General features: G+C 45.2%; 12 protein-coding genes across 22 annotated transcripts; 9 read left to right on the forward strand and 3 right to left on the reverse strand.

The window, feature by feature from the left end:
* The first annotated feature begins 3,186 nt into the window (after positions 1 to 3,186).
* LOC143015737 (ras-related protein Rap-2a) lies at positions 3,187 to 12,200 on the forward strand. The gene is made up of 2 exons (XM_076169793.1): positions 3,187 to 3,588; positions 10,555 to 12,200. Exons 1-2 carry the CDS (start codon positions 3,275 to 3,277, stop codon positions 10,790 to 10,792), a joined length of 552 nt encoding a protein of 183 aa, XP_076025908.1. The 5' UTR covers positions 3,187 to 3,274; the 3' UTR covers positions 10,793 to 12,200.
* A 9,206-nt stretch (positions 12,201 to 21,406) lies between these two features.
* LOC143015941 (FERM, ARHGEF and pleckstrin domain-containing protein 1-like) lies at positions 21,407 to 67,338 on the forward strand. The gene is made up of 27 exons (XM_076170112.1): positions 21,407 to 21,618; positions 24,401 to 24,602; positions 47,687 to 47,791; positions 47,878 to 47,920; positions 48,016 to 48,094; positions 49,415 to 49,512; positions 50,004 to 50,118; positions 51,360 to 51,507; positions 51,720 to 51,815; positions 52,129 to 52,292; positions 52,446 to 52,514; positions 52,598 to 52,691; positions 52,915 to 53,116; positions 58,065 to 58,252; positions 58,539 to 58,628; positions 60,140 to 60,273; positions 61,107 to 61,188; positions 61,284 to 61,521; positions 61,643 to 61,773; positions 61,939 to 62,007; positions 62,415 to 62,504; positions 62,777 to 62,859; positions 62,983 to 63,095; positions 64,006 to 64,169; positions 65,645 to 65,752; positions 66,008 to 66,159; positions 66,243 to 67,338. The coding sequence occupies exons 2-27, from the start codon at positions 24,429 to 24,431 to the stop codon at positions 66,322 to 66,324; spliced, it is 3,111 nt and encodes a 1,036-aa protein (XP_076026227.1). The 5' UTR covers positions 21,407 to 21,618; positions 24,401 to 24,428; the 3' UTR covers positions 66,325 to 67,338.
* A 1,133-nt stretch (positions 67,339 to 68,471) lies between these two features.
* Positions 68,472 to 128,972, forward strand: LOC143015940 (dedicator of cytokinesis protein 9-like). Of its 5 annotated transcripts, none has more exons than XM_076170107.1 (56): positions 68,472 to 68,903; positions 97,152 to 97,268; positions 100,438 to 100,527; positions 102,560 to 102,642; positions 103,424 to 103,493; positions 105,414 to 105,509; positions 105,636 to 105,770; positions 107,706 to 107,880; positions 109,585 to 109,637; positions 110,367 to 110,441; positions 110,537 to 110,677; positions 111,105 to 111,311; positions 111,406 to 111,528; positions 111,866 to 111,948; positions 112,041 to 112,163; positions 112,406 to 112,485; positions 112,591 to 112,778; positions 112,878 to 112,943; positions 113,021 to 113,113; positions 113,204 to 113,327; positions 113,437 to 113,555; positions 113,726 to 113,812; positions 113,903 to 113,992; positions 114,821 to 114,936; positions 115,077 to 115,146; positions 115,322 to 115,447; positions 115,550 to 115,621; positions 115,815 to 115,961; positions 116,067 to 116,150; positions 116,384 to 116,495; positions 117,325 to 117,503; positions 117,590 to 117,706; positions 117,801 to 117,912; positions 117,995 to 118,128; positions 118,335 to 118,499; positions 119,139 to 119,192; positions 119,292 to 119,406; positions 119,502 to 119,568; positions 119,675 to 119,722; positions 120,489 to 120,625; positions 121,469 to 121,584; positions 121,669 to 121,806; positions 121,920 to 122,102; positions 122,208 to 122,321; positions 122,426 to 122,641; positions 122,784 to 122,841; positions 122,951 to 123,057; positions 123,403 to 123,525; positions 123,621 to 123,734; positions 124,938 to 124,967; positions 125,552 to 125,698; positions 125,784 to 125,994; positions 126,478 to 126,668; positions 126,762 to 126,862; positions 126,958 to 127,096; positions 127,829 to 128,972. In XM_076170107.1, the coding sequence occupies exons 1-56, from the start codon at positions 68,787 to 68,789 to the stop codon at positions 127,952 to 127,954; spliced, it is 6,504 nt and encodes a 2,167-aa protein (XP_076026222.1). In that variant the 5' UTR covers positions 68,472 to 68,786; the 3' UTR covers positions 127,955 to 128,972. The 5 variants fall into 5 exon arrangements, with proteins under 5 accessions (XP_076026222.1, XP_076026224.1, XP_076026225.1 ...); XM_076170108.1 differs by lacking the exon at positions 68,472 to 68,903 and adding an exon at positions 94,181 to 94,463; XM_076170109.1 differs by lacking the exon at positions 124,938 to 124,967.
* A 721-nt stretch (positions 128,973 to 129,693) lies between these two features.
* slc15a1a (solute carrier family 15 member 1a) lies at positions 129,694 to 134,763 on the forward strand. The gene is made up of 21 exons (XM_076169918.1): positions 129,694 to 129,715; positions 129,816 to 129,957; positions 130,058 to 130,177; positions 130,269 to 130,368; positions 130,476 to 130,566; positions 130,908 to 130,991; positions 131,103 to 131,185; positions 131,286 to 131,372; positions 131,470 to 131,559; positions 131,631 to 131,675; positions 131,855 to 131,887; positions 131,984 to 132,072; positions 132,523 to 132,604; positions 132,760 to 132,879; positions 132,974 to 133,117; positions 133,200 to 133,246; positions 133,364 to 133,459; positions 133,572 to 133,683; positions 133,759 to 133,893; positions 133,984 to 134,091; positions 134,207 to 134,763. The coding sequence occupies exons 1-21, from the start codon at positions 129,709 to 129,711 to the stop codon at positions 134,435 to 134,437; spliced, it is 2,046 nt and encodes a 681-aa protein (XP_076026033.1). The 5' UTR covers positions 129,694 to 129,708; the 3' UTR covers positions 134,438 to 134,763.
* Positions 134,764 to 136,523: 1,760 nt separating this feature from the next.
* Positions 136,524 to 145,009, reverse strand: ino80da (INO80 complex subunit Da). 2 transcript variants are annotated; one of them, XM_076169897.1, is made up of 10 exons: positions 144,716 to 145,009; positions 143,002 to 143,248; positions 142,052 to 142,881; positions 141,826 to 141,916; positions 141,502 to 141,729; positions 140,703 to 140,812; positions 140,422 to 140,555; positions 140,113 to 140,333; positions 139,802 to 139,959; positions 136,524 to 139,708 (listed from the first exon to the last, which is right to left on the reverse strand). In XM_076169897.1, the coding sequence occupies exons 2-10, from the start codon at positions 143,217 to 143,219 to the stop codon at positions 138,669 to 138,671; spliced, it is 3,030 nt and encodes a 1,009-aa protein (XP_076026012.1). In that variant the 5' UTR covers positions 143,220 to 143,248; positions 144,716 to 145,009; the 3' UTR covers positions 136,524 to 138,668. The 2 variants fall into 2 exon arrangements, with proteins under 2 accessions (XP_076026012.1, XP_076026011.1); XM_076169896.1 differs by lacking the exon at positions 144,716 to 145,009 and adding an exon at positions 144,138 to 144,210.
* Positions 145,010 to 148,797: 3,788 nt separating this feature from the next.
* Positions 148,798 to 151,817, reverse strand: cmklr2 (chemerin chemokine-like receptor 2). Of its 2 annotated transcripts, none has more exons than XM_076170075.1 (3): positions 151,621 to 151,817; positions 150,583 to 150,661; positions 148,798 to 150,499 (listed from the first exon to the last, which is right to left on the reverse strand). In XM_076170075.1, exon 3 carries the CDS (start codon positions 150,472 to 150,474, stop codon positions 149,392 to 149,394), a length of 1,083 nt encoding a protein of 360 aa, XP_076026190.1. In that variant the 5' UTR covers positions 150,475 to 150,499; positions 150,583 to 150,661; positions 151,621 to 151,817; the 3' UTR covers positions 148,798 to 149,391. The 2 variants fall into 2 exon arrangements, with proteins under 2 accessions (XP_076026190.1, XP_076026189.1); XM_076170074.1 differs by having other exon boundaries at positions 150,574 to 150,661.
* Positions 151,818 to 154,441: 2,624 nt separating this feature from the next.
* On the forward strand, positions 154,442 to 172,793 carry adam23b (ADAM metallopeptidase domain 23b). 2 transcript variants are annotated; one of them, XM_076169962.1, is made up of 26 exons: positions 154,442 to 154,864; positions 155,599 to 155,816; positions 156,262 to 156,338; positions 159,069 to 159,132; positions 160,110 to 160,192; positions 160,311 to 160,374; positions 161,470 to 161,542; positions 161,816 to 161,883; positions 162,454 to 162,519; positions 162,674 to 162,742; positions 162,995 to 163,161; positions 163,362 to 163,446; positions 163,534 to 163,621; positions 163,808 to 163,859; positions 164,772 to 164,871; positions 164,957 to 165,028; positions 165,122 to 165,208; positions 165,305 to 165,385; positions 165,472 to 165,522; positions 165,851 to 165,914; positions 166,079 to 166,184; positions 166,368 to 166,487; positions 166,586 to 166,754; positions 167,195 to 167,306; positions 168,773 to 168,863; positions 170,859 to 172,793. In XM_076169962.1, exons 1-26 carry the CDS (start codon positions 154,789 to 154,791, stop codon positions 170,902 to 170,904), a joined length of 2,349 nt encoding a protein of 782 aa, XP_076026077.1. In that variant the 5' UTR covers positions 154,442 to 154,788; the 3' UTR covers positions 170,905 to 172,793. The 2 variants fall into 2 exon arrangements, with proteins under 2 accessions (XP_076026077.1, XP_076026079.1); XM_076169964.1 differs by lacking the exon at positions 168,773 to 168,863.
* A 1,897-nt stretch (positions 172,794 to 174,690) lies between these two features.
* Positions 174,691 to 176,676, forward strand: LOC143015742 (protein FAM237A-like). Its single transcript, XM_076169799.1, has 3 exons — positions 174,691 to 174,726; positions 175,524 to 175,890; positions 176,225 to 176,676. Exons 1-3 carry the CDS (start codon positions 174,691 to 174,693, stop codon positions 176,344 to 176,346), a joined length of 525 nt encoding a protein of 174 aa, XP_076025914.1. The 3' UTR covers positions 176,347 to 176,676.
* Positions 176,677 to 181,496: 4,820 nt separating this feature from the next.
* On the forward strand, positions 181,497 to 191,528 carry prkra (protein kinase, interferon-inducible double stranded RNA dependent activator). Its single transcript, XM_076169800.1, has 23 exons — positions 181,497 to 183,014; positions 183,847 to 184,016; positions 184,189 to 184,270; positions 184,533 to 184,614; positions 184,725 to 184,842; positions 185,007 to 185,101; positions 185,207 to 185,237; positions 185,326 to 185,368; positions 185,623 to 185,704; positions 185,795 to 185,912; positions 186,123 to 186,208; positions 186,315 to 186,348; positions 186,516 to 186,541; positions 186,709 to 186,829; positions 186,985 to 187,483; positions 187,593 to 187,775; positions 189,267 to 189,436; positions 189,582 to 189,663; positions 189,813 to 189,891; positions 189,997 to 190,114; positions 190,280 to 190,374; positions 190,460 to 190,622; positions 190,711 to 191,528. Exons 1-23 carry the CDS (start codon positions 182,965 to 182,967, stop codon positions 190,866 to 190,868), a joined length of 2,685 nt encoding a protein of 894 aa, XP_076025915.1. The 5' UTR covers positions 181,497 to 182,964; the 3' UTR covers positions 190,869 to 191,528.
* Positions 191,529 to 191,680: 152 nt separating this feature from the next.
* On the reverse strand, positions 191,681 to 220,354 carry osbpl6 (oxysterol binding protein-like 6). 4 transcript variants are annotated; one of them, XM_076170080.1, is made up of 24 exons: positions 220,099 to 220,354; positions 219,791 to 219,939; positions 212,543 to 212,781; positions 207,945 to 208,067; positions 207,558 to 207,611; positions 206,987 to 207,100; positions 206,721 to 206,891; positions 204,863 to 205,004; positions 204,580 to 204,683; positions 203,875 to 203,967; positions 202,342 to 202,510; positions 202,079 to 202,209; positions 200,759 to 200,866; positions 199,415 to 199,546; positions 198,113 to 198,200; positions 197,447 to 197,700; positions 196,918 to 197,055; positions 196,673 to 196,736; positions 196,430 to 196,508; positions 195,578 to 195,722; positions 195,343 to 195,487; positions 194,991 to 195,117; positions 194,634 to 194,756; positions 191,681 to 194,548 (listed from the first exon to the last, which is right to left on the reverse strand). In XM_076170080.1, the coding sequence occupies exons 3-24, from the start codon at positions 212,711 to 212,713 to the stop codon at positions 194,437 to 194,439; spliced, it is 2,787 nt and encodes a 928-aa protein (XP_076026195.1). In that variant the 5' UTR covers positions 212,714 to 212,781; positions 219,791 to 219,939; positions 220,099 to 220,354; the 3' UTR covers positions 191,681 to 194,436. The 4 variants fall into 4 exon arrangements, with proteins under 4 accessions (XP_076026195.1, XP_076026194.1, XP_076026196.1 ...); XM_076170079.1 differs by lacking the exon at positions 219,791 to 219,939; XM_076170081.1 differs by lacking the exons at positions 203,875 to 203,967; positions 219,791 to 219,939.
* A 2,023-nt stretch (positions 220,355 to 222,377) lies between these two features.
* LOC143015927 (cytochrome c-like) lies at positions 222,378 to 224,086 on the forward strand. The gene is made up of 3 exons (XM_076170084.1): positions 222,378 to 222,506; positions 223,171 to 223,347; positions 223,443 to 224,086. The coding sequence occupies exons 2-3, from the start codon at positions 223,176 to 223,178 to the stop codon at positions 223,586 to 223,588; spliced, it is 318 nt and encodes a 105-aa protein (XP_076026199.1). The 5' UTR covers positions 222,378 to 222,506; positions 223,171 to 223,175; the 3' UTR covers positions 223,589 to 224,086.
* A 1,416-nt stretch (positions 224,087 to 225,502) lies between these two features.
* pde11a (phosphodiesterase 11a) lies at positions 225,503 to 253,888 on the forward strand. Its single transcript, XM_076169801.1, has 20 exons — positions 225,503 to 226,348; positions 226,793 to 226,951; positions 234,516 to 234,605; positions 235,244 to 235,384; positions 235,517 to 235,581; positions 236,936 to 237,068; positions 238,212 to 238,287; positions 240,925 to 240,992; positions 241,086 to 241,178; positions 242,118 to 242,168; positions 243,548 to 243,694; positions 243,792 to 243,899; positions 244,791 to 244,900; positions 245,998 to 246,088; positions 248,258 to 248,358; positions 248,532 to 248,609; positions 248,694 to 248,757; positions 248,861 to 248,935; positions 250,009 to 250,092; positions 253,643 to 253,888. Exons 1-20 carry the CDS (start codon positions 225,503 to 225,505, stop codon positions 253,886 to 253,888), a joined length of 2,826 nt encoding a protein of 941 aa, XP_076025916.1.
* The last annotated feature ends 957 nt before the right edge of the window (positions 253,889 to 254,845 follow it).

Raw genomic sequence — 254,845 nt, forward strand, 5'->3', positions numbered from 1 at the left:
TAGTTTGCATGCATTTGGTGTTATATTTGGTGTCTTTCTTTCCCCTTCTCAGCTCCTCCACAATTCAATGCTGCACCCACAATGCACCCCTGCTTGCTGTTTATGCTGTTTTGTTATGACTGCTTGTTTATACTACCGGTCATTACTGAGCTGTAGCTGAGCGCAGGGAGAGAAATGAGGGGAGTTTCCGTGCGGCTCAGTTCTCCCACAGCTTCTCCCGGCTCCTGCCAAAGAGACGAGCACTTGAGAGGAGCGACCGGAGCCAATTCTCTCCTCCTCTTCCTCACTGGTTGCACCATCAGCACTGCTCTGGCCCGTACACAGCAGCTGCAGCAGCCCACAGCAGCATAATAACCAACACAGCACGGACTCTTTCTTATTTCCTATCCTCAGGAGGAGATGGAACGTGAGCAAATGAAATCCTGTGATGAAAAGTATTAAAACGGAGTAAATGTTTTTGCATGATTTAAGAACTTGGTGCAGTCTTCATTAGCAGCAGACTCAAACTGTCCACAGAGGCCTAAATGAACATCTAATCCCCACACAGAGAAGATTCGTCGTTTTGTCTTAAAGCTGTCTGATGTCTCTCTTTGCTTTAGTACTTGAACACTTTATCACCTTGGTATGAATAAATCACTTTAAAATCAATGTGAGCCTTTCCTGCACAGTCCATATTCTGTTGCGTAACCAAACAGATCCAGGGTGTGTGTGTGTGTGTGTTTGTCAAAGTGATTATGTTTATTTTACAGAATTCGTAACGCTTTTGTTGGATTTGGTTCACAGTTTTGGGGCTTCCAGTGTGGATTAGGAAATGTGATCATCATTCTGTTTTTTTATCCGCTTAGCTTTTTTTTTTATCCTCAAATCTTTCAAATCTGCCTTGCAGCTTTCACCTTTACACTCCTAGCTCTCATACTCTCATACCCTCTGTGTCGCTCTGCCCTGCTGCCTTGCTTGGTCTTGTGATTGCACGCCATCTGCTGGGTCGACCCCATGATAGCGTGCTGCACCTTCTGTATTTGGCAAGAGAGAGAGAGAACTGCTGGCATGTTTACCATTAAGCTCCATATATCACAAGGTATGGTGTTCAGCCTGCCACTAACGTCCCTTTAAGCTGTAACACAACTAGTCTGTCATCTTTCTAACGCACTCTTGTAGAGAGGACTGACTTGCTTTGGAGGTCATCATGTTTCATCTACTTTCATATAACAAACGCAACTCCTATTTGGAGACGGTCCATCTACAAACAGCTGTGTTGCATATTCCATTCTGGCAGAAGCAGTTCCTAGTTAAAGGAAGAGCTGATACATATCTAATATACTAAAAGCTTTCAGGAGTACTGAGCCATAATGCATATCCAGCTGTATTACACTAAGGAGATGCTGGTCCTTATTTGTGGGATTTTTGTTTTGGTACTTAGCTCAGCTGCATCACAGGGGATTGTTGTGTGTTGTGTAGACACTCACTTGGTAATATGCCTGGAATCCTGCTTATATACATCAAATCTGACTTTGTATCAATATCATCATTTCAAAATCACTTGTTTGGGTTAATTGTTGAATTAACTTTTAACTCCATGCAGTAAATTGTCATTATAGTTCCTGAACTGAACAAACCAGTCTCTCCCTGTTTCCTGTTTACCATTGTTACTCCCAGAGAACAGGGTTAGGGCGCCACCACCTGGTGAGACTTAACAGTTGCATATGTTTTGCTTCAGAAAATGTAATTCAATGGCTTTAGTTGTTTTTTTTTCTGTTGATACTTCTTCTATAATGACACAAAAACAATTCAAACTTTTTAAATGTTTGTGTTGATTATTGCTTGATATAATTTGGTTGGTTGTTGCTGTGTTGTTGCTGTGTATATCTCTACATAGCTTGGTTTCACTCCTGGTATTGACTCCACAGCGTGTTGTTGTGGGATGACGCTGGCTGTTTTATTGATCTTACTGTTGGAAACATTATACTTTAATACATTCTTAAGTTATATTCCTGAGCAGAGATGTTTGCTTGCTTTTATTTGACCCTCTTTCATTTGTTTTTATGATTGTAATCAATAAGGACTGAATTACATATTGTGTGGAAAGTTCAATTAACAAAGTTTTCCACAAATTGTACTTTTCTTTGTCTTTTTTTTTTATGTGTGATTTTACTGTGATTGTTGTTTAACTTCATTATAAATATTTGCCTTGGTTTTGCAGCCTGAATCAACAGATGACGTTTTGAAAGTTTTCACGTTGAATCAGCTCATTTACGGCTTTTTCAAATTTTTTAAACAGGAGCAACCAGCTGCAGCGTTACCATAGCAACAGCATCCGGCGCATTTTCACCTCCTCTTGGATACACATCCTGGAGCCGGCGCTGTGATTGGACGAGCGCTCCCTGGATGTCACTGGGGCAACCGAATGATGGGAATTTTAACACATGAACGGAAATGTAGGCCCTCCTCCGTGTGGCATTCATTCAGGCAGCAGCGAGGGCAGCCGCGGCCATTGGGCCTTTCCGAGCATCAATCTACACGAGGGCGGGTCCGTGCTCTCGCTCGCCTCGGTACGGGAGCCGAGCGGGGACTTGCTGCTGCTTGCTGCTGCTTGGTTTACGCGGTGACCGTGTGGGTCTCCACCCGAGAGTATGGCGGCGGGGTTCGCGTCGGTGAGCGGCTGAGAAGCGGAGACATGACAGCGATGGTGAAAAAGACACAAAGGGACTCAAGTTGTGTCATGTCAGTCTGGACCTAGTTTGGGTCGGTCCCGGTTCTGTTCCGCGGCCTCTCGCTCGCAGGATCCTCGCCTGTAATTGATCGCGGGGGCTTGCCAGCGTCTTCGATGGAGCAAGTTTGTTATTTTTGTGATGCACACAGGGGCGAGCAAAGCAGATGAGCAGCCGCACGTTTGCTCCACGTCTTCGGCCGATATTTCCTCCCTCCTCTCCCTCTCCCCCCGTGTGCACGTTTCTGTGGGATCTCTCCGTCCTCGGATGCTCCTGTGGTTGTCAGTCAGTCAGTCAGTCAGTCAGTCAGCTGGCCTGCGTGGGGGAATTTCTACAATGAAATCCATCTTTGGGCACCGAGTCTTTGTGCTCTGCCGTAGCTGAGCAGCGGCCAGACCGAGACCGATTCATCGACCCCCCCTCCCCTCCTCAGTTCAAAATGGGACAAGAGTGGCGAATGTAGTAATTGACGCCGGGACATTTGAGTTGTTTTCCAATGACGCGTGGAGATTGATGCCCTCCCCATCGACACGATCTCTCGATTTAATCCACTAAACCAGGGAGCGATGCGTGAGTACAAAGTGGTGGTCCTGGGGAGCGGTGGGGTCGGGAAATCCGCCCTCACTGTGCAGTTTGTCACCGGGACGTTCATTGAGAAGTACGACCCCACCATAGAGGATTTCTACCGCAAGGAGATCGAGGTGGACTCCTCTCCCTCGGTGCTGGAGATCCTTGACACTGCCGGTACCGAGCAGTTCGCCTCCATGCGGGACCTTTACATCAAAAACGGTCAAGGATTCATTCTGGTCTACAGCCTGGTCAACCAGCAAAGCTTCCAAGACATCAAGCCGATGAGGGATCAGATCATAAGAGTGAAAAGGTTGGTAAAAAAAAGAGATGAAAGAAAAGAAAACATGTTCAAAAACTTAATGTTGGTGTCTGGATTGTTCTGTCTGGATGTTGGGGGGGTTGTTCTCCACACACAGGCTGGCCTACAGGCCCGGGAGTGTGAAGAAGGGCCTGTGGGTCGGCTCTAGAAACTGCTCAGATGGAGATTGTGTACAGTACAGACCCACATGCTTGTCCCAGTTTGTGGTAACAGGTCTCACCCATAAGAACTGGAATAGAAGACATGTCCCACCTCTGCAGATCCAGCCTCTCCCCGACTTAACTGGATCTCTTTAGAGGTCCTGCACAGACTAGTTTAGGACTTAAGTAGTTCCTCATTCTGGTCATGATGGTGTCTGTAACGTCCGCTGTGCTTGGATGCTGCTGCAACCCCTGTGAAACCCTCCAGCTGTCCAGAGGGAGACCCAGGATTCAGTGCAACACAGGCTCAGAAACACAGCCAGAAACGGCTTCCAGTGGTTAAACACTTGGGATTCTGCAGAGGACAGAGCAGTTTAAATGGTTAAGCTGCTTGGAAAGAGCAGCACGATCCCAGACATGAGCCAAGCGTGAGATCGTCTGATGTCTGAGCGGCGTTACAGCGGCTGATCCACGTGTGAGGTCATCGGCAATCGTGGGCTGCTGATGCATGATGGGGCAGAGAGGTTAGCTGAGGCTGAGGTTTGGTGGCGCTGTCATGTTATTGTTGGTGTTCTCAGGCAACAAACCAATGCATCGCACACACACACACACACACACACACACAAGACTACCCAGACAAAGGCATCCGTGCCACTGGTTGATCGCATGTGTGTTTGTGTGTGTGTGTGAGCGTATGTACCAGTGTGGCTCCATCACTTTTCACACTCTTGTAGGTGTCAGTGAATGGACTCCACTGAGATCAAGCTGGCCAAACAATAGTGAGGGCATTTATTTAAAGCACTGCAGATGTATCAAACTTCTTACTAATGTGGGAGATTACATTTCACACAATATTTCACATAATACCTTTATAATTGCCCGTCTGTAGTCCTGTAGTAGTTTAATGTTACCTATCCGTCTCTGTTGCGACTGCCGTATCTGTTTTTGTCCTCACACCCCAGACGCTGAAATTGTGTCACCTGGAAGATGTGTGTGTGTGTGTGTTTATTCTTTCTCAGTGTGGCTTTCAGTGTTTGCCACTTAATTGCGTTCAGATGTTTCCAGAGGTTCATGGTAAACATTAATATAAATCTGTGGCTCAGGATGAAAGAATGAGGTCAGCGTGTGTTTCCCCTCCATATGAGTGGAGCGTCTGGAAAGTCTGTGTGTGTGTGTGTGTGTGTGTGTGTGTGTGTGTGTGTGTGTGTGTGTGTGTGTGTGTGTGTGTGTGTGTGTGTGTTTATATGTAAATCAGACACATGTGCCCACAGTCCAGATGTTGTGCGATTCCTCGTGTTATTCTGTCTAATCACATCCCATTTGTTTTCAGCAGCACATAGTTGAGAACACACACACATTTCTGCGGATTCAAAGTTTCAAAAGTCAATGTGTGGATAGAAAGTCTTATTATGAGATCTTTGAACAGCTTAGCTTAGTAAACATTTTCTTTGTTTATTCACCCAAGAGGATTTCTGTTTGTTATTTTTAAAGTAAATAGTTGCAAAAGAGATGAATGGTAGAATCTCAGCGTGTGGGAGTTTAGAGACGAAGCGTTCCTCCTCCTACTCAACAGCAGCAGACCGCAGTCGACCTTTCCTTACTAGTCCCGCAACAAACGTTGTTTTGTTGAAGAAAAGCCGTTTTAAGATGAGACGAAGCTCCGTTACGCGTTATGGATGAAGCTGAGCTGTGCTGTCAGAAAGATACAAGGAAAGCTTTGTGTTAGTCTAAGGTAATATTTGGACAGCAGTTATCTGAGCTGACTTATCTGCTCTGTTCCTGAGGCTTAAGTTAATGGAAAAGTCCAAACTTACTCCAGACGTGTCAAAATAACCTCTGATAGTCAAATGTTTCCTTCTTACTTTAGCAGCTGATAGGATTTATGATCTATGAGCTTCTTCCACAGGCCCAACACACACACTGACATTCACACAGGACCTTGTTGTTGTTGCAGGGTGGCACCCTTAGTTTTTATTATAACCTATTAAATATTCAGTGATTTAAATTCTACCTTTATTAATTCATAATGTATTTTCAGTGCAACCATGTAGGACAATCAGGAGTCCAAATAGCTTTATTTTCAGGTGGATCCTATTTTCAGGGAGATAGCATCTTTCTTGCAGTTCTCTCACCTGTTCTGTCTTCACCTGCAGCAGCTGTCCATGGCTGAAATGCAACAAGTTTGTGTAGCTTGTTTGGGCAAAGTAGGAGCAGAGAAGGAGCTGATGTCGCAGGAGATGAGTCAGGTCGAAGTAGAACACAACATCAGAGACCCAAAGGTGGAATTTTAAGCAGGTACGGGTCTCGACAACAGAGCCCAACAGGCAGAGGAACACAGCCGTCGTGTATGTTTTTCTGTTGCCGCTGCTCATTTTACCTCTCCGTCCCTCCTTGCTGCCAAAACATGGGCGCCCCCTTGTGTAACCACATCGGCGTCCTCACGGGTCAGAGGTGCTGCCGCGCGTCGTTCTCGCTCCGAACTCTGTCAGCATCAGTCGGGCTGCGCCGTTAGTGGCTCAGACAGGCTTCGGCGCGGAGGCCACGGGTGCACATAATTACAGCGCGGCCCGGGCCCCGTGTTTGCCGACGACCTCATCACTCTTCACTTCAGCAGCCCGTTAACCGCGCAGGGAATAGCGAAGGAGAAACAGGTGTTAGATTTTCCTGTTAGCACTTCGGTCCTGCAGTGTTATTGTATTTGCTGATGCTGATGCCTCAGCACCTTCATTTTGCGGCTGGTTAGTAAGGGAAACACTTAAGCCCCCAGTAGCTGTATTCCAAGTGTAGGCAAAAAAGACGATGCTGATTCAGGCTCTTTAGGTGTTCTGTGTGCCGGACCCCTAAGGAGAATTTTTGTCTTTTCAATTTCTAATAGCCTCTCGTGGCTGCTTGTGTCACCGATGTCGCCCCTGTAAAGCAGACGTGACGATTTCAGAGACTCACTTATACTGTATATCGGCACTGAAAATGGCACCTTTCTATTCGGAACAACACATTTCTGTCAAGGGTTTCAAGGCGAAGGATGATAATGCCACTAAGCGCTCGCTAGATAGTGACAAACTGTCATCGGGCTTCAACTTTTGCCAGTCGTCGTGAATTGAAGGCTTATAAGTTAATTATGGATAATTATGAAGTAGGAAGAAAGTTAAGTGTCACTTGATGCCTTCAAACTGCTATAAACTCGTCAGTGCCGAGCGTCATTTCAAACGATCGGGGGAGAAAAGGTAACAGGATAAGCATAATATATTCACTTATGAATGAATCTGTGAAGTATTCATATCTTCATCTGCCTTGCTTTAATTTCTATTGTATGAGGAGACAGTCTGAACACATTTCAGATGCAGTGACACTTTGCAACGCAGACTCACGATCTTGTCATTTGCGAGAGGAGCAATTTGCCTCAGACAGCATAATTACCCCCAGGGAGCTCGTAGTGTACCGTATAATGGGTGCAATACAGAGCCCGGAGAATGGAGGATGACTCGCTCGCACACTGGCTGTCACGTACACAACCCCTTTATCGGCCCCATTTGGATATTTCTCTATCATCTGTGAAGAGCGTCGGCAAGGATGGAATGAGTTTTCCTAACCTTGAGAGAATCAAGGAGAGACTCGTTTTAGTTCTGTCCTCATTGGGGTTTAACGAGTTCAGACCAGGTCCTGCGTCATATTTTCGTCTAGAGTCAAAGGAGTACAGAGACCCTTGCACCACCGGGTCCCACCTTCTGTCAGCGAGGCCTATATCACTTGATGCGTCATGCATTATAGATAAGGTTTGTCTGGGGGAGCTCGGATGGGGAGTGTTTCAGTGCAGAGGCATTGTCAGTCCCTCAAGCTGAAGGCTGCTGAAAGATGTGGCGTCAGTTCGTGACGCCCGGGCCCTTTAGACCAGGGAGCTCTCTCTCCTGAGGGCATACAGCACTGCAACACTTCCCTCCCTCCCTCCTCTACTGCCTGATTGGCTAAATTAGGTGCTTTAACTTTATCAAGAGTCGGCGTCTCTACACATAAGGGTCCAAACGAGTTAGGACCACTACCACAGTCACAAGACAACCCTCTCTGCTGTGTACGTGTCATGCTTCTTTGCCTCACTAACTGCGTTTACAATGCACACTTTAGTCTGGCTAAGGTCAATAGTCCATCGAAGACAATAGACCGAACCAAGACGTGAGCTGTGATCATAAGGAGCCTAGTCGTGGTCTTGTTTACACGTGGGCCACTCAGGCATCTCCACGTCTCGAATCAACGCTTTCTCATGCGTGTAGTACAGAACCTGACACGCTCGTATCCCTCTATCTGTATTCTTCAAACCCATCTAAACGATATCTGTTTCCTCTAAGATCTTTATCACGAGGAAAGGTGCTGCATCAAGCTATAAAAAGTCTGAGTAATGGAGTTATTTATGCTTTTACAAGTTCATTTAGAGGCCAGATAGTCGGGCTAATAACGGCCTGGCTCAGCTCTTTTAGCCTGATTAAGGTCTTAGTCAGACTCTGGCATGCATTTAAATGATGATAGACTAATTATGGAGGATTGCTGTGCAAGTCAGCGTAGCGAGTCACCAGTCCAGACCTGGACCTTGGCCAACCTTTCCTGAGCTGAGGGCCATGGGAGTCTTGGTATCTGTGGCAACAACCATCTCACACCTCCTGGGGATTACAGGTTTCACCCTCTGTTATAACAACCATGTTTAGACCGTTTCCTTCAGCCCCAGATGACAGGTTTTTTCTTTGTATTGCAGCCATTTTATCTGGAGGTCTAAGCAGCAGGTGGGTTGTCAGATGAGAGTGATAATGATTTAACTACATAGATTATTAGTAATGATCCTAATGTGCTTTTAGTTCAAAATGTAGGTGCTTGAATCCGTACTGAGATGTTAAATTGTGGTTTCTCTGAAAAATGCCTGTTTACAAGTGAACATTTGCGTCACGTGGAGCCTCACACAAAGCAACATGGTGTTCCCTATAAGACAGCTATACAGCCACAGGCCTCTATGTAAGTATTAGACTGGGAGACTTTTGTGCTGAGCCATAGCCTGGTGTTGGAAAGAGACACCCAGATGTTGACCGCTGTTACCCCACCTAAGTGCTATGCCCCCTGTGGCTTCTCCCTAAATAGGAACAGCTATAAAAGATCTAATTTTGACCTTTCAATCTGTACACCCGGGACTATGGTTAGGGGTTTTCAATGAAAGTGGGAGAGGAATGTTAGGATGTAGGCAGGAACCGCCACAGTTCGGAATAGTTTCTCAGGAAAATCACGGCCTTGCTGATGCATAATTAGATGTAGGTACTGCATATTAACTGTCAAAGTTTCAGAGCACAAGCTGTAATTTCCCATACAGTTTCCTCCAAGCTTGTAGAACGCTGTTGCACTCAGACGCTGGAAATCCTCTCTTAATTCCGGGTGGTTCTCTTGCGGTGAGCAGATCCTGCAAACAGGATATGTGAGATTACAGGTCACTCTGGATAATGTGTGCTCCACTAGATCAAACCTCCCATTCTTTGCCAGTTTAAGCTCATTTAACCGTGAAACCTGCAGCTTTTAGCCTCTTCTTGTATTTGCCGTCTCTCCATCTCTCGAGCATTAGTCATTTCCTTGTATATCTGTTACCATAGCAATCAAGGATGAGGATGATTTTTTCTATAAATAATTTAGGAGCGTGTATATTTAATAGAGTGTGGGCAGCATTTGAAAACTGCAAAGATGTTAAATGGTGTCTGAGTGCATGACTCTCTGTGTGATCTGTCTGTGTTGCTTACTGTCACAAGCAGCCGCATTTTAAACTGGGTTTATGGTTCCAATAAGAGGAAGATTCCCCCCCTTGCGAGCCTCAAACGCAGTTACAGATAAAAGAAATGCGACCTGTCATTTGCCAAAGGATGTAAATACGCAAGATCTGCTTCCTCAGTGATGGTTTTAATCTTTATCTCTTCTGATGTGTGTGCATGTGCAAAAACGCCTTGCAGACCTTCTGAATTTCCTGTTACTGATGTGCAAATATCCTGAATAAAAGTAGATCAGAGCCTTTCCCTTTTTAAGAAGGTTAATGCAGCAACATGTTCATTTTAACCGCTGACCTATTCTAAAGCGCTCCGCTACCAAGGTGGCATTTTACGCAGCAGAAACACGGCAAAGGATTCACAGCTCAAAGGATTCTAGCCGCTTCCTTCCTTGGCCAATTTTCAGCTTCTCCTGCTGCAGTGTAGCTGTAAAATAAATCACCAAAATCAACATGCTGGAAAGAATTTACCTCTTTAACTCTGCCTGGAAACAAAATTGGATCTGAACTCAAAGATCTCTTTAATTACCAGTCTGCTCCTTTATCCGGTACATTTCATACGGACCGGAGCTTTCAGGGCAAAAAGAGCAGTTGAAAGGCCGGAGGTGCAGTGATTCCGGCTCTTTGGACGCTCTTCATACTCGTCTTTTGACTGTGCGCCGCCATCACCGCCAACAGTTGCCACTCTTTGTTGTGGTGTTGTGTTGTGGTTCTGGTACCTGGCAACTTGTGACCATTCCGGGCCTACTGCCATCATGGAGTGGAATAAAAAGAATTCTAATTCTTGTGGCCTGTTCTTCAGCTGTCTCAGAGGTTTTGGAGAAACTGGACACGTCTATCAAAACCGTAAATACCCTCAATAGCGCTTCTCACATTTAAGGAAAATGTGATTATGAGGACAGAAGGTTTAATGTCTCTTGAAACCTTCAAGGGGCCTCACTGATTTCCTCCTCTGTGTTGGTTTTTGGTGTGTGTGTGTGAACCGCATGTGCACCCGTCTCTGATCTCCCTATACCGGTCTGTGTCTGTCCTCAGGTACGAGAAGGTTCCTGTGATCCTAGTGGGGAACAAGGTGGACCTGGAAAGCGAGCGGGAGGTGTCGTCCAGCGAAGGCCAGGCCCTGGCCGAGGAGTGGGGCTGCCCGTTCATGGAGACTTCGGCCAAGAGCAAAACCATGGTAGACGAACTGTTTGCCGAGATTGTTCGGCAGATGGACTACGCCGCTCAGCCGGACAAGGATGATCCCTGCTGCTCCTCTTGCAATATACAATAGCCCCTGGGCCTCCAGAAGCAAACAGGCCGGGCCAGAAAAAAGTCTACTCGGAGGAAGTCGTTCCGTCTCGCAGCAGAGAAATACACACTTAGACACGCACACACACATGCCAATTAAATGAAAGACAAACTCGCCAAACGCATAGGGAGCGTAAAATCAGCCGCGACACGATGAATAATAAGGAGGTTTCAGTAATGAGTAGGTTTGAATGAGGATTGCGAGATATTTGCCGCAAGAGAAATTGACAAGCGACACAAAGAAAGGAGCACTCGGCCTTACTCTCTTTTGTTATGCTTTGCTTTTCTCTTCTTGAATCATCAGCAGTAGAGGAATCACACTGCAGGATCTTTACTATTTAGGTTGTTTAGGTGGCAATCCGCTACGGTACATGTTTTCTTCTTTTATTTTGCTTTTGTACGACTTAAAATTTGCACAGAACACCGGGATGCATTTGTTTTTGTTACCATTATGTGGTTGCAATTAGCTACTGAACACAAAAACCTGCAAGAAGCGACGAGGGGATCGATCTGTCAAGGTGTCTCTCAGATGTCTTTGTCTTAGTGGTTGGTGAGAGGGCTTTCCACTCATCACAGGGCTGAACCAAAGAGGTGACTTAACAGCGCCTCCATTTTCTCCTCCGATGTCGTTAAGAGGAATGGAGAGAAAATGGTGGACGAGTCAGGGTCTTTGTTGTTGACGATGCGGTCGTTTCTTTTTCTATTTTCTCGTTTTGGAGATAGTAAGCATAGCAGGCTTGTTCGCATATCGTGTGTGTGTTTTTCTTTCTCTGGGACACATAAAAATGGCTGAATACTAATATGAGTTTGCCGCTTCACTCTTGACGGGACAAGGAGTCGATTTCAGTGTTTGAATATCTCCACAGCACACCTCTGAAGTCTGTTTCGTTTTCAGGAATGGGTGACATTTAAGGTGAAAGACGTGAGCATTCTTTTCTCCTCCGGTCGTACGATTCTCAACACACTCCGATTCTTAACGTGCTCAGAGTTTTAAAACCCATAGTAACGAATAGTAACAGTGACGGGAACGGTAACAAATAATTAATTGTGGTGTAAATATTTTATATTAAACGTGCCAGCTCCTCTGAAGACACTGACTCAACAACACGTGGAAATGTCAACTGTATGCATGGCTAGAAAACAAAAAAAAGGACTTTAATTGTTTGAGATTAATATAGGCTGTGGAAACGTGCAAACCAATCACACACACACACACACACACACACACACACACACACACACGTCTGGATCTGGACACTGTCTCAACTGTACATCCATGTTGCCGCGGGAAACCAGACTCTTCCCCGTGTAGCCATTTTCATTGTTGATTTTATATTTTTTTATGTGACCATTTAATCTTTACTCCCTCTCTGAATGGTGACACTGTTTCATTTGACACCTAAACAATAAAAGTGCGTTTAACACTCTGAGACTTCCAAGTGTAAGTGAAGTAAATGTGTGAGAGGGACTGAGATTGAGTAAAATACCTTCTGTCGGTACCAAAATGGTTCCTGATCCCTAAGAATGTTCCTGGATTCCCCAAAAAGGTTCTAGAAAAAAAGTTCCCGAGTCTGTTAAAATCCAGCGGTGCAAAAGGCACTTGGGTGGGCCTCCATTTTTCTTTTCACTTGCAGGTTTCTATGGTCATAAAAACTGCAAATGTGTTTTCTAGGCCTGGAAATGTTTAGGAAGAGCCGTGTGGAGTTTAATAGTGATTGTAATTTCAAGGTAGAAGCTTAGAAGTGAAGACGTTTTTATATTTCCTGGATCGATCTCATATGAAAACACTATAATTTCATTAGAAGTTTAGTTTACAATGTCCTTGTACTTGTACTGATTTGGCAGATACGTGTAGAAACCAGGATTTGTGATCTTCAGTTTTTCTAAAAAGGCAATTATGTTGTTTTTTCTACTGCTATTGTGGCTTTGAGCACCTTGGCATTTTAACAATGATGCAAACATTAGCATTTAATCATTGCAGCCCTCCCTCTAATATCACAGTATTTCTTTTGGATAGAATGGCAAGTTGCTCAAGTGTTTCTGGCCATAAGCGCATGAAATTGACGTTTTTAGAAAAGACTATTAAAAGAAACCTACAAGAAAATGGCAGGCAAATGGAATATAACTAGTTTGGAAGATGGAGGGTCTCTGTGTAGACCAGCAAACCAAAATTTGCATGCTTGACCAATCGGGAAAAGCCTGGTCTTTGTCCGCAGAGCTGACTATTCAACTGGTGCCCCGATGCCACATGGTTCCCATTCAGCAGCTGACAGAGAAACGAAGAGCTGAGATGAGATTTAGTTTGGTGCTGTCCCATCTGCCCAGGTGTCCTTGCAGCAGCTGATGCCTGTCCAGTCTGTCCCATTTCCCTGGGATGTGAGCATACAGCTGTCAGCGTGATGTATCGTCCTGGATGTCAGGAGTGGAAGAGGGCTCCCTCCTCTGTGATCTCACCACCTAAATCTACACTGGACAAGCAAAATGTGCTCGGTCTGCCTGAGCCGACTGTCAGGCTGTGGTTGAAGCCACATCGATCATCAATCATATCTGACGCCCAGCACAAGTTAGAATTCTGCACAGAGATAATGCAACACAAGCTGCTCCACACACTCCCTGAAGCAAGCTTATTTAGTGGTTGTGCCAAAGGGGCGATCGTCCATCCCATCCTTTCATCATCTAAACCTGCTCTCGATCCTCCTGTGGAGCTGCAGCTGCCTGGAGCTCATTCCAGTTATCATTGGGTAAGCAGTGAGGTGTGTCTTGGACCTGGTGTTTGTATTTCGACCGTTATGTCCTCTGAATGTATCTGTGTGTTAGCTCAGGCTGAGCACCGTCATCAGAGGACAAAACTCACCGCTCCTCTGATTGTTATCGCCGTCTGAATGTCAGCAGAGTTGTTTAATAGTTGTTAGATAAGAGTGACTGTGTGGGTAATATTGTACTGCACTTGTGAATTTTAGATTGAATTGCCTGGATGTAGCCGCAGTGTGCATATATACCTGTCTAAGGGCCTCGTTACAGGAATATATGAAACTGGCTAAAGCAGCAGTTTCCACTCTGTTCCTGATACAAAGTAGCCTTAAAATATAAAGAGGGGAGCCACAAAATCTTTAATGCGTAACACTGACATCCTAATAATGTGGATTTATGAGTAAAGAAGATTTTGGCATTATTTGAAATACAACATCCTGTTGGCTAAACTCACTGAAAGGGTTTGAAGTCTCAAAATAATCAAGTCTAAAGTCCAAAACATCTTACCTTGTGTTTTACAGGGCATCATAAATGACGCAGCAGAAAGAACAACAATAAAAGTATAAACTGTAGGCCTGAGCGCTACCGACCGCCGACAACACGTCAGAGAAATCAGCCAAGACGGACGATAAGACAACAGGGGGGACAACACATCATGTAAGTATGAAGCTGCTGAAGTGAAGTAATCATAAGTAAACCGCAATTAACAACCTTAATAATAGATAAACCTAATTTAAATCAAATGACATGTCTTGATAAATGCTTAGTTAGTCTAAACATGGATCTAGAACAAGGAGGCTTTTAAGAGATGATAAAGATAAAGAAAGACTGAGGTCCACAGATCTAATTTTAGAGATTGTGTTGAATTGCAAACACAGGGTGAGATTTGGAAAGGCCTCTGTGGGGAATCAGCACATAATAGATCTGGAGGGAAGGTGTGTGCCAGCGTCTCCTCTGAGGCTCCTCACCATCAGCCACCGCCATCACCTGCTTGATGTTGCAGGAAGCCCAGACTGTTTGTGTTTCCCCTGCCCACTGCGGTGCTTTATCCGGGCTGATGAGACAGGGCAGAGGGCCGGTGATGTCTCAGCGGGGTTCATTAGGAAGCGGCCTCCCTATGGCATCGTTCACCATTCAGCAGCATCATTTGTGTTTGTGGGAGCATGTAGTAAAACGTGCTACAGCCTGCCTGTCTAGTAAAAGTGGCCTAATGAGAATAGATCACCGGACATCAGCTGCATGGTTGTAGTGCCTCTTTATCAGTTGGACTGCTTTATGACATCGTTGAACACTTGTTGGAAGTTTTAAAAGGTCACTGTGCACTCCAGTTCCTCTTCCTCTTGTAAATTCAACACAAGAATGGCTGTCAAACAATGCAGAGAATTGGGCAAAGGGTGAAGCCTCGGTGGGGAACAGACTCCAAACAAACATTAAAACGCAGCTCCAAAACATCCCCAGAGTTTCACAGCGTAGGCGTATGAATTTAATAGGAGCTGAGTCACGCTTACCTGTTCGTGGGCTCAAGGCACCGCAGCTGTGACTTTGTGCCGTGTTTGTTCCAGTTGACTTCCTCTACATCAATATGTCAAATGTCAAGATGAAGAGAAGGGCAGCATGAGTCACGCCGCCGCCACCGCTAGCACTACCGCCCCTCCCCCCACGGGAACCGGCCTGCAGCCCAGTCGCTGGGCTATTGTCGTTCATAAAGAAACACCTGGACGCCCACTGTTCACTTTATGTTATGTTCAAGGTAGAAAAGGCTGGAGAGCACAATGCACAGACCAGAGCAGCCTTTAAGTTACATTCATCTGTTCACTGAATACTGGAGCATGAACTATTATTACCTCAGCAAAGGAGGTTAAGGTTTTGTCCATGTTAGTTTGTCCATCTGTCTCTTTGGTGAGCAGGTTGGACATGATCCAGGCTTAGAGGCCATTAAAGTATGGGGTAAAGTATATGCTCTAGTCAATAAATGCTCTAATTAGCTGTTTTGAGGATGATTTTAGTGAGACTTTTTTCTTTCAGATACTAACTTTGACTTTTGTCCCCAAAGTCAAAGTTAGTATCTGTTTCTCTGTGTATGATCACCGCTGCTTCCACATGCTCTCTTTTTACAAAACAGTCCTGCATGATATTACGATATTTTTCCATCAAAAACTCAGATCCTTGCCCAGTGTCTTCATTTTCTTTCCACAGGTTTGTAGGTCAGTGAAGTACAGATACTGTATGTTTGCACTGCCAGCGTTTCCTCCAACTCCTCCATTCTGAAGTGATACTTCACTCGCCACTCAAGCAAATCATAGAAACTGGCAGACACTCGAAACCTCGCTAAGGTCCAAAGCACCGTGGCAACGAGTACAGTGATTACATCATATTTGGAGTGCAATACCTCATGACCTTGTGACTGAAGTCTCATTGTGGTTCCAGTGTTTTGCCCAAATTTGTTCGATAAGCATTGCAACTCTCCCTCATGTCTTTATTATTGTCACTATTGGAGGAAGAAGTGTTACTAACTAAACAGGGTAAACCTTTTTCTTCCTCATGTAATACTTTACCAGGAAGTCACCACTACTGAGCCGAGCACCCTCACTTTAATCAGCTCACACACACACGATCCCCTCACCGTAAACATTATTGATGTGCAGGAGGGAGAGAGAGAACGAACAGTTCAAGCTAGGGACCGTTACAAGGTCCTAATAATAGGTGTCATGGCAACTAGATGGCAACACGAGTTGTTGATTTCACAGTCTAATTTGCAGCTGTAACGCTGTTTTTGTGTGTGTATGGGGGGAGGATCACTGTAAATGTCAGGGAGAAATACCTCCATTGTGCAGAGTCGCATGTTCCTCATTTCCATCATCAGAAGGACACAGTGAGAGTGTTGGACATGGACATTCAACCTTGGAATGGGACAAAATTATGGAAGCTTGTCAGAGAAGGATATATGCTGCTCATGGAGCAGATTGCAGATTGCACATGTTTTTCTCATTCTATCTACCTTTTCTCTTTGGAAACCGTCGGTGACCAGCCTGTCTGTAACCCTGAAGTTATTATGAGCAATTATGTCTGCCTCTTAATGTGATTAATTGTGTTTATCATGCTTCGCCTGCATTCCTCCTTTCTCCTTCTTGCCTTTGATGAGATGCAGAGTCATTTGTATCGCACTTTCCTCAGTCTTATTTCATTCTGATGAGCTGAAAAGAGAACACAGTGTATTTTACAGGCGAGCCTTCAGGGTTTGCAGCTGTGCCGACACACACTGACACGTGGAGCTTCTATGCTTCTCTGGCTCCTTATTTTCACAGACAGTTTAGGGTTTTGCTTATTTCCACTTGTGCGCTTGGAGACCTTTGATTTTAACTCCACACGACACTGTGGCGAGACGACAGAGCTCAAGTTGTTTTTGCCTGACTGAGGTGTAAATGTGGACAAATCAGTATCACAAACATTACCAAATATAGACAAATCCCCACAAATCTCCCTTTAACGTGGTGGAAAACATTCCTAACTTCACTTCTTCAAACACAAATCTCAGTCTTTATATTCTTAATGGCACATATGAGGAGGTACGGCCCCCCTGCTGTTTTCCTTCACATATGGAGATGGAAACTCTGCAGGAGCTCCATGATATTCAACCCTTTCTTTCCACTCTAAAGGGAAGAATCCTCCTGATTCCTGAGCTTTGACCGGCTTCTATACAAAACAGACTCCCAGCCGTTGCTTGCTCAGCTGTAACAACTTCCCCGCCTATCTCCCCTACATCCAGCACATTCCTGGGATGTTTAAGCTCTCCTCTGTTGCCAGACACAGTCCTGGATCCTGGAGTGCTGGCAAGATGTAAATTGTCTCTCGACAGGCGCACCTGCTGGAGATAATGAGAGAACGGAAATCAGATTCAGCTTTCATCAAAGTCGAGGGAATAAGAAAGTGAATGTGATCGTCACTCTTTTGTCCAGGCTCAATATAATTGGTTGACTGTCTAATGACTAAATAGGCTGTAATTACCACTCATGAGCAACTAATCAAGTTAGTCTCCTACGTATTTAACTTGTGTGTTTGGTGCCAAATCAGCTGATGTGGTGGTTTCATTGTCTGCTCTTCAGTTATAATAATTATGCAAAGCAGTTGGACTTATGGGAAATAGTAATGTACGGGGTGTGAACTCCTCATGGAGGAGATTTAAGCGACTCACACACACTCACACACACAGTCCACTGTCCCCTGCCCTCTTCACTTTTATCAAAGCAGCAGTGGCGATAAAATATAAGCAACTGGGGATTTGCAAATGGAGTTCATTGGTGGCAAAAATTTTAGTGAGCCAAACGTAGCAACACAGGTAATTAGACTGTGTGTGTGTGTGTGGGGCCAGGCTCATTTCACACTAAGTGACTGGAACAGTGGGGGCTGGAACAATGTAGATGTCTAGCTGCAGCTCTAATGACCTGTTATTCAGACTGGTGACAGAGCAGGAGATGCAGCCCGTGCTGCAGAGATGAAAATAGAACAGAATCTCATTTCCATTTCCAACCCATTTTTAAGGTGAATACACACTCGGGGATGCATTTCAGGTGGCTGTCAAACATGTTTAATAGACTACTGCAGCTTTATGCCAACTTATGCCACACAGTAATACCATAAAAAGGTTAAAGCATGAAGTGATGATGTGCATATATTGGATAGAGTCGTGAAGAATAAACTTTCACAGAGACATTTAAACTCATTATCTCACTGTTGAGACATTTGTACAGTCTTTCTTTAGTGTTTCTTCTTTCTCCCCACATGGGTTTATGAAGCAAAGGAGATAAACTCCTCCAATAAAACAGTGTTGCAGATCTGCTGTGCTCACACTGGCCTGATGCAACGCTCCCTCTCATGTATTACGACTTAATTAAACATGTTAAGATTCATCTTTAGACGCGTGGATCCTGACTTTGTGACTAATTATGTTTTGCTGCACATATTCATCACAACTTGTTCGTGCTTTCGGATTCCTTGTTTTGCCAGTTGGTGTCTTAATAAGAGCTCATTAAATATTCATTAAAATGCAAAACCACATGAGACCATATGCACTATTTAAATAATTACCTGACAATTTGCTCCTGCTTGTGTCGCCTATGTGAAGACAGATGGAGGAAGTTGTAATATGTTAAAGAGAAGCAGCTCGGGTGACTGCATGTATGTTTGTCTACTCATGGTTTCGAACGAACGAACAAAGGACATTGTTGTGTTTTTATCTCACGTTGTAAAACAGATACATCAGTGGAAAGGACATTAATACATCAAGCTTCAGTGTAGTGTTGCAATTTTCAATTCAATAGTAACATTATTCCAAATTGATACATTATGAATGGAAATTGAGAACGTAAATGAGTGGGAAGATGACTCATGATTTATTATTCTGGTATTTAAGTTGATAAAGGATCATTAAAACCTAGAAAATACACCTTGATTGCTTGCATAACTTTCCTATAACAACATTGTCTCCTCTTTATCAGAAATACTTTATTGATCGCCAGGGGGAAACTAGGTCATGTTACAGTTGCTCCCATTCTAGAGTTGAAAAATATATATAAGCATAGAGAAATGATAAGAAATATAAATAAGGATATTAGTTGAAATCTACAGTATAAATGCAGTATTTATCTTCTCTCTCTTGTTCTCTCTTTCACGCTGTGGCTGAAATGTTCATCTCCACCTCAGTTCCGAACACAAGCCTCCAGAGGGCCTCGGGAGGTGCCAAGACACAGAGATGTGAATTCTACGTCTTAGTCCCACACCGCAAAGCGTGGGAGATGCCTCTTCCTGCCAGTGTGAAGGTGGGCGAACAGGAGACATGAAACAGAGACAAGAAATAGAGCCAAGTTGCAACCCTCCACCACTCGACTTGTCTTTTATCCCTGTCCCTACATTCAGCTCCTCGGAGGAGTGGGCGATGTGGAGGCAACGCTCCGGGCTGCTCTCCATGAAAAAGAAAAGAGAAAAACTGAATAACAACACACCTCCAGGGAATACACAGAGCGGCGCAAAGTGAGGAGAGACTCTGCAGCCGTTAGATTACACGATGAAGATTGCCTATTTAATTGATTAATCTATTATTGAGATGTTGCTATCATATTGCTCAAGCATGCAGTTTAAATCCCTGAGCCAAGATTTGTCATCAGTCTTCTTATGATAGGAAAATTCCACGATGGAACAATCTGCTGCTTGATTTGATTAACAGACATCTAGTCGGCTTTCACAGAGTGGAACAAATCCTCGTCTTGGACTTGATACTGTGAGGTTTTCCTTTGGGCTAAATGATGGTGGTCTCCTTTGCTTAGTGACAAAACTTGTGTTTATGTTTGTTCTAAAATAATATTTATCAGTGTGGTACACAGAGCTCTTAGGCATTAGGCTGAGGAAAGTAGATCTGTAGTTTAAGGATCAGAGTGGCTTCAAGTTGTCAGCCTTATGCTTTGCAGTCTTATCACTCATGTGTTACCGAAAACTAAAGCGCCCCCCAGTGGCCCCTTGATCTCATGGTATCACTGGGGCCATGAATGCAACTCAAGCTCCACCTCCTCCCTTCTCTCAACCACATAATGTTAAACTAGCACAAATTAAGTGCGGCTAAATGAATGCATAGTATTGCGGAACAGAGCAGAATCTCTTGCAGCCACAGAAGATAGTGCTCAATCGCTGTCTGTGACCTCTGACCTGCCTGGAGCCATAAAGTATCACATCAGTTATTATGATGAAAACGATCCTGTTCATCTTACCATCTTACTGCTGCTCGATTATTTTGCATTCGATGTCTCTGCAAACCAAACACAGGCTGATTGGGGAACATGAAACACGTCTTCACCATGTGTGTTTACATTAGTCTGCATTCCTTTAGTGCGCTTATTTGTTGTTACTATGCTGTGACAGTCATTGTTTATGTTGTTAACATCTGAATAAAGAACTGAAAGTCCGGAGCTCTCATGTTTTGGGATGATTAAAGAAACAAAGAGGGAAGATAACTGGTTTAGCTGTAGGCTCTGCAACATTAACAGTGTTTGTACTGCATTGTCATTTATGAGTGTGTCGATGCAGTGCTGTATGATTCACACAAGATTATAGTGGATAGCTGTGCAGAAAGAATGCATGGGGTGGCAAGATGAACCAAATTACTACATTTACTATTATTATATGTCTTAGGAGAGTGCAAAAATTAAATAAGATGAACATAAATTACGGAAAATGTGACTGCTTGACACTATTGCTCGACCCTGTTATTTTTTTACATCTGTCTAAAAGTCTGTCAAGGGACAATAACTGCATTACACATATTACATCTGCTCCATTTAATGTAGCAGTATGCATTTGTGGGGTTTCTGTTAAATAAATAAATAGAATGTTCATGCCTAGCCTTTTCTTTATTGTATTAGGTTCTTTACCCGGAAAGTGGATTGAATGTCATGTGATGTAATGTGTTTTGAATATGTGAATATGTTTTGAATTCATTAATAGAGACTGAAGACGGTATTCTTTTTAATGCATTAAAGATAATCGATTATTCTCAGCAGTAGTATCACTTCTCAGCAAACCAAACAAAATAAAATCTCGCAAATAAGCCACAAACTATTTTTTTTTTAAATCACAGCAATCAATGTTCCAATTTTTGTACCGACTGCTCCTCTTTAAATCTAAAATATCAAGCAATTAATTTCCGACGGGGGTGTTCCATCTTCTGCCGCTAGATGGTGCTGTTGTCGTTCGGTGTAGCCTCGCCACTGGAGAAGGTGGATGTGCCGCCTGCGCCGCCTTCATTGTCTGTGTGGATTGGAAGCACCGGGGCTGGATTCGCTGCTCGGTTCAGTGTAATCCCGTCTCTCCCCGGCTCACTCACTCACTCTTTCACTCCACTCAGTCGTCCGCCATGGCGACCGCAAAAATCCTCCTCGCCGGTACACCCTGCATCTAAACTCAACCAGTGTTTGTTTTTGTTTTGTTTTTTTAAACCTGCGTGGACGTGGATGTAAAGGCTCCTTCCATTTGGAGAACACGTACGGATAAGCCCGCATATCACGCGAAGGGGTAAGAACCGCAAGTCCTCTGCGTGCTTTAAGGGAAGTGATTGAACTTGTTTGAGGAGATTAAGGTTAAGTCCTTGGAGTATCTTTACCACGGTTTTCGTTATCCCGTGGATTTCTTTAGGGGGTAAATAACTACACCGTGTGCGTAAAGCTTCATTTAACGCACACACTTGCTGTCTCCCACTGGGTGCTGTATTGTAAAGGGAAGGGGGTCAGTGGCCAGAAGCGTACCGTAGCTGCATGGATAGTGTGTGTGGCAGCCGCTGCAGCCGTAGATGTATATACTCCATGCTGGCTGTGTGACATTTACACGGTGAAGATGTCACCGGGGAGTGTGCGTTTTTAAATCTGACAGAGGGCTGACCAGGTGAGTCCAGGCGGTGCATTCATGGCACATCTACTGGTGGTGGTGGTGATGAGAAGGAGGATTGCAACAGTATACCAGCTGCTCTATTAACCTATTACATCAATGGCGTAAACTTCACCAGACCACGTGAGAGGGGGAGAAAAAAAAACCCCTCAGTAATGTATTTCACAATTTTTTCGCACGGTCCGTGAACGTATTCCCAATATTATTATTAATTTTGCCTGTTCTGGAGGCCTAAAATGGCAGCTCAGTTGTGCCAGTCGTCTTGTGTTCACTTGAGGAACAGATGTCATGCTGTCAATTCAACGGAACTTCACGGTGATACACGCAACGCCAGACACACCTAGGTGTCAATGTCTGGATAATGGTGTCAGTGAACAAGAGAGTAAAATGAACTGTTTGTGTTTAGGAGCTCGGCCTCAGGTAGACAGCTGGCTGAATTAGCAAAGCCTCTGGCCATTCAGCTGTCATTAAAAGAATCCAGCTGTGCGGTGTGGGGACCTCAAGAGGGGCTCCGGTGTGCCCCCCCCCCTCCGGCTCACAGAGAAACCTCTGTTAGACCCCCAGAGACCCTTTCAGCCTGTACACACAGCCAACCAGTCACGGCTCCATGTTGCACACTTGTGGGGAATTTCGAGCAAACAAGTTCAAAGGCGATGTCGTTTACTTTGGGGAAACACTCATGGGTTTGTCAATGGCCCTCTGGTATTGTATCCTGGTCTGGAACAAGGTGCCAATTGTCCAACCGGAGACTGTTTTGTGTGTTTTCTGAACACTGATTACCTTTTTTTTAGAGGAACACACAAACCAAAGCTCATGACTGTTTGGTTCTTGCTCTCAGACACAGGTTAGGCGAAGTGTCAGGTAACATAATCGCTGTCTACTGTTTCTTTTCCCTCTATTTCAGTGTTTTTGTGTTTGAAGAGTGTTGGGTTACAGCATGTGTGGGTCATATAAACAATGCATTTACAGACTCCACACGAGACACTTGTCAAAACCAGGCCAGGGGCTAGTGATGATAGGCGGAGGATCAAGTGTCATAAATGACTGTGATTGATTTGAAAAATATGCCTGTTTTCCATTCGTGGCCTGGGTGAGAGCACGAGGTCTGGTTTCCATCAGCTCAAGGGAGTGGGATCAGCGCTCTGAGTCCAGCCCTTCAGCTGGAAAACTCAAAAAGAACCCATCATACCCTCCACACCCTGTGCTGAGAGAAAGGTGGTGTATAAGCCCATGCTGTGTCCAAAATCGGCGTTCTTGCATCACACGTCGATCAAATCCCCCCCATGTTTATATCAACATGCATTGGAAGGACAGATACAGTAGAACCACACACTGTATTTACTATATTTTGCTGCCATTGGCCAATTTTTCTGCATCCACTTTACTGGACTACATTATTCACTGGGTTGAAAGCCCTTATTCAGCTTTCAGCTCAGGTTTGGCAGCAGTCATTCACCTCTGCAGCGTGTCAACCTCTGCCCACTGGCCTCAGCACTCTGATGAACCACTTGGTGAGGGCTCGAGATGACATCAGTCAGCTGGAATGCGCAGTGAAGAGAGAATTAAGCAGGACAGCCGGGCCTCAGGGGATCTGGCTGGACAGATAGGGAGGGGGGTTGGATAGTGGCCTGCTCGTGTGTCAAGCTAGAATGAAAGTCTCCACAACTAGTCCAAGCACAAGCCTGGGCTGGGGGACAGATGCAGACAAAGACACAGTGCTTCTGATTCCACATTCTGCACCTCATCTTTGATTTGAATACCAGATGAGACCCAGAGTCACTATGGTTGCTGTGGTTAAGAATGAGCAGAGTTAACTACTCTATGCACATCATGACCACCGTATTCCAAGATGACTTTGTGGTGGATCAATAGCAGAGCAGTGTAGTATCTTCACACTTCCTCAGTGTCATACAGATTGAACACGACGCCCTTGAGAGTTATTAAAACCTAAATAAGCTAAACTGTGTCTTTGTGGTTATCTTACGACTTCCGGAATGAATTGTCATTGTATTGACTGTTTGATTGTACACTCCCACCCTGAGATATGTTAGTCAAATCCAATTAGGGCCGTCTGATTTTGGCTTTGAAATGAAGAATGTGCTTGGATCTCTTTTTACAGTAATTGGTTCTCCCACAGGCGACAATTATCAGCCATTAGCTGAGAGTGCAAATACAGCATTTGCAATTACGCCATTAGGGTGACACACAAAGTTGCGAAACCTCTCCTCTGGGTCCTATAGCGTTTTCTTGTACCAGCACTGTGTAAGAGGAAGGATTCTCACTTCTCAACCCAATTTTAGCATCACATTGTTTCTTGGTTGTCATATTGTTTTCCATACAGGTGTTGGAAAACAATGTAAGTGAGCACATCTGCTTTTATGTCTGACTTGTTTGTCTCTCGCTTCCTCTGCAGGCCCGGGCAGTAAACAGTGTAGTGCACCATGGCAGAGCCGGAGCCAACGGCCACCACAGCAGGGCAGCGTCTGGGCGCCCCAGAGACTCTTGGCATCAGTACCCTGGACCGCGGGCACAGACCCCCGGCCATGCCCCCTGGAAGACACGTTACCATCAGGGTCCGCATGCTGGACGACACAGAGGAGGTCTTTGACATCTCGGTGAGTTGTCGCTGCCCTCTTGCTCGAGCGTGTTTTCTTGAAGGGAATACTGATCGGTCAGCTGACACGGCAATTCCATGAATACGGCTTGGATCTCTGCCACATCGGGGTTCTTTCAGCACACCACTTCAGTTTTGTTTGGTGATTCTTAAGTGCTGGCACGAGTCTCCCAAACTGCCTTGAGCTGTCGAACTGAACATTTTTCTTCCCCCTAGAACATCCTCGTGCTCCACAATCTCTCAGGATGTTCTCTGTTAACCATAAGGCGCTGATATCTCGCAGGTCCTTTCCTCTCACGTTGGTGTTTCAATGAGGTGTGAGAATTAATGGTGCTGTCTGTGAGGTTGTTGTAAATGCAGATGTGCAAGAGAGACCAGGATAGTTTCCATGTCTTTAAAAGGGAAGAGCAGCCGTTGGAATTCCTTTCATATTTTACACGGATCCAGAGGTTTGGCTTTGTCATCACAGCTGTATTATAACATCCCAGGTCTGCGCAACTTGGAAGTGTAACCTAAGATGAGATGCTGATTGTACACGATCATTCCAACTTTGATAATGATAGTGTTACCTGAATGCCAAGAGAGTGCAGGAGAGAGTGGGATGTAAGAAACCATCTCACTGGGCCGCCTCTCTCCGCTATCCTCTGACCTTCATTCAGACGCAGAGGAACAGGGTGGAGTGGTGGGAAAGACTGTTATTTTACCCAGAATAGATGAACCGGACGTGTTCTCCGACCACAGTCCTTCTTCCCTGGAACCAAGAAACAGAATTCAGATGGAGAAAAGCGCAAAGTGGCTGTAGAGCGAAATAGATCCAGTAACATTCAGGGAGAGCTTGGTTTGTAAAGTGCAGGGTAGACGTGTCGTACTGGCTGTTCCCCAAAGCACTGTGGGTAAATGGTGTTCCCTGAGCCTGCTGTGAGGCTTCCTGTCCAGAGCTACTAATATATCTAGTGTCATCACGTGTTCTTCAGCTTCTTCTTTAATACTCAAAGAATCTTATAGCGAGATCCCACGTTGATCCAAAGTCTTCTACCAAGTACACAATGTAATGATTGATAGCTGTTGTTGTGTTTTTATGTTTAATGAGTCATAAACGTGTCATTTGTTTTCTCATCATGTTCAATCTTAGATTCCAAAGCAATCAAGGCCACACATAAATTCTGTCTAATGTCATGTAAACAGCATAATCAGATGAAAGCCACATATATTGACTTTAGTAAGAGAGCCACATTAGCCCATGTGCTGTGTGTTGATTCTACACAGCATTATGCATAAACTGAAGCTGTGTTATACAATATTTATCACTTCAACATACGTCTAACTCCATTGTACACCAAGATACTTTGTCCACAGTAATGAAATGATCTCTAGAATAGCTTTGTCCTTGAGCGCCAACGTCATTTGAAGTATTAGAACACTTGAGCGTTTCGTTCTGGGGCTTTTTTTTAAGTCAACCCTGTGGTTGACACAATGGGCTGATCCCTTCCTTGTATCTGCCTTTGTTTCCACCATTGCGTTTGCTGATGGCGGCCTTTCAGAATTAATTTGAAGTACGTGGGGAGGGGATTTTATTTAGTCAGCATCAGGCTGCACAATCAGTGATAACCCACAATGAAGCTCTGCCTCACTTTGCCCCAAGGAGCCATCAACCTCACAGCTTTGTTCTAATGCATCCCAGCTTTAGTGTTTCGAGGCCTAAGTGTTGATTTATTCTCGCCACTTCTCCGCCCTTCAGAGAACAAAAACACGAAGAAACGCCAAAGCTGTTATTTTCTTTTAACATGAAAACGGCCAAATTATATCACGACTCGCACTGCAGCGTTTGCAGTTTAATTGAAAAGTGCAGTAGTGACATGTAGTCTGTGGGTTCTTCTCTCCTTCCTTCTTCTCAGGCTGGGTTTTGTCTTTCGCAGTGACATCGTTTCATTTGGCACTATACATTTTCATTAAGTCGGTCCGTAAGCGTGCATTTGTGTGCCAAGGAGCGGCGGCGGCGGCGGCAGTCAGGAAGCCCATTTCCCTTCATCTTTGTCTCCCTCCCTCTCACTCACTATCCGTCTCATGATAGTACTCTAATAAAATGAATTAAACTCTCAGTCGCTCCTGCCGGTATTTACTAGAGAACATCTGCTTCAGGTAGAGAAGAAGAGAGCTGTTCGTGTTCTGATTCTACCCACAGACAGCTTCAAATGAATGATCTTAAATCTGCAGCAGAGTTTGTGTTGTGGGTTTCTATCAAATGTTGAAGAGGAACAGTTTTTAAAAGCCTCGGCTCCTCTGTACCGAGCTGTCTACTGGTTCCCATTCGTGTTTGGGTTGAGCCGTAGCCATGTCGAGTGGGGGCTTTTGTTAGCCTGGGCTGAAACAAGCTTAAAATGCTGCTCAGGAGAGGGTGACCAAAAGGCCCCACTAACAGAAAGCTTTATTTAATGCTCAATTTAACACACTTTCAATCTTCTAAGTCGAGCTAGAGCGCCAGATAAAAATCTCAGCGGTTGTTTTGCCCATCGGCCCCCCCCCAGCCAGTAAGATACCTTTTCCTAAACCACTGGCTCACATTTTAGGTGGGAAATAGGAAGCGTACTCTCACTTATAGGTCAATGTCACGGTTTTCTGTCTTGGATAATGTGAAGAGATCTTATTCTTCAGGATTGTAAAGCCGGAATGTGTGTTACTTCTTTGGTAGTAGCCATTTAATGAAAACATGTGTTACCCTTTGTGGGGGAAGAGGTACTACAGGTGTTTCTTTGCTAGATTCTGCCAGAGTGACTCGCTGAATTCCTACTCCAAGTGCTTGTCGTAGCCCGAAGCTCTCATTTTTCATGGTGCATCTCATCCGACACGAGATACACGGCAGATACGTCACCTTGGCTCAACTCCAGCTGTGATTGATCTTGTCTCTGCAGCAGTGAAGGGGGACGAACGCTCACTTTATGAAATACCACTCAAGTAATCGCACAGAGTTTTGTTTGGCAAATAAAAGCCAAATTACATTCAGGTTGGCACAGTTGATCTGAGTTGCGCCCTTTAAGAAAATGTAAAACTTGTTGACATCACCCCGTAACTAACACCACTGGCTACAGTTCCTCTGTCTCTGGTCCAGGGGAGTAAGTTTCCACCTCAGCGGGCATGGTATCAGATGGGAGAGGAACAAAAAGGGGCCATCTAGCTACCTCCAGGGTCACATACCATGCTGTGGCCTACTTAGCACACTGGCTGTGAACAAGCTTGTGTCAATCCCAATTGTCTTTGTTTGTGCAAACAAGTACAACAGCAGATGGATCTGCATGGATCACAAAGCACTACATCAGTGCAGACATTGGTCGTCTTGCACCTTATTCTTATTCTCTATGCCTACGGTCCTCTTTAAATGCATGGAGTTCAGTAGAGCAAGGAGTCCAGACGTAGCTTCAGTTTGTCCTGCAGTCCTTTGCTTAACGTAGACTGATGGCCTCTATGTGGCTGCCTTGATGCTTATGGTTGGTGAAGGCTGCTGCAAGCTTGGCACAAGTTGTCTGTGAAGAGAGAGAGAGAGAGATTAAAGCGTGTATTTAAAGGTTAGGGTGTGGGGGAGGGGAGGAGGTAGAGAGGCAGGGGAGAGAGCCGTAAAGAACGCAGTCAGGCTCTATTATCTCCCATCAGACAAATGTGACTGGTAGAATTCTTACTGATACAACCAAACGTGGAAAATTCCACTTCTCATGCGATGCTGAAATTAGAAACACAGCACAACTCACTGTTTTTAGATTTAGACAGAATCAGGCTCTCGCTGCCTCACACCACTACTTTTACTCTTTCTTGCTTACTACAAATGTTGAATTCTACCATGTGGCTTTTGTAAGACAGTACAGCTGTAGGAGCTTACTCTGCCTGAGAAAACCCATAGATCTCCCACGTTTTCATTTGTGGATAATGGCACCATTCCTTAGCCACCACCGTTTCATTGGAATGCAATCCATTACTTGGCTCTACCAATTACAGGTAATGTCAACAGCGAGGTCCTTCACGTTATGAGCTCCGGCATATATCCAGTGTAATGTCCTCAATGTAATTTTCTAAACATACAGCTCAGAATTCGGCAGGGAGCAGAGTCTCAATGCCCGGGGGTTAATCCTGTCAACAACCTCCCAGTCATCCCCATTAGCATCAGCTTTACCTCCATAACAATGGCTCAATGAGAGAGAGTTCAGAATTCAGATCACCGGGTGGAGGAGATCAGGGTTTACTTTCTTTTCACCCGCGCACGTTGTGTGGAAGCACCTCCAGTCCTCGCCGGGGTTTCCGCACAATGCGCCACTATCTTTGTCCTTTGCAATAATCCAGTATAAATACAGACGCTAGAAAGGTCTTCAGGAGTTGAGGGGTTTTGAGGCCAAGTCGCTCAGTCACAGGGATGTTGGCTGCAGGGCTCAGGTAACAGGCTGTAATTTGACTAATGCTGGGAAGAATGCTTTTCTCTCTGCGATCCGAAAGGCGTTTGAACTGCAAATCGTATCTTTATTTATTGATACCATTTCCAATTTGTCAGAGCAAAGCACTAAGGAGAAATATAAGGTGGAATTACCATAAACCTTTTGGTGGAAGCTTCCTATGTTGGACCACTGTTCTCATAACTTATGGATGTGTACAAACAGTAACCACGGACCACACAAGCTGACGGAGACGTTGTCCCAAAAGGGCCTCTCTCACACCAGTGCAGAGGGCTCCTATCATCCCATCAGTCACTGTGTCCCTGTACGCTGTCAGCCATTCACTGTGATGGAGAACAATTGGGCCAGTAAGCATCTCCAGTGTGCCTTGTTGTCAACTGAATGGTAATGAGGTGAACCTAATGAGTAGAAACATAATGAAGGGCTTCTTTCAGCTCTGCCTTCAACACTTTCACTACGGTTGCTTGACGACTGACTGACTGACTGACTGAGCAGGCGCCGATGAAAAAGAATAGACGTCCAAAAACCCAGAGAGTGGAGCACCGGTCCCATTTCTCAGAGAGGATTTCAGTGTCAAATTAATAGGATGAGCAAATGCAAACTTATAATTAAGGCGCATGTTGGATTTATTATTAATCCTCGTGTCATGAGTACGGAACAAAATGAATCGGCTACATGAGTCTGTGTGTCTGTCCTAATTGTCACATCCCCTGAATCTGCTGCACCCTGCAATCTTAATATTCTTCATAAATTGTGAATTATCTCCACACTGCACTTTCTTTCATGGTTTGTCATTACAGAGGCTAGTTCATTAAAAAGTGCTAAAGATGTAATATGCATGAAGTTCTCCTAATGTTAATAAGTGTGCTGGTGTAACATTACTGTCTGCTTGTTATAAGGTTTCACTCAGGTTAAAGTCGATGCTTGGTAATGAGCTACTGCGTATTTATTAAAGCAAAACGGACACAAATCAGCAAAGGAAACCTAAATTCTCTCCCTCTAGAGCTCTGCTGTAATGCTCTCTCTCTCTCTCTCTGACACACACACAAGTCACCCCTGTGCTGGTTGCTCGGGTATACTGTTTGTGTGTGTGTGTGAAAGAGATGCAGAGTGCAGAGGTTGACGCATGAAGAAGAGATACTGGAGAGTGTAGAGGAGATCAAACCCGGCGTTTAAATAAACGACTAATCAACTGAGCGGTTTAATACTGTGAGTTATTATTCACAAACAAAGACATTTTGAAGACATCACCCAGATTTCACGCCGCAGAATTTGACTTATTGACTGAATCAGGTCTTAATCTTTGCGTGATGGTGAGTTTGATGGAAAGCTTCCCAGACATTTAATGCCAATAGCGATGCTCCTGAAGGCATCTCTGCCTCTCTGCCTCATGTTTGATCCCTTGTGCATAAAATAGATTAATATCACATTTCATATTCTTAGATTATTTGTGTCTATTTTCATTTTCTTCCTCTTTTAGTCTTGAGCTCAGTTGCTTGGTGTCAGCGAGCTTTCATCTGGCTGAAGTATCATCGTGGCATTCTTCTTTGTCTCTCTCTCTGCTGTGACAGATGTAAGCTTCTAGAAAGTAGTTATATGAATTTCAATCAGCGCAAACACTAATTTGTAGCGTTACTATCAGGAAAGCGCGTGTGTGCGTGTGTGTGCGTGTGTGTGCGTACGCAGAGACATTCTCAGTGCATTTCCCCAGCTGCAGCGGTGCCTATGTGAGACGGCTCGGACTAATTGAAATTCAAGCCACGTATTATTTGTGTGTAGCTCAGACCACCAAAGGTTCTCAGTATCTCATGTTTCATGTCATGTGTGTTGTGATGTGACGCGTAGACTGTAAAGCGAGGCCGAGCTCGCGTGGAGGCAGACAGTCTGGGCTCAGAGCAGTGTGCTAAATCCTGTTAAACTCACACACTCTGCTCCCCCCAGCTTCACACTGCGAAAGGAGGAGAATTGACAGACTTGGTGCTTGAATGATTTTGGGCTTAGAGGATGATTTGGAAGCAGCGTTTTTTTTTTTGATGAGCTGTCATTGGCTGCGTATGAATACAAATGGGATTTGATTGTCTGTCGCAGCATTCTGAAGATAGGAGGGTAACTGCTATGTGTGTCAAAACCACAAATCCTACACTCTGCTACATTCTATACTGCCTGTCTGAAGTGCAGAAATGCAAGTAAAGTCTAAAAATGGGCCTCCATCATTTGCCCAACATGCATACGGGAGGCAGTGGCTCAGTGGGTAGAGCTTCTGCTTGGGAACCGGAGGGTTGCCGGTTCGAGCGCCTGCCGAGGCGCCCCTGAGCAAGGCACCGAACCCTCAATTGCTCCCCCCTCTGCGAAGGGTGGTAATGTAATGTAAGTTGCTTTGGATAAAAGCGTCTGCCAAATGATCGTAATGTAATGTAATGCATACAGTCTACTGGTTGATTTGTTTTGCGAGGAGAAATGAGCCATGTGAGGACATGCCTGTGGAGAGTGTTTACATCTATTTTAGTAGTAAATCGATGTACAGTCACACAATCTACATCTGTTAGACACACATACCCATGTCAATGTATGAAAACCGATTTCTTGGCTTCACTGGAGTAAAATCGTAAGTTTTAACACGCCCGTCACCTTCACCGTCTCATTCTCTGCTCAGACTCTAACATGACAGCTCAAGTAACCAGGAGAGCTGCTTGTCAGGTTTGCACTCTGCCACTCTTACTCTGTAAATGAGATTTTAAAATGAGACACAGGAGCAGACTGGTAGAGAGAGATGCGAGGACATGGTGACCATAGCAATCACCCCCTCCTCCTCTTCTTCCTCCTCCTCCTCCACCCAGGATAAAGCTTTATAGAGTTGTGAATGAAAGGATTGTAGGGACAGTGTAGAGATAGAAAGAGCCTCTCTGATTTTATCTGCTGTCATGTCACCTGAGGAAGTGTCTGCAGCCTTAACTAGGGGGGAGAAGCTTGGTTCAGAGAGGAGGGAGGGGGGGAAGTGAAGAACATCCATCTGATGTTTGACACAGCTCTCTGTACCAGTCAACATATTTTATTTGTGCAATTTTGGGACCTCTTTAAATGGGAGCATTTTGTTGTTTAGAGCCCATTTTGTGCGGAAAATGTGCAGGATCCAGTCATAAAATGAAATTTACTGTTGAACGTGGGATTGCAGGGAGTTTTTCGGATGAACTGCATCAAAGGCATTCTTAAATTAGAGTGTTGGATGGTCTGTGTCACATGCGTGGGTTTAGAAGCTACATCCTTTTCTGGCGAAGCTCTGTAAACACAGAGGAGTGTTGGTGGAGAATCAGAGCAGCCTTCTTCAAACGTCCTGCCTCGCCATGGTGGAAGCGGTCAACCACAAGACCTGGGAAGCTTTCTGCTGTAGTGGAGGAAAAGGACAAGAAATTACACTTCAATATTTATCTTCATGCTCTCATACTGTGATGCATACATAATGCAATGTTCCGCCACGGTGTTATGAATTCACGAGGCTATATTTTCATTGATACTGAGATTAAAATAGATCATTCATCATTCAGATTGTATGGATTTGTGATCATTTGTTCATTAGATTATAACAAAAACAGAATCCAGGGGAAAGGAGAACACATTACGCCTGCAAGAATGAATTAAAAGGGAATTTAGAGAACACACACACTTTTATAGGGGCGTGCATTGCTTATTTCCCTGGGTCATACTCCATGACAGCTGCGTGGCAATCAAACAGCAGTCGTAACAGCAGTTTGATTGCAACAGCAGCCGACAGCTGTAATCAGAACACACACATGCGGCTATAGCTTTACGTGGCCTGCTGCCGTGGAGACGAATCCGTCATCCATGAGTCGTGGCTGCGCGTACGGCTCGGCAGCACCGTGTTGACTGTCACCCTGACGCCACCGACCCGGCCTCGTCCTCACACACGCCACGTTTTCGACCCTCTCTGTTCACACAGCCCTATGGATTTCATCACTATACGAGTTTGTCGTGGTGCAACATTGCGCTTGCGTACGTGTTGGTTGCCATGGCTACAAATAGAGGTGGACGGGGAGCGTCGAGTGAGCCGAGGCCAGTTGCCGTGCTGCAGAGTTCTGTCTTCCACTGATATCTGCTGCCATTTCCTCCCAAAGAGGGGAGGGGTGGGCAGCGGAGGGGGCGTCTCCGGGCCGTGCAGAGCTTTAATGTGAGTGTGTAGGGCTCCAGCATGTGGATATGCTGCTGCACACCAATTACCACTAACATATTCAAGAGACCTGGGCCAAGCTCCCCGTGTGCTCCCTGTGTGTGTGTGTGTGTTTGTGTTGCATTTCAATAAGCACGTCCATTGACTGAAAATATGACTGACAATAAGTTTCTAGGAATTATTAGCTCCTCCCGGTTTCATAGCTGATTGACCCAGTTTTCCTGAAAGATGGCATTGTGTTTGGGGTATCAGGAGGGGGGGGTGTGTGTGTGTGTGTGTTGTGGGGGGTGAGGGTGCCACGCTCAGCCGCAAAACATAAATGGAAGATTTATACGACAGAGCTGTGCCTAAGCCAGAGGACTTTCAAACAAGGCGACGCTGTGGCCTTTTCCCAATTTCTTGCTCATACATGACATGTGTGGAAAAGCTCCGAGACAAATGATGCGAGAGTGTGTCCTCATGTGCCGCGCATCACTCTTTCACCATCCTCTGACAGAAAATACTCCCGTACTTTCCTCGGATGAACCCTGAACCCTTGGTTGCCTTTCTCATGGCATGAAATTGAAATCCCACCGCAGGGAGTGCAGGGAGGAGATCACTTTCCCACATGAAGCACTCCTCCTCCCTTGCATCCTGCAATCTAATTGGGTCGCGGAGGATGAGCGACGAGGATGAGAGGAGCAACGGTGGAATTATCTGGTGGCTGATGGCTGAGAATACTAAGATGGTACAGGAAACAAAGTGATAACATGGAGAGAAACAACATTTTCTTAAGTGAGCTCTTTCAATTTCCCAAATGTGGTTTTCAGTGGAGACAGTAAAGGAAATGACAACAATTTTCATCATAAACTGTAGCTCTTCTGTGCCACGCTCAATAAGCTGGAGCTCATTGGTGAACCTTCCCTTACACCAGCACTGCAGTGTCCCATTACTAAGATGTTGTTGTAAGGTGTGTCTCAGGTAAAAGCTGATGAAAGTGGACATGTAAACCACCGGCTGCATAGTGGATTTAATGTCCATGCTTTACAGAGCTTCCGCTGATGTGGACATGTCAAATCCTTCAAGGAAACTTCAACTCTACATTTTTAAAAGAGGAGGAACAGAACAAAAATGTTCACTTAGATAAACTGACTAATCAACTGAGTGGGCTTATATATCAAAATGATTCATCTTTACTATATGTGAGCCAAATCCCATCACACACACCTGCCACTGTGCTTTATGCTTTGCCACAATTATTATTTTAAAGCAACATTTCCTCCATCGATGTCTTCGACCAGGCAAACACAGGTGTAGACACAGACGGGGCTGAAAACAGCATATATGAGCCCTGTCTACACGTCTACATGTGTATTTGCCTTCCAAAGCCTCTCTCTTCCCCTGACTGCTTTGCATTGATCGTTTCTTGCACCTGATCGCAGCTCGGCTCGGATGTTCATATCTGCCCAGTTTGTTTTTTTATGAATTACCCCCATTAATCACTGCCAATGAATTCTTGTCAGCCCAGGCTCTTCGCAAATTGTACGAATATTCCAGCAGCGATTTGGAAATTACATTTGCTCCCCGCCTCTGTTAAATAAGTGATGAGGGAAAGACAGGTATCTGCTGAGGGGACGTGAGTAATTGACATTGTTTAAAAGTTAAATCTTTCCATCACGTCAGTTCGATTAATGAAGTGTTTGATTTATTCTGCGTCTGCTGCCTGCAATACCATTCAACACACTTTCACCGCTCTCTCCATAGATCTAGAACCCACAGGTGCCTCAGAATCAGACATCATCAAAGCTATAATTGTACAAATATAAGTATGACAAACATCTTAACCCTTAAACATCACAGAGACCCTGATGAATAGTAGAGTTGGATTGATTGTGAGACGTTCCATTCTGCTCCTGCTCTGGTTTCTATACTGTGTGCAGGTGCTTTGAGGGGGGAACGTCCTTACACTATACTGTATCCTTCCTGTTCCTATGGCAACCACGATGGTTGTCTTTGCAGAAGCCTCTTGTGTTTGTTTGGTTCACACTGCACTGAACTGCTCCTCCACTGCCATGTGACCGTTTGCCTGTGTCAATTCACAAAGGAAGGCTGAGGCTTAACCTGCAGTCTCTTTGTCGGCGACAGATGTGCAAAGTTTGCTCCTCCGACTGTTGGCGCACGTACGTTCTTCCATTGAACGTCGCCTTTTAATGAAGGAGGCTTTTCTGATCCTTTCATTACGCTGTGGTAGCGTGGCGTCGTCTCCTGCCGGGGGAGTAGCAGCAGGGTTGGTAGACATCACAGTGCGTGATGGGTGTGGCAGTGGCGCTGCTCTCCCTCCCTGCGACGTCCTCCTACTCTCAAAGAAAGGATGAAACGCTGTCTCTCAGCTGCAAAGTAACGTCACAGCAGCCTCCCCCTACCATTTTTTATGAATTATGAATTTTTCATTCAGCTTCAGAAGGCTAATTAGTATGAGAGCCGAGTCGCAGCGTGACATCCTCTCACCCCGCGGTGCCTTACTTTACCCAGAGCGAGCCGGCTTCACCTCTGCTGCTCTCCTCTCCTCAGATGTTCTCTTCCCTTTTTTAAGGACACATCTGCAACGCAAAATCGCGCACTTTCCCCTTATGGAATTTGTGTGTCTATCTTAATTATCAAGAGGAGCGTTTAAATTGTAATTGCTTTAAACCCCGGCCATGTCTTCACCAATGTCACTCCCGAGATGCATTTGCTTGTAATGTCAGGCATCGGAATTCTTTTACAGTCTCACCTGTGCTGCCGAGGCTGCTTCCTCAAAGCTCTCTGGCTATAATTGAATTTGGGGTCTCTTGGGTAAACAGAGAAAATGTGTGGGAGGGAGAGCGAGGATGAATGGAGCAAAAGATTAAGGCACAGACCTCAGAGTGTCACAGAGTGCGTGTGAGCGGAAGAGGCTGACACACGCCAGAGGATTGTAACAGTAATTTGTATGTATGTTGTGCTGAACACATGTCCTAATTACACACTGTATACTACGCATATGCTGTGTGCAAATCTCCACAATACACTGATTTGAGATGAGAGAGGTTAAGAAATTCAAGCACGTCTCCATTTTGTTTTAACAGGGTGTGATAAAAGAATGAATACAGGCTGATTCATGGCAATAAAAGTGCAAATTCAGAAAGCTGCTGCCAATATCAACTTAAGAAACGTAACACAGAGGAAAGCAAATGGTTTCTAGAGATTTAATACTTGTTTTTAAAGATGTGTCTCCATACCACAGGGGAAAAAAGAACTCAAGCAAATTTCTCATGTTAATAGTTTTCAGCACACATAACTTTTTCGCATCTGCCGTTGGAGCACATTACTCCAAATGTGGGTAGAATTTGTGTGTAGCTTTTGGAATTTTGGACACGTCATAAGAGTGTTTGAGAGCCAGACAGCAGGGAAATGATGAACTGTGGCTCCAGCTGCACACATGCCTGCTGGAAAGATACAAAGAAAGAAGTATTAAAGTCACATTTGTGTCCTGCATTCCAGGCCATATTATCAGTGTTGTTACGTAACCCAACATCAGTTTGATTGATGTATTTTTGCTGAAACGGAACTGAATTCTTAATATTGACATGACGACACCATGAAGGAGTTTCCTGTTTCCCTCTTTCAGAAGGTGTGTTAGAGTATCTTTGGAGCTTTAGAGCGCTCATCTCTACTGTTGAGCTTTTCTCCGATTGTCTCCTGCGGACAATGGCACGCAGAAGTCCACTTCCGAATGAATCAAAGCTCTGTCAATGGGCGTCAGTGTGGGAATGCCCTTTAATTGATATCAAAGCCTTTCTCAGAGGGGAAGTCTCCTTTCACAGCACCAGTGGGGGTTTGTCTGGACTCTTGACTCTCAACAGCGTTACAGTTGCTGAATGCTTTGGGTTATCTGTCATCTGAAGAGGTGGCAGAGAAGTGACAGGCTGTCCGAGTCAAAATGAGTCCATCTGTGTCCCTTTGTGTCAAATACAAGTGGGTCACTGGGGACTTTTTGCTGGGCAGAGGCTGAGTTTCCTTCCAAGGTCTCTTCGTATTCGCTGCAGTCATGTTTACAGGCAGATTCTATTTCTTTGTGGTCACGCGGCTTCATGTGATTCCACTTGTCTCATTACGTTCAAATCCATTACACACTCGTGAAGTCTACGAGTTCATTCCTGGCAACGCTTAGGGTCTCCATAATCTAATACAACTCCAGTCACTTAGGGAAATTACTAACTTATGCTGTGACATAAGGAGGATAAATAAACGGCTTAATCCAATGTAAACCATGTGTTTTAAATAAGAATCTGTCAGTAATCAAAGAGTTAGTGAACGGATATGAATTGTGTCAGCGGTAAAACTGTGACCCTGTAATCTTGTCTTCATTCCTTCTTGGCCATGTGTCAGTAAACATATAAACACAACACAGGGGGGAGAGAGAGAGAGAGAGAGAGAGAGAGAGAGAGAGAGAGAGACAGAGCCCTGTACCAACAACAAACATGCCTTTTTCTGAAACTCAGGGACTTTCCTTCACTCCGCATCACCAAGATTTATTTTAGAACTATAGTTCCAGGACCTTTTTTTTGGGATACATAGGTTTTTTCCAAAGGCCAAACTAAAAAGGTCAACAAACATACAACAAAACAGCAGCAGAACAGTTTCAAGACTTTTGAAGGAAACTACATGAATCGTAAAGAGAGACTGAGTTTTCCACTCAACATTAAGAAGCAGATTTAACTGAATTTGTTTACACTTGTTCTGAATTTAGTTCTAAATTTAAATGTCTGAAAGTCCCTAGAGAAATCAGAAAATTTAGTCTTTCTGGCTTCATGGATTCTAACATTGTTGATCCTTGATAGCTTGATAGTTTGCACAATATAAATGGATCAAGAGCTGTGTGTTTAATGTGAGATACAACTGAACCATGAACCGTGTGAGAGGGAATGAGGTCATTGCAGGAGCTAATAAATGAGCCTAATATGATGTAGTATTGTAAATGATACAAACACATGCTCTGAACTGAACCTACTCCAGTGCTTCTTAGCTGTGCAGCATACAGTTACCATGGTGACCTGCCCTGGTTTAATGAGAGTCAGAAAAACCTGGGTTGCATGAAAAACAAAAATACCAGGCTAACCTACTAATCTGACGTGAACCGAGTCTGCAACCTGCTTACACTGCCAGAGCTTCAACCCCCCGACCTGCACATTTCTCATCTATTGGGTATTACAGCTAAAAGTTCATCCCCGGAAAAATCATTCCGTCCCAGGTCAGCCCTCTGGAGCTCTGAGTCCAGTGTGCCCTTTTCCACAGGCACCTTTTTGTGTGTGTGTGTGTGTGTGTGTGTGTGTGTGTGTGTGTGTGTGTGTGTGTGTGTGTGTGGGTGTGTGTGGGTGTGTGTGGGTGTGTGTGGGTGTGTGTGTGTGTGTCGGCTTGTAACCTTTTTGACATGCAGTCACATCCTGGCTGCTCAGCTGAGGTCACACTAACCCAAAGGCAGTGTGTATTCTGGATTCCAAACACCGTGGTTGTGGTCGCAGTCATCTCAACATTATTATATAGAGTTTTAAAGGCTTTGCCACTAAAACTAGAGCATACATTAGACTCTGCAATCATTCAAAGGGCATTTCTCTCTCTCTCTCCCTCTCTCTCCCTCTCTCTCTCTCTCTGAACACCGTATATATACATTATACTGTATAGAGTATATGTGTGAATGTGTTTGTGCGTGTGTGTGTGTGTACGTGTGTGTCAGATTTCAGTCCCGAGTCTTTTCCTTATGTTTCCATGGCTACTGGTCTGGCTCTCTCTCTTCCAGTGGAGATGAATTGGTATTCCATACTCACAGATTCCTCACGGACCCAGTGGCTTCAATAATCAGCAGCAGTTATGTTGATGGAGACGCTTTTACTCAGTTGTATATTATCTAAAATATACTTAACCTTGCCTAGAAGCTCTGACCCGACCCGATCAGTCAGTGTACTTGAATGCACGTTGGCCATACACTGATCAAGGCAATAAAACATCACATAAACATTCTAACACTGGTTTATACTAACTAAAAGACCTAGATTACTGGATCGTAAATCGATGTACTCAGGCATGTAAAGAGAGGTATTCCTTGGCAGTTGACCTTAATCCTTGTTCACGTCTCTCGTCTGTATGTCGGGTGACTGTTAGATCAATTCCATTCTGACGGGGAAACCCCAGCAAACACCTCAGTGAGTGATTATCACAGGCACGTGGTAAACATATTGACACGCTCACACGGTCAATATGACTTATTGAGTCATGGCCACCCTGCCATCCTTGGAAATAGGTTGAATATTTTTGCTTTATTTTATTTTTGCTTTTATCATTGGTAACTGTGGGGGAGGGATGCCAGGTCCCAGCAGCTATCATCAGTACTGTAACGCCGACTGCAAAGGGCCTCTGGACTTCTTGCAGCGAGGGTTAAGTAGTTTAAGGCTAATCTCGAGGAGGCAAATTGATTGGCCTCGCAAGGGAAGCAGCATGTGCGGCTGTCATTATTTATCGCACAGGGAGATTAGGGGTAAAGGAAAGTGCCACAGGACAGCCTGAACCACCGACGCATTCCTCAAGGGATCTGCATCCCTCCCACACAGTGAAGAATCTCTTTAACGCCACCCAAGACTCCCTAATCTTAACTTCTCCACAGCGTGTCCCACCCAAAACCCTGTGGTGGTGTGGAGCGGGGCTGTGGAAGAGCAGTAAGCTGCTCACCCAGCCTTTGCCTCAGTCTGCGTTGGTGCACAGGCAGCATTTGGCTCTGAGGGCGCTAAATCACAAGCAGGGTGATGTCAGTGGTTTCTCAGGCAGTCTGGCGATTGGAAGCCAGAGCCGTGCAATCTTCATCCCACACATTCAAAGCATTTTCAGACTTGGAGTTTGTTTGCTTTCCTCCAAATCAGGGACTAAATTGTTGCAAAGTTTGCATTCGCACAGAGAAAAATCAACAAAATCCATGAGAATAGACTTTTGCTTTGCTATGATTGTGAAACAACAAGGAGCAACAACAGAAATGGTGTGCCTTCGTTGTCGTGGGTTACCTTTGAGTCATATAACAAGAAAAACAAGCCAGCCGATGATGAATTTCAGTGCATGCCAATACCGTTAAAGCCACATATTGCGTCATACTATGTAAACATGCTGTCTACAGATGGTTGATCAGGAGAGTGGGGTGCATATTGAGCACATACGACTTGCTGACCTTCATCATGTTAATCTACAGGCATGTTAGGAAAGCTTAACCTTTTAACCGCATTGGTTTGATTCTCTATGGGAATCAAAGACGTGGGTTCAAGTTCAACCACATGCATCCAGCCCTCGCAGGTTTATCAATAGGTGAATACATTGCATTGTCAATTTGTCCAGAAGTTGTTTCTTCACACAGTAATTGGACCACTTCACAGAGTTTTCAAGTCAGAGGTGGTTTGAGTCCAATCTAGGTGTGGGCCCATGTGAGCTCGCTGTGTTCACATACGCACAAATGAAGCAAACTCATGAGGAAACCCTCCAGAGCCACAAATACTACAAATATACCCGGTTTGAAAACATGTCCCTGTTATAATTCTCCTTGTTATTGTGCTCAACCCAGTTTTGAATCAGTCCTCACTTTTTATTCCCAACCTTTTTGTTGTGGAAACACTTCTTAATTTTTTGGCAGGTACTGCGACTACACGTGTGTGTCTCCCGCACACACACCAGCAGCTATCACAGTGGTTAGGGAGTATCAGCATGTCTGTTCCAATATTAAGAAGGCAGGTCGGCTAATTTACTTATACTCCATTAACATAATTCTGGTTAATCATTTTTCCACAGGAATCTGTCCCATCTGTTTTGTATCTGATGTCCCAGATCGAGGGACGGTAACGTATCTCTGGCCGAACCCTAATCTGTGTGTGAGCCAGTGCCCGAGCTGTTAATTCAGCAGCTGTTAGTCTGCCTCTAAAACATTCTAGGCCATTAATTTCATATCACTAATATCGTCTTTTTGGCCCCAGGAGTGGCCGTATGAATTTTACATTTCAGCCCAATTGGGAGTTTTATCGTGGGCTAGCATACTGTAGGTGCGTCAGAATCCAACACCTCCCCTCTCTCTCCTGAATGTCTGTTTGTCCTCTTCTCCCCTGCTGTTCTTCCAGCTGCATTGAAGAGGTTGCTGTGCGGCGGCCTGATAACAGTTGGACGTCACCGCACCGAGTCTTTCTGTTCCCCCTCTTTGCTTTGCTTGGCTTTGGCGCCCGGTTCTTGATCGCTGTTGTCGTGCACAAGCATTGGAGATGCATTAGTAGCCACTGATTGGTCTTTTGAAATGCCTCTGCTGTGGTAAAGCATATGTCAGATGTAATTACATTAAGCTTTAGCCCGATACACTGCCATAACCGGTGTGACGCCGTATAGGCTAATTGATAATGTGATGACTTCTCCTCAGGTCTCTGGCGTGTTTTCATAAAGAGGCACTCAGACTTCAAATTATTGTTTCATCAAACCAAATCATTAAGGATTAGCCCTTTGACATGTTAGATGTTGGGATTAGGTATGAAAGGCTCGTCTCCTCGGTGGCCTGACCTTGTGGGAGTTGACTTAATGAATCTCTTCATTAACCTATCGAGTTGCACCGATACAGTAGAGTCCAGTATTCACACCTATATGAAGAAGAACTCCTCTGTTTATTAACGCTGCATGCATTAAACCTCAAGACACAGCAACGTCTTGGCTACATATAGGTGGCAGTTATATGTTTTTATATAACTTCACAGGGATTCTACCCAATGTTACATTCCTGCCTGATAATGGCTATAAATCCTGTTGGAGAAATCACATCCTCCACCTCTAACCTTGAAGCTAGAGCAACAGTATGGTAATATGGGTTTAACATTCATTATTCACTACTGCCGTCTGCCCTCTCCTAACTCAATGTGGAGTTTCTGCCTAAATGTGAAGCGACACATCCTTCTCCCTGAGTGACAGTAATCCCTGCATCTGAGATGAGGCCCGTCGTTCAGACAAACCAGCATGGATCCTGAATTTAAAGTGCTCAGAAATAGATTGAGTAAGATGATAAAGAAATCATTTTGGTTATTCCCGCTGCCTAAAGACAACTTTCTGATCATTTCAGTGATTCTCCATGTCATGTGTTTTGGCGAAGCCTCTGCTGCAGCTCACTATCCCCCCACAGCAGGGGCTCCATGCACGCAGCACCGCACTGTTAGGTATGCAGAACAACGGACACAACAGGGCGCTTAATTATACTTTATGCAAAATCAATATGTTTCTAGCTGCCCAGACGGTCTCCCTAGGAGGGCAAGCAGGCAGACAGGCAGGCAGGCAGGCAGACAGGCAGGCAGGCAGGCAAAGTGGCAGAAAAATAATAGTGGAGGACGAGAAGGGGGAGGGGGAGGAGGAGGCAGCAGCTACCGAGGGAAGCCACCTTCATCTCTGCCTCATCCGCTATTGAATTCTAGGGACAGTCCTTTCACGCTTGTCCTTTCTGGCCCTGGTGCTTGCCCGCTGTGACAGAGCCGCTCTGACAGCTGTGGCGGCTTGACCCACACCATTCCTTTAATTTTTTTGTGTTTATCAAGAAGGAAAAAGCAGGAGGTCTTGAAATATCTTTGCATCTTTAAGTAACGCTGAGAATGCAGCTGGATGGTCCTTTACCGTGTGTGTGTCGCTGTATTTAAGTGTTACAGCTATTAGTTTTACACACACTGACAGTATTTACCCTAATTAGGAGCCCACACTTGCTCCAAAGAAACGCGCTCACACACTCACAGACGTGGTGCCAGTGTGTGTGTGCGCGTAATGTAACAGGATTATCAATAGCTCTGCCTCCCCGCGGCTCTCCTCTCCTCTCTTTGTCAGCTTGCCGTTGTAGTCGAGTCACCCTGGGCTCTCCTGCAGCGCGTGACCTGAATCTCAATGAGGTTTAGCCACTGCTGACCCCTACGTGCGATCCCCTTACAACACACACACACACACACACACACACACACACATACAGTACCTGCTCGTCCTTAGCGCACACTCCGGCACACATGGGAGCTAATATAGTAAATAGCGATGCTTTTAACCTCCCGTGCATAAACCTGCCAGCGTGATGGCAGCAGAGGAGACCATCGGAGGGGCTGCAGAGGCTTCACACGGGTTTTCAATTACAGCATCAGGAGGATTCTGAGTGGGAGTGGATCTACCTGCTACTGTAACCAGTCATGTAACGTCAGCTCAGGCCTGTGAGACGTCATCACAGAGGCTCCGGTACTCTGAGAAGCATCCCGAATCCTTCTCATGGTTTTCTATAGAGCGTTTCCCTGTGTCACGATATCGTTTAGTCTATAGTTGCCATGGCACTTGTCACTTGTTACCTGATTTTACTCGCTGTGGCTCTGATTCTGCCGGGGTAAGTGATGGAATGCAATCTCGCCGACAGCATGTGGTGCTGTGTGATGGCAGGTCACATTATTGATCCACATGCAGATGCTTCACCCCGGTGTACCCGAGCCGCTGTGCTCACCGAGGGGAGAGAGTTTGGCTCCACTGGCACAATAACCACAATAACAAGCATAACAAGCTGATATGCCTCCTTCCTTTTGAACCATTATTGTGTTGGGCAACCGTGTGATGCTACAATGAAAAACACGATGTCATACTTCCAATGATGTCACGTGGAAAAAGTCCATTGCTGGTGTGATTTTAGAAGTCGAGGCTCTGAAGATAAGGATGAAGTCATGGTTTGTCCTTCAAAGTCAAGCTAAAGAAAGTTATCGTTCGAAAAATCGTCTCAGTATTTCGGGTTAAGCCTATTTTTCTTTTTTTTTATGAGATTAAGCACAGCAGGAAGCTGGATTCCAGAAGGTGACCCCCTTTGCCTGCTCTGTTTGTGTATTCGCCGCTGCAGTTCTTTTTCCTATTTGAGCTCTATCGGCTTCCCATGATGTCGCTGAATAAAGCTACTGTGAGGCGTCTGTGCCACTCATGTGACGGCACAACAGAGCCAGCGTGTCCCATGATGCACCAACAGACAAACGTTCAACCAAACTGTAATATTCCCAGCAGATATCCCACCTAACGACGGCTAATCATTAGACCCAAAAGCTCTCGTCTGCTTCTCCAAACGCTTCCCACATCTAACCAGACACAATTCCCTTTGTTGTTTCTGCTTATCTGGGCGCCTAAAGGCATTGGCAGGCTGTTTCTTCACCCGTGCCACCACCCCCACACCCCCAAGAGAAGTTTGGTGTGCACAGACCATAGCAACACTTCCTGGAGGGGGACAGTAGAGGGAACACAAAGCTTTAAACGCTGACGTTTTGACTTTCTTTTGCAGACAGCTTACTAAAAGGGGTAAGGGGCCTGCATGTGTGTGTGTGTGTGTTTGTGTGTGTGAGTTCCAGCTCTAGGTGGAAGCCCAAGCACACATGTTAGCAGACGTTGCTGTCATCCTTATTTAGCCTTCTTCAGTCAGACGGAGCGTGTTGGGGTCAGCGTAGCGATGCGAGCACGCTTGCTTACACACGCCCATATAAACAGCAGCGCCGCCCCGGTGAATGTATGTTCCAACATAATGAGTACAGACGGATCCTCCTCCCCGCACGTCTGGCCTGGAGTGGTGACGGCTGAATCTGTCCGGACCTCCACCGCAGCCATGGGAACTGGCTGCATTCTTATCTTGACCCAACACTGGAGATCAGTTGGTATGGGGAGGAAATGTCAGCGTGATATTTCCTTATTGGAGTAACCTTTGTGATGTGGGAGGGGCTGTGCTGCCGTTATGCAGAGGGAGGACAAATCATACGTCTGACGGACACACAGGCTCTTCTTTGTTTGACTGTAGCTCAGCCTGCCTGCTCACCAGCAACTGTGTATCCATCAACACGGTGATAAAGCCTCATAATGTCTGCATCAGAGCCAGATATTGCTACATTTATTATTCACCACATTTTGGCCAATTTAGTTTCAGCATAAACATGTTTTGTGACGGCTCCCGACGACAATTGACTATAAACTTTAGCAGTGGGCAATAAAAGTACATTTTACCAGTCAACTTCAATGGACAATAACGTATTTAATACAACTTTAAATATAAACACAGAAATACAGCAAAAGCTTCACCTGAAAACAGAGAAATCATCTTCAAATATACATAAAAATGCACTCTAATGAATATGTTTAGATCTTTTTGCTGATTGAAGAAGTTTATAGTGTGGATCAACAGGGGACAGGCGTGATGCAGGTGTGTCCTCCATCTATTAATTGACCTCACACTAAATAAAAATGACTAATAGTGAGCGGTAGAATTCCCTCCAGATGTAGTGTGTTGTGCCTCAGTGAATCACCTTCTGCCCTATAGAGCCGTCTGTACTTCATTACCAGCCGAGCTCAACATGTTATTATGTGATTCTGATGAGTTGACACATACTGGAAAGCTGCTGTTGTTCTATTCTTAACACGCAAAATGGATCAGATGTATGAGCGATGGAGTATCTGAAGCTAGAATCGTACCCGTTGTTCTTACGCTAGATTCCATCGGTGCTCCTTTGTGTGGTTTTTAAGTTTTAAACGTCTCGCTTTACTTTGTGTCCTCTGGGTGCCTGCACCATGGCAGCACTCAATCACAGCAACCCGTGTGCTTCATTAGCCACAGAGTTCTTATTGTGTCGGCTGAGGCGGTGTCAAATGCCAGGAGTGTTACTCCAGGCTGCAGCCGCTCTCTGCATTTAATCAAGCAGCGTCCTGCTCTAATCAGCCTGCGTCTGGCCCATCTCTGCTCCACTCGTGGTCATCTTGCACTGGCAGCTGATTTATAGGGCTGGATATGAGAGTGCTGTAGTAAAAGAGCACACACACTTCATTTAGCCCTCTGTGCATTCTGATCTTTGCTGCTTCCTCTGCTGTTCTTGCTCCCGGAGCCTCTTAAGACAACATGTCCCCGAATACAGACGCATCGCTCATTCAGAATTATATTACATCCAATCAAAGAGTTTATACAGATTCATAAGGCAGCAGTTTGCATGTGTGTGTGGTTGTTGTGTGTGTGTATAAATGAAGAGTGCATTATTTTGGCTGATGTCCTCCTCACCATATGGAAACAGCTGGTCCTCAGTGGAAGGCTGCCCTCTGCTCTGCATGAGGCAGCCTGGAGAGAAACAATCAAGAAGGAAGGACTCAGGAGGAGGACTGAAGAGGGGGGTGGGGCATGTTTGGGGGCGCTTATGGATGGGGGTGTGGAAGTGGAAACCCTGGCACGGGGCACCAATGTTGACGTGGACAGTAGGGGACAGAACCTTGTCCACCGGCCGCATTGTTTGGTTCTGTTTATACTACATTTTTGTGTCTGCTGACTGGAAAACCAGAGGGGAAGTAGCCGACATCACCGCAGACCCCCTGCTGCTACGCCGATGAGGAAAGCAGCACTAGGCCTTAAGACGGCACAGTTGGAGTTTGTATTTGTAACACTAAATTGATTTCTGAGCTCACAAACCCTTTCTTGTCAGATAAAAATAGAGAATAGTAACAGTTAAGTGAAATTAAAGGCATTTGTTTAGTTTCTCATGTCACAGTCAGCTACACACACTCCCATTGTGCAGAGGCAGACAAGAGACCGGTGACCACAAGTACGTAGAAATATACAGTACTTAGGAGCGGCCCTGGATCGTTATCCAAACCAGGGGGACACGCTCCGCTCGGCTGCAAACCAGTCACGAGAAAGCGCCTCTGTGTCTCCTTAGGGTGTCTTCAACCGTCGACGGGGTTTCCGTGGCAATTCCTGACATCTATTTGACCTCATTTGGGGGAAATTTCTCCCTCTAGATGTGGTGGTCCATCGGGGGTTTGTGTGTCGTCCCATTAGACGCATTTGGCAGAAAAGTGGGCAGTTAAGTCAATCTTCAAAGTGATGTGTTTGTGTGTGTATGTGTGTGTGGGTAGAGGGGGGGGCGGCGTGATGGAAAGACTCTTATCCCACTCCTGATACTGTATCGGCCTCAAAGGCTGCTGGTCCATCACCAGTGACTCTGAAAACACAGATCAAAGGCTCAGGCCATCCACACACACACACACACACACCGGTACACACACACACACACACACACACACACACACACACACACACACACACACACACACACACACACACACACACACACACACACACACACACACACCGGTACACACACACACACACACACACCGGTACACACTGGAGGAGGACTGGTGGAGGTTTGTAGCAGCCAGCTGAGCGTATGAGATGGGATGGACAGAGATCCCATCTATACTGAAAGACAACATTCTGTTTGTTTTCAGCTCAGAGTTGTCAAAGTCTGTGTTTGTCTCCCCTGCGTTTGATTTCAAAAGTTTCTGATTGAATTTCTGAAAAGGCTGGAAATAATCAAAAGTTACTTCACTGCCTGGTCAAAGTTGAGTTAAGTCAGAATAGTGTGAGCTAAACTTTCCCTTTGTGTTTCACAGCTCAAGGCCTCAGGCAAGGTGCTGTTTGACCTGGTGTGCACCCACATGAACCTCGTCGAGGGCGACTACTTCGGCCTGGAGTTTCAGAATCATCAAAAGATGATGGTGAGTGAGTTTGGAAAGGAAAGGGAAACCATACGCCGCATATCCATTCATTTGTTTCACTCTCATCTGTTCTCGCCTCCCTACAGGTTTGGTTAGACCACCTCAAGCCCATTATCAAGCAGCTCAGACGTAAGTGACCGTATTACAAGGATCCAAACGCTGATCTAATGAGTTGGGAGCTTTCTTTCACATTCCCATACGCTGTCTTCTCTCTTCACACACAGGACCAAAGCACACAACCCTGAGGTTCGCTGTGAAGTTCTTTCCCCCGGATCACGCTCAGCTTCTGGAGGAGCTGACCAGGTGAGCTCACATTCACACTCTTCCTCTCCCTTTATCTCCAGTTATCTGCGTGTCAGGCAGAATGACAGTACAGTATGTGGCTGTGGCGGCATGCGTTGTAGCACAAATTGAACACGTGCTCCCACTCCAGAAAGATTTATTCCCTCCTCGGCTGTGAAATCCACGTCACGGTTGCCTCACTTCTCATTTAGTCCTCTGGAGATTCCGGCGGCGCTCCTGATATTTCCCTGATTTATGTTTTCTGCTTGTGGAACTCGCCCATAACTGGCGTGTTTTCATTTCCATAGCGGTGATATAATAGGTACACAGAACATAATATCCCTCACCCCCCTGTGGTATTCTCTGCACTGTGTTGAGTGTTAAAGTTAGCCCGGTTCATTTGTAGAGCCCAGCAGCATCACCTACAAAGGGCTTCACTCCCCCGCACAGCCAAGATTCCAAACACGCCCCGTGCTCTTTAAAAACACAAAGAAGAACTCCCCAACATGTAGGAACACAAAAAAATGGATGAAACCCCAGGAGAGGCAATTCAGAGAGATTCCCACTCTGTGAATGGTCAGGTATGCAACTGGAGCTGCAGGTGGAGAGAATCTGGCAAAGGACAAAGAGACAAACAAAGAGGAAGATACAGAACAGAACAATAAAGCTCAAGGCGACGTGGAACATCAGCATTTGAGTCTGTGTATATAAAGAAGCACACTGACTGTAGATGCTTTAATGCAGGTTAATCACAGCATTTGTACCTTAGATAGATACTGAACTGATTACCTGGATGTGTGATGACTTTAATGTGACTCCAGCCTCTCCATCTCGTACTAAAGCATCATCCAATCCAGCACTTGCCTTAACACGTCGCCCTGAACATCCCTTACAATCATTTTTCACCCTCCACTCCCATCCGGCCACAAATGCAGGACACTAAAGTCTGTCTATCTGTCCGTCAGATTGAGGGACATCAGAGTTGTGCTGAATGGCTTGCTGATTCTGAATCGTTTCTATTCAGTGCAGTTTCACCGTAGCATACGTAAAGCAGCACTCTCAGGGAAGTCTTCATTGAATTAGTTATTGAAATGGGAAAATTAATTACCCATTGAAAATTGTGCCAACCTTATGTAATGTTCCATATTTTGCTCACGGTTAAAAGAGCCTCGGGACACTGTGTTTGTATGTAATTATGATTCGTAAAACCTTAAGCTCAGCCTCTTTTCAAGGTCCTGCCTGACTGCTGCATGCTGTTGCAGGGTTTGGTACGCTCAGCTGTTAGTAAACGCTTCCATGTGTGTCCTATTGAACCCTGGTTGTCTTTCATGTCTTGTCCAGGTACCTGTTCGCTCTGCAGATCAGACAGGATTTGGCCTGTGGACATCTGACCTGTAATGACAGCAGTGCAGCACTGCTGGTTTCCCACATTATCCAGTGTAAGTCCTCCATGACCCGTTTCCTTGGATACTCAAAGACCTGATCAGTCGAGCGGAGCAGATAAAAGTCTTCTCTAACTTATTTTTTAACATATCTTATCTACAAACGTTTTCATATTGCACTCGTCACAGCGTTGCAAATTGATTATCAGTGTGTTGCCATGGTTACCCTTCAGTCAGATGAAGCCTGAACATCGGGTGACATCAGACCAACCACACCACTCTGCCCTACTGCCAAAAATACTGAGCCTGTGTATGATTTGATATTCTCACACACAATTTGTTACCGTCGGATCTGTCACACTAGTGATCAAAGACGGCGTGTGTGTGTGTGTGTGCTCATGGAGATCTGTGTAACTTTCTGTCTATATATAGTCACACAAAGGATTATGATGTCATTTTGATCAGTCTGAAGGTGGCTGCTCTCGCTCTTTCACCGTAGAATAACACGACCTACATCCCTGTCTTGTTTTTTCCCTCCCTTCTTCCAGCTGAGATTGGGGACTTTGAGGAGAGTCAGTGCCGGTCACACCTCCTCAACAACAGCTACATCCCCGATCAAATGGCCCTGATGGATAAGATCATGGAATTTCACTCCAAGAACATGTGAGTCACTCCCTGGTTCAAAGCCAGGCATTCCTTCAATTCAATACTCGTCCTTTTTAAGCTCTGTCATAAGGTCACCGAGGCTGCGGCTGAAAATAAATTATTCTGCTCACCCGTGGAAAAGGGAAAAATGTTTCAGACCTCGTGAATGTCCCGAGGGGAAGTTTTATAATACAGGTGACGCTTCCAGGAAACAAGACAGTGAATGAATAGACTCTTTCTCAACGCACTCGGTGACATTCTTCATCACGGAGCAGCTAAGGCAACCAAGTGCATGTAAGCTGTTTTATAGCCTCTGCCCAGGGGTGAATATAAGATAGTTTATTACTCTTTACATTGCATACATTGCCGCTGAAGCACTGAAATCTTCCCCGAGCGCCGGTTTGTATGAAATAAAATGAGTTTGAAGTTCTCTTGGGAGTGTTTTCAAACCAGAGCAGAAGTAAAATGGGTTTGCTACAAATCATAGTCATCATTTTGAACCAAGTGCTAGATTGTGCCAGATGAATGGTGATGTAATGTAACATCTCCCCCGCCACAGAGGGGCAGTTTCAAAGTTCTTCACAGCGTCTTCTAAGCGGTTTCAATCAGTGTCGGGGTGTGCAATTGTTGCGCTCGGGGGGGGAAACAAACCCGTATTCTGAGTCAACCTGATGAAACCACGTTGGTCTGAAAATGTCTCGTAGATCTGAGAGCCAAATGCTTCTGGGAGCACAACAGTGGAAAATTTCCAGGCCTCCTCCCACCGTCCTCCCTCCTAACGTCCTCATCAGGGCATGAGCTTGAGTCTGAGCCAAAACACTGCCGTCCCCCGCCTCACCTCCTCGCTGCACTGGGTTCTGACAAGAGGTGGACACGCAGCAGAGGGTTGTTGCATGAAAGCAGCTCTATTGGATCTGACTGTTCCCTTTGGCTCGCTCCCCAAGGCTTTCTTAGCCTCCAGTTCCTCTGGCCGGGCGCCACGAATCAAATCTCTTATTAAGCGCCTCACAAAAGCAACAAGAAGCCTGAGCCACTGATAAGAATTAAGGAAGTTTGATAGCCTGCGCCTCCTCTCCACATTTCCATCCCCACTGCTACTCTAAAAACTCTTGTGCCGGATGAATAGAAACCCTTCGTCTCAGATTCAGTCTTTCACCCCTATTAGAAGGACACTGATGAAGAAAAATTAATGCTACAGTTTACACCAAGTCAAAGTCTGATCGGCTCTTTAACTCTCCCTCTTCTTTGTGTGTTCCCAGGGGTCAGACACCAGCAGAATCTGACTATCAGTTACTAGAAGTGTCCCGGAGGCTGGAGATGTACGGGATTCGCCCCCACCCGGCCAAGGACCGCGAAGGCACCAAGCTGAGCCTGGCTGTGGCGCACACCGGCGTCCTGGTCTTTCAGGTGGGGGTCAGTTTGGGGGTTAAATTGAACGACTGTTGGTGTAGGAAGTTTGTCTGTGTGTGTTGGATGTGTTCATGTTTGTCTGAGGTCACCAGTTCCTGTTCAGTGATTCATGTTGTTGACTTCATTAGATTAACTTGGTTGTTAAAGTGTAAATGTTATATTGCATTAAAGTCTGACTTAAAGGTTAATTACATTCTTAATCACTGCAGGGACACACGAGGATTAATGCCTTCAACTGGTCTAAAGTGCGTAAACTGAGCTTCAAAAGGAAACGCTTTCTTATCAAGCTGAGGCCAGATCTAAATGTAAGTTTTGTCTAACTACATCTTCTACATTCACATGCATGTTCAAACTGTGATGAGGCTCTGATGAAGGTAACCATAGTGAGATTAAAATCAGCATAAATGGTCAACAGATTTAGACCCAGATCATCTGATTGCAACTTGATTTATTAAGGTTAATAAACACAAACAGATTACATCACCTCAGGATTGTAACAGCTGTCAGATCCTCCACATCCTCTGATTTTGAATTCTTTCCGTGTGACTGTCTTGGATCAGAATATCAGATCAGAAGTGTTGGGCTGTGAGTTATGACTTTGTGTTCCTGTTGTGCCAGAGTTCATTTCAGGACACTCTGGAGTTCCTGATGGCCAGCAGGGACTGCTGTAAAGTCTTCTGGAAGATCTGTGTTGAATACCACGCCTTCTTCCGCCTCTTCGAAGAGCCTAAACCCAAGCCCAAGCCTGTGCTCTTTACACGAGGCTCCTCTTTCAGATTCAGGTAGGGAGAGCTTGAAGAGCACATTATGAATCATCTGGCTGTATCTGAGGACGGGAGACGGGGGCCATTTCTTCCCATCATTTAACAGCTACAGTCGACTACGGCTCCGCTGGAATGTCTCTTCATTAACTCCCCCTGTACTTGTCTCTGCAGCGGGCGCACGCAGAAGCAGGTGATTGATTATGTGAGGGAGTCTGAGTTTAAAAAGATCCCATTTGAGAGGTAAAGGCTCCAGACTAGTCTGACATACTTGCTGTAGCCCAAAGTGCTTGGAGATTGTAACTCCTCTATCATCCTCCTACTAGGATACACAGCAGAGTGCAACACAACAGCCGAGTACAACAAAACAGCCGCCTGTCTCCATTGCCTTCTCCACGACACCAAGAAGTGCCAACGGAAGTAAGAGAAGAGTCTTTCTGTCTGTTAGTTCACTTAGATCATTATCAGCATCCACTTTGTCATTTTAGAGGATCTGTGTCCATTGTATGTGTACATACGTGTATCCAAAGAAACCCTTAACTAGTCATCTAGCTTTAATTAAAATGTCAACATTTGATATGAATATCATCATAAGTTCATTGTTCTAATTACATTACTTGACTGCTCCCCCTCATTCTGTCAGCTCGGTGCTCCTGGGGACAGAGTGGAGTCGCCTCCTCGGCGCCATTGGAAGGAGTCTGTGTTGATGAGCGCTGACCCCGTAGCCTCACGTACCCAAGCCAGCCCCTCCAGCCAGAGGAATGGCCTCGAGGACAGAAGAGGACCTCAGGCAGAAGACGGGAAAGGCCCACCGAGACAGAACCACCCGGAGCATCTGAGTACAGGTCCAGCATCTCAGGCTGCTAAGGGCTGCAGCTCTTCCAGTTCCTACATTGACTACAGTGATTTAGATAGTGGCTATGAGGAGGCCAGGGACCGGGCTCACAGGGCTCACACTAATGACAGACAGCAGCGAGCCATGCTCAGCCTCGGCTCTGGTACTGGAAGCATAAAAAGGGCTTTGCAGTCCCAACAGCAGCACTTTCTGGGTAGAATGCAGAGCAGGGATACACCTTCCTCTCTTAAATGGAATGAGATAGATGAGTATGTCAAGCAGTCCTACCAGAGGGCTGAGCAGAGTCCTGTCCATGGCACCGTGGCAGATGTGGATGTCCATAGTAGAGAGCAGCACAGCAGAAGTCCTCTTACAGTTCAACATGCGATGGCTTTGAAGAGTGCCACAGCTAGTCATGTCAGGGGCAAACTTAGTCAGATTGGTTCTCACGGTTACGCTGATCAAAACGGCCCCAGCACCGCTCCCCCAAAGGTGAACTATGGTATGAATATTTACCAAGGGTCTTTCGGTGACCAGGGTCTTCCCCATTTCAGCGGCTCCTCCGCTATGCCGAGCGCCACTCTGTTCTTACAGAAGCGCCACAACACGTGTAACCAATCAGAGAGAGACACCAGCAACACACACCAGGAAAGATCCTCACAAGAGCATCAAACGCCCCCGGTTCTATCTCGGGCTGAGCGCATGGCTGCTTTAGAGCGCCGCATGGTGGCCAATGGCCTCTCAGTGCCGGGCAGAGGAGCCAGGGCCCGGGCCAGTCCTCTGCAAAATCACACCGGGAAGCCTGGTGCAGCACATGTAGGTGCAGTGCAGATCAATCATAGCTCCAACATGAGCGGGTCAGAGTCCAGTGAGTCTGAGCTGGAGGCCACTAGAGGAAACGCCACCAGCACCCTGATGTATGGCGAATCAGTGGACGCTACCAGTTCCCCTCTACCCAGGAACAGATTTTCCTCTGGCAGCCTACAGCTGGATGAGGAGGCAGATGAAGATGAAGGCCATGACTTCAGTGATGAGGATTGGGGGCAGATTTTCAGCTGCTAGTGTTTCCTCTGGGTGCTGTGTAATGGCAGCAGTGTCCTGTGGACGACTCCTTCAGATCTCCACTCTGCTCGTGTCTTCTTAAAGCACAGTCTCAACCTTTCTGGCTCTGGGTTTTGTGATTGTATCAACACGGCCTCTCAGCAACACTTAGGTGCCATAGTACAATTTAAGACTGAGGTACGATTGATGCATGAAAACGACAGAGAGGACAGAGAATCAGAGTTATTTTATCCCTGTTTAAGGATAAAGAAAACGTCTCTTTGCAGTTGCACTTGTTCTTATTGCACCATTATTGGACCTGCACTTTTGAATAGAATCTACTGTTGGGTTTCTCCAGCTCGGGTGCCTTATGTCTTCCCATAGGGAAATGCAAATAACTGTCCAGACCATTGGACCTTTATGTTTCTTATTAGATTCGTCAGTGGAGTTGCTACAGTTTCGCTGTTGTCCCTGTGCGCCTGTGATTGTGATTAACTTGCTGTTGTGGAGTTGTAAAGGTCATGCCAGGGTATAATGCAGTATTGATTGTTTACGTGGTAGGCATTTATGACACAATCCATGCTTTATTAATACTATTTCTGCAGGATACAGTGTCAACTGTCTCTCTTGTGAGTAGCATTATACTTCATCTATTGTATTTGGAATCGATATGCTGCAAATGCCATCGTGAGCACCTGATTGGTATTCAGATTGGTTGGCGTTTGGGTTAGGGTTAGAGCAACCTATGTGACTGTGGAGGGATCAAACTGAGCTGAGCTGTAGTTTATATTTAAATGAAGTTGCACTGGTAGCATGCAGCAAAGAGCGGATCACTCAAAAACTCACTCCAGGCTCCTTCCTTTGCCCTTGAGCCACGGTCGTGCATCTCAGGCATTAATCTGGCATTGTGCTCACACAAGCCAAACCTTCCTGCTGCTGCTGCTGCTGCTGCACATAACACATAACCACTTTCCCCCTTTCTGAAGCTTTTATTTGCTTTAAAACTGCACTTTCTACACCGCACTTTTACTTCTCCAGCTCCTCACGTTTCTTTTGTCTGTCCCTGTGTTTGATTTGCTTCTCACCCTTTTATTTGATGAAACAAAGTAACAATCTTCCTCTCACAGATCTGTTCTGTTTCTTTGTCCATTGTCAGCACAGATGCTCTGTCAGCATGAATGTCTCATATCTTGTTTCCTTTTTTTTCTGTTCTTTCCAGCTGTGTCTGCATGTAAACTTCTACCTGCTCTGTCACTTTGTCATGTGTTTAAAGAAAAAAAAGCTACATTCCCAGTGGTTGGGTTTCCTTTACTGCAGTCCAGCTCACAGTGGAGTACAGGCAGAGGTCAGACAGGAGGAGATAATGCGTCAGTCTGAGGATGACAGGAGCTTGTAGAAAAATGAAGAAGAATAGCAGCAGGTTTTGCTGTGTATTTATATGTACGTGTACTGCAGGTGTGTGTGTGTGAAATGCAGTTTAAGGGCAACACCTCAAATCACCAAGTCTCTTAGCTCATCCATCAGTGTCAGCTGTTTCCGCCGCGCTCTCCGCTCACTTTGACATCGCGTGGCAAAGCACGTGAGGCGCCTTTTGTTAATATCTATAGTTTACACAGGCAACATCTGCGCCTGCATCACAGGGAGTAAAGGAAGTGATAGACGCTGATACTGTGAGCAACAGAGGGACAGACGTGTGTAACAGGCGCAGTTGCTGGATCACTGCAGTGTAAAGGGAGCCCGCCTCTTCTCCATGGAATTGGACCAGCAACCTGGAGCACAAACAAATCCTGTCACCGGGTCATCAAACTCTAATCCACTGTTGTTTTTTATCCAATATAAACCGGTGCGTCAGGTTGGCTAGTAGTCCACATCTATAGACGAGACTTGTATGTGTGTGTGTGTTTGTTTGCGCTGGATCCCTTTAGGGTTTTCTTTCCAATGCATGCTGCACTAATGCTTATTGCACAATGCGTGTACGTAGCTTACACTTAATGCCCTAATCCACTTCACTGTAATTGCACAACAGAGAACTGAATGTTAACGTTTGACTTTTAATTCTAGCAAGTTATGCAGTACCATTAGGATCAAATTAAAATAGCTTATATTCTATTTTTCTAACTCACTGTGTGACTTTTCTAATTACGAATTGAATGGAATCTTTTTGTATTCATTCTTTGTCCACAAATAACTCTCATAATAGAGCAATAACAAGATGACATTTACAGAAAAGTTTAATCATCTTCCTCATTCTGCATGAACGCTCTCCTTTTTCCCCCCCTTTCCCCTTCTCTCTCACTCTTTCTCCTCCGTTCACTCCTCTGTGGACTCATTGGGCTTTTTACTGGGCTTTTAACATTGTACACACGTATGTGGTGCTAGAGTGAATAAAGCTGATGAAAGTTAATGAAGCGAGACTGCTGAATCTTCTTTTTGGGACACCGGTGTCTCTTGCTGTGATCGTCAGACCCTAATCTTTCCTTGTCGTCGTCCCTTGACGGTAGCGGTAGTGGTAACACTGTGTTGTTGGTTTCGTAGCTTTTTCTAGACACCCATTAGTAGTGACCTTGTAGAATAACTTGTTTTTGTGGTTTCTCCTCCTTCTCTCTTGTATTGTGTTGAGTAAATCCCACCGTGATGTGTACTGGTGTATCAGTCCGATTGTATAATCCGGACCGTAGTGAGTAGTGTGTAGGTAGCAGCTATAAGTGTAATACGCTCAGTGAACACCAGTATAGATGGCATCGGGCATACCTTAATCCTCTTGCAGTGCCTGCAGTGTGTGTGTGTGTGTGTGTGTGTGTGTGTGTGTGTGTGTGTGTGTGTGTGTGTGTGTGTGTGTGTGTGTGTGTGTGTGTGTGTGTGTGTGTGTGTGTGTGTGTGTGTGTGTGCGTGCGTGCGTGTCTCGGCTGGCATATTGAGTGCGAGAGCCGTCTGGAGAGCAGAGTGAGTCATGGCTGCTTTTCAATCTCTGCAGGCAGATACCATACTATCCCCGCTCGACCTCATTAATGTCTCCCTGTGTGCGCAAAGTGAGAGTGTAGACAGGAGTCCAAATAGTGTAAATAGTTTTAATTATTTACTAGAGATTATAGCAAGGTGAAATGAAGAAAACCTAGAGCAGTGGTTCTCAAACAGTGGTGCTTGTACCATTGGTGTTGCTTGTAGCGCCCCCTGATGGTCAGACACTGGGCTCGGTCTGGATATAGCAGCTGAAAAGTATGGAAAATGGAAAAAATGGAAAATACCTAAATTAATTCCTTCTTTTGGGTGAATTATTTATTAATTAAGAGTTCTGTTTAATTACTGGAAATAGCTGAACTCATCTGCTGTGCACAGTCGAGGTCTTCACTCAGTTTCTCGAGCTCATATTCAGTCTAATTGGGTCAAGTCAGGTCGATCCCTGTGATGTTGCATCAGGAGTCGGCTCCCATCACTCGGCGCATCATAATCACGGATGCAGAGAAACATGGCGGCGCTCTGTGCCTACGTGTTGAAAGAAAAGCTGCGTCGTGCTGCAGCCAGTGTTTATGTTCGCTCTGGGTTTGGGTTTGTAGGGTCGACTGAATTCTGCATCAGATCTAATCTATCCCGGGGTCTGTTTGGGTTGCGTTGGTCTGTCCTGCAGCTTTTTCCTCGTCTCTCTCTTCTTAATTAATTTAGGCGCATCTGTTTTGGATGGATGGATATGTGAGGACCTCAAGTGCACAGCGTGTGTTCCCTTCTACATAGGCGCTAGTTACATACTGTTAAATACTTTGTACTATGTTTGACAACCACTGCTATAGAATTAGATACATTAGTCTTACCTGACTCGTCTGACCTTTCAAGTAGGTAAATGCAAACACTAAGGATGATTGTCTTATTCTTTCAGTCTTTACTGTACTCTAACTTTGACTTTTCCCTCCATGACGCTGCAGGTTTGGTGTCTAACAGCCCTCAACACTCCACGTCGTCCGGACACTCCCAAGGCATGGTCAACGGGCAGAAGTCTCTGGACCTGGGGGGTCACAGTCCCGGCCCCCGACAGCTGTCCCCCCTCACCAGCCCGCTGCTCAAAGACGCCGGCAGCATCCGCACCGACGACGAGGACGAGGTTCGCAGGAAGGTTAGTGATGGGGGCGAGGGCCTGCTGATGCCGATAAGGCGCTTAGCCCAATCAATTCTCAAGGTTTTTCCAAAGCAGACACTGTCACCGACTTAAAATAGCACAGGACCTAGATTACCTGTCCTAAATAGCGCTCCGCTGGGAGTGATGCTGTGTACTTTACTCTACTACATGGCTAAGAAAATAGGTTAGTAGACAGACAATGCAACTTTTGAGGAGCAGGAGTTGAACACGCTGTGGGGCTCAGCAGACTCACCGTCTTCCTCTCACGCTGCTCTACTTGCAGAGGTTCCCAACAGATCGGGCCTACTTCATCGCCAAGGAGCTGCTGACCACGGAGAGGACGTACCTGAAGGACCTGGAGGTGGTGACCGTGGTGAGACAGGACACCTCCGCTTGTCAAAATGTGGCTTTTATATTCTTGTGTTTTCCCCTCCACTCTCCTCTGGGCGGAACACATTGATTATTCCGGTTGGCTGTACTAAAACACGCTTTCAGGTGGGGACACGCCGACATTACGGACGCGTGCTCGTCTTTTATTCATTCACCACGCTCGCTCTTCGAAACGGGTGTTTGTCAGAGGGCTTTATCTGCAAGTTTCCTCTGTATCCGGCCTCCTGTTTCATTCCGCTCCTTTCTGTTTTATTGGCTATGTACAAGCGCACCCACACCTTTTTCTATTTGATGATATCACAGGGGACATCCGACAGAAAACAGGATATTAAACGCGCGGTAGCTCCCGCCGTTTCCTCCGCAAATGAGGCTGAGCGGAAAGCCCCGTGGCCGCCTGAGATGGAGGGAACGCGTCGCTCCTTTTCGCTGCGGCGTTTTCCCGCCCGTGTAGTGTTGAGAGAAGCCTTTCACACATCTCATAAATATTTGGCCTGGCTCCTTTCCTCATCCCATTTCAGCTGTGTGCCGCCGCTGCTGCTGCTGCTGCTGGGGGTGAAGTCATCTGAACAGCAGCTGGTGCCCTCCACCCGCCGCCCCCAAGTCATTTTCCCAAGCCCTTCTAGCAACACTCAACTTCCCTAAACCTCACTTCCCTTTCCCCCTCACATCAACTAAATAAAGCGATTTCCTCAACTGCTAAGCCCAAATGAGCACAACATGAGCAGGTCCAGTCCTAATGAAAGGATAGGGTAAAGAATGATGGGTTATTGATCCCCTCCATTCATCTCTTTGGCAATTAAAGGATTAGCGAGACGTCGCCGGGCCGAGGTGCAACAACAGACGGAGATAAAAAGATCTTTTGGAAGCATCCTGAGAAAATCTACATGATCGCAGTATTGATCTGTGCCATGCTCAGGATCTGGAGCAGTTCAGTCAATATTAGTGAGAGGGAAAGAGAAAACTCTCTCCCTAAGTTGGGCCCAGGAAATCAGGACATAAAAGGCTCGATGCCATCAGGTGATAAATCTGAAGCTGCTGCACTTCACAGTCAATTTCAAACTTTATTTGTCTGCATTTCGCTGACCTTTGGCTTCCAAGTGAGCTTTATTACATGACTGGTTTGAGGCAGAAACTGGTGCCAGACATGTTTGCAGTTTAATTTGCGGAGCTCTTTCATCCGTGTTTCGATATTGAAATGCATTCATGCGAGGATTGTAAAATGTGGGTTGTCCTTTTAAGATGAACCACAAAGCACTGCGTATAAAACAGAAATGCTGAAGAATGGCCATAAACTTTGACGTAAGAGTCCAAGTTTAGACCCGTTAGAGTCACAGTCAGACTCACACAGTGGTTCTCAAACTTAAAATGCTGAAAGTATGATCACGAAAAGCTGACCTCAATGTAAAATCAGGCGTACCACTTAGGGGTACCCATACTACACTTTGAGAACCACTGAGTGTAACAACGTGTCCTGATGCGAGTTTGTCCTTCCAGTCTTTCCAAGGTGCTGTGGGCAAGGACGAAGCCACTCCGGACTCTCTGAAGAACACCGTCTTCTCCACCTTCGAGCCTCTGCACAAGTTCCACACGGGTTTTCTCAGGGAGGTGGAGCAGAGACTTGCTCTGTGGTGAGACACGCGCCCGTCTCACACCCAGGCTGTCCGCCGGTTACAAACACGCTCTGACCAATCTTATCCTCAGCTCAGGTCCCTGTTGATGGAGTGTAGTTGGTATTCAGACTGAGAGGGAAACCCAGCCCCTTTAGATGACCTGAGGAACTATGGTTTCTATGGCAACAGTCATCCTGTATCAAGGCTGGCCTTATCTTGCCTGGGGGGGTTTCTGCTGTCTGATCTCTTTAATGATGTTTTTCCTGTATCCTAACCAACACACACACACACATGCACACACACAGACTGACACGCATGCAGACAGTGATGGACAGTTATAGACATTATTGACAGACGGACAATATCTTTTATTTCAAAAGCCTATGTTATTTGCTCTTCACGAGAGCTCTGAATTAAAGGTGAAAGACATTTCCGTCCAACCCCAGTGTGAATAACAAACTATTCAAATACACAGACGGTCCAGCACAACCTGTGTCTTCCTCTCGGCTTTGCATATTCAAATATCAGTGCAGATACACCATCGTCATCTTTTAGGAAATTGTTGGTCAGAGATGCAACAAATGATTCCCACAGACTGGATTTGTTTTCTAAGGTTTTGTTTTTTTAAATGCTGAGCTGAAGTAATTAATATTCTGAATGACTGCAGCAATAAAGCCAATTATGCTGGCCTCTATTTTGGGAATAGAATGCTCAAGGGAGACACCTGCTGGTGAAGGAGTGCTTAAGCTCCTCTAATTAATCAACAAGCTTGATTATTTTACAAGCTGTTTATTTTACAGAGTAGAATGAAGACAGACTGCTGATGTTTTGTTTGTGTTTTTCTTTTAAAGGGAAGGACGTTCCAATGCTCACATAAAAGGAGACTACCAGCGCATTGGAGATGTCCTGTTAAAGAATCTGCAAGGCTTGAAGGTGAAGCACGGTTCAACCACTGTCTGTCAAACTCTGTTATACGTGTATTTACCGGATTTCACCGATACTCACAGGGGTCCTACCTCTGTCCACAGCCCCTGACAGCAGATCTACACAGGCAGTCTGAGGTTCTGCAGGAGCTGGAGAAGGCGTGCAAGGCATCTCGCAGGTTGGAGAGTCTCTGCAGGGACTTTGAGCTGCAGAAGGTCTGCTACATCCCCCTCAATGTCTTCATCCTGCGGCCGCTGCATCGCCTCATTCACTACAAGCAGATCCTGGAGCGCTTGTGCAAACACTACTCACCGTCCCATGTGGACTTCAGGGACTGCAGAGGTACAACACACCCGCATTGTTAACAAAGTGGTATGCAGATTATCCAGCACAGCGGAATAAATTAGCAGGCTGCCACGTCATAACACTGGCTCGCTTTATCTCTGCCCTGGTTGGTCTCCAGCTGCTCTAGCAGATGTGACTGAGGTGGTGGACCAGCTTCAAGGCAGCATCATCAAAATGGAGAATTTCCAGAAGCTTCTGGAGCTAAAGAAGGATTTGATTGGCCTTGACAATCTCGCTGTTCCTGGACGGGTGAGTTGAAGTCGGACTGTCATCTCAAACAGATGGAACGCCACAGATTTCAGTCTTTATTATACTTTTTCGGCATCTTTTTGATGGATTATTAAATATTAAAGACTGTTGATTGACACCTTGAGTGTGTGCGTGTAATCAGTTATGCACCTTCTCTTTTCTCAGGAGTTCATCAGGTTAGGCTGCCTCAGCAAACTGTCTGGAAAAGGCCTGCAGCAACGAATGTTCTTCCTGGTAACACCCACTCTCTACAGATTAGGTCACATCACACTTATCCAATTATATAAATAAGTGATCTTATTGGGAAAATGATCATGCAGTCTTTCTTAGTAACTACATTTCTCAGATTGTGTTGGCATGTGACGCAGGTTTTTGGGGGAAACCACATGTTGTTTTTTAGAATTGGCAGTTATATAAGGTACCATGTGTCTTTGATTTGGTTAGAAATGTGATTTACAATGCAGTAAAAGCTAAAATATGCATGTTGGATTCTTGGGATTCCTCTCCTTCCCTTGGTAATAAAACTTCTACCTACACGTCACAGAATGTCCATATGTGACTCTGCAACTTCTTTCAGCTGAATTAATTGCAATTTCTCATCTTGTCACTTCCTGTCTCCCCGTCTCTCTCTCTGGCGGCAGTTCAGCGACGTCATTGTGTACACCAGCCGAGGGATGACGCCCACCAATCAGTTCAAAGTGCACGGGCAGCTGCAGCTCCATGGCATGACAGTGAGTGTGTCTCCCTCCATCAAACACTGAGGGCTGTTGTTGTCTGTCGCCAGTTTGTCATCACAGCTAATGAAGCTGGCTAGAATAGCTGAACTAGAACTCTCTCAGCATCTGCTCCACACACACACACACTTCCAGGACAACTCTGCATGTCCGTCTCCCTCACTTTCTTCTGTCCTCCCGTCCTCTTTCGGTGTCTATTTTGGTCCTCGCTGTCCCAGATTCCGTGTGTGTCTCTCTAATGTTTTTTACGTGTCTCTGTGTTCCTGCAGATCAGAGGGAGTGAAGACGAGTGGGGGGTCCCGCACGCCTTCACGCTGGTTGGACAGCAACAGTCGGTGGTGGTGGCTGCGAGGTAAAGACATCAGTCGTCCGCTCTTGGAGTGCATGTGAAGTAGATGTTCCAGTTCCTTTGAGACATTTCTCTGCTCGTGTGATGGGCTGAGCGATGTGTCCTTTGTTTTTGTTTCTCTCACAGTTCCATGACAGAGATGGAGAAGTGGATGGGGGACATAAAGACGGCAATAGAGTCGACAAAAACCAGCAATGGGCCTTCATCAGACCTGTTGGCCACTAATCTGATTGAAAATAGTAAGTTGGCGCATTCTGTACATGAAACTGTGAGGGGCATCAGTCATCAAAGTCAGTGGAGTCACTAGTGGGCAGTGAAGAGGCAGTTATTCTCAGAGTTGTTCATATTTTGATGACTCCAATGTCTCCAATGGCCCCTGTGGAGTCACCATGTATACCTCATATACTGTATTAGTATTATTGAGACTTTGCATTGCATTACAGATACACGTTAAATACATACTGAGGCGTATATTAAAAGAAAAGAAAATGCAGATGATGATGAAGATGTTTGACATAAAGTGGCTTTTCCTCGAGTAAGCTTGTTATTTTCTGTACCAGGCGACCTCGGCATGTTTATGTTCATGGAAACTAATGTTCTGATCGCAATCCATTGCTATTGTTCTTGCTGTTAGTTGTAACCCCTGTTTAGGTCTCACCAGTGAGAGTTAAATGGCAGGAGTATTGTTGGTATGGTTACCTGTAGTTACGTAAGTGATAACTGATTTTTAATATATCTACAGCGCCCAAGTGTAGAGATCAGTCCAGTGATTCTCAAACTGCAGTACATGTACCCTCTTGGTACTTGAAGCACCCCCTGCTGGGCCATTACATATCTCTGGAACTTTCCTCAGAGTGAAAAGCTTTGTCATCTGTGGAAATTGTGTTATTGCGGCAAAGTTTAATTACAATACTTTAATGAAGAAGTCAGCGGCTTGTTAATGAGGTCTTACTTAAGTTTGCTCACAGGTGGAAGTTTGAGAACCGCTGCAGTGATCTATTCCTCAGGCGCACTGTTATTACCAACTCCCCCGTCTGCAGATGACTTGCAAATGATCTCACACCTTCTGTCTTTTAGCGCTTTTCTCCCTCAACATTCCTCGTCATTCCTCATCACTGTCTAGTAGTAACCAACTCCTGACTTTCCCAGAATGCCCCGAGGACTCCTCGGCGGAGGCGGAGTCCGAGGACGACACGACAGCGCCGCATTCCTCTGTGGAGAGGCCCGGCCCTCAGCGTGGTAACACCATGGTGCACGTGTGCTGGCACAGGAACACCAGCGTGTCCATGGTGGACTTTAGCGTAGCTGTGGAGGTACCAGCCCAACCTCAGACCTCAGACCTGCCCCTCCCCTCGCTGTTCTCTCTCTCTCTGCTGTTTATCCTCTTAATTCACTGTGTAATCTCTCAGTGGGAGCAGTGTCCTCCTGTGTCACCCTCGTTAGTATTAACAGCACATTTCTGCTTAAGCACAGTCATAAACTTAAATGACTTTACATTGAGAGTGACTGCTCTTACGCCCGTATACTCTCTCTATATGTTATTGTGAGGCTGCTGTTCCCACTCTCCCCTCCTTTGTCTCTGTAGCAGTCCGCCCGTCCTTATCTGATCTCGCCTGTGTGGTTCTGTCATGCTTATCCTCCCCTGGGACTTGAAGTCTCAGGTTGTGTGTGCTGTGGAGAGAGCAGTATGTAGATGTGCTAAGCGTCCTCGTCTCACACTAACAGAGCAGATCCTGTGTTGGAATGCAGCCTCACTGTACACCTCAGCTGTGGCCTGATCTAGTTCTGCTCTTCCTCTTGTGGTGGTAACAACGTCTTCTTCACAGCCTTGCCTGGACTCACGTCTGCCTTCCTGCATGCCCGTGTTTCACCTACTCAGTCTCTGTGTTTCTGTCCTTCCCTCCTTGTCTCTTTTTTTCTCTGTCTCTCTCTGTCTCTCTTTTTCCCCAATGCGTCTGTGCCTTCCTCCGTGGTAGAGGACCCTGGTCCAATCATTGAGAATGTGGCCCCCCCTGTGGGGGCCTCCAGTGGCCAGGGACCAGTGCCTCTGTCTCTTATCTGCTGGTACCGTGTTCAGAGCCTCTCCTTTAGTGAATCCTGCAGCAGTCTAGAGGTAAAGGAGCAAGGCAGTCAGGAGAGGCCCTGTGTTTGAGTTCTGCATAAAACAAGGCATAGAAATACAACATATGGATTGAATACGCTGTGTTACCCCATATTGTATAGATCAGTGACACACACAACATGGGTGTGGCTTGATAAATTCCACAACGAAGGGGAGCTGGAGCCTGGCCCAGGGAAGAACAAATTACATTCTCGTGCCAATCCAGATCAGTGGGCAGATACAGGATTTGGCTTCAGCCCTGGGCCATGCTCCACCTCCCACCACCTTTCATCACAAGTGGTGTGTAACATGCCCTGACTCGATCACTATTGAGTAATCCTGCTAACAAACAACACAAGCAACAGACGCAGGCACAAATATTACCTCATTTCTTTCTCTTAATGCTTCCAAGGCCTTCTTTGACCTTTTAGTGTTAAAGTTGCGGTTCACAGCCGAAATAATAGCATGACTAACAAAAGAATGTTCAGATCAAGTCCTGTTTTAAAGTAGATTTTCTTTGTAAACTGTAACATAAACCAGTGCTGAAAGGTTTCTGTGCACATATAAAAGTTAGAACAGACTTTTAATCTATTTAGTCCTCCTCCCATATTGTCTGTCAAATATGTCAGTATGCTATTTGTGGTCTTGTGGTGTTTCTGGTCTGAAAGTGTGTTTTCTTGCCTGTAGAATCAGCTGTCAGGAAACTTACTGAGAAAGTTTAAAAACAGCAACGGCTGGCAGAAGCTCTGGGTGGTCTTCACCAATTTCAGCCTGTTTTTCTACAAGACTCACCAGGTGAGGATGGGCGAACACACCACAAACCCCTTTCACATTCATCACCCTGTCAGCACTGCGACTGTTTACGCCTCCTCGCCACTTAAAAGCATCGCGTGTGTGTGTGTAATGTGAAAGCTGAGTGTCACATTAGATGTTTACACACTTTCCCATGCAGCTCTTCGGCTCTCCTCCTGCCCCAGAAAATGTTCTAGTGGGCAAAAAGCTAAGAGGAAAGTGCATTTTACAGCTTTGACATCTGTGTGTTCTCTCCAGGATGATTACCCACTGGCCAGCCTTCCTCTGTTGGGTTATTCGGTCACCGTCCCGTCCGAGTCTGAAAACATCCACAAGGATTACGTCTTCAAACTGCATTTCAAGTCCCACGTCTACTATTTCCGATCTGAAAGCGAATACAGTTTTGAAAGGTGAACGTCATTTTTGATCCAGATGCTCTTTCACTAAATGACTGGGTAGGTGATTGATCAATGCCCCCTCTCTCCTCCCGCAGGTGGATGGAAGTCATCCGCAGTGCCACCGCCTCCTCCGGCCGCGTCCGTATCCTGAACAGCAAAGAGAGCCATCCCCACTGAGTTAACACACTCCTTACTACAGGCCGTCTCCCTCGGGTGACCTCTGCCCTCTGAGCTCGGAGCCCCAACTTCCACTCACGTCTGCCCCCCGCCCTCCGCCCCCCCCGGACTCTGGTTTTCTTTTCTACACATATCTGGGACGTTTGTACATTGAGCAATGTCCATGCACATTTGGTGCTTTTTTTAATGCTTTAATGGTGACATGTCCGCTGGTTTAGACTGCATCAGAGACTGCATTTTTTGGCATTTTTACTCAATTCTGAAACCTCTTTTTTAGGAAGTCATTTTATACTGTTTTCTAATGGTCTGAATCACTTCACAGTTTGTCATCGGTCTTCTTTTTACAGCAGAAACATTGATATAGATACCCTGCAATTTCTTCTTAGACGGTTTGGAGCGATCACTGCATTTGAAACAGCTGCTTTGAAAGTATCCAATAACTTCAGTGCCAAACAGACTCCGTGTCCTAGACTTGCTAATGATATTTTATTACATCGTTCATGAGGAGCGTTTCCTGTACCGTCAGAGTCATAAAACAGGCCACCCTTTAAACATTAATACTCTCTTCCCGTTCTTACCTGGCCCAGCACAATGCATTCTTCTCCAAAAACAGTGCTGAAAAAGTATTTTGTTGTATTATTGACATACTGTAACTCTAGGATTGATCACAATGTGGCCAGGGTAGGTGCCATCACCACTAATGCCATTTCAAGTAAAGTGGATATTCCTCTTTTGGTCTTTGATGATGAAAACTTCTTGCTTTTGCTTTTTTTTTTACTGTTATTATTATTATTATTAATTATTGTTATTATTATTATTATTACGTCTGAAGTTCACCTTCTGCAGAATGAGAAATGTAAGACATGTTCATAATCATGGTATTATGAAGGTAACTGTAATGGAAAGCTTTAATGATTATGTGTGAAAAAAATATAAACGTTCAGTTCCTAGCGCCGTTGCCCTCACTGGACTACAGGCTGCCTCCCTGAAATAGAAACCTGAGCTTTTTTTTGGGTCTAAATGAATGAAAATATGCATTTAATGGGGTTTTGCAGTGAAGCATTTGACATGGAAAACCCACAGTTCTCTTTGGAATTGTGGCGTTTTCCAGGCGACAGAGAGCTCTTTGGAAATGAAAGCAATAAAAAAAACCTCTAATTTAGATCTGTGTTTTGTGTATTGTTTTGCAGCTCAAGATGCTCCAAAGCATTCTGATGTTTTCACTAATACCGCCATAGTTCACAGCTCTTCCTGTTGGCCTTCAATGTGTTTACAGCTGTAACCGACAGATGGCGCCAGAGCTCAAGGAAATTGGTTCAAGCACGGTGCTCTGGGAAGTACCAAAGTTCTGCTATAATGCAAACACAGTTGATGACATGACATTTTGCCTTGTGTCCTCTGATCAAAACATTTATAATTAACATTAAACTTCCAAATCATTTAACTTGCTATTCCCAAAAAGTTATTGATAACTAACATAATTTTCCAAACAAGTCTTTCTGTCCTACAGTCAACAGTCTCATACTGGAGAAGCAGCATAATGCAGATGTTTCATCTTGTGGCTAAATTCATGACATCATTTAGGGCATGATGTCATTTTGGGGTTTGGGCTTGAGGTTCCATTTATGATGTCATTCAGGGATAATTTGTTGATGCAAATAAAAAGTAAAACTGCAATGTTTTTGTAAATGAAATGCAGAGCGCCCTATGCAGACCCCTGAACAGCGTATTTACCATTTACCATGTCTGAAGGCCTTTGATGGACCCATAAGACCCTTAAATTAAAGTTACTCAACATAAGTAAGTTATAAGTTAAGTTGTTAGAATGTTTCCAGTGTTTTCCACTAAGTACATCGGACAACTACAGTGGTTCATCTTATTTACTTGATATGAATCCACATATGTATAAGTACTTTTGAGCTGAACTTTTAAAGAAATAATTCATGATACCAGTCACTTAGTTTCAAAGCAGCAGCTGTAGCCGCATATAAACAAACCCGTCCGTCCGGCGGTGTAGTGAGAGGGTAAACGTATTGATTCAGTCATTCATACAGTCAAACTGGTGCGTTCAAAGTCCACGCCTGAGGCCAAACAGGCAGTCAGGGTGGGCAGGCTCCTCCGCCGGTAAGGGGCGGAGTGCGGCGCGGAGACACTCGGTGATCCACCTCCTCCTGTGAGGCTCAGGGCGGCCAGAGAAGCGAACACAAGCGGGACACACGAGCGTGACAACGGTCCAGCCGACACGGGAACATCGAGCTCCGGAGTAATGCCCGCTAACCTTCACTTTCAGACCCGAGAAGTATGAGACCGAAGCCGGGGAGTGACTCGACATCCACACGGCGGCATGACCCAGCTCCAAACCCGCGGCAAGCACTAAGTGGGACTCGGTGGAGCGGATAAGAACCGGCAGATGATTTGCCTCTGAAGTTGTCTGGTTTTAGAATTCGTCGTGGCGCAGCGCGATGGCGACTCCGGTGCATCCAGAGACCAGGAGGTTCACCCGGGGTCTGGGTAAGCCCGGGACCGCGGCCGAGCTCCGACAGAGCGTGTCGGAGGTGGTGAGGACATCCGTGCTCGTTGTAAGTACACACCTCAAATAATCCCCAACGTCCATACTGTGTGTGTGTGCGCGTGCGTGCATGTGTGTGTGTGTACAAACGTGGAGCAGGCGGGACAAGGAATTACCATCTTTACGCACTAGAGTTGATCAGCTGGTGTGTGTATGTGTGTGAGGATGACACATTCTGGGGGCATAACAAAGTAGAAACTGCGTGTGTGTGGCTAGGTGTGTGTGTGTGTGTGTGTGTGTGTGTGTGTGTGTGTGTGTGTGTGTGTGTGTGTGTGTGTGTGTGTGTGTGTGTTAGAGAGAAAAATGAACATATTCTAAGTGTTCTCTGTAAGACTGCGGTGATGATGTTTGTATTTAAGTAGTGGTTCTCAAACTGTGGTATGTGGGCCATTGGAGGTACTTGAAGGACTCTTCAAATATTTATGAGACTCCAGAACTTTGAAATCAATTGGAACTCTCTTATTACAGCAAGTTACCCACAAACGAATAGATTATCCTATACACACACCCACACTATGTTCCTCTGCTCTGTGTGTGTGTGTGTGTGTGTGTGTGTGTGTGGTTGTGTGTGTGTGTTACTTTTCGCACTCATACTGTAAAATACAGTGCAGCACACTTCAGTATTGTCTGTGTATTTTCTGTAGGTTGTGTTTGGATGTTTTGGTCTGCTTAAGGTGGAACTTGGTGTTACAGAACCACTTAGTTAAAGCATTTCATTCAATATCTGTAATGTTTATACTTTTTCAATCCCCAGTCCTTCAATTGCTATTTAGTATGATTTCCTCTCCTTGTGAGGTTTTAAATCAGTGCCTGATGAAGTTGTTTTGTAATCGGCATCAGCGAGCTCATCAGCGTTCACACAGACATTCTGGTGAGATGTCACAGTATCTCCGAACAAGGGAAAGCATGTGGCTTCAGTTTCATCTCTTGATATAAGAGTCCAGTGACGGTCGCATCAGGATCATTTGATAGTTTGGAACATTTGGGAGACGAGGCCCTGCAGCGCTGCTCAGTATCAATTTTCCTTGTGCAGGGAGGGGGAGTCGACTCTTTTGTGCGTCGGAGTGCGTTTGGTGCTCCGTCCGATTGTTCCAGCTTTCCTGAAGGAGTTGCTAAGTAACAGAAACGGACACCATCCAAGCTCTCTGTCAGGGAAATGGAATCCTGAGTCAGGATCCCAGGCATCCAACCACACCTTCATATTATTTATTCATTTTCTCTCTGGTGAATCGGCGGAGAGACGCCTGCGGGAGGAGAGGAGAGCAGAGACGAGACGAGTAGAAGTATGCACGTTGGGAAATCTGCATGTTTGGGGATGAAGGAACTCATAGATACAATGTGTGGGACTCTCCTCAAGTGGGCACTCTGTGTTTATAAACATATGGTGAGATATCTGAGTTGCAGGAGTGCAAGTATGGCAGCGTTGTAGAGCTCAAGTGTTTCCTTCGAACTTCTCAGTGGGACAAGAATGTGATTGTACACAGGGACACTGTCCATACCGCTAGTAATTAATTCCTCCATGAAACATGTAAATGCCACAGCAGGAATAGAGGGATCTGTTTCAGGCACATAAAGGGCAGATTGTGGAGGATTGTTACCCATTTGGATTCTCCCCCATAATGGTGTTTCAGTCTGCGTGGAAACACAAACGTATTGTCCCGGTAAAAGATAGCAAACCAATATTTGCCGGTTGTTGCTAATGGCTGGAGTATACAGTCCATATCTACTGGTCACACAAGTGGATTTCTCATCTGCTTGAGAGTCATTTGTGCATTTTTTGCGAAATCGCACACTGGCCAGAGCCCCTTTGTTTATTGTCTGAGCGGCAAGCGGGGAGACTTGTAGCAGGCCGGAGGAGCCCACAGCTGAGACGTCCCTCTGTGTCTCCACACGTACGGCATGTTGTGGATAGTATTGTCCCCTTAATGACTGTCATCGGCTTTGAATCTGTTCAGCTCTATATGAGCCGGTGTGTAGGCCTCTTGCTGGGAATTACAAATCAATGGTTGAAATGTTTAGTTAATGTATAAAGTGTATAAAGCAGCGGGGGACAGTTGTGTAATTGCGATCAATAGACTAAACTGCCTGCTGTCTTAACGTTGTACAGTATTTCCTGCCTGACCCGGGGGAGCTGTGCACCAGATGGGCGTCATTACGTAGGAGGGATGCCATTAGGAGCCAATGGCCGGTGTGCACACACACTGCTGCCCGCTCTGTCACCAGAAAGTGCAGCAGAGCTCACATGTCCCCCCTGGAAAAGAGTGACGCACAAATACTGGGCCAGAAAGTTTCATTACGCTGACGTTTGTGGAAAATGGGGAAGGACAATGCAAGATGCTCCTCAGTCCTTTTGGCAGGTAGACGACAAATCCTGTCCCAGCCAATCAAGCTGAACCGCCACAGCATCAACTGGCTTAATAAGCATAATTGTGTTCCATTGAGTTCCATTGTTTTACATCCCCGTGGGTCTCAGGCTGCAGCGTTTCAGTCCAAATGAAAACAACCAAACAGCTGATTTCAATACTCAGCACACCCTCAGTCAGAGAACTCAACTGGTGAAAGGTTTGGTTGGACTTAAAACCCACAGCCTCTCTGCTCTCCATGGAACCGGAGGGTCTGTGCTCTACCTGTACTTCTTACCTGAGCCCTTTCATCCAGCATTGACTGAGCTCACCGTATAGAACTGTTTCCTCTGCTACTATCACACAAAACCTCATTCATTCAGCTCTCTCACTCTTATCAGCCACACCTGCACACCTCCACTGTTTTGCTTTCCTGAGGCTTTGTACTGTAGATTTCCCAGGATGTGGGAATCACAGAAATACCTCTGGTGGGTGTGTGCAGAATCAAGCCACTCCACTGACACAGATCCTTATGTCTTTCATGTGTATAAGTAAACCGTCTGCCACAGTAAAGTATGTTTTCCAAATTATTCAACAGGTTTGAACGAATGCGTTCCTTCCTTTATTGTTCTCTCATTCTCGTGTTCAGTCATGTAGCTCTTCAGTTTGTTAGTCATGCCACTTAACCGCTTTTATCCGTAAGCCAGGTATAGTTGATGCTGCCTCATCTTAGATCTGACAGGGAACAGATACGGCGGCTCCTGTAGACCAATTTTGAAGGTGCTGCGTGTTGCAGTACTGTTGTGCGCACTGAGTGAAAACAGTTAAACAGTTTTCAGTAGTCAAGTCAAGTTGGAAACGAGAAGCTTCCCCGGGTTTCATTTGCCCATCATGGTTTTAGGCACCGTCTCTTTATGTGTTCGCTGCTGTTACCATCAACATGAGGTAAAGTTAGGTTTAAGTTTAAGATCCCCCATTGGAGAAAGTCTCACATCTTCTTGGAGCAGAGTGGGGGGACGCTGGTGACCGTCACATATGCTGCCAGGCTAGGCTAGTCAGAAGATTACAGGGGCTGTTGTGACCTAGGCCTAAGCAGCTTGGCCTCTCTCTCTCTCTCTCTCTCTCTCTCTCTCTCTCTCTCTCTCTCTCTCTCTCTCTCTCTCTCTCTCTCTCTCTCTCTCTCTCTCTCTCTCTCCCCCCCCCTCCCCCAGTATAAGGCTTGTTGACTGAAGGAGCACACACGCTGCCTGTGACTGTAATGGTAAATGGCACTCTGCAAGTACAAACCCGTGTGTGTGTGTGTGTGTGTGTGTGTGTGTGTGTGTGTGTGTGTGTGTGTGTGTGTGTGTGTGTGTGTGTGTGTGTGTGTGTGTGTGTGTGTGTGTGTGTGTGTGTGGTGTAGTGATGGGAGAGCAGATGAGCTCTCTGGCCGAGTCAATAATGCATGAGGCTGCTCTAGTGACCAGTGTACCCATTAAGAGACACTCTCCCTTATGCCGTGGACTCCCTAAGCCAAAAACTTTGGGACTGTTTGTGGATCGCGTCCTCTCAATTCCACAGGCGCTCGTAAACTTTCCAATACATTAACGCGTAACACGGAGTCGTGTTCTGCACGGCGTAACACAACACGGGGCAGCGCTCAGCGGGCCTGTCACACTCTGTTTTTACAAAACATTCCAGATGACATCACCCATTTGAAGAGTGTTGAAATCAGGTGAGCGTAGCCTCTGAAGCTCATGAGGAGGTTTCCACACCTATAGTCTCAACATCAAGTCCAGTTGCCACACACACACACACACACACACACACACACACACACACACACACACACACACACACACACACACACACACACACACACACACACACACCCGGTTGATATGGATCATTTAAGCATATGTGACCACGGATATAGACTAAAATAACCACACAGGCTGGTGTGAGGAGGTGGTTACAGTCCCAAACAAACCCTGGAGAGTTGCTCCAAATGTGCTCTGAACCACAGGCCAAAGCGGTGTATTAGTTAGAGTTGGCTATGATTGTTAAATAAACTCCATAGCAAAGCAAATGAATGACAGAAAAAAGTGGTGACGTAAATTTAACATGTCCTCAGTCTATCCGTCCAATTCAAACCAAGCTCACTATTTAGCAGCTTGTCTTGTCGTGTTAAAGGGGTGTGTGAGCTCAGCTTCTTCATTTGATAGAGTTGATCGGTTGTTTTATTATCATCGAGCAATCAGGCACCATTTTCTCCAAACCCGTGTAAGTGAACGCTGCGAAGTGTGTGAAGGCAACTTAAGTGCTCTGGAAACAGTTGAACCTGATGACATATCAGATGTCGGCGGCCTCGCAGTGCCTCATGTAGCCTGGAGCCTTGAGCAAAGTGAGCAATGAAACACACCCAACACACCTCGCTGTAAAATCAGAGAGCTCAGATTTGGCCCGGGACGCTTTGGCTTCGGCAGTTGTGGTTAAAATCCAAACCAGATTTACTTTTGAGTGCTCCTCAGTGAGGGAGAGATGAGATGTTAGAGCGTCCGTCCTGATAGATATCACTCACACAACGATCAATACCTGTGTCAACACTTTTTAATGGCTTATTTGTCTTTACTGGTGAGTTCGAATGAATCGATAACAGTTTGAAAATACTAGAATACAATATTATAAGTATGTGATTGGTGGATCCTCCCATCAGCTGATTAATCATCTGTTTCCTAGGATACAGTTTGAATGCCACAGGCCTCTGGTTCTGTCGTTAATGAGAATATTTACTAAGCCCCGACTGAACTTGGATTCTTCTCATCGCAAAATTGGCGATACAGATTTTCTCCCTCTGAAAACAAAAGCTGATGAATCGTCCCTGACATGCTGAGCTCTGCGTGTGTCTTTGGGGACGACGAAGCAGTCAACACTTGTTCCTTTTCAAATCAAGCTTCCTTCGCCGAGACAGTTAAGAATGCAGCTTAACCACTCGCCATAGTTAATATGTGTGTTCAAAATCTAAACTGAAACGGAATTAAGATTAAGTTTGCGGTCACGTCGACAGATTATTAACCAAAACTCTTGTTGTCTCTCTGTGGGAAATGTATAACTGCCACTAGAATAATCATTTATAATTTCCCACACAGACCCCGAGGCACAGTAGCTCATTGATTTCTGCTTCCAGTTGCAATATCCAGGCCTGCATGTTCCATAAATGTTAGCCCGCCATTTCGATTTACACAGATGCTGAGTAAACTAATTGCACAGTGCGATCCATGTCTCCGGGATCTTTCCATCCCGCCTCCCGAGCAGGAAGCACCCATGATTTCCTGTCCTCAGTGCTCTTGTGGGAAAGCAGAGGCCCGTCTTTTTCCAACTTCTCACCGGTTTCCTGTGGCTGTGTTTGGGCCGATCGGGGAGCTCGGGGGGGCAGGCGGTGCCCGGAGAGAGGCTGGCTTAGGGGGCCGCCCACTTGAGTGTTCTGCCTGATAGAGCAGAACTGTTTTGAAGCACAGAGGAGGTAACCATAACAGAGAGGCAAGCCTGTTAAACAGCCTGGTCAATGGGTGTCTTCCTGTTAGCAAGTGCACTGCGCCGCTCTGGGACTGGATCCTAAACTCACCACCTGTAAATGTATATTACCCTCATCCTTTACCGCTTTCCCACAACTGTCTGAAGTCGTTTTCACTCCGCGGTTTGGAAATAGCGCCGCCATTCTTAATACCCACACCATTTATCCGGCCCAGGCCTGTTGCCGAGGCGACGTTTGTTTTGATGGAGGCTGGAATGCTCGCTCAGCGCCGGCTCGGACGGTTTGTTTAGCTCTGGGCCCTCTTCGCTCACACACACACACGCACACACATATCCAGACGGAGAGTGATGTGGAGGAGCAGGGATGTAGAGGCCTTTTGCTATGCACTGTGTGATTGCTGCACATTATCATCAACAGCGAAGCAATCATGTCCGGGGCAATATTGCTTTGCCGCCGTCATCCGGGGCCATTATGTTGCTATTTCCATCCCAGTACACACCTAAGTGCGGCTGAGAAAGGGTCCAGACGCAGCAGCCGACCCTGTGGCCTCTCCTCTCCCCTCTGTGACTATTATGTGGTTAATCCAGTTTGCCCTTCTCTGTAAACTGATAATCGCCGTGCCATCTTTATCTGTGATCTAAAAAGGAGCCGCATTCGAGCGAGCGGAATGAAGATTGTTGCTTGGGTATTACACAAGTGCTCGTGAATCGCACGTTTGGTATGTTGTGTCACATGCAGCGTGTTAGAATGGAACAGTCCGCTCCTCAATAACACAAATCTCTGCCAAGGAGGTTGTGTTTTGGTTTATCTGTTTGTTTATCTGCGAGTGTGTGTCTTGTAACTGGATAACTCAAGATGTTATTGACTGAACTCGGCGTGCATGTTAACACGCGTAATATCCGATCAACCCGATTAAAAGTGTTATTGGCTTATTCTTCAAAACTCTATCTCGTGAATGAATCAGTCTAATGTAACCAAACGTGGTGGACATGTGACCTCACATGTCAACATCAATTGACCTGATGGAGGCGCTATAACAGCAACAGTTTAATTTTGTCAATATCTAATTATAATATGATACAGGAATACTACTCTTTACATGTCAGGAGTCCTCAAGTGGGTTTTTTGTCTCAAAGCTGCGTCTCACAGGTCTTTGCACTGTCCAGCCCACATAAGAGCCAGTTTACAGTAGGTGAGTGCTACCACGGTAACCTTGCCTTGAGTCCAGCCATCGCATTAACGCCGGTCACCCATAAAGCTCCACAGGCAGATTCCTTGCCCTGCACATATGCACCGGCTCACAGATTAAGCTCAGAGGATTAAGCCCTGAAAAGCATTACACTCCCGACTGAACAACGTATCCATGTTGGTCTGAGGGAAAAGTGTCTACAAAGAGCCGAGTAATGACAAGCACGTTTCATTTTAAGACCCGCTGTATTTCTGTGAGCTGTATTTACTCTCATGAAGTCCTTGATTTGTCTATAAAACGTAATGTTCCCCTCACATACTTCTCTGCAAATGGCCATTAAAGCGTAATTGTGGGAATTCAGCTCTTACCATGAAAGAGGAGATTGGAGGGCAAACCCAAAAGCTGCAACCTTATGATTTGTCTCACCTGACAGATGGTATTCTCTCCCACTCCCATCATTTTACACGAGCAGTTACTTTATATTCTTGCTTCTATGATTCTATAAGGATTTTGGAGGTCAAACATTGCAGCGTGTTGCGATTTGAATGTATCTGATGTCATGATGTCCATGTGTTGTGAACACCTGATGAGCATCATGTCAACTTGCTCTTGAAAGTAGTTTTGACGTTGAAATAGAGTGAAAATTGATTGATTTAACATTGAAATCCAGCTTTGAAAAACTATATATTTCTCTCTGCTTCTTTCTATGCAACACTACTGTATGTGAACCACTGCTTTATTTATAGGAGCTCAATTAAAGCCCACTTGTGTGAGTATCCGTGGTTTTGGAGCAGTCTGCATATTGCCAGTGGGTTAATCTGCTTTGAATGCCGTGACATTTCCCCCTCTGTGCTTGGCAGAGCGGCCCCTCTGACTTTGCCCGGCTGTGGTCACTGATCTATTCAAACCAGGATCAGCCTCGGGTTGGATCTAGTAGAGGGATTTAGCGTACAATTAGCCCTTAGAATGGATAGTTTCCTGGATTTAGTTTTATACTTAATTCCTACAGGTTTAGGAAGAATCTGTGTGTAATCAATTTGAATTATAGCTTATTTGCTGATCTATTTTACTACTCAAGTACTTGGAAGCATTTTGTAGCAGTGGAAATGGATTGTTGTTTGTTTTTGCATGCTGTTTAAGGTGCAGGGCTGCTGTGTTTGTGGAACTCCTTAAAATTCCATCTCTGTGCCGCTGCCTGACTGTTATCAAGGCCTGAGAGATGAAAGCAAGAGTTAGTATCGACGTTGCTATCGCTCATCTGGGATTTCTTTGGAAAGTCCGAGGGCCTTATCGTGCTCAGAGATGTGATTTATCCGAATTCAGCCCAGGCACCAAAGGAGGAGGAGGAAGAGGCTGATGAGGTTCGGTGGGTTCTGATGGACTCTCTGATGGACTCTCTGTAGCTACAGTAGATGGGGAAACTCTGTTAATCTTCCTGATCCTTCTCCTCTCCTTTATAGTGCAACGCGTGCTGGGAGTTTACACTCTCTACAGTCTCCAGCGCCGGTTCACATGGCTCTAACGCTCAGTGTGCAGTGTGTGGATGGGACCTGCCAGAGCGAGTGGGGATCAGCTCCAAATGTCTTTTTCAGCAGGCAGGCTGCATAGCTGACATTCCTCGCCTGTAGGCCAGTGATGGAAGGAGGAGGGGGAGGAGACACGGCCCACAGGAGGCGGGGCCTATGGCAGGGTGGGGTTGAGGCAGGGAAACACCTTTCATTTCTCTGGGATCAAACAGAAAATCCTGAAAAAGGAGGTAGAGAATAGAGAATCATTGCATTTTTTTGGCATCTAATCCTAAAAACCGTTGTTGGGTGATTTGAATCACAGATTGCATCTTTAAAATACAAAGTCTAGATTAGCTGAGCGATGTGATATGAATCTTGATGAGGAGCCGCATTTACCCATTCAGGAAAAAAAAACTGCACATGAAACACTGCAGTCTGTTTTGAAGCTGACACAAGCCTATTGTGCCCTCTGCCCACAATCAACAAGCCGGTTCTGTTTAAAGCCGCAAACTCACAGAGATCCCAAGCTTGTGTTGACAATTCCCCTGAAAAATGAGAGGGAGGTAAACTGTGTAAGACCTCCAAAACATAAACCAAAGTGTTACACAGTAGGAAATCATGTGACCCTGGTAATCAGTGTTTGCTTTCTGTGTCTAAGCTCCTGCACGCTGTCGAGGCAGAGCTCTCAAGGCTTTGTTTTTATTTGCTCCCCGTTTGTTTTGCATGGATTTAGCTGTAGGAGGCAGGATTGTACCGAGCGTGCACGACGCCGAGGCTGCGGTTGGATGAATAATAAAGAGTCTTGTTGTGTGTTTGTGGAAGAAGGAGCCTCCTGATCACACTGGCTCGGTGATGAAGGCCCACACAGTCGATTCCTGGATCCTGGGCCGTGCAGTGTTTACATCCTGGCCTCCCGCTGAGTTGCATGTTGACGTGCCTCAGAGTGGACAGCCTGCACCGAGAGGGGGGGCGCACGGTACGAGTCCGCAGCCTCTCAGCCCTGTTCTGAACCCTGCTGACCAGATAAACAGCTTAGTATCTCTGACATCACTTAATCACCTATTAGTGTCTCCATTCACCCTCTTAGGGACACAGACATGCTGCCTCCAACTCGCTTTACGCCTGCTCCGTTGCTTTCCTACAACCATCTTGATTAGCCAGGAAAACACGGGCGTTTCTCAAAACACGATGCTGCTGCTGCATTGCTGTCCAAAGTGTCCACTCCAAAACTTTCCATACAAATCCAAACCCATATAACACTTGGAGCTCCAGGCCTTATGTTTTGGCGCGATGGCGGATTGTTTTTCATCAGGATTCCTAAAGGGCTGTTTCTGACAGCTGCGATCTCAGGTGACTCACTCGTGACCCGCAAAAATGTCCAATCCCCTGCCGTTGCCATGGCAGCCACGGCAGCCCTCCTTATTGTGGGTATTACCCTGATCTGTGAAGCGAGTGAAATCTCTCATAAATGCCAACAACAGCGAGAGGATCAGCTGCAAATAATGAGTTGGGGTTTTTTTTATGTCATGAGGGAATTGCGCTGTGAGTTGCAAAGCTGCGCTGATCTCTACTGTGTACGTATGCATGTATGGAGATGAAGGAGACCGCAGACGAGGGCTTATGATATGGAAAGTGGCATTTTCCGACAAGTGGAAGACAAAATATGAAATACAAGCCAGGCGAAAAGAGGGATGTATCCTAGTACATGTGTTTCCTTTGTCAGGAAGGGCGTGTGTGTGTGTGTGTGTGTGTGTGTGTGTGTGTGTGTGTGTGTGTGTGTGTGTGTGTGTGTGTGTGTGTGTGTGTGTGTGTGTGTGTGTGTGTGTGTGTGTGTGTGTGTGTGTGTGTGTGTGTGTGTGTGTGTGTGTGTGTGTGTGTGTGTGTGTGTGTGTGTGTGTGTGTGTGGCAGGGGACCAGCTGCCCCACCCTCTGTGATTTCAAATGAGCCACATGGCAGATTGTTATTATTAAATTTGATTGTTGTAATGTAAAAGTATTTTTTGGATCGGCAATTTGAATTTGTTTATTTTTGCATGATGCTTAAAGTACCCAAGGAACTCATGCAAACATGTTTCCAGCCTCATTTCCATACTTTAAAATAACCTTTTCAGAATGCCTGAATGTCTCTCAGGCGTTCTCCTAAAGCGACAGAGTAACAGGTAGGAAAGGAGGAAAGGAGACAAGGAAGTGGCTCAGATTCATCTCAGGACGCTGCTTTAAAGTTGTGTCTGGACTTTGAGTGACAGCCATTGCAGTTGGGTGTGGCTTACTTCTTGCTGTGAGTCTGTGGTGTGTGTGGCATTATGGTAAAGTCTACAGGTGCACGTATACGCCGCCTCCTCCTCCTCCTCCTCCTCCAGCTTGCCTTGATTGTCGGCAGTGCTTAGGGAACCGGGCTCAAGAGGATTTCCACTGATTACAAACAAGGAGCCAACTGAGATTAACTGATCCTCAAAAGGTTCCCAAACCTACACTTCCCCGCCCCGTCTCCCCTCCACGTGGCGTCTCCATGTCGCCTCAGCACATGCAGTCACATCTCTAATCACCCTACTGTATATTCCTTTGTGTTCTCCATAGGAGCTCATTTCATGCCTCAGATCCTGCCTGACTGGTTTTGGTTCCACTTTCACGTCATATTAAATCCTCACTTGTAGCTGTAAAGATAAAGTCTGCCCTCCGTCTACATCTCTTCATTGTCTTCCCCCGTCCCAGTGTCTCCTATACAATGTGAAAATGGCTTCCTGACATTCTTCTTTCCTTCCCTCACCTGACACCTTTCACACACTCCAGTACACAGCAGGTCTATATGGAGCCTCATGTGTGTAAGCAGTGGCATGTAGCAGCAGGGGGGTCTCACTGTATTGTGGGAGTTTATGTGTAAGTCTCCTTACATCCCAACTTTTAATCAGTTTAATCACAAATTCCAGACGTTTCTAAGGGTTTCAGGGTCTCGGGGTTCACGGTGTGTATAGGCGCCACATCCTGTTTGGGGTTGGTGTGTATCACAGATAGTACATTTAATACATAATCTAGTTGTTAATGATTTCTTATTACTTAGTTTCTTATATGTATGTACTTGTATTGTGTTTTTTTACAGTAATCAGCTGTTCCCAAACTATTTCATGTTTCAAGATTTTCCATAAAATAAGCAATGTGCAGCGAGCAGTTCCAAATATTCAATCCAAATTCCTGTTAGTGAATGAATCAATATGAATACATACAGTCATTATACTGTGCATCTCTAATGCAGTCTGAGCTTTTACTCATAGATTATATATGTAGACTAACGTAGTCTGTCTTGTTGCTGTTAGAAACACTCCTGGTTTTTAGTAACACACAAGAACAGACACATCGTGTGTTGGAGCTGTGACTAACACACTGTTTGTGCCCCATGTTGGCCTCACGTTAGGCCAGTGTGGGCTTGTCTCAGGATGATCTCACCTCTGAGTCTCTACCCTGCATGTCACAGCCTGATCCTGATAACAGGACTTCCTCCATCCAAATCCCCTTCACACCTGAGTCAAAGCAAGTATAGAAGTCACCCCCGTACATAATAAGTTATTATTTCTATCTATATCTAACACAATGTAATTAACAAACCTGTGTTGGCCTCGGGCGACCAGCTGTTCTGCTTCTATTTGTGAACTGGAGTGACGTCCTGAAGCCGTGAACACAAAGTCGCAGTGGTTCTTGTTACTCACTCTTCCTGTGCGGTTTGCGAACGGGCACCTCTTCTTCCCGTGTAATGACTGCAACGTTGGGAATGATTGTTTTCACACTGACCTGCTGGAATTGACACGTAACAAACAATGGCTTCTTACTGCCAAGGAATGGAAAGTGTTGTGTGTGCGTGTGTGCGTGTGTGCGTGTGTGTGTGCGTGTGTGCGTGTGTGTGTGTGTGTGTGTGTGTGGCTGTGTGTGTGTGTGTGTGTGTGTGTGTGTGTGTGTGTGTGTGTGTGTGTGTGTGTGTGTGTGTGTGTGTGTGTGTGTGTGTGTGCGCTGTCCCAATCTGTGTATTTCCACACACTAGGATCACCAGAGTGAATCAGAAATCTTGCAATCAATTTGCAGCCATTAAGAACTGTGTAGATTCAAATAAGTATTCGCAAAACTTTGATTAATTACTGATTTCAAAATGAGTGTTGCATTATCTAAATTCAAGTCCATATCTGTATATTAGTGTAGTATAATCTCCTGCCTATAGGTGGCAGTAAAAGCATTCATAGATGAATGTGTTGTTGTGTTTGTACCTTTGATGAGCCCCTGCTATGTTTGCTTGCATATGGGATGGATTAACAATATTTCAAAGGTTTCTCACTGTGTGTGGGTTCATCTTTTATGATTCTGATCCATACTGAACAAAACAACACAGTGAGTAGATCCAATTTGAAAAGTGAACTCATAAAGGCTCTCCGGGCCAACCTGATCATCTCTTCCCTCTGATGCTGATATCTGTCACACACTCGTTATGCTGAATTCAAAAATCTAAATATCCAATTACTTCCTGTAAATACTTTCTGTAGTTAATCATGATATTTCTAGAGAAAGCATTGAGTCAGAGCATTTGAGTTAGAAGGAGTTTAAAATGGTTCAATCTGATCAATTTGTGATGAACTGTTAGCTCGAGTAAGAAAGTATTTTTATTAGATTACTCAATGTTGTATGTAGTAAATCCAAAACACAGCTGGCAGGGCTGAGATGGTGACTGTTGGCCCTTGGGGGCTTGGCTGTGCTTCAGAGCATCTCTGCTGATGCTGCAGCACACACTGCTTGATAAGACACATCTATTAATGATTAACTTAATCCACCACAGGCACCACAATGCAGATGCAGAGCAGCATGGTACTTAGGAATTCAGATACAGTGCGTGTGTTTGTGTGTGTGGGTGTGAGTGTGCCCACATACTTTCAGTTTACGTCTGTGTCTTATGTCCAACATATACTTACACAGCGCTCGGTGGCAACACTACAAAGTAAAGGAAGCGGTGCCCCTCAGGAAAATGGGTCATTTTCTTCTCCTGGGATAAATAAACTGTCCCAAAATACCAAGAGAAAGGAAGAGGATGTGGCCCCTTGTGTCTGTATTTGTCTTGTACCATTTTTAAAGAGTCAGGATAACCTGGTTTACCGCTCCAGGTCAAAGAGAGACTCGAACTTAATCCACAAAGTAGTAAAATGAAAAGTAAACTAGTAGAGATGCACTTTAACAGCCTGCTCAGATCATTCAGAGTGTTGGCTGCTGTGCCGAGTCTGAAGTATTTTGGGGGGATGTAATGTACACTGTAGCTCTGGCATCTCAAATGTGAAGCATTTGACTTGTTGGGATTCCAGGCCTATCTTTGTAGCCCACACACACACACGAGCTGCACCGTAGTGCACACTGAGCACAGGTCAGCCTGTATTCGCAATCAGAAATCCTTGAAAAGTAAATTCCTGTTAATCTTAAATCCAGGAAAAGCACGTATCACATTTTCCATCTTTCCCACATTGCACTTTTGCTTTTGGTTACTCTATTCATCTGTTCTTCTTCCGTTTGCGGCGGTGAATTTTGGATGAGGTCATCATTATTTTTTGACAAGTATCCACAAAATTTCTCTAGTGTGCAGGAGTTTTCCCTGACTTTGAAGGACGGTGGGCAGCGAGGGGGCTTTTGTTATGACAGGTTATATACACACATCAGCAGGAAGCAGCCACTTCCCCCCTGGAGACCCTAGAGAGCTCCAGCTGGAAACCAACTTGTTTTATCTGCCCTGCTCTTCTGCACGGAGGGGCAATGTTACTGTCGTCCACCACATTGTTGTCCTCTGCCCGGGCACGGAGACACGGCCGTGACCAGCTGCAGCTCTCGACCTTCCTCTTATTAAGTTTCCCCCAGAGGAGACGGCGACTCTCCCTGAACTCTGAGCCGCGCAGGGACACTTGTGCCTCTGCCGTGACTCGAGTGTGAAAGGGGAAACTCCAGCTGACCCCTCTCTGTCCACATGCGCCGGCTTTGATGTGTTTAACAAGAACCCCACCCACCACTTTCCTCGAAACAGCTTGAAATGGCTGAATTGCTACACGCGGTGAAATGTGGGGTCACTGCAGGCCAGCGACAGCGTCCATACGAAGCAGATGTTGGATGTGGTTAGTGTGAGTTGTAATCGCTGGCGTCCGTGGTTCAGTGAACACCGAGATGACACCGACATTCATATATCTCTGAGGGAATCGCATCAGTGTTGAGATGGGAAAGTGTGTGTGTGTGTGTGTCCTGAGGTGAAATGTTTTTTATGAGAGTAGAAACCGACAACATCATTTCCTCAGGCCTTTACATTAACAAATCTTGATAAGTTGTAGAATTTCCATACTGCCGGTCATTTATGTTTATACATTATTCAGTGTTTTTTACTTTGGTAGGCAATATTATATATTACTTTAAGCTCTTTAAATTCAAATAATAAGAATATGTTGAGTGAAATGAATCACTTCAAATGATCTAAACATGTATGATGACCGTCTTTAAACATGCAGTACACGACTGTACGCAAGACTTTTTAATCTGAGTTGTGAAGTACATTATGAGGGTTGAACCTAACATAAAACACTATGACTGGGAAGTCAGTGGAGAGGAGTGAAGCCTGTGTGTGCAGCAGCAGTGATCCATTCTGCTCAGTCCTCCCAGCTGGGTCTCAGGCAGCCTCTTATCTCCCCGGCAGCAGCTGCACATTTCAGCAGCGTGGATTCTCCGTTCCACTGGGGATGTTCACACTCCAGCCTCCACTCTGTCCTTCCACACGCTAACTCGCTTTAACCATTTCCCCCAGGGCTCCAACTCCCAAGCTTGACCCGGTGGCTTCAGCCTGCACTGCTGGAGTCTCACCCCCGGTTACTCAGCCGCAGACATATACAGCACACACACACACACACACACTGTACGTCCTTTACGCCCGTCTGAGGCGGGGGAATGTTTTGCATGTCACGCAGCAATGAATGGGGATTTACAGAGTCAAGTGTGTATGTGTGTGTGTGTGTCAGGCCCGACTCAACATGTGGCTGTTTCTTATGTAAATGATACTTTCTCTCCTAGCAGCGTTTGTTGTGTGCGTTTGTTTCTGATTGTGCTGCCAAATGACTCAGCAAGCCTGCGTCTGACCTAAATTATTGATCACCGCAGTGGAGGAATAAACCTGTCGCCTCCAGCAGGGAGACCATTGAATCAAACTGGGGTTTTTTCATATTAAGAACCTGCATCTTCTAGTTTGGTTACCAGTTTCTCAGATTACTTAGAACGCAACACATTTGTGCGTGCCGTTATTCCTGTGGCTGTCTGATAATAGCATCCAGTGCATCACCTGCTTCTCTCATTGGCCTGCGTTGAAACCAGAAAACAACCCTTACCTGTTTTGAGGGCATGTCAACACTGCTATGATGTCAAAATTACATCATCAGGGTTTCCCAGGTTTAGGAAATGCGCTGAAATACCTTAAGAGCAGTTTTGTCTGTGACCCATTGCATTGTTGCAGGCGTGTCGTTGCATGCAGAGGAAGAATCCGTGTCCTGCAGGCAGGTGATTAATGTTCACCAGCTGTTGCACCTTACACAGTGTCTACATGTAGGCTTGTGTCATCGCCCCGTTTGGCCTCACTCAAATGTACTGTATGTCGGCGCTCGCGTGGTCGTGACTGTCAGTAATAAGTGACAGCTAGTTGTTTCTAAAGACATAAAAGGTTTTCCAAAACAAACATGTTTGAACTGACACACAACTGCTGCAGCTGAGTCATTCATGTGCATCATCCAAACCGAGAGTTCAGGACAGAGGAAATGTGTCATTACTCGCCTCCGTGCCCTCAAATAAGAGATTTATGACTTTGCAGTTTCACCGGTTTTACACCAGCTTGCTTCTTGTTATTCTATATCCTAAGCTTCAAAGCCGTCTTTGGAATAAAGGCTGGATCAGAAGTGCGAGGAAAAAAAGGGATAAACCAAAGAGGAAGTGTATTTCTAGCAGCTCAGTGGGCATAATCACAATCCCCTCCTTCCATCTCTCGCTCTTCCTCCCTCTCTTTCCCTGAATCCCCTCACCGTCGGGCTCAGCTGCTTTCCCCTGCAGCTCATCTCATTGCACAGTCCAATGTAGTTCAGTGTGTCAGGCACCACTGAAATATTAACAGGGCAGCAGGCAGGCGGGCAGCGGTGCATGCCACGCAGCGTTTATGCCGTATTGCATCCACATGATGTAAGGAGGCACTTCACTTTCTCCATGTGTGCACGTGTGTATGTGAGCCTATGCCGTAATGTGTTTCTGTAATGAGTGTGCGCTCGTGTACATTATTGTGCGTCCTTGCGGTGATTATGCTTTTGCCTCTCAGCACATTTAACGGGCTTCGGTTTAAAGAGAGGTGGAAACGCCTCGCCGTCCGATCGATTTCTGAAAGGAAATTTCATGACTGATAGTTGGCAGGAAGCGAGCTGATGTTACAGAATTAACCTTTGTGGAAGTGTGTACAGCTGCTGCCAGACAGACGGGCGGTATTTCAGTTGGTGGAGAGTGTGTGCGTGCCACATTATGACATATATGATTTTTTTTCTTTTTGGGACAATTCCCATTGAGGCCTGTGGAGTCTTTGAGTGTGCGACCGGCAGCTGCAGGGAGGAGAGAGACAGGGAGAAATAAACCAAGATGGACAATCGTCTTGTTTCCTTGTCTGCCCTCCACTTCCTCAAAATCAGGACAAGAAAAATGAGCAAACACAGCAGGCAGACAGCCAGCATCCATGTGTGGAGTACCAGGGCGGTGTTAGAGGGATTTAGAGGAGTTTGAAAAGAGTTTGCAAGCAACATGGGTCTGCAAATCCTGCAGAAAAAGGGACTTTACATGGATCTTTTCAAGATTTCTACTAAAAGGAAAAATGCTGCTTTCATTCTTGTATTTGGTTTTGATCACATCCCTGAGACATTTCACTCATAGGCCGTGCCAGCGGATGAAACGTTCCGTGACATTTGAAAAGCCCGAGCGTGATCCGATTTTGTCCGTGTACTTGGCAGTGCCTGTGATCAAACATCAGCTAATCTTTATTTAAAAACAACAAACTATTTGATGTCTTTGGCATTACAAATGTAAATCCTCCCATGTTCTTGGTTTGTTTTGTAAACTGAGATTCCTTTGAGGCTCGTGTCAGACCACTAGACTTCCACCACAGTTCAGTCAACATGGGACTTTTAGGAGCATTTGTTCTTGTTTGACTCGACAGTTTTTAATGCAACGTTGCCTTGAATATACTTTAGTAGTATGTTGCCATTGTAATATTCTACTGGTGACGGAAATATCACACGCTTTATGATTTAGGATGATTCCATGTATGAGTTCTGCCATTGGTTCCTGGTTTCTCTGTTGAACTAAATAAGCATTCAGCCATATTGCTGTTTGCCTGACCACAGAATCTCTCTCTCTCTCTCTCTCCCTCTCTCTCTCCCCCCCCCCCTCCCTGGATAGAAGATTACTTTCACTATAGCACATTTATTTCACAATTCCTCATCTGCCAGTTTGCTTTTTACAGAGAAAAAAAAAGAAAAAAGGCAATCTCCCGTCTCTAGTCAAAGCCGTGCAATATGGAAAGAATGAATGAAAGAAAGAAAGATGCCTGAGAAGAATGAAGGGAACACAGATGGAGGCTGAGGATGAGCATGCGAGTGAAGGGATGAGATGAGACAGATGCACATACGAGCTTGTGTTACACTGAAGCTCGGGATTGGCTGAAGCTGCAGCGGAGCTCACGCAGCATCCTTCATCCCCCCATCCCTCCTTCCCTGCTCTACCTCTCACTAAGTCACTCACTCTATCTCTGCTGACTGAGGTATTCGAAACCAACACAGTACCGGGGCAACAGGGGCTTCACAGTCTCTACTCGTCTCTGCGGCGCGTCTATAGATTCACCCTGCAGCTATCCGCTTTCTCCGGATCATTTTTTCCTGGACACTGCCGCTCCCTCTCCATCTCTCTCTCTCTCTCTCGCTCTGGTCAGAAGCTGTGGATTTGCAGGTCACAGCTGGAGCATGGATCAGGCTGGGGCAGCAGCCGATGAAGGAAACTGGGTCACTGACAGGCTTTCCTGACTGAATGCCTGTTCTGGACCCGGAGTGATGGGGTGCACCACCAGCACAGTTGTGTTTGAAGGGCTGCGTACTGTCATAGAGAGGAACTGTAGTGGCTCCATCTGTAAAGGGGCGAGGGAGCCCGTGGGGTCGACTGAAGCCGAGCGAGCACTGAGTCGGAGAGAGTCGCGCGTATTGCCGACACCACGGGTGCTTAAGGTGTGTGAGCAAGTGTGCGTTTGTCATCATGATGCTGTATAACACACAGGCAGATACCGCTGTGCATGTTTGCTCTCTATGTGTTCTAACAAAGTCCAAGATTCAATTGAATTTCTCATAAAAGTTTGTTTCTAGATCTGAAATTTCTTTTTAATAAAGCAAAATGCTCCCAGGAAGCTGATTAATGATGAAAACATTTGTAATATTAGAATGTTTTATTACAGTACCCATTAGTTTAGTCACCAAACTATGGTCACAGAGCCTTTAGTTTAATCCTGTAGTATCTCCACAGCGTTCAGTGTGTGTTTGATATGAGCGCTCAGTGTGAAATGTAGGGCAGTAGGAGGGTTTGATCTTACCTCTTGCTAAGCACTGCATGGGTTAAAGCCTCTTTAGGATGGGTTGTGGTTGTGTATGTATGTGTTTGTGTGTGTGTGTGGTTGTGTCTGTGGGGTGTGTACAGTGAGCTCTGTGTCTACTTCAGATCAATCACTGCTCTCTGCATCTGTAACCCAGCGGTCTTGGCAGAGCTTCTGCTGCTCTGTACCAGCTTGCCCTTCTTGTTTGTGTTTACTCACTGCAGTGTGTGTTTGTGTGTGTTGTCTCCTTACCATTGCTGTGTCTTGAAAGTCATCAGGATCACAGCGTAGAGCAGAGTGACGGGGGGTTTTTCGGTTGAGGGCAGTGAATTAATTCTTGGCTAGACTTCCTTATTAGCATCCAAACAGGGTTAATTAAACCTCCGTCAGCATTTAGCTCTTTTGTTAATCAAAGTGACCAGCGGGCACAGTTTGCTTGACAGACATGTGTCACTCTGCATATCGGTCTCTGGAAAGTGTCTGTCTTTGTAAAATGATGTCCACAAGTTACCAGTGGATGAGGTGGTTACAGGCTCAACCTGATGGTGGCGCTGTAATAACCACTGAACTTTTGAACCATGAGTCAGGAAAGCAAACATTTGTGTCTGGATTCATTTTGACCACATTCGTTCATAAATGCCACGCCCATTTGTGCCCAACCAGAACTGTTTTCCTCCTACAGTTTTAACTCAATTATCACACAATTTTACGCATAGACTGCCTGGTCCAAGTCAGATAATAGTTCAATCTTAGTTATTTTCTTGACGTTTTGCCACAACTTGCTGCTAAAGTTGAGCAGGCAATGACACATTCTACCAAAAGTACATGTCTAGTTCTCTATCTGTTATATTTCCCATCATGATTCCTACCTTTTTTTAAATCCTGATTATTTAAAGACAGAAGCCATTATGTTTGCCCTTTTAATTCCTCGTGATTGCAGCAGGTCATTATCTCTGGAAACTCAGTGCAGAGATGATGATGTTAAAGGTCACACGCTCTCACTGGCGCGCACAGTAACCATCAGACGAAGCTGTTTATGGGATTGTCATCTGTAGTCTGCAGGCATGGAGGGAGTAATTAAACGACCTGTTGCGGGAGTTTTACTGTGCTGTTGTTTCACTCGCTGATTACACCCGTACAGCCTTTTCCTTCCTAATGGGTACACGCATCCATCTCATCCTCGGGAGGTGATTTAACCTCCAAAATAAAAGTCTTTGTTTGGAGGTAATACACCAGTTTGTACACAGTTGTAATTCAAAAGTGTCATATTTCAGTCTTCTCCTCTATACAAACTCAAGAAACGCTGATGCGCGTTTCACTGTTAGTGTTTTGCCATTCGTTCCTTTCATTAAAGATCGGCTTCCTTCCTGTATTCCGTGAGACGTTTGAGGCCAACAGCAACACTGTAACTCATCTTATCAATGGAATGTTGTTGCAGGGGGAAGAAAGAAAGAGAAAGCGGTGACGTCATTTTGGGCAGAAGATAAAAGCGCCTTTTATCGGATCATGTTTTGGGAGTAATGCCTCCACTTAGACCTGCCGTGTTTTCTCTTGCAATGAACCGTGCCTAATGAGTTGATTATGCCATGTTTATAAGTTTGGAACTTCAGGAAATAAAATACCTCACCGGCCTGCATGCCATCACCAAAACTCACAATCTAATTCTGTTAAATAGATTAAATTACATGAATAATGCTTTCCTTTCTCCTTGGCGAAGAGATCTCACACATATAATTTACATAAAGTTGATTTAATCTGGTGCTTTTGATACGCCACCTTGTTTCTGCTCTGGGCAACCACAGCAGCAGGAACAGAGCCGAACATTTTACCGGCCTCTACTCTACATTTATTATGGTTTGCTGGAACGTTTCCTGTAAATGAAAAAGGGATATTAGTTTATTTCTGGAAAACATAACAGAACTTATAATTTGTCCAGAGCTGAACGTAGCAATCGCATGTGACCTCTTCGTCTTAACAAAGATTATGTCATGACGTGCTCAATATGAAGGCCGGCGTGTTTTAGCCTAATGGACTTACAGTAAAACAACAACATACCTGGCTCGGCCACTGCATTGTTTCCCCTGGTGATTGTTTCCTACTTTTGAGATGTTTCAGCCCTCCTGAAGTTACTCCTGGGAGGGTTCCGGACATCACATAACACTGCATGGATCCATTATCTCCAGCACTTAGGCTTGTGTACTTGAAGACATTGTGGCAACAGCCGCAAGATTTTCCCACAGACTGCAGGGTAGCATTCATATTCAACACTTCGACTCACGTACCTGAGTATAACATTTGAGCCTTGCGTTGATCAATAAAGCGGTTTTGTAGCGTTCCTTTTCCAATTTGTCTCAGACTTGAATATTGGAAGAATGATGTAACATTCAACAGTATAGTAACTACAAAGACTGTTGCCCATTTTCATTCTCTACTCCCGCAGTCATGTTAACAGAGAGAGCAGACCTGATGTTGTCTTACCTAAATGCTGAAATCTCATTTGATCATGGTGCGTCAGGCGGAGTGAAAACAAGCTGCTGGGTCTTGGGTCCTGCTGCAGTAGAGGGGAGCTGCAGGGTGGGCTGTGTTTTTGTTATTTTGCAGGTTACACCCTGTTTTTGCTGTGGATCCTTCACAGGGAAGGCTGGGTGATTGCATCAAGCCCTCATTATGTAACTGTACAGCTCAGTTCTGTCCAGGCTTAGAATCCAAACTTGATGGATGCTAACCTGGACCGGTTTAGACAATTGCCACCCTGTATGAGCCTGGTTGTCACTGCGTCTGTGCTCATATCATCTAACGGGACTTTATCTGCTCTATACTATGCTAATTGAACCTGGCAGCAGGACACATAATTCAATAATAAAGATGTAAGTGTAATCATATGTTCTGTTGACTTATTACATAAGAAGATGCAGCATAAAGATTTGGATGGGTTCATATATTTTACAAATAGGTGTTGACACTGCATTCGTGTGCATGTGTTCAGTAATTCCATTAAATGTCTGCACTGCAATTAAGGCCAAAATGTGAGTAATGCATTTTCCAATATACATGACAAGTTGCGTAATCAAAGTATGAGGAGAGTCGAGCCCTTGAGCTGGTGACGAGATGGCTTACTGCGATTATAAAGTTTACATGCCTGAATAAATTGATTCTAACTGTATAATCTGTAACCCGGAGCAAGTACACTTAGATTCATGATGATTTCAGTTGCATTATGTTTACATAATTTATTGCCTTAATTTGAGTTTAATCAAAGTTTTAAGGTACATGTTAACATAGTGAGTGTTGACACAAAATCATAAGCCAAAGAAATCTTGAATTGCTCCAGATGACAGGACTAGACGCTTTTAATGAATGTCTCAAAATCGCCCCAAAAAAGTAAGTTCCTCTTGGTTGAGAGGGCACAGAGTCCATTTTTGCAAAATAACATTATACAGTCTGCTGGAACACTTTTTGTGAACACCAGAAAAAAAGCTCAGTGGGGATTGTTGCATGGGCCAAATGCCAGTGTGCCCCAAAGAAATTCATTTATATTGGTTTCAGTGAAATGATTGAGGAGAGACAGTTTTCCGCACCAAATTTCACTACATACCAAACTATTTGTCAGTCATCTGGGAATACAGCAGTGGGTCTGCAGTGCGGAGAGGAAGTTGCTTTGAAGTTATCTCTTATTGCTAGAGATAGACTCTGCCCAGGAGAGGAAGCCTATCTTTGTACAAACACATTAGGCCTGAGCAATCACCGTGTAGCATTGTTCTCCATGTGCAATTCAACCCACACCTAAACATAAAGGAAACATGCTAAAGCTTCATCGGTCCAGCCAGCACGCTTTGGTGCAGCTGAACGTAAAGAGCTGTTCCTCAAAATTCCATTCTCATTTGCTGTTTCTATTGTTTTATCGGAAGGGTTAGGTTAGTCGGAATGTCAGAACTTTCAGTGAAGCAATTGCAATTAAATATGTCATAAATCAGAGTGTGTAGTGTTGTAAACAATGCAGTGTTTTAATGAAAATGTCTGATCATGTTGGTCCATGGATTGTGGTCAAGTAGGAGGAAGAGTAACACAGAAATTAGCTCGACTATCTACAGAGAACATTTCAGCAGCAATCACTGCTGTTATGATAAACATCCAGTGACATATGTGGAAAACCTGCTAATACGTGAATCTTGTCAAGCTCCGAAAACCCCGACTGCTATTCCCAAAGATAATATTCTCTCTTTAAACAATTCAATGCTTGTTATTCGTCAGCGTGTGTGGAAGCAAAGTGACAGGGAAGACGGCACTTATCTGAGACAGGAAGAGTGTGTGACAGCTGTGTGTGCGTGCGCGTGTGTGTGTGAGCCTATAACCCACAGAGGACAGACGTGTGTGCCTCCAGTAACACAAAGATGTGTAATTCACTCCATTATGGAACATGTCATGATGTTGGAGATTAGCTAATGCTGCCTTCATGTGCTCCCCCGTAAGCTCCCACTTCTAAAAGGTTTTGAAAATACAATTTGGAGTAAAAGCAAGTTATTTTTGGCAAGCAATTGCTAACAAATGCAAGCAGCATGTATTTGAATATATTCCCCACCAAAACTTAGCACATCATCTATATCTGTGTGTCATTAACTTACATGTGCTCTTCCGATTAACAGGAAACAGGTGTACTTGGTATTTTCATGACACAACCCTAAAACGTCATAACTCAACAACTCGGCTACCATAGAAACATATAATTGTGAATGCCAACAGCAGGAGAATATGCCTTAAAAAACAGACATTTTGTTTCCTTCAGTACAACGATACAACCAGATGTGTTTAGTCTAGCTTAGCTCAAAACTGTGGAAATGATTAGCCTCAATCAAAACTGAGAAACTACACCCAACCACCCAAATATGTTTTCTCATTCTGTCTTGTTAGGTAAGTTATACCTCTAAGGACCATATTTCCCCAATTTTTTGCACGTTGTTTTCAGGCCCAATAATGTACATTTGAATTGCTGCTGCTAACTGTTTTCAACTAGCTTGTTGCTGCTGCTGGGCTTTATTTTTTCCCGCCTGTGGTCCGACATAAGGCGAGCTGTACGTTTCTATGGTAACTGCTATATAGTGGTATGCTATTTACCCTGAAATTACAATTATATGGCCGTATTCGTACAACACCGTAAAAGAAGAGCAACATTTCTGTGTGACTTCATAGCAATTGACCAGATCTGACAGCATTTGTAGCTTGTTAGCAATTTTACTGATTGTGACAGTTCTGCTTTGGCAATTGATTTGTACACAATTAGGGTGACAACCTAAGTGTTCTGTCAATGTTGCTGGGATTCAATGGACACTGTATGTGGGTCCCCAGGGAGCAGGTGACTGTGGGAGGGGGGCAGCTGAAACACTGAGTTTCAGGCGCTAAAAGACAACACCCTCCCCTGCTGTGGGCTACACCAAGGTGGGTCTGCGTCATGTTGGAATGCCCCTTAAGCAGTTGAATCAACGTCGGCGACTGGTGCAAACAGAAGCCGTCTCTAATCTCTCAGTGATTACAAATAGTGTTATCTCAGATTTGACAGTCATACAGCGGAAACAGCGGCGTTGAAAAATGCAGTGACTAAACAGTGAGTGTGTTATTTTGTCTTGCTGTCATAGTGTGGGACCACGTCAACAGTTGCTCATCTAGACCAGATCTAAATCTAAACTATATTGCTGCTTCTGACTGGCCAGTGAATGTGAACATACATTACGTCATCTTTCTTTATTTCATCTTTCTTAGATCTGGCTCCACACGCACGGAATGCAGTTGTCCTATTGTTGTCTCCTCTTGTTGAAACTGAAGCTGTCTCTTGTTTCAGCTGTCCCACAAAAGGCGTGGGCAGTCCCCGCACGGACGGTAATAATTGTGGAATGTGTATCTTTTGTTTGCCTTTTGTCAACCCTGTGTCACCGTGCAGGTGAATGGCTCTGGGTCAGATAGCTTAAGTGTATGTGTGCGTGCGTGCGTGTGTGAGTTGACTGTGTGTGTGTTTTACTCCCCAGGCTGCACAGCTGAGTGTAGGAGGGGCTGTCTCTCCAGCCTGGGTGTGAGTCCTGTGTGCTGGGAGACAGAGCTGTTTGAGGAGGGAGTGTGTGAGTGTGTGTGATTCTGTAAAGAGAAAGGACACACTTCCCTAACTTTTTCCCGCACAAGGACTTTTTCTTTTACCACATTGGATATGCTGGCTGGCCATTTCGCTTTGGGTTCTAACGAGGGGATATCATACTACAGCGACTGACCATGCAGGGAAGGGCTAGTAAAGCTCCAAAGAAGGAGCTGGTCATTGAATCTCCGCAGCAGTACAAAAGCTTGGCTGCAGCTGAGGCGGAGGTAGACTCTGTGCCACAGGTGCTGGTAAGTCAGTCAGGACCGACTATTTATGGTTCATACTAGAATATTCAGTTTGCTTTGTCAACTATTCTCTGATCTACATGTACGTGTGAATAATGTTAAGGTAGTGGTTACTCAAACTCCTAAAGCAGGTGTCATAGGAGCATCTATCCTGACACTTTAAAGCTGTGTCATTATACACCACACAGTTCCAACTCACATTTAAAAAGTGCAATGTCAGCAGCAGTGCCAAGGAACATTGGACCTTTCGTAGTGCTGTATCACCTAGTTCCTTTTGAATCTTTAAACTTTCCTTTCGCTAATAAAATATTTTATTTGGCTCAAAAGTCCACCTTAAATGCAGGGATAAGTCTGTGCAACGTGTCGTTTGCTGTATAGAGCTCTGTGAACAATCAGAAGCAAAGCATTTTAATGTATCCGTCAGTAAAAGCGCTAATCGGCACTGTTCAGTCTGTGAGAGGATGCAGTGATAGAAGGAAGGGAGTCGCAGCAAAACAGATGACATGACATGTTTGTTTTTATTACACTCTTTGATTGTGTTCTGAAGCAATATTAGACAAAAAGCGACCGGGTTACAATGTTTCCATAATGACTCCGGCTGGGAAATTAGTACAAGTTTTCAAAGCAAAGAATTGACAAATGTTTTTAATCTCCGGGAAGCATTTAATGTCGGGCAGCATCACAGAACTTGGTCTTAACTGTGGTCACTCAGCACTGTGGGCAGAGGGAATGACTGGGTTTGTGTTTATGAATGGTCATTTTCTCACCAAGTGCTGAGTGTACTGTGTGGTCGGCCTGCTCTGGCCCCTAACATAAGCATGTAGAGGAGGGCAAGACCGCTGTGGACAGTGGGAGGATGTGGAGTGGGACAATAGAGCAGATTATAGTCGGCGGCGACAGAGTGGGTTTTTTGGAATTTGTCCCAGGACACCTTTGCTCTTAATGAGGTCTGATGTTTTTTAGCGGATAAACATCAGGGTTGGTAAAACCTTTTAATTGCTGTGTTTTTGAGTGCAGCAGCTGAAGGGGAAGCAGAGGGTTTGTTGGTGTTAGCGATGTGGTGGAGTTATAAAAATGCAGGGCTCATCCATTGCTGTGTGGGTGGCTGAGAGGTCAACATTGACTCCCCTCACCTCTGACCTAAACCTTGAGTGTGTGGTAATCCACTGCATTACGTGTCATTTTCAGTAAATTTTTACCGGGCGTTGGTCATAGTTCCAGTACAGTAAGTGTGATCTCGATGCATTACAGGTGTTTTTGTGAGATTGGATAGTGTGTAGAGACGTGGAGCTCATCTGAGTGGGACACGCATACACACAGTTTATCCGAATCTTAAAATCGTCCTCCCTTTCTTATCTGTCCCATCTGCATGCATTAACTCCCCACATTTTTCTCTCTCCCTTTCCCCCCCTTTTCCTCTCCTCCTCCCCATGGCAGACACCTCAGTGTGAGGCCTTTGAAGTGGAACTTGTGTCCAGATAAGTCATTGCTCGCCTTATGAAAGCCCGATAATGCCCCAACCCGCTTTAGCTGGCAGACACGGTGGCACCTTCTCCAGTCTGCTTGCCTCCTCGTCCTTGAAACAGACACAAGGTCTCGGCCCCTCTGTCCACAGCGCGAGGTGCTTTGTTATTAACGAGGTTGCTAGCAACATGTATTTCCAAGCCTCCCCCCTCTGAGATCATACTGGTATTATCAGTCCCAGATGTGGAGGCGCTGTCGCTCAGCCCTCAATTGTGCCGTTGTGTCATCAGTCATTTCGCGCTTATATATCTCCCTCGATTTTAGATTCGCACACACTTGAGCTCGAGATCGCCCCGTCCCATCAGCTTGAAATGTTGAGAGACTGCTCTCCATGAAAGTATCTCATGGTTGCTGCATGTTTGCGGTGTGGAAGCACTCTCAAGCCATGGCAAGTAAAGTTTACTGGGTCAGTGCGCTCAACAACAATATGCAGACAGTGCTTTGATGTACCATGAATCTTTAATCACCATCTCATAGCATAGCCACATCTGTTCATGACAATAAGCTCCTATTCTGGAAGACTCTTCAATCATTCTGCACAACCACATTGTCAATTTCAGGACATAGAGTTTCACAGTATGTACACTTGGAGATGAGGGATGAGTGGTTTATATGTGTAGGAAAACTGTATAGTCCATAGCTGAAGTATAGCATGGTTCCTTGTCCTCATTCACTTGACACGTCATGTGAATTATCTGTCACAGAAGATAACATCATCAAAACCCTCCCAGTGCTAGCAGATGTGTTTCTCTCTGGGCAGTTGCAGACGTCAAAGCCCAACGTTTATCTAACAGGCAGCCTGTGTCCGTGTAGGTGGAGGCGACAGCACAGAGCCTCTGTGTGTGCATCTGGCTCGATACCATCATATGTATGGACTAAAAATATGTATACATGTATGAGGTTTCTAGCCCTTATGTCGGCTCTGACCCTGATCAGTTTTTAGATTTCATCATTTTAGGGATGGTCCAGTTTGTGTCCATTTGCAGAGGTTGATGTGCATCCAAAATATGCTACAGCTTGAAGCCTATTTAAACCCAGTTTCCTCTCCTGCGACATGACTGTGTGTTTTAAATGTCATGCTCTCTACACTCTGTATTGGACTCTAGTGTATGTGTGTGTTCATACCACAGGTGAGCCAGTACTGACGATTTTGTCTCTTCTCTCCAGGTGAAACCCAAGGTGATCGAGCCGCTGGACTATGAAAATGTGCTGGTGCAGAGGAAAACCCAGATCCTCAGCGATGTCCTCAGAGACATGCTACAGTTCCCATTGGAGGACTTTGAGGTGAGTTTCACACACATAACATATTAGTTACACACCACAGGCTTGTTGATTAAAGTTCCACACGTGAAAGCGACGTCTGAAAGGCACCGTATAGACACACACCCTACATACATGGTGAGATCATCTGAGGATTTTTCTGGGGGATCGTTAACTTCCATCTCGTACCTTCCTACCCTGGGATATGAGCTAAAATGCTTCAGGGACTATTATTCCCATACCAAATTTGGTAAAAAGGAAAGTTCCTGAAGAGGCAGTAACATCGGCCCATTTAGTGTTATCTGTCCACCAGCATTAGTTTCCCTCCCACTTGTGTTTTCTTTGTTGTATTTGTTTGTCTTTGCAGTCCTTCCTTTTGGCTCAGGCGTGGTCATCGTTGTTAGCTCTGCATGGGCGGGGTGTTCCTTTTGTTTACGTCCACCTATGCTGTAGCCAGAATCGGGTGAAAGCTCCATGTGTTTTATTGGCTCATTCTGCCTCCTATGTTGTGACAGTAAGGGTTATCTCCTGCCACGCGGTGCAGGACGTTCACTCCCTCATATTTTCCACATTCAGGATGGAAAATCTCCCATGGAAATCTGGCCCTGGGCAGGTGCTTTGGGGGGAAGTGAGACCACATTTGAAAAATGGCCTCACCAAGAGTGGCATGTAGTGTATGTGCTCAAATCTGATCCGGCCTCGCTCTCTCGCAGGCCAGTGGAAACTATATGGAGTCGGAGCTTTTATTGTTATGGCTCCCCTTTCAGCTAAAGCTGTCCTTGTTTCACAAACCATGATGACTTTAACATCTTTCTTCTGGATGCCTATGTTGGATTTATTCAACTCTTAAACTAGTTTTTTGTCACTGTATATATTTATATGTTTCCTCTTCGTCCCCTTTTACTTCCTGAACATCACTGGAAGTCCTCCTTGTCATGTAGGGACATAAATTGGTAGAGACTGACTGGTTTGGCTTGCTCAGATGTGAGTGCTGAGAAGTTTCCACCATGCTTTCATTGGGACAAACGTTCCAATGACATTCTCAGACAGACTACGCAAAAGCTTATGCCATTTCACAAAGAGCAAGCAGGCCAATCACAGTTCCGTATCCTTAAAGAATAGAACAGTAATCACCTCCAAAGCCGGGTATTAAAATCATATTATCATGCAGTTTCAGCGTGATAAACAAAATACGTTCCTAGACTTGTCAGGAGCTTAAGAGTTTACAAAGGCAGAGCAGCTGGGTGCTCAGTGACAGTAGATCTTGACCTTTATGACATGATCTTCCAGTCCTCTACTCTGGCCACAATGTGCCAGCTTTGCACACAAACAGTGCATTGTCAGGAGGCTGACAGGTGATTCTGGCTAAGAAAAAAAGCAAAACGTGCCGTGATTGAACTGAACATCTGTTGGGGCCTCCCAGGCTCTCGTTCAAGGTTTAATCAGCTTCTGTGTCAAGACTTTCCGCACCATTTGCTCTCAGTGAAGGGAGGTAATCTCTGTGTTTATTCATACAAAGACACATATTTGCATGGAGATGCTCAGTATGTTGACATGGAACTTAAAACCTTGATTATACTGCCAAAAAAACTGATTCAGGCGATGGAAATCTGGCCTCACACCTCACATACTTAGAGATGGACTGCGCACAAGACATTTACAAGCCATATTCGCATTTTTGTCTCAATCACGCACTTGGAAACGTCGTCACTGCTGACTGTTGGTGTTAAATCGAGGCCCAAACAAAAAGAAAGGTTTCCTCTCACCACCAAAGTATCTGCCTCACCTACACTCACTGCCAAATCCAGCCATGTGTTGGTATTTTTGAACAAACCTCACCTCAAGGACGGTGATTTAGCTGTTTAGGGATAGAACTAGTGAGGGAATGTTTATATCATCTCCATCTGGTTTTGATCAGGAACCTGTTGGCACCGGGTACTTGTGTGCAGGTCTGCCTGTGCTCTCTCTGCTTGGCTTTGAAGAGAATTTGTCCAGGATTACCGGGAGGGGGCCCTTCCTTCCCCCCATCTCTGCGGTTTGAGGTGTTGTGTAAGGCGGTCACACAAAGCCTACAGATCAGGACGGCGTTCCTTTTCCTTTACTGTACCAATTTCACAGACGCTGCGAGTCTTTAATATTAAATTTGAGACAGGAAATGTGAGAGCAGGGGAGCAGTGCTGTTGTGGTGATGTTGAAGAGGACACGTGGATAATTCAGATCAATTTAGTCAACAAGGATATAAGAACAGGCTGGAGATTGGCAAGTACCTATAAACTTCCAAATTGGAGCCCCGCTGAGTGCTATCCCAGGCGACTTGTAGTTCAATTAAGCCCTTCCTGTTAACCACTTCCTGTCTCCAGCTTACCTCCACGGGTGTTTATTGTCTGCTGCTTCGATTGTTCAGTTTACCGTCTCCTCTGCAGGAAACCTGGCCAGCAGAGAGGAAAGGGAGCCTTCAGTTTTCACAAAGCTCTCCGTAGTGTTTGTCATAGGTGACATGACCTGCACCAAACCCAAGGCCGCTCAGAGGAACAGGGAGGTGAAGACGGTGTCCTCATACAGAAACAGGGCTCGTGACATCCTTTCCCCTGCTGACTGGGAGAAGCCAATTTCTTCAGTTTGTTGCTCTTAAGGGTAAAAGGGTAAAAAAAAGTAGATGTTAAGTGTATAGTGTATAAACTGGACTTAAGTGTGATTGTCCTCTTTTACAATAGTCCTCCAAATCCCTGATGCTTGCCCCCTATGTGCAGCTGCTGTATGGAACCTTTTGGTCATTAGGGAAACTATTTGAGAAAGCATTAGAGGTGCTGAGATCTCGATTCCTTAGAGAGCCTCTGTGCACCGGTGGCAGCGGGCCAGGACCGAGGGTGTGTCTACGAATCCCGGAGCTTAACAGTACAGTATGGACAAGCATCCTCCCGCACATTCTGCCCTTTCGACCCCTCGGAAAGTCATCGTCTCTTTCTCTCGCATGGAATAATATTTAGAAGAACACTCAGTGCAACAATGTCCAGCTGAGACCACATACTGGGAGAATACTGGGAAAAAGGTGTCCGGCGTGAGAGATGTCTTCCATGCTCCTTGTTTCCACTTCACCGCCTATGATTTGCCGTCAGCTGTAATTTCCATTTACGTGCACCTTTGCTTTGCCGTGCCTCATTTTCTGACATAAACTATGACGTTGTTGTTGCAGATTTCAACGTTGAGACGGCAAGGAAGGACTTTGTACCCTACAGTGCCTCAGAACGCCGAGAAGGAGGCCCAGAGTCTGTTTGTGCAAGAGGTAAGACAAATCACAGGGAAATGTGTTTAAAGTGACGCAGGAGACAGTTTAAATTTTCCATTTAATGTTACAGCGGCCTGGATTTATTTCACTTTATATAAATGCAACAGACAGAGGATATGGATGTGTGTGTGTGATGTACTTTAAAGAGCAATAATCTCAGAGGTTTACCACTCACAGCATATGGCCATTCAGTGGTTTATAGACACTCAGCTGAAGTACAGTCAAGGGAATCTTAATGATCTGTATTTAAGGTAAAGTACAAGTGACCCAGTTCTGATGTGGTTTCACTTACATATCAGATATGCTTTAGGAATATGTGTAAGGAATCAGATAGTCTCAGATCTGTTTTGGGTCTTTGATGCCTTAACATATAATTAAGTCACTGTGGACCTTTTAAGATGCTGGAGGGAATAATTATTTGTCTCATTTACATCTACTGCAACATTTCCTCTACCTCCACTGTGTTGTTTTGGTTCTAATGCAATGTAAACACAGGCCGTATCAGATATGAAAAGAGGTTTATAGGCAAAACCTGTAGTGTCAATGTTGGCAGGAAGTGTGGTTTCAGGAAGTATAAGTACCAAATCTCAATCAATATATACAAAAAAAACTCTTAAAATCTCTGTTAAAGTTGATACCTTTTATATAATTCTGAGGAGTGCCCAGAGTGGATGTGGTGTTAAGTGGAACATCAAGTACAAAGGAGTGAAATGATCTGTTGGGGTTGTTGAGAGGTGATAACACCACACACACACATTGCTGCACTGTAGTGTGTGTGGCTGAATGGAGTTTCCATTAAACTCTGTGTCTACTGTATGACAAACCTGGGTTTCACTGTAGATTTACTACCATTGGGGCTCATAATGGACAGAGAACGTGCTGTCTTTTTTTCCTTCAATAATGTACTGTATATCTAAACCAGGGGATTTACACAGCAGAAAGTGCAGTTCATTCCCACAAACCTTTCTCTCAACATGTGTTTATAGTGGTGAATCCTGAGCATGTGCTTCTGCGCCGCAGCCTTTAAATGATTGAGCTCTGGTGTTTACGGTTGTCAGTCGGATCATTTGTCAGGATGAATACAGCATCATCAAATGTCCCAGCCAGTGAATGACTCTGGGTGGATTAAATGATGGATTACGAGTCGAGACGTCTCTCTCTTTCACATCACAGTCGTCTTTTCATCCGGCTGCCTGTTAACGGCTGACCCTACAGGTCAAAGGTCAATGCATAGGGAGCCTCCGTTTGAAGTCCTAAAGATACAATAACTCTTGGTCAAGTGCGGTGTGACATCACAGGGACAGCTGTAGGGATCATCGCAGCGAGAGCTTCTCTGTTTCCTCTGGCCGTCCCGATCGGGTTGCGTTTGGACTCCCGGGCCGGAGGATTTCTTGTAAACGGTGTGCGTTTTTGCAGAAAAGATACCAGTCTGCTGTTCCTATCACTGACTCTTTAACAATGAACAGATGTCTTCTTTCCACCGAGGCAGACACAGATACAGCACACTCCCTTTGTGCTGGTGAATGAAGCTGGACACTCACCACACACTCCACTCTTCCTGTAATCTGTGGGTGTGGAGCATCTGTGTGATGATATTTCACTGTCTCACAGTATAGACAGTATGTTTACATTAAATCTTAAAGATTTGTTCAATTCTTCTTGTGGGTATTTGTCTTTCCACAGCATGTTCACGCTAGATTATTAGACAGTCAGAGTTTAAGGTTGTTCCTGCAGGGGTTAGCACTATTGCCTCACAACAAGAAGGTCCTGGGTTCAAATCCCTGTGCCAGACTTTAGCTTTTCCCTGTGTGGTTCCTCTGGGTGTTCCACTTTCTCCCACCATTGCCTTTGAGCAGCGCACTCAACTGCACACCCCCGTTGGGCCCTGGGTTTGTCAGTTTGTTCAAATATAGAAGAAGTATTTCCCATGGTGATGAATAAAATGTTAAACTTAAAACATATAATATTATAGCTGTACTATATGTAAAGAGTGATTTGTAATACTTTGAATTCCTTTGTGTTTTCTCAGTGCATAAAAACTTACAACTCTGACTGGCACGTCGTCAACTACAAGTATGAGGACTATTCTGGAGACTTCAGACAGCTTCCAATGTAAGTCTGTGGTTAACAACCTCAACGCTGCACTGTGTTCATAATGTACCACACAACATTCTTCTGATGGACATGTAACAACAGCAACTACATGTAATGTATGGATGCCAGAGATTTCACAGTCAAACACCTTTTCATGACCTGCTATTCAAACAATATCAAGACGGGAATTAGAAGGAAACGCAGGACACAAATATTTCTCATTTCCACACAACAGTGCTGTTTCCTTTTTTACTGTGCACTGACTTCAGCCAGTGTGGAAACCACCCTCATTGTCGGGAGATTGAGTCATCAGCTCCAGATACTTCCCCGAAGAATATCGTTTTTTGACAGTTGACCTTGACAGTGACTGTGTTGGAGGAATGTTTTGTCACCTTAATGAATCTGGGGAAGTGAAAACAATGCAGCGTGACGTGGATCACCTGTGACAAACCACGTGGCACCTTTTCCTTTTCCTTTGCCTCGACACATTTCCACCAAGAGAATGCTGGAGTTTTTCCGATAATCCTCTTATTTATTTTTTTATAGTTTTTTATAGTTATTTACCTCAATTACTCAACTTCCATAGATTCCATTTGTTTAGAGTCCTGGTACCCCTGATGGTACGACTGCCACTGATTGAGAACCACTGGTAGATGAAGAAAGTTAAAATTTTGCTTTAAATTACTCTCTTCCATTTATATGTTTACTGTCTAGTCAGTCATACATTCAGTCATAATGTTGTTCACATCTTTTAAATCTATAAATGTCTGTAAATGTAAATGTCATCATATTGTTCCAGTAAAGTGTCCCGCCCTGACAAACTGGCCGTCCACGTGTTTGAGGTGGATGAAGACGTGGACAAAGATGAGGTGAGTTTGCCTGTAGGATATTTTCATGGTTTCATTTAACATAAACTACATTTTCATCAAAACAGTTTTATGAAATATCTGACTTCATAGAATATAGAATCCATACTGCATTCAGCTTACATGTCTTATTCAGGTCCTCAGTTCGGGCTTTTCTGTTCTGCTAACAACCTTAAGGCCGCTTTATGTGTGTAAAGCTGCATTTAATGGAGAATTAAGTGTAATTAAACCTAAAGGCTTTTGCTGGCTCATGGTGTTGTCCGTAGTGCAACATTTGGATCTTTTTTTCCTCTGCTCTGTTCCCGTAATGTTAGGACCTGCTGTGTGTGTGTGTGTGTGTGTGCTTATAGTAAATGAGTGTGCGTGTTGTTTTTGGAATGGTTTGTGGGAGCGCGGACAACAAGGAGGACCATAAGTCACCTGCCAGACACTGCGAGCTGATGGGATGTTTCTCCAGCTGAGAGTCTTCAAAGCAACAAAAGGCGATGCAGAGCCGTGTGTGATACAAATGTGATATAGATGTTGTACGGTGTGTGTGAGGATGAGCCCCTGCCATCTTCACATGCATGTCAAACTGCGCCTCCTATAGGCAGCAAACACATCTTTGAGAGCAGAAGCAAACATCAGAGCCAAATGTTCCCTTTAAACTCTGTGTTGTTTAGTGTAGCTGTGCCAGGTTGTCAGGGGTCAGAGGTCAGGGTTCTTCCTGCTCAGGCTCACAGGCAGCCTTACCTCTGACAGGAGGGGAGGGGGCACAGCTAATGACAAAGCTGACTCCAACTCACCCCTCAGTCAACTCTCATCTCCGCCTCTGGGCTCCAGTTTTTCCTCAACAATCTCAAATTACTTTTTTTTTTTTAAGGGAGTTTGCTCGTGCAGATAGAGGAAAAAATCCCCACAATAAATCATTTAACACAACCCTGGAAATGTGGAAGGATAACAGCACAGCCAGCAGATTGTGTGTTTTGAAGAACATGTTGACATTTGTCGTCCTCCTTTGGTTTTGGCCTGTGTTGATTGGCTGTTTGTGTGTCGAAATTATGAACAGATTTGTAAGAAACGTTGTTGTACGGGATCCAGACACGAACCAAATAGAGCTTGTTGGTGATCCAGATCCAGGTTTTGTTTATAACGATGTGTGATGAGGGTTTCTTTTTGCCTTTTTTGGCAAATTTCTCACAAACCACGGAGATGATCTGGACAGAATAATTGAGACGAATTGAAGATCTGCTGCAGATCCGGATAAGGATGCAGAACTGCAGGTCTTGGCAATAACGTGTTAGATTTGATCGGTGAGAGACAGAGCCATAATTGGAGGACTGTTTGGTTTTGCCTTTTTCTTTTTCTTCTGCACGCTGTTGTTCAGAAGGAATGAGCCCAGTGATTCGTCTGCCTCTGGAGACAGATGAGCGATGTCTAGACAATGATGAGGAGAAACAGCCTCTGAACCTTTCCAGATGCCTTTCAGATCTCTTCCCAAGACGTAAGAAAATACTCCGGACCCTGGCAGTAATTTTCTAAAAAATCCCGTTTGCCGTGTGAGACGAGTAGAAAAGACACGAAGTTGGACGGAGCCTGGCGACATCTTGAAAGGCTGTTTGCTACACTTGTCTGTGTGAAAGCATCTGAGATTGAGTTCTTCCCTGTCGTCTGTCAGCGTTAGCGTAGCGTGACAGCTCGCGATGCGGAGTCTGTGCAGAGCAGGACAGGAGATGGGATGTTTGTGCGTCACTTCCTCTTCACGTCACTGCTCTCCTAAGTGGTTTGCTTTCACAGATCATTACAGCTGGTGGATCACGGTGACTTGCAGGAGGAAGGATTTGTTCTAACGCTACCAGCCCCTTATGTTTGGGATTGTTTGGACCTTCATCACACCGTAAATGTGCTCTACATCGTCTAATCTCGTGTCTTTACCCCACGCAGGACACGGCCTCCTTAGGCTCGCAGAAAGGAGGCATCACCAAACATGGCTGGCTCTATAAAGGCAACATGAACAGTGCCATCAGTGTCACCATGAGGGTGAGATGAACGGCCAAGATCATCACATTTGTTGGACCGCCCGAAGCATGAATGATGAAGTATTTCCCATCAAGTGTACTTATGTAAAAGCTGAAGTGCTAATGTGTTTTCCTTTCACCGTTTCAGTCGTTCAAGCGGAGGTATTTCCACCTGACGCAGCTTGGGGATGGCTCCTACAATTTAAACTTCTACAAGGACGAGAAGATCTCCAAAGAACCCAAAGGAACCATTTTCCTGGACTCCTGTATGGGCGTCATTCAGGTACAGTCTGAAATATTCCGTCGACTTGTTTGGCAGAGTGGCAGCGATTGTTGTACTGCCGTGACCCTGGGTGACCCACGCTGCCCACGCTGCCAAACGGGATATCCCTGCTGGCGTTGTGGCAGCCAACGTGGCTCTACCGCGGAAAAAGCTGCATAAACGCACAAAGCAACTTCCTTCACACATTTACTGTCTCTTAGAATGGATTTTTCCAACACACAGAGTAGTTGTTTGTGATGCGATGAGAGGACGGCGGCTGAAAGGTTTCTGTGTGAGATCTTCTTTAGTCCATTGCCCTGAAACCTGAGACCTTCCCTCAACTGGCAACATTCCCCCCCACCCCCTCCACAAGGTCAGGCGTTCCTGCTGACTCTCTGCCGGTGATGCGAGGTGAATGCTGATGTCACAATCCTGTGCCATTTCCTCCGGCCTCCCGATCGATACCACATGCTTGCATCCCAGACCGGATGATCATTATCGGTCCATCATCTTGAAAGATCACAAATTTGACTGACGAGGCATTCAGCTGGCATTGATTAGATACTCTATATGGAATTTCCCCGCGAGAATGGAGTATTAGAGCAGAATCACACAATGAGGTGGAGTCCTATCTGTCCAATCTGGTGAGGAGGGCTGAACTCCTGAATCTACATATCTGTGTATCAACAGGAACCACGTCATCGCAATCATCTAAACGACTTTAAATGCATCACATAGTTGAATAGGTTCAGTTGAGTTTATTCATAACTTAAATTGAGAACACATCCAGTACACTAGGTGTGGATTTGCAGATGTTAACTCCAGCTGTAATGGCATGGATGACATCATATTTGGCTTCACACCGCTTCTCTCTACGATGCCAACTCTTTCTGAAACATGCAAAAGCATTTAGCACATATTAATTGGGGGGAGCCAACAGTCCTGGTCAGTTAATCAGAAGCAAATGGCCTTCCTCTCTCTCTCACACTCGGTATGTTTACATGCACCGTAAAACTTTGATTATATTCCAATTAAGGCAACAAACTGATTATCTCAACCACCGCATATCACATCACCATCATTTAATTTAGCTTGAACATGAATTGAGTGAATGTGGACTCTGCTCACACTCTTATTATGCAACATGACACGTATATGTGTGTATATGAGCCAAATCCTATTGATTCTGTAGGTAAATGTAGTGACTCTGATACTGTGTGAACGATCAGGTCCAGACACGTCGGCATGGAGCTCTGCAAATGTATTCAGGCACTTAGAACAGGCCTCCCTCTCTGTCACATCATTAAGTCTGTTTATCGCCTCTCTAGTTTTATTTCAGTCCCAAACAGCAATTCTGATGTTGACTCAGCTAGTGGACGGATAATGATTCCACCTCCCTGTCACTCCCCCTCTGCTGTCTACACAGTACAGGCCAGCCACACTGATAACCACAGCATAACAATCTGTGCAATGCTGCCAATAATGACACCATGACTCCCCATCCCTCTTGCGAAATACTGACATTTTATTGACGTCTATAAGCAACAGGCCATAGCATGCCACGGCGGCTGTTGTGTGTCGTGGATAGACTTCGGCTGAATCGGCAGGTTCTGAATAGAGATCCACTTAAGCCCGAATGGGGCTGTGACATCACTTCTCCTGGCTGTTAGGAGGTCACGATCAGGCGGTGCAGATGCCAATACGCTCAGCAGCTGGAGGTGCTGAAGGCTTTGTTGTACAGATGGAAATCATTCACGCCTCAGTAACTCGCTTTCTCCATTTACTTTCTGTGGCAGTAGAATTAAGCCTGGGTTTAGCTGCCCACGCCTTTTTTACTGATCACTGTCGCGAGCTTTGGGACCTTTCTCTACTTTTTCCCTTTTGTTTCTCTAACTATGAACTGTTTTCCCCAAGGCTTATCATGTACCTTTATCTCTTCACATGCTGTTTCTGCAGAACAACAAGGTTCGGAGGTTTGCCTTTGAGCTGAAGATGCAGGATAAGAGCACCTACCTGCTGGCTGCCGACAGCGAAGGAGAGATGGAGGACTGGATCAACACACTCAACAAGATCCTGCACAGTAGTTTTGAGATTGCCATGCAGGAGAAGAGGAACGGAGACAGCCATGATGGTGTGTGTGTGTGTGTGTGTGTGTGTGTGTGTGTGTGTGTGTGTGTGTGTGTGTGTGTGTGTGTGTGTGTGTGTGTGTGTGTGTGTGTGTGTGTGTGTGTGTGTGTGTGTGTGTGTGTGTGTGTGTGTGTGTGTGTGTGTGTGTGTGTGTGTGTGTGTGTTTTCTGTGTTTTCTGTGTTTGTCCTTTCAGTCTAATATGCAGCCTCTAAAAAATACTAAAATAATCAGACAGAAAATACAGACAGAATGTAAGTCATAGTGTAACGTGTCTGGATCCGAAGGTTTTGATGGGATTTGAAAAACGATGATAGAGAGTCAAGCTGTTCCTCAGTTTGCGGCAAACAATGGAAAATGCTCGCTCAGCTGGAGGTTTGAACTGGGACCACAGAATGGAAAGGACTAATTGGTCTGAGGATCTAAAGGATCTGGAGAAGGTCATAAAATATAAATTGGCGGCGATCCACGTGGCGCTTTTAAAGAGGAAAGAATCCTAAAAATCAATTCTATAATTGGGAGGCAGAGGAGAGGGAGAGAGAGAGAGAGAGGGAGAGAGGGAGAGAGGGAGAGGCCTGAGTGGGGGAAATGTGTTCCCTGCTTGCTGCCAGTGAGGAGAGTTGCTGCTGCGTTTTGAATCTACATATGTTTATGTAGATTCATCTCATCTATCCAGGTAATGAAAGAGTGTCTGGACTGTGGGAAGAGTTAGACTCTACAAGGCTTCTGCTTCTCTGCCGGCTGGTAGGAAGGAGTAGGCAAACTGTTTGATAAGATAGAGAGAGACAGAGAAAGTACAGAGAGAAAGAGATGTGAAGGGAATGAGAGACAGAAAGATGGCAAGATGTGGATACGGAGAGACAAAGCAGGCGGGGAAGTTGTGGAGCAAGCTGGAGACATACAGGGTGGGAGGCAGACAGACACGGGGAGACACAGGAAGTGAGACAGACCCAGAGAGAGAGAGAGCGAGCGAACATGGCCTAAAATGGATCGTTCTGCTCCCACAAGAGGTGGAGAAGAAGGCAGCATTGTATCTGTCCTAACCCAAACTGATCTGCGTGGTGGAATATTTCTCTTCCAAATATCAAATAATTAATAAAGTCATGTTATTCCAAATAACATTCAAATCATACCTGGCTTAAGTCAGAGCAACGTCTCATTATCAGTGTATTTGCTCTGGCCTATCGGGCGCTGTCGAATGTTTACACGTCACGTTGTTCCTTCACGCCACCGTCTGTTATCCGTGGCTGGGCTCTGCTTTCGTCTTCCCCTAACTCTCTCTCTCTCTCTCTCTCTCTCTCTCTCTCTCTCTCTCTCTCTCTCTCTCTCTCTCTCTCTCTCTCTCCGTGCGATGTGTGGCGATGTAACAACGGAGACCACCCAGGCTTTTAATACTCACCTCCTGTCTCATAGGAGGCCTAAAGCGGCTGAATGCCTCAGCACAAAACTCTCCACTAATCTTCCCAAACTCCTCAGCTTTTAATAATAACGCCATGGACCTGGTGGGGGGCGGGGGGGGGGGAACGGTTGTGTTTTCTTAGAGACCGATCTTCCTCTTAAGTCCTGATTCCTGCTCTACTGAATTGCTGTTTACAGAACTTTTACTTGTCAGTCAGCGATTTAAGAGATTCTGAGGTGATGACAACAGCTTTTTGTTCCTTTTATTATCTGAGCTGAATCCAATTATTCATTTGGTTTGTTTCCCCCCAGATGATGAGCTTGGAAAGTCAGACAGTTCCTCCGGCAGTATGGACAGCTTTCAGGTTAGTTCTACTTTCTCCTCCTTGGACGCCGATAAACGTGTGGCTCACTCACTCCTGTGTTGAAAAAAGGCCTCCATTGTCACAAACTTATGTTTTGAATTTTGGTTTCAAGACTTACTGGCCACAGGGTTCAACCCTCCATCATTTGTTTGTATTTGTAGACCTCATGTGACATTAAACACAGCGCTGCTCGCGTGTGTTACACTAAACCTCTTCACAATAACTCCACAGTCTGGCTTTTCCATTCAGAATGTTGATGAGGGTTTTTCCAAGAACCAACAACCCCAACTGGACACCGGGGCTTTAAACAACAAGCATTCATGTGTAACAAAGTTCACTCGGACAGAGAGAAACGTTGGGCCCTTGATATAATAACTGCACATTAAAGCCTGTTACACATATAGGATCATTCTTTTAGGGTGTTAATATTTTTCCAAGATGGATATAAAGCGTTTTGGAAGGAAGCTCTCCTGTGCTGTTAAAGTGCTGAGTAGCAGGTAATAGCTAAGCCATATGTGTATGGAAACTGGCAGTAGTGCGGAGCTGGAATACAGTTTGACAGCTTCCACAGTGCTGCAGTGAGACGTCTGGGTACCACCTGACTCTCACCGCCGGGCCTCTCTGCCCAGCACGATCAACCTATAAAGTATGAGGCCTCCTTTCCAGACGGGTGAGAAAGATGGAAATGATCCTAATGATAAATCCAGTTGTTACCCCTCTCCTCCTCAGAGTGCTCGAGATATTGAGTCGAAGATGAGGAACGAAACGAGATTGAAGCTGTTCACTCTGGACCCTGACACACAGGTAATCAAATGTAAATAAAACCCCGGTGGTAATAAGATCGAGCATAACGCCGCTTTTAATGTAACGTGACAGCCTCCGCTCTGCTCTCTCCTCAGAAATTAGATTTCTCAGGGATCGAACCGGATGTGAAGCAGTTTGAGGAGAAGTTTGGCAAGCGTGTTCTGGTGAACTGCAATGACCTCTCGTTCAATCTGCAAAGCTGCGTGGCCGAGAATGAGGAAGGTCCCACAACAAATGTAAGAGCGAGTGTTTGCAGCCCGTTATAGGCCCTAAAAACAAAAAATATCATTTGTGTTATGAATAAAGACACATTCGATGTTTTGTAGCCAGGCCGGATGGCGTTCCCTCATTACTTAAGCAGCTGATGGACTGCTGTTGACATAGCAACCTGACTAGAGGCTCAGTAATGGTGAACACTCTCACTGTGTAATTGAGTCCGATGTCCTGCTGTCCCTCCCAGCAGAAACTTTCTTGTTAAAGACTCGACATCCTCTGTCTCCACAGAGACACTGTGACAGGGCACACACACACACACACACACCACACACTGTCACTGCAGTATGATTAGGACTCTCTGATTACCATATGGTGTCATAATAATGTACGTATACACACAATCATCAGCACACCTCCTGATTAGTAGAGTTTCTCTTCTCTGTGCAGGTGGAGCCGTTCTATGTCACTCTGTCACTGTTTGACATCCAGAGCAGCAGGAAGATCTCTGCTGACTTCCACGTGGACCTCAACCATCCGTCCGTCAGAGGCTTGGTGGCAAATAACAGCAGTCAGTATATGAACGGCGACGGCCACCCTGGGGGGCAGCCCTCTGTCTACGGCGTGCCTGAGGCCGCCATGCAGTACCCGAGACAGGTGAGCAATGCTGAGAGGATCCACTTCAACTGCTGCACTGCCATGGTTTTTGCATATTTTGTCCGTTTTAACATTTTCTGTCACCCCTCCACAGGGAGTGTTCTCCGTAACGTGCCCACACCCGGATATCTTCCTGGTGGCTCGGATAGAGAAGGTGCTTCAGGGAGGGATCGCACACTGCGCAGAGCCGTACATGAAGAACTCTGATTCCACCAAGGTACTCGCACAGCCGCACACACACATATCAGCAGCCTCCTCACAGAGCAAGACCTTCCTCCACACTCAGCAAATTCCAGCAGATCCATTCCTTGTGATACAGACATAATCATCCTTTTTGTCTGACCGGTTGAACAGACTCGGCACACAAGCGTTGACTTTGGCTCCATGTATGCATGAAAGTACTTCAAGCAAGGGCAATTTGAAATTCATCTGTGTGGATCAGTGTGTTTGGGCGTGTATGTGCTAGTTTTAGTGTCTGTGTGTGTGTGTGAGAAGTTCTATTCCCAGAACTCCTTTGGGACAGCTCACATCACAGTGTTCTTTTGTTCCACTAGGTGGCGCAAAAAGTCCTGAAAAATGCCAAGCTGGCATGTAGCCGGTTAGGTCAGTACAGGATGCCATTCGCCTGGGCAGCAAGGTACTTTTCTGTTTTTAACAATGCAATATCAACAGTATATTGAGTTCGACACACACAGACACACTCACATGTACAACCTCTCCCTCTTGCAGGTCTCTGTTTAAAGACGCCTCTGGGACTTTGGACAAGAGCGCTCGCTTCTCTGCTCTCTACCGGCAGGACGGCAACAAGCTGTCCAACGACGACGTGTTCAAGCTGCTGGCTGACTTCAGAAAGTTAGTGCCTGATTGTTGTATATTATCAAACTCGTCTTGCAGATGTTCTTGTGACACTTTCATGCTTAAACAAGATCATGTGGCGTAAGGTTGTATTATAAGATATTTGCTCAGCTTTGCAAGCAAACTGAAAGGCCGTTAGTATACCGACGCCGTCCAACTCCAGGCTGACTGTTTGTTTCCATTCATTCTTTGGTAAATGATAACAAAGCCTTAACTGGAGCTTATTTTCCTTTCCTCAGGCCAGAGAAGATGGCCAAGCTGCCTGTAATCTTAGGAAACCTTGATGTTACCATTGACAGTGTCGCCCCTGACTTGACAAGTAAGCCCTCTGAGAAGCCAACATGGCCGATGAAAGCATCTGCCGCTCAGGCCCCGTTTGTCACCATCTCTCCCTCCTCCTCCTCCTCCTCTCTCCTGTCCGCAGACTGTGTTACCTCATCCTACATTCCTGTGAAGCAGTTTGACATCAGCGAGAAGAACAACATCTTCTTCGAAGTGGAGGAATTTGTGCCGTGCATCGCCAAATGCTCTCAGCCCTTCACCATCTACAACAATCACCTCTACGTCTACCCAAAGCACTTGAAGTACGACAACCAAAAATCATTTGCAAAGGTACGACCAACTTTTACCGCAGCGCACAAACGAGGAATTCATCCTGGACGGCTGCTGGCGGTGTGTCTTACAGCTCTCCCTCACTGTGTCTGTCCTCAGGCTAGAAACATAGCCGTCTGCATCGAGTTCAAGGACTCAGACGAGGAGGAGGCTGCTCCACTTAAGGTAAACTCATTCCCACGTTCCTCATGGATTTTTCAGGACAAACGGCGACCCGACTAACAAACCGGATCATTCCACAGTGCATCTACGGCCGACCCGGAGCGCCCTTGTTTACCAAAAATGCCTTTGCTGCAGTATTACATCACCAGCACAGTCCTGAATTCTATGATGAGGTAACCCCCCCCCCCGGCTCCAGGTGACTTTGACAGACAGACTGCTGATAGCCGGCGCCTGAGCTTGTGTTTTTGTTTTGCGTCCCTCAGTTTAAGATCCAGCTGCCAACCCAGCTCCATGAGAAACACCACCTGCTCTTCACCTTCTACCACGTCAGCTGTGATAACAACAGCAAGGCCAGCACAAAGAAGAGGGACTTGGTTGAGGCACAAGGTGAGGCCCTGCCAGTATACAGTATACAGTATAAATCCAACAAATGAATTCTTTTGGGGCGTTAGCGACATGCTGAGCTGACGATCCTCTCTCCCGTCTCCACCCTCAGTGGGTTACGCCTGGCTCCCCCTGCTGAAAGATGGCCGGGTTACCATGAATGACAGTCAGATCCCCGTGGCTGCCAACTTGCCCGCTGGATACCTTAGCTGCCAGGAGAGCATCAGCAAGGTAAAGAGCACCAGGGAGAAACCCAGAGAGTTGGCAGTTTAAAGGCTCTGCTCAGATTTTATGCATTTTCTATCTGCTTGTATTCTTTCATGTCTGTAGAGATAAATGGCATACAGGTATTGTGGAGTCTGCACTGAATTGTCGAAGCATTAATGTTTCTTTTATTACAGCATTCAAGTCCTGAAATCAAATGGGTGGATGGAGGGAAGTCTTTATTCAAGGTGTCCACTCACCTGGTGTCCACTGTCTACACTCAGGTTAGATGGGGTTTTTATATATTCTGTCACTGAGCTGCTTAGTTTAGAAGTGATTTCATCTGCATCACATCACATTGCTCTCTCTTCTAGGATCAACATCTGCACAATTTCTTTCACCACTGTCAGAGCTCAGCATCTGAAACACAAGTGTCAGGAGGAGAGCTGGTCAAATTCCTGAAGGTAAAGCAACGAGCCTGAACACACTGAAGATGGAACCTAAACAGGAAGGGAGGTTGTGGGATTGCGTGGATCAGAGTTTAATTCTGATAGTGATTAACTTAGCTGCTCTTTTTGTAGCTGTGACCCGAAGAGAAAGGTTGAATTTTGGCTCGATTTGAACCTTCATGCCCACTAATGAGCCACAGACGGTTAGAATTGGCTTGGCAGCGACTCACATAGACGCTGATGTCGCTGGGTCCTTCACACACTAGCTTGCCAGCAGTGAATGCTTTATGAAATGAGAGAAGCCATCAAAGATTCAGGGCTCATTACCTTCGCCAATGAGGTTATGTTTACACCTGCGTTTGCTCGTTTGCTCGTTTGCAGAATTACTCAAACGCTTCTGAGCTGACTATGCGTAAACTTGGTGAAAAGGTACGGTGCAAGTCCATCTTCAGGGCTTCATGCAGAATTGTTTTCAATGTGTCCTGAACATCATGAGACAATGGCCCGAAGGTCAAACAGCAGGTCAAGCGGAGCCGCAGTGCAGACTGGCAGCTCGCCCAATGACTTGGCAGCGCTTTTGTTCGTGTCCTGTACGCAGGCAGCGACGCACCAGTAGCCACGGCTCGGCCTTGTTCCATAACCTGGACCATGAGGTGTGCGTGATTAACAACGCCGCTCACTTGTGTCCCCGTGCTGCTGTCGTTAGATTAGTTTCCTCTTGCGTCTTTGTGAGTCTGATGGAATATAATGTCTGTGTTTATCCTCCGCACTCATTCAGAAAGTGCCCTGCGGCTGCACTCACATTGTACCTGTCTAACCTTTTAATGCTGTGCCATTCATCAGAGTCTTCACGCCATGGAGAGTCATGTGATGATCAAGTTTCTGCCCACCGTCCTGAATCAGCTGTTCTGGGTGCTCACTAGTGCCACCCATGAGGACGTGGCAGTCAACGTCACCAAGTAAGATGGTCTTACATATACAAGCCTTCTGTGACTGAACTCTGGACCCCTCTGGTTCAGCACGATTGTTTCTATCAGAGAAATTAAAATCATTATTGTTCCACACATTCATTCTCATGCACGTTCCTTTTTCCTGTCAGAGTCATGATTCACATTGTCGCCCAGTGCCATGAGGAAGGGTTGGAGCACCACCTGAGATCATACGTGAAGGTAACATTCAAAACACATCTCATTCTGTATCCACTTAGGCCCAGAGGGAAAAACATGACTTTTACAGTCTCTCCATATTTCTCTTTCAACGGAGCTCATTCAGGAAGTCAGCATATTGCAAACAGTATATCAGAGCGCGTGTGTGTGTGTGTGTGTGTGTGTGTGTGCGTTGCAGTATGTATTCAAGACGGAGCCACACACAGCCTCCACCACCCGCTCAGTGCACGAGGAGCTGGCCAAAGCTATGACCGCTATCCTGAAGCCTTCCACCGACTTCCTCACCAGTAACAAGCTGCTCAAGGTGACACACATGTAACCCAATGTTAACATCATTTGAATCCCTCAACATACATCTCCTCTTTATAGTTGACTGACTGGTTCTGTTTGTGCTCTTGCCCTGTAGTACTCCTGGTATTTCTTTGAAGCCTTAGTGAAGTCCATGGCTCAGTACTTGATACAGAGTTGTAAAGTGAAGGTAAGTGTGCCGCAACAAGTGCCCAGAGTGGTTAAATGTTCATATCCCGTTGCCAACCACATCCCTGTGTCATCTGGAGGCCACTGAGGAAAGCTCGGACCCACTCTGGAGGCAAACATTCCCTGTTTTGTGGAGCTGCGTGGTGTGTTGTGGTGTAAAAACAGTGTGTCCGCATTCTGGTTCTGCCCTTCAGCTGTCCAGGAATCAGCGCTTCTCCGCTTCCTTCCACCACACTGTGGAGACTCTGGTCAACATGATGATGCCACATATCACGCAAAAATACAAGGACAATCTGGATGCTGCCCGGAATGCCAACCACAGCCTGGCAGTCTTCGTGAAGGTCAGGATCTGCACTTACTGTATCTGTGAATGTATACAAAGTCGTAAATTAAAGTTTGGTGATCTATTGATGCTGACAGGAGAATGTTTCTGCCTCTTTCTGCAGCGCTGTTTCACCCTGATGGACAGAGGCTTCGCGTTCAAGCAGATCAACAACTATATCAACTGTTTCATGCCTGGAGATCCAAAGGTACAATGACATTCCTATTGTTCACAGCAGATGAATACAAGACACATGACATCCTGTGTGTGAATATGATACTGATCAAGCAGAGTCTTGCTTTTTTTTCATAGCTTTAGTATGGAGAGTTTATTAGTCTGACCCCTGCTGGAGGATTACAGGCTCTGCACTAGAATAATTGTCCTGTTGTGTTTATTTTAAAAGGTTTTATTACTTTTTTCCTCTTGTCTTTTTGCACACAGACGCTGTTTGAGTTCAAGTTTGAGTTCCTGCGGGTTGTGTGCAACCACGAGCACTATGTCCCCTTGAACCTGCCTATTCCATTTGGCAAGGGACGGATTATGAGATTCCAAGGTGAGAACACTGTCAAATATGACTTGTAGGTGGCTTATGTTCCTAAAATTCCTCCGTGCGTTGTGTTGAAACAGCAGCACGTTGACATTTTTGATCACTTTCCCAGTTAGTTCTTGAACACCAAACTGAGTCTGCAGTATTCAGTGCATCATTAAGCAGAGAAAGTGTAATCTTTAATTGGAAATAGTCTCTCTCCGCTTACACCGTGTGTCTTTGTGTCCCTCCTCTCTCTTGTTAATTAGCTTTTCTATCTCCAAACATGTCATATGATACTTCAGTAGGTAGGTGCAACGTGTGCTGCTTGCTGGTCTCCTCCCAGAAAACAGATATCGATCTAATCGTTCAATAATGACAAATTCCCTCTAAAACCTAAACTCAATCATCCAGCTACCGGCTTTACTGTTGCTGTGGAATGATGTGTCTATCTATGCATTTCAAGATAATGTACTAAAATCTTTTATTAAATATAAACTGAGTATATGTGCAGTTTGTTTTGTGTGTTTGGGATTTATGACTTTAGAGAACAATAAGAATAATCAGGAGATGAGATCAGAAATCTCTCTTTTTAAGACATGCATGTTAGACTTTGGATACTGTGGATCATATTGGACACATTAATGTGTGTGTTTGATCTGTATTCTGTAGTATTTTCACCTTTAACAACCTCACACAGCCTGAATAGTTCAGTGAATCCTAGTGTTGTAAACTGGAAATTCTCTCTCATCTCAAACTCAGGTTCTCTTTGCGACCTCCTCACCTTTCTGTTTCCCTATGTTGTACCTCTGTTTTCTGTTTTCTCCACTTCTCATCCTCCTCTTCCTCCCCTCAGACCTCCAGCTGGACTACTCACTGACAGATGACTTCTGTAAGAACCACTTCCTGGTGGGGCTGCTCCTCAGGGAGCTCAGCGCAGCTCTGCAGGAGTTCAGGGAGATCCGTCAGATCGCCATCTACGTGCTGAAGAACATGATGATCAAGCACACGTTTGATGACCGATACACCTCCAAGGTATAAGCAGCACTCTCTTACTCAGTCTGCTGTCTTTCCTCCTCAGTTAGACTAAACAGTTTCACATGTGTTCATCTTTGTTTCAGAGCCAACAAGCCAGGCTGGCCACCCTCTACCTGCCCCTGTTTGGTTTGCTCCAAGAGAACGTCAACAGGCTCAATGTGAAGGAAGTGTCCCCGTTCAGCCTCAACCACTCAAACAATGTAAGGGAGCCACCTACTGGCTTTGATGACAACATGCAGCCCTGTACTGTGTGTGCAGTCGTTCTGATTCTATGTTTTCATTGTTTCCCGTCAGAATGGAAGAGATGATCCTCTCCTTGCCAATAACCTGATGACCCCTCCCAGGTCCAGCACTTTCTTGGACACTAGCTTGCACAAAGACGTGTTTGGAGTCATCTCTGGCACCGGTGAGCAAACTGGGGGTTGTGAAGCATAAAGAGAAAAGTGTTTTTTATAATATCCATATTAAAGTGCCTCTGTTTCCTCCAGCCTCCCCTCACACCTCATCCACACCCAACGTAAACTCAGTGCGCCATGCCGACTCTCGTGGCTCCCTCATCAGCACCGACTCGTCCAACAGCCTGCATGAGAAGAGCAACGACAAGGGCAACTGTCTGGACAAGGTACAGTACATCTCAGAAGGTTCAGTAAGATCCCCACGAAAGCTTCACCGTAAATGTAACACAACATCTGCATTCATGTGTATAACAGCCTCAGGCATACACAGATCCTGTTTAAAGTATAAGGCAAAAGAGCCACAGGTAAACGAAGCGTTGTTAACTTGTACCATTAACTCCTCCTCACCCTCCCTGTGCGGCCGCCATGGCAGAAGGACAAGTTTGCACGGAGACACACTTACAGTGTCTTTCACTTCATTGCGGAGGCTGAGGAGTGTGTGCCCCCGGTGCATGCAAAGCGTGTCACCATGGACTTCTCCCTGCTCTCTGTCCCCAATGTACCAGCAATCCGCCTGCAGCCCAGCGTCTCACATCAAGTACTCAATCATTCCTCCCTCTTAGGAGTGTCCCATCTGGGAATGTAGGGGTGTGTGCGTGCGTGCGTGCGTGTGTGTGTGTTTGTTCCCTCCTCCTGAGCTCTTTCTTTGGCAGATGATTGTCGACTCTCCGTGTTGATAAGCATGCCTGCCTGAGGGACGTCTCATTTTCCAATTCCTCTCACGTGTGATGTGTTCTTGCTGTCAGTGTGACGGACAGCTTTGGGATGAATCTGAGAGAAATGACAGGATGCTTTGTTTCATCTTCTCTTGGTTCTTGGTTTGTCTTCATGGTGGGAAAGAAAGAAGGATAATCTCAGTAGAACTCTTTGAAATTTTACACGGTAATAACTTCAGACACCGCAGTCTTTACTCAGCTTCTCTCATTTTTGGGGGGAAATCTAAGTTTAGCCTGGACGTGTTCCACTCTGCCGTATTCCCTTCAAACACATCACCTCATCCTTTCCATGAAGTCATCCTCAGCCAGCCTCGTCTAGGTCTGGACTAGCTTTCCGCTTGGTAGAGCGCCAATCGCTGGTAGAGCCATTACTCCGCTTTGCTTCTCCTCTCTCCTGCCTCTCAACCTCAGCTGGGAGAAGTAATGTTTTTGTTTGTGTCCTGTGGCTGCTTTCTCTCCAGAACTCCGTCCATGAGCCCAAAACTAAACACTACAACAGAAATGCAAAAGACAATGTGAGTTATTCTGAGGTAGCAAAGTCAGCATAACAAATCCGAGACTCCATACAGTTTGTGTGTCCGTCCACGTCTCACCGCCGTCTCTTTGTCTTTCAGAACCAGTCTGTCTCCGCCCCGGGAAGTCCCCTGATGCGATGTGACAAACTGGAGCAGTCGGAGATCAAGAGCTTACTTATGTGCTTCTTACATATCCTCAAGAGCATGTCAGAGGGTAAAGACTCATTCTTTGTCTGTCTTCCTTTTGCGAACGTCTCGAATGTCTTTTCTATGCAGGACAACTTCAATGTCGGTCTCTTCCTCTTTCAGATGCTCTGTTCACTTACTGGAACAAGGCCTCGTCCGCTGAGCTAATGGACTTCTTCACTCTAGTGGAGTAAGGGCGCTTCTGATTGTTATCACGCACTCAACAAGCATCACATGACTCTCCTGAGAACTCTGCAGCCTCCTAACTCTGTCCTCTTGTCCTCCCATCCTCTCAGGGTCTGTCTCCATCAGTTCAGATACATGGGGAAGAGATACATCGCAAGGTAATGCTGTCAGTGTCCGAATCAGGCCTGTGCTGCATGATCAATCAAATATTTGTCCAGATGTTATTATGAAGCGTTATTATGAACGCGGCCCTGACTCATGACAACAATGTGAATTATGATGTAATATTTTTCTGTAGGCCAGGAAAATTTAACAATTCACACACAAACCTGTATTTCCTTCTCTCTCCACTCCGTGGGGGCTCTGGTCTGGACTCACAGAAGGCTCAGGGGTGGGAGGGGGTGTTCGCTCGCTCTCTCTCTCTCTCTAACCTCCCACTACTCTCTCTATCTCTATTCACGTAAATGCTGGCAAGTTTAACCCATTGAAATAAACCCCGGCTCCTGCCCTCTCCTGCTTGGGTAAGACTAAAGGTGGAACTTTCCTCTCTCACACTAAATGCATGGAATCCCCTCAACTCATAGCTGTGTGGTGACACACACTGCATGATCTCTGAATGAGTGTACCTCTTTCATCTTCACATGCATGGCTTGATCCTCTTACTCTCATTTAAATGCATGCTAAAATCTTCTTTAACTGCATGCTAAACCTGCAATTGGCAGTAAGTTTAGTGCAAAGGCTCCACAGTGGAGACAATCATGGAGAAAGGTCATTTGAGTTTGCAATTCCCCATAAGCGAAATGAACAATCTGCCGTGGCTTCCCAGGAAATTTGTCTGATCTTCACACTGTCCAATATGTTGCTTTCCAGCCCAACCTGCTTCACTAACACTCATCTAAAACAATATCCTGTCCTCCTCATCAGGAACCAGGACGGGGCGGGACCCATTGCACATGAGCGGAAGTCTCAGACTCTGCCTGTGTCCCGTAACAGGGCGGGAATGATGCATGCCCGCTTACAGCAGCTCAGCAGCCTGGATAACTCATACACTTTTAACCACAGTAAGTGTCCCCCGTCACCGTCGGCCCTCCTCTGCCAGAGGAACCTCGCCCTCATCCTCCTCCTCCTCCTCCGCTTCACCCTGTGTAGTTTGACTCATGGCGCTTTCCATCGCCGTCGTCGTCGTCATCACCATCTTCTTCTTGGTCATCCTCTATTTAAACCCAGGCCGCCGTCTAAACAGGAAACAGTTTAATGCTTCAGCGGACACCAATGTGGGTCAGATCAGGGTCACATGTCTGTAGCTTTACACTGACTTTACCTAAAGGGCTTAAAGCTGTGTGGTAAGTCTGTCCAATGGTGCAGAATAATAAAGATGATCTCTTTGTGTTTCCAGTGTAAGAAAGATATCAAGTGTTCTTGGAATATCTGTAGACGATGGTAAGAGTGTATCAGGTTGGCAGGCAGTTTGCAGACTGTTGATTTGGTTGGATGAAGAGCATGCGTTTTAGCTGAACTCAAGCCTTTTAAACTCTTTTAGTCCTTCTGCACTGCTCATTTGCTCTTAACTTCGTTTTACGTTTCAGTCTCTGCAAAACCCTTCCATGTAAAATGGAGGGTTTCATTCCAAACTGCTGCTTTTGTGTAAAATAATATACAAAGGTTATACATATATTTGAATAATTTGCATATGATTCACTTAAAAATACAAAAATAATCCCAAAGACAGGAAATGTGCACCTAGCATGCCACCAGACAATGTATGATGATATTAGTTTCATATTACGTTTCATTTTGGAATGAAACTCTTTACAGCTTTGCCTCTTAAACTAATGTCTCATTATGATGTCATGTGTATGGTGTGATATGAGATGAGCTACAGCTTTGTGTTGTGTCCTGTGCAGCCTACAGCCACTCTGATGCAGATGTGTTAAACCAGTCGCTGCTGGAAGCCAACATTGCCACTGAAGTGTGTCTGACCGTCCTGGACACACTCAGCATCTTCATCATGGGTTTCAAGGTAAACACATGAATTTAACACTTCTTCACTTTATTTGTTGTGGTGCTGTTAAACAAATTAAACCCTGATATTCTCCTTCCTCAGACACAGCTGTGCTCCGACCATGGCCACAGTCCGCTCATGAAGAAGGTGTTTGACGTCCACCTTTGTTTCTTGCGGATCAACCAGTCGGAAACGGCCCTCAAGCAGGTCTTCACGTCACTGCGCACCTTCATCTACAAGGTGTGAAGGACTTGCCCCCACAGTAGTTTCTCTCTTACACGGCCTCAGCTGTTCACCTCGTTTGACGCCATCTCTCTGTCTCTGTTTCTGTCTGTCTCTTCCTCCCCCTTCAGTTTCCCTGCACCTTTTTCGAAGGCCGCGCTGACATGTGCGCCGCGTTCTGCTATGAGATTTTAAAGTGCTGTAACTCCAAGCTGAGTGCCATTCGCAGTGATGCAGCCCATCTACTCTACTTCCTCATGAAGAGTAACTTTGACTACACGGGCCGCAAGTCCTTTGTGCGGACACACTTACAGGTACAGCCGTCCTGTTATGGAACGTCAACAACACTCACAACAACACTCTTCACATGAATCTAACAATACTTGATGATTTGATTTTCCATCTGTCTTGTTCTTTAGGTGGTGATTGCTGTCAGTCAGTTGATAGCAGATGTTATTGGGATAGGGAGTACTCGCTTCCAGCAGTCTTTGTCAATAATCAACAACTGTGCCAACAGCGACAAAAGTATTAAGGTCAGTCCAGAATTAAGGATCTAGTTTCACTCTCACATTGACAATCTCTACAATTGAACTATCACTAATTCAGCGTTCATCAATCGCTGCTTTGTCGTCGACAGAACACGGCTTTCCCATCAGATGTGAAGGACCTCACCAAACGGATCAGAACGGTTCTGATGGCCACGGCGCAGATGAAGGAGCATGAGAGAGACCCGGAGATGCTGGTGGACCTGCAGTACAGCCTGGCCAAGTCTTACGCCAGCACGCCTGAACTACGCAAGACCTGGCTGGACAGCATGGCTCGGATCCACGTGAAGAATGGAGACCTGTCAGAGGTGCGAGGCTTTAACATGATGGACAGACTCAACTTTGTTTGTTTTTAAGTCCTGACGTTCTTGGTTAATACAGTCTTGTCTCACGATTCAGATCCCTTTGCTCATCTGCTCATTGCTCTCTGCTTGTCCCTGTTGTTCACAGGCGGCCATGTGTTACGTGCACGTTGCAGCACTCGTGGCAGAGTACTTGCGGAGAAAAGGTACTTGTGTATTCTGTACAGTAAAGAAGAATTAAGCATGATTGTCTAGTAAATATTTCATAACACGGCTCATAACTCTGTTCTCTCATGTCATCATCACGTTTCTCAGGCATGTTCAAGCAGGGCTGCTCAGCTTTTCGGGTCGTGACTCCAAACATTGACGAAGAAGCGTCGATGATGGAGGATGTAGGCATGCAGGACGTCCATTTCAATGAGGTTAGAACTCTTCTCTGTATCTACGGTAACTCCTAATATATACATCAATAATAAATCATCGTCCGGTTGACTGATTGTGCTTTGGAACAACTTAACTCACATGAACTCACATACTGCATGTAGACATCTATGCTTTATTGATACAGATATTGATCCAGATCTGCCCACTCACATTCATGTACATCAACCAATAAAGCTTGAAACGTGCAACTGACACTGATGTGCAGCTAATATGATCCTGATTCAGCAGTAATGTACGGTTTTGACATATGGATATAGATTGTTATGGATATAGATCCACTCTTGTGATCCTCTTGTTGTTCCCCTCCCTCTCGATGTACACAGGATGTGCTGATGGAGCTGTTGGAGGAGTGTGCAGACGGGCTGTGGAAGGCCGAGCGCTACGAGCTCATCTCCGACATCTACAAGCTCATAATCCCCATTTATGAGAAGCGCAGGGACTTTGAGGTACGAGGCCACGCTTCATGTTCACCAATGTCCACACTGATTTAGTCCAGTAGTTCCATCGTAAGTGTTGAGTGTGTGTTGTTGTTTTGGCACAGAAACTGGCTCACCTGTACGACACACTGCACCGTGCGTACAGCAAAGTGACAGAGGTCATGCATACAGGAAAGAGGCTGCTGGGAACGTACTTCAGAGTCGCATTCTTTGGCCAGGTGAGCTCAAATTAGCTTTAAGAGTTTCCCTAACAGGCTTATGGTTGTTTGTATCGTTTTCACAAGTATCCATCTGTTTGTTGTTAGTATGAAGTGATTAACACTGAGCATCCTGGCTGCTATGTTTTTTTTAAATTTCAAAAAGCATGACCACATTTTGATTTTGTGATCCACTCTAATGCCCTTTTCTGCTCTTTGTCCTCTTTGAAGGCAGCGGTAAGTTGTGCAGTAGAGCCGGCGGGCTGTGTGAGCAGCCTGTGTAGTGTTGTGGTGCTGCTGTCATCCATCTCATTCTCTCAGTCAGAGTTGTGTTGATGTTGTGTTGATGTAACACTCACTCATCACCGGTCCCTGCTGTCTGTGATTGTAAACGTAGTGCATGCTGACCCATCCTGTTTGATTCTTTCTGCCTCAGTGTCTAAAGATTTCATTCTGGTATTCTGAATTCTTATCTATATAACATATATATATAAATATATATGATGTACTGTGTGTTACCTGGGAAACCTGAGCTGGGTGTGTCTACTAATGCCGGCCTGTGTGCTTTGATACAGAAGACAACATCCACAGAGCCATGCATCCCCTGACATGTTGGTCTCATTGATGGTGTGATAGTATGAATAGATAGTCGGGGTAATTCATAAAAACACAGTGCTATGACAACTGGAGCTCATTATTCATTTATATATCCTTAAATAGCATTTTCATTGTTATAAAAGCTAATAAAATTTGACACACTATATTTAAATTACTGCTTCCAATACGTTACTTTAAGTATTAAAAACCCAAGGGGGGGCGGAGCCTGAGGGAGAGGCTGATTTGAGCTCTAGAATGTGTACGAGAACAAAACTAGACTGACCAATCAACTGAGAGGGCTTAAATGTGACATTTGTTCATTACTAACCTAATTCCATACTGATAACATTTACTATCAGACTGAGGAGGTGTTTTAGTTTTCTGCATGACAGTGTGTTTTATGAATATCTTACCCTTAATACAGATTAAAGACCAAAGCAGAAGCAGGTTGCCATATAAGGAAACATGGTTGTGTAAAGCAATTTGCCCTCACTTACACATTAAACCTGCTGTGTGTGTGTGTGTGTTTTGTAAATGACCTGCAGTGTGTGAGATAACCATGGTAGCATTTGGTTCTGTTCATGGAATAACAATGACTTTTGTTTTCTGTTGTCCACAACCTTTTAGCAGTACCACTTTACTGACTCAGAGGCCGAGGTAAATCAATGTGACAGCCAGACAAATGTAGTTGGACTGCAGTGATGTTAGGCCGTGTTGTGCTCTGTGCTAACGCAGTCGGTGCTGTTTCACCTGCACTGCCTACCTTTGGCCCTTTAACCCCTCCCGTTCCAGCCTTAGCGTGATCCTAACCATGGTACATAGATAAACATGAAGGGGGTCGATGGCAGGATTCCATCTCTCGCTGGGTTCATGCATGGCTTCACACACCTGTTTGATGGGACTTTTGTACCTTTTACATACATTAATGGAAGTGGCATACTGGTTTCATTCCCCGTTGACAGTGTGGACTCCATGCCTCCCTCACCTCTCTCCTCTGGTCTGTCTCACTTGAGTGAACTGACACCGGTTGTTGCCATGCAGTGCAGTTTGGTTTTGTCTCTGTGTTTGGACGTTAGATAGAGGGTTTGTTGTATTTTGAAGTCTGTCACATTCCCGTCGACGGCTCATGGAATGACTCACACTCACTCACACGTTTTGTTTTGCTGTGGTATGGTTTGTTTCTCTTTTTCTCTTTTTTATAAGAACACTGTTCTGACTGCAGAGTGTGTTCTTCTCCTCAGGGCTTCTTTGAGGATGAAGATGGTAAGGAGTACATCTACAAAGAGCCCAAGTTCACCCCTCTGTCGGAGGTTTCTCAGAGGCTGCTCAAGTTATACTCTGACAAGTTTGGGCAGGAGAACGTGAAGATGATTCAGGACTCTGGGAGGGTGAGACACTTAAGGAGGTTTAAGCCATCAATTTAAACATATCTGCATGCTACCAATCTCTTATACAAGCGTGTGTTTCCTGCAGATTAACCCCAAAGACCTGGACTCCAAGTACGCGTACATCCAGGTGACACATGTGACCCCTTACCTGGAGGAGAAGGAGCTGGTGGACAGGAAGACAGAGTTTGAGAAGAGCCACAACATCCGGCGCTTCGTGTTTGAGATGCCTTTCACCATCTCTGGGAAAAAGCAGGGCGGGATTGAGGAGCAATGCAAACGCAGAACTATACTGACCAGTGAGTGCTGTTGTCCTCACATCTTCCTTATTGTGTAATAGCTAATGATTGGCTACTTCCTTGTGACGGATTGCTGCGATACCAAAATGCTGGAAACTTATTAACTCATTAATGTGACAGCAATAGAGTGGAGCAGTATGAAAGCTGTGCGGAATCATTAAAGCTGCCACATCTTCACTGTCATCTGTGACAATAAAAACCAGTTATCTAATCTCTCTCTCTCTCTCTCGCCCCCCTGTCTCACTCTCTCTCTCGTTTTCTTTGCACGTGTGGAAATTATTGATTAGATTGTGATTGTGTCAGCTGTTTACCAAGGACCTTAATCTAGTCACAGTTGTATAATTTTATGGCACGAAAGTCCAATCTCTTATCTTTACAATCTTTACAGTTCCTTAAGAGCCGTAAACCTCAGAGAAGCACGTGGAGGAAGAGAACAAATTTTGGTTTTGTTACCCACTCAATAATATTTGTTTCCGTCCCCAGCCACACACTGCTTCCCCTACGTGAAGAAGCGTATAGCCGTGATGTATCAGCACCACACCGACCTGAGCCCCATCGAGGTGGCCATCGACGAGATGAGCAAGAAGGTGGCAGAGATCAAGCAGCTCTGCTCCTCCAGCGAGGTGGACATGATCCGCCTGCAGCTCAAACTACAGGGCAGCATCAGCGTCCAGGTGCCCTGACTTGTCAACACACACACACACACACACACTCGTATAGTCTTCTGTTTATTAGACCAAATTGACACGACTCCCATCCACCCTCAGGTCAATGCAGGACCGCTGGCTTATGCCCGAGCTTTTCTTGACGATTCAAGTGCCAAGAAGTATCCAGATAACAAGGTCAAACAGCTGAAAGAAGTCTTCAGGTGAGACATCGTCGCCGTCGCCGGCCAATGACTGGTTTTGCTACTTTGCGTAGCGCTCCTTTAACTCATCTCCACGGCGTTTCTTGTGCGAGCAGGCATTTCGTGGAGGCTTGTGGCCACGGCTTAGGCGTGAACGAGCGGCTGATCAAAGAGGACCAGCAGGAGTATCACGACGAGATGAAAGCCAACTACAGAGACCTGGCACGAGAGCTGTCCATCATCATGCACGAGCAGGTAGAGAACATCCCCTCTCCCCCGGGACCAGGTCCTGTGATGTGGATCCATACGTTTGATAATGTGGTTGATGAGGAACTCTTTGATAACACCTCTCTTTGCTCTCCCCTCGTGCTGACATGAGCAGATCGGATGGTAATCACAGCACTTTGCAACACATTGAAGAGATGTTGGTCCAGCCAGACACAAGCGCCTCATTTCAATCATCACCCTTAATCTTTACTGCTGCACCAGAGTGTTGAAAACTCTTTGCACTGATGAAAGAAACCATCAAACATTCATCATAGTTGCATCAGTGTCCTCTACTCTGCTCTGCTCAGGTTCAGCGCCAAACAACTACTGCAGCTCAAACTCATCAAATATGAAGCATATGTGATCGTGTTACAACATTTAAAGCCTAAGTGAACTTTAAGAGCCCCATTAGACATTTTAATGAGCCTATAATGGATCTGCAGCATCATATTTACTTGACCAGAGAGCAGAAACAAATGAGCCTCCTCACACTCCTCCAGCTGGCTCGACCAACACCGCTGTGTGCTAATAAGCATGTGTGTGTAGAACAAGTGTGCATGTGTTTATGCATGTGTACATGGATTTGGATTTGTACAAACAGTATGTAGATATGTGTGTGTGTGCTTATCATCTAATATGTGTTTTTGTAGATGGATTCCTATTGGATACACACATTTCATACACATTTGCTTGATTGTCTTGCGTCTTGTTCCCTTGCAGATCAGCCCTGTGGAAGATGGCATGAAGAACATCCTTCCAGACTCGCTTCACATCTTTAACGCTATCAGCGGCACACCGACCACCGCCACCATCCAGGGCATCCCCAGCTCTTCTTCTGTGGTATAATGCTAGCCCGGGGGTGACCCTTGACCTCTGTGGCTGCGACACTTTTGCCAACCAGGCGTGCCAGCGATGCCATATCCTCCCTCCTCTCCCTGCTTCTCTCCGGTTCGGCTTAAAAGGGAAACTTGACACAAAGCGCAGACCGCTGTGGCGTCGGTCCGACTCACTGAGCGGCCCATGAGCAAGGCACTGGACCTATTCAATTTTAATGCACACGGTGTTCTATCTGTGTGGGGGCGTGGCCAGCGATCATAAGGCGGTGAGTCAGGGCAGCCTCAGCAACAAGGGAGGGGCCCGTGTCGCAGAGACGACACGAGACAGATGAGCCATACGGAACGATCAGACGCGACCCGTCCCGTCCTGTCCACAGAGACGACCGGACAGTGTTACCACGGAGACGGTCGTCCTCATTACACCTCCCATAAAGCCCATTTTACCTGTGTTTTATTTTGATAATGTCTCCCGTTGGGTTTTGTATGTACAGTATTCCTCTTTTATAAGTCTGTGTATTAATGCTGTGTACATCGACTCTCATCTCTCCCTTTCACGTGAAGTTCTCTTTCTACAATGCTGCCTCTTCAAGAATGACGTCATCCTTCCTCACTTCATTGTCTTAGAACGCGGAGAGTTTTAAAACTATTTAAAGCCATGGCATACGAGAAATATATTCCAAGTTGTTTATTAATGTATATAGGAAAAAAAACCTGCGTGTGCAATATTTGTCTTTTGCAAAGCGTCTTGCTTAATGTGGGGCTCATACACTGTAAAGATTGATGTTCAACCTTCTTGCCAAAGTGGTGAGGTGTGGAACCAGAGACTACGCCTACTGTGGAAGTACTATGAAGCTTTTACCATGTTAGTGTTCCTTGAAATTGTTATTTGAAATTGTTTTATATTTGGGCAGCGACGAGTTTGTTTTTTTATTTTTATTTAACACAAAGTCACTCTTCTGCTGTAAACAGAAATGTTCCCTAATGCTTCTTCTTTTAAATAAAATCCACTTATTTCTTCTCTGCACTCAGTGGCGAGTCTGTTGTCGACTCATTTATTAATTATTAAAGCCTCACCTGTCAGTTTATGTTTATTATAGACGCTTCTTGTACTTGAGTCGTGTCTTTTATGGCCCAATCAGACACACAAACACACACACACACACATGTCAGACTGTGACTCTGCTGTATCTTGTGTTCCCACCCCTCATAAAGCAGTGCACAGTCCACGCTCAGCAGAGAGATCAAAGGCTAATAAGATGCAGAGTCACACAAACACCCAGGTCAGATCTGCAACTATCTCTACAGTGACTGATCTATAATCAGCTGCACACTTCAGGGATTACAAAGGAATATTACACGTGAAGCAGCCAGCACCTGAACTCCGCCAGCATGGCTTGTAAGTATTTCTTTGTATTTTCCTTTGAATAGTTTGAATGTAATTCTGCATTTCTCATGGATTATTCTTTTATTTGCTGGGAAATGATTTGCTTTTGTAAAATTTCTCATTTTGTGCACAGCCAAAGACAAAGAAGATCCCAAGAAAGACAAGAGAGGAACGGTAAAGTACTTTAAAAAAGAACTTAAACTGATATTTCTGCATTATCACTGCAGACATCAGGACAGCACAGTCATCTGTAATCCTAAATATGATCACATTTACTGTATTCTTAATCCTCTCATCAGGGTACACTGGTGTTCGGATACCCCCTCAGCATTTTCTTCATCGTTGTGAATGAGTTCTGTGAGAGGTTCTCCTACTATGGCATGCGTGGTGAGGAACACTTACACACATCTGGACCCTTCCACTGTTTGATCTGAGATTGTAATTATTCCAAATAATCCCGAGCCTCCTCTCTTCTGCCTGTGCACAGCCGTACTGGTGCTGTACTTTAAGTATTTCCTGAACTGGGACGATGACTTGGCCACCTCCATCTATCACACCTTTGTGGCTCTGTGTTACCTGACCCCCATCCTCGGGGCCATCGTGGCCGACTCCTGGCTGGGAAAATTCAAGTGAGGACCGATCCTCCAGAACCGTTGTAGCTGTTGTCCGCTGTCCCAGCCCAGACACCAGTGACTGACTTGTCTCCCTCTCTCTCTCTCTCCTGTACAGGACCATCATCTACTTGTCCATCGTCTATGCAATTGGTCAGGTTGCCATGGCGGTTAGCGCCATCCACGATGTCACTGACACGAACAAAGACGGCGTACCAGACAACATGACTTATCACGTGTGGGTATCTTTCGCACTCCTGATTTTACAGAAGAGCTGCGTCAAAATGAAACTATGCAACATACCGATACACGTTCTTCCTCACATGCAGCACGTTGTCCATGGTGGGCCTCTTCCTCATTGCTCTGGGCACTGGTGGCATCAAACCCTGTGTGGCTGCCTTTGGTGGGGACCAGTTTGCTGAGCACCAGGTTAGATGTTTACCTCACTCATGCTGCTTGCTTCACTTTGGCCTTGTTTTTGGTGTTGATATGTTTTTATTACACAACATGCACTCAAGTGTCTCTTCTCTCTGCAGGAAAGTCAGAGGAGAACTTTCTTCTCTGTGTTCTACCTGTGCATCAATGGTGGGAGTCTCCTGTCCACCATTATCACGCCCATCCTCAGAGGTAGATAAGAAAAGAACATGAAGTGCTGTAAACATCTGAGCACGTGTTCATCAAACATCAACCAGAGTGTGACAGACACAAACAAGTACATCCATAAAAAGTGCAACTCTCAAGTATACTTCCCATCTGACGGAACCTTTCTACATTTGGAAGTTCCAATCTGTGTGTTTAGATCACCGTCACATTGGCAGATACACTATGTGACGGTTTGCGGCCCGGAACAAATCTAAGAACTTCCTCATGTGCTTTTGTTTACTGTTTACATCTTCACCACACTGATATCTGATACGTGCCAGATGTGTGCAGCTGTATATCAGTTCCTCTTGTCTGTCCTCCTCCAGCACAGGAATGTGGCATCAACACGAAGCAGGACTGTTACCCGCTGGCCTTCGGCGTCCCTGCAGCGCTCATGATGGTGGCTCTTGGTATGTGTGGAAAACTGTTTGCAGACATAAAGCAAACAAATAAAGGATTGATTAAAGAACTGATACTGTTCTTCATATGATGACGCCGTCTTGTCTGTGGCGTCCTCACAGTGGTGTTCATCGCTGGGAGCGGCATGTATTACAAAGCTGAGCCGCAGGGAAACATCATGCTGGACGTGTGTAAATGTATCGGGGTACGTCTGAGTCATACGAGTCATGAAACTGTCCCCACAGCGGCGTCCACTCTTTCTTAAACATCTACATCTTTCTTACTTTGCTCTTCTTTTTCATCAGTTTGCCGTTAAAAACCGATTCAGGCACCGAAGCAGCCAATTCCCAACGAGGCAGCACTGGATGGACTGGGCCGAGGAAAAATACGAGGTAAGGTTTAAGTCTTTTTTCAATGAGTTTTATAGGAGATATGTTCAGTGTAAGAGAGAGCTGAGAGCTGAGCGTGTTCTGTCTTTCTGTGCTGCAGAAACTCCTCATCGCTCAAATCAAAATGGTGCTGAAGGTCCTGTTCCTGTACATCCCACTGCCAATGTTCTGGACCCTGTTTGACCAGAAGGTATGTTAAAGCAAAGTCACACTTCTCCTAAATGCTGCCAGACGACTCTAATCCTGATTGATCTGTGGCAGGGCTCTAGATGGACTCTGCAAGCCACCACCATGGACGGCCATTTTGTAAGTTTGATGATTAGAAAGTACAATCTTCAATGAAAGCAATGTCGTCATATGTCTGACCCTCTCCTTCTCGCTCGCTCTCTCTCTCTCTCTCTCTCTCTCTCTCTCTCTCTCTCTCTCTCTCTCTCTCTCTCTCTCTCTCTCTCTCTCTCTCTCTCTCTCTCTCTCTCTCTCTGCAGGGTCAGCTTGTCATACAGCCTGATCAGATGCAGGTAAGATAAAAATATTTTCTTAAATCTCAGCTTGCTCTCATATTCTGCACTTTATTTGACAAAAGTCTCACTGTTCTGTTTTTTTGTTTTGGACAGACGGTCAACCCAATCCTGATCCTGACCCTGGTCCCCATAATGGACAGCGCCATCTACCCTCTGATCAAGAAATGTGGACTGAACTTCACGTGAGTGCAGACGGAAATGAGACTCACAGAGGCAGCAGCTCATTTATAAAGTTCCCATCGCACAAAACCTAATTAAATTCATTAAAACCATTGATAAAATCTGGAGGAAGTGATTTGAATTTTGCTAAATCAAATTTAGATTCTTTGGCATATAAACAACAAATGTAGGCTTTTGTAACTCTGTCTGGGAAACTGAGCCATGTGACAAAACAAAGCAGAGTTCTACAATCAAGAAGAGCAACAAATGTGTTTTCCAAGGCCTGGGAATGGTTTGGAAAATCCTAAATTCTAACTGGAAATAGGTTTGAATCCAGATAGAATTTCAGCTGAGCTATCACATTTACCTCTTACCTCGTCTTTGCCCATTACATGTTAGTAAGATGTTAATGTTGTGATTCCAAACCAACTGTTGAAGACATGAGTCACAGAACCAAATGTTGTTTGGAACAGGCCTTTGAAAAGAATGACAGTGGGAATGTTCCTGGCAGCCATGGCTTTCGTCTGTGCGGCTCTGGTGCAGATAGAGATCGACGTAAGTAGACGTATTGTTCTTATCTCCTTATACACTGTAGTGTCGTGTATGATCAATCAAGGGATTCATTGATAAGGATTCAATTCTGTCAATAAACTGAATGGGGGACTTCATTACAAACAACGTATTCATTTCAACGATGCACCGATTTCCAGAAAACCCTGCCCACCTTCCCCTCAGCCTCACAGAGTCAACTTAAATTGATCAACATGGGTGGTAATGCTGTGACGGTGACTCTGCCCGACAACACGAAAGTGGACCTGTCTGCAGCTCAGGTATGCCTCTCTATATCAAGACCTGATACACCTGCAAAAGAGGATAGAAAACTAAAGCTTCTATTAAACTGCTACTACTTCTACTGTTTGGCAGGCCAGTCCGGACTATTTTACATTTCCTGCGGGCAATATTACGGTTTCTGTGGGGAATCCTGCAGAGTCCAACCTGATTTTCCTGATCAAGAGCAAGAGGCAAACACTTCTCGTCCCCTCAAACATAACCAATGTTTGGCCGATGGTGAGTTCATCACAACATGGAAGATGCATAAGAAACCTTATACGTGTAGAATGAATGTAAATCTATTGGCTCTCCTCCTCAGACTGATGATGTCATTGCTAAACCCGGGAAAGGCAGCAACGCCATCAGGTACGATCAAGTTGAAATTCCTTCGAACATTCAGATTTGAGACTTTTGTGCGTTGTTGTCGTTGTTTGTGTTTTGCCTTTTCAGTCTACAATGTTTTTGCTTCTCCTCTCTCTTCAGATTTATTAATGGAATGACCGCAGAAGTGAACATATCAATTACTGGAGTAATCGCACCGTCGGGTTACTCCAATTATTCTCAGATACGGAATGGAAAGTAAGACGTCCTCCGCTCCTTTTCCAAATGAATTCATTCTGCGTTTTACATGGATTAGAGTTATTAACGTTTCCAATACTAATTCTTTTTCCTAATACTCTTTGTCATTCAGAACCACCTTCAACATACGGAGTGTGAAAGGTGCAGGGTCGTGTGATTACGTCAAAGATTTTGGATTTGGAAGTTCGTACACGTTCATCATCCCCAGCACTTTCACCTTTGATGTAAGTGTGACACGTTCTGCTCCTAAACCTGAACTTTTGAGTTGAATTCACTTATTATTATCATTTTTATTTAAGTGTGGGACAATTGGAGTGGCTGAAGACATCAAACCCAACTCAGTCCACATGGCCCTCCAGATCCCTCAGTATTTCCTCATAACAGCCGGGGAGGTGATGTTCTCCGTCACTGGGCTGGCGTTCTCTTACTCGCAGGTAAACGCAGCATCACAACAGTGTTCTCCATCATGTGTGTTTGTGCTGTGCCATGTAGATCCATAACACCCCCGTGTCTGTTTCTGTAAGGCGCCGAGCAACATGAAAGCAGTGCTGCAGGCCGGCTGGTTGTTTACCGTCGCTATTGGCAACTTCATTGTGCTTATTGTGGCAGAGCTTGCGAAGATCCCCGATCAGGTACAAAAGCCCTGAAAATTCAAACTAATCCATTGAAAGAAATCCCAATGAGGATGATGATGATAACGCCATGCGTGTCCCTCTTCTTCTTCTTCTCCTCCTCCTCCTCTCACAGTGGGCAGAGTACGTCCTCTTCGCCTCCCTCCTGGTCGCAGTCTGTTTCATCTTCTCCATCATGGCGTACTTCTACACCTACATGGACCCCATGGCAATCGAGGCCCAGTTCACGAAGACCACAGATGACGATGACAAGGACGAGAAACAGAAGGCTCAGATTGAGATGACCAAGAGAGACTCAGTCAAAAGTGACGATGAGGTTCAACCGGTGTTGACAACTCAAATGTGAACAACTTCAACGACAAAACAATCATGATTCAGTTTCATCAGTGTAACGCTTTTATTTCTGAACGCTTAAGGTGAAAGGTGTGTATGCGAGTGAGTGAGTGAGTGTGTGTGTGTGTGTGTGTGTGTGTGTGTGTGTGTGTGTGTGTGTGTGTGTGTGTGTGTGTGTGTGTGTGTGTGTGTGTGTGTGTGTGTGTGTGTGTGTGTGTGTCTTTGAGGTGTGCAAGAATTAATGCTAGTATTCCTTTTTTTTAGTGTAGTCAAAGTGTAATTAGTTATATTTTTATTTATGTAAGCCTTCAAGTAAGCACTTTTAATAATAATTTGAAAAAAAACAACCTCTTTCTTTGTGTTTCTCATTTTTCTTGGCTTCATATCTTTGACCAGCAAATGTTTATTATGTGTAAAAGACACAATGTTGCTTATCAGGCTCATCAAGAGAACTCAACACAACACACACACACGAGAGACACTGGAGCCTCAGGGCATCAAATGTATTCTTCACAAAGGAAAACCAAGACAATAACACAAACATGGAGGAATGGATGGAATGTTGGAATGTTGGAATGTTGGAATGTGATTTTGACCAGAAGACAAACTGCAGTCATGTGACAGAAAGGAGTCAAAGGTGTAAACTAAATGGGATGAGTTGGAAATTGGTATCTTAATGGAATCTGAGCAACTGCATAGTGGAATGGTGGCCATTTGTATTGCAATGGAAGAATAATGGAAGCAACGATGGTAAGATAATGTGCAATGTTCCTTAGAAACCTGAGCATCAACTCCCAACAGGAAAGGTTCTAGTTTGGTTCATACTTTGCTCGCTTCCTTGTCTGCTGTGACAAAGCATAGAGTTATAGGAGTTGTACGTTCACACAGCTGTGGTCGATATCCAGATGTTTAGGGTGTGGCATCTTTGTAAACAATGAATTCCACAGTGGATGTATCACCTCCTGGATCTGGAATCATTTAAGCTACGTTACTGTTGCAACTGCTGTCTCAGTGTGTGTCTGTCTGTACTCTACACCAAACACACAGTCTTGGTTGCGGTCTTGGTGGAGGTATGCCATCTCTGTACTGTTCTAAGCTGTTTTACCCTGAACGCCGTGTTGCACTGTTTCTCTGTTTGTCAGGTTTTCTCTGCCACCCCTGGGTGACTCACCACCCAGACCTCCACAGCTGGGATGAATCTGTCTCCCTGTAAGGCCTCCACACAGCAGAGCCCAGCCCGGTCTAGACTCACGTTCTATGGAGAGGTGAGTCAGTGTCTCCCAGTCTGACATCAGGGCTGCCACCTGCTGTGAACTGGCCAATAAGCAAACTTGCCTTTATACTTCTTTCTATGATTTCTCATAAAAGGTAAAGAGTGATGTAATAACACTGCTGAGTCAGTTTATTGAGTTAGATAACCTGATGTTTGACCTCTTCATTCCAGGCATTCCTCTCCTGCAGTTCACTGGACGTCCTCAGGGCTGCAGTGGTGCCGACAAACTCAACACACCCACACATCAACTCTGAGGGACATGGAGTATAAATGAAGCGGCCATAAAGCAACATGAGGGGGATCTGAAGTGTGTGAAGCGTGACAGCTTGGTCTCTGCAGCCTTTTCAAGCTGCTCAGAGACCAAGCTTACTCTTTACACAGTACTGAACAATGAAGTTACAATTACTTAACATTTTACTTTTGTGTAGAGAGAGAGAGAGAGAGCGAGAGAGAGAGAGAGAGAGTGCATGCAAAGAAAAAAAACTACAACTTCTGTCAGCGAATAACTCACAGCAAGTTTTATTTATACATCCAAAAACAAAAGATCAAATGTGTCACACTATATACAGATATTACATACAGTGTTTATACACAGATTATGTACACAAGAAAAATATACATAAAAATGTAAACTTTTGTATACAAAAAATACCTTAGACAAATTAAACAAGGACTAATAACAAAAGGTGACTAGATTAGCTCATCCTATCGTCTTTAAAAACAGTAATACAGTACATTCAATGAGTATAGGAATTTGTCAGCCATCTCTGAATTCAAGCAGTTACAAGTGCCTACAAGCCCTGGTTCAGTTTGTTCTATGTCATCGTTGGGGCGGGGGAGGGGGCAGGGGGGGGGGGGAGGAGTAAACTGGTGCAGTGACTAAATCTCATGCTACGTGAATACAGCAGTGTTGCGCTATTATCTCTCCAACTCCCACCTTTCTGTTTCTAAACATGAATTTTCGGGGCGCGGGGGCGATGTGTTAACGCTCACACACACACACATACACACATACACACACCTAATAAAGAGTGTGTTCTCTCTTTGGACGTGAGAGACAGAACTGGGCCTTCTTCTCTCACAGCTGGACATAGGGGGGTTTGGGTCTGGGTGCCGGCGCGGAGCAAAGAACAACGACGGCAGAACTCTGGGTTAAAATGAGCATCCAAGCAAAAAAAGGGGGGCGAGACAAAAACACGTACACACACACACACACACACATCACTGGCCTCATCCACTCCTGTGCAAATCCATCGTGAACATACAAACATATTTGGGTCGGTTCTTTCTCCGCAAGATGAAATGGAAGTGACAATGCATAATATTGGGATGTTTGTTTGAGAATGGAGCCGGTGACTGATCGGATATCCATATTAAGCTCACACACACACACACACAAAGGGTTGCTGCCCCATGCAATTTAACGTTCAGCAGCTTTAGACGTTCACTGGAGTTTTAATAGCTATCAAAAAGTAAATCCACCATCGGAACATTATTAAAACCCGGCATACAGACACACACGCACACACACACAAACACGCGCGCACACACACACACGGTTGATCCCTCGAACATCAAGAGAACTTAAAAACTACTTTGATAGCCATTAAAAACAGACTCGTTCGACGAAACACAGGTTCCACTGAATACATCGCAAAGAACAATTTCAAGCCATTGCTACTCATTAATTCACCAATCAACCCCCCGAAGGTAGAGATCGCTACTCTATAGACCTAATACTCAACAATGTCTGACAACCTGTCAATATCTAAATATCTATCAAAAGCCATACGTGTACTGCTATAGGAGCTGTGAGCAGACAGAGGAGATGTTCTCGTGTTCTCGTGTTCTCAGGGAGCTTAGGCAGGCAGGAGAACTCCACTTTGTTCAGATGAGAGCCGGAGGGGAGAGAAGCTGGAGAAGTGTGAGACGGGGAATGATCAATTTATTACCGGTTCCGTTGGCGGTGATTGAAAGGGTTTGCTGGCCGCGTCGTCGCCCTCTAATCTGGATTCCTGATGGGGAGTTGTTGTCTCAGGAGCGTTGTAGTGTGTTGTGTGAGACGACGTCGTCCTAACGTTACACTGAAGCTCGTTTACATAAGAGACTGGGAGTTCAGTCAGTATAACCCGAGGCCTAAAGAGACGCCGTACTGAGCCAAAGGCCTCTAGGAGACTTATTTTGAATGAAATGACCAAATGCGTGCCTGGGTCTCTAAAGTGGAGCTACAAGTCGAGTAAAATAGCGTAGAAAGTCATGTCCATGTGTTTATTGCTTTTAAGAAACCATATTTACCTTCAAGTGTGGACCAGGCCACTCAGAGGCCCCGCAACCAGTGATTGAGTCCCGATGTAACGTCTGAGCTCACTGATGAAGGAGCACATATAGAGAACACACACACACACACACATCTAAAAACAGAGGCTTCTAATTATTTTGGTAAATTTCTCGCATCTACGGGATCTGACGGTGTTAAGATGAAGTAACTGTAGGGGGGGGGCGGAGCTTGGAACATAACGGGGTCGCACACACGGCAACTTACACTTGTGTTTATCCAAAGAGCGTCTAAGCGCGGCAGGTACGACTGAACTGATGGAGGCGTCTGTGTGTCCGTGACGTCTGAGCTCTGTGAGACAACATCATCTCTCCGCTAAAAAGGTCCATCTGCCTAATTCTTACCCATTTATCTGTTTGTTATAAAATCTGCCTGTCACCCCCTGCTGGTGAGAGCACGAGGAAACACAACACGCAGACTCACACACACTTCCAATCCCAGAGACCGTCTGGCTACAAAAAGAAAATGGAAATCCTAAGGTTGTGCAAATATCATTCGATCATTAAATAGTGCACTATTACCACATTGCACACGAGTAACAGATGAAGGTCGGTCGATCTGAAGCCAATCTGCTGGATTGTAAAGGTGAGTGTGAGTCTGCAGAGCGTTGGTCAGCTCTCTGTGCTCCTCCTGCCCTCACTGACTCTGAGTGAAGGGGGATGTGGCACTGTTGGCACTGGCAGCAGTGGCACTAACTATGGAGAAACCAGCGGGGGGCACTGTGGAGCTGTGGCTGGGCTGCACGTCTTTCGGGATGCCACTGTGGGAGGCCAACTGGTGGCCGAAGGCCGCGCTGAACTGAGGGAGCTGTTGCTTGGGGTGTGTGGAGGTCAGAAGTTCAGGGGAGGGGGAGGTGGATGAGGATGAGGGGGCCGGGGTCGTCGGCGTCGTCGTCAAGCCCGTCAGGCCGCTCTGGGGCATCGCTGAGAGCGCGGCCATGGGCTGCAGGGTGGCAGAGTGGGCGGGGGCGGGGGGCGTGGACAGAGAGGTGGAGATGAGATGACCTTCTGATCCTATTAGATTGCCAAATTGCGACGGGTCCGTGAGGGAGAGAGGCAGACTGTTCCATGACGTGCGTGGGGGCCCTGATACCCCACTGAGCGGCACCTCCAGCAGGAGTTGGGAGTCAGTCTGGAAGGAGGCGGCGTGGGGCGAAGATATGTGGTCGCTGTACGGCGATGGCACGTGCTCGCTGCTGTAGTGGCTGCCCTGCGGAGACGACGTGGGGGCGTCCGACTTGCCCAGGACGTGGGCGGCGTGTGTCCGGGAGAACGTTCGTTCTGTGAGGGGGCTCTGAGTGAGCATGGTGGCGGTGGCGGAGGCTACTGAAGAAGAAGACGGCGTCAGGCTGGAGCAGGAGGTCGGGGGCTGAGGCGAGGGCTGAGTGGGCGGCGAGGGGGAAAAGTGACTTCCGGCGGACTGCAGTAGATTATCCTCCAGCTCCAGGCTGTTGAAGTTCTCCGACGGGATACGACTGTTCAGCAAGTCCCCCATCCCCCCCGGCTGGCCCGGACCAGGGAACACAGTCAGGGAGCGGTGGTCCACTCCCTCAGAGGGGGCCAGGTCCCCCATGGAGGTCAGGCACACCAGAGAGTCTGTGTAGGACCCCATGGCCTGCAGGGCACGCACCAGCTCCTCAGCTTCCTCTGTGGTGGGCAGTAGCTCCCCATTCTTACCTACACACACACACACACACACACAGATGACCACCTTGTCAGTGTGCACATTAGACAGAGACACAGGAGGAAGAGTTGTACAACAGCTCCTACCTTCAAACAAGTCAAAGTCCTGCAGGTCATCAGGGAGTCTGGGTAACACATCGGAGAAGTCCTCCTGGTTTAGCTCAAGATCATTTGGAATGTCTGCCATTTCATTGGTGATGTCATCGGGAAGCTCTTCTGTACTAAGGTCAGGGGTCGAAGGGCTCCTGACACCAAGACAAGACGGGAGAAAGGCTTAGAGAAGAAGTATGATGGCTGGATTTCCTCCACACACAGAGACTTGGACAGAGGCAGATGTTGCAGATGTTACAGATGTTGCAGATGTTACAGATGTTACAGATGTTACAGATGTTACAGACCTGATGCTGGCCTGCGAGGGCATGATGAGGCTGGTTGAAGGCATTCCCAGGTTCCCCTGGGGTAACGCAGGGGGGATGGGTTTCTGAGGTCTCCGCGGCCCTCTTCTCTTCTTCTTCTTGTGTTTTTTGGTGAGCGCCGGTGGTTTGGTCTTTTTTCGTGGCTTACGTTGTTGCTGCTGGTGCTGCACTCGCCGGTTACCGTCCCCACGCAGGAAGTTGTCCTGTGGGGCAGCGTTAAGTTACAGCGTTGGTTTCTCTCGTGCGAGTGGAGCGGTGGCACAAAAAGGGAACACAGAGCGAGGGACTCACCATTTTTTTGGCGTGCTCCTCGCAGAGCGGCGTTTGGTGTGTGATGTCAAACACAGGAATAGAGCACTGCTGACCATCTGCAAATCTGGCTGTGCAACTGGCGAAGAGCTGCTGGGAACGATTCAACAGGATGTCTGCAGACGGCTGTGAAGGAAACCGCACGCCGAGACGGAGAGAGCGTGTGATATCAATATGCCGACACAAGGGCGGCGACATAAAGATACATCTGTACAACTTTCAACAGACGGAACTTGAATTAGGTGCGGGCCTGCAAAGGATACGCTGAAAGCAGTGCTGAGTGAAGGGCAGGGCTCTGTTGGTGCAGGCCTGGCTCTTGGTGCTGCCGGTGCAGATCGCCATCTCCTTGTGTTGCTGCTTCGCTGGAGCCACACTAGAGACAGACAGACAGACAGACGGGTTTAAGCAAACAGCGTCTCTGCTTCGCTACGCCACAGCGTGATTGATATTTGTTTTTCATTTGGCGGAGAGCGTTGTCAACATCGCCAGCTAAACAGCGGGCGGCCTGCTGTGCGCCCTGGGCCAGATAAGACAGGAAGTATGTTGTTGTTGTATCGGAGATGTTTGCTGGGTCTCAGTCGGGCTGCTGGGACGGTTGGAAGTTTAACGGGATGTCACAGAGCTTTATCATCGTTATTACAGCCACGACTGGAAAATTTACACTCATTACTGTGAGTGGGAGCTTAGAACGAGTCTCCAGAGGATGGACCTGATGTACCGCCACAGTAAACGTCACCGCGAGAGAAATCCCAACCCTCGTGAAGTCACAGGGTAGCGGCTCATTGAGGCCAATGTTCGAATTCTGTGGTGATCGGTTAGATTTGCAATAATAACTGTAATCACAAGCACAGACACTCCTGGAGGGACTGATTACAATCATCATGTGTTATTTTGGTAAAAACCACCTACAATGAGTTCAATCTCCCTGCATTAGTGCTGATTGCAGGTCTGTCACTCGGGTTAATCAAGCGGGCATCTGCTGACATAAACCGGCTCTGATTTGCTCCCGTTTCCCCGCAGAGACACACACTACGTTCACCAACATTAGATCAGTCACGATACCTTGAGGAGTTCCGAGAGGCACTGCGCAGCTCCTGGATCAGCTGCCCGGCACAGTCGGGGTTTTTACTAGCAGCGTGCAGCAAGGCTTTACGGAAGGCATATCGGTATCTCTTCTGGCGAATACATGACCTCTCCTGCCTGCACATGTGCTTGTATTTCTCTTTGAGGTATGAGCAGAGCCGTAACAGCCGCGTCCTGCGGGAGGAGGTGCCGCCCTCTTCGTCCAACCTGTTTTGGGAAAAGGGGTCAGACGGGAAATGTGAGGTCAAACGTCCAAAGGTCGAGAGATGTGTTAGTGTAGCGTTAAGTAAAGGAAACACTAACCCATCCTGTGACTTCCACGGGCTCTGAAACGGAACGTCCATCTCTGCCTCCTCTTCCTCCTCATCTGTGCTGTCCTCTGACCAGTCCAGTCCTGGAAGAGAGCTTATTAGACTCAGCTCGTCAAAAGAATCTCAGTCACATCACAAATACATCTACACACTCCCTCTGAAGTCAAAAGCTCACTGACAGTTTAGCATTTGTTGGTAAATGTGTGTAAGTGAAGCACCTAGATGAGGGAAGAGGTCTCCATACTCCTGATGTCTCTTGGTATAGAGCTGCACCAGATGTTGCAACCTGGCTAGGCATGTGGCAGAAGGTGAGAAGGCAGCTGGATGCATGACCACCACGTGCCGCTGACTGCCACCGCCAACGCCAACGCCGCCAACGCCGTCCTTACAGCTGGCGGACAAATGAGTAGCGATGAAGGGTGTTTTCCTGCTGAATGATGGCCCCGAGGGTTGCACTGGATTGGGCGATGCACTGTTGGGCATCCCTGAAGGCAGAAAGTTGACCGTCTGAGGTGGTGCTGGATTGCATAATAAGCCCTGCTGCTGTCCTGGGAAGATGAACGAAGTTACAGTGGAGTGCTGGGGTGGCTGGAGAACGCTCGACTGCTGCCGGGGGATCTGAGAGTTGAGAGGGGAGGAGGGGGTGAGGCGGGAGACGGGGGATGGGTTAAAGTGCTCAGAAGGGGGTTGGAAGAGGTCCGTGTCGTGGCAGAGCTTCGGGTTGAGCACCAGCCGGCTCTGTAGCTTCTTCTTCACCGCCGTGGCCTTCTGAGGCGTCCGGACCTCCTCGCCGTCCGTCTCGTCCTCGTAAAAGGCAAAAGGGTCTAAGAGTTCCCCGTCTGGCAGGGGTAACAGTTGCGTACAGGGCGGCGAGGGCGGAAGTTCATCCAGACCGTTGGGAACTTTCAGAGCCAGCGAGGGAACGGTGATGTTGAGAGCCACCGACTCCAGGTGAGGCCGCGAGCGCATTTCCTCCAGGGCATCGTGTTTCTTTTTCCGTTCCTTCTTGGGGATGAAGCCTAGAACCTGCAGGTGGCTGTTACAGTACCTGTAAACAAAAAAAGAAACGCCAAGTCAACATCCTTTGCACATGCAGTATAACGCTGAATGGCTCATATCTGAACCGTGCAGCGCAGTGGAGCAGCGACACGTGTGCGAGCATACACACCTGCGGTCCTCAGCCTTGGGGATGGGGTTGGTACATCGCTGGCTGTTGTACTTGGCTACATATTCACATTGTTTGAAGGGGGCCGTCTTATCCTCCAGAACGTGGCGAATACAGAAAGCGTAGCCATTGAGCCTGCGCTGTTTGCAGAGCTTTGGGCTGTAAGAACACAACGGCTTATTGTCCACCTCTGAGAAGTGTATGTGTTTGCCTTCATACATCACGTGACTCTGGTCCTTGACAACATCAGCTGAATGGAATAAAAATAAGAATTACATCACAGAAACAGAAATATGTCAATTTAACTGCACAGCATTGTGTTGAATCAGGTCTCCAGGTAAACATCTAAACAAGACTGCAATACGCCTGTGCACATTTAAACGAACATATGTCAACATAGGTCATTATTGAACAATGTTAGTGTGTACAAACGTTGAAATGTTAAACTCAAGGGGTCATTTTCAGCTTCTATCACACTTTCTGTCACAGGAAGGCTCTGAATGTTCTCGTGTTCTTGTAATTGTGCACTTTTATCCAACAATCCCTCCACTTATTCTCACACTTTACGTGGGAATATGATTGTGATGAACCCACTGTGTCACATGACAGCTGTTTGCTAGCGGACGAAAGAAAGTTCTCAGCATTAAAAAAAACCAAACAACTCCGTGGTATTACGCCCGCGATCACACGGTCCAGGCGATCAGTCAGATAACAACAACGTCTAGTCACCTTTGTCGGTTGCAAAACATTAAAAATAAAGACAGGAAAGTATTTACACGGGATGCTACAGGTACAGTTAGCACAACACACAGAGCAGATAGCGTTAGCCGGGTAGCTATCCAGCAGCTGTTAAACTAATACCCGAAAGATACTATTTTTGTTTCTGTGTATACGCGTTGAATCCAGTGACGTGGAGTTGAGAGCTGATACATGAAACGTTGAATAGGCGTGAAATACTGCAGCCCGGGTTAAACTTTAGTCAGCTAGCAACGGAGACATAGCAAACATTGACTAACAGTTAGCCAACAATCCCTAGAGTCAGAGGAGCCAAGTTGACAACATTAGTTTGAGCCCTTTACACAAACACAAGCAGCCCCGTCTCACACTAAACTACACTTGCCTCCCGCAACATTTAGCACCTTTGATCGGCGTAAAACAGACAGTCATGGTGAGGCAGCCCCCGCCAGTTAGCTAGCTACCGAAGCTAAAAACACAGACGGCTAGTAGGCGGTAGCTAACCAGGAAACGGAAACATCAGCAAATAACGCCACTTTATAGGTCTTCTTACATCACGATTTTTTATTTAAAATGCAGACGTAACCACTGAGTAATACCAACGACCGCTCACTCCCAGTCGTAGAATTTCGCCGCTTATAACCACGGTACATTAACGAGCAAAATGCAAACAAAGGGCCTAGAAACGAGGCTTGTGGCCTGTGACAGCGGGCCTCCAAAACATTACAGCCTGTACCATTATGTCGCCTATTACTAAACCTCTATAAAACATAAAATCGTATGAAATGCAACGCTGATATTGTACACATATTATATTTAAGTTAACTGGTTAAGTCACGAAGTCCTAATAAACGAATGTTCCATAAAAGGCCTCTCGCGGCTTTGGAAAACGGCGGTCTGTAGTAGAACGCGGATCCGGCGCGTGTCAAAACACAGCGGGGATCACAGAAATCGAGACCGTGGCTGTGTCGGTTTCGCTTACCTTGAATTGGTATGGGCTTGTGTACGGTATGCGCTCCGGATAGACGGCCGAAATGTCTATTCGGAATCAGCTAGGCTATTTGTGCGTCGGTATCCGAAATTGTAGGATACTAGCTGTGATCTTCATCGAACTCGGTATATCTTGAAATATAGCGGCATGTGAATGTAGGTTATCCAGAGCAAATTACAAGCAGTAGGCAGGCTGCTGAGGATTTTTGTTGGAACCACAGCAGGCTCTTCACAGCACCACTACAGGCACTGCGGGGACATGACAACAGTCCGCTCAACAACAACAACCTCTCCTACCATATTGGAAATTCAACTTTGTTAAAAAAAAGCCCCGGCGCTGTAAAAGTATCGTGTTTGAAGTGTTTTAAAGGGGAGAATGACAGGGTGTGTGAGGGACAGTGTCGTGTCCTGTCCCCGCAAATGAACTAATTGGGGTAGAAACATAGCGGCTGTGTTTCAAGTGTAACATCCACCTGGACCCCGGCTATCATCCTCTGTATGAATGACTTATCACGCTGGTGCTGCCGCTGCTGCTCCCGTGCCGACTGTGGCCCGGTGAAGACGGATGACACGCCGGAGTCTTCCGCACGGGACAAGTTCATGCTGGTAACGTGACAACTTTGGGAAGAATTGTAAGATTTTTTTGTATTTTATTATTATTATTAAATATCATGATTACACTTAGATGACATATTCACTTCTGTAAAATGTAAAATTCACAATTGACATTAAAAACTAAAATACCACATTTTGAGAAGAAATATTTTTAACATTTTGTCATACTTGCTGAAATGTAAGTAAGTACTTGTTAAAGTGTCAGAGGTGATAACAGTTGTTGAAGGTTTTTCATCTTGATTCTGCAAGTGTGCAAGTTCATCAAAATCTGTGCAAAACACAAGAAAAATATATTTGCATGCATGCAAAAAAAAGTATTCATTCACAAGATGAAACTAATATTTATTACAATTCTAACAATATTAATCTTTTTAATACCATAAACGTATAAAGCAGGATCTAATATGGTTTCACAATAGCTGTGTTTACATGAAGCCTTTTAGTCAACTAATAACCAGAGTAAGAGCTCTGGTTTTATTTTTTTTAACTTTTATTTCTCTAATGACCACAATATGATTTGTACATTTGGTGTATGTGTGTATTTGTACTGAAATTGAAATACTGAATTAACAGATTCTGATATTTCTGTGAGATTTCAGGATGGGACCCATTTCCACAATCTAGAAAAAAGACAGAATAAATAAAACTGTATTCTTATTCCCTGAGCCTGAACATGTTTAAGGACAACCTGGCTATACTTTACTACAGTGCACCTTAGAAACGGCTCTAATGATCCTCAAATCCTCTCTTGCCATGCATGTGACTACTTCAAGCATAGTACAACCCGCTGTGTCCGCATAGGTGCTACATTTCTCAGTGTGTGCTGCTCCAAGATCTATGACGTCAGTTGTGGCACAAATATCACCATGGTGACCTGACCAGATACAGAATTGATATAAATTAGCCAAGGACAATGGAACTTCCAGGAGGAATTCCGCCGCCCATATTAAAATCGTTGTCATCCAAATTTCTGAATTTAGAATGTTCAATGTACAACTAAAGATAATTGAAGGACAATATGTCCGTGTCATGAGAACTCCACAATGCTTATAGATTAACTTGGGAAGTTGATTCTTCCCAGCCATTCCTGTTATGTCAGAGTTGCTTAAAATGTCCCAGCCCTTCACAAGAGGCACAACACATGCTGTCACTGGCTAGACGAATTGGGAAATTGAATTAGGATTAGACTATACAAACATGTCTGGCTATCAAAGGAAATGACTAACAACACACATACTGAATAGAGCCATGTTGTACCTTCAAGGAACTTCCTCACCAGAGGCTCCTGCTCACAGAATTCCTGCCTTCTCATAAGCCCGTGTAAGGATAAAACCACAGCTTTGCAACCATCATGACTCAAGATGTCACCAAGAAATGAAATACCTCATGTCACACACAAAATATGAAGTTAAAACCATGAAAGACTTCCACCCCACATTCATTTCATTCATCCATACGTTTATTTTCATCCAAAACTGTCATAGTGTAATATTTATCATTCATAAACTCTACACAATAAGAAGAATTCTTGGCATTCCATAGTAAGTACTGCACTGATTACTTTAAATATGTAATCCTTCCCATGAAATCCATAGAACAATGTGCTTAAATCCAGCTTGCTCTGTGCTGTAACACAAATGAAATACACAATGAATTTGGCAAAGACAATACAACTACACAGGTTAAAGTGAGGATTAAAGTAATTTAAGTAATTTACAAGTGATACATTTGGGAAGTTAATACAGATAAACATTGTTTCAAATTCCGTTTCTGGCTTTGAGAGAAGCAACGCTGGAAAACTGCATCTTTAACGTGACTATCAAAATAAACAGTGGCAGATGTCTACAGGAGCAATGTCGGCCTTTTAAAAATGTATTTTGAATAATAAGTGTTGAATCTAAAAGAGAGTCAACTATTTATTGCTCTATCTTCTTATAGTAGAACGACAGCTCAATAGTTTCTTAGTTGTCGTCACTAAAGCAAGCAACGTCCTTTCAGGCTACACGACACCAATAAGCACGGGCACTCGTGAGTTTGAAACACTCAAGTTATCTATGAGGCGCACACAGATGGACAAATTATGTTTTTCACTTTCTGTCAGGATAAAAGATAATTAAACGTAATTTGAGCGGTTAATGGCTCGAAACTCTGCATGCATCATGTTTGATATTCGTGAAAACATCAGACAGACTGTTGCTGCTCTGGATGATCAACGTTAAACGCAACATTAGCGCAAATTGAAATGTCACTGAGTTATTTAATTATCTCAACGGCTTCCAGATAGAAATACTTAACAGCCACCACAGTTTCAAAGCAGCAGCGTATATTTATATCCAAGTACCACGAGCAAGTTAAAGTAACGGAACACTTTACGTTACTTAGTTTGTTTAAATTTAATACTGCATTTCTCAGGTTGGTGTTGTGGTGACGACAGACTATATAATACTATATACAAACGTTTAGGTAATGTATTGACTAATGACCAAGCCGCTTACCTTAATAACGATAGTTTCGTCTCAGATAACATTCTTAGATGACCTGAGGATGCTTTCAACTCCTGCTGAGCTCTGCTTCCTGCTGCGTCACGGATTAAACCATATTAAAGCCCCGATTCTCAAAGCACAGCCACCTAATAAAACTACTGACACTACTTCAGTATTGTATAGTATTTCTTATTAGCCAATAAAGTACATCAAACCGCTCCTCCACTTAAGTGTGTAGCTGTGATGTGGCACTAGCAGTGTGTGTTATCAGGACACACAGATGGGTGAAACATTCAGATCCACCCCATTCTGTTGTGTACTGTTCGCCAAACCTGCCCTTTGTCATAGTGAAGGATGACACATATCCCTTTTTCCACGTCTGCGTTGACCAAGGCCTGTGGTTTTTGCTCACTGAATTCTCAGTTGTGTAATTGTTCAATTACTCAGCTCAGAAATATGATGTTCCGTTCCTCCAGTAGTGTTTCATAGACGTAGTAAAATCTATGCTGAGCTCCTCTGAGGTTGTTCTGGCATCTCGATGTGGCCTAACACTTCACTAAGATGCCTTATGTCGGGTTTCCTTTAATTAGTCACCCAGCTGTGGATTTTCATGTGAACAATTCAGTATTCTATCCTTTAATCTGGCCACCCTTGAGACCACGTATTGCTACTGAAACCATATGTCACTCACAGATCCAGTGGATCTTTAAAGGCATCAAGGGATCCAAACATAATAGGGATGTGACCCTTAGAAGTTAAACTTTAAACCCCACCAGTAAGAAATGTCAGGAAATGGCGGCTTGCTCCAACAGAGCCTGTGGGACATGAGAGGAAATGCATTTCTGCATTTACATCTGCCTCCTGTTCTTACTGGGCCTGTGTCACATAAGACATATTGTAGAGTCACAGTAGAAATTACAGCCTGTCTGCACGGACAACATCAAAGCCTGTCCCTCAAAAGAGCACCACGACATGCTGGAGAATATAAAGGATTTATTCAAAGTAATAGAACAAATACAAAGTACAGTATATGCTTTTTACTGATAGGTTACATATTAGAATAAATATGGACACACATCTTCAATATAAAAACTTAAAATACAACTATAAACAACTATAAACATCTGGTTTTCAGGCAATATGGGCCCTTATACTGTCATCACGAAATTACATTTAGATACTGCAATTGTGTCTGATCTAGGAGAACTAAAGCGTCTCTTTTATACCATAGTAAGGCCGTATATTAGTGTGTTAATTTGCAAATGCCTTTTGAATAAATATTCTGTGAAAATGATACATTTGATTCTGCTTCTTGAATTTGCGATCACCGATATACAACATATTTGAGGGCAGACACATTCATTCTGTGTTGTGTTGTGTGTATTATGTCATGCAGTCTCAATACTCAGGGTTTCCACTGAGTAGACAGTTGAAACAGGAGTAACCTACAAGGAAAATCTAGTACTAGGAAAATCTAAACACCACAGCTGAAAAAAAAAAGGGCTGTGATAATTTTCCACAGCCACCCTCATGTTTATGTAGAAAATCCTCAGTCACAATGTGATTGCAATCATAGCATTGATGACTCCGTAGGCTCCTCTGGGAGACTCTCCTGGAAAACCTCCGGCAAAGACACAGTGTCAGTGGCAGAGATTGACTGGCTGAACTCTCTGAGAGAACTCTTAGTTATGTTCAGGCATGCACGCTTCAGGATATGGCGAACCTTTTTCCCCAGGAGCATGTACAGCAGGGGGTTAATGCAACTGTTGAAAAAGGCCAAGCTGGTGGCCAGGGGGAAGCCAGTTTTCAATATGTTGTGTGCGACTGTTGTGGAATGCATGGATAACTCCATTAGACTAAAAGTATGAAAAGGTGCCCAGCAAATAAAGAAGGCCAAAATGACTGCAGAAACTGTTTTGGAGAAGCTAGACAGACGGACAGAACCCTTGGATTGTTTGACTTTGACTGTCAGAAGTATGCCTGTCACACATATTGCACTAAACGGCAGAATGAAGCCCACAGTGGTGCGAATAACCACTATTATAATGTGCCTCATAGCTGCTATATGTTTATCATGCGGGTGGAAGTTGTTGAAACACATCACTCTGCCATGTAAGAGCACGGTGTCACGGAAGATGAGTGCCTGACAGCTCAGGGCAGCAGATAGCACCCATATGCAACAGCACACAGCCCAGGCTCTCTTTACAGTGCGATACCTCTGAGACCAGTTCAGGTGGACCAGCGACACGTAGCGGTCTATGCTGAGCACTGAGAGAAAGAGAACGCTGGCATACATGTTCAACACCGATACAAAAGAAATAAGTTTACACATCACCAAACCAAAGTTCCAGTGGAAGTCCTTTAGCACATAATCTATGGAGAAGGGTAAGAAAAGCACAAAAACAAAGTCTGCCAGGGCTAGATTGAGCAACCAGACGCTGTTGACTGTCTTTTTGCTTTTAAAAGCCGTCACCCAAATGACCGTTCCGTTTCCAATGAGGCCGAGCACGAAGGAAATGCTGTAGATGACGACTGAGATGATGTGCATCGTCTCTTTCTGCCTGTGGTCTTCGTGATGCTCTTCAAAGTCTCCATTCTCCAGGGCATAGTCGTAGGTATAGTTTCCATCATAGTCCTCGTAGATCTCACCCATTGCTGGATGCAGGATGTGAGAAGGTCTGTGAGAAGGGAAATGCTGTGATAAGATAAGTTGTCATTGTACTTAGGAGAAAGAAACAACACACGTCCTTACCTCACTCACAGGACAAGAAGCCCAGTTGCTTCCTTCTTTCAGATCATCCAGTTCCTGTTTTGTTGTAGGGACAGGGTGTGTCCTCTCCCTGGAACACATTGTTAACAGAAATTTGGACAAGCAGTGTGGACAATCAGATACAAAGAGGCACAGAGAGACATGATTCATTTGAGCTATTCTGTGAGTCGTGGAGTGGCAGCAGGTAAACATGGAGAAAATGTGTTAGACAGTAAAAGCACACAAATAAAAACACAGTTGAAAAAAGAAGTGAAAGTAGTGGAAAGGTGGATAGGGATTCAGTTGTTTGCATTCATACAAGCAAGCAGCCACAAAGCATACTTTTATAAACAATGTTAGTATCATCAAGGAGTGCCTGAATAACACTGAGATCCAAGGTCATTTTAAAGGGATTTGACTGAAGTCCAACTCAAAATGAGCCAGTTTTAAAGTTATATCTTTTAATGAAGTGAGAAAAACACAATATATTCTAGTAAGTAAGTAAATAGGTGGAATTGTGTAAGCTGTAGTTTTACCAAATAGGAAGGAAAACCTCAAAGAAAGAACAAATGTGTTCAGATAATGACAAGGCAGAGCAAAGAAACGCTGCCAGGCAGATGTGCTGAATAAACTACTGCTATAGTTATTTTAACTTTCTTGACATATGCTGCCCGAATGTGAAACCATGCAGACTAGGCAGGGAACTATTTTTAAAGAAAGGAAGAAAGCTATATTCACAAAATCAGAATATGCATCTGCAGTGTCAACAAGTAGGCAAAACAATCTGTTAAAGGACAGAAGATCACTCACAGCCAGCAGAATCGCACAAAGAATGCAGAGTAGAGGAATATAAGAATAGGAGATCAACACAAAACCAGAGAACAAAAGTACAATAAAGCAGATTGTGTCGTTTTAGTGCCACATACGCACAATGTCGAGATTTAAAGGAGAAACGAGAGAGGAGAGCAGATCGCAGCACTTCTCTCTCCATATTTACTATCTTCGGATGAAAACACAAAGCAGCTCCAACAGGTTAAAAACTCTACTTACTGAATGTAACGCGTTTATGCTGCTGCTGCTGTGTGTGTGTGTGTCCGCGTTCGCTGGTCTCCGTACGCTGCGCGGTGTGATCCGTTCCGCGGGTGCGTCCACACTGAGATCCGTTGCGGGGCACACACACTCAGTACACACCGACCTGGGATGTGCAGTCAGTGGGCGCGCCTGGTCTCCGCGTCACACATGGACCACGGAATGAGGAGAACTTATTGGTTCACCCTCGTGGTATGAAGAAGGCTTTCATTCAGACCGGCTGCGGCTGCTCGCAGGGCCGCGGGCCAAACCCTGCAGGCAGCCGACTGTGGGTGCAAGTTTTGTTTTTCTTCACAACAAATGAGCCCCATGAGCACAGATCATTTTGGTAATATTATGTTTTCACGCCAGGCATTTGAAGGCGCCATAGCAGCATAAACACAGCTCATGTCACTCATCAGGCCTTCATGGGTTTAATGTGAAAGTCAGTCAACTCAAAAATGTTCAATGAAATAACTTAGGGAGTCCAATGTTGAATCTTGAAACTTTCCGTGCAAGTTGCATTGTTGACTACAGCCTCACAAATGATGCAAAACAAGTATTCGACTTCTTCAAAACCTTCATGCTGACCCGTAGATTTGGTTTGAGCTGCAAGAAAGCAACATTCCGCATGTCCCAACACCCCCGGTGAAAGATAAAGGGAGTGGAAAAGTTGTTTCAGCCAAAAAGTGCAATCTTATAATGAAAGTCTGTATTTATACATAATGACAGTGATGGTTTTTGCAGAGGGATTGAAACCTCTAAATTGATGGTAGGTGTGGATGAGAGAATGACTGAGTTGTGTGTCTAAGTGTGTAGACTGGTGACAGGATTTCACACTCTAGAACCAGGATGAGGATGTGTATAGAATGGATGGATGGATTGCAGGGTTGATCTCTCTGATATTAGTACTTTAGCACAGGTAACAAGAACTGTTTCCACAGCTTGAGTGGCACCAGCACTATAATGTCACACCTGCAGCGGTCTGAGCTCTGACATTCAGTTCTAGTTTACCCTCTAAAACTACACAAAGCAGGGGTTTCTTACCTAACCAAATCACAAATGTTGTTACGGGGAGGAATGTTCCATCCATCCACAAACGACTTACTGATGATTTATGCTGTTTATCCAAATTGACTTTAATTTGTATATAATTTCATCTCAGCCGCTCAGTCAAAGACATTGATTCAGCGAGTTCACAGTTTATTCAAGCCAGGTCGCCCACATCTCCTGTGATATCCTGTTTACTCCAAAGGTTTCAGTAATGGTGTGAAGGGGCAACACTAAATACTAACGGCTTACTGGAAACTGCCCTGACCGAAACCCTGAAGTATTTTGCACTTCTGGCCCTAACACAGTCAATGGCAGGTGTTGTCCAGCCGCCCGTGACTTCACAGAAAGAACTGTAGCCAAGAAGTACAACATGCCTCAAATGTAAACAAACAGTGCAGCAGATTTTAACAGATTTCTTCTTCTAATTCAGAATGGTTTGCCCCTCAATTATTGAACTAGAAAAGATGTTGGAGAGAACAAATTGATAGTTGTGTAAACTTCACAAAGATGACAAGTAGCGGGTACTTTGGCATCTCTGATATTTGCAAAATACTACAAGCTGTTATCTACTCTATATTCACAACAGCAAGAACAACAAAGTATGGAATTACATCTTTTTCTGTAAAATAAGTGCAACACATTCTTAATTCGCTTCTTCTGCTTCTGACGCATAATGTATATTTTCTGTCTGTGTTGCAATATGATGAAGCCTCATTCGCTGCTACAACTTATTTGAATACAAACTGGATAATTTAATTGTGAAATTGATAATATGTCAAAGATGTTAACTCCAGCACCTGAAAATAGGCTTTCATCCATGCTTACTTTTCACCTTTGGCTCATCGGGTATCATATCACCTTTTTGCTTATCAGATAGCCTGACAGCCCAGTCTCAAAATGACCATCTCATCTATCAGTGCATCATTTGGCCCCGGGGGAGGAACATCACATCTTCATTTTCACTCGAATTCGCTTGACCTTACGTATTCTGTTTCGTTAAGATTGTCAACCATTCATCGGATTCATAGATCCAATAGAGTTTGCAATGGCAGGTGTTTTGGCGGCTATGTCACTGATGCCTGCATTTCTGGGACAGCATTTTCTATGACAGCATTTGGGGGAAATCTTCACCAACAAGGTGACATCATACGGTCATGGCTTAAGGTTGTGTTGCCCTTCAGATAAAAACAAAAAACACACAATTTTCTGTGAAATAAATTGAAACTGATTAGATTGTAGACATAACATGATATTTTGAAATGGCCATGAATGTTAATGCTTTGGACAAAAATATTGACACCCAGTAGAAGTGATATTTCAAGCAGACTATTGTCCTTGGTTAAAGAACTAAACCATTTTAACCCCTTCATGGTGGGTTAGGAGTCTCACTAGAATGATAAACCAACGAATTCACTGACTTTAATGAAATGTTATATGCAGTTAAATGTGGTGGATGACAATAGTACTGAATTAAGTCAATATTTCAATTGACTAGAATATCTACTGTACATACGTTGCTTTATTGACTTATTATTAATAATAATATTATTATTATTATTATTATTATTTATTTATTTATTTATTTATTTATTCTTTGCTACTATTATTATGTATGCAATTATTATTATTATTATTACTTTTATTATTATTATTATTATTATTATTATTATTATTATTATAATTTCTTACAGGGGCGTGAGGCTTTATTAAAATACATTTGAATACATTTCGGTTGGTTGTTTATTGCCAGTGTGCTGTTAGTGAATACAAGTGAGTGCAGTATAATTCGGCGTGTGTGTGTGTGCTGTGTGTGTCGGTACCTTTAAAGCTGTGCCTTTGAAGTCACCTGCCCGGCTTCCCTGCGCCCCGGGGAGGGAGGACGGACATCTTTGTGCGCGTCAAGGAGGAGTCTGCTGCTCGACTTCCAGTAGCCGCCTGGCCACCGCCTTCTTTGCCTCTTCTCCTGCTCGTCTCTGCCCACAGCAGTATCCCGGCGCCCCTGGATACATGAAGAAAGCCCCCCGGCACGATGGGCCGCCCGCTGCACACTGCGTTGATGTGTTGATATTGAGATTTTTCAGTTATCAAATATGAATCATGCATTTGATATTTCTGGCCAATTTGCTCGTCAGCATTCTTTCGCCTTGGCTCCATCCATCACTAGCGTCGCTCGGTACGTATTTAAACAAGCAACTCTCTCTCTCTATCCCTCTCTCCTCTCCTCTTCTATCTCATTCAGCCGCTGACACTTTTCACTGATTTGTGTTCGTCTAAGATTATTATTATATCTGCACACATCGCGCTTTTCAAAAATAGGAAATGTTATTATTATATCTGCACATATCGCGCTTTTCAAAAAACAGGAAATGATATGGGAGAGGAGGGAAATAATATGCGGAGTCTTCATCATGGTGCATGACTACAGAATACAGAATACAGCATCCCAGCCTCGCAGCTTCTGTTCATTTAGAGAAATAGCAGCAATATAAGATAATAACGACTGCAGTCACTTAGGTGTCATTACTGCAGACTGATATCCAGCCGCTGTTGTGGTCTGAGGCACTTTGGATTAGTAATGCATCATGATCTCTGCATTTATCAGTCTGGTGCAGATTTTTCCTCCCAAGTCAACCGCAGCTTCCTGTGAATTAAACTGCTTATATTCTGCATTCCTCTTCATCTTAGTGACATATATGGCTGTCAGTATAGCACAGTATGTAACACAGTCCCACCAAACTGTGTCCGGAAGAATTGTAATGCAGCTACGGCCACTATCCTCCGTATTATTAATGCGTTTCATGAATAAAGGATGACAGCTGGGGTCTCTGTGTGTGTGTGTGTGTGTGTGTGTGTGTGTGTGGACTGGGTGGGTTTTTAATGTCTATCTGCTGGGGGATTCTCTTGCAGTTTCTGGAGGAGTAGAGGACAAGGTTGAGACGGACGCAGTGCTGGCGCTGCTGAAGCAACAGGCGACTGCAGCACCTGCGATAGACAACACAACACACCATGCAGTAGAGCATGTGATCACGTACCCCTCGCGGTTGATCTACTACCTTAACGAGGACTCGGAAAGCACCTACCATGACCTGGACACGCGGGCCAAGAACCAAGCCCCTGAGGCCCAGGTAAGGCCGGAGCTGAAGCGGGGGGTAGACGTGGTGGTAACACTGAAACTAGGGTGTGGTGAAAAACCAGCACCCTGCAGGGACGTCTGGTTACTTTAGAGAACACTGAGTGGTCCAGACTTTAAGGGTTTTAGTCCATTTCTCTGTTTGTAGGACTTAATCTGATTGATGGGATTTTCATCTAATTTGCAATAGAGACTAAGCAAGCGCACACACACATACACACACGCCTACACGTCCTGCTACACACACACTGTACATCAGCAGCAATGTAGCAGATGTGTCTTCCTGCCGCTGTCATCCAAAACTGAATAATAAGCCCCAGAGGCCACTGCTGATAACTTCCAGTATATCCTGCGTACACGATGACAGAAAAGGGGAAGACTCATCTGTAATTTATATGCTCCATTTTGACGTCTTGCTGATTTCCCCGTCTCTCCTACAGGCGGTACACCTTGCCCAAGCCAGTTTTCAGCTAGAGGCCTTTGGCTCCAGATTTGTTCTGGACCTCACACTGAACAAGTAAGTCTTCTTCCTCTACCTCCTCTTCTACTGTAAGCTGGCTCATATTCAGTGAAAGGGATTGTTTTTGCGGTGTCTAGGAAGCCGTGGTGTTAATAGTTTCACCTCGGCTGGTTTGTGATACGATTTATGTGAAGGGACGGCGGATGTTAGCAGCACCAGTCAAGGTCAGACCGGAGCCAAGGACACAAACTGAATGAGGAAGGACTGTGTGTGTGTGTGTGTGTGTGGCTGATGAATTAAACATGGAGTTCCAGAGGTGTTTTAGATGATGTTTGGATACGATCTGTATTATTATATGTCAGGTCAGTCGGTCAAAGATACAGTAATGAGCTGATTGAGGTCAGAAGCCTGATTTACAAAACTCAAAAACAGAAATTGCCAAAGAGAAACATAAGAGAGAGACTTAAGAGAGCGCTTGTGTGTTTTGAATGGTGCAGGAGTTGGTTTGTATCATAATGAGCAGCAGAGTTAGTCCAGTCCGTCAGTCTGTCCATGATTACTTTGTCCTCTTGTGAAACATGACGCTTTCGGACAACTCAGGGATATTGATCTGCTCCTCTGCACAGAGTGGACAGTCCACACACACAGTACAGTGTGTGAGGGCTTAATGGCTGAGGGCAGCTTAAATGTGCGCATGTACAAGGGTTTTAAAATGCTGATTGAATCCCAGGCCCATTATTAGAACCTTAATGCAGTAACATCAGCAGGCAGTATATGTCATCATATACAAACTTAGATAGCGTGTGACCCCCAGAAACCTTTGAGTCGCCATTGATCTCCGTGTTATTTAGTTTGTAGAACAATCGCTCGGATTTCACAATCGGCAAAAATGGCTTAATGGCCGAGCGGAGCCTGAATACACCCACGCCGGCCCACACACACACACTTTCCCTCCCTCGTCCCTCCCCGTGTCCTTTATACGCACACACTTTTGTCCTGACACACGAGGACCCTGATCCTTTGCGTGCTTATTCACCTATGAGCCCTATTTCTTGCTTTTTTTTGGTGAGGCGATCTGAGTTGTGCTCGCCGCTGTAGCTGCGACAGAACTGATCTAAATATAGGCGGGTCTGCAACCTGCCAAAGGGTGCTACTCTCTACTCTAGCTGCCTCACTCCCGCTCCTCCTCTCTCGCCGTACCCCAAAGGACCCGGTCTTTACCATCTGCTGTTAAGTTTCTTCTAAGTTTTCTACCTAAAATGAATGGAAATCTAAATTTGGGAGAAGTCTGTCGCATCCTTTCTGCTTGCCTCAGCATTAATTGGACCAGTGAACTCCCTGAGAGGGTTTGCTTCCTCAGCTGTCTCGTTCATCGTGCATCTCCCTTTTATTTGGGCTCAGAGGAGGTGTGTGTGTGTGTGTGTGTGTGTGAGCAGTAATGGCAGCACCGTGTCACCAGGGGATCCAGGGCAGCTTTTGATCCGGTGCCAGATGTATCAACCTCCTCATGCAGATTTTTGCAGGTCCTCCCTCTCTGTGTCTTTCTCCTGTACTGCAGCAGTGAGAGAGAGACCTGAGGGCAGGACTCCCTTCTCTCTGCTCTCACACAGACACACACCACCTATCAAACACACCTCGTTTCACTCACGTTCCAATGCCGCTAAACTCCCAGCATACACACACACACACACACACACACTCACAAATGCAAGCGGCCCGTACACTCTGCTGTGGTCCACTCTGCTTGGTCTATCGTGCTAAAAATAGCTCCTCGCTCACGGATCCCTCAGACTCTGCCGCCGCCGCCGCCGTGCTGCTGCTGCTGCTGCTGCTGCTGCTGCTGCTGCTGCTGTAACTCTGTGCACTTCCTGCTGAGCCTCGCTTTAAAAATGTCACTGCGCCGACACATCCGTCACCCTCGTCCCTGCACGTTTTTTCTGCTGCAACTTACACGTCCACGGGCTCTGGGGAAGGTTTTTGATTTACAAGGTTACTCCGACAAAAAAAACCCCAAAACGCCATTGTGGCAAAAAAAACAAAAACACTAATCCCAAACCCTTCTGTCTCTTGAAGTCATCTGTCAGCTAACAGATTGTGTGTGTGTGCATGTGTGTGCGTGCGTGTGTGTGCTAGTGCCTGTGTGTGTGCGTGCGTGCGCGTGTGTGTGTGTGTGATTGTAAGGCCCGCGCTGACTCAGATGGTGAGAACAGCCCGGAGCACTGCTGTGTTCAAGGTGAATCTGTGGCCTCACAATCGTTTATCGCATTAGGGCTCCATTGACAACCTTCAGACCAAGTTACAGGCGTCTCTTCTGGTTACGTGAGCTGGGAGTTTACCGACCACGATACGACGGAGGGAGAGTTACGCGCTGGAAAAGGCAGCTTTGGCTCATTTGCTTTTTGGCTGGGTTTGATTTAACATAAGGCCACTTTGCAAAATTACAGCTCTTGTGTTTCTGCTTTGCATTCCGTCGTGACAGAGTTTATTGATAAATTCGGGGAAATTATTGCTTTTATAATGGCAATTCATGCCTCTGTGGGGGTAATTCATCATCTATTTGAGTGACGGCAACACGGGCGGGCACTATTTCATCTCCGTTGCACTTTTGAAATGCCGGCGTTTGTGTAATGATGAGTGTTCTTATTTATATGCCAACCCAAGCAGTGCTCACCAGTAGTTTAAACCACATTATGAGAGGGGGGTCGGGACTGGCCCCCTCTGTGTTTACTGATGACGATGACGTCACATCCTTCCACCTTAACCAACTGCAGTCTCTCTCTTTTGCAGCGATCTGTTGTCTTCAGACTATGTTGAGATCCACTATGAAGGGGGCAAACCTGTTCAATCAAAGGTAACGTTTTCTAAGCTCTTTAATTAGCTGACTCCTCTCATTAATTAACAAAGACTAATTGGCTCCCCGTAGACTGTGTGTTGTGTGCAGCTGCTGTAGGTGTCTCACTGTGTTTGTTTTGTCGGTACAGTCGAGCATGCAGCTGCTACGGCAAATTGTCACAAATATGTTTTGACTTAACAATTAAGAATGAGACTTTAAGTGTTCCACTGTCACTGAATTATTCATCTGTAACCCAACTTCCACTGTCATGCATCCTCAACATTTACATCCAGGAAATCCAGGACACGGGAAAGAACAACATGTACAGCAGAGAGAGGAGAGGAGGAGAGAATGAAGTGGATAAGCTATAAAATGGTTAACGTGCAAGCATAGACTTTTTACAAAAAAAGGGAGAGGGGGAGAGAGAGAGGGAGAGAGAGAGAGGAGCGATGTTTGGAATGAGAGCAGGCTTCCTGCTGCTGTTGCTGCTGATTCAGGCAGAGGGCTGGGCTGGGCTCGCTGTAGCTGAATCAGCAGGGTTTCGCTCCCCTGCAGCCTCCTGCTGGAGCCCTGCTCACGTGACGAGGGGGAAGCGGCGCTCTCTCTCTGCAGTGTCAGTGCAGCGTGGGGTGGGCAAAGTGGGTAAGAGAGAGAGAGAGAGGGGGAGAGAGCGAGAGCGAGAGAGAGTGCGAGAGAGAGAGCGAGAGAGAGAGAGCGAACGTCCTCTGCTCACCCTGTGTCTGACAGCTGAGTCACATATGGTGTCAGGACCCAACTGGCAACGTCTTACCAAAGCATATGTTGTGCGATCTGTGAGAGGGTCTGTCACACTCCCAGAAAGGAGAGAAATAGCACTAGCTTCGTTCTTTCTCCGCCTCCGAAATCAGAATAAACAGCCTTAGCAGCGCTGCGTTGTATCCTGTAGGTACGCAGCGTTGTTTCTGGCCAGGCGTTTGCTTTGATGCAGCATGAGTACAGCTTCTGTCTTCCCTCAGGGTGGTGAGCATTGTTACTACCACGGTCAGGTGAGGGGGAACGACAATTCCCGTGCGGCCATATCTACCTGCAACGGGCTGCAGTAAGTGAACAGCAGAGTTGCTCATGTAACCCGTGTACACACACACTCCTCGGCTCCCACTGACTCAGTGTTCACCGCTTCTCCTCTCCCTTCTTTCTCTCCTCTCTGCGCCTGACAGTGGGATGTTTGACGATGGCGTCTTTGTGTATCTAATTGAGCCTTTACAACAGAGCCATTCAATCGTAAGTCATTTCTTTCACTACACCGCAAAAAAACACAGTTACCCCGTTGAGTAGACAGAAACACAGCCTGATAACTGCTACCTTTGTTGAGTTTCTAATGCTCAGTTATTCTACACACTTACCGCCCGTAGCCTCAGTAATGACCACAGAGGTGAATCGGCAGAAACGGCGCATTATAAGCTTCCACAAAGGTAGCATTCATCGCCCTGCTGTTGTATCAGATGTACACTGTCCATGTGTCGCTAATAACCTGGAAACAAGCGCTCCTATTGCACATTTTGTCACTGCCACACACTCACAATGCTCACTTTGTTCCCTGACACTAATGAGCCTTTATCAGCGGAGGAAATCCTAATGAATCCAAGGACGCTCCTGCTTCTAAAGCCAGCAGACGAGTGGTGTCAGATAATGACTAATGCCTGGATGGAGTGAGCGTGTATATATATCGTGGCGTTTGTAAAACAAGGACACAGCGGTTCTCAAACTGTGTGAGCTAAGGGCCACCTCTGAGCAGCAGCTAACGTCTGAGCATGACCTCATCCACAGAGGACCAACTCTGAGGAAAAAGCGCTGGAAAAGCTTGTGTGTGTGTGTGTGTGTGTGTGTGTGTGTGTGTGTGTGTGTGTGTGTGTGTGTGTGTATGCGAGTAAGTGTTTGACTGTGTGTGTGTGTGTGTGTGTGTGTGTGTGTGTGTGTGTGTGTTGACTCTCTGCAGAATGAGAGGGGTTGCTTCAAGTACCACCAATGTTACATGTACCACAATTTGAGAACCACTGCCCTGACACATTCTATTAGGAATGTATTTAAATGATGACCTCACCATTGTGCTCAGTATTGCATTGTTGATTTGTGTTAGTGATGATAATAATAATACTTTAGCCAATATTACTGCTACTTCTCATAGTTTTGTATTCACAACGTTACATGATCCAGTATTTTACATGTTTGTAGTTTACATGTAGTGCACTGCTGTCTCCATGGAGATGGTTGCACACTCTTCCTCCACACCCTGAGCACCGGTGCCTCTCCCATGATGACACATTTTCTCTGTGCTTGTCCGCCCTCTTTTGGCACTGGATGCCCTCACCCTCACAGGATACAGCCGCGCGGCCTCACACGCTCAGGAGAACGCCCTCCCTCCAGTGGAGCAACGATCCAGAGGCGCAGGGTAAGGTTTCCTGTCGCCCTGCACACTCTGATCTCTCTCCCCTCCACCTCCAGACCATCACACCGCACCTCACTTGACCTCTGTCACCACCACAACACAAACATACGAGTATGGCCACGAGAAATGTAGCAAAACAATTCCTTTAATTTCTGTGGGGAACAAACCCCCAGAAGGAAAACACACTCCTGTGGCCGTGACTCATGACACACAGGGCCCGGTCCTGTTGTAAATATGTGTGTGGCGCTGAGGGGGCACTGTTTTGTGTGTTCATAGTGGAGGAGGAGCAGCTGCTGTCAGAGCTGGATGACTTGTCCTGGCTGAAGCGTCGGAAAAAGCGAGCAGTAAGTCTCTGACCTCACGATGCTCTCTTTCGCAATGCGACCAATTTTAGTGCGTTCACCTCCAACAGGGAGGCTCCGGTTTCACCCACATCGGTTTGCTCGGTTCATTTATGGGTTAGCCCCGATCACGCAGGAAGTTACAAAACCTATTTTGGTGAAATTTTGGTGAGAGGGTGGAGCGTGACCCAGGGATGAAGAGGGAAGATCCAGGATTTATATTTATGAAATCTACAAACATCAGGCTTATTTATGCCATAATAAACTATGAATGCATCACAGAAGCTTAGGCATGATGTGTGTGTGTGTGTGTGTGTAGCTGAGGTGGTGCTGATTCAGTAACATGTGAAGTGTGTGTTGTATTAGAGAAATCAGATTAAAATCTTTCTCTTTAGGTCAGATTATAATTGGAACATACAAATTTAGTCTAGGCTTGTTCGGCCTTGGCGGAGGTATGAGCTCCAACGAGGTGCCCGTCAGGTTTATGTGTTCTATTAGGTTGAAGGACGTAACAAAGCCTCACAGGGTAACAGGGTGTGTGTACAGCTGATTGTGTCTCTCTTTATGTCACAGATGCCTCGGAACATCTTTGAGGAGATGAAGTATCTGGAGATCATGATCGTCAGCGACCACAGCATGGTGTGTGTTTTTAATCTGACAACCAAAATGCCAGCCCCTTTTGTCCACAAGAGGGCGCTGCTGCTGGGCTGACTGTAGGATGTTGAGTGGGCACTATGGAATCACTGCAGTGTGCTCATCTTCGCCTTTGTTCTTCTTTCCTCTGTGCCTGCAGTATAAACGACACAAGACCAAGCAGCACACCAGGAACTTTGCCAAGTCGGTGGTGAATCTTGTGGATGCTGTGAGTTTGTGTTTTACCCTCATGGATCACTACCGCAATCAAACCTCACGTGCATTCCAATTGTTGTTTCCTCCAGTCTGATGAGTTTGTGTCACATAGTGGCTCTGAGTCAGCGGTGTGCAGGTGTTGTGTTGTGCGTCGTTGTCATGTGCATTAACACTCCCCTTCGTCTCTTCCTCCCTTCTCCCAGTGTGCGGCCTTCCCCCCTCGTTTGTCCTCCTCACATTCTAATTTACACCCTCTCCATTCCAGATCTTCAAAGAGCACTTACGTACCCGCGTGGTCCTCATCGCCGTGGAGATCTGGACGGATAAGGATCAGATCCCCATCAGTGTCAAGCCGCTGGACATGCTGCGAGACTTCTCCAAGTACAGACAACAGAGCATCAAGTACCATGCAGACACTGTGCACCTCTTCTCGTAAGTGCGGGCTTCCCCATGAGGTCCCTGACCTCCCGAAAGCAGCGTGCATGTGACTTACAACTGCATTATATTCCCGTATCCTAGACATTGATTGAATTTGTGAGTAGTTAGGAGGATTGAGTTTTAAAATTGGGGTTTTGGATGACATTTACTGTAGACTCTGATCTGCTTGTTTTTGTCTTCCAACATTCTTGCAGGAATGTAACCTTCCATTACCGCAGAAGCAGCGCTGCGTACTTTGGGGGCATGTGCTCTGTGAGCCGAGGAGTCGGGGTCAACGAGGTCAGGCTTACGGCAATATCTAATGTTCAATATCATCACTTATCATGTAAATATGTAATAAACCCCATTTCTACCCTAACCCTGCAGTACGGCACCACCTGGACCATGGCCGTGTCTCTATCCCAGAGCCTGGCACAGAACCTGGGCATCCAGTGGGACCCGGCATCCAAGAGAAGTCTGTATTCAACACCTATTATTACCTAACAAGGATACACACCTGTGATTAGACCTGTAAAATAGGGGAAACAGATTAATTATGTGACTCACACTGTGATCATCAGGATCGCCTTTCATTAGGGTGTACTGATTAATGTCTCTCTCTCTCTCTCTCTCTCTCTCTCTGTTGGTTACTCACTTTAAGAGGAGTGCGGTTGTGCTGATTCGTGGGTTGGCTGCATCATGGAAGACAATGGGTAAATGTCCGACATACCTCTGAGACACACACACACGCGCACACACACACACACCCACACCTCATGCAAACACACCTTTACAGACACAAAAAAAGAGCGAGGAGTGGGATAAAACAAAGCCTGTATGAAACTCAGATTCTGACAGGATGACTCACTACATGCAGACAACAACACAGTTATCATCGCTATCTTATAGGAATGAAGGATTTACTGCATTAAACAGTTCTATTTGGGGCTTCTGCTCTATAGGTCCTTTATGTTTGTTTATGCAAATCAGGTAAAACCACTGTGACTACAACAGAAACATCATCTAATCAAACCAACGCCTGTAAATGCAGAATTTGTAGCGTTTCATTGCTTCTTAGCGGCTTGTCTTTTGTTTGAAATTGTCTTTTTTTACCAACGTGTGTATAAAAATGGCTTATTTTCTGATTGGTAGGCAGTCCATCGTGTTTAATTTAGCACATTTCATACACAATGGAGTTCAAAGTGCTTTACAGACTCGTACAAATACCGTCAGGAGAAGAGATTTAGAGTTGAGAATAGTAAAAATACGATTTAGAGCAGAATAGGCAGAGAAACCGTGAAGTTTTAAAGCTTTGTCTAATGTCAACAGAGAGGTTATTCCAGGTCTGTGACGCCTGAGAGCAAAACGCTGCTTCACCATGTTAAGTGTCGACTCTGGGGACAGCTGATGTATATAATAAATAAGGTCCAAGGACAAATTGAAGAGAAGGCGAACCTCCAGAGACGCATCCCTCAGTTGTCATGACGCAGGGGGGAGTCGACCACACACACACTCTGACATTGGCGCTTACATGTGAAACTCTCACAGGGCGACTTTGTCATCGTTATTTTTCTATTATCCAATTGATCGATTTAGTCACCATCAGGTATTCCGTCTCTCCCCAGAGTCCAACACCCACGGAAATTCTCCAAATGCAGCATCTCCGACTACAAGGAGTTCCTTCTGAAAGGCGGAGGCTCGTGTCTTTTCAACAGGCCGACCAAGGTGAGAGATGCTCGCCGTGCACAGCCATCGCCACCATTGCATGACACAAACCCTTGACTCTCTCTCTCGTGTCTTCTTTTGGCAGCTGTTCGAGGTGACGGAGTGCGGGAATGGCTTTGTGGAGGCGGGGGAGGAGTGTGACTGTGGAGCGAGAGCCGTGAGTCCCTCTCACATCCGGTCATTCACTCAGGTCTGTTTGCTGTTGCCTGATTGGTCACAGTGATGAAGCTCTTTTCCTTTCTTTTCTTAGGAGTGCTACAAAGAATGCTGTAAGAAGTGCTCCCTCGCTAACGGGGCGCATTGTAGCGACGGCCCGTGCTGCAATAACACATGTTTGGTAGGAATGTGACCAGTTTACTATTACATCACCACTCATTAATCTGTACTGGTGCGTCTGGATCCTTAACCGTCTCATCCGTCTCTCCCTTTCCAGTTCTACCCGCGTGGTTACAGTTGTCGCTACGCAGTGAATGACTGTGATATCTCAGAAACCTGTTCTGGAGACTCTGGACAGGTGTTCTTGCACTAACTTTCAACCTGTATATTACATATTCAACATGCACGGCAGGGAAGAAAGCTAACGTCCATCCCTGTTTGCAGTGTCCACCCAATCTTCACAAACAAGACGGTTACTTCTGCCATCTCAACCAGGTACGCAGACTACGCTGACTAGGCAGTTCTCAATCCTGGGGTTCTGTCCCACTTTGGTACTGCAGAGCCAGGATTGAGAACCACTGACTTAGGACTGAAGGAGAACTTTGTGTTGCTCCAAACATGAGCAGTCATGCAGTAAGATAGACTGGAGGAAGCAGACTGAGGATGATTTCATTGTCTCTCTCTCTCTCTCTCTCTCTCTCTCTCTCTCTCTCTCCCTCTCTCTCTCTCTCTCTCTCTCTCTCTCTCTCTCTCTCTCTCTCTCTCTCTCTCTCCTCTCTCTCTCTCTCTCTCTCTCCCTCTCTCTCTCACTCCTCCTCTGTAGGGCCGCTGCTACACTGGAGAGTGCAAGACCAGAGAAAACCAGTGTAAATACATCTGGGGGACAAGTAAGATTAGTATAACTTCTGTTCATCATCTTCGTCATCATCCTCATCACTGTCAGTAATGGGAGTGTCATCATGCCGAGACAGAAAAAGGCCTTTTACCACTTGATGCTCTGCTGTCACCTCCGCTCTTCTCTCTCCTCTCTCCTCTCTCCTCCTCCCTGCAGAGGCCGGCGGCTCGGAGAAGTTTTGCTATGAGAAGTTGAACACAGAGGGCACGGAGAAGGGAAACTGTGGGAAAGATGGAGATAAATGGCTCCAGTGTAGCAAGCAGTGAGTGCTTAAGGAACACGGCGACAGAAATTAAAGTCGCTGTTTATGGCTTTAATTTTCTGGAGACGGAAAGAGCTTTGCAGTTTTAAAGTTCTTTCGCAGCAGTAGAGCTCAGGAGGAGACACATTTATTACAGCGTCTGTCTCTGCCCGGGTCACCATTCTCTCTGCTTGTCTTCTACAGCGATGTGTTCTGCGGTTACCTTTTGTGCGCCAACATTGGACGCAACCCACGCATCGGAATGATGAAGGGCGAGATCACCCCCACCTCCTTTAACCATCAAGGCAAACTGGTAGACTGCAGGTAAACACCAGCCCACCACAGTATAGATCCTGTTGAGGTTGAAGTCGTCATCCCTCCGTAACCCTCCGCCTTTCCCCCCCTCTCTTCTTTTGTAACAGTGGTGGCCACGTCCTATTGGATGACGAAACCGACCTTGGCTACGTGGAGGACGGGACTCCCTGTGGGCCGTCGATGATGTGCCTTGACCGCAAGTGTCTGCCCATCCAGTCGCTCAACATGAGCACCTGCCCGAGTGGACCCAATGGACAGGTGTGCTCTGCCCATGGGGTGAGTGGCTGAGTGCTACATTCATTTCATCAAGACTGAACAACAACAGACAATTGAATCAACCTATGTCTGTTAGGAGGTTTGCAGAATTCAATGGTTGTTATTTGTTGTCTCTGATTTTTAAAATGGGGAAAAACATGATGAGTGTTCTGTAAATGTAAGACTTCTGCTAAATTGTTTACCTCAAGCTGCAGAATGCATTAGTAAAGCAGCCAGGAATTTATCTTTACTCCCTCTGTGGTACAGTATTCTCATCTCTACTGCATCTTGTGGCTAATATGCCGTCATATATGTCCTTACCACAATACACACCAACATTTCCACCCTTCTGAGAGGTTTTGTTGCCTGTTGCTGGCATGATTCCAGCGATAAAGGCGCCCTAAAAGGACCCCTATGTGTGTCAGGTAATCACTCACAGCTGTTATGTTTCCTCTGTACAGGTGTGCAACAATGAAGCCACATGCACCTGTGACACCACTTGGGCGGGGACAGACTGTAGCATGCCTGACCCGCCTAAAGAACCTGAGGCCACTCAGGAAGAAGGACCCAAGGGTCGGTTTCCACTTCCTTCAGCCTCTGGCATCTGAATGAGAAACACATAGAGTGCAGCGTTATATATGTGTTTATTATATATACACAGTATCTACTCTGTGTGTCTCACTGTGATGATCCAGTGCCACTCTCACTCTGACTGACAGATCTGTTCTGAGATCTGAGCAGAGTCCTAGACGCCCGCGAGTAAAGAGCATTGTCCGTCGCACAGGTGTACTGAAACGCAGCTGTGATGATTTTTCGTGCGGGATGATGACCGAAGGAGAATATTCATGCATGTTTCAGCCGGACGCCTGCCGCTTTGTATCGCACACTGGCGGTTTAACAGATCACCAGATTTCTCAAAAGTTGGTGCAACGGCTCTGGAGTGCAGGTGGTAAAGCGGGCGGTGGGAGAGCGGGCGAGACGGTGGCGGAGGGAAGGGTGTCACTTTATCCATGACTCTGAAGCGGAAGCCTGCTGTGTGTGTGTGACAGGGTGGTAATAATGCTCCTTTTCCCTCTGTACAGTGAGCGTGGCCACTAACAGGCTGATAGGGGCAGTAGCAGGGACCATTCTGGCCCTGGGGGTGATTTTTGGAGGCACAGGGTGGGGAATAGAGTAAGCATCTTTAACCCTTTCACAGCTCTTCCTCTCATCGTGGTGCCTCAGTGTGCGGGCGGTCTCGTGAGCCGGCCTGAGCCCGCGTGTCCGTCCCGGTGGCTTTGTGTTTCTTGTGTGTTGGTGGTGACCATATAATTGTCATGTGATTGGATGTCTTCAGTGTTGTGTGATTGATTGATGGAACCCTCCCTCTCCCTTCCCCTCCACCCTCCCCTAACCCCCCCCTCCCCTCTCCTCTCCTGCCACTTCCTGTTGTACCCCATCGCTACAAGTCTCTTTCTTCTTCATCCCCCCCCCCCCCCCCTCTTTCCGTCCTCTTCTTCCCGCCCCGTTTCTTTCTCTTATTCTTAGTTGTTATGTGGTTGCTCCTGTGATCCTCTCCTTTCTGGGGCATGTGGGGCATTTAGACAGAAAACAGTCCTGAGCAGTATCCAGTTAGTGACCTGGCTTGTCAGTCAGTGGTAGGCTGTGTGGTGACTGGGACCTAAAGACATTTTCTACTCTTCACACTGCAGGCCACACACATCACCTGTCAATCCCTGCTTAACTAAACCTTCACGGTGATGGACACCTAGGGTCTCGTCTTCCGCACAATCCCGACAAACATAGTCCCGACCCACTAGCCTGACATCATGTAAAGCTAAGCGTTCCCAGGGCCATTGTTTCATTACATTGGACTCACTCAGCAGTTACACACTAGGGGCCTGAAAAGCATGCATCTGCAGACTCAGTCATGTTACTGTATAGTATACTTATGGTATGTGTTCTGTTCCATGTGAAGTCATCGTTGTATAGTTACATGTCATTTATACAGTAAGTGAGTATAGAAACTCATGTCTTTTTCCCCCCATAACCCTTTACAGGTCCTAGTGCCACCAATCTAATAATAGGCTCCATCGCCGGAGCCATCCTTGTGGCTGCCATAGTGCTGGGGGGGACTGGATGGGGCTTTAAGTAAGCAACACGCCGCATGTCTCTCTGCTCTAACTCTAGCATCCCTGCTGCTTCTAGACACCAGGGTTTGAGCTCCTGCTACAGAATATGGACCCCAGGCTGCACAGCACACGTACACAAAGAGCATGTGCACTTGTATGTGAAATGCTTATGATAGTATGTTGGCTCTGAACATTACCAGTTACATCTACAGAGGCAGTAGGAGTGGTGGGTGATTGGGACAAAGGGTATGAGAGACACTTGGGGGATCGTTTATACGTCTGTAGCAGAACCTCAAACTGATTGGACGGGCAAAGCTCAATGCTTGACATGCATGTTGAGAGCAGGACCCTATAATATAGATTAACACACAACACAGAGGGAAGAATATATTAAACCAGATCAGCTGATTAGTCGACAAAGAGAGTGTATTTATTTGGATGTTAAGTAAAAACTGTAGTTCCCTCCTAAAATCCAAAGAAGGATCAGTTTTCCGTCTTTGTGTAAATGTACTCTATTGTACAATAGATTATGTGAAATAAGTTCCAATCAACCACTGATTAGCCTGCTGTCTTGAGCAACAGGGGTGTTACTTACATCTTAATTTAAAAAGACATAAGCAGTTAATGACCAATACAAACTTGCAGCCACCAAAGCATGCCAGGTAGCAAAGCATCATGATTGCCATGAGAAAAAAAAAAAGAGAGAGAAACAAAGGAAACATTTCTGCATGTTGACTTGTTAATTTGGAGGAGGTCAGCTCATTGCACAAAGGCTGAGCCAGAACCACAGTGATTTGGTCCAGGGTTCGTGCTCTCATCACCACCATGATCTTTCTCTCGCTTCGTTACTGTTCGAGGGTGAGAGTTTAAATGGCGTGGTGAGAGCGAGACAGGGAAGCCAGGACCTTTTGTTGGCCGCAGCCTTTGTGCCATGGCTGGCCACACCCACCTGGATGGCCAAGCTCCGCCCTAGAGCAGAGCAGGACTCTCGGACCCGCCCACACCAGCTGCCATTGCTGCCTGCTTCACAGACCTGGTACAGACACGGCGCATTGCACTGCATGAACCACGCACAGCAATAGTGCCACCTTCAACTGGCCTATTGGATCAGGTGCATGACAGACTGATAGAAGCCCCACAGCGAGCCACAGTACGGGGAGGTTATGCATAACTCCTGTTGTCGTATTCGTTGTTGTCCCACTGTTGTGGTAGTAGTTCTTGTTGCTGCTGCTGCTGTGGTTGTTGTTTATGTGGTTGTCTCCTCTTTCCCTCTTCTATAGAGTGTATTTTACGTTAGAGCTTTCCTCCCAGGTGGTTTGTTTTCAGTGGAACTAATGTCTTTTCCATCAAATGGTAATGACAGATGTCTCCTACACACCTCACCTTGTGAACTGGTGTTGCACGTTCAAGCTGGTAGGCTGTTGTCTGCAAGGGGGCGATGGAGGACATCTCCACTCAGGACCTTCTCATTCAGATTCATTGTCATTTTCAACTAGAAGGCACTCAGGGAACACATACCTCCGCCAAGGCCCAGAAATCCTCAAATTAGCACTCCGCCCGTCAATGATAAAATTCATTATTGACAGGACCATGATACCTCCCCTCCCCCCCACTGACTCACATCTGCTACAGTGTGCAGTTCTATCAGTTCATAACCTCCTTGGCAGAGGTAAACAGTAACAAGCTGACTTTGTAATACATCTTTGTAAGTAAATATGCAGTCTAAAGGTGTTTGAGTGGAGATCCCCCTGATCTGCTTGCAGACCACACTGAATAGGCCAACATGGACCAGCCTGTCCTCACTTCATTGTCTTCAGGAAGGTGACCGCAATGTTGTTAGATTGTTGCAACTCCCGGAGAACTTCCTCTCTCAATGTATTGATCTTTAAAGCAAATTAACCACAAGTCTGCTATACTGAAGAGATGAGTGTGGATGCTGTCCACGTGGCATTGGTTGTCTTATACACACCCGGGTTTTGCACAAACTGACGCCTGTTTCTTGTCTCCTCGTAAGAAATGTGAAGAAACGGCGATATGACCCCAACGCCTCAGCCATTTAACCCGAGGAGAGATGGCGACCACCGACGGACTCCTCCAAGGCTTCCGTAGATGGCTTCCCGACAGCTGGACTGCACTTATTGCTGCTGATCTTTGGCATTAGATTTACTTGAAAAAGACATAGTGGACATTTTAACAAATTCCATTGTAGTGGCATAGAAATGCAGCCTTTTCAACTCCACCTACTCCCACCAACCTGACCTAATCCCAACCCCCCCCTCCCCACCCTGATCTCTAGAGTGACAGTGCTCCTCTTCCATCCTTTAGTGCCAGTGCACAGGCGTTCAGGCGGAATCCACACCACTCTCTCACCTGGCATGATTATCCGCACAAAGCGCGCCGCTTGCTGGCCCTGGCATGAAGAGCCCTCTCTCTACAGGACTCTGCATGGCTATGAAAGCTATGAATATACCGCAAAAAAAACATTACAGAAAGGAAAAAGAATGGTACGATCCGGGGGAGGAGATAGCCTCACTAAAAACCAAAACGTGTGGGAAACGGTCAGAGCTTCTGTAGGTCATGTTAAGTGTGTGCGAAGGCTGCATGTGAGGACCCAAAGGGGCAGTGCAGACCGAATACTGTATTGAATACACTTGCACACTCACAAATTGCAAATTTGTACATACATGTAAGTGAGGGAAGGAGTTCAGGTTTGGAATTAACAGCATATTTTACAATGACATTTACAGCTTGTTTCTTTTATTCAGCATGTTGTATAGCGGGTGTTTTTGGCAATGTTATTGACAAAACGCAGTAGAGATTCGTGCCAAAATTCCACAAACTATACGACAGGGAAATATTCTCTCAATCAGCCAGTCGTCTCACACTAGGAAACTCTGCTGCGCCTGCCCCCGGGGGGGCCGAGGTCAAAGTCCCACCGAAGCGACGGAGCGGCGGTGCTGTCGAGGAGAGAAACGTGTCGGTTCTAGAGATGTGAGGCGTGAGGTCACAGGTCACAAGGTTCAACGAGAGACTCAGAAGCCAAAGAAGCAATCACCTGAACATATGGATGTTGTTGCACACGGAGCACTTTCCCCTCTGGCCGCATCCAGCAGTGCCTCTCTTACTGCTGAAGGCGTAAAGTCTGTCCATGTAGGCTCTCACCTGTCCAACCAGGACTCACTTAACAGTCCTCATCAACACCCACTATACTGGCTTAGCCTTTCGCTCTCATAAAGTTCTTATTAGAAAAAAACAAGTTCAGCTCTACTGGTACGCTGCATGCAATCACTATAGTGGACTTATAATTCTATATGGGAGTCCCGGAAATCCGCAAGAAAAATATGCTACAAAACATAGGTGCATGTCAACAACAAAACGTTTAACTTTTATTTACTATGCAAAGAGAGATATTGCACAAAACTATGGGTTAATAATGATGTAAGACCTGGAAATGCAAAACCTCTGCTGATCAGCTAATCTTTTGTATTCGGTCACTCCCACATCTCCTCTCATTTAGCTTCAAAGTACAAAAAGTGGGAACGGACAAAAAAAAGCAAAAAACAGAACAGAATTCATATTTCCAATGATAGGAAGAGAGCATCCCTTTGCATTTGTGCAATTGAAAGTCATTTACGTGTGTTTTTCATCCAGTCTAATATTTTTAATCTCACACAGGCACGCACGCACATACAGATACACACACACACGCACACAGACACACACACACACACATACACACACACTGTACTGTATGGTGCCTGTATATACTGAGGCCTGAACAGTTTCCTTGTGCAGGGCTATTGTTTTCAGTCCAGCTGATAGTTGGTGTGTTCCAGGTGCTGCCATGGCACTGGCATTGTGTAATCCTCCATGTTGCTCATCGTCTGGTGTCCCTCTCTCACTGCATAATGTACAGTCAGAATGATGAATAAACTACTGACGGATTTTAGCCCAGCGTCTCCGCTCTCTTTTTGGATTTCTCCGAAATTGTTTTACCTTAATGTTTATCTACCCAGCTGGCTTTTTGATTGATCTACAAGTAGAATGATGGACATTGTTTGGATCATTAAAATGCGACGTGTATCCACCTACTTTAACCTTTAACCTCATGTTCATGCATGGTTCAAATGCAACAGAATGCACTACAACCCGTCAGACGCCACAATGTCGTTGGCGTGCGTCATGATTGGAAATTAGTCACAAACCGCCTGGCGTACAGCAAATGCATTTTGTGCGGACATCTGGAATGTGGACAAGAATCTTGAGCCACTAAACCTGCTGGTTCTGCTACTTAATACTGTAAAACAAGCTTGCGAGGAGGAAATGCAATTCCCAACAGACGTCGTTATCCAGATACAGAGATAGCATTTTAAAGGAAGGTGTTAATGAAGTGTAAATGTCTCAGAAGGCTCCTGCTGAGACACTTCACGTCATTTTAGGTGCGCATTTGGAAACCAGGGACTGATTGTACTTTATGTTGAACTGAACTTAAAACAATTATGTAATGTCAGAAAGAAAATAGGCTTCTGACTGAATTGTGTCTGATAAAATCTGAGAAAACACAAATTGAGGTCAGTGACAAGGATGTTTGTTCTTTGTTACTTAATTATGTCAAATTGGAGTTAATGTTCATATTCTTTGGTAACCCTGATGGAAAAATGATAATATTAGATTAAACTGTTGTAGATTATAGTAAACAGGAAGGAGGAAGTCACAACCTGAAGTATCTGACTATCCACTGATTCAGAATTAGAGGATGATGGCAAGATATAAACACAAGAGTAGAATTACAGATAACATAGCTACAGAAGGCGTAAGAAGTATTGATCAGCTATATAGACCCTCTGTCTGATCATAATATGTAGCACATACTCATTAACAAAACAATTATTTGTACCTTCCTCTCCGCAAGCATCTTACATTAACATTACATTAAGCGCTTGGTTCAGTATGAATATGAAAATGGTATTTGTTTGCAAGTTATAATTGATGAGGAGGAAGGATAACGTCTGCTTCCTGCGTCATTGGAGGAATGAATGAGTGAGTAACAGCCCAAGCCAGCACATTTATCGCTGCCCCCTCACTAGGAAAGCAATTACATTTAAGATCAAGTATGTAAGTGACATTTCAGTAAAAGCATTGAAATATAACACACATCTCTCTCTGGAACACTCTTCGTCACTTCTCTTTGTACTGTTTTGTGCAGATTTTACAACTCTCTTGTATTTTCTGGTGTCTTTTTAAATATTAAACTACAAAGGTAGAACATTTTTTTTTGTAAATTAATCTTTACTTCAAGGGAATGTCACATCAAAGTTTCACAGTGGACCATTCAGAGGGACAATCAGGACAAAATGGGGAGTCACAGGACGCACCAGTAATTTAGGAACTGAACTTGAAACCTTCTGGTGCTGTAAACAAACTGCTACAGCTCTCGAGTGCCATTTCTGTGCAGATGTGTTGGGCTGGTTTGTTACTTTGTTTTTCTCATGTAACGAATTAAATCAAATATACACTTTTATTGTCATTTTAGTGTTGCTTTGTCGTCTTTTGTTGTTATAGCAATATGACAATTAAACTGACATAGTAAATGAGATAATGTGTTGTTGGATAGAGGCTTTCTAGTGAAGATACGATTTTATAGAAGTTTGACATTTGTATACACTATTCAGCATTTCCCCACAGTCTGAAAGGCAGTTTTCACACTCAGGGGTCACCCAACTGGCAGTACACCTGACCTTTAGCTCCTTCCCTTGCAGATGGTGAGTGAACACGGTGGCTTCCCTTGTTTTGTTTTCCCACAGAGCCCCACCAGGCCCCCTGGGTGCAAGCTCCCCTTCCATGCCATGGCTCCAGCAGGAGGCCCCAGCCGGCCTATCCAGGTGAGGTACAGTATAGCTGTGTCCAGTTGGATCAGAGTATCGATCTGTCATGGACGGAGAGGGAGAGAACTAAACCTGAAGGCAAAGCTCTACATCTACTAATCTACATCTATCTAAAAATCTGACCTTAAATCACATTTTTTAAGAAGTGAGTTCACATGAATTCACATAAATTAAACAAATAATTGTAACAATCTTATTGCATTTGCATTTTATAATAGTTTGAATACAATACAGCTTTAATTGTGTTTTATTAGTGCTTGATGTTTGAAGTTTTAAGGTGAAAACAGTCACAGGTCACACACAACATTGTGTCTATGTCTGGACCACCTGTAGATATTCAGAATAACTCAAATCAAAATGTCAAGCAGTAAAACAGCTGTAATCATGAACTCCCCGCCCGTCCCCCTTTAAAGGTAAGCAGTGACGTCGACTGAAGACCCGAGAGAGAGTCACCAAACTCCCATCAACACTATACTCACGTTAGCAGCCCAGCTCATACGGGTAAGAACGCTTTCTGTGTTTTACTGCTTCACTTTGCTTATGTTTCATGTTCAGGCTTATTATTATTATTATTATTATTATTATCATTATTTATGTTCTTTATTAAATACAGGCCTGTTGGATTATTTCAGGCCTTATGTGGATTGTTGGCCAGTAATTAATTAATTGGCTTCATGATACACACGCTTTAATATATCAGTGTTATTTGTTGTTATTTGTTTAGTTTTCTTTTATTGTTTACATTTAATCAATGATGTTGTATTGGTATCTGATTGTATTTGTGTGGTCTGCAGATGCATCCCGGTCCCCTGAACGTCCCAGCGGCCACAGTCTTCGTGCTGTGCTGCCTGTGCGCGGTGCCGCTGCGGGGCCAGAAGCCGGGCCAGGTGGACCCTATGACGGCGTACCGGGCCAACCCGCAGTGCTGGGACTCCTCCTCGGCTCGGCTGCTGGACATGCGCTCGCCCAGGATCGCTGACACGGTGCCCGCTTTCTGGGACCTGATGCTCTTCCTCAGGGCGTCAGAGAACAGCAAGCACACGGCGCTGTTCTGGGACCTGGCCTTGGTCTTCTGGGACATCTATGTGGACTGCGTGCTGTCCAGGAGTCACGGACTGGGACGGAGACACATCACAGCGGTGCGCTCCCTCATTACTGACAGTAAGTGTGTGTGCGTGCGCTGTGCTTGTGTGTTTGTGTTCACTTATAAACTCCACAGACACCGTGCTTCAGACAAATTAAGTTTTAAATTAATTATTAGTCTAAATTAATTGCAGGTACGATATGTTTGTACAACTAAACAACAATGGTCATCGTCATAAAGCTAAATAGTGTTAATATAAAACAAAAGAAAGTAATAATGAGTGATAAAAATACGATGCATGTTATTTATTTTTCATCTCTCACTTTGATTTCTGCATCACATATGGATCCCTCAGTGTGTGTGTGTGTGTGTGTGTGTGTGTGTGTGTGTGTGTGTGTGTTCCCTCCATAGAGTCTTTCCGGATCGACAGCTCCGGCTCCTGGCTCAGTGTCACAGTGAGGCACAGGGGTCACATCAAGACCCTGAGGATCAAAGCAGCCAAACCAAAGCCTTTCTACACCTGCCAGCCTTAAGAATACGACCACAAACTATCATAAGAGTTATAATAATATGAGTTTTCAGAGGATATCAAGTAATGTTTACCTTAATGGTCACATAGCTACTTCATCATGTATCTTGTTAAAGAAAATAACACACAGACAAAGTGAAATGGTAAATAATAAGCAGTCTTTATTCATTTTCGTTTCCCTCTACGTGACCTACGTGACAACCGAAGGAATGAACGATCACTTGTCAATGTTTTGATTTGTAGTGAGCTAAAATGTTGGTTTATTGATTTTGCTTGTTTGAATTTAGTTGAATAAATTCTAGTATCCATGCAGTGTGTTATTACTGATATGGATCGAAACATGTAGAAACAATGTTCCCTCCCTCCCTCCTCATTTCTACTTTCGGTTTTAACTTCCTTTCCCTGCATTCAGTTTAGTCATGAGTCGAGGCTGAACTACGTAGAATATCAGAACCGCGCCGCGCACCAGAGGAAAACTCATCCCAACAGGTACAGTAAAGTTAGTAAGTAAGTAAAGTATAGTTAGTTAAATGAACTTAAAGTTACTTTAAGTGGAGCTTTAATGTCGCTGGAGGACGTTTGATGTATCATAGCAGAGGGTAACGCGGTGTTTTTGACGTGTTTTAACGTTTATTCTGGATTTACTTCACGCTGTTGTCATCTATGGACCGTCTCGCCGATCGCTGATTTATCGTTTTTAAAGTAACGGTTGTAGATGAAGTGGTTATTACTTGAATTGGTACTCGGTGTTCGTTGTGTCGCACGTAGCTAAATATAACAAGAGAGTTACTTCGTGCACCTTAGCTTCACTTTTACCGCGCAGGATTATGGGTAAAGTAGTTCTTAGCCTCGGTGACGTTCCAAAGCCACCAACCTTGCTACATTCTCCTAAATACTTCATGTTCAGCTTGTACGGTCTCAGCCGACGCCTCACGTACATCAACTTGACAGCGAATTTCACGGAATTCACGTGTGTCATTAAGAATTAATTAAGAGTTATCGAGTCTGTATTCAGTCTTAGGTTTGTTTACACCGTCCTAATAATTAAACAATGATGCAAATTGTGCAGGATCACAACAAATATAACACACAGTATGTCTTCTTTTATCGCAGTTGGGCTGTATCCCGCCGATAAAGTTCTCCATTATATTTCCGTTGTGTTGTCATAAACTTCCGTTATGTTCTCTGTAATTTCCGTTGTATTGCGGCACGCTTCCGTTGCGTTTTGTTTCTCCCATTTGCGGCGTTTTTCAGGTAACGTCACGCGTGCATGTTTGTTGTCGTCGGGCAGCGTCGCTTGTCTAATGTTGCATAATGTTGAGCTCGTTTGCGGTCTCTACACTGTGCAGTTTTCCTTGTCATTTGCTTGCTGTCTTACCTGTTTGTGTACAAGTAAGTTGGGGGGAGGATCATTTCCCCGAATTCACTCTGCCCAGGTTCCTTCCTATCTTTCACAACACCTTTGAGGTTCCAAAGGTCTGCTGTGAGCAAGGTTACGCAATGATGACATCATGTTTGGCAGTGCTAGGAATGTTTTCAAAATCTGGGATCTGGGAATTCAAACAAATACACATTTAAGAAAGCATTTGTGGTTTGTGCTCTATTGATTGATTTGATCATAGCATAGTTTGTCTTCAGCACAGGAAATGGAATTCCGTCTGATGCTGAATAATTTGGGGAAGGACCTGACAGGCAGTGACGTAAAGGCTTTAGTGTTTCTGTGCTCTGACCTGGCTGGCGGGAAGCGGTTGGGTTCAGTGGAGTCGGCCTGGAAACTCTTTTCTATCCTGGAGGAAGAAGACCTGCTGACCCCCGAGCGACCTTACCTGCTGACTGAACTTCTCCGTGCAATCGGACAAACCCGGCTGATCCGTAAATGTAATCTGTGCAACCAAATACCTCGAGACAAAAGACTCATTTCTCCATTCAGGTGGGCAGATCACAGTTAGCAAGCCTCAATTAGATTTGAGAGAAATTGCTGAAAACAAAACACAGGCATCTTATTCAAATGATCTTAGAAATGTCATTGTATCATTGTGATCAATCTAGAACCACTGAAACTCATGTTGATGAAAGTTTTCTTGACTTCTTTCCAGGAGGCTCCTGTACGACCTGTCTGACAATATAACTGACCGTGACTTGCAAAGTTTAAAGTTCTTGCTGAGCAAACTTCTTCCCCGCACACAATTGGAAGAAAATGTTGTGAGTCCATGGATATCAATCATATAGATGTATACATTGCATTAATTTTTTTCATGTACTGTACACAATATAGATGATGTATCTTTCAGGATAATTGGTTGATTTGTTAATTTTTCAGACGACACTGGAGCTTTTCTTGCAGCTGGAGAGGCTGGATGAGCTCAATGAGACAAATCTGAGCTTATTGGAGAAGGTCATTAAGGACATATGTCCAGTGTTGATCAATCACATCAAGCAGTTTAAAGACCAGAATGGTGGGTAAACCCTTGTGTTTATCCTTATCTCTAAACAGAAGTATAACCCCCTCATTTATACGCCAATATACAGCAGAAATAAGCTTATTATGATTCATTAGAACTGAAAGTAAAGTGAAAGCAGGAGGAACCTTTGTGCCGTGCATTTAGAGTTTCCCCCTCCTAAATAAAATCAAGCTTGAATGATAAAAATAAAATAGAAAAACTCTGGGAAAACTGGAAACTGAAAATGGAACCAACATTTGAAAATAGAATAGAACTAATATGTTGCTACTTTTTGATGCTACAGAAAGTCTCAGCAGCCTGGTTGCCCAAGAGACCAAAGGACGATCATTCTCTGCATCTGATTTGCCGGAACCGGTATTTCTTTCTCAACACTTTGTCTTTGTCTGAGTTCCATGTTATTTCTACATTATTAGTTGTGTATATATCTTCCCATGTCATTTCATAAACCCTTTTCTTCTCAGATCCCTTCTCTGGAAGCTCTTTACAGAAAGGCTTCATGTGGAAGTGAGTTGTGGCGTAATGTCTCGTCTCACTGGATAGCTGCTCATATCTGATGTAGCTGTTCACAGACACAGATGATTCTGTCCTAAAAACAAGACAAAAGAGAATCTTAATGAATACATCTAATACATATAATGAGACTAAGTTTTAATGAGCAAGTTGTTAGACTGATGTGGATGTAAACGTAGGTCCTTAAGCTGAACATGTGTGTTGTACTTTGAAAGGTATTGATGAACCTCAATCACTGGCTCAGGTGAGAAGCTGATCTCTTGAATAGTATCTAACAATGAAGCATGACGTGTATTTTTGTCTTTAATGCTCAACTCTAAATACTTTTTGTGTCCCATGCAGTCTTCTACCATGTGTTCCTCCAACATCTCTGGGGGTGAGTTGTTTTGGGTTTGTTTCCCTTACAAAGCCCATACAGCACAATGCAGTGATTGATTGTTCTTCTTTTATCACTCTCCTAGACGTTCCTGGCAACGTTCCTGGAGATGATGAGCTGTCACAGAAGATGAGCCTCCTCAGCACTGGAACAAGCAGTTGTGCCGACTCCAAAGGTCAGTGTGTAAGGTGCCGAGCTTCAGGTGAAACTGCGTAACCATGACGAAGATCGTTTTCATTCATAATGAGTATTCAAATATAAAGTTTTCTTCAAATGAATACCTATGAAACTCTACGTTCATCCTCTCCCACAGAGCAAACAGAAGTGTCAGCATGTTTGCAGACCTCAGATAACCAGACCTCCTCTGAGAAGAAGCCCTGGGGCCCAGGACCTTCTCACACTTCAGACACAGCACCCAAGGTGTCCACCTATTTCCTCTTCATTGTACAAATACTGTACATTTGCTTAGTGATGCTATTGTTTCAACATGTCACTGCCACTGAAAGAAGGAGATGATGTATTAAGCACGAGTGTCACAGTGTACGCCTGTCTTACACATCATGTAAGTGAGGTTATTGATTGATCTCTGCAGGAGCTGGAAACATATCCCATGAAAAGTGAAAAGAGAGGCGTCTGCCTGATAGTCAACAATTACGACTTCAGTAACTCAGTGAAGTCGCTGAGCAACCGTGAGGGGACTCATGTTGATGAACGTAAGTAAGAGAACAATTCTACTGCATATGAAGTCAAAGTTAATGATCAGTATTGTGACTCTATTCTCTCTCTGTTGTGTGTGTGTGTGTGTGTGTGTGTGTGTGTGTGTGTGTGTGTGTGTGTGTGTGTGTGTGTGTGTGTGTGTGTGTGTGTGTGTGTGTGTGTGTGTGTGTGTGTGTGTGTGTGTGTGTGTGTGTGTGTGTGTGTGTGTGTGTGTGTGTGTGTGTGTGTGTGTGTGTGTGTGTGTGTGTGTGTGTGTGTGTGTGTGTGTCTGGTGTGTGTGCGCGCGCACTTGGCCCAGGATCTCTGGAGAGTGTCTTTAAGTGGCTGGGCTTTGACGTAGAGATCCATCAGGACCGTACCGGGGATGAGATGCTGACCCTGGTGGGGCGGCTGGGCCAAAGGGACCACAGTCAGATGGACTGTGTGGTGTGCTGTTTCCTCAGCCATGGCTGTGAAGGAGGCGTGTATGGTGTGGATGGCACACTGGTTAATATCAGCGAGCTGAAAGAGCCTCTTACTGGGTCCGAGTGCTCCTCCTTGGTAGACAAACCCAAGCTGTTTTTCATTCAGGCTTGTCAGGGCACCAAAACCCAGAGGCCAGTTCAGATCCAGGCTGATGGCCCTGAATCCGACTCTGTTCACATCAATGCTTCCTCACCTGGGCACTCCATTCCATCCCATGCTGACTTTATAATAGCCAAAGCCACTGTTTCTAACTTTGTCTCTTTCAGAGACAAAATATGTGGCACTTGGTATATTCAGTCATTGTGCCGAAACCTGATCCAGCATGTTCCCAGGTTAGTGGAATATTATATCTGTGGCTCTGCTAAGATGGGAATTCTGTTCCTTCTGTGAAATATGAAAGGAAGTCAGAGAGAATATGAACAGATGTTTCTTTTCCCACAGTCGTACGGACCTGCTGTCGATCCTGACACAGGTGAATGCAGATGTGGCCAAGATGTCTGAGCGCGTACAAAAAGTCAATCAGTTGCCTCACACAGTGAAGCAGATGCCTCAACCAGACTTCTCCATCAGAAAGAGGGTGATCTTCCCTGTTCCTGGAGGAGCTCCTCCCAGCCTGACAACCTGACACAAGTGTTATCTTCACTTTCATGTTTACACACATACACAAAATCTGCTGGGCACTTTTTAAAGATATTTTACAAAAACAATGTAAAAGAAAATCACTTAAGCGAAACCATGTAATGAAATAAGATGGATGTTACTATTCCTGAATAATGGATCATATCTACTTTGTGTTATCAATCCAGACCATGCCACATGTGTTTTAGGTCATATCTGAAATGTCCGAAACATAAAGAACAATATTTCCCTATCCTGTCGTACTAACTGATGCTACTGTGACAAAAACAAATTCAAAAAACGTCTTCTCAGCTGTTCTAAGGGGAATGAATGCTTGTGATATTCTGTGACTCTGACAGGAACCCATTAAGTGTTAAATCATTTTTCTGTACATCACTATTTACATGTTTTTCAAAGATAACCTGTCACTGGGAAATGCCTATATTCATTACATTTGTTTGTCTGTGTGAAAGAAATGCAGTAAATGTCTTAATTGTAACTTGCGGGATGTTTAAATGAAACTCGGGGATTCTACATGTGCACTTTGAATGGAATGTGTGAAAATATGGATCTCCTAAATGTCCAATAAAACAATCGGGAATATGCTGAGTCAGCTCATAATGGATAATACTTTCATTCAAAGAAATACTTCAATAGTAATTTACGTAATCTAATTACTGCAATACGTATTTATGGTATCATACTGAGTCAAAATACAGCTCAGCAGCACCTTTGCGTGACAGGTATGCATTGACGTTGGCAATGGAAAATAGTGGTGTGCGATACTGCATATTTTGGTATCGATCCGATACCAAGTAAATACGGGCCAGTATCGCCGATAACGATACCGATACTTTTCAATAAATAAGGTGGATGCGTCATTGAATTGCTAAATCTCAATTAATTTTCATGACCTTAAGTGTTTTTTTGTTGTTTCGTTTTCAGCTTCAAAATACAGCCACACGGCGCTCCTCTTCCTCTCTGCCATTCTTCTACAGTTTTTAATGCGTGTGCTGAGGCTCTGAGCCGGCAACTTAATTGTTTGCTTAGCGCGTCTAAGTCACGTGACGTGACTTACGTGACGGCGCAACACATAAACACAAGAGGGGGGAGGGGGAGCAAAGGGTGCCTGCTCTGCGCTGACACAGGAGCGGCGAGTCCGGCGACCTGGCTGTTTCCACTTTGCCGAAACCGCAGCATCGCAAACGAGCGGAACTTAAAGTAAAGAATCGATCTCACCAGGCTAGAATCGATCCGATACCGATACCGACTTGGTATCGATACTATCGATATTTGGCTCGCTCCGCCCACCACTAATGGAAAACCGAATGCTGTGCTCACATCCGGTGTTTTTCCGGCTTCAGTGGACACGTAGAAAAGTTGTTAGCACTTAAAAACCTTGTAATAACTTATATTTTTAAAATAGTGTTGTCAAGTTTACCAGCAACAGTCTTTACGCAGATAATAGAGAAACATGGCGCAGGAAGGCTTCCAGTCACCAGCAGTAAACAGGGACACACACAGGTAAGTTCACTTAAACAATATGTGGTATATTTTCTTTGTAGATCTAGTATCTCAATAAGAACATATATTCATTCTACTAGGGAAGGCCTTACAGCTGACAATGGACAAAGGAAAAGTGGACTAAACTGGACAAGGAATGTAAATTGCACCGGAAGTCAGCAGTTTAAACCTTGGGCTTAAACAGCTGGCATATAGATAACAGTTTATGGCCGTTATAAAAGTGAACTATTACAAAATATGGTCATGTAGTGTTTACAGGGGTCCCAGGTGGTTTGTCAATATCCACTGAAACGGGTCTTTTCTTGAGTGACAATCAACTGTATAAATACGTCTGAAAGTCAGAGTTCGGGAGCGACTCATTCCGGCTGCAGAGCCTCTCACAAGCGTTCCATGGTGCTTGTTATGATGCTGTACTTTGTATAATAAAACCCCATTATACAAGCAAAGACAGTGTCAGCGGAGATCCTTCCTTCCTTCATCTTCACATCATCGTAACCCAAGATTGCACTAAAAACCCAAAGCGGACGTGAAGGGGGCTTGAAGTTAACGCGTGACGTGCTGGTGTGTCCCCTTTTTTCTGCTTACGCCTCGATCCGTTTTGTCGTTAAACCGGGTCACGGAATGTCACTGTGGTTTATTAGGAGCTACGCAATGATTACGACCGACATATGCTGAAAAGTATCTATCTATCTATCTGTCTATCTGTCTATCTGTCTATCTATCTATCCCTCTAATGTCTGCCTTGTGTTTTCAAGGCCACTGTCTATGTCCATATCTTGTAACTACAGAATTAAAACTCTCTGTGTTGTTATCTGTTGTTGAATGCCCACAGCTTGAAGGAGCCAGAGAGCAGCAACCCTGAGAAAACGCCTGTACAGATCCTGTACGAGTATGGCCTCAAAACGAGTAACCTACCAGTGTATCTGCTGGAGAAGTCTGATGGAGCAGCTCACCAGCCCAGCTTTGTCTACAGCGTAACCATTGGCGACGTGTGCTGCACAGGTACGACAAAATCACACTTAAGGCCTTGCCTGATAACAGCCTGTGTGAGGGTCCAGGTTGTGCTTCCTCATCTGTGTGTATGATGATCTTGTAGTGTGTTATTTTAACTGTAGCATGTGTGTGTGTGTGTGTGTGTGTGTGTGTGTGTGTGTGTGATTATGTTTCATTTCAGGTCAAGGACCCACTAAGAAAGCTGCCCAACACCGGGCTGCAGAATCTGTCCTGAGAGCTTTACAAATAGATTTTGCACCAGTGTAAGCCTGACAAAACTTTATTTGAGCCTCAGTGGTCTGGGCTGCAGGCTTCCAACCTGGGATTCTTTTTATTTTCAGCAATGCCCCTCAGGATTAATAAAGTTTTATCCTGTGTTATCTATTTACACACACACACACACACACACACACACACACACACATATATATCTAACTACTATTCTAACCAGATGTAATGAACTGCATGTTGATCTCTATCTAGGTTTCTGCTGCTGTAGTCTAACTCCCTCAATGTCATTCCCAGCAGAAAACTTCCTGTCCCGAGTGGAAGTAACAACGGCGCGGCAGAGCCCAACAACCTCTCCAACTCAGTGGGGAGACTGCAGGTGACTGGACGGCGGCGGTGACGGCGGCGGTGACAGCGCAACTCACACTCGGGCCTCTTTCTCGCGTTGCGTCTTACCTTTGTGTTCTCCTCTCGTCTCCTTCCTTTCAGGAGCTGGCCTTGCAGAAAAGATGGCGCTTCCCAGAGTACACGTATGGAGAGGAAGCGGGTCCGCAACACAAGAGGGAGTTCACTGTCACGTGTCAGATGGAGTCCCTGTCAGAGACGGGTGAGCCTGTTTGTCAGCCGGCTTCACTAAATTACATCCAAACTAGGTCTTTATACTTCAGTGACCAGGCGTAATCCACTGAAAATCATTCCAGTGTCACTTTAACTCATCTACAAGTCTCCTCTCTGTTCGTCCTGTTCACGCTCTTCCATCTTGTCTGACAGCTGTGGCAAAAACCATAAAGGCAGCGAAACAGGCAGCTGCAGAGAAAATGGTGTCGAAGCTTCAAAACATGTCCAGCTGCGGTGAGACCACACGGGTACGTCACCGACAAGTTTTTTGAAACTTAAATTTACCCAAACTGCTTTTGTGCTCAATTTGTGTCACAATGAATTGAAGTGTTTTTTTTCTTTTCCCCCTCCAGACTCCTGAACCCAGCGTAGGACTCGACTGTGGTGAGATGTTTTGGGTTTGTTTCCCTAACAAAGCCCATACAGCACAGTGCAGCAGTGATTGATTGTTCTTCTTTTGTCACTCTCCTAGACGTTCCTGGCAACGTTCCTAGTGATGACGGGCTGTCACCAGTGTAAGCCTGACAAAACTAATTTATATTTGGGTCTGGGGTGCAGGCTACCAACCTGGGATTCTTTTTATTTTCAGCAATGCCCCTCAGGATAAATAAAGTTTGATCTTATGTTATCTATTTATACGCACACACACACACACACACACACACACACACACTGCTAACTACTATTCTAACCAGATGTAATGAACTGCATGTTGATCTCAATCTAGGTTTCTGCTGCTGTAGTCTAACTCCCTCAATGTCATTCCCAGCAGAAAACTTCCTGTCCCGAGTGGTAGTAACAACGGCGCGGCAGAGCCCAACAACCTCTCCAACTCAGTGGGGACACTGCAGGTGACTGGACGGCGGCGGCGGCTCACACTGGGGCCTCTTTCTCGCGACACGTCTTACCTTTGTGTTCTCCTCTCGTCTCCTTCCTTTCAGGAGCTGACTGTGCGGAGAGGATGGCGTCCTCCAAAGTACGAGTGTCTAAAGGAAGCGGGTCCGCCACACCAGAGGGAGTTCACTGTCGCGTGTCAGGTGGAGTCCCTGTCAGAGACGGGTGAGCCTGTTTGTCAGCCAGCTGTATTCATGGATTTAAAGAGATGCTTGTACAGATTGTTATGATTTTGGGGAAAATACATCCAAACTAGGTCTTTATACTTCAGTGACCAGGCGTGATCTCACTGATAATCATTCCAGTGTCACTTTAACTCGTCTACAAGTCTCCTCTCTGTTCCTCCTGTTCACGCTCTTCCATCTTGTCTGACAGCTGTGGCGGATTCCATAAAGGCAGCAAGAAAGGCAGCTGCAGGGAAAATGCTTCAAAACATGTCCGGCTGCGCTGAGACCACACGGGTACGTCACCGACAAGTTTTTTGAAACTTAAATTTACCCAAACTGCTCTTGTGCTCAATTTGTGTCACAGTGAATTCAGATGTTTTTTTTTCTTTCCCCCCTCCAGACTCCTGAACCCAGCGTAGGACTCGACAACTTCGGTGAGTTGCCACCTCCAAATGTCAGTGTGTAAGGTGCCGAGCTTCAGGTGAAACTGCGTAACCATGACGAAGATCGTTTTTATTCATAATGAGTATTCAAATATAAAGTTTTCTCTCTTTGACTCAAATGAATACCAATGAAACTCTACGTTCATCCTCTCCCACAGAGCAAACAGAAGTGTCAGCATCCAAGGTGTCCATCTATTTCCTCTTCATTGTACAAATACATCTGCTTAGTGATGCTATTGTTTCAACATGTCACTGCCACTGAAAGGAGGAGATGATGTATTAAGCACGAGTGTCACAGTGTACGCCTGTCTTACACATCATGTTAGTGAGGTTATTGATTGATCTCTGCAGGAGCTGGAAACATATCCCATGAAAAGTGAAAAGAGAGGCGTCTGCCTGATAGTCAACAATTACGACTTCAGTAACTCAGTGAAGTCGCTGAGCAACCGTGAGGGGACTCATGTTGATGAACGTAAGTAAGAGAACAATTCTACTGCATATGAAGTCAAAGTTAATGATCAGTATTGTGACTCTATTCTCTCTCTGTTGTATGTGTGTGTGTGTGTGTGTGTGTGTGTGTTTGTGTGTGTGTGTGTGCGTGTGTGCGTGTGTGCGCACTTGGCCCAGGATCTCTGGAGAGTGTCTTTAAGTGGCTGGGCTTTGACGTAGAGATCCATCAGGACCGTACCGGGGATGAGATGCTGACCCTGGTGGGGCAACTGGGCCAAAGGGACCACAGTCAGATGGACTGTGTGGTGTGCTGTTTCCTCAGCCATGGCCGTGAAGGAGGCGTGTATGGTGTGGATGGCACACTGGTTAATATCAGCGAGCTGAAAGAGCCTCTTACTGGGTCCGAGTGCTCCTCCTTGGTAGACAAACCCAAGCTGTTTTTCATTCAGGCTTGTCAGGGCAACAAAACCCAGAGGGCAGTTCAGATCCAGGCTGATGGCCCTGAATCCGACTCTGTTCACATTGATGCTTCCTCACCTGGGCACTCCATTCCATCCCATGCTGACTTCGTAATATCCAAAGCCACTGTTTCTAACTTTGTCTCTTTCAGAGACACAATATGTGGCACTTGGTATATTCAGTCATTGTGCCGAAACCTGATCCAGCATGTTCCCAGGTTAGTGGAATATTATATCTGTGGCTCTGCTAAGATGGGAATTCTGTTCCTTCTGTGAAATATGAAAGGATGTCAGAGAGAATATGAACAGATGTTTCTTTTCCCACAGTCGTACAGACCTGCTGTCCATCCTGACACAGGTGAATGCAGATGTGGCCAAGATGTCTAAATGCGTACCAAAAGTCAATCAGTTGCCTCAAACAGAGAAGCAGATGCCTCAACCAGACTTCTCCATCAGAAAGAGGGTGATCTTCCCTGTTCCTCGAGGAGCTCCTCCCATCCTGACAACCTGACACAAGTGTTATCTTCACTTTCATGTTTACACACATACACAAAATCTGCTGGGCACTTTTTAAACATTTTGATATTTTCTATATTTCGGTGAGATTATTTGCACAGTGTATCGTGCAAAAACAATTTAAAACTAAAATCACTTAATAGAAACTCTGTAATGATATAAGATGGATTTTACTATTCCTGAATAATGAATCGTATCTGCAAAAATTCAAAAATATGCCTTGTAAACTGTTTTAAGGGGAAAGAATGCTTATAATATTCTGTGACTCACTGACAGGAACCCATTAAGTCTTAAATCATTGTTCTGTACGTCGTTGTTTACATGTTTCCGATGTTGCATGCTTTGTTTGTCTGTGTGAAAGACATGCAGTAAATGTCGTAATTGTAACTTGCTGGATGTTTAAATGTAATTCGGAAATTCTACATTTGCACTTAAAATGGAATGCGTGAAAAATACAAGCTAAATAAATAAATATATATAAATAATATGCTGAGTCAGCTCATAATGGAAATATATTGAATTTCATTCAAACAAATACTTAAATAGTAACTTACGTAATCTAATTACTGCAATACGTATTTATGGGATCATACTAAGTTAAACTACAGCTCAGCAGCACCTTTGGGTGACATGCGGGTTCGTACACATTGACGTTGGCAATGGTGAACCGGATGTTGATGATGTGCTTACATCCGGTGTTCCTCCGGATTCGGTGGATATAATGAAAAGTTGTTAGCGCTTAAAAATCTTGTAATATATTTTAATACTTTAGACTAGTGTTAGTTAGTTTGTGTTAAATGCTCGTTAATATATTTTAAACTAGTGTTACCAAGTTTACCAGCAACAGTCTTTACGCAGATAATAGAGAAACATGACGCAAGAAGGCTTCCAGACACCAGCAGTAAACAGGGACACACACAGGTTAGTTCACTTAAACAACCCGAAGCGGACGTGAAGGGGGTTTACGCCTCGAACCGTTTTGTCATTGGACCGGGTCACGGAATGTCACTGTGATATGCAGCTACGCCACGATTATGACCGACATGTGCTGAAAAGTGTCGTTTATGTCGCACAGAATCCCCGCATGTTCAGCTCACATCATACACACACACACACACACACACACACACACACACACACACACACACACACTGGTTCACTTGGATACGCAGTGACGGTTAAACTCGGTTACAGCAGTCCGTTACACGTGAACACCAAATAGTAACAACTCTCCCAGTAACGTCGACATTACAGATTCAAAATAGAGGACGTCACGTGTGTAGTTTACGGTAGTTGTGTTGAATAGTTGTGTTGGATAGTGAGGATTTGATGATCGCCGTCGCAATTTTGAGGTGTGCTTCCAAAACATATCTATCTATCTTATCGACCGACCCCTCTAATGTCTGACTTGAGTTTTGAAGGCCACTGTCTATGTCCATATCTTGTAACTACAGAATTAAAACTCTGTGTGTTGAATGCCCACAGCTTGAAGGAGCCAGAGAGCAGCAACCCTGAGAAAACGCCCATACAGATCCTGCACGAGTATGGCATCAAGAGTGGCAACCTCCCTGTGTATCTGCTGGAGAAGGCTGATGGAGAAGCTCACCAGCCCAGCTTCGTCTTCAGCGTAACCGTGGGCGACGTGTGCTGCACAGGTACGTCACGGTCGTGGCACTACACCCTGATATCAGCCTGTGTAAGGGGCTAGGTTGTGCTTCCTCATCTGTGCGTATGATGATCTTGTAGTGTGTTATTTGATTGTGTGTGTGTGTGTGTGTGTGTGATTATGTTTGATTTCAGGTCAAGGACCCAGTAAGAAAGCTGCCAGACACCAGGCTGCAGAATCTGTCCTGAGAGCTTTACAAATAGATTTTGCACCAGTGTAAGCATGCCCGCACACACACACACACACACACACACACACACACACACACACACACACACACACACACAGATGTAATGAACTGCATGTCGATCTCAATCTAGGTTTCTGTAGCTGAAGTGTAACTCCCTTGATGTGATTCCCTGCAGAAAACTTCCCTTGAAGAACGAACAAAACGGCGAGGCGGTAGAACCCAACAACCTCCCCAACTCAGTGGGGATACTGCAGGTGACTGGACCGGGGCGGCGGCGGCGGCGGCTCACACTCAGGCCTCTTTCTCGTGTGGCGTGTTGCACGTGTCTTACCTTTGTTTTCTCCTCTCTTTCCTCTCAGGAGCTGGCCTTGCAGAGAGGATGGCGTTTTCCAGAGTACACGTTTCTAAAGGAAGCGGGTCCGCCACACAAGAGGGAGTTCACTGTCACGTGTCAGATGGAGTCCTTGTCAGAGACGGGTGAGCCTGTTTGTCAGCCAGCTTCACTAAATTACATCCAAACTAGGTCTTTATACTTCAGTGACCAGGCGTAATCTCACTGATAATCCTTCCAGTGTCACTTTAACTCATTTACAAGTCTCCTCTCTGTTCGTCCTGTTCACGCTCTTCCATCTTGTCTGACAGCTGTGGCGAATTCCAAAAAGGCAGCGAAAAAGGCAGCCGCAGAGAAAATGGTGTCGAAGCTTCAAAACATGTCCGGCTGCCCTGAGATCACATGGGTACGTCACCTGAACTGCCTCTTGGTTCAGTTTGTGTCACGTTGAACTGGGATGTTGATAGATTTTTGTTCCCCTCCCTCTCCAGACTCCTGAACCCAGCGTACGATTCGAGAACTTAAGAAACTCCACGGCAGAGAAGATGTCTTTACTGAGGAGAAGCCCGCTCAGCATTCCCAACACGGATTACATTCAGATCATGTTAGACTTGTCTAAGGAGCAGGGCTTTGAGGTCACATACTTCGACATAGGTAAGATGACTCACCTTTCCTCAGCTATTCTCCTCATCGCCAGTCGTCACGGTAATAACAACAATAACGCTCTGATTGCGTTTGTCAGATGAGCTGACGGTGAACGGTCAGTACCAGTGCCTGGCAGAGTTGTCCACGTCCCCGGTCATCGTTTGCCACGGCACGGGAATCTCCTGCAGCAACGCTCACAACGACGCGGCACACAGCGCCCTGCAGTACATCAAGATCATGGCCTCCGCCAAGTGAACCGCCAGCTCCCACCACCATTGTCATTTTAAAGCGAAGACAGTCTTCCTGCACACATTTTTATTTATGTTTTATATATATATGTATTATAAAGCAGAGTTTGGGTCTATTGCATATTCAGATGCATCTTCTCATGTATTAGCTGTCTGCCTCATCGTACCTGGAAGTAGAAACTGTGACTGTATTTAATAATTGACAGTGTTTGCAGAGAAGAACATACTGTCTGTTTGAGTGCCGTTATTAGAAATCTAGAGAATAAACCCAAAACCTCATTATTTGACTGTCGGCTGTAGGAATGTGCAGTAGAGCCTCACTCACCTGGATGAAGAGGGGGAGGTTTCATATCTTCATACCTGTAATCAGACGCGGTGAGGTGGGAAAAGTCTAATGATCAAGTGTCTATGCAGTGTTCTGATCAGGGGTGCACATCATTGTTTCAGTCCAGTAGTAAAGTTAGAGTTAGAACAGAGCAGGTCAACGCTCAGGCGATCAATCAAGTTTTTAATGCAGAGACAGACTAGAGCTTTAATCCGGCCTGAAGCTGAAGTTTACAGTCCAACCTGACAGGCATCATCCTCCTGTTTGGAAAAGAGGATCACATCAATAACCAGTGACACAGGGCTGCTTTAGCTCATCCTTTTTATTTACTTTATGTACAAACAATTGTGTCAGCGCCCAACCAAATCAATTCATGATTACATTTCTGGACGGTACAGTGATTATCAGCCGGCTGATCAAGAACTCATCAGCATCAGTGCTTATAGAGTCGACAGGTTTGGGGGTTTTGGTGTGATTATTGTGATTTTAAAAACAAAAACAAAAAGGTCATTGTTAGTTACAGGATACAGCCTCAATCTGTTAGTCGTCATTTTTTTTAGAACTGGACTGAAATCTTCCCCATCCAGATGATCCATGTCAGATTCCTCCGTAATTCTGAATCACCACTGTGTAAATACGCCACACACTGACTGACTGACTGACTGACAGCTGAGTTTTGAAGTTTTATTAGAACAAGCACTATGTAGCAGCAGTGTACAGTGTTCATGGGAAGATATGTACTTGTTAAAATTGCACTTTAGAAGGTACCCATTAGGAAATCGACTTGAAGCACTGAGCTGACACAGTGCTTTATGTGTGTATCTGTGTGTGTGTGTGTGTAAGTCCAAAACACAAAAACATGAACGTCCAATTAGTTAAAAGAAACCTTTTGTGAGGCATTTGCAACATTCATTGGCAGGCTATGTTGTCTAGACATGCAAGTAGAACAACTTTTTGATGAAGTTTCTGAGAAAGGTCACGATGGTCTGATCTCTACTGAGATGAAACGAAGCATGAGGAGGTTTCTTCTTTTTTTCCTTTTTTTTTTTTTGCTGGAGCCGATCCAAGAGACCCAAAACTACGCAATGCAGTGGCCCGTCCTCCAGTCACAACTACAGAACTGTCAACCAATCCATAGGTAAGGATCGCGTCGTCCCTCCGTCCGCCCGTGTGAGGAGGAAAGAAAGGTTATTAGCTATTGCAACAGTGGCCCATCGTCTAAATGTGCTGTATTTACAGTGATCACCAAAAAATACATTGGTTTACATGTTGGGAGTAGCGGAGCATCTTTAACATTGCAAGCGTTTTCCTTTCCCCCCCCTTTTGTCCTATCGTCCAAACCTCTCCCATGAGACAGAACACACTGATAATGCCCTCCATCCGTACCTACTCTGCAGGCGGGTGCGGCCTCTGTGCTGACCTGTTAATGGCGTACCTTCTTGGCGTGGGGGAGGAGGGGGGAGGGGGCGGGGGTCTTGTCAGTAGTGTGTAGTTTGTGAGGCATTAATAAATGCGTTAAGGCACAGCAAGTGAAATCGACGCTGATAAGTTGTAGCTTTGACTTTGTGACCGTGAGTAAAAACCTCTGTCGGTACGCAGGAGAACACGGCGCTGAGAGACGCACGGATGCGGGAGCTGTAGTATTTTTGGTTTGTAATCTACGTTACTATGCCAACAGTACATTTACTTCACAGAGTTTTCACACACGTGTTTTTTTTTTAGTTTTTTTAACCCTTTACTCCTTCAGCGTGCTCGTCCATGGGGAACATTGATCTGTGACTACTTGCTTGTTTCAGGTTGATTTCAATGAATGAGTGTGTTTTCTTACTTTCTAGCGCTAAGAGGGGGGAAACTACATAAATAACATTAAAGCTGGTTCTTTGCGATTAAAGTATCTTTTTCAAAAGTGAATTTGTGAACATCTACATCATAGCAGTACATTCTCCGGGGGATCAGACTTCTTCCTCTCATCTAAAATACTGAAGGATGAAGAGCACATTCTGGATTTGTTCTCACAGAAGCTGCACTTCCTTTAAACAAACACTAGGTGGCTCCAGTGTTTATAAACTGTGGCGGGAGCTCAACAGTCAAGCAGAGACGAGTGGGTAAATAATTATGGGATTAATTGATTCAAACATCAAAAGTGATTCAATTTCTGATGACAAATAAGAAATCTGATAAATAAATAGTGGAAGTGAAAAAACAATCAGTGCAGATGAATCGTGAGCACACTGGAGTCCCGTGGCTCAGATTACAGCGGCGTTCCTCCTCAGATCTGCACAGGAACCGTGTCAACACTTTATCTGTCACAGCGTTTAAAGGTTTGGAGCTCAACCCTGCACACTGAAGACAACAACATTGCAGTAGTAGTCAAATGTGACACGTGACTCTGTGTGTGTGTGTGTGTGTGACCACTATATATGGAAATGATGTATGTAATGCAGCAGAGGGATTGAGAGGAGAGGGTCTTGGGTTTCATGTGATGTTTAAAATTAGACAGCAGGGCGGCGGCGCAGGCTAAGGGCCGCTGGTTAAGGGAAGGAGCAGAGGAGACAGAAACGTCTCCACGGCAGCTTTATGTCACCTTGAACCACCTGTTGGAAATGATTCATCCCAAACTGCCACAGAAGCCACGAATCGCCTGATGGTAGTTGACAGGAATCTCAAACGGATCTTAAAGAGAGTGCACTGCTATGAGACAGATTCAACAAGATTACAAAGCAAAAGATAAATAAAATCTGCCAATTCAAACAAAACTTGAGTCTGATTCTAGGATATTTAATCAAAATACCCTCTTCTTTTTAGGACCTAATGCTTGTGGAAGCTCCAGACATGCAGGCTTACCGCAGCTAATCGTCATCCAAGAAGGGGCCGGCAGAAATCAAGTCGCTATAACCCAAAATGTTTTCAAAACACATGAGTTGAATCGGTGACATATTTAAGGCAAGGACGTACTCAGGAGTAAAAACGGCTCTGGACAGCTCTACTTAAGATTGGTAAGATTGTTGCCCTGACAACCCAGCTTCAACAAAGCACAATGAGTGTGATGGTAAGAGGATGGATGACCGTGTGACGATGCCACCAGGCTGCGGCAGGTCATTGGGCGCCGGGTCATCTCTCTCCGCTCTGCTGCCGCCGTCTATACACGCCAAAATGTTATCGCTAATATGTTTTTCCTAACAGCGTATTGTGCATAGGTGATGGCCTTCCGGTCTGCGTGTATGACGTGACGCACACAGACATCCGTGTGCTACCAGAGGCTCTGTGTCGACTCCATGTTGATGAAACCGGGGTTTTTGCGCAACTCCCAGTACGTGTTGTTGGAGACCCACCTCTCCCTGTCGTTGGCGTCCACCACTTTCCTGGAAGAAGAGACGCAGACGTTACACGGCCGATTATCACAAAGCAAGAAATGTGCAGCGAGAGAGAGAAGCGACGCGAGATTACTTGAAGAAGCGCGCCTCGTGCTTGATGTTGTTTTCGTCGTTCCACTTCCTCCTGGATCTCTGCAGGTCCTCGATGCGCTGCTTCTCCGAGGAAGCCATTTCCAGGTTGCCCTCTTCCAGATACCTGCGTCACGCAAACCGGAGCGATCAGTGAACACGTAGGTTTGCCAGCAGCCATGGACGACAGAGAAGCAGGCAAAGAAATGTTGCATATTCATCTGATTCCTTAAGCGAAACATTTCAATCTCTCCCCAACGGAGCGTAATAACTGGCTTCTGCTGCGCTCCAGCTTGTGGGGAATCTGTTTTCACTATAAACAACACATCGGGTTGGTAAGTGTGTCTTAGTCATGCCGTACCTTTGATCAGGTCGGAATCGAGCATCTGTGCGAGGCAGCACGTCTTTCAGCTCGGGGCAGAGCTCGTTCAGTTCGATAGCAAACCTGGTGAAGCCGTAATACAGCTCGTAGTCTGTGGGCATGGAGCCTGGTGAGGAGCAAACACAGGGAATACACCAATATCAACCACAGACTAAGAGCAGGAGCAGGTCGGTGAGGATCTGGATACGATTCAGGAACGGGTAAAGCTAAATATATGTTTGGACAGAGGACATATTAATGGAATGAAACGAGTAGAGAAAGATGCAGTGTGTAGCTGAGATGTTTCCTATTCACTAGCTGTGTGTGACTGTGTGTGTGTGGCTGTGCTCACCTGGTCTCCAGATGCATTTGGCAGAAGGTGGGACGCCACAATAAAGCCCCTCGTGCCATTTCCCAAAGAGTCTATGGACGACTTTCCCCTCCTGATCCATCACAAAGCCATGAACCTCATTCACAGACGAGCTCCAGTAGTTTCCCTAAAAGTCAAAACCTGCAGCTTAATCATCGCCGAGTGACTGAGTTCAATCTCATCCGTACACACACACGTTATCACTGATAGGTTGTACCTTGACGAAGGTGAGTTTGCAGAGACAAGCGCTGCTCTTGGTGTTCCGGATGGTGATCTCCCCGTAGTGTTCGATCCACCGCCGCCCGCTGAGGATGTTGTGTACGCAGGTGGTGACTTTGTTCCATTCGTACAGGTCGCCAAACCTAAAAACACAGAAAGATAGCTTGAAATATATGTGGGAAAGCCGGAGCAGTGTCTTCTTCTCTCTCACCCCTCTGGCACAGTGTCGGTTTCAGACTCACTGGACTGGCGGAGTGAAATTCCAGAGATGTTACCGGTCCAGAGTACTGTAGACAACACACAAGCTCAAAGCGGGCCTGAGGTTTTGAACCCAACCCGAAACCTGTAACCAGAGAGCGCTGAGCGAACCCGGCTCAGCCAGACACGGGCCGTGATGTTTTCAACAGGAACCCAATCGTAGTGAGATGGGTTTGTGTCCGGGTCGAGCGGGCGGAGATTTGGAATCTGAACCTCGACTGTAACCTGACAGATCGTTCCTACGACGACATCGCTTTCATAAATGACACAGACAATAAATCAATATTTGGTGTGTGTGTGTGCTGCCCGTTTGTTTGTTTTGTATCATCGTTCAATCGTACCACTTCTGCACTGAGCCGACCAAGCCGGCCCGGTGTGGACAGCTGGGTCCAGTTGGGTTCAGGCAGTGAAGATAAAAACGTCTGATTTCCCTGTGAAGTTCCTTTCCCAAATGTCTGATTCAATTATTAATAGAATATGATCAACTGACATTAGGACATTAAATATATATGTTAGATTTATGCATGAGAGTGCGAATCTGCTCCTGACTGTCTGGATTCCAGGGCTGTAGTGACTTTAGAGAGAGAGTTACCTGGGGATCATCAGGTTCACCGTCCCGATTGGTAGAATCTCCATCGATTTCCCCCAGAATTTGTTTTTCCATCTCACATCTGAAAAACAACCAACCCGAAAAAGAAAACGGTCAGGATTGTGTCTGTGAAGGTTCTGCTGGATATGAAATAGGCTAATTGAGATGCGTAGCTTCATCTGCTAACCCCGGCTCCCGTGTGTAAACCCCCCCACCCCCCACCGGCTGATGAAGAGTGTGACCTACCTTGCCAGAAGGTGAAGTTCTTAGACTCACAGTGGCAAGCAGAGATGGGAGGATGGTGGCTCACCTTTCAGAGACGATTACAAAAAACCACTGAGTGACAGCCCTAAATCCTGTTCTTCATACAGTTTAACTCGACTACATGTACTGTGCAGAGAGAACCTGTGTGCTTTAGTGACCTGGCATAACGTTAGAGCACATTTGATGAAGGCTTCACAAACACATTTCTTGTCAGCGTGCAAGCTTACCTGCTCGGAAAAAAAACAGAACCCTTTGTCTTCCCGGATACATTCATAAGTCTCTCCCAGTAGCGGGTTGAATGGCTTGCTTCCTGCTCTGTAGTAAGTGGACGAGTAGCCTGAGATGGCAAAAGCAGCCACGATTACCTGTGAGAGAGCCGAGAGAAGACGATGGCAATGAGAGGAACTGCCATGAGTAAGAAACATTAGCACCACACAAGTGACTTTCAAATGGAGTCGTCAGTTGTAATGAATTGATTGTGACCGGCCTGATCTAAGAGGATCTAAGGTGGACAAACGAAGAGGAGCGTGATTCCATCTTGCAGCCTTTACACAAGCTTCTGACTGGCAGTGTTACCTCACACACACACACCAACACCAAATATAAACACACATGAAAATACAGAATGCAAGCTGCAGAATCAATCATGAGAAGTGGCACAGCAGCAGATGTCTGTGTCCCGAGTCTTCTGGCCTCAATAGCTGTAAAGTGAACGAGTGTGAGCAGCTCGCTCCTCTAAATCACGGGGCTGTTTACCATGCGTTCAAAGGGATCCTCGGTCTCGGCGGCCTTGTCTAGCAGCTCGCTGTACTCCAGCTCTTCACACATGTGCTGCAGGGTATTGAGGGGCTCGTTGAGCTCCACGGGCATGGACACTTTGGACAGGTCTTTGCCGATGTTGTTCTTCAAGATGTTCCACAGGTTGATATTGCTGGAGTCGGGAGCGGGACCCGGCAGGCAGTTGCGGCGCCCGTTGCGGAAGGCGCTGCCAGCAAAGTCTCCGTTGGCCACTGGGATGGGAGAAGAGGAAAGAGGAGCGTGTGACTGCAGTGGGGAATCACTGGGAACGCTAAAGTGGAGGTGTTGTTATTGAATGGATTCCTTTATTTGTTGGTTTGTAGTGTGATGGATGCTGATGGTAGAACGCTAATCTGCCTCTCAAGTAGGTCAAATCATTCCATAGTTGACATACGATGTGAGATGGCACCAGTTTAGAGCTACATGAACTTTATCTCCACCTTTCCTCTCTCACTCACTCTCACAGCCTGGCTCATATTAATGAACCTGACAGCAGTCTGCAGGTTTGATCCTCAGAGTTGGATTCCTTCCTAGTTAACACTATTTTTCAATCTTTTCTACCTGTGAAGAATGGACGGATGGATGCTTGGCGTGGTTTTACAGCGGGCGCCGTGCTGGACTTACTTTGTCTGGAGACATTATCAGTCACGCTGGCGTTGTCCTCTGAAATGTTATCACTCACATCACTGACATATGACTCATCGTCTGAGCCCTGTGAGGGGAACAGGGACAGAGCAAAAGCACTCAGTGCGGCAGAGGACTCACACATACTCTGATACACACAGCGGATGGCCTCAGCCTCTCACACACACACACACACACACACACACACACGCACTTACTGCAGTTTGCCACTGGCTAACAAACTGCAGCAGATGCCAGAGATTTGTACCACTACAGTAATCATAAGAGGAGACCCAGCTGCTTTTGGAATGACCGCTTCTCCTGTTGCCCCTAACGATGACAAATTAGCTTTTCATCCGTGCAGTTTTTGGCGGAAAATGTTATGATTTACAAAATGTCGACCTAAATGTTAACACGGCTATAAATTCACGTATTAAGCCCTAAATATCGTCTCCATGACTACGGACCTCATCAGTAGAATACAGGAACATGGGTGAAGGTAAAGGTAGAACATTTACAATAAAGACATAATGCTGAATGGAAAAGTGAAGTTGTGTTTCTGTGCGTTTTCAATCTAACGTTTGACGGAAGTGTGGCTTGTGGGCCAGGAGAGAGAGAGCACTTTCCCTCTGTACCACCCAGGGGAACACTCACTCTCTCTCTCTGTATATATATATATATATATATATGTGTGTGTGTGTGTATATATAAAATAAGCACAATTGAGCAATTGAGTGAAAGCCATCCCATTGTAGCCACTTGCTATAATGGACTCCATCCCTGCTGCTGGTTGAGGTTATCCAGGTCTGCAGTTTGAGCTTGGAGGACTCGGCTGATGAATTTTATCAGCGGGCAATCTGTCTCCATGGCCCGGGCAGCAACAAAGCTTAATGGCTCTTCAGAGACTACCTGCATTTCCAGCTCTGTGTTCTTATTTGCGTGTGTGTGGGAGAGACGGACGTCATTGTTTTCGGAGCGATGAGCTAAACTCCTCATCTTAAAGCCGCGTGTCTTATCGCGAGGGCCAGAGCGGCTGCGCTTTCAGGGACGCGATTGAGTCCGGGGCTGAGGGATGGAGCCTGGGGGACGGAGCGGCGAGCGGCCCCTCCCGAGGATTTGTCTGCATTTCCTGTTGTTTTGCTATCTCCACCTCTCACGCTGCTCCCATTATCTGCTGACTAACTGCAGCTCCCGCACACTCATCAGCAACGTTTTTTATCTGGGTTCCCAGCAGCAGGGCAATAGAAACTTAACCCCTTCCTCCTCCACCCACCGTCATTCAGCCCCGGTTCGGTGGCGTACCTCGTTCTCGGAGGAGCTGGCGGACAGGAGCACTTCCTGGGCGTCGAAGAACTCGGACACAGACTCCGACATGGAGAGTCGGCTTTCATTAGAGGCCTGCTGAGTCAGGGGGATTCCCATCTGTTCCCCGGCCTGCAGACAAACACAAAGGATGTAAGGATCACTGCACTTTCCCCCACATGCAGACAAAGATATCTCCCAACTGTTCATCATCTCAACATCCTGAATAATTGATGCACGTCTATGGCATAATTCAACACAAACACTTTAAATGTTCCTGCGGCGTGTTGATCTTACTTCTATCAACACAGCACAGTGGGATTGATTTATCTCACCCGCTCATAAACTAAGCTATTAGTGACTTCCTCCCAAACGACTCTATATTTGTAAGAAAGTTGTAAGTTGAAAGCTAAAACTGGCTCTGAATATATACTGATTTCAGTAAGCATCTCCAAAATACAGAGAATCTATAAACCAAAGCAACCAAATCATCACTTAAATAATAATAAAAGCTGTTCCTCAATGTTATGCTGTCCATAAAAACCCTTTCTAAGTCATTCTACTACATATTTATCATTATTTGAACATCTTTCCACCCGCTTCTCCTCTCCAAACGGCTCCACACACAGGCAGGAAGCTCCTACCCACATGTGGTTACAAACATCTTCATCGGCTCTAACCCCAGCAGGTTTCCCGTGCCGCAGCTTCACACAGGAGCGGGTCTGACTGCCGGTGAAGCCCGCGTGGGGAGACACACTGACGACTGGCAGATGGGACATAACTAGTTTGCCGTTACGAGCCCTGGAAAGACGCGGGCGTGGCGTGGCTTGTTTTACTCCTGGGCGTGTATTGATTGATCGGCTGTACCGGTCAGATTGTTTGTCCGGTCCACTGACAAACACGTTCTCAACATAAAGGAGGCACTTACTCTCACTTGACTGAGGCATAAGTGGGCTTGTTGTAATCAGTGGAGTTGTTGCTTTCAAAGGGAGACCCAGTTTGTCAATGAATGTCTCTGATACAGAACACAACGTTAGATCTTTAACTCATTGAGAGCCAGAAGATTTTAAAATGTGAACCCCATCTCTAGACAGGAACAGTTCCTTTCTGCAGCGTGTGTGTCCTTGCCAGAGGACAAGATGTCGTCCATTTGTGATTGGTCATTTTCCCATTAACATTGGTGTCAACCTTATCATAAAATAATGTTCTTTTAAGTCTGAAAACAAGGTCACGATTACAGACAGTCGTTCTGTCAGGGGAGGGATCAATACTGCAGCTGACAAATGCAGGAAGCGAAGACTCCAACTACCTGAGCTGACAGCCGTGTTGTAGCATTATGCTCACCTCGTCGGGCGTGGAGATGATGTTCACACTGACAACTTGTTCACTCAGGACAGATTCTGAGTGGATGCGGTTGAGTCGTGTTCGCAGCTCTGCGTTTTGGGACAGGGCCTGAATAATAGAATAAGCGGCGGTTAAGTTCCGATCCCTGGTGAGCGTTGTTAAATCAAGGGAGTCCAACCAGAAAAGTACCACCTCTGTGCAAGTCTAAACAATCTACGTACCACTTCACCAACAAGCCACCAACTCTATGAGAAACCACAGAAAAACCTCATGTCTGCATGTGTGGGACAACCAGAGGTTCACAGTCAGAGAGCAACATGTTCATGATGCCCGACAACAGGAAGGCTCGGCCCGTTTAGAACCAATGACAACAATTCACGTTCAGCATTTAGTTGTGAATAATTTGCCAGTTTTTCATACAGTTTTCATATCTTACAATTGTTTGGATCTTAATTTCCACTTTCAAAACCGGGTCCTTTCAAATACTCACCTGTGGTCCATAAACCACAGTTTGAGAACCACAATTAAATCATTTATTCATTTCTCTCTGTATCTACTGTATAGCTTGATTATAGTATGATGCTTTTAGAACGTATTCCAAAAAAATCAGACCCCATTTCACCATATTATTAGGTGAGGTCACTCCAGCGGTCCCCTGTGTAGCTATAGCAACTGCGCCTTGCCGCTATCTACAGCCCAGATATTTGGCTTAACAAACCTGACCCCCATTCTACAGCGGGCGGCTCTGCCATCAAACTGGCGACAAAGTGGAAATAAAGCAGCTGGCATATTTCTGCAAAATGATGTCAAATGTTAGCAGAGGCACAGTCCAATTAAATCACCGGGGTAGAGAGAGAGAGAGAGAGAGAGAGAGAGAGAGAGAGAGAGAGAGAGAGAGAGAGAGAGAGAGAGGGGGCCCTGAGGAGGCGAGGTAATGAACTGCATGGCACGCTACCCTCTCTCTTTCCAATTAATATGGGAGAGGATGATACGAATTTCACGACACAGTTGCGTCCGCTCTCATCTTTTGAAACGAGATTACACCAACTGCTTGGAATAAACAATCCCCAGCGTGTTTTCCCTGACAGCCCCGTCACCGCACAGCCTCATCTTCTGACGTGACAGCTACAAAACGGCTGTGAGTCAAGAGTGTTAGAGACACCGTGGAGTCATGGCAGTCATTCCCCCCGCGGTAATGTTCTTCCCCCCTGACATTATGTTCTAACAGCATCATACCTTAAAGAAAGAACAGCTCGGATTATAAAAACCTTTATTAATGGAGCCAGGCATCATGGGTAATGCTCGGCCACAGCTCATTACCTGAGACAGAGACTTCCTGAGAGTGTTGATCTGGGACGACTGGTCTGTCTGCTCCTGGTCAGACAGAATCTGCTTGATCTTTTCTTTCTCTATGGCCACGGTGTTGAAGGCTGACTTCAGCAGAGAGTGGACTGCAGACAGGACAAAAAAAGACAGCTTCATTTATAATATGACTCATTTTAATTGCTTTGTCCTCCCTTATTCTCTATTTCGTATTCATGTATCAGACCCTGGGGCTTCACTCATGCATGCTGCCTGTCTACCTTTCTGCGCAATGGTGCAGAAGTCCTCTTGAAGTTTAATGTAGTCGCCCGCACACTCCGCACTGTCCGTCAGCCGTACCACAGGCGGCTGAAAGTCCACCAGCTCGGCGCACAGGTTAGGGTTGGATGAATGGAGGCGGACAGGAGACATGCTGGCAGACTGAGGGACCTGGACGGGGGAAGGACGGCACATAGGACCACTGTCAATCACATGGGAGTCACAATGTTACTGGAGGTGTGCGGCTAACAAGCTGAACTAATTGTGATGCCAGGGAGCCACGTGGGGATTGTGGTGGCATCACTCTGTTAGTGATTCCACACGACACCCAGGTCATCAGATATCTACCCAGAGGCACCTGGATGTCCTTACTGGACTTCCTTGAAGACGTCTTGTCTTGTCTCGTCTCGTCTTAAATTGCTGATGAGTGTCAAAACATAAGAACTTTGACCTCCAGAGATCCCCAAGATAGACTACTGAGAGAATTGTAATTGTATGTTTGATAATCTGCCAATGAAGGTAGAAGAGCTTTACGCTGCTTCTAACACGAGGGCCGGTTTATAAAAGCAAACAATGTGATGATAACACTACTTGTCTTTTCAGAAAGCACCTATTAAAGAGGAAAATAAAAACGGACAATTAGCAAAGATGCAATATAGTTATTATTATTATTCAGGCCAAGACAACCAAAACAGAGAATGTGAGGTGCTGTGCAGAAGAACAATGTATTGGAAAAAAGAATAAACCAATTAAAGAGTTTTTTTTAAACATCAGATTAAGTCCTGAGTGCTATTCAGCGAGTGGAAACAAACAACTGTACATAGGCATGCTGTGCCACGTACGTCCCACTGGGAGGAGAGCACAGAGCAGAACCAGAACACACCGGAGGGACTATATATCCCATCTGGTCTGGGAAAATGAGGGACATCTGGGCTACTTGGTTGACCATATTGCCTCTGTCACCCAGATCCAGAGAAGTGGGAATGGATGAGTTGGATAGTTGGAAGCTGAATTCAACCAAATGCAATTTCACTGCGACTCCAGCACAATACTGCTTGGGGATTAACAGGGGCGATGTCATTAATGAGGAATACAAAATAGTTTGGCTTCAGTTTTGTAGTCTCCACCTCAAACAGGAAGTAACACTTGTGATGTTGTTGAGGCACGTTTCCTTGACCTTGCAAATGAAATTCACAAAAGCCCTGACCCAGTTGTTTGTTCACCCGATGAATAGTGCTCCAAAACAACCAATACATTTTAGAATTTCTCTTTTAAAAAGGTTGAGAATCTATCTCAAGGTCACTAAAACCTGTGACCTCCCAGTAGCTTAAGGATCTCTTACAACCTGGCCATCCTCTGCTACCTTGAATGGTTCCCGTGCTCTAAAGCAGCCCCTCTGTGCAACAAGGCTTTCAAATACAAGGATACTGTGTCCTTCATATGTCTGCAGGCGAGTGTTAGCTACATGTTAGACAGCTCTGTGTGTTTGTGTCTATACAGAACACAAAGAGAGAGTAGAAATCTGAAAGGAGTACCTGGAGTTGGAATTTTGAGTCTTTGCCGACACTTTTTGTTCTCCATCTTCTGTTCAAGCGTTTCTCTTTCTTTGACAATTCTACACAATTGGTCTATGTGGCAAACGTGGATCAAAACATGCAAAGTGTGGTTAATAGGACAAACACAATCACGCGTAAAGCAACAGTCAACACGCGACTCGGCTGCAATGAAATGTCAACAAAAACATCGTTCCCTCAAATGAGATGCAAAGAAAAATGTCACGGCAAATGGAAGGTGTGTGAGGTGAACGAACGCAATTCAGCCCAAAGCTTGATATGAAAAATAAAGTGCAATCTGACAGATAGTGATCAGATGGAGAGCAGCAGGCAGGGATTACTGAAGAAACCCACGGCTCAATGCAGCCTGGCTACGCTAACAGTGCAGGTGAAGACTGAGGAATGCTCAGTCTCATTATTAAGAGCATCTGAGCATCTCCACACACACACTTACACACACAGACCTACACTAAGTGCACACACACACACACACACACAAACACACACACTACACCCACACATCTCACAATGAATTGCAGAATGAAACCACAAACGGTGAAACACAAACTGCATTGCACCATCAATAGAGAAAACACAGCACCTTATCCTTCCATCTTTATATGTGTGTACATGCCTCTGTGAGTGCTGGTGTGTACACGTGTGTGTTTACGTGTGTGTCTGCTTTACCTGCATGTCAGTGAAATTGGGTGCTGACTGCGTCCTCTGTAGAATCTCCAGGCTCTGCAGTAACCTGCTTAGCTCGGTCAGGTTGGACTGGCAGCGTGCGAGCTCTGGGAACACATTTGCACAGGCGCGGGCCAGCACACACAGAGTTATGTCCCACATAACGCTCATCAATCCTCCGTTTAGGTGCGACAGAGTTATGGGAGAGGTATGAGGAGGCATAATTCATCCCCCTGCTTTCTTAAATCTGATTTGTTCCCAGCATAAGGAGCCGTGTTGAACTTACCCTCTGCGCACTTGTCCATCTCCTCTGACTCCTGGAGCCAAGCGGCCACTTTGCTCTGACCGTTACTGTAGGAGGCCGGCAGGCTGCTGCCGCTGCTGCTGCTGGGGGCCACGGGCTGCCACAGCAAGCTGCAGGGCTTCACCTGCAGCAGGGAACACCACAGAAAGACAGGGATTGAGTTGTGTTATGCTCAATTAAGGAGTGGTTTCATTAGTTTTGACTGTGTTAAGGTGGCAATGACTTTGTGGGAAGGAAGGCAAGAAAGGAGAGAAGACAAATATTTAGGAACCAGGATTGGTTGATGTGAAAGGCTCTTGGGCTCTATAACGTACCTATGATGTGTATGAAAGAATGTGCTGTTACATAGCAGGCTGAAAATAACATAACAGGAAGGATGCGTCGGAATATATGAATACTTGCTGCTATAATGTAACCCCGATGGAGAGCTGCTTCATTAGACCATCTCACAGGCTCCAACCTCAGCCTATTTGTGGAAATTTGGTTCATGAAGTTGATTATGAAATGTTTTATTAAGATTCTGATTTAATTTCAATGAAATGAACCTACGTCATTAGAGCTAAATGTGCCTGCTGGACCCGGTGACAAAACCTAAAATATTGATAAATATTGCTATTTAGGCCAATTGTGGCCTGAAGGGAGGTATCAGAATGAAGACCTGGTTTCCACCAAAACACACACACACACACACACACACACACACACACACACACACACACACACACACACACACACCTGATCTAGGTTATCAGTTGTGACTAAAGCAGAAAGAGATGTAAAGTGTGCAGTGCTGTGGCCCATAAAGAACAGAATGAGGACCACCATGTTAGACAAATGTAAACAATATGAAATCAGAGATGTCTAAACCTCCTTCTATTGTTTTTCCTTCCTTCTTTGATGTTGCGGTTTACTCTGACTGGGAGGTAGATTGTTCTAGGAAACCTTATCAGGCCACAGCCAGCTGCTCTGAATCCAGATCCAGCTGATCACCTTTAATGGCCTGTGTGAGTCACAGAGCCAACATCCCAGGCCACTTTGCACTGTCCAGACACTTTTACACCTGGTCCAGACTCTGTGACAACAACCAGGGTTTCACACTGAGCCTGACTGAAACAGTCTAGACCAGCATCCCTGTCTGGTATCCTAATGATCTGGATGCAATTACAAACCCAGTCAGCGTTATTGCATTAGACAGATATTGTATCTGGCTACACATTTACAGGACATCATTCTAGCAATTAGACACATTGTACAGGAGCCAGTCCAGGGCCACACTGAGAGCAACAATTTAGAAACAGACTGGAGCACAAAGCTGCTTTCCTGCTCTTCTTCTGCTTTCTTTACACCACGAATAACTCTCCCTCCTTTCATACTGAATTAGCTCTCAGATTCTGCTTGCATAGAAAAGGAACTGTAGCGCACTGAGAGGAAAACATTGCACGTCATCTTACATTGTTGGCTCTGGGTGATCGTGACAGCAAAGAAGCAGAACAAATTATCTGCGCCCCATACAAGGTCTGCAGGTTATTATTGAGACGGTTCTGCGAATTTGATCTCCTCACTTCTAGACGCTGCCTTTGTACCACATTTTCTAATGAAAAGAAGATTTAGCAGACCTTTATTCCCCGTGACATATCCTTGAATAAATAACTGAACCTTCTTTTTGATTTTATACTGGAACAGGACCAAGTTACAATCAAATCCACAGTTTGATCCACAAATGTCAACTCAGGGCTAATTAGGTAAGACCCAGACAGATGTGACTTACTTTAACATAAATTAGTCAGCTATCTAACCGACGGTGCGGTGTAAGCAATGCCTTGATGGCGTGAGAGGGCACCTTGGCTTCATGTGTGACAGCAGATGCAGGTTGGGGCGTCTCCATGGCAGTTGCGGGAGGAAACGTTCGCATGGCGGTCTCCCGGGGGGATCGGACGATCTCATTCTGCCGGTACAGCCGGTGGTGCCGCAGCTTGGACACCCAGGCGTCAAAGATGTCTTGGGATTTGACCTTAAGACGAAAGGGCAGAGAGATTGATGTGAGGTTTCCTACGTCATCCACTGGACTTCTGTTTATCAGCGCTGCAATGTTCCCGTCATGGTTACCTTCAGATGATAGATATGCTCCTCAGTGTCCAGGTCGATGCGACGGGCTCTCTTCTTGATGGACATGACAGAGAGGCCAACATCAATGCTGCCATGCAGTTTGCCTTTCTGGATCTGAGTGATGTACACACATACATTTGGGTGTAATGCAGTTAAATTCTTCACAAACACACATTATGTACATCAATCTTTCAGTCAAACTTGAGCCCGTGGACAAAGTGAAAGTTCAAACTGACAATGAGAGGTTTTACTTACTTGCTATCTAATAAATATTTGGCAGTAGCTTGAGGAAACGATCTGAAATAATGCTGCGTTTAAGTATTTAATCATATTATATTTGCTATTATGAAATTACAATGACATATCCTAAAGTTTGGGCTGTATCGTGGTTTCCCAGAACACTTCAAAGGTTACAGAATTTCCATATTCTGAGTGTAACGAATGTAGAAACCCTGCAAACAACATCGTGCCCACCCCTTTGCTCATGTTTCTGCTGATTCATTGTCATGCTAAGCTAATGCTAGGCAGACTGTGCTGCCTGGGCCTGTGGGTCAGAGTCAGGGTTACTCACGTCAATGGGGGACTTGGAGTACTTCAGGATACCATTATCCAGAACAAAAAAACGCTGGGGAGGAAATACGCACAAATGAGACATGTTTTCAAGCAAAGATTCAATCTGTAAATTCAATAGTGTATGACGTTGGCACTGTGTGTTACACTGAGGCAGATTTCCTCTGACGTTCATATTTGTCTTGTTAAACAGCACGTCAACGTTGCAATCCAGAAGAAATGTGCAGTAGTTTCTTGCGAAAAAGGCCAAATGAGCGTGAAGCAAGGTGGACAAAAAAGAGGAACTTCTCTTAGGCAACAGACTGTTTAACATTCAAAGTGTGGCTGTGTGTGAAAGCGTCTTTGAGCAGAAGAAGTCATTGCGTCTCACATTGCCACTGCTTCATACCTTATGCCAGCCTTTCAGTGGCCATTTCCGCTTCTTCAACATAAAGCCCTCGTGTTTATCGGGCCTCTGGACGTTGCTCTGACCAATCTTCAGCCCCTCAATGATTTCCCAGCTGTCTGCTTCCTGGAGACGAACACGAAACACAGTGCTGTGTCAGAACTAATCCATTCAGTCCTTCAGAAAGAAAAGGCTGTGAGCAAAAGGAAGGAGACACACTACAATTGCTGTAATAAAAAGGACAAGATGCTCCCATCACACACACAGTCTGATGCCAGGCGGAGGAAAACAACAAAGAAACATTTAACACTTCTTTATTCTTTCACCGTGCCACACATTTTAAAGAAGTATCGCTCCATTCAAGTTCCTGCCGCTCTCTCAGCATTTCCACTCCATTAGCTTTCTCCTGACTCGGCTCTTGGGTCTGCACAGCAAAGCAATGTGATTCCTCTGGAGCAGATGGAGCCCGGCGGGGTCAGGTGAGGACAGGTGTGACGTTACACCGCTGCCCTACTGGTGGGACAAAGCTGAGACACAGGCAAGGTTAACTGCCTGGTTACAGATAATGATCATGGGCACCACACCGTACTGGCAAACAGACAACTGCTGTGTCTCTGTGTGTTGACTTAAGTAAGTTTTTGATTCATCCATCGACTCTCCTGTTGGGGTCTCAGAAAAATAAGACATTCATATTTGATTATTTGATATGTAAGGGATTTTTAAGGAATCACTACTGGGGGGTTTGGTGTTATGATCGCATTCATTTCCAGTAGAGATGGGCAATGATACAGTTTTTCTTTGACAGAATTTGGGGGGGGTTCTGTCTGTAATGAGGTGATGTTCCTTCGCCAACTGCAGCTCCTCCTTTCCTCACTCTCCAAAGCAATCATACTGTAAGGTAGAAAACTGCTCATTTCACTCAGGGGCACTCTGGGCTGAACAAGTCAATAGTATAATGCTGCATAAATGCCAAAGAAACGATCAATACATCAATGTTTCCTCATTCATAACTGAACGGCCTGTGCTCACGTCGAGTCCCCCTCCCTCAACATCAGGCAGCAGCTTAAGAAAAGCCCGTCCCGATAAGCTTTCCTATTTGTTATAGGCTGCAAAACATAAAGCCTTTGCTGCCAAATTGACAAATCATTGCACTTATCCAAGCAATTTTTCTAAGATCACAACCACGCATAGAAAGTAAACAGCCAGCTCCAGTATGCGGCAGAGCATTTGCTTTCCGGCTCCTTTGATGAGGATTGATCAGTGGAACTACACGGACGGATCCCAATACATTAAAACATTAAACATTAAAACATCTGTTAGTGAAGTGTATCAACCCTATTAGTTGGTTGATTATTGCACGGGCCAGATGATGTGGGTTCCCCTCACTTGCAGGGACACTCTGTACTGAGCACCTCTTACCACTGCAGTGAGTGGAACTATTACAGTTAAGGTCTCCCTGAGCCAGAGAAAGGACAAACAGTCCAGGGGGACACATTAGGCTAAATCAGCACTATAAATATCGGTGCAGCAGCTCCAGTTTTGATGACAAGTTTCTCTTACTCTCTTCACGTAGACACTGATGATGTGAATGAGAGGTGGTGTAACAAGTCTCCTCTAGCTCAAACACACACGCTTCTTCAGACTGCAGTCATAAAAACACAGAGGCATGACCAATAATGACTGAGTTCCAAATCTATCTGAGTTGTAATTATGCTCCATTCCGTGTACGAACATGCTATCAAGCATTCCACCATTCCATTCAGTCGCACTACTTGCTGCCTTTGCTTACGGATATTCAGTATGAAGGCCAAGGTGCGGGTGCCTTCCCCACGATCGTCCCTTTGGAGCTTTGTTGCTTTCTTGGTCTCCTCAAACGATGTGATGCCTTTACACACCTCAGTGTTTGCGTCAAATATGGGGTTCTTTATTCCATTTGGATTTATTTTACTGTCAGCATCGGTGCTTCTTCATCTGCCACCAGTGCCATCCGCTCAGGAAAACAGCAGCTATCTCCGTTTGTTGTGAATAACGACATCATTCATCTCTCCAATGTCATAATTTAGGCAGCTGCTATCATGGGAGCGCTCCTTTGATATTCATCAGGAACACATTGTGCTTCTATCTTTCCCTCCTACCATCTCTGGGAAACACTATCTTATCTGAGAGAGAAGTGATAAATGGCGTGTGTGTGAAGATGAAAGGTTTGCAGGCCTACAACATTCAATATCTTGATCCAAACAATATCATGATTGAATTGGTGAGCAAGAATGTGTGTGTGTATGTGTGTGTGTGTGTGTGTGTGTGTGTGTGTCGTTGCTCCAGGTGGCGCCTCTAATTGCACTCCTGAGTGAACAGTGGTCGTCAGCAAAGGAGAAAGTGACATTTATCGATCTGAAAATGGGGGCTGGATCTCATTAAGGCTCTCCCCCTGCAAAATGCTCAGCTCTCACTTTTCCTCAAACCCAGAGGCCCGGCCAAGCTCACTAAGGTCTTTTCTGTGGGTCTACAGTGCAGAGCTCCCCAGAGACTCCCCAGCAACACACAGATAGGATTAACGCTGTAAACTCCATGCGGACAGCGGTGCAGTGTAATGCTACGGATAAATGACACGGATTAATATAACCGCAGAAGACGTAGGTGTAGCTTTAAATGATATTAATGAACTCTGGGGGCGTCGTAACTGAAGATCTGTTCCCTTCACGTCCCTTAGACACCATCCTTCAATTACTGCTGGTGCATTGTGAGGAGTGTCACAGGTAAAAGCCAATAACAATCAGCCTGTTAATGAGCTGCTGCATATTTGAGAGCCACACTTCATCCTGCTGACTCGGCTCAACCTGGCAGCCAGACTTAAGCGGCTCTTAATTTTTGCGTGACGGTGTGTTTTTATGAATTGCTTACCTGGCACCTTTAAGAGGAAGTTCCATATCTCCAACCTCTTTCAAAAGCCAGTATCACACCTTTATGAATGAAGCAACGCGGGGCCTGTGATGCAATCTGTAACAAGCCGTTAAAGCAGGCGGGCGCTGTGGTTTCTCCCCAGTGTATCTGCAGATCGTCCTTTCCTTTCCTGTGACCGTGAGATAAACCGTGGAACACACTAGAAGTGAATACAAGAGGATCTGTAATCCTAACTGTATTTTTCAATCAATACCCCTGCCTCTGTAGTTGATCACGTATCAGGATCGCTTTACTGTATCAAATACACCAAACAGCTACAACGCCAAAAACCTCAATCCAAGTTCAATTCTTAATGTGTCACTAATGCCAACTGTACACTGCTGAGGATCTCGCATGCATGAAATCAAGGACATTTGTTACTTTCCAATTATCTACCATGTTAACTAGTGATTGATTAATTAATCCTGTCAAACCATATGATAAAGACATGCGTCAGTAGCCTGTAGCGTTCAGACCGGGCTTCTAGATTATGAACGAGACAAGATGACGCAGTAACAGAACAGAACAGTGACCTGAGTGGTTGGAAGGGTTAATTTCTGCCTAATATTTACCATAAGCCAAACCTGCACCCTGCTCTCCTCAGAGACCCTTCTCCCACACACCAGGCTCACACACAGCCTCTCTATGCGGGTGTCACATGTGCAGTGGAGCACCAAGCCTCCACCTGTCCCTCATGAAATATTCATCACCCTGGACCAACGGAAAAGCTGTGATGTCACAGATTCCAGCTCGGGTGTCTTGTTACTGTCTGGCAACAGTGACACAGCAGCCGAATGAGGTAAGGAGCAGCGGAGGAGGGGGGGCTTCCAGACCACTTCCTGCCAGGGTCCCGCGAGTGGAGAGATATGAGTGCGTCTAATTCATTGCTTTCTGCGCCTCTGCAAGCTTTTCATCATGGGAGCAAGGAATACACACTGCCGTCTCTTCGGCCCCACTCTACTGCTGGAGTCTTTGTTGACTAAGAACATTTTTCATCGATAAGTCAATTTTATGCTCTTTTTTTATGGGTATACATAATTACTCCCTCATTAAAATGGAGTCATAACTCAGGGCTTTGCAATCACTCATCAATTGCAATATTTTTTTTAGTGACATCAACTGATTGATTAAGCAAAGCGGTTGTCTTTAAATTTGGGACTTCTGAACACACACGCACGCACACACACACACACACACACACACAAACACACACACACACACACACACACACACAATGGCTGAGAAGAGTACAGCTACATCTGCAGTAATACACATGTAGGTTTGCTGACTTTGCTTTACAAAATAGTCTAATTCAGTGTGAGACTGGAGGATGACAGCCATGTCTCTGATAAACGACTAGATCATAGCATTATAATAATTCTTAAATATAACGGTTGAGTTTAATGATTCATGTAAAGTGACTGCTGAATGCGTGTGTGTGTTTACACTTCCCTGGCAGGCCCTGTTGTGTTTGTCTATTTTCCTCTTCCAGAAAGTCTCAGGGGAGGAACGGCACTGACAAAAGACTGCAGCAACCCCAAGTAACATCCGCTGTCGTCTAATATTGCCTCCGCTCAGCTGTTACATTCATCCAAAGCCCCCAGTACGCCTCCTAACTAAACTTAAGACGGATGCTCTACTGTATACGGCTTGGCAATTACCTGCCGGCTGTCGCGCTGGGAAGAGGAAGATGAGGAGGCGCTTTTGTGCACCGGCGTGGCGGTCTTGTTGATGGGAGCGGCGTTCCTCTCCTCGTAGCTGACGGTGCGGCCGTGGGGGCCTCTGTTGTAATGTTGGTGGTGGTGAGACATGGCGGACGCCCGGTGGCTCATTGGTCCTCCCCTCAGCACCGGAGCATCCTCTGCAGCAACGCTCCTCACACTCACGGCTCACTGCTCCTCTGAAACACAACGGGCAGAAAATGACACCGTCGCCTCAGTAATTCCATCATGATGTTGCTGTGTATCAGTGTGAGACTTTAAGAGGGACCATCAGCGATCAAACAGAGGGTGCAGCTCCTCCCAGGTGCACTGCAGAGTACAGAACAAGCCATAATGTTTGCTATAAGATTGATAGTCTTCATGATTACAGAGGGGCATATGTTCAACCCCACTACGACTGCATGAGCGGTTCTTGACCAGAGAACCACTGAACATATTGATTGATTGAGGCCTGCTGACACGAGGCCAACAGCCAAATGGCCTCCTCGGGTAAACAGAAGTAATTGCACTGCACACATTATGTCTAATTTACATTTCCCATGCATTCAAGCTTCACAATTAGGCCCCGACGTGTGGCACAACACCGCGAGGATGTACGGCTGTCACGACCTCCACTGGGGAAGATTTGAGGTCATCCCACCGGAACCGCGTTTGTAACATAAATCTCTGAACGTCTAATTACCGCTATGATGATGACTGCAATTGCGCGAGGACACCGAATCGATACAATCCGGCGTCGAGGCCAACACTTGTAAGGGCAAAGGTCAGAGGTAACTAGGTTATACACACCGATTTATACCCGTTAAGTTAGGCAATACCAGATAAGAGCGTTGGTCGTAATCGTCAGTCATTGTGCCGTTGCTCCAGACTGACAACCGCAAAATCGGCGTGAGCCTGTGTGATTGTGCGAGCTGTCAAAAAAGGAACAACAGGGACGACGGCGAGATGAAAGTAACTAATATAGGACACTTGAGAGCTTTACTGGACTCCTACAAGGGCGGGAGGACAACGATTCAACATAAAAGCTTACAAAAACATTTAATCAATACATCATCCTTTTCATCCCGGTGTTGCGGTTTGAAACAGCAGAAGAGTCAAAGTGTAAAAGCTGCGGTTTGTAAATTACATCTTCATTAAATCTCGTCTTAAATCTTTACAGCAGGTTTTTTTTTAAAAAGGTCAAGATTCCTCTCCGTCAGACGAACGACTTCTATTTTTAAGCTCTATGAAAAAGTGTTAGGAAAACACCCCGAGTCCACCGAGCGGCTCTCTGCACAGTCATACTCACACACACATTTATAATTCAGATCCTTTGGCGTCATCATCCCTGCCCTGCGTTAAGCCAACTAGGATATAAGCTAGTGCGAGACAGAATGCTGAGACAATTTAGATGATGTGTTCCACCCAGTCTATTTAATAGAGACATTCTCCTTGACTTAATAAGGAAGGACAAGTCAGAAGTACTTCACAGTGTACACGCTTTTTACTACATTATTGAACCATTGGCTGTGCAGGCTGTTGTTATGAGCTGCGGATGAGAACTCTATGACGTTTACACTCTTTGTTTTTAGCTATATGGCTGCGGCGTGAAGACTTTGATTAGAATTCATGTGCTCTATTGTTTTACCATCGCTTCTCTGCGGAGGCGCCGATCGCCGTTGCGTGAGTGTCGGCACCTCGGCAAAAATCAAATCAACGTCGGGAGGAGCGCTAGACGGGGCGTGAGTGGAGAGATGAGGAGATTGTAAATATGTTAGATATATATAGACGGGACGCCAAGCCGGACAGGACAGCTAGAGAAATGACAGAGGAGCGTTTCCATTTTTATTATGTGACTGTAGTGCAAATTCCCTTTTTTTCCCCCCCGCTGTTGTTCAGACATGGGATACTTTAGATGCAGGTCACTTAATAACATGAATGTGAAGCATCAAGACAAGAAGATTGGATCTGACTGAGAAAAGCATTAAGGTCTGTAATGTGAACCTAGCTCAAATTCTCGTCGGCCGTATTTTGTCGCAGGTTTTCTAATGTAAATGTACAGAATCAGTTCCAGCTGCTGTGAAAGGGAAAGGCCAGTGTTGTCTGCCTGTCGCTCCATATGAAGCCAGTTAGCATGTTGGGGAATGTCCACCCTGGACTTAATTAATCACGAGCTTAATCTCCTTAAATCCTGTCACTGTGATTACGGGCCTCTAAGCAGCAGGACGAGGCCGACCTCACAACGAGGCAGAACCAGATCACAGCACAGCACAACAAACCACTAATGTCCTGACAAACTTGTGGTTGTTACAAGACGATCACGTAGATGCTTAATCCTGGGTCATTATAAGCCTTGTGAATCCATGATGCAGGTTGTTTCAGACTCATTTCAGGACGGCTCACTTTGTACTGTAACGTTTTTAAACATTTTGCCCAGCAGCAGAGAGGTCAGTGCTTCATCGCTTGCTGTTACATATGCAAAGAGTGTGTTTAGCCTCGCCAGCGCCATCTTAAGTCATGGACTGGATGTAAAACATATTTAAATGTTTGTTAGTTTGTACATTAGCTTGCGTGGAGCTACACAGTGGAGACATCTGAACTGATTGAAGCGTCTGAGGTTCAGATTGTCAGCCATGGTTCTGATGTTTGAGGAAACCGACTGGTGGCTTACGCTCCCTACTACCGAAGTCCATTTTCCCTGAGAAGCAACAATGGCACAAGTATCTTGGGGAAGAGCCTTCATCCAACATTCCTCTGGCTGGGGTAAAATGTCACCAAACAAAGAGCTAATTGACTGAAGCCTGGACAAAGCTTAGCTGCCACATCCTGCCATGCAAATTCCATTCAAATCAGCAGAGCATGGACGATAAAAAGATATTTAAAATGGGGACAATTAATAGTCATTTGTTGTTGTTATCAGTGGTTTTGGATGAGAGCCACACCAGAGGACCCGGTGACACATTATAAGGGTTAATCCTTCAACCAGCTGGCAATAATATGCAGGCTGTTCAGTCACTGTCAGGTCCAACTCCTCCATTCAATCCATCACATGAGTCAGACTTCAAACAGATGACCAAGGTTAGAAAACACAAAGCATGAAAGCGATCTCACACTGGTGTTAAAGACGAAGAAGAGGTAAGTCAAGTTATCATCTGCATAAATGGGTGACAAAGGCTCCAACGGTTCATTCATTTGACAACAAAATGCAACAGAATACAGGCTGGTTACTTGTGTTACTGTGCTGCTGTTCACAATCTCCTGTTATATGATGTAATGTGATATAAAGTAAGAGAGGATGTGTAAAAAAAGGGATACGTTACAAATGTGTATTTTAAGAAGAAAGATTGAGTGTCGACATTTCAGTAACGAGTGGAAATCAGAAGCCTTCCTTTCCCGTTCTGGTCGGTTCCCCTCACTTGTAAACGTACTCTGGACTCAAACACACTCCTGTCTCCTCTCATCCTCATTTCATGCTCCACAAAAGCAACTAAATTTAGACTCAGGTGGTTACCTTGAATTCATCACTTAAGTAGGAGAAACTGTCAGATACGTCGCCTACATATTGTGCTACTTCTGATTAAAAAAATACAGAATTACAGGGTTTGAATCCCCTGGCTAAACTTATAAGCCATATGCCCGGCGATAGAAGGGTTCATTAGACTGAACTCTACAGAGACGCTTGTCACGAAACCAAACGAGCGGAGTAAACAACGCTAATGATGAGGCACAAGCAGGGAGCGACGGGTTCATTTGAGCTCACTCACGCTGTCTACAGTAGCAGACAATCTTCCACTTAGTGAGGAAGTAATAATGGAGCCATCATTATGGAGGACGCTCAGACCGTTGAGTAACCTCGGTGTGCACGACCTGGCTTTCTAATACGGGCCTCGCAAATATCTTCTAACACCTATAGTTAATGAACGAGAGCAGTAAATGTAGTGGCTAAGCACAAAACGGTCATCCCTCTGCAGAGCAACCACCTCAACAAATGATTGAATACTTTTCTCAGAGCCTTTCACATTTTAGATTTGGTTCTTGTGCTTCGCCTGGCATCACTGTTATGCTTTGTTGTGTTGCTTGATGACATCATTATGTTAGAGCGATGACCCCATTAGCATCTATTTCAGTAAGCTTCAGAGCCCGATGCTGTTAGTTAGCACATTTTTGGAGGCACGTTAGAAAGTACAGCTGAGTGTACGCTTGACTTTTGTGAATTGTGTGTTTTTGAATGAAATAATATAAAGGAAAGTCACACAGTCTTGTCGTGCACGGGACAAAAGCTGTTTGTCAGAGTCTCTGGAGCTGTGGAGCTTTGTGATCAGGACACCAGGCTGCTGGACTAAAGGGCCTTCAGTTCAAGGGGACGTTTACTGAACTATTGGGGTTTCAGACCTTCGAGCTGTTCCTGTTTCAGTGTCAGCCGACAAGTTTTCAAAAAGGTGAGAAACTTTTTATGATAAGATTTGTTAGAAGTACAGAACAAAAACATAGATAGTTATCAAATATCGCTTATTTGCAACTTTTCTGTGTTTGGTTTGCTGTTTGCTGTTTGTTGTTGTGGCTGTAATCGATGAGTCGCTGTTCAGTTTTATATGCGGTGTACCGACTGTGTAGATGGATGTGTTTGACTGAGACGAATATATATATTTATGTAAAGAGAGTATCAGTGAAAGGGAGAGAAAAGCATACAAATGCAAATTGAAGGCTTTCCACATATTTGCCGTAACAAGAGGACGATCATTGTACTGATTTTCACAAAGGACTTGGTCGTAAATGTCTTAGATGAAACACTTAAGTACACACGGTTGCTTATGCACGCACTCACATGTTCTCATCAACACAAACGGCATCAACACAAAATACATCAGTCAGTGGATGGATTCACTGTAAGCCTGGTTTACCAATGCAGCTGGACGACGTGAATGTGAAAAAGTACAACATGTACGGAACAGACTGTGGTTCAATCAAAGTCTTATTTTACTAATGTTCTACTGCTGGAGGTCCCAAACCATGTGAAAATGTTTTCAGTTAAATAACTTCAACTTTCCTTGGAGGGGGGGTGTGGGGGGCCCTAACAGACATTGAATCAATTTAGTGTGGCTTGGGTGTGATGATGTGGCCCAACAAATGCAGTGAGATAAGGACAAAACACAACAGCAGGAGCATCTCTGTGTCTCCGCTCAGAAGAATGACATCTGTGTGACTTTCAGGATGTCCTCATGCGGTACATTTATAAAAGTGTGACAACCTTTACAGAAGGACAGGTTTTACACATCAGACTCAGAATCAGAGTGTATTAGTCATGGGACGCACATGTGAAAGCTACTGTGGTAACGGCTTCTGTAGGTCACTCTGAGGGTCGGTTCTGGGTTGTGCTGGGTCGGGAACAGCCCAAAACGCAGAAGTGGCTTTCTAGTTTCATACTTGCTGTCTTAAACGGTGCCTCAACGTGACCACTAACCTGAATCTGATGGGTGAAATCAATGGAGTTCCCCTTTTATAGGGTCCTAAAACAGTGGCAAACAAAAGGTTCAGGTGCAGCCATGTACAATAACAATGAGCCCTGCTTAAGTCTCATTGAGCACGATACTAAACCCCAACTGGCTCCAGGGCTTTTCCTTTTGAATGAGAATGAATGACACCTCAGATTTCTCCTTCTGGGTTTAACAGTATCATAAATAAAGAAATGGCTGCCATCTGCTCTAACTTAGGCCGAGGCAGCGAGACGTTCAGAGGGCCGCAGTCATCCCAAAATGTATGTTTCCTGCTGTACAAGATCTGAGAAGTTGAGATCGAGACATCCAGCACACCCAATATGTAAAGCAGCTTCACAAGACCCATAGTCAAATACAACCAATGCTGGATGAGAGTCACTGGCTGGATTTTATACATTTACTACAGTTACTGCACACTAAATTGGAATATTAATGCAAATCCCATGTTTGACATCCCTCTGACCGGGGCCGGCTTATTTGAAAAGACGACTAAATCCGATCCAGAAGCCCCCATGTAACTGATAATCACTAATTATAAAAGCTAATAAAAGGAATCATGACTGTCATTGTGCCTCTGTCTATGGAGGAAAGACCTTAACGTTGGCACCGTCTACGTAGAAGCCTCCTACAATATCACCTTATCGACCAGCGCTCTACAGTCAACCAAGTTTGCTGATCACCCTCCAATTCTCTGTTGCATAATTGAAGCGAGCCAACAAAAGCAGAGTCGTGTCTGGAGATTAAGTTACAAGGTCTTTGATGACAACTATTGTCTGAATTTACAACTGTGTCATAATGCTTATCGATTGACGGAGTCGTGTTTTGACCATTTAACTAAGTGTATAATAGAGGGGATAAAGGGAACTTTGTGTGACATCGAGGAAAGCAGATTCTGTGTGGCACGTATCAGATCTTCCAGGGGAGAGAAAGTTTAGAAATGGAGTTGGTAAATTCCACAAACAGCAGATCTGGCCTGAGTGAATGCTGGATGGTGATTAGTGGGAAACAAATGATGTTAACGCTCGGGTAAGAGAACGCTACAGATGAGTCACAGGCTTAAATAAATAACTCTTGATTTGGCTGCTGTCATGATGTCATATCTAACTCGCCAATTAAAACAATCACACCACTCTGGTTTCATTCTACTCTTCATCACATTTGGTTTAAAAAGCAACAACACTTATCTCAGTCCCATCTTAATGCAGAGGGGCCAACCAAAATAAGGCACAGCATCATCTCTGCACAGACTAAATGGGACAGGGACACCTTCAACAGGAGCGCTCCTCATGCCAAGTAATATATCAGATGATCAATCGCTTGATCAAAGCTGCACTTGAGGCAAGAGAGAGAGCTGTTCGGCTTTCAGGTCCTTTGTCCTCCTCTTTAATTTATGTCATTCAAGGCTTTTCCAAACAACTGCAAAGTCACTGGCTGACCTTCAGTTATAAATAGAGGCAGACTGATATTGTGCAGCATATGTTTAACTTACAGGAGTTGGCCAACTTTCAATGAGTTGGCATCTCTACACTGGGGCTGCAATGATGAGTGGAATATGGAGGAACATCAATAATAAAGTCCAGCTCCCTCAGTGAACCCCTGGAGCTCGGTGTGCCGGTGGAACTGACAGTGACGCATTACGTATCTATCCTCAATTACACGGGGGGGTGGGAGGGGGGGAAGGTTTGACTAGCTGGTTTTGGGTTAATTACAACACCTCTGCAGCCATGTTTGCCTGACTTGACGGTGGCGTCCCTGGCTGATGCTGCTGCTGCTGGGCTGACGGAGTTGGAGGGGTCCTCTCTCATCCCTGTGGCGGACTAGCAGCAGCTAGCTCCGCTCGGGTTTGTCACGTCTGACTGGTCCCTCAAATACAAAAGGAGATGCTGAGGCGTCAAAAAAAGCACCAAAACAATGACTCCATATTAACAGCATTATCAGACATAACGACATTACGGCACGTTTTCACTCATAATAAGACAAGACCGAAGGAGAAACAGAAGCGAGAGAGACGCGTTCGCTTACCACAGATGCAGCGTAATGACCATGTCTTTACATTTCTTGGCGCAGGAGACAATTGAGGGGGTTCCCTTGACTGGGCAGATATTCCCAGTTATTCAGAGACGACTTGCTTTCATAGAGTCCACAACGACAACCAAAAGGTGTTTTTCTCTTAAAGACGTGAGCTCAGATACATGATGTGGAGGATAAAAGTGCTGTGTTCGCCCGTTTCCTTGAATGCGGGCTGCCTGTGATGCTCCGTCCGTCCAGCTGCACTCCGCTCGCGCTCGCTCCTCCCTGCAGCAAGATCGGCTTTGAGCGGGAACCAAGCGTAGGACTGGATCGGCAAACGGGCGGGAGCTGGTTGTACGCAAAATGTGGTGAGGAGTTGGGACAAACGCGGAGTCGGGTTGCCCTTTCAAGCCCAAAGCCCAGGGGAAATGCTGTGTTCACACTGGAACTCATGTAAAGGCACAAAATGAAGGAAAGGAAAATATGGTACGCGTTTAGTTGATTCATTTTCATTTGAAATATTCGTATTATTCGTATTTTATGTTTTTCGATATTTTGGAGATTTTTCTTCAAAAGTAAAAAAAACAAAAGACCTTGATGGAAAAGAAAATGGTGATTTTTGTTGTTGTACATGTAATGAAAACCAATCCACACCTCACACAAAAGCATTTAATCATAATCATTAAAAACGTATCAGTATCTTCTGAATTATATAAGGTGAAAGCTAATTTGATATGAACTGAGCCAATTCATTTGCTGCTAAACTGAAGCACACAAGCGTATCTGCTCAGCATTATAAACACTAAATGCTGACCAGAGCCAGGTGCAAGATCATCAACATTTGACTCACTAGAATATTTCTGTGTGTATATTAAAAGAGTAAAATTGTGTTTTAAACCCTGTAGTGCTTTCCTGTAGAGAAAAACGCTGTCTCAGACATTGTTTAGCGGTCTGATTTCAGACAATGTCTCCTCAATTGAGCTGTTTTCCTGTAGTGATTATATTGTTTAGGCAGTTCTTAATCATGCCTGCTTCATCACAGGACACAGTCACACAATGCAGTGCTATTGTGAGTCTGTTTATAATTTATAAGATGATAGTTCTTAGAAAGTGGTTTGTGTAGGAACAAGAGTAATGTGGCTGTTTGTTTGCAGTCAGGATTGGGAGATTGATTTGCCATTGTGTTCAAATGTTCCACTGAACTAAAACGACAGTGCATGATGGTTTGGTGCTCATTAGTGTACTGCAGTATGATACAAACTGATGCACTCATACATTTTTTACATGCAAACGTCTTTATGGTGAATGATTTAAAGTCAAAATAACTTCATAGGTTATTTGAGGTTCACAAACTCATCTGTCTGTGTCTGTCTCAAAAATCTGTGTGTATCAGATTTCAAGGCTGGCATACCTGACCCACTGAAGCCATTATCTAATCTAAGATCTTCCTTTCCAGCAACGGTTGACTTCCCTGCCACGATTGATTCTGAATAATCATGACCTCAGCAAAAACCCATCTTTATGATTGACATGTTTTTTTTTATTGGAACTTGTGATTCCACTTGTACTCTTGACTAGAAAGGAGATCTAAACTGGACAGTCATTCATCTATACTACTGAACCAGCTGTGCAAAGAGTGCACACAAATTCATTCAACTTTACTTTATTGAACATTGAACAAGGACAGCCAAGGTCAGGTTACAGAGTTAAAAACAAAAATGAATGAAATGTATAAAGGTATAAACATAAGTAAACAAAGTGTTCACAGGATCAGTTGGGCTATTTTCAGCAGAATAGTTAATAATAAAACGAATGATTCAACTAAAAAAGCTTTATTTGCTAATAGCTTGCAACAATAAGAGATTGTTTCTGCAGAAACTTTCAGTCTTTTGGTGAACAATCAGGAGGCCCCGAGTACCTCTGGTAGAACCCATACTACAGTTTGAGAACCACTACTTTGTTGTATACAGACTGTTAAAAAAACTAAAAATATGTTCTTGCTTAAATAATGCAGAACAATTAAGTGAAAAATGTTCTTATAATTGCCAATAAGAGGATTTACAGGTTAACTACAGTGTAGTATTTAGAATTTATCTCGTTTTCCTTGTAGTTTCGTAACATATTGATCACATTCCAATCAATTTCACCCAAACAATGCTTCTGTAATGGTGGAAAGTGTTATGAATACACTCTTACGTACATGCTGGCGTGTCCTCGTACGTCCTTGTGTAAGTCACCGTAGTCAGGGCAAAGCTCACCCATTCAGATAGTAGTAAGGAGCATGACGCGACCGCTCATGTGACCGGATGTGACGGGAAACTAGGCGTAAGCTATTCCGTGAGCGTGACCTAGCCGGCAGTAGAAGCTTCTAGCAGAGCGAGCAGCAGCTTTTAAGTGTGTGGAAAACGTACCCAGACCAGGTAAAGTTCTGATTTACACGCTTACAAAGTTCTACAGTAGGATTGGTGTTAGTGTTATGGTGACGCCTCTACTATAATACTATTTAAATGTGATTTACCTTGTTCCTTTCATGAGCAACGTGGTCCTTGCCGGTGTTTCTGAGTCAAAGGGTCAAAGAGAAAGTTAGATGTGTTTTAAGTCACTTCTTAACGGTTAAAAGTCCTCTACCTTCATCAGTTACGCTTTCTTGTCTTTCGATTGTTTGTGTGATTTCGTTTTAACGCCCTAATGCTGTCTTTTTAACGCTATGATGACTCACACTTACTTGGTACATTGCTGTTGTCTGTCTGTTGTTTGTTACGCGGACCCGGTAAACAATGCACCGTCCCATGCGTTCATTTAAGTTAATATGCTACGTAAAGAACTTATTTACCGTTTTTATCGCCATAACTTCCTTGTTCACTGCATTGATCTGACCGGTTACGTGAGAAGCCGGGTGGAAGGAAATTGTGTAAGGTGGAAGCTAGCCCCCCCCTTGTGGCGGGATGACAGGATTACAAGAATTATGTTGAATACGAGCGCGTTTTGAACTTTTGGGGAAATTAAGTGTTATACTAGCGTACACGTAATAAATATGTGTAGGGTTGATTTAGCAAAGTAAATTTTCTAATTTTCTCTTTTTAGAAATCATGCCAGTAGACATTGCCAAAGGAAAGAAGGCGTTCGTCCAGAAGTGTGCGCAGTGCCACACTGTGGAACAAGGCGGAAAGCACAAGGTTGGCCCAAACCTGTGGGGTCTGTTTGGGCGCAAAACCGGCCAGGCAGAGGGTTACTCCTACACTGATGCCAACAAGAGCAAAGGTGTGTGTTGCAATCCTTCTGGGACAGTCTTAGAAAGAGAACAATCTGTTGTGAAACGTCATGCCCAATGTGTGTGTCCTCTTGTTTGTTTGCAGGAATTGTCTGGAATGAGGACACCCTCCTGACTTACCTGGAGAACCCTAAGAAATACATTCCGGGAACAAAGATGATCTTCGCCGGCATCAAGAAGAAGGGCGAGCGAGCGGACCTGGTGGCTTATCTGAAGTCCGCAACCTCATGAAGAACTCCTCAATCGCTCCGTGTCTTAGAAGTTTAGGATCCTTAATTACCGCAGCTGTCTTTTTAAAATGCCTTCCATCTGGCACAAGGTTGATAGAGTGCAATTATTTGAGATTCTTGCACACACTTAAGTGGTGTTGGCAAATGTGGTACAGCTTATACCTCTACGTTTCTGATGTTCCTCCATATTCAAGTGGAGTAAATGATATCCCCTGGTTTTAACAGGCACCCTTTCTAATGTAATAAATTATTGAAACGTATACTGTCATGTCAGAATGTAGCGAGTTAGAGCTGTTTTATTTTTTTGGCAAAATAATTGTGCTGTCCAATGTTGTCTGCTTATTAATGATCACTATCTTTTATGGAATCAAGTACCTTGATTCCATACAATTGTCATTGTGAAGAAGACATTGTAAATTTCGGCACCGTGCAAAATTTCGACTGATGCAACTGTCTTGTCATTTCTCGCCAGTTGAATTAAATCTGACACTGAGCATGAGTTACAGTTTGCGTATTGTTTTATTCTGCTGACTAACTGGGTGTGACACGGTTAGACTTGGGACTAAGGGTAATGTACTTCCACTTTCTCTTAGTGGTGTAGGAAGTTAAACTCATTAACAGAATACAGGAGGAACACTACTAATTCTATGATATATCTCTACATTAGAATACTTCACATATATTCATAATGTCTAGTGTGTTAGTGTTGTGTACTTGTGGATTGTTTTCAGAAGGGAGCTGCTGGAGGATTTTCAATTCCTGGAATCTGAGTCCCACTCAAGTTATGAGTTTGGAAGCAGATGTGGTATGTTGGCCACACATGTTAACTGTAAATATGACATATTAGATTAACGCCACCAAACATTGAAACCTACAGAATTGTATTAATTGGGTTTACTTGAAAATTAATTTGATGTTTTGGATGGGACTTTCCTATTCTGGGAACGACAATTAACTAACTGCACTACATTTGTTTTACTAATATTTTGTGTATTACTGTTGGCTGAAACTAATAAAATCAAGAATTTGCATGGATTGCAATTTGTGAAGTACAGCTCCCTCTGCTGGCGAATGGCGACACTGCACCCACAATTTACAGTTTGATTACAGAAAAATAATTGATTTTCTCACATCTTACTCTAACGGTCAATGACACAATTCAATTGAAAGCTATTGGTCGTCCACAGGGTTTCATTTTCTACAATATAATAATTCAACGATTGAATATTGACGCAGGCAGAGCTTAAAAAATAGAATTAGAACTAGAATTGAATGATTAAGTACATGTTATGTATCATCAACGGGCAAACATTTAAAAATATATAAATTATGAATGCTACAAAGAGATAGTGTGTTAATGTACCCTAGTTATCATGACCATCATCATCATCATCATTACGCAGAGTTGAAGTGCCTGTCTGAAGGGAGGTCAAACGGTTCAAACGGCCAGAGGAGGAACCGCTGCTGAATCCATCCAGAGCTTCAGTGACGAGACGCGCGTCACGGTGAGCAGCCAACCACAGCGAGCGGCATCTGCACACAAGAAGACCCGCACGACGGCGGGGCTCGGTAGTGGCTCTCCGTGGGATTTCTAAATGCCCGTGATGGTCTGAAATATGTGCCTGCGCTCTGCGATGCCGAGGTCCGCTTTCATCCGTTTGAAGTGAGTGAACGGCGTGGGGATGTGGAGGAATAAGCCAAGGGAGGTGCGCAAAGGGAGTCTCCATCCTTCTCCTCACTCAGTGGAACCTGGAACTGTACCCAGAGCTCCATGGGAGTTCTCAGCATAACGCCTCTTGGAAGTAGTGGCATTCCACACGATTCTACACTTTCATCCCGAGTTAAGCGTCATAGATGACATTTCTCTGCGCGTCTTCATGGATTTGGTTCACTGAGGACCGTCTGGAGATCAGTCATGGCAGTGCCAAATATGGTCTTCTCCGATGTGGAAAGTTTTCTGGACGCGCATCCCGAGTTATTCGAGGACTATCTGAACAGAAAGGCGAAGTACAGCATGGTGGAGAAATGGCTGAAGACTCACCGGGCGAGCAAAAGTCCCTCCGCCTTCACCTTCACCTCCACCGTCTCCACCATCACCGCCACCGCCACCGCCTCCTCCACCGCCGCCGCTCCGTCCGAGGCGCGGAAGAGCACCAACAGCAAGGACAGCTGGGCGAGCAAATGTGACGGCCTGCAGCGGCGCGCCTCGCAGAAGGAGCTGCGCAAAACTTTCGCCAGGTCAAAGGCCGTGAACGTCAACAGGACTTACGACGAGCACGTCAACTCCAGAGCCCAGGAGCCGCTGACCAGCATGAGGCGGAGGGCGCTGCTGAGGAAAGCCAGCTCCCTGCCGCCGACCACCGCGCACATCCTCAGCGCGCTGCTGGAGTCCAGAGTCAACATCCCACAGTACCCGTCCACCGCCGTGGATTTCAAATATTACCTCAAAGCGCACAACGAGAGAGAGTTCTTCCTGGAGTTGGTCAAAGACATCTCGAACGACTTGGACATCACGAGTCTGAGCTATAAGATCTTGGTGTTTGTTTGTATCATGGTGGACGCGGACAGGTGCTCTCTGTTCTTAGTGGAGGGCGCCGGAAACAAGAAGACGCTGGTGTCTAAATTCTTTGACGTGAACGCAGGCACCTCGGTTCTGCCCTTCATGAGTAAATCGGACGAGGTGCAGGTTCCGTGGGGCAAAGGGATCATTGGATACGTGGCCGAACACGGGGAGACCGTCAACATCCCCGACGCCTATCAGGTGCCTGCACCCCACCGACTGTGTGTGCGTGCGTGTGTGTGCGTGTGTGTGCACCTCCTAGTCTCACATTTAAACACTTGTTGGTTCCCAGTCCACTCTTAAGTTGTTGCCATGCATAAGATTCCATGCCTCCATCTCTTTCCGTGAGCTTTTGCATTCCCACAATTCCTGCAGAACAACGACACGTGACACACTCATTAGTTACTGAAGCACAGAATGCAGCATCTCCATTGTAAAGCCAGTGCACAGAGCTCATTGGCTGAAACATGTTGACATTACTTCACCCATCTTTATTTCAGTGTGAAGGACAAACCTGACACTATTATGTCTTCATCCCCTTTGCGTTAAGCTTCTCCAGAGATCTGCATCATCCCGCATGAGGCTGCATGTACACTTTTGTTGCTGTATAGGCGCTGACGTTGTGTCTTCACCTGTATTCTGCAGGATCGACGGTTCAGCGACGAAATCGACAAGCTGACGGGGTACAAGACCAAGTCGCTCCTCTGCATGCCCATCAGCAACAGTGACGGAGAGATCATCGGAGTGGCTCAGGCCATCAACAAGAACTCGAGCGGAGAACTCTTCCACGAGGACGATGAAAAGGTAATGTGATGATGATGATGATGGTGATGATGGTGGTTGTTATGAATGTAAACATCAGCTGTAGTGTGACACCGAGAACTTGGCATCTGTAGGTACTATCATCGATTGTGTTGTTGTTGGAAGTTACATTGCATCATTGTAAACACGCAGGCCTCCATTTAAACTGTCAATCATCTCAGGCTATCAACTTTCTCAAGCCCCAACCACAGAGGATCAGTGTGTTGGGCTGTATTACCTCAGGTCATGGTCACGTATGAAATGAGACTAATTCCTGGACCAACCTGTCACATCGGTTAGGCAATTTAGCTCCTGAATTCATTTGTGCTCTCATTTAATCTTATAAACTAAAGAGAGGCGGCAGACCTTCCAGTTTGTGTCGCCACTGTGCAATGCAATTCCCTTTATGACACCTAAAGGGGATAAGGGAATGAGGGAATACAGTACATAGATCACACACTCTATGATTCCTGCACAGCATTCCAAGGATGTATAACACGATGTGGTGTGGGATAGAGAATAGAATACAGAAGCATTGAAGAGCTTTGTGATGTCATAACTACTATAGGAGTATAATTAATAAGATGGTCCTCAAAAAAGGCTTTCAAAACACGTAATCCATTCATATTTAGGTCAAACTATCTCTCAAAACAATAATTCCAAACAGCAGAGGAGGAAAAACAAACGCCCTCTCTGTTCTCACTCAGTTGTCTTTGGCACGGTTGTCGTTCTCTGTTGTCTGACAAACAGCAGGTAGCGTTTGCTTTTCCTCTCGTTTGTTCCTGTGTGCAAAAAATGAATTTATTGACAGATGCTTTGGTTTGGAAGAAACTGGCCCAGCTCCTGTCTGTGTACATATGACATCATCTTTACACCACATTATATCAGATCATAATTTGAGTGTCACTATCAGTCTCTTAGCCCCGGCTCCGTCCTCCCAACAGGCCGCCGTCGTGTTATTTTGGACGGAGGTTGTGTTTGATGTTTTCACAGAAACCACCTAGAATCCCCCATTTTTATTTGATCAGAGGCGCTGGCTGGCCGGCACATTCTGTACCGATGTGCTGAACAGGGCTGAACTTGTTTAGTGTGTTTATTTGGAACGTTTCAATGTCTCCAACTGTGATCCTTAGAGGGTTTTCAGTCCAAACCAAGCACTACACAGCCTAAACTCACTGATCAATACACCCTGGACCAGTGATGAGGAGCCAATCAGGGAATCAGCTGGTGTAGCGTTTGGTCAGAGTGGAAACATGCGGCTCTCGGCCCCTCTGTGGCTCGCTGCTTGAGACGCCTGACGGATATGGCCAGTTAGATTTCAACACGTATACATAAAGTGTGTTATAATTATTTCTTATATTGTTAAAAGGCATTTTTCAGTGTATTTGTCAGTTAATAAAGCAATCTCAATGAAAAGACCCATGAAAGACTATCAAGAGGAATTTGTCTAACTAATGCAGTTCAGGCCTTTTATCATTGTTATTGTTATGATGTTATGTTCTCTTTGGGCCTGTAAACTATTAAAACTAAAAACATTTGGCCCAGGCTTGTTCATATCAGTTCACATTTTGAATTTCAGAGCACAAATTCTGCCTTTGATCACTTTTTAACAGTTCATATGCGAAGACTGAAGCATTGTTTTGGTTGGACAGTTTGAGTCATATTTGAGGATCATATGTCAAAGCATTATTTGGCGACCTTAAATGCAGCACTTGATCCAGATATAGCCTCCTGTGTCGGAGTGATTGTTTATTTAACCTGTCACCATTATCTGAGACACACACACACACACACACACACACACACACACACACACACACACACACGCACACACGCACACGCACACACACACACACACACAGGCACACACACAGACACACACACACACACTTGTAGTCCACTGGCATGCTTGTTTCACTGGATCAAGCAGAAACAGAGCTAGGTGATATCAAAGTGCACACTGTGTTGTTGTGTTCTGGCGGCTGTGAGACACAGTGGGGTAGAGAAGACACAAGATGAAGACAGAAAGCTATTGTGCTTTAATGTTTGAGCTCGTTTCCACTGAAGAAAAAAGACCTGTGGTTTGTTATTTATCGCACGCTTCTCCTTTTTCTTCCTGCCGGAGCTCTGCAAACATCAAAGTAGGTCTAAATTCTCCATTGTGTATAATAGATGGAGATCATATTTTTTCTCCTTCCCACATTTTTAGTCCATTTCACATTGCATTAGCATCACACTAATGCTTTGGATGGCTACAGCTGAATTAGTCATGAAATGCAATGTTAGCATCAGGGAGCGCAGTAGCTCCCTGCACAGCCCAGCTGCAGCTTTTATGGGCAAACCTTGTAATAAGAAAATGTATCACACTTTGCAAAGCGATAAATGATGCAGTAATCGCCAGATAACATTAGCTGGATGTTTCAGCGTGTTGTTATTAAAACAAATGCACTCCTCTGCAAACTGAAACCTCATAGCGGAGTTAAACACATTACAGTATGGAGCTATAGGTTTTAAATGCCACACTGCCTTAATTGCATTGTGTTGATACCATGTGGGGTTGGAGTCCTTTGGGGAAAGAAGGATAATGGTTCAACTCATGTCTCATTATCTTCTGTAGAGGAATAAAGCTGTTATATTCATTAAAGATTATTAGCTGATCTCACACACAGTCTATACATCTTCTCTTATTCTTATTCTTTCTCATCTGAAGTGTGTATTATGCACAGGTAGCCCTTCCTCCCAGTAAGATGCAAGTCCCCCCCCCTGTGTTGCTTCAACCTGCCAATATAGTTTAACACCTGTGTGAGTTAATTGTCAGACAAAACAGCAGAGTCCCCAATCTCGCCGCTGAGCTTCCTCCCTCTGCCAAACTCCCTGTCAAATTGACTCGGAGCAACGCGGCAGCAAACGCCCTCGTACAATATCCAAGTGTACATACACTGCGAAAGAAGAAAGAACACAATTTGTGCTGGGAGCCATGTCTTTTTAATACATCCCTGCTGGGGATCAGATCCAATCAAATTCATACACTGTTTCATAACAAATGGATTCCTCATAAAGTGCTTTATGTAACAGCACATGAGACCAATATGTGGGGAAAAGTTCCTATATTCATGAAGAAGTACACGCCTGTGCACGCTGGTTTGAAGCACGTCTATGCAGTGTGAAGAAACCTGAAGGTAGCAGGTCACTGAATGAGCACGACACACTCTGAGAGCAGGTCTACCCACGCTGCCTCTCAGAAGCTCATAGGAGGGAGCGTTGGACAAGACTAGAAGTAGTCTGGATTTAAATATTCATTCTTTGCTTCATTCACGTCCTTGGTTTTGAATTTCAAAGATGCATTTTTAACTTTTTTAACAATAAAACCAGGAAATCTGACCAAACTGCAGCAAAGCATTTTTAATTCCTTCATCTGCAAAAGTTTGAGCTCAAGCCTGGATACATAAAGCTGATCTCAAATGTCTAGGTAGGTATTATATGTTACTATTATATGTAACAGACTATACCTACACACCCACAAACATGACATCACATAGTTACTCCATCAGAAATGTTTTGCATCCACTCCAAAAGTATAAATATAGAATAGTTTGATTCCTTCCCGCTGAAGTTTGAGTGAAATTTATAGGAAGCTGCTCATAAGTAAAGAAACAGGACAGAAACAGATCATTAAAGGTTTTTGTGTGGAGATCATTAAAGCAGCAGCCCTGCCTCCACTGCTACTCCCACCTGAGGACATGAGACATGATTGGCAACCGAGATAGTGTCCCCCCCCCCACAATGCAAGTCTGATTCCAACTGCAGGGGGCGCTAGAGAGGCATGATATTTTACACAGAGCACCCAATCCATGGATTCCAATCAGGATTTAAATAGAGGATATCAGCAATTATCAACAGAGTCTAATATTGTAGCTTTAATATGGAACCTTAAGAGTTTTCTCACACATTTTGCTTTCTAAATCAATTTATTTATCTGTATCTTCTCATGCTGATATGTTTCCATTTTGATTATGATGAACAAAACATACCTTTGTCCCTAAAAGCCAATTAGTCTATTTTTTGTAAACAAATCCATGTTTCTCCTTACTTACTTACTTACTTACTTACTTACTTCTGTGCAAAACTCTTGTCTACAAAGTACAAGAAAAACTCATAAGAGTCACTGAAAGTTAAAGGCTTCATTTATCTGGCGGAATTAAGTTTCAAGCCTCCGGAAGATTCGTCTGAGGAGCAATAAGTGCGTGCAGAGACTTGATCCGTCTTGATGCTGCCGCTGCACTGACGTAGCATCTTCTTGCTCGGCGGCAGCGGCAGCGGCGGCGGCGGTGATGGTGTTTTGACCTCTCTTTGTCCCACCGACCCCGCCAGGCACAGAATAACTTCATTATTGATGTACTGTATAATCCTCAGAGCGACTGTGCAGCTCTCTTGTTGTGCTGCGGTGTTTATTAGCTGTGTTTTTAATAGTGCACATAAATCACAGACAAGCATTGGTGCTTTGATTAAAATAAACAACGCTGCATCATAAGACTAAATTTGGTTTATGAACTTCCAGTCATCCAGCTCCCTCTTACATATACACCCATACTTAAAATGAGATATCCATTCATTTCCATCTTAAGTGTGATTTATTCCACACTATTCCCGTTCCTGTTCATGTGGGTATTGGTTGTTGTAGCTGAACATAAGCCCCACGCATTGTAAAATCTGTCAACCTCTTGTATAAATATTTAATGTCACCTTCAACAGAAACAATCATTACTAAGCGTATTTACAAAAATGCCACGTTCTCTGCTGACACAAGCTCGGGAGTCCCACATGAGATCAGTAGAAACCGGAGAGGAGCATCTTTTTTTTTATTGCTTACAGGGACGCTCGGGCCAAAAACAACAACACCGTCCGCTCCAGAACGTGCGGGGCTAGTAGTTATCATTCACATGGTTAAGTGTGGAGGGAACGTGTCGGTTGTGTAATTTCCCTCATATGAAATTCCACTTGTGCGATAGGAAGTCGTTCCGGTTAGAGGAACTGACTGCTGCGGAAGTCCCGGAGGCCTCGGCCAGTTAGTTTCATTATTAAACCACTCTTTACTGGTCAGTCCACAGGTCTCTAGGCAAAAACTTCTTGTTTGTAATGCGGCCCTGTATAATGGCCTGCCTGACAGAATGTAATTAGAGAGAGCAGTGCTTTTCTTGGGTTTGCCTGTTACGTCCACAGGCAGATCCATAGCCAGATCCCTAAAGTCTTGCTCGCTAATGAATCTGCTCCTGCTGGTGCTATTGATGGTCACAGCCTTTCTGGAAGATCATTAAGAGAATTCCATAGGACAGCTGAAATGGCATTATGCATGAGCGTGTTGCTCTGCATCATCTGTTTTTCATGTCTAAAAACAACTGCATAAGGTATTTGATTATGCATGACAGACACACGGAGTTAACTCAGTCATTAGTGCGGCAGGATCATATTTCATATCGCATTACGGCGTGAGATGTTATTGATTCAGTGGTCTAGTTTGTGTTTAATGTGAGGCGCATGTTGAACTGTGACACGATAGGCCGATCGCTTTAATAGTCGATTGTGTTTCTTTATTGTTATGAACAAGGTTTGCTTTGCTTAAACGTATTAAATACAAATGCAAAGATTAGTGATTAAACCTTTCAGACTGTAAATATTCAGTCTTTTTTGGTCACATAAGGCCCCAGAGTCCACGTCTCCAAGCTGGCCTCCAGTTCCATCTCAAGGGTGCAGAACAGAAGGACTGCAGCTCCAGGGGTCATGGAAGCAAAACCTCAGATGCGGGAGTTCAGTGAGGCCGTGGGGAAGGACTCTCAGTCGGTTCAGAGGCTCTGGTAAACGCTCAGATGACTCAGGTTGTGGAGGCGGGGCTTAGGTGGCCGTGTGATTCTCATGGACAGAATCTGAAGACCGAGCTGAGTTGATTGGCGTGAGATTGATACGTGACTCGGTGTGGCTTCTGCAGTGACACAGACCCTGAATTGAGCTGTTGTGCTGCAGAGAGAGCTGAGCCTGAAGGCAAAGCTCTCAATTTACCAATTGATGTAGGTTCCAACTCTTATCACCGTGAGCTGTGGGTAGTGACTCAAAAGAAGGAAGATCGCAGATACAAGAGGCTGAAATGAGTTTTCTCTCGGATCGAACCAAATGTCCCGTCCACATTAACATGGAGACATTTGAAAACGCATTTTTGATTTTTAATTATTTGGATAAGTGGTGTAAGTAAGTAAACAGCCTGTTTTCACTCAACGGCTCAGGTCCCCAATGGTTTATACAAAATGATGCATACAGTCTCTTGGGGCTTCTATTCTCAGGGGAATAAAGGAAGTGCCTGGAAGTGTTAAAGAGAAATGAATACATCTTACAAATATCCAGAAACCACATCTATGCAAAGTGTCTCCTCCACGCCACAAGGCCGCAACTTCAGCCTCCCTCGCCTCGGCTGCATATTTACTTATCCGTCGACGCGACGCTATAGCTTCTCATGGATTCTGTCTGTCGTGTGTTCATTTGCGGTTGATGAGTAACTGATACACGATCTTTTGTGAAAGGTGGAAGAGGGAGCTCTGTATCAGCCGCCACAGCTGAGTAACCTTCCATTCATGTATTGTTGTAGCGTGTCTACCCTCAGGTCAGACTGAAGGCTGGTAAATATTAGTGGGTTTGTTGTACTGATTGCATTGTTTACACAGCGGCCAGATGCTAAAGATAGATAAGCAAACAAAGAGGCTGAGTGAGGAAGCAAACAACCTAAATTCTATTGATTCTGTGTTATGGCTCTGAGTGTGTCTCAGATAAGGCCACACGGTCAGGGCATTGGAAACCTATAGGCTTTAACCGCTGTATTCACACCACAGCTGTCTGAACGGTCTGCACTTACGTCCCGTCGTCGTCGTCTGTATGTTTTTTTTTTTTGCAAAGAGCGCTTGTGTACTTTGCAAAATTGCTGCACATTATGAATCAACAGGGGTGAGGAAGGGAAGAAATGCAATTCGATTCCAAACCAGCAAGATGTTGATTAGATTTGGGGATACACATTAACTATAGTCATCAGGCTCCATCAAGTGATTACATTATTTATATACAGGAAATATGAGTGAAAGAGGAAATAAGGAATTCATGTTATCAGCCAGAGGCACAGTAGGTCAGGCTATTCAGTCAAATGGTAAAATGTCAGCTGAATTGATTTATTTGTCCTACAAACTAATGAAGCCAATGAAAACTCATTTCTTATTTGTTCCAATTCAACGTCAAAGTTTTTCCTTGATGAAAATATGACTTCACTCACTTATGCTTTTTTCCAAATAGCATAAATTATTTAGGGCAGGGTCTAAAATTAGAAACAACTGGAGAGCCAGCTGACACACAAACACAACAGTGGTTTGTGTTAATAATGACACGGCTACATGGAAAATAAAGCTGTCAAGTGTGGAGGAAGCTGGAAGGAAATGTGGCTGCGGCCTGTTTCGCCTGCACCTTTGATGAATGACTACATTATGTGTATGTGGAGGTCAGCCGTGATGATTACCAAGGTTCTATTTGTCCACAGGTGCTGCAGATGTACCTGCCGTTCTGTGGCATCGCAATCTCCAACGCTCAGCTCTTTGCAGCATCGAGGAAGGAGTATGACAGGAGCCGGGTAAGGACCAACAGGATAATAACACCCCCCTCCCCCCGCCGCCACACCCCTCCCACCCATAGGATCAGCATCGCTTCCTTCCCCCTGATGCTGACATTGAGGCTGAGTATTGATCAGCATCAGCCCACTTGCTGCCACTGCAGTGGGGGATCAGCGAGCAGCGAGCAGCCCTGTGTGGACGTTTCCTCTGGTTTTCTACGGGTGGGTGGGGAAGGGGGGGATGGGCCTGGATCCAAGAAAGAGCCAGAACCGGGATCTAAATCTCCTAGGGAATGTTGGGAGATGCACTAATGCATGTCACACATTGATCTCTGATGGAAGAGGATAATGAGAACAGAGATCAGTGAACAGGAGAGAAATAAGAGGTGTCCCCTTTACACCAGATGATTTTATGAGCTTGTGCATTAAACTGGATTGGTATTGCCTTAGATGAGGCTATAATTTACTTTCCGGGGGAAGCAATTGTGCCGTTTTATGGTTTAAAGATAATAATAATCATGCTCTAGTAGCTTAGTGAGGCACAGTATCATTATTTAAAGGGTCTTTAGCAGTACCTGCTGGCATATTCTTGTTAGATGGGATTTGCAACAGCATGTGGGGGCTCCTGCCAATGATTTGTTTTTGTTACTGGTGTTCAGGCTCTCCTGGAGGTCGTTAATGACCTGTTTGAGGAGCAGACTGACCTGGAAAAGATTGTCAGGAAGATCATGCACCGAGCCCAGACATTGCTTAAGTGCGAACGCTGCTCAGTTCAGTTGCTGGAGGACATTGAGTCACCGGTATGTTGTTTTCCTCTCCTCTCCTCTGTCCTGCTGCCTGTCTGTGTGTGTATACCGTATGTGTGCATGTCTGTCTGTCTGTGTGTCATTTTCGAGGGCTTCAGTCATTTTTCTCTCCTTCAAACCTCACAGGTCGTGAAGTTCACCAAGTCGTTTGAGCTCCTGTCCCCTAAATGCAGCGCAGACACTGAGAGCAGGTATGTTTGCTGCTTCTGTTTATAGTTTCATTAAAGCCCAATCCATCATTTGATCATATAATCTACACATACGTATGCAATGGAAGAGTTTGACACATAGATTTTGGGAAAATTGCAGTTTTTGTGCCTTTCAGTTGGTGATGTGGAATAAAAATCTACATGTGAAAATATCAATAACGCGCCTTCAGTTTGTGTGCTATAGTTATTATTTATATGATTTAATAATTTGAAAGCAGTATTTTTGGGGGGGTGTTGACCCCTGTGGATTACACTTTTAATCTATTCACTTAATTGTCACATCTCCTCTGTTACACTCAATTCTGCCCAGACTCTGTTGCCTCAGTGACGCTTCCATCAAGGACAAACCCTCTGTAGATATATGCCTGCAAAAAAAACAAATAAAGGAAGTATGAAAAGTGAATATTCTGTGCCGCTGTGGAAGTAATAAGCCGGTTCTGAATGGAGGACAAACTGTAGCAGCCCGTCTCAATTGGGTTTAGGTATTTTGCTGCACCACTTGGCAAGGCTGAGTGCAGAAAAAGACTCTTAATACTGTTTATGGAGGGAAAAACAGTGCCAGACAGAAGACGTAATAAGACCTGAGTCCTGCACGGGCCTCCACTGAGATGGATGGAGAATTCTGTTTACATTGGAATATAATAAAAAGAATATATAAGCAAACATGTTATAATATATACAGTTCAAATCAAGCTGAAAGGACAAAACTCTGATATCAAGATTTGCAATTAGCAGAGACAGTGCCTCAGCAAATTAGACAAATATGTCCTGCAACTAGGATAGAAAGATGTGTGTGGATCGGTGCTTTAACCTTCCAATTTTCAAAAAACACGATATAAAAGGAACACAAAATGTGAAATTGTGTGCCATCACACCGACTGAACGAAGCCAATTCCCTACTAGATGGAGGAGATTCAAAAGATCTGACATCCGTGTCACTCTGTTCAGAAGTTGAAAGATGAAATAACACAATCTGAACATTCACCTTGATGCATTTGAAGGTAAGAAGTCAATGGCAGCTTACCGCGAGAAAATGTGAATGGGAAGTCTGAGCGGAGAGAGATGCAGGCGTTTCACAGTGTGTGGGGGGTTTGACAAGGAGGAAGACAGTCACACAATTAACTTTTCATTACTTCATAAGCTGCGGGAGAAGCTTACATATCCTCTGTATGAGAAGTTCATTAAGTGCACGTCAATGTAAGCTGCTCCAGAAGGAGGAATAAGGAGGCATTTTTGCAAGCTTGCATTTAAAGTGTGAATGGGAATAAAATATTGGAGTGGAGATGATATTTGGTTTCTTCCTTCCCTTCTGCTGCCTCTTCTTCTCTATCTCTAGTTTCAAAGACAGTATGGAGAAATCGTCTTACTCGGACTGGCTCATCAACAACAGCATTGCGGAGCTGGTAGCATCCACCGGCCTGCCTGTGAACATTAGTGATGCCTATCAGGATCCTCGCTTTGATGCTGAGGTAAAGGAATCCACTGTTTATATCGGGGGGGAATTAACTCAACAAGCCTGACAGAAGTATGGAATTACATCAGAGCACACATCTACAATTACTACACCGCTCATTCAAGAGGTTTCTTCTATGGGGAATCCCAGGCATTTTTACCCTCTGTGGGTCATTCACACCTCCAGAGTTCATTGAGTTCATGTGTGAGTCATTAAATGCTGTGAAAGTGCCCAGGGAGATGTGTCAGGGTTACACTGTACGTACGTAGATGTGTGGATGAAATGACAGGCGGTCTGAAAGAGGAGTGAAGGAGGCCGTACTGTGTGAAACTGGAACCGCCACCGCTCATTATGATGGAGCCATTCTGACTTAATTACCTCCACCAGGGAGTTGATATTTTCACCAGCTTTTCATCCTCGCTGTCTGTTGTCAGCAGGATATCTAAAGGAGTAACAGATGGGTTTCAATGAAATGTTAGAAGATAAGTTGGACTTGGGTCACGGAAAAGCAGATAAGATTTTGCAGCAGATCCAAGTCGGTATCCAGATATCAGATTTGAAAAAAGGGACATTTGTCAAAGCACATGTGTCCTTTGATAGACTGATCAGCTGGTGCACTTCATCCCAGATCCACCTATTGATCTAGATCTGGTCCAACAGGATTTATTAATAATATAGATATAGATCAAGAAGAAGATGATGTGTCTGAACTACGACTGAACAATGAATTTACATGATAAATCTTGCTGGCTTTATGAAACCTTTGTGCAGGTATGACATGATGCTAAATGATGAGTGGTTCTCCATCCTGGTCCTCCAGTACCACCGCCTACCACTGCATCTTCTCCACCTCTTCCTCCTCTGCCCACGCCTGATTAGCTAAATCAGGTGCGATCGCTTCATCCAGAGTCGTTGCCTCCCAGATCTTGATGGGTTAAACATGCCAGATTTAGCTAATCAAGTGTGGGCAGAGCGGGATGAGATGGGAAAGACGCAGGATTATATCAAGGACCAGGATTGAGAGCCACTGCTGCAAGATAATGGTCCTATTCTCACTCTGCTGTTCGGTGGTTCTCGATCAGAAGTGATGCATGTATGCACAGTGACTCTATAATGCTGATTATAACGCTTGTCTTATAATTATCATCTCTATTTTCAGGCAGACCAATTCTCAGATTTCCACATCCGCTCTGTGCTTTGCGTCCCTATATGGAACAGCAGCCACCAGATCATTGGTAAGCTCACAACTTCACTATCGCTGTTGGAATTTTTAACACAATCGTGTCGCACTTTCAGGTTTAATCTTTCCAATTTTACTGCATTGTGTAGAACAGAGGGAGGAAAGGGAGGAGAAAGAGCTGGTGTTGAGCCAAGTTGGAGGGTGTGTGTGCCGTATGTGTTGGAATCGTGCAGCACCATCACTCCGCGCTCAGTGGAGGAGTTCCCTTATTGTGCCTGTGTGTTGGTGAATCAGCCTCGGGCCAACAGCACACTGACACTCTGATTAATCATTGATCTCTTGCTTGGTGTTGGTGCTGCTGGATATTGCAGGGAGGGGGGTCCAATGAAAATAGTCCCCTCTCCCCCTCTCCCCCTCTCCCCCTCCCTCGCTCCACTGAGATCTGATGTGGGAAGTCGTTAGTTTGATTTCAGTGCAAAGTGATCAGCATTTTCATTTGCTGCAGATGGTCGGTCTTAAAACCTGGAAACACGCTTTGTGTCCATGTTCAAATATTTACTAGTGGGGAATTTGTCCTCTGTTTGTGACCCATGATAACCATGGGCAGCCTTAATGCAGGGCCCAGGGATCAACTCCGGGTTTGGAGGCCGGTACCTTGCTCAAGGGCACGTACACGTCGACAGAATGTTAGGAGCAGAAGAGCAGGGCGTCTGTGTTGTGAGGTGACAGCGCTAACCACTGATCCGCCATTCTGCTCGGGGATAGGTGAGAGAGAGGAGGAGAGGAGAGGAAAATGTAGTGTGTGTGTGTGTGTGTGTGGGTGGCACCTGAGGACCGGGAGTGAAAGCCATTATACACACAAAGCAGCAGCAGATGAAATTCTTAACCTGAGGATACAGTCAGTCAGAAAAGTGATGGTCCTTGGCTCATCTGTCAAGGTTCCAGCCAGGACCAGAACAACAGGCCTCTCACAACATGTACTCACCCAGAGATGCTACAATGTGATATTACACAAGTGAGCAAATAGGAGCGAAATAAAACCTCCTGCTACAACTCGCTGCAGTGTGAGATTGACTGTAATAATCAGCTTTCTGACTGAATCCGGTTGCAAACTGAAATTAACACAACATAAGATGAATTAAGATGGTTCAAATATCCCTGTGGCTTGGTAAATTGGTTACATCACAACTTGGTAATTGAAACAAATGAAAACAACTGTACAGCCTCGGGCCTGAAACTTAAGATGGAAATGTTGAATTATTGCCATAGTGTGCTTTGAATACAGTGAGAATGAGTTCTTTTTTTACATAAAGTGCATACACATAAGCAGAACATTTCCGAAGCTAATATGATTTAATCGTCCGTAGCTTTTGCTGCTCATAACTAACTGTGCCGCTTATTACAGAAGAGGTAATAACAAAATCTATTCAGCAGCTCTGACATTGCATGACATCGTACTGCGGAGCAGCATTATCTGCAGTTATAATCTCCTGCATTTCGCGCTACACTTTGAAATTAAAAAGCCGTTTTGGCAGCTTTGTTTGACCTCGTGGAGATAAATAAAAATGGTAATGTGCTGTAATGAAATTGCCCTTTAACATCACTTCTCAGCGCCGGAAAAGCTCGCTCTCTGTCAGCTAGCAATTAGCATTAACAACAAAGTCCTCCGCCGTTTTTAATCAAGCGATAAATGAAAATGAGAAAAACCAAACCCGGAAATCCTGCTGTCAAACAGACGGACGGCTCCACACACACACACACGCACACGCATGCACACACACTGCTGTGGTGGACAATAACCAGACCTGCTGTCAGAGACGTTACAGTAATTGGACACTCGTTTGGATTTCACCACTGTTGCATTTCTGTCATTTTATTACAGCTTTCAGTCTTTACAATAAATGTAACATTGTGCTTATACTGTACATTTAAGGTGTCTTTATATATGTGTGTATTATTATTAAGAGGATGCAGTGTGCGTCTCCATTAATAATGCATTTTAATCACTGATGTGGGTTTGATCCTCTCTTAATTGGGGCCACGCTGCTAATATCAAGCTTAGAGGCATTAATGTTTCCTTTATTAATGTACTGTAGGGCGGCAACTAGTACTATTTTAAGGTTTCCGGTTATTAAAATCATTTGCTGTCAAAATGTACTTACTTTCTGCTATAGGTGGATAGCATAACGTGTAGCGGTTGCATAGTGTTGCTAGCTAGCTGGTGCTAATGTAAACAAAGACCTGATATCCTGTTTTTTTTTTTACATATTTGGCATTATTTCTTGGGCTGTCTTGTTTATTGTCTGTTAGTACAACGTGCTGACTCATGCTCAGTGCTCAGGTTGTTAAAATGTGCGAGTGTAGCAGTAAAACTCTGAATATACTTAAATTAAAGGACATGGACGCGTACTTCAGTCAACACATATCAGACAGAAGACTATTAAACATACTCTCATACACACACACACAGGTGTTACACACGTGCGTGCTATAAATCAAAATGGAGACCTATTAGCATCAACAACAAGCGGCCCTTTATAGCATTTAACTGGCGAAAATGTTACTGATAGGTCAAGATACTTTACCAAAAAACATACTTTGAATTCTAATCTTACACTGGATTTGAATACTCTTAACAGATGAAGATAAAGATGCTCAGCCTTCATTCATAAACGCACTTTCTCTATAACAGGTGTTGCTCAAGTGCTGAACAGGCTGGATGGGAAATCATTTGACGACGCAGACCAGCGACTGTTTGAGGTACTGAACTCTTTTTCGTGGCACACACTCTGTATCTGTGTGTATTAAAGTGTCTGGGTGTGATGTTTCTGCATTTCGCTCTCTGCCTTATAGGCCTTTGTGATCTTTTGTGGACTGGGCATCAACAACACCATCATGTACGACCAGGTGAAGAAGTCTTGGGCCAAGCAGTCTGTGGCTTTGGATGTAAGAACACAACATCTTACTCAAATCACTGTATTATTATATTAAATGTTATTGTATTTTCTTTCATTTTGCATGGCTTTGTTTCACTCATCCACTATTTTTCATCCAACTGCGACCAAATTAAGAAAATCACATTTTAGGGGCTTTTAGGAAATTAATCCAGATCAATTCAGAGATTATCGTCAATTTCTTGTCAATTTTCTTGGAGGGTTTTAGAGGATTGTTCCGCCTTGGTGGAGGTATGCTATGGTGAATATAAAAGCCCATCTTACCTGTTCTCTCTCGGGGGTCTTTGCGTTTTGCTCTCTTTTATTTCGCCTCATATTTCTGCAGGAGTGTTGGCTGGAAAAAAGTGCTGATCTCTCTCTGTAGATAACCTCCTCACAAAGGTTTTATTGATAATTAATGAGAGGCAGTGAAAAGCAATCCCTCATCTGCCCTGCAGTATGTAGCCATTCAGCACCGCTCAGCCTTTACAGTGCGTAGTTCAATTACTATAGGGAGCTTTCAGGTGCATTCTAGATGTTAGCAGAATTCTGTTTCACGATAGCAGTAAAGAAACAGAGAGAGAGTGTATATGTGTGTGTGCGTGTGTTTAAAGGGGGGGTGAGGAATGAACTAATATGTAGATGCATTGCTTCTGGCAGCACTGAATAAACATGAGTGTTGCTGATCAAATAAGCCACTGCAGGTCTGTGCAAGGTATTTCTCCCAGGAAATGAAGGCAACACGGGGATGGAATCAGGGCTGACATCTCTGTTCTTGTAGAGAGTTCCAGAGGCCTCTGTTAAACTAAGCTTCCTCATCTGGAAGATATTGTCCACTGAAATGCAGTGATAAGCAGTCTGCAGTATTTTTCAGCTGTGCTCTGCAGTTGTGCTTCACTGTGTTTCTTAATGATTTGATTTCCTTGAGAAAACTGTTATCATTATCTTGCAGGTTCTGTCTTATCACGCCACTTGCTCCAAGACTGAAGTCGACAAATTCAAGGTAACAGACGTTCATGTTGTGATCGTCACATTTGTCTCTTTTGTTTCACTGAAACCTGAAACGCTCCATGATGGTTAAAACAAGTTAATTCTATTCTGTTGTATTGAAATTTTAGCAATTTCAGCACTGAATAATAGTTCACTGCAGTATGTGGAGGATGAGGAACGATCCGGAGTAATTTCTTACCCCCTGGAATATTCATTAGCCTTTCAAACATTGCATACGCTCACGCTTGGTTTCTCACTGTGGATTACAATTGGAGATGATCAGGTTTGCTATGGCGCTGAATATAATTGCCATAACATAATTGCATTGTTTGTCTGCTTTGGTAGGCGTGTTCAGCTGTGATTAGGCTTTATATTCACCTCAAGTAGGAGATATTAGAGGAAATAACAACATTAAAGGTGCTTTCATTCTGACCCATTATGAACCTGCTGCTCCATTTAACAAACACTGCGTTGCCAGATATGCATATTACTGATCGACAACATGTAATCTATATTTATTATTTAAATTATTTATATTTCAATCACCCACTCTCGTTAATGTTAAATAGGAAAGAGCTCCAGTTCATTGAAAGGAACCAGAACAGCTCACACACCTGCAGATTGGTGCATGAAAATGAACTAATTGCGTTATTTCAAATGGATTGTTTGAATCAATAGACAATCATTTCCATTGGGTTATTTATGAGGCTGAGAAAATGAAAATATCTACATGTTTAATTGCCAGTGACATTCCTGAAACATGGATATGACCTATTTTTCCCTCCACACTTTCTTTCATGTGTGGGATTTTCCCCCGTGGCCATTAGCACAAAGCAGGAACCCCACTTTGTGTGTGATCTCTCAGCCTGACACCCCCCCCCCCCCCCCTCACCCAACGCCGCGCTCTGCTTCCTCTCCTTCCTCTCCCTCCTCTCCTTCCTCCCCTTCCTCTCCACCCACCCCTCCTCTTTCGTAACTGCTCTACATACGGAGCCTTGACTGGGATTCCACCGAAAGCCGTGAAATGTCAGCGGGCAAACAAACCTGGCTGACATCCACAACCCCCTAGGCTGTGAGAGAGAGAGGATGAGGAGAAACTCTTACTCGCCTTATCTGAAACTCACACATTAGATTGTAAGAACGCTTAGATGACAGGAAATGCTTGTATGAAGAAGGTTTTAACCCTACGTGGATGATTCAGTATCATGAACCAAATGGGTCAGAAAGCTATTGGGTGATTACAACCCTGTGTCAATCATTACCGTAACAACAACGATTCCTTCCTCATTAATCTTAACCCTCTCTGAATGACTCCTCTGAATCTTAATGAGCATGTTTCCGTATTTCCATCTGCTCGTCTTCTGCTCTCTGAACTCGTGCTTTCGTTAACAGGCGGCTAACATCCCGCTTGTTTGCGAGCTGGGCATCGAGATGCTCTCCTTCGACGATTTCTCTCTGGACGTGGACGCCATGATCACAGCTGCTCTGAGGATGTTCATGGAGTTGGGAATGGTGCAGAAATTTAAGATCGACTACGAGGTGAGACCGCCGGCTCATGCTGATTCATTTAACTACAGTACATGTCCATCTGTCCCAAACTCTCAATGATCGTGGCTGTGTGTGTGTCGTCCTGCAGACTCTATGCAGATGGCTGCTGACTGTCAGGAAAAACTACAGAATGGTCCTTTACCACAACTGGAGACACGCCTTCAACGTCTGCCAGTGCATGTTCGCCATGCTAACGGTGAATACACATCGCTTGTACTACATAATAACATCTCATGAACGCAAAGACCGAGAATCTGCGTCACGATGAACACAAATGGGTAACAAACCGATTAATACAACACCATGTATAGACTTTAAAGTTAGTAGTTGTGTAACTTAAAGTCTGGACTCTGTGGCCAGCTGGTCATGAACAGAACATCAACACAGGCCTCCTTACACTGCCTACACAAACTGTACATTGCCAAGACTTTGTTAGAATGTTAGGAAAGCAACATACTGTACATTTATTAACTTGCTTGGTCCAGAATAGAGTGAAGTAAGTAACATTTGCGGTCTTTACGCCTGCAGAGTCGACTGTGGTGCCGCAGCAGAGATGGTTGTTTGAACAGAGCCCCTCAGAGATTTGCCTCATGTGGTTCCAACAGCCTTTTTACTTTATCAACTCCTTAGGGCAACACACACACACAAACACACACTCTCACACACAGCAGCACAGTGTAGTTCATTTAATCAAGCGCAGCACTAATGCACGCCGTCCCCTCTGGATTGATTATTGGCAGAGGGAGATGAAATAGTAGTGTGTAAGCTGTTTTGGGCCCATCCCCTCTCCTGCCATGTGTTTTAATGAGTGGGCAATGAGAGGACGGTGCTACTGTATCTCTGCCGCTATCCCCTCAGTGACCTGCAGGGACTCACTCAGCACACGGCCTCTAGGACCCCAGCGTCCCGGCCATAAATCTCCCTGTGTGACGGCCGTGCTGCAGTCCCGGCGGTGCTTCAGGGAGAAACAAGGATACACTCGTTTGTTTATGTTAGGATGTTGCTGCTATTGGAATGTTTTTAATTAATGTGTGTGTATATATATGTGTGTGTGTGTGTGTGTGTGTGTGTGTGTCTGCCTCGTCAGACGGCAGGCTTTCAGGAGACTCTGACAGAGGTGGAGATCCTGGCACTGATCGTGGGCTGTGTGTGTCACGACCTGGACCACCGCGGCACCAACAACGCTTTCCAAGCAAAGTAGGTTCTCCTGCTCTCTCTCTCCGTCTCTCTCTCTCTCTCTCTCTCTCTCTTTCTCTCTCTTCCATACGGACATCAATGCATTAATACCCTCCCACACAGTGTTTTTGCACCTGCGGCCATCTGCAGCAGTCTGGCCCAGATCAGTAAGGGTCAAGCATGCAGTTGTGTAAGCTTTATGTAAGGAAGAGACTGTAAACACTGCAGATCCTCAGCAGGTTAGTCTGTCCTACCCTCAACCAAGGTCACTACACTCAACTCCAACTCCAACTACAACCAGTGAGGAACCGTGGTGTTAAATATTTGAAGTAAAAGAAATAAAGTGTTGCCGTCCAGTTGACTGAGCTGGATGTTCTTGGGTTTAGATCAAAGTTAGATGAAGTTTGCTGCTCTCTATAAAAACACATCTGCCTTATTTTCTCTTTTTTTTCTCGACGATTGGAAGCAAAGTCATGATTTCTTTTTTTGATGGTTCTTAAAATTTTATCACCAAACTCTCCTGCGGTGTGTTTTCCTTTCCTCCTCTTACACTGAACCGCTCACCAGCCTGCAGTGGAGCAGCTGCACCGACTCAAATTGTAAATATTAAATTGCGTTCAATATTTACAATCCAGTCGGAACCCAAATTTCTGTATTTTGGCAAACGGCAAGTAAGCACTCTGGTAGCCAATAAAGCTGCTGATCACACAAACAGGGCCAAACGTAAAGCCGATCCTTTAAAAGACCTGAAACAGCGCCGCATGGAAATGTACAAAAGCTTAACCTCAAATAAAAGCTGAGGACATTGTTAAATTAATAATTAAACCAAAACAGGGACTGGTGGCGTATATCAAAGTGCAATAACCCAAACAGCACAGACGCCATGCACCTGAAGCTCTCATCGGGGTTTTCCTCACACTGCGTAATGTTCTCATGTTTTATGTTAGAACAGGTGCAGTTTGTGTTATGGCTCTCCAGCTTCTTTCTTATTGAGCCATGAATTGGCGACACGCTGCAGGAATCAGAGCTCAGCAGCAGACATTCATGCTCCAAATGTGTTCAATGCTGATTATGTTCTGCCTTCTCTTGTTGCTTATGTGTGTGTGTGTGTGTGTCAGGACTGGCTCGGCTTTGTCTCTGCTCTATGGAACCTCTGCGACGCTGGAACACCACCACTTCAACCACGCTGTCATGATCCTGCAAAGCGAGGTGAGCTATGAGTCGATAACAACAATGGATAAAGTCTGGAGACACTTTAGCACCTATAGAATAATAAAACAACCACTGTCCCTTAAAAGCAGTCAACCAAGATCATGCACTACATCTCATACCTCCACCAAGGCTGACAAATTCTAATATACTTGTCTAAAGAGAAGAATACGAGTTCCATGAATGTGCCCAAGTCTATACCTCAGTCTGCCAAATCCATTTCCCTTATTTGTATCCTGACCTGATCGTAACCATTGATAATCTATGGATGATGGGATCAATGTCCCCGTACAGACCTTAAAGAAATTGTCAAAAATTCCCCATAAGCGATCATGCTCCTGGAATTCCTGGATCCACACCTGGATCTGGACACAAACAAACAAAGACCCAACCAGCGAACCCTGCAGGTGAAACCCTAACCTCCTCGGCCGGGGCTAATTATGTCCAATCACGCTAAGGGGGCGCCGCGGCACAGGCACCCGTACGGTGACTGCATGTCTGCGGCGGCTGAACGAGTGTAAACAAATGGCTCACGTTGCCCCTCGAATCAATGTAATTACAGAGGCGATAGATTTGCCGGTAATTGGTTGAGAGAGACATTTTAGCCGGCGACAGGGTTTGCTTTAGGTTGTAATTAAAGACATTTGAGGAAGCGGCTGAGACGAGGCTTAAGCAGGGAAGGTTCCAGTATCTTCATTATCGCGCCGCTGACAGAACAGTAAGCTGACAAATGTTTGCTCGGAATATCATAATGGCTTCTGTTGATACTGAGCTTGAACCGCCGCCGTCCTATTAGCATATAAATGAATAGAGTGGTTAATTCAAGGAGAAGACAAAGCTCAGCGTTCAATCCATCAGCCGGCGTGAACATTAATTAAAACGTAAACTTTTAAACATCACTCCCACCTTCTGTACTTGGGCGCGTTTCCTTCCCCGCCTCCATCTGCTGCCATTATAACACAGAGAGGGGGGAGGAGGGGGGGGGGGGGAGAGGAGAGGAGAGGAGAGGAGAGGAGAGGAGAGGAGGCCTTTGTGCCGTCGCCATCACGCCGTTCAATATTTCATGGGGCTGAATGATGGCGAGATTCACAGGCGTGCCGAGAGAAAAAAAAAGCTTGGGTTCTCTGCGTTCAGAAGGGAAAACGTGATGCGCCCCGGTTCTTGGAAGATCTGCAGCAATCCCCCCAGGTCTTTATTATCCTCCCCAGTCTGCTCCTCCGCTTCCATTATCACCTCCACAGCTCCGCTCTCTCTCCAGTCAGACCGCTCCACCTCGACCACGCCGCCTCACACGAGGGCGTCTAATTGCTGGATGAATGCATGATAATGATAGAGAGACGATAGGAGAGTGTTAAACGAGAGCGCCTGCTTACTTATTAAGAGTTGCTCCTCTGATCTCTTGATGGTTCCTCTTATTGAGCCGATGGCAGCGTCGCCTTCGAGTGCAGCGGCTGAGCGTTGGCCCTGCGACAACTCAGCTGAGAGACTGAACCGCTCCATGACAACACGTTTAATCCTGCTGCTTTAAAGGGGAGAACAACTCATTATTCTTACTTTTCTTTTCATAATAGACCCATTTAATTATGATCGGCCATGGAAATTGTTTTCATTATTCTAAATATTGCCTCATTATTATTATTCTTATTTTCTAGCATTGTGAGATTGATGATTTTGTTTTTTTCCACACTAATCTCCATGAAAACAACCTGACATATTTATCACATGATCAAAAGGTTCAACATGTTCTAGATCATGAGGAATTTGAAAAGATCTTGTTGTATTTTTATCAGAATTGTGGTTTACTTGTATTTTATTTTGTTTATTGGCCTTGGTGGAGGTATGTATGACCTGTAATTGGCTTGTTTATCTTCATCCAGGCCTCTGTATCTTATCGTCTGCAGAGCCTGGGCGAAGCTGGATTATGTATTCATTCATCTGTGGTTGTAATGAAGACAAACAGATCAAATCCTCAAACAAATCAAAGCAAAACGTCTTCACCTCCCTGACGTTTGTTTATGTTTGAGAACCTGAATGAACACCTCAGTCCAACACAGCAGCCCTGCAGTAAAACCCCCGTCTGTGTCACGCTGATCACGTTATTGATGATGTAATGGTCTGATGTCTTTATTGTATTTTCCTCTGTGTGTGTGTGTTTGTGTGTCTCCGCAGGGACACAACATCTTCTCCAACCTGTCGTCCATCGAGTACAGCGACCTCATGCAGCTGCTCAAACAATCCATACTGGCCACAGACCTCACACTCTACTTTGAGTACGTCCAACCAAAACACACACACACACACACACACACACACAAACACACACAAAAACGAACTCACTACCATTAAATAGATTTGTAGCTTTCTCCTTTCCAATTGTTTTATGTAATACTGCCCCCTTGTGGATTTTATGTTCCTTACACCCCCTTATTGGTTTTCCCTTTAGGAACAGGAACATGTTCTTTGAGCTGGTCAACAAAGGAGAGTACAACTGGAACGTTAAAGCTCACAGAGACATGTGCAGGTAACAGCTGAGTCCGTCTGTCTGTCACACACACCTGATTAAAGACAGATTGTGATGAAACTAAATCCTGACCATCTCTCCCAGATCCATGATGATGACAGCGTGTGATCTGGGCGCCGTCACTAAACCGTGGGAGATATCACGCAAGGTGAGAAACACAGGCCGAGACAGGTCCATCTGCTTCTTATCAGATTTGCCCCCGAACCTGTTTGTTTTGATTTCTAAAGCTTCTTCTTCTCCGTCTCTGTCAGGTGGCAGAGTTGGTCACCAGCGAGTTTTTCGAGCAGGGAGACAGAGAGCGATCAGAGCTGAAACTCACTCCCTCTGTGAGTATCTGATGACGCAATACACTCACACATCTAGTCTAGCTTTAAATGTGTTCATATTCAAGCCTGAACTTCAAAATATATGTGTAATATTACTGTGAGACTCCTGTTCTGCACTTTGCACCGTTCTCTGCGACCTGTTTTGTCTCCTATTGCTTTATATAATCGCTTGAATAGACAAGAATAGAAGGTTCTATTGTTTAGTTTCACCTGTGGCGACCCTCAGGAGCTGATGATGCTGACGATGCTGATGAAGCTGAAGCGTTATAAGGTCTCCACAGCTGAAAACACTGGGGCTATAAAGAAACACGAGCGCTTGTGTCACCGAGTGTAAGAAAGTGAATTTTCAGCTCCGCCGCCTCTCTGCTAAAAAGCAAAGTCAGACTCTGCATGTGTCCAGGTGTGACGCAGGAGGAGCTCATGCAATATGTCAAGTTAATTGTTTATGTTACGCCGTCGGTACTCTTTACTAGGATTGACTCGTTGAAAATGAAGAAGAAGAAGAAGAAGGAGGAGGAGGGAAAGACTTTAGGTCCGTCTGAAGATGCTAGAACAATACGCTCTGTTTGATTCAGGAGCTTTGAAGGCTTAACAGTGTTATAAGTTCTTAAAAGGAGCAAATCACCGCTCTCTGTTTGCAATTAATGGCTGTTGACTAATCGGGGCCTGCCACATTGTGCTCCCCCTCTGAGAATCCCCTCTGCAGTAGCCTGAGGTCTGCCGCTTGTGTCAAACCTTTAGCACTCACTCACTATGTGTGTGTGTGTGTGTGTGTGGGTGTTGGAAATGAAATATTCAACTTTAAAGTGGTCGCCCGGTGACTATCTCTGAAGCACAGCCTGCTGGAGCCTCTGAAGTTCAGGCTGCTGTGGAAAAAAAACGGGACTGAAGTAAAACTGGAGAATTTTCTTTGCCCCTCAGCAGCCACAGAGACGCGTCAGCAGTTAGAGCTCTTAACTTGATTGTGAGTGTGTGTGAGGACCGTTGTGTCCTCGCCGAGCACACTTGTAGGTGTGAAGAGAAAATGGAGGCATCGCTGGGCTTACTGTACTGTACGTGTTTGATTTCTGCAGGCCATCTTCGATCGAAACAGGAAGGATGAGTTGCCGGGGCTTCAGCTGGAGTGGATTGATGGAATCTGTGCTCCGCTCTATGAGGTAATCCCTGACAATTTTCTCTCCAACCTTCAGGTTCATTGTACCGCCGCTCGGAATGCATCCGCCTCTGACATCAGTGGCTGCCGTCCTTCCTCTGCTATTGTCCTGGCTGACGGCAGCAGTGAGAATGTCACCTACCGCCATTTAGCCTCGCTTCCTGCCACAGATTCACTGAGAGGGAGGGAGGGAGAGAGAGGGAGAGAGAGAGAGAGAGGGAGAGAGAGAGAGAGAGAGAGAGAGAGAGAGAGAGAGAGAGAGAGAGAGAGAGAGAGAGAGAGAGAGAGAGAGAGAGAGAGAGAGAGAGAGAGAGAGAGAGACGCTTATTGAAATCTCTGAAATAACTTCAAGGTTGCATCCTGTTTGTCTGGAGAATAGCAGAGTGAGTCTTCACTTTCTGACGGTGAGAGAGCAGAGAAGAGAACGAGCTGAGATGAGATGAGATGTGAGGTGGGTTACCATGGCACCCCCAAGGCCCCCCCACTCCCACACCCTCCCAAGCCCCAACAATTTCACCTCCTAAATGAACAACTCTAGCTCCTCTGTTTAGGTTCTGACCACTAAGCAGCACACACACAGAACACAGAAGATGCTGAAGTGTGTGACACTGCAGTGAAAGCTCTGACCGCACACGTACGACACAAAAGGGAAGAAGCCTCAACCTTTCCTCACTCGGCTGCTTTCTGGAGCCACAGTCCAAACACAAGTCAACTGGAACTCTAAATTGGCCGCATGTGTGTGTGATTGCTCTGTTAGTGATGGGATTAACGATCTCCTCCAGCTCTCAGGGAGAACATGTGGAGTGCTGTCTGTGTGTTCAGTGGTGCAGATGAAAGCTCACGTAAGAAGTGAATGTAGATAACGACGTACATGAGCACAGAACTCAAGGAAATGAACACAAAGCCAAACTGCGTCCTCACCAGTATAGCAACACTGATGTACGCAGGCCTGTGTGTGTGTGCGTGTGTGTGTGTGTGACGTCAGAGCTCACCTGCCCCTCCCACTCTCCCATCAGTGGGCGTGTGGGAGATAAAGCAGGCCGATCTCCTGAGGAGAGAGCAGCTCTGTTCAAAGATGAGGCGCGTCGCACACAAACACATGAAAGAGGTGCGGAGGGAGACGAGCACAAAATGATGTCGTCCTCATAGCTCAGGATCATTGTCTCTGTTTGTCTCTGTGTCTCTCTCCACACAGGGACATTTTAAAGCCACACACATTAGTCTGACTGTGGAAGACAAACAAACAAACAGAGTGGCGTGTGTCGGATCATTCCAGGAGTGTGAGGAGAGACGATCCGTGCTCTGGCGTTTGCCTTTCAGTTGTTGTTGCCTGCGTGATGAAGATGAAACACATCAAAGTGAAACACATCTCTGCGTGTGTGTGTGTGTGTGTGTGGGGGGGGGGGGGGGGGGGGGGGGGTTAGTCTCCACACCGCCTCACTCTGGCTTCATGTATGTAAATGGGGATGTTTGGAGGATGCCGAGATCACAATCACACTGCCGCCAATTAAAGTAGAAAGAGGGGAAATAGAGGGAGTTCAGAGGCGGGAGGGCTTCTGCCCGTGGGCGGGAGAGATCTGCTATTTGATCTCGCTGATCTCCTTCTCCTGGTGGTGTCCTGCTACTTTGTGGAATATTAATCCCCTATTATGTAACCTTCCTTCCACATGAACACATCTCCTCTCTCCTCCGTCTACTTCAGGGGAATAACGGCGGTGTGGAGACCGGTGGCACTGCTCTACATACAGGGGGGGAAAGTTTAGATGAGATTAGACAAACATGTAGAGATTAAAATGATCAGTGGACTGGATTGCAGCTGTGTGTGTGTGCGTGTGTGTGGAGTCCTTGCAGAAGATCAGTGAGATGATGGATGGAAAGTGTGTGAAATCACAACACACTGATTTATCCTCGTATACAGCATGATGATAGATCACACACACGCATGAAACACAAGCCAACATGAGATCTGGAAAGCAACAATATAAATATAAATACAATATAAATGTAAATGTAATACTTTATCTGTAAAACAATCTAAAGCAGCAAGCTATTTTATTTCATTTTATTTTGTCTTATTTTATTTTATTTTGTTATTATTATTTTTTTATTCTATTTGATTCTATTTTTGGTTTTAATGTTTTGGATCTTTACAGTTCTAAATGCTTTATATTTGCTACGCTAAGTTGAGGTGAAGTTGATGAAGGTGATGAAGAGCAGCTGATATAAAACAGCATCAGTCTCTTTCACGCAGCCTAAAAACTGCACCATGAGGTAGAACTCACACTTACACACACACACATTCAAAGATCTAAATGATGAGTGTATCCAGACGTGTAAAGGTTAAAACAGGGAGTCAAGCTCCTCTGCATGCATTTCCTCTCCTCTGCTTGATTACGTCATGAAAACTCAGTGAACTGTGGAACCTGAATAATTCCGAACGCCTCTGACTCACACTTTTTGCTTTAATTTCATTACAGATTCAAGAATATCTTTAAATTAATAGCTTCTTATTCCTTTTCTTTCATTCACCTTTGAACACTTGACTGTGTGTGTGTGTGAGGATGAATTAGCTGTTTTGTGAATGGGCTCCATGCCTGCATTCTTTTATTTCCATATGAAAACCTTGGTGGTGAAGCAGCAACTAATTACAGCGCTGCCAGCAGAGCTATGGACAATGTAAAGAGAGCAGAGGGAGCAGAATCCCCCTGACTCAGAGGTAATTCATTAAACGGACGACGACAGCTTGACTGCGGCGCTCCGTATATCCCGCACAAGAGAAGATGACAAAGCCCGTAATCGCACTCATACATGTACGTCTAATCTTTAAAGAACAGGCCGACTCTTTAGATCGCAAACCGTGGAGCTGTTATTGTTGCTGTTATTGTTGCCGTGTGTTCGCCCGCATTGTTGCGTTTGTGTTGTGTTTGATAACGCGCCGCTTTTTCCCCGCTAATGAGCTTTTATAATCTGCACCGACGAGGGCGAAGTCACAGCCGCGTCGGCGTTTGTTGCTTTGTTTGTTTCTTAGCAGGATTATACTCCAACATGTTATGAAACCTCTTTGGAGGAAACTTTGGGGCCACGTCAGGATGAAGATTGGTTTCAATTCTTGAAACGGTGACCCTCATCCTGACCCTCAACGAACACTGATAAGGTTGAACACTTTGGCTCGACACATCTGCCACGTCTCTGTTCCATCAAATACGCCGGGCGAGCCAAGGCCCATAAATTATTCTATATGATTTTCAGCAAAGGAGAGGAGAGCAAAGTCACACAGAGAGAGAGAGAGAGAGAGAGAGAGAGAATGAGAGGAGTGATGCTCCTGTTACTGACAACTGCAGAATTTTGGTTTATATATTTAATAAATGCCTCATATTGTCATGAAAAATGCCTCAAAATGCCGGCAAACCACTGTAGAAATGGAAATTGTAGCAAATTGCGACAGAATGCTGTAAAATTGCTATAAAATGGGGACAAAATGCTACAAAGATTCTACAAAATGCGAGCAGTGGGTGACAGTCTGGTTGAAAGTGTCTCTTGTTTGTCCCTGACAGACTCTGGTCAAGCTGAACCCTAAACTCCAGCCGATGGTGGACATGATCCGAGCTAACAGGGTCAAATGGGAGGAGCTGAACAAGAAACGGCAACGCTGCCAGAGCGACTCCGGCCCCCCGAGCCCCTGCAACGGCGACGGCACAGAGACCGCCGTCTGCACCGTGACCAAATCGAGCAGCGTGAGCACGCCCTGCTGCGGCGGCGGTGGGGACGCTGACACCAAAGCGCCCAAACCCGTCAGTTAGCTCTGATTGTGAAGGCCTCCCCGAGCTGCTTACAGTCAGGCTGGTTTCCTCTTCAGTGCGGCCCTGCAGTTGAGGTGCATGCAGAGGTTGTTGGGCTCTCTGCTCCTTCGCTTTTTTGCTACAAGAAATGAGCTTCAGACTCCAGTGCGGCGACGCCATCACAGAGGGTTTTATCTGGTCGGTTTTTGCGTGGCAGTGGCGTGTTTGCAGCCACGCGTCAGCCGACGACATCACAGGCCGACAGAGAACTCAAACCGCTGTGACCTGTGAGCACAAACACTCAACTATTCTGGGCATTGCACAGTTTTTGCTACAAGGAATCCGGCAAGTCTCACAACAACAAGGCAGGGAGCATATCGGAGAGGAATGTTTGTCTCTGATGTGATTCTTTTGCTCTGGGTTTCTCCTTGTTGCTGGTAACTTCTGGGTCATGGGGTTATTTTTGTAAATGTGTACATATAGGCTCTTGGGTTTGACAACTATGTTATATGCAAGTGCTGTTTAAAAAAAATAAAAGAAGAAGAAAATAAAAAGTAAGCTCTGAAATGGCGGCTGTGGAGCGCGCAAACCTGCAGGACCTGTGACAATGCTTGCAATGCAAATTCAGCGCTCCACCTCCTCCCTTCCTGTGCCTTGTTTTAAGCTCCTAATGAAAAATGCATGGCTTCATTACAAAGATTCTTAGATCATACGGAAATCCACCTTGAAACCACGTTATGTTCCGCCTAGATTAGTACCACAAACTATCGCAGTATGTGTTTAACTTTGATCTCCACACACACACGCATGCACACACACAAACACACACACACACACACAACGTGCCTTGATCAAGTTGTTTGTTAGACATAACTGTCCACATCTCTGCAGAAATCTCCCTTCCATCAACTGATTTGAACCAAAACAGCAACAACAACACAAACAACCTAATTGAAACGAAACCTAAACATTTCCTCC

Source organism: Genypterus blacodes, unplaced genomic scaffold (assembly GCF_046128005.1).
Source record: "Genypterus blacodes isolate CSIRO-AG114 ecotype Tasmania unplaced genomic scaffold, CSIRO-AGI_Gbla_v1 ptg000214l_1, whole genome shotgun sequence".
Lineage (NCBI taxonomy): Eukaryota > Metazoa > Chordata > Actinopteri > Ophidiiformes > Ophidiidae > Genypterus > Genypterus blacodes.

Coding starts and splice junctions, on each gene's coding strand:
- LOC143015737 (XM_076169793.1), top strand. CDS start 3,275: ATGCGTGAGTACAAAGTGGTGGTCCTGGGGAGCGGTGGGGTCGGGAAA. Junction 3,589..10,554: donor CAGATCATAAGAGTGAAAAG/GTTGGTAAAAAA, acceptor GTCTGTCCTCAG/GTACGAGAAGGTTCCTGTGA.
- LOC143015941 (XM_076170112.1), top strand. CDS start 24,429: ATGGCAGAGCCGGAGCCAACGGCCACCACAGCAGGGCAGCGTCTGGGC. Junction 48,095..49,414: donor CTTCTGGAGGAGCTGACCAG/GTGAGCTCACAT, acceptor TGTCTTGTCCAG/GTACCTGTTCGCTCTGCAGA. Junction 65,753..66,007: donor TTTTCTACAAGACTCACCAG/GTGAGGATGGGC, acceptor TGTTCTCTCCAG/GATGATTACCCACTGGCCAG.
- LOC143015940 (XM_076170107.1), top strand. CDS start 68,787: ATGGCGACTCCGGTGCATCCAGAGACCAGGAGGTTCACCCGGGGTCTG. Junction 100,528..102,559: donor AGAGTCTGTTTGTGCAAGAG/GTAAGACAAATC, acceptor GTGTTTTCTCAG/TGCATAAAAACTTACAACTC. Junction 102,643..103,423: donor GACTTCAGACAGCTTCCAAT/GTAAGTCTGTGG, acceptor ATATTGTTCCAG/TAAAGTGTCCCGCCCTGACA.
- slc15a1a (XM_076169918.1), top strand. Junction 130,567..130,907: donor TATCACGCCCATCCTCAGAG/GTAGATAAGAAA, acceptor GTCCTCCTCCAG/CACAGGAATGTGGCATCAAC. Junction 133,118..133,199: donor TAACCAATGTTTGGCCGATG/GTGAGTTCATCA, acceptor TCTCCTCCTCAG/ACTGATGATGTCATTGCTAA.
- ino80da (XM_076169896.1), bottom strand. CDS start 144,165: ATGACTGTCTGTTTTACGCCGATCAAAG. Junction 142,882..143,001: donor CCCAAGGCTGAGGACCGCAG/GTGTGTATGCTC, acceptor TTTTGTTTACAG/GTACTGTAACAGCCACCTGC. Junction 140,334..140,421: donor AGGAGCACGCCAAAAAAATG/GTGAGTCCCTCG, acceptor GCTGCCCCACAG/GACAACTTCCTGCGTGGGGA.
- cmklr2 (XM_076170075.1), bottom strand. CDS start 150,474: ATGGGTGAGATCTACGAGGACTATGATGGAAACTATACCTACGACTAT.
- adam23b (XM_076169962.1), top strand. CDS start 154,789: ATGCATTTGATATTTCTGGCCAATTTGCTCGTCAGCATTCTTTCGCCT. Junction 156,339..159,068: donor CTGGACCTCACACTGAACAA/GTAAGTCTTCTT, acceptor TCTCTTTTGCAG/CGATCTGTTGTCTTCAGACT. Junction 165,029..165,121: donor GTGACTGTGGAGCGAGAGCC/GTGAGTCCCTCT, acceptor TTCTTTTCTTAG/GAGTGCTACAAAGAATGCTG.
- LOC143015742 (XM_076169799.1), top strand. CDS start 174,691: ATGGCTCCAGCAGGAGGCCCCAGCCGGCCTATCCAG. Junction 174,727..175,523: donor GCCCCAGCCGGCCTATCCAG/GTGAGGTACAGT, acceptor TGTGGTCTGCAG/ATGCATCCCGGTCCCCTGAA. Junction 175,891..176,224: donor GCGCTCCCTCATTACTGACA/GTAAGTGTGTGT, acceptor TTCCCTCCATAG/AGTCTTTCCGGATCGACAGC.
- prkra (XM_076169800.1), top strand. CDS start 182,965: ATGGCGCAGGAAGGCTTCCAGTCACCAGCAGTAAACAGGGACACACAC. Junction 185,369..185,622: donor GATGACGGGCTGTCACCAGT/GTAAGCCTGACA, acceptor TGTCATTCCCAG/CAGAAAACTTCCTGTCCCGA. Junction 189,437..189,581: donor GGGCGACGTGTGCTGCACAG/GTACGTCACGGT, acceptor GTTTGATTTCAG/GTCAAGGACCCAGTAAGAAA.
- osbpl6 (XM_076170079.1), bottom strand. CDS start 212,713: ATGAGCCACCGGGCGTCCGCCATGTCTCACCACCACCAACATTACAAC. Junction 198,201..199,414: donor CCAGCTCCTCCGAGAACGAG/GTACGCCACCGA, acceptor TTCCCCTCACAG/GGCTCAGACGATGAGTCATA. Junction 196,509..196,672: donor GAACTTCACCTTCTGGCAAG/GTAGGTCACACT, acceptor GTTGTTTTTCAG/ATGTGAGATGGAAAAACAAA.
- LOC143015927 (XM_076170084.1), top strand. CDS start 223,176: ATGCCAGTAGACATTGCCAAAGGAAAGAAGGCGTTCGTCCAGAAGTGT. Junction 223,348..223,442: donor TGATGCCAACAAGAGCAAAG/GTGTGTGTTGCA, acceptor GTTTGTTTGCAG/GAATTGTCTGGAATGAGGAC.
- pde11a (XM_076169801.1), top strand. CDS start 225,503: ATGGCAGTGCCAAATATGGTCTTCTCCGATGTGGAAAGTTTTCTGGAC. Junction 235,582..236,935: donor AGCGCAGACACTGAGAGCAG/GTATGTTTGCTG, acceptor CTCTATCTCTAG/TTTCAAAGACAGTATGGAGA. Junction 250,093..253,642: donor TCTGTGCTCCGCTCTATGAG/GTAATCCCTGAC, acceptor TGTCCCTGACAG/ACTCTGGTCAAGCTGAACCC.